Raw genomic sequence first — 288,358 nt, 5'->3', positions numbered from 1 at the left:
CTTGTGGCTAAGACAGTGGTCGGCAAACTGTGGCCCCTTGAGTGTGGCTCTTCCACAAAATACCATGTGCGGGCGCGCACGTACAATGCGATTGAAATTTCATGGCCACACTCAAGGGGCCAAAGAGCCGCATGTGGCTCGCGAGCCGCAGTTTGCTGACCACTGGGCTAAGAGAACTTGTGGTTCTGAGATCATACTCCCAGATCTGTAGCTCAGTCCTTTCTACCTCTTACTAGCTATGCCAAGTTACTTGGGAAAGTTACTTTTGTTTTCTGTGCCTCACTTTCTTCATCTGTAAAATGGGTACATAGAGTTGTGGTGAAGTTTAAATGCATTATCACAGGTAACGTGCTTGGAATTGTACAAGGCACATAATAAGTACTCAAGGAACATTAGCTAGAATAAATGGTGGGCAGAATAATGCCCCCCCTCCCAAAGATGTACATGTCCTAATCTCAGGAACCTGGATGTTACGTTACATGGCAAGTGGGAATTAAGGTTGCTGAATCAGATGGCCTTGATTTGGTGAGAGCTTGGATTATCCAGGTGAACCCAATCTATTCACAATTGTCTTTATAATGAAAGGGGGAGGCAAAAGAGAAACGTGAAGATTTAACGCCGCTGGCTTTGCAGATGGAGGAAGGGCTACTAGCCAAGGAATTTAGGTACGTCTAGAAGCTGGAAGAAGTAAGGGAATGATTCTCCCTAAAGTTCCCAGAAACACCTTGCCTTTAGCCAAGTGACACCCATTTCGGACTTCGGACTTCAAGAACGGTAAGATCATAAATTCATTTTAAGTCATTAATTTTATGGTAATTTGTTACAGACACAATTGGAAATGAATACGGCCATTGTTATCATAACTACGATGATGAGGATGATAATCACAGAGACATTTCCTGTGTGGCCTCACAAAGCTGGGTAGCAATGAACAGGAGGGGGTCCCATGCAGGCCCGGGCCACTTTCCAGCAGTTGGGGCCCACACCTTCCTAAGCCTCAGTGTCTTCTCTGGGCGTCACCAGGCAGAAGTATCTGTCAGATGGAGGGGGCACCACCTCGCTGGGACTGTATAAATTTGAGGCTGTAAAGCCCTTATTCTAGAATTTTGAAAATTAGTCATGTGTGATATGTTTATCAGTAATAGTCCATGAATCAGAAGATTCCTCAGAATATTCCCTTCTCTCCATTTACCTTGATAGAAGGTTCAGCTTTGATATGTGATTCATTTGGAATACTTCCTTTGCCACCCCCCCCCCCCCAAAATTCACTATTTTCAAGTATTAGTTACCATTTACAGAGCATTGGCCTATAGGTTTACCTTCATTTCTTCTAATTCTCACAACAGTTTTGCAAAGTATGGGTTTTCGTGTATAATTTTTTTTCTTTTCTTTTCTTTTTCTTTTTTTCTTTTTTTTTTTTTTTGCAAAAACTACACTTAGCAATGATGGAAATCATACAAGATGGTGAAATTTGGGGACTTCATCTTTCAAATCCCATTACTGTAGCAATCAATTATTTGCATTTTTGTTTCTTGCCAGTCACTGTCCCTCTTACTTACCAGAATGTGCTCAATGAATATATTTTTTTCTATGAAGTAGGCATTTTACATGTTATTTTATAGATGAGGAAGCTGAGGTCAGAGGGCTTCAAAACACACCAACTTTGGAACCAGAAAGAGCCAGGTTAGAATCAGTGGTGTGCTGGTAAATGTGTAAAAGCTGGCTTCCCCATGGGGGGACCATAGCCCTGATTTGTAGCATTTGCCAATCTCTATGGTGTAGATGCCCTCATCGTGGCTGATTTCATGGGCGAGCTGCTCAGCCTGCTGCACGTTAACTTCCTTTTCTGTAAAATGGATGTAACTCCAAACACCAGGGCAGCGTCTAGTTGAGAGGCCTGTCTGAATGCTAGCACCCCTCCTTCATTCAGAAAAGAGAAAGCTTCCAGAAAGAAATGTCTGGCACAGTATTTTTCAAACGGAATCACAAATCCTTATTGGGTTATAGAATCGATTTATTTGTGGGTTGCAGCTATAATTTCTTTCAAAGAGAAAAAAGAATTGAAAAAACAAAACAACTAGAATAGAACAGAAAACAACCCAGCAGGCGTGGGAAGAGTACGTGTTACTCCCTGAAATCTTTGTTTTACTCCTACATAGGTACAGGGTGGTACTAGATCATGGGAAAGGTATTCTTCTTGCTGTAGGTTGAAGTCAGAACAGTTTGAATTCACTGAGTTAGTGAACCTAACTTTCTAGAAAGCAGTGCTTTTACCTTATAGAGTGATGAGGTGAGAGACTAATGTTTCCTTCTCTGCAGAGAAAATGGGGCTCCAGGGGCAGACCCTGGGTGGCCTGTGTATAATGTGTGTTTGGGGGGTGGGAGGGGGTTAGGCCCCAACACCCTTGGCCTCCGCCATGGCCAGGGTAGGCTCCAGGCAGCCCTCAGACCCAGAGGAGGGAGGTAACGGTGCATGGGGGAGGAGGAGGAAGCTGCACAGGAAATCCTGGCTGCAAGCTCGCTGCTGCTGGAACCCACCACAGCAGCTACCAGACAACCAACAATAGCGCCGTTAGGTAAAAATAACCCTGGGGTCTATGGCTCTGCCATGCAGGGGCAGGGGCATGCTGTCTAGAGCTGAAATGTCACCAGGCTACAGCTGGGGGCCTGCTGCTTGGCGCCGGGCTATGCCTTGATTTCCTGATTGCTAATTCGAGGGCAGTTTTCCAGGTGCAGGTCACTGGGGCTGGTGCCAGGGATGGGCCCCTTGGCCCAGGGTCCGAGCCTGCTCCCCTGCTCTCTTGCACAGGGAGATGTGCACATGCACTCATGCTACGACCTTAGTTCTGAATGCACCACCTCTCCCAGGCGGACTTTCATCTTAAAAGAGGGTCCCAGGAGGGCCTCCCCAAAGCTTCTCTCACACAGGGGGATGTTGGGCACCTGAGGACGGAGGCCTCCCTGGGAGCCCTCCAAGGCTGTCCTTGGCTATGGCAGGGTCTGACCCTGGGCTGAACCCGAAGCCCCTGTGTAGGCTGAAGAGAAAGGCTCCCGGGCCCCTCAGTGCTCAGGCTCCGCCAGCTGTCCCTCCTCCAGCACTGAGGACTGGAGGGAGGAGGGGGGCCACACTAAATGCTACTTTACCACAACAAAGCCCAGTGAGGGCGTGCGGCCAGCTCTGGGACACAGAGGGGGCTCCCCTGTTTGTTCTGGCCTCAAAGGGTGCCTACTGGCTAGTAATCTAGTGAGAGCCTGCTTCTCGGCTTCCCCTGCCCATCCCAGAAGCACCCGCATCCCTCAGAGACTCACAGAATTCACCGGAACGCTGTGCCCTCCGTTTGCAACAGAAATATGCACATCTGATCTTTCATTCACCTACGTGGCATTTTTCCACCTGGGCACGTGGGTAGGATTCAGGAGTGTGTGTGAATGTGGATGGGTTAAAAATTGCATCTATGTTTTCATTAACCATCCAGTAATTTAGCATTCCCTGCTGTTAGGAAGGTAGGCAACCAGCCACAGTAGTGTCAGCACACCTTCGATTGTCATCAGTAATAATCACGTGGATTTTCATTCTCTCGGGACACTGTGGCAGATATCATGAATTACAACCTGTAGGTATGGCCCCCTCAACATCACACCTCCTGCCAGATCGGGTTAGATAAAGCACTGATAAAGGAGGACACATGATTTTATCACAAATGTATTTTTAAGAAATCTTTTGATAGCCGTATTGCAGCATAATTGATTTTCTTTGCAACTCTCTGCATTTTATTTTATTCATTTAAAGCATGATTCTAAGAGGATTAAAACTGCCAAAAAGATTAAGAACCCCCTGAGGCACTGGTGCTGGGGCCTGAGCTGAGCTGGAGAGAGGTGTGCAAAAGTGAGGAAACCTCACCCAAACCCCAGGGGCTCAAAACCAAGAGAAAAACCCATGAGCAAACCAACAACTGCAAACTCGCCGGGTGCTGGGCAGGCGGAGGTACACAGACAGAGCTACACTTGGGGAATACCTGGGAAGGCCACTACCTCATTTCAGACTCTCGGGGGATTGGCAGCCACCTCTGACCAAAGAGGAGGGAGCCCATTGACCTACCCCAGCCTGGCTCCTCCTGAACACCTCAGGGCCCTGGGAGGTGGCTTCTTTCTGGGCCCCAGCCCTTGGCCTGGGAGCAGTCCCCTCTGCCTCTGTCTGAGACGTTTCTCAGAACCTTCGGTGCTTAAAACCAGGAGTCCTGGGCAATCAGTATGGCGGTTGGTCACCCTGTTTGGACACCCCCACCCCCTTTTGACCTAGGACTAATTCAACTGCCTGGAATTTGGGTCAACTTGTTCCCATAAGCACCTTTTCTGTCCGTTTGTCCATCTCTGTGTGTACCTCTCTGGCTCTCGCTCTCTTCCCTTCGGCCCTATTTCCCAAGTTGGTCCAAGTCCCCAGCTCCTGGCTGTCAAGTGCTTTGACTTCCAAGGGCCTGTGAAGCACCACTTGCTCTTTGTTTTTAATTGAGGCATAATTTACATAAAGTGCTCAATTCCCATGCGAATAGCTCAGCGAAGGCTTACACACCCATAAAACCACCACCGAGGTCTAGATATAGAATGTTGTCACACCCCAGAAGGCTCCCAAGTGTGGCTTCACTGTCAATCACTCCTCCAAAGAGTGAACACTGCTGGGACCCCACCACCTTCATGGAACTGGAACCACGCCCTCTGTACCGCGCAGGTACTGCCAGTGGTGCCAGTGTTGGCAGCCTGGCTGGGAGGAGCCCATCTCCGCAGGATCGTAAACAGGACTGGACAGAGAATGTAGGGAAACATTAGACCTCGTGGCTGGAGGGAATAAATAGCCTCATTTTCAAGTGAGGACTTCAGGACTCCTCAGAGAGGGACTGGGCTCAGGAAAACAGCCCATTTAGGGAGGCAGAATTGAGATTCGAATCCAGAATCCCAGGGCAACAACCTTCCTTTAAACCTTGCTGCCTCCTTAAACCTTGCCAAAGCCAGGGCTGAGTCCTGCCTGCTGGAGGTTTTTGCCTGGGAGAGGCCGAGTGGGCATCCTCTGTTTGCCCTGCTTCTCCTCCGCCCAGGTGCCCCTGGCGCCTGAAACTGCAGGGCTGCAGAGCTGTGGTGCTCAACGCTCACTGCACCTCAGAATCACGGGGGAGCTTTAAGTCATGCTCAGTGCTCAGGCCTCACCCAGACCAGTGAAATCAACGTCGCTGAGAGGAAGGCCCAGGCGCCAGTATTCCTTAAAACGCCACAGGCGGTTCCAATGTTCTCAGCCACGTTTGTAAAGCAGAAGCACCTGTCAGACCTGACATGTGGGCCCATGGGGGCTCTTGTTGCAAATGCAGGTGCGGGTAGGCCTGACATTCTGCATTTCTAACGAGCTGCTGCTGAGGCCAACCCTGCTGGTGAGGTCCTGGAAGCACGCCTAGAGGAGCAAAGATATCCTGCCCCATTCTTCCTGCCTCCCAATTCTTCTTCACATAAATATATTTTGCATTGATTCATTTTCGGTTTGTTTCCTGGACATAAGGCTCACCCAGCCGCCCACATAATTACAGACAGTCCTCGGTTACGTCAGACTCATACGTTGTTTCGTGGTTCCGTCGCCATCTCCCATTTATTTATTTTTAAAAAAGTTCCGTCATTTCAACGTATGTTCACATGTGCTTTATGTTTTTTATTATTTATTTACCACAAGTAAAGGTCAGGAATTGTTATCTTTCTTTTAATTTTTTTTTTACTGTTTCACGTCATTACTGCTGTGTGTGTGCTCCATGTGAGTGACATAGGTGGGTTCCGACTTATGGCGAAAATCGCATTACATTGTGCAGTAGGAACGGATCTCTGATGTAACCTGAGGACCTACTGTATATATTTACCCACCTTTCCTAGGGTAAGGGTACCATGATTTACCATGTGATCACTATGGGCCAGATATTATCGTCAACAGCTCTGAGGGTAGGGAAATAAAGAGGTTTTAAAAATATGACAACACTGGGGGTGAGGGACGGAAAGAGATTAACCAAAGGGCTTATATGCATCCATGCACAGCCCATGGCACAGACAATAGGGTGGGAAAGGCCCGGGATGGGGGCGGGGGCTGGGTGGTGAGGAAGAAGAGAGGGAAACAGGGGATATCTATAATAATGTCAGCAATTTAAAAATACATATGACAACATCGAGTAAAGACATAGAGAGCAGAAATAGAATATTTAATCATATCTGCTGGGGATTCCAACAGAGACTAGAAAGAAAAGAAAGATGTACGATATTTAACAAGAAAATGAACGAGAATTTGTCATAAATGATTAAAAGCAACATCCCAAATATTTGAGAGGGCCGTTAAATCTCCCCCAAAAAATAAACACACATCTAGACACAACAGATTAAAATTTGAAAACCTAAGACAAGAAGGACATCCTAAAAAGCAGCCAGAAAGAAAAAGACCTTTGACTTCAGTGGAATGAACAGTAACGTGATTTCTGAAGCCCTCCCCGCTCACAAAAGGAAAACACTTTGAGATGTGACAGTCCCATTTTCACGATGAGAAACAGTAGCTCAGAGGCCCACAGTGCTGTCGACAGCTTGAACTCCCAGGTACAAAGGCTCTCTTAGCTAAATCACCTGCCCCTCTCTATCTACCCCTTATAAAATTTGTGAGTACTGGATTAAACTTTTGGATCTAATTAAAAATTGACCTTGGAGGTCCAAATCTCACCTAGTCTTTAGTACAAACGTCTCTAGAAAAGGGTCCTGCTCTCTTTCTAATCTCTGCCTTCAATCACGTGTTCACTTCTGCGTCCGCTGAGTCCTTGCCTGGCCCAGTCAGACTTTCTCCAAAACTTCTTCCCAACCCCCCTCCCTTCCTCACCCTGCCACTGCCCACCCCAGCCCAGCCCACTGCCTCAGCCCAGGACTATGGCAGGGCTTCTCACCTAGAAGGTTAGAGAGAGCTGTCCAGCTAGAATGCCCTTAAACAGCCCCCCCCCCCCCCCCCCCCGCCTCCCAGAACACCACAGCCCCAGCTTGCCTCTCCACCCTTTACCCAGCGCCACCAGGTAGGTTGGGGTATGGGATCCACCAATAGTCCTGCCACCAAAGAGAATTTCCCTATAGAGGTGAGGGCTATGTCCCCAGCATTGTCACAGCAATTTAAGGAGCCATCCTACTATCCCTTCACCGAGGGCAGGACAGATGACAGCAGACAGCAGACAGCAATGACACCCAGCAGGACTCCCTGGCTAGTTTTGCCCATTGTCATTTTCTAGCAGGTCTATTAATAGGGACCAGCGATGAGTAGAGCAAGTTCTCTTTGGAAGCCTGTGTCTCTGTGGTTGGTGGGAGGGAACCATGCATGAACTCTCTGAGAGGTGTGACCAAATCACCACCGCTGGGCATACAGGGCCATCATGGGCCAGCAAGGCCAGCTGTCCAGTGGGGGCAGCCTTGTGTGGTGACAAGAGAATGGGTTTTAGAGTTGGAAAGCCCCGGGTTCAAGTCCCGATTCCCCAGCACTCACTAATTGGACCTATGACTTGATTCTCTATGTTTTAATTTCCTTGCCTGTAATTTGGAGAAAGACAGTAATAACTAAGTAGAGTAATTATTGTAAAGATCAGGTGTATATCACGTGTGACATCTGGTATGCATCAGGTTTAAACAATTCTCTGCCGCCGTGAGGGTCGCAGGGACCAGGGCATGTGGAAGGGGTCAGTTAGCTGAGCCTCTGGCTCACAGAAGGTGCTCACCAAATGTGGCCTGTCTTCTGTCCCTTTCTTGACAACCATCTCTCTGATGCAGACCAAGCCATTTCTCTGCTCTTCCTTTATCACAGGTAACAAAGGGGTGTGTGGTGGGGCTGAGGTCAGGCCTAAGATCACAAGCTTCCAACCCCTGCAAGGCCAGCCTTCCTGGGAGCCTCCCTTGACCATTTGAAGCCTGCACCTTTGCTAAAATTCCTGGGACCAAGGAACTTCTAACCCCAGGCGTGTGGTGGTTCTTGTAGGTGAGAGAGAAGAATGTTGGCCTGTGGACTAGTTCATAGGCTGCCATGGATAATCACTGTTTATGAGCTCAACTTGTTGGAAAAAATGACTACAATTACATTTTACACATCAACAGAAAGGGGAAAAAAAAGCCCCATTGGAATGTCTGAGTCACTCTTCAGAGACTCTAAATTACCCATTCATTCGTCATGACCCCTCTCCTTCCCACCTCCCCTCCTGTGCAGGGGAAAGTGCAGGGCACTGCACCCGGCTTTTGCCAGGTGCTTGCCAGCCTGGCCAGACGTCCCTACAGATCACCGAAGATTTGTTCGGTCCCTTTAAGTAGCCGCCAAAGAGTTAGTTATAAAGAGATCAGTGGGGCGTGGAGGGTCTTTTACTGGCTAAGTGCTCTGGGCTACTGGTGACTTGGGTGTGTCACTTACAAACAGGTACAAAAGCTGGGAGGAATCATGTCGACAAGGAGACTTGGGGCCAGCGTTTGTTTCAAGATGTAAGCCGTCCTTGTTTAAAAACCAATCGCTTCATTTAGGGGAAGGGTGAGAGGACTGAGAGGTGTCTCCTTCCCACCCCAAGCCTTGTACCTTTTCTGCCTCCAGAGGTGAGCCGTCTAACGCATCATTTAAAACAATCCATATGCCCCCTAAAAACTGGGCATAGGTTAAACTCTGGTCTCTAAGATCACATGTAAAAGGTACAGAAACAGTGATAGTAAGAGTATTTGGGGGGTCCCACACCCCTTTGAGAAGCTAATGGAAGCTTTGGTATAGACTTCCTCCCCATAAATACTACAGAAGGCTCATACAGGGAATTCACAAGTTGCCCTGAGAGGCAAGGTGCTTGGGAATCCAAATTGACCTGGACAGACTTATTATCTTAAAAAAAAAAAAAAAAAAGAAAGAAAGAAAGAAAAAACAAACTGCGGTGAATTTGTTGTGAAGTGTCCTTCTGTCCTGGGACTCCCTCTCCCACTTTAGCCCTTTTGTGTGTTTTCTAAGACTTCTCCTTGACAAGCAGCACTTGCTTATAGAAAGAGAAGTGGCTTGGATACTGAGGCCTATGGGTCCCCATCCCAGGTTGTAACGCCCCCAGATCTCGCCTTTCAGCTCGTTCAGATACCAGGACATTCTTTCCAAAGGAGGAAATCAGATCAGGCCAAGCTCAGCCCAAAGTGCCCACTGTCGAGGCCTGGCCTCTCCCAGGTCATTCCTTGTGTCACTCACAACAGGACTATCTCTCCTCCGAGCTCATAGTCCCTGGTGCCCCAAAGGGAATGCTACTGAAGGGCAAGGCAAGACAGGTTTTCAGGATGAAAGTGCACACTGTGATCCCTAGTGCTTCCAGCGTCTTGGCTATTGTCCATTCATTCTTGGATTTGGTCATTAAATCTGTGGGCTGCAGTGGGCGGTGAGCAACAGGCCTGGGCTGGAGGAGGCTGTTTACGAAGCAGTTTTATGCCCGCCAGTCTGTCTGTGAACTTTGGACCGCTTGTCTACCACCGCAATACAGTAATTATCAATCATGATAATAATGATTTATTTCTTACATTTGTATGACATTTTACCCTGTGTAAAGTGCTCATGCATCTATTTTGATTGTGGTAAAATATACATAAAATGTACCATTTTAACTGTTAAGTGTCCAATTCAGTGCATGAAGTACATTTGTAATATGGTGCCACCATCATCATCACTATTCATTTCCAGAACTTTTCCATCATCCCACCCAGGAACTCTGAACTTCCTTGTCTCTGTGAATTTGTCTGTTCTAGGCGCTTCATATAAGCGGGATCATATAACACGTATCCCTTTGTGTATGGTTTATTTCATTTAGCAAAAATGTTTTCAAATTGTTTTGGGTATTACCTAGGAGTGGAATTTCTGGGTCATATTACATATTTATTACATTTTCCTATTTATATTGCAAGAAACAACTCTTACTTGATTGTAACCAATTAAACATGAAGATACGGATGCTCAGAGAAGTGAAGGAAATGAAGTCGCTCAGTGGAGGTTGCTACTCACCCCCACTTCACAAGACAGTCATTTTACACTTACATCTCCAGCAAGAGGGCGTTTGGGAAGATGGGATATTTTACTTGTTAATTAGTTCATTCAGCAAATCTTCATTGAGCACCTACTGTATGCTTAAGCTCTGGGGACGCAGAAGAACAGAACGTCTCGCGGGTCTGACAGTGATGTGTAATGGGAGAGAATGAAGCAGGGACAAGGGATGCTGAATGGGGCTGGGGGCGCCGTTTCAGATTGGATGGTCACAAAAGGTCTCACAGGGAAGGGAACATTTTAGCAAAGACCTAGAGGGTGTGAGAGAAGGGGCCCTGGGATATCTGGGAAGGGGATTCCAGAGAGAGAGAACTGCCAGTGCAGAGGCCCTGGGCCAGGAGAGCACCTGGCCAGGTGAGTCACTCCTGTGGCCCTGGGGGTTGATTCTTCTGTACAGCGTTGAACAGTCTCTTACATTTGCCACTGAAGATGCAAGTTCTCAGGTCCCAGCTCACAGTGACCCTCTTCTAGGAATCACAAGGGTGGCGGTTGTGTTTGCGCTTTGTTGGCCTGTTGGGCCCTGTTTCCCAGGAGATTTTGTTAATGGTCTGGTCTGTTTGCAGGAGAGCTGTGATGTGGCCCCCTAGAGCCATGGGGAGGCCCCAATTGCACTCCCCCCTCACATATACACACAGCAGCGGAGGAAACGGTGAAGAGATGGCAAAGCAGATGCGCAGAAAGGGGAGAGGGAGGCCTGAAGCAGAGATAGACCAACATGATTGATAGGCCAGAGAGACTGACACAAAGACTGGGGGTGGGTGTTGGGAGAGAGCCTGCCTGTGGGGTTCCAATAGCTTCAGGTTCCTGTCTCTCCCTGCAGAGGCCCCACTGGGTTCCTACCCTTGGATTCCACCAGCTGTCCCCATCTCCATAATTACTCCCACCTGCCCCTTCGTTTCTCCTAAGTGAACCCCAGAGCCCACCTTCTGGGATGCTTCTCCTTGCTGCTCGTTCTTCATAGACCAGCAAGCACCCTCTCTTTGGCTATCTGTGTCCCTGGAGGAGTGGGACTCCAGGCCAGCACCCTGCTGACTTTGTCCTTTAATGCATCCTCCAAATAAACATTCCTCAGATCTCATCTTTTTTAACCTTCAGGAACATTGACATGTTGAATGCTCTGGGGTTCAAGAAGGCTTGAACCCAGCCTCTCATTTATAGATTCTGTTGCCAACCCCTCTCTCCTATATCAAGTGCCTAAAGTCCTCTTGTTTAGTGAAACAAGAGGACCCCGGCCTGGATTCAGGTGCCCGAGTTCACCCTCCAGTTCAGCCACGTACTAGCCACACAAGCTTGAACAAATCATGTGAATTCCTTGAGACTCTCTCTTCACTTCTAACGTAGAAGTGGAGGCTGTAACCGCCCCTGCTCTGCCTGCCTCTCCACACTGCTGTGAAATTACTTAGAACCTATATGGACATGTTCTCCAGTTGTCAAATGCTATGTAATGCAAGTAGTTATGACCCTGCCCAGGTCAGCCCTCTCTCCCCACAGCCCCCCAGCCACAAGCTCATGACTTAGCTGGCTTCCCTGGCCCAGTGCCCTGTCACTCAGCCCTGCGGCTGAGCCTCCACCTCAGTCCCACCCAGCCTGGGTTCCACCCAGCTTCTCTCTTCTTCCTGTTTCCTCCTTCTCTTACCTTTTAAGTTTTCCTATTGACTTGGTTACTCTGAATCAGTCCACCCTTCACTGGCTTCTCAAAAATCTGCATTTTTTTCCCCTAAGCTCCTTTGCTCTATGAAAGTCCCCACCTTCCCTGAACGAAGGGGCCCATCTACAACCCCACCCACCCTCCCAGCGGCTCCCCACCCCCGGGCACAGTCATGTCCCAAAGACAGAAATAGCTACCCCCTCGCTTTGGGGAGATTTCTCCCAATATTTAAAATACCCAAGGCTTTGACCGGTGTGGCTCAGTTGGTTGGGGTCTCTTGTGCACCAAAAGGTTGCCAGTTCAATTCTGGATCAGAACACATGCCCAGGTTGCGTGCTCAATTCCCAGTCAGGTATATACGGGAGGCAACCAATCGACATTTCTCTCTCACATTGATATTTCTCTCCCTCTCCCTCTCCCTCTCCCTCTCCCTCTCCCTCTCCCCTCTCCCTCTCCCTTCCTCTCTCTCTAAAAATCAATAATTTTTTTTTAATTTCTAAAAAATAATGAATGAATAAAATTAAATGATATAAAATACTCAGGACCCCCCGCTCAACTCCTCATCAGGGGTGGCCCCTTGGATCACAAGCAGGAAGGCTGGCTGGGAAATCTGTAACATTATTCAGCTATTTCTATAATCCATTATTTTCCTGCCAATAGCTACGCTCAAACACCGTCCTCTCTGGTCCTCTACCATCTAGAGACTATTGCCATGGCCTCTGACTCTTCTACTCAAACCTTGTCTCTCTCCGTAACCAAGCCATCATCCACCCTGCCCCAGAGTAAGCCTTTTAAAAATGAATTGCCACCCTCCTGCCTAAAATTGCCCATGATTCCAAATAGTCTGAGGGGTGAAACTCTAATCCCTTGGTTTGGATCCATGGCCCTTTACAACCTGACCAAAGCCCTTCCACAGTTTTGTCCTTTAATGCATCCTCCAAATAAACATTCCTCAGATCTCATCTTTTTTAACCTTCAGGAACATGGAAATGCTGAATGCTCTGGGGTTCAAGAAGGCTTGAACCCAGCCTCTCATTTACAGATTCTGTTGCCAACCTCTCTCCTTTACTCAACCCCCAACTCGGGAGTACTAGGCCCTCTTCTCTCCTCTCACCCCACACACTTTCCTCTTGCTAAGCACCCCCAGCCACATCTCAAATACTACCTCTGTATTCATGACTCTCAGAGTTGCGTCCCTAGCCCAGACTCTTTTGAGCTTCAGGTCTATGTGTCCAGCTGCCTGCCATCCACTTAGATGGCTTGTAGGTGCCTTATACTCAACATGTCCAAACTTGAATTAATGTCATGAACTCCATAATTGGTACTTACCCCAATGTTTTATTTCTCAGGGAATTGCCCAAACCAAAAATCTGGCTGTTCTTTCTGGTTACTATCTATTCTGCTTCCTGAAAGTACCCATTGTTTGCTCTCTGTCTCCATCACTATTAGGCCAAGCTACCATCTTCTATCACCTGGAGTAGGGCAATATGCGTCTTCTTTTTCTTTTCCTTTTTTTTTTTTTTTTTAAGAAATATTCTTCTAACTCAAGGGTCCTCAACCCTACATATAGTTTAAGGTCACCTTCATAACTTATAAAAATCACTAACGCAGCAGCTTCATTTTATCCCAGTGATGGCGAACCTATGACACACGTGTCAGAGGTGACATGCAAACTCATTTTTTTTGGTTGATTTTTCTTTGTTAAATGGCATTTAAATATATAAAATAAATATCAAAAATATAAGTCTTTGTTTTACTATGGTTGCAAATATCAAACAATTTCTATATGTGACACGACACCAGAGTTAAGTTAGGGTTTTTCAAAATGCTGACACGCCGAGCTCAAAAGGTTCGCCATCACTGTTTTAGACCAAGTAAAAAATCTCTGGGAGTAGGCCCCAATCCTCCTTATTAAAAATTCCCCAGTTAATTCTAACGTAGCTGGGGGACTCACTGGTCCAGGGGTGGGCAAACTTTTTGACTCGAGGGCCACAATGGGTTCTTAAACTGGACCGGAGGGCCGGAACAAAAGCATGGATGGAGTGTTTGTGTGAACCAATATAAATTCAAAGTAAACATCATTACATAAAAGGGTACGGTCTTTTTTTTTTTTTTTTTTTTTTTTTTTTAGTTTTATTCATTTCAAATGGGCGGGATCCGGCCCGAAGGCCGTAGTTTGCCCACGGCTGCACTGGTCTAACTGGTCTCCTCACATCAATTACTGCTCCTCTCCATTTTTCCACTTGATAGCCAGAGTGGTCCTTTTCATAATGCGACTCTCATTACCTCTCTTACCTTGCACTTAGGATAAAGGTCAAAGCCTTCTGGTCCTCCACATCTCTCTTCACCTGCCTCCTGCAAGCCTACCTGTTCAGAACACAATCAGAGACTCTGGACCCTATGCTCTTCCCACTTCAGAACTGTCACACATGCTGCTCCCTCTTCCTGGAATTCTTTGCCTGACTAATCCCACTCATCCTTCAAGAATCAGTGTAACTGCCTCCTCCTCAGGGAGGCCTTTCTTGATTCCCAGATCACAAGGGCCCCTCTCTCATCCCACTCATGCTCCTATAGCGTCCTCTTCCCCTTCCCAGACTTGACATAATTGTAAATATAGTTATCGGTGTGATTTTTGTTTATCTAATGTCTATTTTTCCACTAGAATGAGAGAAGGATCATGTCTATCTTGTTATTTCTACATCCTGGCACCTAACCCAATTACCTGCAACCTAATAGGTTTTTAATACAAATTTCAAAATGATAATAAACAAACACATGTTATTTCATACCCCCTAGTTTGGTACATTTTCCCATTTGCCTAGAATGCACCAACCCTGTCCACAGCCTCCATTCTTTCCCTCCTGGAAAACTCCTACTTGTCCTCATGACCCCAGTTAAAAAAGCCCATCTCCACAATTCCTTCCTGGTTCCCTCAGGCAGAAATTAGTTTCCTCCTTCTCTGTAAGCTGATAGTCTGTTCCTTCTTGTGGTATTTTAGTGACTTGCTTTTGGACCTTCTGCCTACTGAAGCTGGACTCGACCGTCATGTCCCTTTCTTCCAGTGTTGCTCATTCTTTTGCTGGATGATTAGACAAATAAATGAGCTAACGTGAGCACATTGCTTAGCTGTCATGTTAGAGTAATGAATGTACATGTGAATTGCCCAACATATGTGCTAATCCTGGATCACAGTAAAGTTCTTATGCTGCACTCCCTCTGGCCAGAGCTTTTGGGATTTTCCTCCTGTGCTTCTCTAGTTGGGTCTGAAGCAGGTCTTTGATTCAGGCTACTGGGTGGGCTTCCAGAGTGGGCTCCTGAGGAGTGGGAAGGGGAGGTGCCAGCCCCATCTCCTCCCCCGCCCCAATTACTGGTAAACTGTGCTCCTGGGGGAGCCTGATTTTGCTTTAAGCCCCAACTTGCAACCATGGAACTGTTCAAAGCCAGCAGGCCTTGTTCCAAACTGCGGATGGTAGGTAGAGACCAAGGCCAGGAAGAAGCGAGGCGAGGGTCTGCACCAAGGATGAGGAAATGAAGACGTGCTTCACAGCTCGGCTCCTGGAAGGGAGTTCCTGGAATTTTCCAGCAGCTGCTCCCTCCTGCCCGAGGCACTGGTCCCGAGGAAGGGCCTCTGCCTTCTCAGGACTACCACTGTGCAGAGTGAGTCCCGGCCCCGGGCAGCTGGGTAGGAGGCCCACTGTGTTGGTTCACGTCTGCTGACCAAGTGGAGAGAAGAGCAGGCCTGGCAGGGCCAGGGGAAGTCATCTGGGAACGCAGCTGAGGGCCCCCCACCCGGCCCCGCCCTGCTGTCCTCAGGCCCACTTTCTCTTCCTCTGACCAGCTCCCCAGCCTGAATTATACGGGGGGGCGGGATGGGGGGGCAGGAATGGCCTTTGGAAAGGAACCACCTGCCTTGTGTTAGGAAATAGTGCTGGAGAGTGGGCAGGAAACCGCTGTCCCAGGCAGCGCAAGGCTGACACTGTGCATGATCATAGTAACAGTAGAAGCCAATGCTTATAAGCGCTTCCAAAGTACCAGGCCAAGCACTTTACTTCACACAGATTGTCCTGTTTAAGAACCTACCCCTCCTCACATGCTTCCTAAGAACCCCTGCAGGCAGTGGATGCGGGGCTGTAGTGTAGGAGGCTCCTCTCATGGGCCACCTCGCCCTCTGAGCCTCACTGACTCTGGGGCTCTGGGCTACTGGCTGCGCTCCAGCTGCTTCTGGGGTGACCAGCTCAGCAGCGGTTCTGGCAACTTTCAGTGGATGGAGTCTTCCAATCCCTTCACCTCATACCCGCACAGGACACCTCTCCTTCCTACCTCTGGGCTTCGGTGTTTCCTCTGAGGTGTGAGCTGCCAGTAATGGCCCTCATACTCACAACCCCAAAGGGTAAGGTGGGCAGACCTTTGACCAATGGATGCAGGAGGCTGGACACATTCTTCCCCTTCCTCCCCCCGGAATAGGCTGTCCTGAGACTGAGCGCTTCACACACCTCTGGGAAGATGGCCCCATAATGTTAAGCAATCAGTTTATTCAATGTAAGCGGGGGCCAGTCCAGTAGCAAACCACACGTTGGTTCTCCTGGCTTCCTGCCTCTCCCCCACTTCTCATTTGCTCTTACTTCCCAAAAACTCACCCCCCCCCCGCCCCCTAATAAAGCAGTAGCATATCAGTGTGTGCCTCTAGCTCTGCTTTCTGGGGTCTGGCTAGTGGGGAAACCGATGCGAATGCATTTGGCTTATGCTAAGGGAAAAATAAGATTGACAGGGAATTCCAGGCTGAAATTGATGAGTTTTGTTCTGTGAGAAGAGGGAGCTGTGATTTGCAGAAGGATGACTCTCATGGGTGGGTGGAGGGGAGACGTGAGAAAATGGAAACCGAGTCTGGCTGGTAGCTGTGGCACGCGTCTGGGAAGAGCTGGGCTGCTCGGGCAACTTTGGGGTAATACTTGCGGGGTGGACTGTGGATGGTCGCTCTATTCTGGAAGAATCTTTTGAGACTTGCTGGAAGATTTTTAGGTGGGAGCAGAATAAGCCTGAGTCTAGGGCCAATTTTCCTCATTCCTGGGGCAGGCAGTGATTTGTAAGCAAGAGAAGGACATGATAGGATTTGCATTTAAGAAAACCTCTCTGGCAGCCTGAAGGAGATAGAAGGGAAAGGATGGGGAGGGCAGAGAGAGACCCAGGCAGAACCCACTGCTCTCCAGACAAGGGAATGAAGACAAGCTCAGGCAGCAGCCAACGCAGGGGGTGGATACACCGGCTTGGAATCCACGGTGCTTCATGTGGGCAGAGTCAGAGGGAGAAGGGTGAGTCTGAAATGATCCAAGATTTCCCATTTGGGCTTCTGGGGGGTTCAGAAGAAATGAGATCCGCATGAAGCCATTAGAGGGGTGACCAGAGGCCAGGAGTTTGCAATCACACCTTCTTGAGTCCTCAGAACCAGAGGATCAATTCCAGGAAGGAGGCAGCGCTGGGACACATACAACCTGGCACTTCCCCTCTGGGAATCTATCTGCTGGGCTTTCCCGCTGCTGGCTCAGAAGGACGTCAGTGTTCACATCAAGATCCCGAGCCTCTGCGTCTTCTCCCGCCCATGACATCACAGACTTTCTCTGGTTCAAGGAAAAGATTTCTCTGTGTCAATGTGCCATCTGGTGCCCTGATGAGCTTGGCATTTTTATAATGTGGTAGGATGCCTCAAATTTACATTCATCCCTCTGGTACTGCAATTGTATTAGTCTAGGATCAGGTCTGTCTCTTTTGAATGAAAAAATGTTAATGAAGAATTTCATTCATAAAACGTTGAAATGGCCTCCCTGGTTCTCATTGAACGATCCAGAGAAATTTCCTCAAGGCCCACAGAGTCTATGTTTAGTCCCAATCTGTGATCCACCCTCTTATCTATTTTCAGAAGAAAATGTTCCTCCATCAGCTATCTACCACACACATCATTCCCCCTTTCTTTGATGTAGCAACATGTCTTCTGGCAGGAGATCTAAGCACATTAACCACGTGGACTGTTGGAACCATAACTTTTGGGAGGAAAATGTACTTTGTCCACACCAGGGTAAAGAAAGAGTTAATTTTTTTTTTTTTTTAAATCGAGCAAGTGAGACTATTTTACTTCCTCTCTCTCCTACCTCCCCAGGCTGTGAATTTGAACCAAGAGTAAACGGTGTCTCTAATGAGCTTGTCCAAGTAACAAAGCGCCTTCCCCCTGCCGGGGGTCCAGGAAAGCCAGGAACTGGGGCTGCTGAAAGGGCTCTTTTCCCCCCCAGGATAATAAATAGTTGGGGCCCAAACCTGACAGCTGAAGAAAACGGAAATTTTAAATGTAAACATCACAGTTTATACATTTTGCAAAGTGTTGGGGCATTCTCTCATTTCCTCTATCTCCTGTGTGTTTCACACATACATGTACACCAAAGTAAGCCAATGAACTGTACTGGTAAAGCCACATTCAGGGTTCATTGTAGTTCTTAAAGACACTAAAAAAACAAATACTCACCCCCACAAACATTAACTGAAGGTAACAGAGATCCACCTCAATAGGAAACCCCTCGATTATAAGGTGAAAAAAAATCTGAAACAAAGGGTTAAATTATGTGCACAATGAATGCCATACAAGCGATCTGCAAAGATGCAGGCCCTACCTGCCTTACAAAACTAAGAAAATGCTAACTGTGGTCTCTGTCTCCTGGCACCAGATAGGCAGCTCTTAAATGATCCCAAATACCAAAACATGCCCAGGCTGTATTTCTTAAGCACTGATGCTGAAATTTCCAAAATAACAAACCCCAAAACAGTTGGTTTCCAGCAGTGCCTGGATATGTTCAAGCCTGATTCTGTACAAATCTAGGGAAAAAGAACAGAAGAATCTAGAAGGAGCATTAAGTAGGGTACGGTGGGGAGGGGGTCTGAGGGGGAATTGGTGAGGATAGGAGAGCACTGAAGTAGAACAAAATTCAAATGATGGGGTGAAAATAGAAACAGTCTCCTGAAGGTTAGGAAGAGACAATATATTATTAAAAAATAATTCTCAGAGAAAGGTAAAATCATCCGATATAATAAAGAGCTAATATGCTAATTAGACCAAACAGCTGAATGACCTTCCAGACATCCTTCCAGACAACCTTTAGGACAAAGCTGGGACAACCTTTCGGACAAAGCCAGGGCTGTGAGGGCCGAGTCCCTTGCACAAATTTTGTGCATTGGGCCTCTAGTACAGATATAAAATTGTTCATATTCAAGAATTTATTTTCTTCATGATAGGAACCGGGCAGATGTTCAAAGGAAAAGTCAAAAATTTATATTGAGTGAAGGAATGTTGAAATGAATTGGAGATAAATGGAGATAAAACTGGTTTTAAGAAGTCAATTAAATCTCTATCAGTTCAGAATTTACATACCTGTCACTAACAGAACATTGCAAAATAGCTCAAAGACAATGAACAATAGAATTTGAGAACCAAAACTGCGTGCTATAGCCAATGCACAGTTTTCTACAATATTCATAGAAGTTTGTTAAGCAGAAGTTGTTGCAGTGGGCAGGGACATCCCTTCCCAGAGAGGACGAGGTCGTGGAGTGGTTACACCCATAAAGGGTCAGTATAGGGGTGTTGATGGGGGCTTCTAAGGCAGTGGTTCTCAACCTTCCTAATGCCGCGACCCTTTAATACAGTTCCTCATGTTGTGGTGATCCCCAATTTCATTGTTACAAATTGAACATAATTAAAGCATAGTGATTAATCACAAAACAATATGTAATTATATATGTGTTTTCTGATGGTCTTAGGTGACCCCTGTGAAAGGGTCGTTCGACCCCCAAAGGGGTCGCGACCCACAGGGTGAGAACCCCAATTAGGCAAGAAGAAAACAATAGATGCAGCCTAATACTTTCATGATTTATTAAATTTGGCCATCTCTCTCTCTCTCTTTCTCTCTCTCTCTCTCTCTCTCTTTCTCTCTCTCTCTCACACACACACACACACACACACACACACACACACACACTCACACCCTAGCACTAATGTGGAATCAGAATATGAAAACTAGTACAGACCTCCTTGATCTAGTCTAGGCTCCACATTTCACAAATGAGAAACCTGAGACACTAGGCTGGGATTTGCTCAAGGTCACTGGGCTTGGTTGTTTAAAGTTTGTCAGCCTAGTGGCCATGGCCAGGTGGCTGCAGAGGATCCACCCCCCTTTTCCCCTCCCCCATACCCCCCCCCCCAACGTATGCAAAGTTTACAAGCATCATCAAAATGCAGTTTTCTAGGGATGAGTTCATCACAAAGGTGACCCTGGCTTTACATTATACTCAGCAGTACACAAGATACACATCTAAATCTAGTTATAACAAATATGATTGTCATGTGGCTACCTTCACAGAATTTTCAAAAAGCTTTTTTTAGAGGAAACATTTTAATAGCCCACATCTCTTAAATTAAAAAAGAAAAAAAAGAGGTTAAGAAATTTGAACAATGCATTCCTTTTTCCTGTAACAGGGAAAGGCATTCCAAATAAGTCCCTTGTTCCTTCTAAAGTTAACTGTTTCAGCATTGAGTTGAAATCTTCTGTTGTGAGAATGTGGAGTACAGGAATGTGGTTTAATTCCTCAGTTTCTTGTGTGCATTCTCTTTCCACCCCCTCCCCATCTCTTACCCTATCCCCTCCCACAGCAGAAATGGTACTGGGGGCCTTTATGGGAGGAGTTGCGGGGGAGTGAGAAGAAGGCACTCCTTCCCCGTAGCACACTATTGAGGGAGGCCAAGATGATCAAATGGACATCGGACTGAAGGATTTCTTTTAGGATTCCAGCTGTCCCCAGGACCCTCTGTCTCCCTAGGTTTGGTTCCCTCCATGAATCCAGGGCTGGTGATGCAGACCTTGCTGTAGAGAGAAAGTCAGTGAATAGAAGAAATTGATTCAGGGCAAACTGAGAATGAATTGCAGGCATGGTGGTTAAGAACTTGTTTATCTAATGCGTGTCCTCTATGTTGATGATAATCAGTTCATCCCAAAGCTCCTGTGAGTGGATCCCTCTAGCTGGGCATTTAACATAAGGGTTACTCTACAAATCACCAGCAACTCCCCTCAGAAAGAAGCAGGCCAGGGCCAGGGCAACTGGGAACCAAGCAGGGGTGAGTAGACATTCCTGGGGCAAGGCAGCAAGGACAACAGGGCGGCTCGCTGCCAAGTGCTCTTCTGTACCCCACTTCAGGGCTACTATCTGCTTTAGGAGTGAACTTGGCATTCAAACATCCATCTTGGAGCCCCTTGGAGCCTCTGGTGTAGGTGCTTAGTGGGTGCTATTATCAACTGGGACAGTGGGGACAAGAGAAAGCAGAAACTGAGGGAAGAAGATACTGGGAGGAAGTTTGGATATGGTGAACCCGGGGAGTCTGAGGGACTCCCAGATAGATATATCTCTAGACTACGGGATGGAAGAGTCTGGAATTCAGGGGAGCAGGCAGGCTGCAAATATGCAATGGGAGTCATCCATGCCAGCTGGGCATGGGTCAGAGTTTTCTCTCCAGCAGCTGTGAGGAGTTGGACTGACCCCGCATCCTGCCTCCACTGTTGTTCATAAGCATTGAATGGAAGGCAACTGCCCACAGTTAGCAAGGGGAATACAAAGGCTCCCTGCCCACCACAGAAGGGCTCGCGGCTGGCGATCCTCACTTCTCGTGGAACACTGTGGTCCATGTGGGTGAGTGGGATGCTCTGATTCATCCAGCAAAGGAGGGCGGTGTTTGTGAGGCTGTCATCCAGTAGCTGGGTTTTCTGTCCATATTAGGCTGGGAGTAAGGGTGTCCTTCTGGGCTGTGTAAACCACCGGTGGGTGATCCGATCCGTTTGCACCTGCCACATCATTCACCGATGACTTCAAGCAGCTATGGCAGCCAAGAGAAGAGAAGGAATGTGTGGGCAAGACTTTGAGTCACCTGTATACCTGCCCTCTGAAGACTCAAAAATGCCCACTCTGTGCATCCTGAGTAATTCTGTGCCAGGTTCCCAGACAAACATCGCCCCCAGCTTCCTCCTTCCCTCTTTCTTTCTCTGCTCTCTGCCCTGCCCGCTCTCTGTGGACTGAGTCTGCACTCAGTTGTAATGTCCAGTCATCTGCCTCCAGGGCTGGGAGTTTAAAGAAAGGGGTCTGGGCTCCAGGAAGCAGTGAGGCCTGATTTGTAATGAGCCCTAACTATGGAGGTAGATGACCTGGGTTCAGATCCTAGGTCGGGTTCTGATGAGTTGCATGGTGTCTCTCATCTTGCTGACCTTGAGTGTCCCCGTCTGTAAAATGGAAATGATGGAAATGACACTATTGACATCTAATGGTCTTTTGACAACTAAAAGAGATGATGTATTTTAAAAGCGTAGCATGTACTGAGTGTTTTCATTTTATCAGGCACTCTTCTAAGCATTTACACATTTACTCACTCGTTTAATCTTTACAGCTCCCTACAACAATCCCAAGGCCCAATTATCCTTATAGGTGAAAAAAGTGAGGTACAATGACGTTACCTAAATTGTCCAAGCTCCCAGAGCTAGCAAGTGGCAGAACCAGAATTTTCAATCATTCAAAAGCAAGTGGCTTAAGAGCACACAGGCTTAGTGTTTATAGCATGGGTGGTTCTCAAAGTGTGGTCTTCGGGCCAATAGCTCAGGAAGCAGCAGCAGCAACATCTAAGAACTTGATAGAAATGCAGATTCTCAGAACCCACCCCAGAGCTACAGACTCAGAAATTCCAGGGGTGGGATTTGGCAAGCCCCACCAAGTAATTCTCCTTGTCAGGATTGAGACCCACTGGTCTACACTATTCATTCTACCTCCTTAGCAGACAACTGAGCAAATTAAATCCTTTTCCTCCCCTTCTCTCCTCACCCCCTGTGTGTTAGGCACTTTGTGGGTTATTGCCATGCAAGGCTCACAAGAACCTTTCAGGACTGGTTTCCACCCCCATTCTACAGACAGGAAACCCAGACCTGTGGAGGAGCAGTGTCTTGCCCAGTCCATAGCGCCAGTAATTCCTAATTCCAAAGTCATGCTCCTTGCTGTTCCCAACTCATGACATTCCTCATGGCTGGCCATGTCATGTCACCCCCGGCCCCCTGTCCCTCTTCCTCACTCGGTCTCCCAGCAGGGCTTCTGGACCCTGACTTGCAGGCCCAGCACCATTACTCCAGGCTCTGGGACCAGTCCTGGCTCGAGGCCCGGATGTACCAGCCCCAAGTTGGCTTTATTGGAATTTTCCTGTGACTTTCTGCTTGAGGGTGAGCAGAGATGCCCCAGGTTCCCATGAACAGCCCCCACTTGACACCCAGCTCCTTATACAGAGATGCTGTATGGTTTCCCCTGGGTTTGGACCAGCTGATGAGTTCTCCAGCCCCTTAGTGTCTTGAGCTTATCTCTTGGAGTCCATCCCTCTGGGACATGAACAGTTGTCCCTTAGACTGGCACAGTTCCTACTTCCCTTTCCTGACCTCTTGCCCCTGCCCGTCTCAGGCTTCTGGTCACCAGGCTCCCCCATCCTTCACTTATTGCCAGTCTCTCCAACCCATGACATTGACTCTTACTTATTCTCTGCCTCACTGAGGAAATTATGAGCCTGAGACCCTGCCCTTGGGACCATCTTCATCCAAACTCTTCTCTCCCTTTGAGAAAGGAGATCTTTGCCCAAGGGGTTGCTGCTATCCCGTGGGCCCACCCTTTTGCACCCAGGCCCTTCCCTTTTTCCCATAGGCCCCTGACCCTGGTCCTCACCCCCAGTGGGCCTTCCCAACAGTGGCTCCCATGGAGGAACCCTGACCTGATGCCTCATATGTCCTCTGTGGGCCCAGAGTCAAGATTAGGTCCACATGCAAAGAGGTCAGGGCCTCCAAAATGTATGCTGAGGACTCTGCTGGGTGAAATTCAGAATGAGACTTGTTGGGCACATCTGTCCATCCATCCATCTATCCCTTCACCAACACCACCATCCCCATTACTGTGCTATGCGGTACATCTTAATGGCAGGTAGTGTGAGTCTCCGACTTTGTTCTTCTTTTTCAAAATTGCTTTGGCTTAACCTCCTCACATAAATTTTTTTTTAAATACATTTTATTGATTTTTTACAGAGAGGAAGGGAGAGGGATAGAGAGCCAGAAACATCGATGAGAGAGAAACATTGATCAGCTGCCTCCTGCATGCCCCCAACTGGGGATGTGCCTGCAACCAAGGTACATGCCCTTGACCGGAATTGAACCTGAGACCTTTCAGTCCGCAGGCCGACGCTCTATCCACTGAGCCAAACCGGTTCTGGCACCTCACATAAATTTTAAAATCCACTTCCCCATACCTCCAGAGACTTCTGCTGTGATTTCTATGGGGATTGTGTTAAGCCTATAAGTCAGTTTATGGAGAATTGATAGCTTAACTATGGAACTATGGTGAGTATTCCAATGCATAACCATGCTCCTTGAGGAGGCTGGAGGATGCTAAGACCCAGCCTGGGTATGAGGAGTCTCCTGGCCCAACTCTGGCTATAACATCTGAGTGATCTTGGAAAAGTCACTTCCCCTTTCTGGCCTTCCATTTCCTCAGTTGTAAAATGAAAGGCTGGGACCGTTAGATAAACTACAAGTTCCCCTTTTAGCACAGATATTCTGTGATTCCCAGCGTAACCTTGAACTGGCCTGCCAGGAACATATGCATTGTTATTGGGTCTCCTTTCGGGACCTATCTGATGAGATGGCCCTACAGCCACTGTACCGAAAAGGTCAGCTCCAAACTAGAGAGTTTATGTGGGAGCCCTACTGAGTCAAGAGCCTGGAGGCTGTGGCCAGCCGTGTGCCCTTTCTTATTCCTGGGGCACCACAGGCCAGACGAGGAGTCTCCCAATGATAGCCCTGGAAATCTGGTGACTCTGGAGGAACCTGTTGTCCCTGGTGTATATGGGGTCCCTGAGGACCCCAGTGCTGCTGATGGATGTTGGTGTCACTGGTAGATCCAAGTGTCCCGGGAAGACCCACTGTCCCTAAAGGAACCTGGTGCCACTGGGGGATCCTGGTGTTAATAGAGGGTCCTGGTAGATACTGATGTCCCTAGTAGATCTGGGTGTCCCTCAGCACCTGGTGTCCCTAAAGGTCCTCTGTTTTTGGAACACCCAGAGTTCTTGGTGAACCCCAGTCTCCCTAATCAATTCCAGGGTCTCTGGTAGAGCCGAGTTTCTCTGGAGGACCCCGGTGTCCTTGGTAGATTTGGGAGACAGCACCCCAACCTGTCCGGGACAGAGCAGCAGACATGGGCCTCTGTTTCCCCAGCCCAAGGAAGCAGAACAGACCTTTACAGGAATGCAGGAGAGAAGAGGTGCCTGCCCCCCCATCCCACCCTCCTCCTCCTGGCCAGGCGAGGGGGAGAAAAGCCAGGTGGCCCAGAAGTGCTATTTATAGTGTTCAAACCCTGGAGACAATCCAAATGCCCAGCAATCAGGGACCACTTAACCAAAGAGTCAGACGCAGGGACCCTGGAATCCAGTGTAGCTACGAGCAATGACAAGTATGTGGGTTATGCATCGAAGTGTGCAATAGATAAAATAATGTCAAATAAAAATTTTGAGAATCAAATGGCACTTGCATACCATTATAGGGATGCTAACATGTTTAGAAATTACATTGACAGATTTGGAAAGAAATTAGTAGTAATGCAAACAGTCTGTGATTGATAGTATAATCGAGCAGCTGCTCGGCTGAGTGCTAAGTGTTTTAGGAGATCCAGAAGGGACTGTGGCTTGAAGCTTGTCCCAGAAGGACCTCACAGCATAGTTGGGGATCCATCACCAAACATGAGACTGTGGGCAAATGCTGACCAGGGGCTGCTTCTGCAGTTTTCTGGAACCCAGGTTCAACGGCCTTGGGCCTCAGGACCAGGGACGCAGGCTGAGCCCCCTTCAGCGGTGCCTTCTGGAGTTCCCCAGGTCCCCCTGGGGCAGATGGGCCTCCAGTTCTTTGCCACTTGGAGCTCCTGACCTGCCACCTTTGGGCGGAAGGAGTGGAGAGTCACTGCCCCTCGGTGGGTCTGCTGTGCTGAGAGCAAGGGCGATCCAGAAGCCCCGCTCGGCGAGCAGCAGAGGGCCGGGCTGGCTGGGCAGGGCCCTGGGTTCTGACCCAGGCTCCCCTGGGCTGCTGGTGGTCTCAGGCGAGTCACTTAATACCCCAGACACTGGAGGGCTGGCATGGTGCTTTACAAAGCACTTTAACTTTCACTAAAATAACAGCTTCTGTAATGTCTGTTTACAGATGAGAGACACAGGAAGCCTCAGGGATTAACCCTGGGCCACGGCCCTGGGTGCTTCCAAAGGGCCAGGGGTTGAGGGTTTCTTGAGAGTCAGGTGTTCACTCTCAGGACAGCCCCAGCCTGACCCCTGGGACCAAGGAAGGGCGTTGCCTTGAACGCCGCGGAGTGACCAACTCTGGCACCTGCAGACATCGTGTTTAACTCAGCCCCCTCTGGATTCTAGGGCTCAGGGGGTCCTTTAGGTAGGAGGCTGAGAAGCCAGGCTGTGTGTCATAATTACATCACCCCCTGGTTGATAGTTAATTACTTAATTACTGTGGGAGAGGCAGACCCAGAGCAGAAACGCCAACTCTAGGCTGGAAGCAGCACTTAAACCATGAGTAACTCTCGTTAATTCTGATACCAGGTCTGTTCTACTGGGAGCATGGGGGCGAGTGAAGCTCCCAGGAGGCCCCTAGATTCCCAGGGCAGCTGAGTACTGGCCAGTTTCCAGGATGAGGGGGCAGGAGAACAGGTGTGAATAGCCCCATAGTGCCAGCCCTGACCCAGCCCCAGTCCAGAGCTGGGGTTGGGAGTTTGGGTGGTGCCTAACTAGGTTAGGTGGGTTTAGACACCATCCCTCCCCAACCTGGGCTGAAAGAAGACCCTGCCTGCTTCCTGCCTCTCTCCTGAAGGAAGTGCTACCCAGGCTTCTGGGATTCTTCCTAACTGACCCTTCAGAGGCACAGTCTTCCATTTTTAAGCCTCTTTGGGTGGCTAGCAGAGCAGCTGGTGGTCACAAAGAAGCTCTGAGACTAGGTAAGAATGCAGTCACTTCTGATATTTACAAAATAGTTATCTTAAAGGCAGAAATGATCCCGTTAATGTTGGGAGACATGTCAGGCTGTGCCCACACCCCTCACATCATAGAGGATCCGAAGATCTCTCTCCCAGCCCCCAGCCACTGCCTCCTCCATGACCTCCCCACCTCCATAAAGAGGGGTGACCCTATCACTTATCATCCAACCCTGGCAGCGTTGGAGAGTGAAGGAAATGGTGCTATTCATCACTCCCTCAGGCAACAGGCATAAACCATGACCATCCCTGGCAGACCGGTCACCTTTCCTCAGGAGGACATCCAAACTGCTCCCTGTGGCACATGGAGTCCTTCAGGACAGGCCCCTGTTGGCGCTGCAACCTCATCTCGGGACACATTGCCCTGCCCTCCTCCCCCCTGACCCCAATTTCTTTCTTTTAGTTTCCACCCACTCTCTCCCCACTGCACCTTTGCATATGCTGTTCCCTCTGCAAGGAACCTTTTTTTTTTTAATCCTCACCTGAAGATATGTGTGTGTTTTTATTTATTTGAGAGAGGGATTGAGAGAGGGACAAAGACAGAGACAGAGAGACAGAGAAACATCAATTGTTTCCCGGAAACACCCCGACCAGGGATTGAACCCACAACCTAGTATGTGTCCTGACAAGCAATCCTTCAATGTACAGGGGACACTCCAACCTATTGAGCCACACTGGCCAGGGCAGGAACCTCTTTGACCCACACTCCCACCCCTTCACAACTTATTTCAAAGTATCTTCCAATTACCAGTGTAAATAGCACTTCCCCCCAAAGCATTTACCAACCTCCACTTCCACCCTCAAGTCTGGGTGAGATGCTCCTGCTTGGTGCATCCATGTCCCCCTGTCCACCCCTTTTCACTGCACTTCCTCCCTCTATTGCTGGTCTGATGTCTAAGGTCTCCACTGTGGCTCCATGAGCACAGGGGGCATGTCTGTTTTGACCACCATTGTCTTCCCAGGGCGTCTTCCCATGCAGAGCGATGCATTGGAGTGAAACACCTTATCAGAACTCGTGCCCTGCTCAGAATTTATACCCCACCTTGGTGAGAATGAGGGGTATTTTCAAGAAGGTGGGGTATTTTCATTCAACAGGTGACAAAAACCCAGCTGGTTTAAGCTAAAGTGATAACATTTTGATTATAGGTTTCAAATGTCAGCAGTCAGTTTGGAAATCACTCCCCTGTAAGTGGTGGCAAATTCCACTTAAAACTGACCCTGGTCTGGCTGAAGGTCATAGCTGGAAAATCGCCCCTCTCTTTTTAACATGGATGCACTTGAGTGTGCTTTTTGCTGTTTGAACTCTCTAGTCCTTGGGAACCCTTAGGGCATTTTTTTTTTTAAATATTGACCTTTAGTCTCAAGAATAATAACAACATTTTAGTACTATTTCTAGGTTGCAAACTATTTGCATGCATGTTAACTTATCTACTTCACACAACCTGGCAAGGAAGCGAGGCAAACCCTCTTACACATGAAGAATGGAGACCCAGAAAGGGTACAGCTTTTGCTGGAGGCCTCACAGCCAGCACACAGCTGAGTCTGGAAGCCCACCTGGGGGACAGTGCGGGGGGTGGGGGGTGCTGAGTCCAACCCCAGAGCTCTCTCCACCACATGTCCTTGTCAGCTCAGACGATGTTCTCCCATGTTTTATTTTCCCCATTCAATTATAACTCCTTAAGATAGGAAACTTATTATTTTCATATTTACATATTTTCATATTCCTACCATCATTTCACATGTTGCTAGAATGTAAGTTCAAAGGAGGCAAGGACTTGCCTCTTGTTCACAGACGCATTCCTACACTTGGTAAGTGCATGATACATATTTATTGAAGGCGATTATTTTTGTGTTGCAGAGGAGAGGCCTGCTACAAAGCTGTGGGCACAGAGGGTCCTCAGTAGATGCTTTAGACCCATGCAAAGGTCAACACTGGCCCCTCCAGGAGGGTGATTCTGTGGGGTAGGTGTTCTGGGAAGAAGGCTGGCTACTGAGACTGATTAAAGAGCCTAGATATTTGGGAGGCAGCTGTGCCCTCATCTGTACATTCTACCTATTGAGAGGAAAAGGTCTTAATAACAGCAAATGGTAGGAGCAGAAAGGAGGCAAAGCCCAGGGCTCAGGCTTTGGAGTACTTAAAATGCCCTCTTCCAGAGCAGAACAACTGATTTCATACCAAGATTGCAGCTCAAAATCCTCCTCTGTAAGAAAGTGTATCAGGACCGTGAGAGCTGGGCATGAGAAGGCAAATCAAGACTGTGAGTCAGGGATAGAAGGCTTGTGTGCTGACTTGAGAGTCTAAAGACAGGGTGTCTGATTGGGTCAGGCCCATTGTTGGTCAGATTACTTGGGCTATGTCACTTCCCTTCTGCAAGTCTTAGTATCCTATGGTTATGTCATCTTGGTTCCATCAGAAGAAGGTGCTGAGCTGGTGGTATTAGAATGGATACTAGCCGAAACCAGTTTGGCTCAGTGGATAGAGCGTCGGCCTGCGGACTGAAAGGTCCCAGGTTCGATTCCGGTCAAGGGCATGTATCTTGGTTGCGGGCACATCCCCAGTGGGAGATGTGCAGGAGGCAGCTGATCGATGTTTCTAACTCTCTATCTCTCTCCCTTCCTCTCTGTAAAAAATCAATAAAATATATTTTAAAAAAAAGAAAAAAAAAGAATGGATACTAGTTTCCTAAACCATGGCTGATTTGGAGAAGGCAGGAAGAAATAAGAAGACCTGAGCTACAAACACTCATACCTAAAATATTTTCTATAGACTATGTGCCCACAGTGTCCCTTCCTGGGGTGCTACCCTTAAATAATAAACCCTGGGCCTAGGACAAAGGGCAAGTCAGTGTCTGGTGGCAGCCAGCAAGCCTCCCTCCTGTGGCCTGTGATCATCTGTTGGCAAGGAAGGAAGCCTTGGCCCTCTTGTCAGAGAAGCAGCCAGCTCACTCAAGTGGATCTGAGCCTGGGCCAGGCGCTAGGAATCCTAGAGTTCCTTTGCTTCCACAGGTGACTCATGGTCTGAGCTGTCATTTGGACCTCAGATGTGGGTAAAGAAGACCTTGAAAACCATTCAGGGTCAGGAGTTGGTGGGGTGTGACTGAGGCCGGAACTGGAAGCCTGAGGACACCCCGTGAGGGGTGTACCTGATAGAAAGGGGTGTCATGTTAGAGGAGTAAGATAGGCTTCCCAGGAATGAGGCCTGGGATAGGGGAGGGAAGAGAAGGTGGGCATACTGGAAAGTTCAGGGAAATGCCACCACTCATCACTTCCTCTGTACCCTGGCACTGTGTTGGAAAGTCGGGCTCAGTTCAAAAAATACCTAAAGTTAAAGGACTTCAAAGAGCATCTGATCCTATTTTTTCTTCTACAAAATGTGAGACATGAGACCCCATAGCATTAAGTGACTGGTCTAAGGACTTCCTGCCGTCAGAGGCAGAGCTGTGGGGAGAACTGGCTCTGACTGGTCTCAGGGCCCCTCCTTTACCACACTCCAACCTGACAGGATGTTGTGTAGCCAGTGCTGAATGGAGCTGGAGGGCAGCCAAGTCTAGGACAAGAAAAAGCATGTCAGAGGGTATCAGGTGAAGACAAAAACACAAACACCAGCATCCTGGAGGATGACAAAAGATTGTGGGGAGAGACAAGGAAGGGCAGACTCTAAGAGTTGGTTATATATCAAGGACAACTTGATGGATAACTTGTCCAGGACCCCACTGTAGTATTCATCGTGATTTAATATGAATATTTGTTCTTGCAGGTGTTTCTCTCACTAGCCTGTGAGTTCCTTGGGGCAGGATCTATGGTTTTTCTTTTTTAATTCATCATACAATCCATGTCTCAGTTAATGTCTGGTGGAGGAATGAATTAAAGCATGCATGAATGCCCTAACTGGTTTGGCTCAGTGGATAGAGCGTCGGCCTGTGGACTGAAGGGTCCCGGGTTCGATTCCGGTCAAGGGCATGTACCTTGGTTGCGGGCACATCCCCAGTAGGGGGTGTGCAGGAGGCAGCTGATCGATGTTTCTCTCTCATCTATGTTTCTAACTCTATCTCTGTCCCTTTCTCTCTGTAAAAAAATCAATAAAATATATTTTTAAAGAAATAAAGCATGCATGCATGAATGAATGAATGTCAGTAGGGCTTATGGGACAGGATTTTCAGAGTTCCATCCACAACTCTGCCACTTACCAGCTATAAACCTAGGCCAAGGAACTGAAAAATAGGAGTAATGACAGTATTCACTAAATAGGGCTGTGTGAGGTTTAAATGAGATTGGGGATATGAAGTGCTCGATAAATATTAGCTATTTTATGATGGCTCTTTTCAGGAATCAGAACTAAGGGGGGAAATTGAATTAGATGAGCCTGGAGGATGGCATACAGCTCCGGAGAAGTTCAGGCTTAGGCGCATTGTGTGTCTTGGTTTCCCTCATCGTCTCCATTTTCCTCTCCCCCTGCAACCATAATTTTGAAAACCACCTCGTCTTTATTTGAGAAGATCTTTTTTTGAATCTGCCTGGTCTTTGTTTAGGAAGATCTTTATTTGAGGATCAGGGTAACCTTCCCTGTGTCCAGTTTATATGTTGTCATATAAACACTTGCTTTAGAGGGTAACATCCTATATAATAAAAACCTAATATGCAAATAGACTGAACGGCGGAACAACCAGTGGAACGACAGGTTGCTATAATACGTACTGACCACCAGCGGGGCAGATGCTCAACGCAGGAGCTGCCCCCAGCCTGCAGGCCCCAGACCAGTCAAGGCGGGTGCCAGCGGAGCCGCCCCGATCACCCCGCTGGTCACCCCACAGATTGGCCCTGATTACCGGCCAGGTCTAGGGAATTTCATGCACCAAGCCTCTAGTAAACAATAATCAACCCTGCTTTTATGATTTGGCAAATGATGATATTCAGACTGCATGGCACCTAGGAGCAGCAGGTCATTGGGGGACTTACTCTTTTTGAATCCGATCACAAAATGATAGTGGGTGGCCTCACCATGTAGCTGCTTCTGAGGCTGTCTGAACAGGATAGCAAGACAGGCCAGTGAAGGTCAGTTTCCTGTTTCTGACCTCCTCTCCTGCCAAGCTCTGGAACCCTACCTAACGTACAGGGAAAGCGTCTATTCCCTTTTGGGCAGGCATAGGAATATGAAAGCTGATAATGGGCCAGAAAATAAGAAAGATACATTAGAACTAACACCACGTGTTGGTGAGGATGTTGAGAAACTGGAACTTCCATGGTGTAAAGGTGCAGTGTGAAATGGTACAATCACTTTAGAGAAGTTTGGCAGCTTTCTGTTGTTGGTTGTTTTTGTTTTTGTTTTTTTTAATATGAAGTTAAAATACTTGTACCATGTGACTCAAGAATTTGACTCCTGCCTGGCCAGCATGCTCAATGATTGAGTGCTGACCTATGAACCAGGAGGTCATGGTTCAATTCCCGGTCAGGACACATGCTTGGGTTCAGGGCTCAATCCCCAGTGGAAAGTGTGCAGGAGGCAGCTGATCAATGATTTTTCTCTCATCATTGATGTTTCTATATCTCTCTCCCTTCCTCTCTGAAATCAATAAAATATATATTTTTAAAAAAGAATTCTACTCCTAAGAGAAATGAAAACACATGCCCACACAAAGACATATATATATATGAATATATATATATGAATATATATATATTCATCACAGTTGTATTCATAATGTCCCAAAGTGGGGGTAAAAACAAATGTCCCTCAGCAGATGAATGGATAAAATATTCTGTGGCTTATCCACACAATGAGATCCTACTCAGCAATAAGAGGGAATAGACTACTAACACGTGCAACATCATGGATAAATCTCTAAAACATTGGAAGAAAGAAGCCTGATACTAAATAGAACATATACCACTCCTTTTAGATGAAATTCTAAAACTGGACAAACTAAATTATAGTGAGAAAAAGCATGCTCGTGGTTTCCTGGGGCGGTAGGGGAAGGGACAATTTGGGGTGATCGAAGTGCTCTATTTCCTGATGGGATGGCATTTGCATGGGTGTATATACATTTGTCAAAACTGATTGAACTGAACACTTAAAATGGGTGCAATTTTTGTATATAAGCTCCATCACAATACAATAGGTTTAAAAAGAGAAAGCAACGTAACTTGCTTGCAGTCGCCCACATCAGCAGGGGCTGCTGGGGCCTTAAAGAGGAGTCTGTGTGCATCAGCTTAGGTGAGCTGGCTCGGGGGAGTAAGGGAAAGGATGGGTGGGCCCCACACAAAGAATTCAGAGGCCAAATCAGCCATCGGAGAGCAGAAACATAAACCAGCCAGAGAGTAACAGCTACTAGCAGCAAGAGGCCTTGGAAGAGAGCAGGGGTGAGAGAAGGAGACGGGAGGTTGCAGGGCAGTGGGTGGTGAGTGGAGGCTTCGGCCAAAGAGCTCCACAGAGGCAGTAGCTTCTCTTTCTGGAGGCTGCATCCAAAATGCTGCCCGGTTTCCTGTGAGGAAAGACCATGGTCCCGGTAAACTGGATTTTTATAGCAAGCTCAAGGGGCCCAGGGAGAAGCATGATTTTCACCCAGGGAAGTGAGATGCCCCCTTGCTGGCCCTACCCCTGCAGGCTTGCTTGATTTAATTGGGTTCCTGGAGGGCAGCAGTATTGGGTTGTCTGAATCCCACATGATCTTAAGGTGCTCTGACTCTGACCATCATCTCGACTTGTCATTTGTTGTGTGATACAACAGCAAAGTGCCAAAGTTCAGTGATTTCATTGCTGGCTACCATGCACTTATTACGCAGCAATAGTGTGCAGTTCAATTATTAGGAATGTCCTGGGGAGAAAGAGCAGTAAAATGGTTCCTTCCCTTGAGGCCTTATGATCTACTTAAGACACAACTATCTTGGGCAAATATTTGAGAACTAGAGGCCCAGTGCACGAAATTGTGCACGGGGGGGGGGGGTGTCCGTTATCCCGGTCTGCGCCCTCTTGCAGTCCAGGATCCCTCTCACAGTCCAGGACCCCTCGCTCCTTACTGCCCGCCTGCTTGCTGTTCCTTAGCGCTGCCGTGGAGGCAGGAGAGGCTCCCGCCACCACCGCTGTGCTTGCCAGCCGGGAGCCTGGCTTCTGGTTGAGCAGCGCTCCCCCTGTGGGAGTACACTGACTACCAGTGGGCAGCTCCTGCATTGAGCATCTGTCCCCTGGGGGTCAGTGCGCATCATAGCTACTGGTCATTCTGCTGTTGGGTCAATTTGCATATTAGGGTTTTATTATATAGGATAATTACAAGGGAGAAAAGAATGGATTAATAACTATATACCCAAGATCTTTGACAATAAAGGCTTTTGCCACCTCATGGGAAGGGGAATATGAGGAAAGGAGGACTATGACATTAGGTCACTGCATGTTTGGGATTTCAGCATGTAAGTAGTTGGGCTACTTCACACATATAGGAACACTGGCTCCAGATAGGGCCTTGATACAGCAAGGCATTATTTTTTTTTTTACTTTGTTTTATGTAAAAGAAATGTTAGGTAGACTTATTATTAATATATAGGACCATGATAACATTGAAACAGGTTTAGAGAAATGAACACCTGGATATGACTCTGAAGTCAGTCACCAGCACAGAGCTGTCGTGAATCTAGCCAAAGGTTGACCTCTCCCCTGTAAGTCACTCACCTGCTGCTCTGAGAGGCCCAGGCTCAGGGCTTTGCCAGCTCTGCCAGGGGTCAGAGCCCCATGTCCAGGGACGGAAGTTCATAGCCTATAAGGCCATGCATGTCAGCTTTTAGGAGGAAAAGCCCTAGGTTAACTCCTCCAAGGTACATGGGAGCATGATGCTATGCAGATGGATTTTCCTTACCCTCTGCTCTTCTATTTTCTTCTTGGAATGACCTCAATCCAAGCAACCACTACTTTTCCAACCACATCTGGTATAAAACATGTAGTTACAAAAATTTCAGCTTCCACCAGAAACAACTAACCTATGAGTCAGTACAGAAATAAAAAAAATCTATTTAAGGACCAACACATGACAAGGATATATGTTGGCCCCTATAAAAAAAACCTGTCCAATGGATTTGTTACTCATTTTGAATTTTTTGCATATTTTTTTCCTTACAAAAATCTCATAAAACATAGTTACATCACTTAAAGAAATAAAATATAAATGATATTTATTTAAAATTATGATTTCACCAACTTGATGTTCATTTCTTACTTGATTTCTCATTACGTACAACACTGAAAATGCATACTTTTTCATATACAGTGTTTTCATTTGTGGTAAATTTAGAAAAGCTTTTAAAAATTAATAAAAGTGCTAAGGCTTTTTGCAAGAATTGAGTAGATAGGGCTAATTTTTTTCAAAACGAAAATTGCTTTGTGTTTGTTTTTTTTTAAGATTTAAAAAGTAATGTACGCACTCACTGTAAGGAAAAGGCGCGCGCGCGCACGCGCGCACACACACACACACACACACACACACGCATGCACGGGTTCAAGTTCTCAATGCTGGTGGCATGTCCCATCACCTGGGAGTTTCAAAGAACCCTGAAGCCTGGGCCCCACACCCAAGAGATTCTGATTTAATTGGTTTGGGCTGGGGCCTAGGTGGTAATAGGACTTAAAAGCTCCCTCGGTGATTTAAATGTACAGCCAGGGCTGATCTATAGAGAGGTATAAAAACGAGAGTACACGTGTTCTCCCATTCTCTGGAGCTGGCTCCTTTTGATTTTCAGTGAGGTCAACCAGACGGCTCATTGGTGCGGGCTTTGGGAACTGGATCAAGGAGTGAGAACATTGGTGTCTATACCTGTCAAGGAGTGTCAGCTGTCTATACCAGGTTTCCTGTACGAGAAGAGATCATCACCCCATTGTCCTGTGTGGTCCTATTTGTCTTTACCTCCTAGGAGCCCAAAAAAGCCAGAAAACACAAACATCTAGGCGGCATTTAAAGTCTGTGAAACAAGACTCCAGGAGAACCAAAATGGACGATGTGATGAAAGTGGTGGTGGATGGGGAGGTGTGGGAAATTCCACAGTGACTCCAGGGCACTGGGCATCCTCCTAAGCTCACCCGGCCACCAGCAAAGGATGCTTCGCTAAACCCAGAGCTTCTCCATTTGGTTGACTTGACTAAAAGCAGGGACACGGGCTTGGAAACACAATGGTCTAGTGACGTGGAGAGGACTCACGTCAGAGGAAAGGTGGTAGTGGTGGTGGTAGGGGGCGGGTTAGAGATGGATTCTAGGAATGGAAGAATCTCTGCCCCCATGTTTCTGACACTGCCTGGAGTTAATCAACTGTTCCAAAAAATTGGTCCACCACAAGCCCAGTTCCAGCCCTGAACGGGGGTAGCAGACCTGGAGAGTGAGCACCGAGTCCCACTGTATTTATAGAAAGAGGAGATCTGAGGCCGGATTGGTGAACACATGGAGTCCAACCACCCACTTCCCAAGGTGTCGAGGATTATTCAGGCAACAGAGCAAGGTGCTGGCAGTCCTGGGAGCAGAGCAGTTGTCTCCTGACCCCCAGCCCAGTGGCCTTTCCTAGCACCCTGGGGCTGTAGCTCATTTGTCCTTACCTTGTGTTGTGCTGGAATATCTTGAACTATCATTTATATTTGCTATCATTTAATTATACATTTGATATGAGTCTTGAGGTTTGTTTTCTCTTTCTATTATAAGACTGTAAACATTTTTTTTTTAAATCCTCACACGAGGATTATCCATGAGACACTCTGAGAATTTAGAGTAGATCCTTCTGGGGAGATATACTTACCCTGCTTGGCAACGACCAAATCCAGGGTCATTTTCCATTGATTTTTAAAAAAATTTTTTTTCAATCTTTAATTTCTTTATTGATTAAGGTGTTACATATGTGACCTTATCCCCCCATACTCCGCGCCCCCCCCCTCCACTCATGCTCTCATCCCCCTGTTGTCTGTGTCCATTGGTTGGGCTTATATGCATGCATACAAGTCCTTTGGTTGATCTCTCCCCCTTACCCCCACCCTCCCCTACCTTTCCTCTGAGGTTTGACAGTCTGATCGCTACTTTCCAATGATTTTTAGAGAGAGTGAAGGAAAGGGAAGAGGGGGAGACAGAAAACATCGATGTGAGAGAGATATATTGATTGATTGTCTCCCACACACTCTCCAACCCAAGCCTGCAACTGAGGTATGTGCCCTTGACCAGAATCTGAACCCAAGACCCTTCAGTCCATGGGCTGACACTCTAACCACTGGGAAACAGCAGCCAGGGCTCTAAGACTGTAAATTTGGGGGAAAGAATGAAGAACAATGAGGCAGTAGCAATACTACTAATGGTGACAATAATAACGAACAGCATGTATTGAGTGTCTCATATGAACTTGGGTATTTTGCTATGTGCTTTGCATGTTCAGTTCACGTAAACACACAGTGACACAAAGATGTAGGTAATGATATCAATCCCTGTTTTACAGATAAGGAAGCTGAGACCCAGAAAAATCAAGCACTCCAAGTTATACATCTAGGAAGTGCTGCAGCCAGGGTTTGAGCCCACACAGTCTGATTGTGCCATCAGGAAGGCTGGCACTGGTGTTCCAGCCTCTATGACGGATCTGGGGTGCAGTCTCCCCGGGGAGTGGAGGCCAGGCTACTGGGTTCCCAAGGCTGGGGAACAGCTCAAGACCGAGCAACAAGCAGAAAGGGGTGGAGGGAAGGAGGAGGAGGCTAGCTGGCTACTCTTTTGTTTAGGGCACACACATACCTTGCTGATTAGCAACGATGGGAAAGGAAACACACACAGAGGGCCCTTGACAGCTTAATGGGGTTTTAGAAAAATACACATCTATATTTTTAAACTTTTTTTTCCATTCAAACATTTTTAGCTTCAAGTTCTGGTCTGAAATAGCAACTATCTTAGATAACTCTTCATCCTCAGGCTCCCACGTTTGGAAAAGGTCTTGGCTCAGCTTGGGTAAGAATGAGAGAGAGAGCAAAAACACAAGCTTAGCACAGCATCTGGCACACGGGTAGTCGATGTTTAATTGATACTGCATGGATGCATGGATGCATGGAACATGGATGGATGGATGGATGGATGGATGGATGGATGGATGGATGGATGGATAGGTGTGTGTGTGTGGGAGGGGGGAGGAAATGGTTATCCTGAGACACTCTGAGAATTTAGAGTAGACCCTTCTGGGGAGATATACTTACCCCGCTTGGCAATGACCAAAGCCAGGGTCACAACTGAAAAACCAGAGCCTGATCCCTTAGAAACAATTTCAGCTAATCCCGGTAAAAGAAGGGCACTTACAATTCAGTTCTCATCTGCTGTCACTCTCACAGCTTCTGACTACCCTGGACCTCTCAGATCTCTCCTAAACACACTGTGGCAGATTCCATAGTTTGGTTTGATCAACACCCATTTCAATACCCTTCTGCCTTGCCTTCCTGTACTATAGGAGGTAGAGAGAGAAATACTCCAATTCCTGTCTGGAAAATTAGGTACCAGGTTAGCTATCCCATCCCGGCTGGTTCAAGGTAGGTAAAAGTCTTAAGGAAGGCTGCCCACCAATATAAATGGACTAAGCTTTGGCCGTCATTTAGCCCTTCTTCCTGCCTGGAGCTATGGTCAATGTTTGGAGGAGCAGCAACCATTTTGTGATAAACAGGGCAAAGCCTTGAGCTGAGGATGTCAGAGAAGGAGGACAGAATGAGTTGGGTCCCCAGTGGCCTCATTAAATTGCCACACTAGCCCTGTGCTCTCTCCCTCTGGTCCTCCAGTTATATGAGAAAAGTGAACCCCTTACTTGTTTAAGCCACTGGGTTAGGGTTTTCTGCTACCGCCTGCCAAACACAATCTTAATTGACACACAGATCATTCATTTTAGGCTTTTCATACCTTTGTGCATGTGACTCTCCCCGCCTGAAATGCCATTCTCTGTCTTATTCAGTGAACGCTTATTTTCCATTCATCTTAAATCTCTGAAGACTTCCCTGAGCTCTGAGCCCCTCTCTTCCCTCCAGGCTGCTCTCTTTTGTGTCCCCATATTACCCAAGGAGGTCATTTCTCCTCACCCATAACATCCTGCCCAAAATCTTTCATTGCTTCCTGTCTTGGGGTTTCATCCACATTGTCTAAAGAAATGCTCAGGTCTCCCCAATCTTGAACAAACCTAGGTTTGCTCTTGCTGCCCCTGTGAGCTACCAATTCTCTCTTCCCTTGCTCTCTGACCAACTGTCCTTGATTTTCCTCTGATAGGGAATATGGTGAAAAGGAAGTGGGGTTGAATCCACTGGGATCGCATCTGATCTCCACCATTAACTGCTCGTTCGTGTACATTTGGGCACCTGACTCTGAATTGTTGGACCTTCATCAGCAACATGAGAATAATCATCTCCATTTTGTAGAGTTGTAGGGAGAAGTCAGCATGGCCATGTACTCAAAGTGTGTGGCACAGAATAGAGGATTCGTTTCCTCACCATTTTGATTTCTTTCCTTCCTTCCTTTCCTCCCTCCTTTCTTCCATTCAAGGCACCTGACTAGTTTAAACAACAGCAAGTTGACTTAAGCGTGATTTTCCTCCTTCTGTCACTCCTCAGCGTGATCTACTCCAGGCCTTCATCCATAGCACATTTTCAGTTCCAATAGTCTGTTTCTCAAACAGGTCATCTACTTTCACAGCTTCACGCTTCTGCCCATAGTGAATCAATCACCCCCGATTTTGCAAATCTAGGGCTGACTCTTTTAAACCTCATGCCCCATCCCCTACTCCCTGAAGACATCTCCCCCCGGAGGTCCCGCACTCAGCTGCATTCCTCTTTCTTCCCAAGCAGGAAATACTTGATAAACATCCACCTGTCCAATGTCCCTGAAGGCGGTAAGGAGCAGGCATGATGAACAGTACCCCCTCTTCAAATCCTGACAGCTATGAGACACAACACGCTCTCTCTTAACAAAAATGATGTAAATTGGTCCGGTGTCCATTGCAATGCTGTGTATGAACCAGTATAATGGAGTTGGAGTCTCTTGTTAATATTGCAAACCTTGGCTCCCAGCAGGAAGAAGGATGGGGACAAGGTGGAGCTGAGCTTGCATGTGCAGCCTTGAGCCTATTTGGGGAATTCTGGACTGCCATCTTGGGAGAGCTCCATCCAAGTGCACAGAGAGAACGCATTTCTCCCGGCCCTTAGGGGTGAGCCTTAGGCCTTGGCAGTGCTCACAAGCACCTCCCACACCCCCACTTAGATTTTTTTTAATGCCTAGTTTGCTCCAAACAGTCCCAGTTCTCTGCAGCAATAACACTGGAGCCCCCATAAAACACTTGGAGGCTTTGTATGGAAGGCCCTACCCCCACCCCTGGGCCTTTCTCTCTTCTTGGAGGACAGGACCTCTTGCCACTGGCCAGGCCCCTTGCTCAGCTCCCCCAGCTGACCCGCTAAAGAAGGGCAGAGGGCAGAAAATAACTCATGAGAACCAAAAACAAACCCCATTGGAACCACAAATGGAAATGGCTTAGGGAAACAGGGCCCTGGGATGTTTGGGCTATTAATAAAGCCATGTGTGCCTCAGCCCTCTTCTCCCAGGGAGCAAGCCAGGCCAGCTCCGGGACAGGCATGTTCATTCTAGAAAAGACCCCAATTTATCAGATGAAATGTGCTCCAGACCCTGTTCACTCTGCAAGCCCCTCCCAACACACACACATGCACCTTTCTATCAGTCTTCTAGGCACTACATTACCTTTAACCCCTTCTTGGTCCCAGTAAGGCAGTGGTTCTCAACCTTGGCTGCACCTTAGAATCACCTGGGAATCTTTTTAAAATCCTGATTTCTGGGCCTCATCCTCCAGAAATTCTGTTTCTTTGTTATGGGGTGGGGCCACAACATTAGTAACAAAGAAACAGAATTTCCTGAGGACGAGGCCCAGAAATCAGGATTTTAAAAAGATTCCCAGGTGATTCTAATGTGCAGCCAAGGTTGAGAACCACTGCAGTAAGGGAAGAAGGCATGGGAACAAAGGGTAGTGTACAAGGGCTTGGAGACTTCTGAGGACTTGGGCAGAGGTAACTATGTCTTCGTATTTATCCTCTGTGACCCTGGAAAGATTGAACCACCAGGGCTTGTACTATATTCTCATCAAGGACAGACAGACAGCACATACACTTGATCACAGATTAGTAGGGAGGAAAAAATCCCTAGAACTTTTTTTCCCCAAAGTTGTCTGCTGTGTGCAGCTTGAGTAGCCAATAGAATAATAATTTCCACTCCTTGCTTGAATTTTCCACCACTTGTCTCTTCCTCACTACCCCTCCCCCATGCCCTGCCCCAAGATCATGGAGAACCCTAGGGAATACTCTGGAATGGACTGCTGCCTGCAGAGCTAGCCCTTCCTAGCTCACATCTAGGAAAACGGCCTGTGAACTAATTAGCACCTCAGCCATGAGGAAGCTCTGAGTCACAGGCTCTAATAGAGGTTCTGAGAGGGAGATGGGACCACAGGTGGCCGTCCAGCCAGGACCCTGCCCTCAGGCAGAGAAGATGTCAAGCCTGTTGTATAGATGAGGCTACTGATACAGCAAAAGCCCCTCTCTGGAGGTCTACATGGCTGCTGGATCCACCTGCTTCCTGAAAGTGCCACAGCCTTGGACTTTGTCCTGGCTTCTCACCTCCTGATAGCCATGAAACCAACCAACCTGGGCAAGGGAGGGGGGTAGAGGCATGACATCCCATCCATCCCACCATTCCAACATCATTTAGTGTGATCAGGAAACCCAGAGATAGCCACTCTCCATCTGATTCAGGAATAGCGTGTATTTTTATTAACATAGTCAGGAGATGAAGTTCCATTCAAACCACCCAACGTGGTGGGAAGACAGTGTGGGATAGAACAGTGCTGGACTGACCTGGGTATGAGTTTCTTTTCTGTCCCTTGCAAGTGGAATGGTTGACCTTGGGCCACCACCAGTTTCCTGATCCGTATAATGTAGATACTATTGTTAAGCTCCAGATTCCTCAAACAGCAAAACAGATGCAGCAACTGCTCTGCTTTGTACGTGGTAGACGCCTGTTTTTCTCACCACTGGACACCCGAGCACGGCTCTAAGCTCATCGTAGGCATAGAAAATTGTTTGTCAAAGAAATGAACAATGAACCCATATCAACCTATTATTTCAATAGAAAATGCCTTCAACATAGCTCCCTTTTTAATGTTAAAGCTGGTGATTTATCTCAATGTTGGTTGGGCTTTGGTGGCTGAGAGAGTAAGAAGGTTTTAGCTTTGGTTCAGGGCTGGCTGTTTGGATCAGAAATATCAGAGTAGGCCACTTGGTGTAGGGTGAGTGCAAGCTACCTGTGTTGTGAGCACTGCTGTGTGTTGGTGTGGGCACCTCTCATGCTTCATCACAGCAGACATTATAACAGAAGTACCTTGGCCAGGCAAGTTGCAAGTCCCCAGTGGTGGGCAGGGCCACAGTAATAATGCACATTTGGTAGGTGCCAGGAACACTTGCATGCCCTGTCTAATTCAATGTGCACAGAGAGGTTAAGGCACTTGCTAGAGGTCACTCAGCTATTAAATGGAGGAGCCAGGATTTGGAGTCCAGATTCTGACTTTAAAGCACTTGCTCTTTAACAGCTGTGCCTATTCTGAACCACACGCAGAACCAAAGAACCAGCTACAGCTAGCCAGCCCTGGGAGAACCCCACCCAGACCCCTATCTTGTGCATGAGGCCCAGAGCCGTTTGCCTACAATCCATCTTTAAAGTTTGCTCTTTGTGCAGCCCGCCCCATTCCTTCTCCATTCTGCTGGCTGGAGCTAGATTCCCTTCACCCACCCTTCCCACTGCCCCAGGGTCCATCCCAAGGCAAGAAAAGTAATTTAGAAGAGACTGAGATTCAATATGGTCCTGAGCACACCATCATTTGTGCTGGGGACTGAACGATGACTCACTCACAGCACAGAGACGCACAAGAGTAGTGATGTAATAAATGGGTTGCCATGAGGGATAGGAGAGACTCTTTGTCTTGAAAGTTTAAAATGTCCATAGCTTGCATCCTTCAGGGGCAGCTGAGACAAAGCTGAAAGGACATACTAGCTCCAGGATCCTTAACCTCATCAGACCCCCACACCTTTTGTAGCAAATAGTTTATAGCACCCCACATATTATCCTAAAATAAAGTTCATGAAAGTATAAACTACCTAAATATGTAATTTCAAAATTTCAATTTAATGCTTTAATTATAACACAAAAGGAGAAATAAAGCAATGTTATATATACATATACATACATATGTGTATACACACATACACATACACACACGCAATTCAATATGTGATTGCCAACCACCATTACACTAAAAGACACACTGAGAGACGTCTGGATCGCTATGTGGAATCACTGTGAGACAGCAGCTACACAGGCAGACGGATAGCCGTGTGTTGTCTTCTTGGTGACTCTAACACCAGGAGCAGAGTTTCCATTGGCGATGTAATTTTCCGAAGCAACTCCTAGAGTACTGATCGAAATCAGCACAGGTTCCCCTCCATGTTCACAGTAGTTGTATTTCTGGAATATTCAATGTATATTAAAACCACACAAAAATACTTTGCTTTTACATATAATATGGAATTAGAGGTTCCAAGCTCAGACACCCGGGGTTTTCAGTACCTGAATGTCTGGAGAAACACTGGAAAGACAGGTGGGCTAGGGAACAGGTGTTTGTACAGGACTGGCCCGTGCATGGCAGGACACCTAGAATTTTTGGCCCTGACCAGCAAACGGGAGTGGCCCACGCTGGAACTCAGTGTTCTGTTTTCCAGAACACTCCTGGAGGCTGAATTGCCCCTTTCAGAAGAACTGGATTAGTTAAGCTTCCAGGTTCCCCCCTCCCAGCCCCTGCCTACGGAAGAGTCCATGGGATGCAAGGCTTTGGGCTGGACGATGGGGCCATTGTGAGGTTGAATGAGGGGAGATTCAGAGATAAAACACTGTCCATGCCCTACAGTGTGGTGGGGGACAGGGGTGAAGGGAGAAAGAGTAAGAAAATGAAACATGTAGTTCCCACCTGGCTTTGAGCATCTGGGGACAGGAGCTATGAGCTTGACTCCCTTTTTAACCTCCCATCAGCCCTGGAATGGGGACTTGCTAAGTCCATGTTGCCTGTTGGATGAAGGAAAGTCAGTAGATTGGAGGCTAAAGAGGCTGAGCCTCTGTTTGCATTATGTTGCAGAGATGACTGAAATGAAAAGTGGGCTTTGAGGGGGAAACATTCTCTTGATCACAACTATTGACCAAGAACACACTACAGCCTAGTCCTGAGAGTGAAAGGGAGACCAGGAATCAACCCAGTGATTGAAGAGTCAGTGGGTCAAGGAAACCAGGAAGGAGCTCTAAGGCATCCCACTCCCCCAACATGCATGCACGCACACTGGGTCGCCTCCTTCACCTCCCAAGGGGCATGCTACTCAATTCACACCAGCTTGTCCTCTGGGTCAGTTGTCCTCCTATTTACAGATTGGGGCCAAAGCTACTCCCATTCCAGGCAAGAAGCACCTTGCTTGCCTCCCAAGAGGCAGCAACCTATCCTAGGCCTGACCAACCTTGAACTTTTAAGGTAGAGGCTGTTCTGGCCAGAGGGAGGAGAAAGCAATGCTTAGATTATCTGCTAGGCTGAGCAACCCTTGCTTAGGGCACCAGCCAAGCAGGGGAGAAAATATATTTTTGGAAAGATATTTTTTAAGCAGTAAAGTAGTCATCAGGGGAAACAATCAGAACTCTGCTGCACCTCTCACATTCTTCTATGATTTAGTCCTAGTTTTATTTTTGAACTACGCGTGTGTGTGTGTGTGTGTGTGTGTGTGTGTGTGTGTGTGCGCGCTATAAGCTTTTCTGTGCTTAGAGTGAAGCACCCTGCAGTTAATGTTTCAGCCTTTGGAGTCAGACTGGTGGCCTCCTATTAACCACATGACCTCGAGCAAGTTACCACTTCTTTGTGAGTCAGTTTCTCTCTGTGTAAAATGGGATGGTTATAGTACTTATTTTCTAAGGTTGTTAAGAGGATAAAAAAGAATTAATATACAAAAAGCATATAGTACAGTACTAAGCATGTTGTAAGTACTATGTAAGTATTTGCTATTAGTGGTAGCATTACTATTAATGCCACTGAAGGTCTTATTCTGGCCCTAGGAGAGAGCATGGGAACAAGGCCATGCTGTATGCTCCCACACCTGCCAAGGAGTCAACAGCTCTTGAGTTTCTGAATTCTGTGTTACAAGGATTGAGAAGAAAAAAACATAGGGGACTTATGGGTAGGAGGAGTTTAAGAACATTGATTTATACCAAGTGACTGCTCTCCCTCTTCTAAGGAGGACCTTGATTTTGTGTACTGGGGGTATAGAAATGGTGCGTGAACTAGAAAAAAATGACTAAAAGAATCCCATTTCTGGAAAGGTAGGTCAAAGGTGGCTAGGAGTCGCTGAAGTGGTAAAGAAGGTACTTGATGACTATAGCAGGCTGCCTGAGGTTAGCCTCCCGTGTGTCTGTGCATGTGTGTCCATGTGTGTGCATGGGTCTATCAAAGCATTTCTGAGGTGATGGGCTTAGCTACCGAGGCCATTAGCTGTCTAGCCCTTTGGTTTTAAGGAACAAACATTAACCTTGGGCACACCCAGACTGTGATGACTTTGCTTATCCTAACTTCCTGGAGAATTGGATCATTTACTCAACAGGTCAAGAGACCCTACCTTGTGCCAGATGCTACACAGAGGAACTAAGATATGGACATGCACTGATGCCAGCCTCTAATCAGAGCATATTTGATCTTCATAGTAGTCTTATGAGGTAGCTATCACTATTTTCATCATTCTAGGGGAAGAAATTGAGGCACAGTTCTTTAATAACTTGCCCAAATATACACAGTTTATGACCAGAGCTGGAATTTGAACCCAAGGAAGCTGGTTCTAGAGTCCAGAGTTTATGGTCTTAGCCCCCAATCTCTGCCACAGGGCTTTGACCCTCCAGGCGCTTGTGAGGTGTGTGTGTGTATGTGTGTGTGTGTGTGTGTGTGTGTGTGTGTGTGTGTGTGTGTGTACAATTAACGGGTAACTCAAAGAGGAGTTATAGCTGATATTCAACAATGAAGCAGAGGACCTCACAGGATAACAACCAGTTTTAACACCCAGGTCTCTTCTCTTTGCAACTCCAACAGAGGATGCTCTTATTGTTCCTGCTACAGCTTCTTTAGAATTTTACCTTTTGCCATTTACTGCTGGAGGTATAATAATCACCTCCACTGCAAAGAGAACTCTCCTTACCCATAGATCCCATGGGAGCAAACGTAGCCCTACTTTTGCTGTTTCTATGTTGATTGGGGAGGAGGGAAAGACCAGGGATTGATGTGGTTGCTTCTTTACGTTCAGTCACTTGATGTTTTCTAGAACTGGCAATGGCAAGTGTGAAGCCACCTGTCCATCTAGCCCTACGTGGCAAAGAAAAGGACATCATGGGTGGTGAGTACAATGTAGACCCGTCCCATCTGCCACTGTGTTTGCTCTTGGGACTTGAATCTAGCAAAGAGGTAAGTCATGAGATGAGGTGCTAAGAACTAGCTTCAAAAAGCCAAGCCTTAAATATAAGTGAGTCTGTCCCTGTAGGAATGAACTTCCAGTCTTTAACAGGATCACTGCACAGTAACCATCTGGGAAAATTGCCTTGGTGGCCTTTGGGTCCTGTTGGCTTTGATTCCAATCTGCCTCTCCTAAGCCCCCTCAGAACTTGGAGCATCCCACTTGCTTTCTGGTTTTCCATCCTGCCTTGACCCCCACTCCGACTGCATTCGTGAGAGTTTTGGTTGCAAGCCATAGAACCCAACTCTGGTTAACATTCATTGGAAGGGAACTGGGTCACTCACAGAATCAACAGAAAGGCTAAAGAATAGGGCAGAGCCAGGAACCAAGAGTGGCAAAAGCTCAGCTAAGTCCAGTAGCTCAAGCTACTGCTGCCACACCCACCATTGCCACAGCCACCACTGCCACAGGACCCCCTGCTGCCCTGCCGTAGCCCATCAGCCCTGAACACTTAGCAATCCCCCGACCCTCAACTGCAGCACCGCTGCCAAGAATAATTCCTGATGGGCCCTTGAGACTTTGCATGGTGTCTCTAGATTCCAAGTCCCAGGCAGGCGCCTGCCATTGGCTGCACTTAAATCCCTGCTAATATTCCAGATATCAGGGCTGAGGAAAGGGCTCTCTCTCCCCGACTTATTTTCCATAGTTGGGAGAGCCCTGCTGTTCATCTGTTTGATTAGTTCCCTCTAAAAAGAAAGGGTTAGGAGGAGGCAAACATGGAAAAACCTGCCCTTTGCAAATTCCCCTGAAGGGGTGACATTATCTTTGTTGGATGGAGAAAGGTAGCCAAGCTTCTCCCGTGGTTTCTCTAGCACATAAACGAATAGATTTCCATTTTAGCTAAGCTAATTTAAATATAATCTTTGTCATTTGCAGCCAAAAGAATCCCGAATCATACTTTCATCCCCCTACCTGTGGTTCTCAGCCAGGGGTGGCATAGCCCCCGGGGATGTTTGGAAATGTGTGGAGTGTTTGTTTGCCAGTTAGTGAATGTTGGCTAAGGATGCTGAACATCCTGAGAGCCGCGGCACAGTTAAACACAGTAAGAACTGCTCTCACCCCAAAGCCAATAGTGCCGCTGTTAGGAAACATGGCACCTGCACGGAGCATGACAGATGGCACTGATCAACCTCTTCAACTCGGAGTTCCCGCTGAGGTTGGCTGTGGCTTCCTTATTCGACACGATGCAGAGCTGTGACTGATTCCTCACAGGTGGCAAAACAACACATGTGCCATCCCTGATGAAGACCAACTTCTTTTTTTTTTTACAGCTAGAGTCTGAGACAAGGAGAGAAAGCCTAATTTACCCCAAGTCACACAGCTCAGTCTAGACTCAGTTCTCTGGCCCCCGTGTGTGCTCTCGCCATAACACTCTGCGGCCCTTGCCCTTTTCATCGAGGCAGGCTTGGGAAGTCCAGACTTGCTTCAAAGTGTTTCCAGGAAGATTTCAGGGAGGTTCACTGGCTCAAGGCAGGGCCCCGGGTGCCAGGGTGCCACCTGCAGAGGCAGACAATAAGAGGGAGAGAGGCTGTCTGCGGAAGAGGCTGAACTCTGTGGGCAGAGCTGGCACCCAGCAAAGGAATGAACAGGGAGCTGGCCTCTCCCCGAGGGGAGAGCAGGGCTGAGGATGATGTGCAGAGACTTGGAGCAGTTGCTTCAACCAGATAATCACACAGGAACTAATTAGCACCGTCCTTCCAAGCACAGCCTTCTCTGGGCTGCAGGATGCTCAGTGGAGAAGAGAAACCCATTAATTACTTTATCAGGAAGCACTGATAAGTACCCGAAAAAGGTACCTCTCCCAGGCTCCCAGCTAATTAAAGAGGGCTGCGGGGTGAAGGGATGTGCATCTCACCGGGGGAGAGCAGAGCGCTGGCTTTGATCCTGAGCCTCAGCTGTGGCCCGGTCCCTTCCCCCAGAGACTCTGCCCTCGCAGTTCAGCCACCCGGAGCCTGGGTCTTTGGGAATCAGGGAGTCGTCTGGCTGCAGACTAACTGGGGGCGGGGTCCTCAGCAAGGCGTCTGGTCTGTTTCCCGAGACTCCACACAACAGCCCCACTGGGATGTGCAGTGCTGTGTGCATCTTCTCCCTGGGGTTATTAGCAGGCCCATCTTGTGGGGGCGGAAAACAAGGCTCACAACGCAGTGTTAGTCAGGGGCCTCTCGGGTAAGGAGAGGCAGGAGACCAACTTGAATCCAGATCTCCTGCTCGAATGTTATTTGCACCACGCCCTCATTATTCTGCAGGGTCTGAGGCACAGCTTCCCGTTAGCAGACTTCCGTTTCTAGTCTGGGGCTCCTTCCTTAGCTCTTGGGGTCGATCCCTTCATTTCTCAGAGCCTTGGTAACCTCATCAGTGAAATGGGGCTAATACTACCTGCTCAGTTGGTTATAAGGAGGAGTACTATGTCACAAGGTTACACACTCAGGTCACCTGGAACAGAGCCTGTGGGCCATTAACTCTCTCATGCACCAGTTTTCACACTAATTTCTCGCTGCAGAAATTTTAGTTCAAATTCCATCTTACAGAAATGACCAACATGCAAACAGCTAAAAGTGGGACTTCTCTGGAGGGAGCCTGGCCCCCTCCCTCCTGCAGGGACCCGGCTGAGCACCCACAAGTTTTCATAGCAGTTAGGCAGGCCAGAGCTCATGGGAGCAAGATACCCTGAGATCTCAAGGGCCTCGGAATAAATGCCCCACCTTAAAACAGGTGGTGTCCTTTTATCTCACAGAGGACCTTAATGACCGAGAAGGGCTAATAGATTTATACAGGTCTCTCTTGCCTTGTTCCCAGATGGTCACCTGGCCAGGGAAGAGGAAGGAATATAATGTGCATAAACAGGACCAAACCCATGACCTTGACATCCACTGCTATACTCTAACCCACCCCTCTCTACCCCCGGCTAGGCAGCCAGTGGTCCAGTAAGGCAATAGTGACATTTTGTGTAGACAAGTTTGTTTTAGGCCTTCCAGGAAAGTAAAAAAAAAAAAAAAATCAAAAAAAATCAGATTAATAATAGCATTGCTCCACCTTATAATTATATGGTAGCTTAGAGAGGTTGGAATGCCTTTCCTAAGGACACATCTGAAGATAAGAGTGGGGTCTAGAAATACTGAAGCCTGGATCCCAGGAGGTGAAATGTTATGAGAACACATCCTGATTTCTCGGAAGACCTGGAGCGGAGATGCCGCCACCCTCCCAGCACCTGAGCGCAGCTCCGTCCTCTCAGGAGGTAATTCTTTTGTTTACCAAAGGTGGCCCAGACTCACAAAGTGCATTTGCCTTCTGGGAGGTCAGGATTGAGGGTCTGGGACAGGAGCATTTATTGCGGATTCTTCCTTCTGGGAACGTATCTGTAATTATCATAGAGGACATTTTAACCCATGGATATTTGCTCTCCTGCCTCTGCCCTCTCCTCTGTCAAGTCGGCTGCTCAAAATTCAACTACTATCCATTGAACGGCCACATGTCTACTCTGGGCCTGGTACTTGCTAGGCACACCTCAGGTGTTACTTCATTTAATCCTCAAAACTGCCAGCAATTCAGGACTCTTGTTCCAATTTATGGACATGAAACTGAGGCTCAAAGAGGCTTGGGCCCTTAGCCTCGGCCTCACAACTATTGAGTGGCCAGAATTCTGTCTGAGGTTAAGTCCAGTGCTCTCTAAAGCCTTCCCCATGAAAACTTTCCAGAGAAATCCTACCTGTGTCCATCATTCTAGATGCTGCCCAAAAAACAACAACCTGGAAGCACTGAACAGCCTAGAAGATCCAACCTAGAGGGAGATAATGAGAGAATGGGGAGACCTGAGCTCTAGTTGGTTCTAATTTTAATCAGCTAGCCAGCTCCCTTCTCTAGATCTTGGTGTTCTCCGCTGTAAAGCAGAGGGAGTGGCCTTCTGAGCCACTTCCTGCTCTAACCCCTCCACCGATGACTGCCTGTGGGTGTCTGAAGGCAGTTGTGCTTGGTTGTGTCTCAGTCTGACCTGCTGATGTATCCACAGGCTTTTCTGCCCATGCTCAGTCTGTCCCCAGGAGGGATGCCGGGCCTGCCTCCTTCATCCCCCTGAGCTGGGCTGCTCACCTGGTTTCCCAGCTCATGGAGCCTGACTTCTGCTCTGGGGAAGTTAGAAAGGAATCAGGACCCTGGAAGGTGGCACAGCCCCCTGGTGGCTGTGGAGGAGGCAACTGCAAGTGCCCTAGCTGAGGACTTCTCCCTCAGCCTTCTAGTGCTCCTAACAGAGCAACTCTTGGGCTGGTTTTAGTTTGGTTGCTGTTGTCAATCTTTTTGTTGTTGTTAAATTTTTAAAATATTTTTTTAATTGAGAAAGGGAGAGGGAGAGAGAGATAGAAACATTGGCTGCCAACTGCATGCCCCCCACTGGAGGCCAAGCCCGCAACCCAGGCATGTGCCCTGACCAGGAAGCCAACCAGCAACCTGCTGGTGCATGGGACAATGCTCAACCAATTGAGCCACGCCAGCTGGGCTCTTGGGCTGTTTTAATAGAAAGGTAAATGCATGCTTCCCTGTGCTCATTTTATATTTTCTGGTGTGTGTGGAAATTGTAGACTTGTTAAAAAAGAGTCAAATACATAGTTAGGTGCGGCCACAACTCCCCAGTGGGTGAGACTTGTAAGAACTCCAACACCATCGTTCAGACTCAATGCTTGACTGTTCTCTGGAAGCATCATCCATCCCCAAGGGGTTCACAGCAAAAGCAGAATCACTGGGTTGGTGTACAGGCTACAGTGGTGGTGAGGAGGGGGAGAACCACTACAAAGGGGTCAAGTTTATCCCAGTAGTTCATTAGCAAAAGAAGACTCAGGGAGGTGCTTGGGTACAATATGAACAAAACAGCCCTGGCCCTTGTCCTTGTGGAGCTTAGCATCATAAGAGAGGAAACAGACAATAAGTAGGTACAGTAATAAATATGTAATATCAAATTGTGAAAGTGGTGTGGTGGAGAATAAAGGGGTGTGTGGGAGGAAGTGGGGGGAAAAAGCTCCTATTAAAACATGGCTGCCAAGGAAGCTCAGTTTGAGATGAAAGTCACGGAACCACTGGGTTAAGTGAGGGGGAAAGAGCCTGAGGCAAGGTCAAAGGCCCTAGAATAGGGGCCGTGAACTTTTCCTATAAAGGGCCAGATGGTAAATATGTGAGGTGCATGCCTCATAAATCTCTGTATTGCCTGTGTTCCAATAAAACTTTATTTACAAAATAGATGGAGGCAGCATTCTGCCAATGTGTGCCCTAAAACAAGAAAGCATTGGGTATGTGTCAAGAAAGAACAGGCTGGCCAATAGGGAACAAGGAAGGAGTGTCTTGAGGTGAGCTAGAGCAACAGGTGAGAGTAAGGTTGTGGAGGGCCTTGTAGATCAAAATAAAGAGTTTGGGTTCAATTCTAAATGCCCTGGAAAGCCACAGCAAGGTTTTAAAGCAGCAAAGATTACTCTGGCTGTTGTATGGAGTTGGAGAGAAGAAAGGAAGCAGGAAGACCATCTTCGTCCAGGGAGAGAGCTGGAGACCTAACCATCGGGTGGACAGGACAAAATGTGGATGACTTTGAGATAGGATTTGGAGGTAGAATCGACAGGACTTGCTGATGGAGGCATGTGGGGTTGGGGAGAAGGGAGCTCAGGATTCTGGCTGGAGCAAGTAGGTGAATTTAATGAGCTATAGAAGATAAGACATGGAGGGTCTAGGGTCAGGGGTCAGGAGATAGATTTAGAGATGGAAATCAAGAGTTTAGTCTCAGACAGGCTAAACTTGAGATGCCTGTGAGACATCCAAGGATTTCAGAGGAGGGTGCACCAGGGCTCCATGAGGTACCTCCCTCCCTGGTTCCACGTGGCTCCATCTGCCCTTGGTTTGGTCTTGGCCCTGATGCCTGGGTGGACCCACCCCAAGCATAGGATGACCTCCCCACAGTCACAAAGCTTCACGGCCACTGCTGTTGCTTCATCTCCTGACACTGCTGACCGACCCTCCAGGGATAAGAGTCAGGCTTCATCAAGATTTCCATGACACCTGCCATGCCAGGGGGCTCAGTGACTCCGGAGCCCAGGTCCAGCCACCCTGGGCTCCTGCAGCCTCCAACTTCCCCACTGCTGTCCAGGGGGGACCACTGACATAACCAGAAAATGCAAAAGGGCCAATGTTAATTAATGTAAGACAGGTGATAGGAAGGAACTGGCAGATAAATAGTTCACCTTCTGCCCTCCAACAAATCTTTCAAGATGTGGTGGTTCCATATGGCCTCACTGGATGGCTTACATGGTCAGCCAACCAGCTACACATTTTCTTGAGAAGCTGTAGCCAGTTCCACAACACCCCACCTTGTGTATCCTCCCTCCCTTTTTCCCTCCCTCCCTCCTTCCCTCCCTCCCTCCCTCTCTCTCTCTCTTCCTTCCTTCTTTCTTTCCTTCCTTCCTTCCTTCCTTCCTTCCTTCCTTCCTTCCTTCCTTCCTTCCTTCCTTCCTTCCTCCCTCCCTCCCTTCATTGCCCTTTTCCCTCAGTCCTGCTTCCCTGGTTGTACATCTTCCAATAAAACGTAAGCCCCTGGGCTTTGCCTCAAATTCAGTGTTGCAGGAGACTGGGCTAAGATGAGGGGTTTAGGTGTTAAATATGGTAAGAATCATTTACTTATTTCACAGACACTAAGAAGGACTTGCTATATGCCAGGTATTGTTCTGTCCTTCAGATAGTAACTCATTTTACCCTCATAGCAAGCCTAAGAGGAAGAAGGTATTACTGTCAGCCTCATTTTACAGATGAGGAAACTGTGACATAGTTTAAGCAGCCATCTAGATTAGCGCCATCCAATAGAAACATAATGCAAGTCACTTATATAGTTGAAGTTTTCTAGCAAGCGCATTAAAAAAGTAACAGAAAATGGTAAATTTATATGTAATAATGTATTTTATTTAGCTTAATATGTACAAAATATTATCAATTTTACATGTAATCAATATTAAACATTTTTATTGGGATAGTTTACTTGTTTTTATTTATTTAGGAGGAAAAATGAAACCTTTAAAAAAAAAAAAAAAAAAAAAGAACAGACCACAAGGAAAATATGTCACAGTCTGAAACAGCAAACAGACAAGTTGCATTATCATTTCAAGTAATAAGTTGGTAAAAGACAAGAAGGTCTTATCAAAACAGTAAGATGCCAAAGTTGGGGTAGGAACACTGCATGTTGCAAAGGCTTCAAACAAAAGTGGTTTTAGTTAAATTTAATTCATTTCAATCACAGTTGATATTCAATATTATTTTATTCTAGAGGCCCAATTCACGAAAATTCATGCAAGAGTAGGCCTTCCTTCCCAAGAGCTGCCAGCACTGGCTTCCCTCTGGCACCCGGGACCCTGGCTGGCTTCCCTCCAGCCCTGGCTTCATCAGGAAGGATGTCCGGAATGACATCTGGAAGACATCCAGTCTAATTAGCATATTACCCTTTTATTATTATAGATCATTATATATTAGTTTCAGGCATACAGCATAGAGGCTAGACATCTATATAATTTACATTTATATAATTTATTCACCCTGATAAGTCTAGTACCCACTGGGCACCATACGTAGTTACTACAATATTATTGACATTTCTTCCCTAAGCTGTACTTTGCATCCCCATGTGACTCTTTTGTAACTACCAACTTGTACTTCTCAATCTACTGGGAAAGTTTACATTCTTTCGTTCATATAAGTCCTTGAAATCCAGTGTGTATTTTATACCCACAGCACCTCCCACTTTGCACTGGCCCCATTTCAAGTGCTTAATAGCCACTTGTGGCCAGTGACTACCTGATGGGACAGTGCAGAAATAGTGCGTTGTCTTGGGAGTGGATGAGAATGTAGAGAAGGAAGAATGCCCTCTAATTGGAACACACCGGGCATTCCAGAGGGTGACTGGACAGAAATAGTTATCAGGAAACCACTTTCCAGATCCTCCATGTCCATAGCCCTCTTTCCTAAAATGGAGGTACCTGGGAATAAGACTGAATTCACACACTAGGGCTCTCCCTACTTCTTGAAAGAAGGGGGGGCTGCACTCAATTGTCACTGAATGACTTTGTTCTCGCTCCTACTCTCATCAAAGAATGCAAACACTTGAGGCAGAGGCCTGTGAGAGCAAAGAGGAAAAGTATTAAATGCTAAAAATGGCTTTTTCCATTTTAAAAAATGTGATCAATAAATTACTTTGAAACATAAGATATAATGCGGGATAAAAATCTGGGGAGGAACTAGGAATAGTAACACACCTTCAAGGAGATAAAAGGGTGGAACGTTTCTAAATGTTAAGTGAGTTCTTACATTTTTAAGTGAATCATAGTGGGTATCAAATCATAGATGTTATATAGTTCATCGGATACATTGAAAAGTGTGATGTGACAGTTTTAAATGTCAATACTTACAATATGCCAGAAAGTATCCCTCTCTGCAGCTATTTAAACTTAAGCAATATTTAGACTTCATTTTCAAAAGGTACTGGAGGTGGGAGTGGAGAGTTTTAGGAAATTATGTTAGGGGTACATACATACGGGTGAATATCTATGCTTTTTCTCACTTCTCTACACTGGCCCCCAGGACTTCCTCAATATTTGGGTAATGATGATATCAAGAGGCAATAAAGACAGGGGAGTGAGGGAAATGGGGAGGTGTTGGTACACATTATCAGTTCTGAGCTGAGCAAGTTCTGAGGATCTAATGGACAGCATATATATAGACCGGTGATGGCGAACCTTTTGAGCTCGGCGTGTCAGCATTTTGAAAAACCCTAACTTAACTCTGGTGCCGTGTCACATATAGAAATTTTTTGATATTTGCAACCATAGTAAAACAAAGACTTACATTTTTGATATTTATTTTATATATTTAAATGCCATTTAACAAAGAAAAATCAACCAAAAAAATGAGTTCGCGTGTCACCTCTGACACGCGTGTCATAGGTTCGCCATCACTAATATAGACTATAGTTGATAACACACTGTATTGTATACCTAAAATTTGCAAAGAGAGTAGATCTTAAATGTTCTCACTATAAAAACTGAATTTGAAAAAGGCAATGAAGAAATAAACAACCATTTTGTCTGAACTCTTAGAAAGTAGACGGGAAGCCAACATATAATGATTGAGTGCCACCATGGACCTGGGCCCAGTAGAGGCTTTGTATCCACCAGTCTTTATTGTTCCTGGTGGGCACTGTTATCCCCATTTTACTGATAGGAAAATGAGGGCTCAAAGGGGTAAGTGAGTGGCTGTTGCAACTTACAGCTGGTAGGCACTAGAGCCGGGACTCAGCCCAGCTCTGTCTTAATTCAAAACCAGTGCTTCTCCATTGTGCTATGATGCCTCTAAAAATCAGAAAAGTATCTGAATCCACCTTAGGGTTTTTTTCCTTTCTCTGATCAAAACAAAGGCTCTGTCTAATTCTTTTCTCCAGTCATAACATTCCCTAAGGCCAGGGACATAGCGCCCTCTAGCGATGGGGCAGACAGTTGGCGGTGAGTTGGTTGGCTTCCAAGAGAGCTTGCCAAGCCCCTCCTATTTCCCTCTCTCTCCAGGCTCCACAGTGAGCCAGTCCCAGACTCCCGCCCCTCCCCAACCACAGGGATCAAAGGAAGGGAGGAAAACAGAGGCAAAGGGCTTGCTGCTGAATGGGGATGCTGGTCAGATGTTGAGTTTACCTGGAATGCCCCAGGCTATTTTGGGAAGGCAGACATCCTAGGGAAACAATGAAGTGGGAAAGAAAACAACTAAAGCAAAATCCAGAGCCCAGTTTTTGCCAAATCAGCCCCATGCGGCCCGCACAGGCCCTGAAAGTCCTAGTCAGGCGTGGGAAGGGCTGAGGCCTCAGGTGTCCGGGTTACTAGCAGGAATGTGAGATGTAGGAAAAGGGTCCCCTTGAAGTCCCCAACAAGTTGGTGACAAAAGGGAAGATCCTAGGTGAGGTGAGAGGGGAGCGAAACCTGGCCGGAGTTGGAGGTTCGGCTCCATTATTTGTTAGCGGGGTGACCTTAGGCAAGTAGCCTCATCTAGAAGATAGGGAGACTCCTAGGGTTGCCTGGGATTTCTGTAAGAAGGCTAATTAAACGCCAGTTTTGTTAGTAGACTGCTAGCAGCCCTAACCGGTTTGGCTCAGTGAATAGAGTGAAGGCCTGCGGACTGAAAGGTCCCAGTTTCGATTCAGGTCAAGGGCATGTATCTTGTTTGCGGGCACATCCCCAGTAGGAGGTGTGTAGGAGGCAGCTGATCGATGTTTCTCTCTCATTGATGTTTCTAACTCTTTATCCCTCTCCCTTCCTCTCTATAAAAAAATCAATAAAATATTTTTTTAAAAAGAATGCTGACAAATACTGGCTGTTCCTGCTTGAACTCCAAGGGGACTAGTTAGTACCATGTAAACCAAACATGTCAAACTCAAAGGCTAACCCGGCCAAATACTGTAAATGAGGCATGCGGTCCGCGGGCCACACGTTTAACGTGCTTGATGTAAACTGCGGCTGTCCTTAAAGCTCACATTTCTCAAAGGAACAAGGAACACATACATCCTTTCATGCAGCTGCTAGAGGAACCAAGAGAAAAAGCATTTTCCGTGTTATTCTCTTTTCCACCAGGGTTGAGGGACACGCCCCTCTTCTAGATTCCGCCACCTCTCAAGAGGAAAGGCCCATACCTCTTTCTTTTTGAGTTTTGAGAATTTCTGTTACTGTACTATAGGGACCAACTTAACCCTCCTTTTGTCCGGTCCTCTCCTATCCAGCCAGGGTACGCTGTGCCTGGTGTGGGGGGTGAGGGGATGTGAGAGAGGGAGTTGTTTTCCAGAGCAGTTCTGACCGTGGCCAGCTGGTACAAGCATTACTTCCCAGCCACGAGCCACCTGACCTCCAAGTTCAGGAGCCAGGCAGGTAATAGCCCCAGAGGCTGACTGTGGGCAAAGCTTGGCACCTTGGTCAGCCTGAAATTCCCAACTGAGACATTTGTGCCACGGAGGCTACACTGCTCCTCAGATCCCTCCCAGGGGCCTAGGGGAGGAGAGGACGTCTTGCCTTGGTGGGTGCGTGTCCCTGGGCTGCCACAAAACCACCACAGACTGGCTGGCTAATAACAACAGGCACCTCATCTCCCACAGTTCTAGAGGCTAGAGGTTCAAAGTCAAGGTGTCCCACACAGCCATGCACCCGGCGTTCCTTGGCTTGTGGTGGTACAATGTCAGGGTCTCTCTCTGTCTTCATATGGCCTTCCTCTCTGTGTGTCTGTCTCATCTTGCTCCCCTCTCCTTTATAAGGACCTTATCATTTATTTTAGGGTTCACCCTTGAGATCCTCCACTTAAATCTGCAAAGATCCTATTTCCACATGAGGTCACCGGCTGTTAGGTCTTGGAGATATCTTTTGGGATAAAATTTAACTCATCATTGCCCTGACCGGTTTGGCTCAGCGGATGGAGCGTCGGCCTGCAGACTCAAGGGTCCCGGGTTCGATTCCGGTCAAGGGCATGTACCTTGGTTGTGGGCACATCCCCAGTGGGGAGTGTGCTGGAGGCAGCTGGTCGATGTTTCTCTCTCATCGATGTTTCTGGCTCTCTATCCCTCTCCCTTCCTCTCTGTGAAAAATCAATAAAATATATATTAAAAAAAAAATTTAACTCATCACACTTGGTCTGGGGCTATTTTAAAATCCTGGCTTGTTAGCTTTGTGGCTTTAAAAATGCTAGAGAGGAGGGTTACAGAGGCAGTAAAGGGGAAAGGCTTGCAGGCCAAGGGTCAAGACAGTGGAAAATGATAAAAAGCAGAGGCAGGAGAATCTTGTGTCTGGAGTACCTTGCTCCCATCCTGCCCCATTTCTCACCCCTTCCCTCTTTGCAGCACCTCAGACTCTTCTTTTCCAGGTGAGGCATGAATGAGCCCTCTCCTTCCTGAAACATCCAGTGGAGCTGGTGAGAGCACGAGCTCAGCCAGCCCGTCCTAGAAACAGACATCTGTCTGTGCCTCTGTCTGCTGAGCCCCTGGCCCTCACTGCGATGGGAGAATGTGACACCTTGACCCTGCACAGTCCTTCTGTTACTCAGAAGTAGCTTAGCGCAGGTTGCTGGGATGAAGTGGGTAAAAGTTATAAGCCGGAAGCTTGGAGTGTTTGGGGTGTTTTCCCAGTACCTATTTCCAGGCCCATAGAACTGAACATACACCTGACTCCAAGGAGGGAGGAAGAGGTTGTGGCTAAAGGGCAGGCTCTGGAGTCAGACTGTCTGGAGTCAGCACTACCTCCTGGCCACTTGCAACTTCAGGCAGCAGAAATGGGCTTAACGGCTCTGAGCCTCAGTCTTCTCATCTGTAAAATGGGAACGGTGAATGTACCTGCCTCACACAGCTGCAAGACTTGAATGAAGTGAGGCGTGGAAAACAGTGCCTACCACAGGGCAGCTGCTGTAATGAAAGGAAAAATAATCATAATGGTGTGGATTAGAAAAATAATAGAAGACCCCAGTTGCCTTGTTCAACAAAGTGCTCCAAGGAGCAACGTTTTTAGAGCTTAAAAAGGGGTCGGCATGTGAATCACATCAGCCCCGCAGCCACAGAAGTGCTGACAAGGCACCAGGCTCCACTCCTTTTTGGTCTTCTTGGTTTGCAGTCCTCCCCTCCTGTCTGAGAACTAGCCTTCCAGCCGCGAGATAAACACAATGGACTCGGAGGTGGGCATTGTTCTCCGGCAGCCTGGCCCCAGCCCAGCTGGGGAGAGCATTTCCTCTCCAGCATTCCAAACGGCGACTGTCCCAAAAGATGATTAAAAATCAGCTTGCAGTGGCAGCCGAGTAAAAGGCGCTGAGCTCCGAGTGTGGGGCAGGCAGGGCATCCTGGGTAATTAAATAAGCACGCTCACATTGGCGGGGGCGGGGGGGGGGGGGTAGGGAGGGGTGGGGGGGTGGAGGACAATCCTCAGACTGGTAGCTTTCAGCTTTGAATGGTGTTTGTGCATCTGGATGACTTGCTGGCGATGGGGCTCAGGAAGGCTCTCCAAAGCCAATTCCCAGGTGCCTGGAGGTATGGCTGAAGCAACTCGCCCTTCCCTTTGTTTTACCCTGCAACTCCATCAAGATTCCAGAAAGCCTTGGTTTAAACGGTTTCTCAACATGGGCCTGTGACATGCGTCATATCTCACTCCCCCTTCCATCACTGGAAAAATTGAGAAGCAGAGAAACAAAGCACGTGACACAGTGTCGCCAGGATCCAGGGTCCAGAACCTCCCAGATGTGCGCAGCTGTGTGTGGACAGCCCGACACAGTCTCTGTGACCAGTCGGAGGATGACGCAGGACTAGGCCAGAAGTAAGGAATCAGGATGTGATTTACTTCCATCCCTGGGACCCTCCAGGGACAAGGCTGCTGGAGAAGATCAGAGCCGCGTAGGCGGATAACTGGCTGTGCCAATCTCCACCAGGTCAGAAGGTAGCCAGCAAGGCATCTGGATCTAGTCAAGGTGAAGTTTTCCTTCTCATCTACCTTTTTTAAAATGTTATATTTTTATTGATTTCAGGGAGAGGAAGGGGAGGGAGAGAGAGACAGAAACATCAATGATGAGAATCATTGATTGGCTGCCTCCTGCATGCTCCCTACTGGGAATCGAGCTTGCAACCCAGGCATGTGCCCTGACTGGGAATTGAACTGGGACCTCCTGGTTTATAGATCAACTAGAGGCCCGGTGCATGAATTCATGCATGGGTGGGGTCCCTTGGGGTGGCCTGCGGAAATTGGGCCCCAGCTCACACCCCCAGCCTCGTAGCTCTGTAGCCCTGCCTGGCACCCCACCTTGGCCTGGCTGCCCCCTCACCTGCTCCACCATCCCACCTTGGTCCCACTCTCATTGGGGGCCCATCAGGGCTGGCAGTGCCTCCACCGCTGCCCGCTGCCAGTGCCAGCGTCGGGTTGCTGATGCTCGCCATGTTCCACGCCATCCCCTGGTGGTCAGCACACATCATAGTGAGCGGTCAAACTCCCCATCAAAAGACCACCCGAGAGGACAATTTGCATATTATGCTTTTATTATATAGGACTAGAGGCCTGATGCATGAAAATTCGTGCAAGAGTAGGCCTTCCTTCCCCCAGCTGCCAGCACCGGCTTCCCTCCGGCCCCAGCTTCATCAGGAAGGACGTCCAGAATGACATCTGGAAGACATCTGGTCTAATTAGCATATTACCCTTTTATTATTATAGATACTCAATCACTGAGTCACACTGGCCAGACCTCATCTACCTTTTAAATGTCACTCTTACCAGTTACTCCTCCTAGTGAGGGGTAGTCCACAGTGGACATAGACTAATCCTGTCTCCTCCACCTCCACTCCCATCCCACAGGGTCAGAACAGAAGCTGCCAAGTTCGCACAATGCGGCCCTGCCCCTATGGCCACATTTGATTGGTCCAGATGCAGAACTTGACCCAAAACAGGAATCAAGTTAAGAGAGGACTTGTTTTCTCTTCAGGTGTTCCAATAACAGGTAAAACTCAGAAGCTGTGAACAGCCATCTTCTGCCATGTATATTGGGAACAAAGAAAGCCTCTAGTAAGAACCAAGTCAAATCATACTGAACTCGAATCCCAGCTCCACTACTTACTGGCTGTGTGTCTTTGGGCAAATTACTTAGTCTCTCTGAGCCTATAGCACAGGGTGGCTGAGAGGTTTAAATGAGATGATATTTACCAGGAGCCAAACACCAAGAAGTGATCAATATACGGTTATCCTCCTTTCCCCTTCCTTCCATTGATTCCAATATGAAGCAAGATCTGGGCAGCCAGGGTGATGTGGTCCTAATCCACTGTCTACATACAAGCTGGGATTTTAATAGAGCCCAAATATATTTACGATTTATTTTACCACGTGATTTATTTTACCATGTGAGCAGATTCATGTGAAAGTTTTAATGTGATTCAAGTGCAGAACCGCTTATTGAGGACCACAAAGTTGAATCCAATGACACTTACACTCTCCCAATAGCTGCACGTCACACACACACACACACACACACACACACACACACACACACACACGGCAGCTGGCAGAGCCCATGCCCCGGATAACGTGATGGGGCATTGCCAGCACTGGGGCTTCACTGGCCAATGAGGACCCCTTTGTCTAGGGTCAGGGAGGACTTGTGTCACCCGACTTCTGCTACAGTGGGTCCTGTCATGGGCTAGGTCTTAGCACTGCATGTTTTCTTTGCAGTCTTATTTATTCCGCAGACAAACCTGTGGAACAGGTGCCGTTAGTATCTCTACTTTATAGGTGAGAAAGCTAATGCTCAGGGAGGTCAAGAGACTTGTCCAAGGTCGTACTGCTGCTCAGTGGTTGGGCCAGGACCCTGACCTAGGTCTCTATGAGCCTAGAGCCCTCGAGTCACCATTTCTACACAACTTCCATATTGAAACTGGGAAAAAAAACACACCTTAGAAATCAGTCCACTAGACTCAGCAGCATGGCATCACCTGGGAGTTTGTTAGAAATGCAGAGTCTCGGGCCCTGCACTTTTCACAAGAGCCCGTGCCATTTTGTATGCACCTTCCCGTCTGAGAAGCCCAGCTCTAGGTTAGATGTGGTCTGATTACTAGTCTCCAGCATGTTAATAGGAAAGGAAAGCTCTCATGGTCAAATGAGTTTAGGAAAGAGCAAGTTGAACAAAGCCAAACTGGCTTCCCTGTTACTGGATCTCTGGGTGCCTTTAATAAGGTGATGTATATATTACGATGTGTTAACTGGGGGTGGAGTTTACAGTATTCCCCCAACTTATCTGACCTTAGAGACCTTTCTTTTTCTTTTTCTTCCTTTTTTTTTTTTTAAGCAGCATGCAAAACTAGTGTACCAAATACTTACTAGTAGCTTTGGGGAATGACTGATTTAGACCAGCTGCCTTATAGCACAGCTGTTGTAAATGAGGTTGCGAGAAGTCGTTTTGCCCAAGGTGGCAGTCAGCTGGTGGCTCTGTGGGACTGCGTGTCAGGCCGGCAGACTTTGTATACTGTGTTCTTTCCAGGGTCTGGCTCTGGGAGGCCCAGAAATTTAACTTTGATCCTGGCCCATCGCCTCCCAGTTATGAGGAAATAACCATGCGCTGTGATCAGGCTCGGCAAGAGGAGGCTGGAGTCAAACAGGTTAATGAGCTCCGCTCCAGAGTCCAAACCACAGGCCCGAGATCACAGAGCTAACAAGTATCCAAGCAGAGGAGGGAACACAGGTGTGTCTGGTCCCAGTGCTCAGCCTCCCTCCTTCCCTGGAGGCAGAGAGCCTTCTAGCTTGGCAGCCACACCGGGGGCAGAGCGGAGATTGGGTGAAGGTTGAGTCCTGAAGAAGGAGCCAGGCCTCCTCCCGGCGAGCCGTCAACCGCAGGATTACAAAAAACGGTGAGTCACAATCCAACACTTGGAAGATAAAAAGGACAGCATGTGTGTGTGTGTGTGTGTGTGAGAGAGAGAGAGGGGGCGGGGGGCATTTCTGGATTTCTAAAAGGGGGCAGGGATTGAGGGGTGCTACCACTGGCTGAGGCTCTCAGATGTGAAGGGCCTTCTCTGGATCTCAAAGAGGCAAGTCTTTCAGTTGATGCCAGAGATTGGGTGGTTGGGTGGGATAAGGCCATTTCCTTGTGGCAAAACAAGCCCTGCATCTGGGCATTTCAGGGGCAGGGCCAGTGAGAACCAGTGAGGTCATGGAGGCATCCTCTTCATCAGCCAAAAATCTCAACAAAAACCCTCAATGGTTCACCTCCTCTGGCTGCATCTGCCTGTCTTCCCTCTGGGCCTTCTCCTGGTTTCCCTTCACTTGGACGTCCACGACCCTTTAGTGTGATCCTTGAACCCAGACTTGTAGGTACAGAGTGCATGCAAGTCAGTCCACTCAGCCACAATCGCAGGAGAGCTTCTTTGGAGGAAGCAGGAAAGGTGACAGAGAAGTGCCCTCCCCAGTGCCAGGCACTGAGCTTGGCACTTAGCACGATATCTCATCCAACAGCAAAACAGGCAAGCACTGTTTACCCCGCTTTCGCAGGTTAGGAAACGAGTCACTGAGGGTCAAGGAGTGTGCCGGAGGTCACCAGGTGAGGGAATGAGGAGTGAACCCTCAGGTTTTGTGCTGCACTGCGCTCTTGGGCAGGGGAGGTTTTAGTCCGAGGAAGCAGACGGAGGGAGAGGATGTATCAGGGGGCAGTCCAGCTCTGGCCTTCCCACGCTCGGCCCCTCAGACCCACAGTGGAACCATCGAAGGCAGGACTCAGACCACATCCTAACTTAGTCAGTCTGAATCCCCGGCTGGAACCCGTGTATTATCAGTTTGTTAAAGCTTGTCCGGTGATTCCAGTGAGGTCAAAGTTGAGAGCCAACCGCCTCACTTAAATGTATTTAAATTCTTTCAATGGTGTAAGTGTTCAAGAAACACCAATCTTCTTCCTACCCGGCCCCTACCCCAAATTCAGCCCACTTTCTACTGGACATGATGGACAGAGAAGATTATGAGGAAGGGTGGGACTGCAATTCCAACCATCCTTGAGCCTTAAGGACAAGGCAGGACTTGGGGTGTCCTGGGGGTGTTGCCTGTCCAGAGGGGTCCTGGGGAAGGACCCAGATGCCATATGTTGACTAGGGAGAGGTGGCTGGGGGAGCAAGTGCGGGGAGGGCACTGGGGTGAGATTGCTGCTTCTGACCAGACAGGCAGCCCAGACTTGGTCCAGTCCATCCTACCAGGAAATGCAGGTGGAGCCACCAGGTGGACAGTGGCACTTTGTCTTAAAGAGCCTGGCACGGTGCCTTCCAGGCAGGGACGGCTGAAAGGCAAGGTAAAGGCGCGCTTCCCCTCCTGCCTGGGCCTTTGCTGTATAAATAAACGATGATTAAAACCCTGGTATAAATATCCTAAACTGTTCACGGTGCTCGCTTCCAGCCCGGTCGGATTAGAGAGGACTTTCACTTCCTTGGTCATCTGTTTCTTTGATATTTAGCTTGTTCCTAACAACCATTGTACTACTTTTGTCATAAAAAAGAATGAATTTTTAAAATGCTAGTGTAAATATTTGCAGAACACCATTTACCTGTGCTCTCACATGGACTTTCGGGGAAAATCAGTCATTTGGAGGAAGATTTCCAAATCGCAGCAGCCCAGGCACAACTTGGTGCCCCTCCCGTATCTGAGCTGTTTTCAAGGGCAGCTTCCTTCATCCTGGGGTTACCCTTCACTCTCCCAACAGGAAGCATTTTAGGTCTAATCAGCTCTTCTCTCCCTACTGTGGCTTTGCGATCACGAGCACCCCTGCCTTCTTCCCCACGCATGCCCAGGTGCTCTGTCAGCCACCAACACATCAGAGATCTCTTTTCACCCCTTGGTCCTCAATAGCAAGAAGAAACCTGCCCCAGGGTGTAGGGTCACTTACCCCCTTAGCAAATGGTAGCTCAGTGCAGGAGGGGTAGCGGGAAGAGGCTCTGAAGTATGAATGTGCTAGAGAAACATCATTGATTTATGCCAAAGCCAGGCTGTGCCCAGGTGTAACATAGCGAGGAGACAGCAACAGGGAGCATTTCAAAATGAGAAACTGTGAAAAGCAAAGCAGGGGCGGGCTAGGTGCACAGGGTCTGCCCCTCTGGGAGGGGCTCACCCCGATCCTGCTGCTTTGCCCAGCCTGGCACACCAGGCATGGGTGTGCTGAGCGGACTATCACATCACGTTAGCTTAGGGGCAATCGTGGGAGCACTGGGCCTGCCGTTCACTGAGTGGGCAGAGGTGCCGGAGGATGTGGGTCTGCCTGAGTCACGGGTGAGCTTGAATGTAGTGCTCAACATACACACTTTTCACACAACATGGTCCCCAAATGTAAGACAGTCACCTCAATGCATGCTCGCCCAAAGTCACAGCACCTGTCCCCACCCTGGTGGGGACACCAGCTGGTGGGACTTAATGAGAGAGAGTTTGTCAGTCTCCAGCATGGTACCTTCTTTTTATTTTTTTAACATATTTTTATTGATTTCAGAAAGGAAGAGAGAGATAGAAACATCAATGATAAGAGAGAATCATTGATCACCTGCCTCCTGCACCCCACCTCCACCCCCACTGGGGGGTTGAGCCTGAAACCTGGGCATATGCCCTGACCAGGAATTGAACCGTGACCTCCTGGTTCATAGGTCGATGTTCAGCCACTGAGCCAGTCAGCCTGGCCAGCACGGTACCTTTGGAAGGAGAGGTCAAGGTGATTTTGACCACACACTCTCCTTCCTTGTGCCCTGATTTTAAAGAAAGTAACCCCGAAAGGTGGAATCCCAGCTCCTGCTTCGTTGGCTGCCAGCATTCCTTTGTTCTCTTCCCATCCAGCTCCACCCTCTGGTGCCCAGCTTTTGACACCACCGCAGGCCTTTGCCGGGGATGGAAGGCCAACTGCCCCGTCACAGGGGCTCCCTGGAGTATCTGGGTTGGATCAGAGGCCACCAGAATTTGGGGGATTCTTCCAATCCTGTAATGGCCGCAAGGACTCGAGGGCCGGGTAGTTAATGGAAAAGGCGTCAGCTTTCTCAGGGACCTCAGCTGGAAGGATTCGTGTTCGAGGGTGCCAACCCCTTCCTAGTCACAGGAATCTGAACTATGAAGACACTTGGACAGGGGACAAGGCCCCGGGCTCGGAGACAGATAAGTGTTTCTCTGGAAAAGGAATCTTGGCCTCCTGCAGACCTGGGAAGTGCCAAGGCTTAGCTCCTGCGTGAAGATTGCTGGTGCTGACAGCTGGGAGCCAGGGCTCTGGGGCAGCTCGCAGCACAAGAGCCCAGGAGCTGGAGGTCCTGGTGAGGAGGAGCCCTTGCAGCGGTGAGCTCTGCGTTCTGCAGATACCCACCGGCTGGCCCCTCTGAGGGCTCCCTCCTATGGTGTCAGAGCCATTTCCCAAGCACCTGCCACAGTTATCAGCTCAGGCTGAGTGTTGCTGGAGTGCAGAGAGAGGGCAGAGGGAGAGAAGCAGCTGGGGGCTTCTGCCCTGGCAGCTCAGCGGCCCAGAGGAGCTCAGAGAGTCATGGGACACTGTGCATTCACCACAGAGTTGTCTCCAGACTGCCGTCCAGAGCACACACGTGGGGTCTGGAAGGCTGAGACTCCCATCCCATTCCTGCTAGATTTAGGCTGAGCGCTGCGGACAACTCACACGTGACTTTCCTGAGCCAAGTGGGGATAATAAGACCATCCTCACGAGGTTGTGGCAAGGCTACACGAGAAAAGGGACAAAAGGACAAAGGTGTGTCATAGAGCGAGAGCCTGCTGGGATAGGCTGGGCCACATGGCGTGGGGGCAGAGAAGGACAGGTGAGGATCCCAGACAATGGAGAGGATCTTTGCTTTCTTAATGATGTCTTCTGTTTGTTTCATTTCTAATAGAGACTTTGAGGATTGTAGAGGAGCTCCCTGTGAGGAGAGGAAGGATCTAGAACACCGGGTGGTGGTGCAGGGAAGAAGGCCAGGAGGAGCTGGGACCCCTCCTCCTTGGTGACCATGGGGTCTGCCTACATATTTTTTATTTCTCGCGTATCAGGCAAAGACTCCTATTAATAAAATAAACTGTTTCCCTACTTATAACGTGAAGGGATTGGATGGGCTGCACTTCAAGCTCTGTCCAACTATAATTTGGTGTCTCTAGATAGATGGAGAAACACTCTACATATGCACACATACATGTACACATGCACATTCACATGGATGCACAGTTGCTCACACTGACATACATTCTGTTCCATGGGTTCAAGTCAGAATAAGCTGGTCTTTGTGGAAAACCATGGGCTTGAGTTCCAGGCGTGGGCACATCTGTGCTGCTGCTGTTAGGCCTTTCCCCGGGTGAGAAAAGGATCAAGGCCTGGGACCACTCTCCTATCTGGCCTCTGCATTATCCCTGTGGTGAGGGGAGCAGTTGGGCCAAAGAGAAAGCGGCAGAGAAGAAGAGTATGAGTATCCACCCTGAGGCAAGTCAGGAGGCAAGGGTGTGGGGACTTGGCTTTACTACACTCCCAGATGCACCCAGAGAGGGCAGAATGCCAGGCTTAGCCCTGGAAGGCCCTAGAAGACTAGCCAATGCTCAGGTCACACCTTCATGCTTTGGGTAAAACCAGGGAGACTCAGGGTAACAGTCACAGTCATCTTCCATGGCTCTCCTGCTGCAGGACCATGCAAGGTCACTCCTGAGGATAGCAACATTGAGTCATTAAGCAATTCGTCCGTTCACCGAACACCTATCTAAAGCAGACCTATATCCTGCTTAGGGGAAGCTCAGAGCTATCTTTTCTGCATGGCTGACTTCCCAGCAGGATGAAGGAGGCCTTCTCCTAGCCTTTGAGCACGATGTGAGTAGGCCTCCGTGTAGCAAAGTCCATGGGAGGACTGAGTGTCCAGCCTGTGGGTTTTGAGTCTCCTTCAGTGCCTTGGAGTAGAAAAGACCTCGTTGCCTGGTGCACCCTACACCTTGTCTCCACCTGTGCCTTCCCAAGCTGGTGCCAGGCTGGATCACAGCACCCCAGCCTTAAATGGCACCCATGCTCCCAGCATCCATACCACAGGCCAGAGCCACACAGATGCTTCAATACAGGTTTAATGAACAACCCCACTGTAGGAACACGGAAGCGGGTGGTAATTCTGGCTTGGGGAATGGAGGAAAGCTTCATCAGTAGAAAGAGATGAACTAGCACTGAGAGATGGCTAGAGTATTGACAAAAGCCTGAGGGAATATTGTCAGCCAAGACTTGGAGGCAAGAATAAATGAAGGCTGGAAACATTTTTGGTAGATACGTCATCACATGGCCCCCTGACTCAGAGACAATCACTTCCCTGTACATGGTTGAAGAAACATGAATTTTGGAATCTAAAAGATTTGACCATATACTAACCATGTGATCTTAAGTAAATCATTTAACCCCTCTAAGCTTCCATTTTTTTCATCTTACTACCTACATTAGCCATCTCACAGGGTCCTCTGAGCTTCAGATGTGTTATCATGTGACGCAGCTCACCAGTGCCTACTTAGCACACAGTAGACAGTAGGTAATGTCTCCTCCTATTTCACCTTCCCTACAATGCCAAGAAGCTGCTCTGCTCCCCCATCTACACCATGATCCTCAGGAGACTGGTGGATTACTGAGATGTCCCAATTCCTCAGAGGCAAGCAGCACAGAGGGGGAAACTAGCTATGGGCTAGGTTGGCATCACATGTACACACGATTTCCCCCAATAAAAAGTGCCTTCAGAAGGCATCAGGAGAGGAAGCTTCCAAGGAGAGCCAAGGGTGGAGCTGGGAACCGACAGGAAGAGGGGGCAAAGGGAGAGAAGAGGGAGGGTCACGTTGATTTTCATTTGCACAACTTCTAGTTCTTTCATTGCCATTGACACGACAAAGCCGAACTTCTTGGCTCGGGCTTGATTTTTTTCTGCTCTTTATAAAAATCCCAGAGTGAAGAATGTATCTCCTTTAGAACTGTCTGTCAGCCCAGTCCTTTCTATCTGTGAGGGTCTAGTCTGCTTTGCCAAGGTCAAAGACTGAGGACATTGGCTCGGGCAGTGCACACTTGGGAAATGGAATGCTGCAGAGGGTCAGGCATGGAGGCTTTCTCCTGGTGGAGAGTGAGCCTTCTAGAAGCCTTTCCTGTCAGTCTTTTAAATTCCTGTCCTCCTTCACACTTGTGTGTGTGTGTGTGTGTGTGTGTGCGCGCGCACGTGTGTGTGTGCTGCTGTGTCCGCTGTAGGGCCACATTCTTAACTGGGAAGCATGTCTATGTCTGTCTGCAGCTAGAATTGCAAGAATCACGTGAAATGGAGATATTAGGCAATTATTCCAGTTCTTCAGGTTTTAAACTACTTCTACCAAATATAACCAGATAAGGAAGGTTCGAGTAGGTGGTTCATTCTGCTCAAATTACTCACATAATAACCTTGATTTTCCCATTCACTCTGGGTGTATGAGACAACATTTATCATTAATATCAGCCGGGTCAAAGAACACAGGTATTAAATAAACCTTGTAAATAAAGATAGACATTCCCAGCCCAGTCTCTTCACAGGTGGTGTGTTTAGTCATATATTCAACAGACATTTTTCAAGCAACAAATATTTATTTTGGCAGACACTGTGCTAGGTGTTGGGAATACAATGATAAGTAAGCAAAAATGGGTCCTTGCCCAGGTAAAGTGTTTATTTTGGTAAGAAAAAGAAGCAACAATAACTAAATGAACAAATATGATGCTTGGAAATTATAGCAAGGGTCAGAAAGAGTAAAAACTTTTCTATGCTTTTTGTAAACAAGTTTTGATAACTGTCTGTGAAATTAATTGACACCTGTGTGTGTAGTCAGAGTGCCTGTGATGATACTTGGTGATTCACCTGGTCATCACCACTAGCCTCTGCCAAGGCCAAGGGCTCCTCAGGCTAACTTAAATCAACAGGTTTGCAGGGAAAACCATTGGCTCTGGCACGAGAAGCCCTGAGCCCACAGCCCAAATAGCTGAATGAGCAAGTCACTTTTGTCTTTTTTTTTAATAATCTATAAAATGAGCATATCAACCCTACCAAACCCAAGGGTTCTTGTGAGGATCAAGGAGATTATGGGTGAAAGTGCTCTGCAAACCATAAAACTCTAGATAAAGGAAGTGGTATTGGTAAAATTTCTTCACGAAGAAGTTTAGTAAATCCAAGAGGGAAGGGAATGGGATTTACTAAAGGGGAGAGGGAGAGGAAAGAAGAGGAGTGGAGAGGAGGTGGGACAAGAAGAGGGAAAGGGGAGGAGAGGAGTGATAAGGATTGTCCTGCCATTATCCTATTTAACACCCACAACAACCCTATAGATCAGGGGTCCTCAAACTACGGCCCGCAGGCCACACGCAAATACAAATATTGTATTTGTTCCCGTTTTGTTTTTTTACTTCAAAATAAGATATGTGCAGTGTGCATAGGAATTTTTTCATAGTTTTTTGTTTAAACTATAGTCCGGCCCTCCAACGGTCTGAGGGACAGTGAACTGGCCCCCTGTTTAAAAAGTTTGAGGACCCCTGCTATAGAAGTCTCATCCTCATCTACAGATGAGTAAACTGAGGCACAGAAAAGCTAAGGAAGGCACATTGCTAATCTGTTGGGAGCTGGGTTTGATCTGCCCGAGTCCAAAGCTCTGCTCTTTATCACAAAGCCATAGCTAGACCAATGGAGGGAAGACGCCAGCCTCTCTTCTTTATGTTTTAACTTGAGACTTTGAGTCCCAAACTGGGCTTTCCAGGGAAATGCCACAGGTGATTCTAGTTACAGGAAGAATGTGACAAAAACAACTTCAGAAAATCTAGAGATTATTGACCAACTCTGTTTTTTATGGATTAAAAAAGGCTCTTAAAGTTCAGGTGGCTTGCCCAAAGCCAATAACTGATTTGTGACAGCATCAGAGAAAAGAAAAAAGGAAGAATAGGTAGATTGTTTTTCAAACGGTGGATGATTCTCACTAGTGGGTAATTAAAAAAAAAGTCATTGGTGAGTTATAACCAGAAGTTTTAAAAAATAAAATAGAGTAGGGTAGAAAATAGAGTACCTCATAAAGGGAAGTACTGCTTCATGATACGTTTCAGTTCCCTGTGTACAGAGCCTGAACGTAAAATCCCTGTGGGCCATAGTCAAAACCTCTGAGTCTCCCAGGCTGGAGAACGAGCATGGAGGAGGAAGAGACCCATGGGACTGACAGGATGTTTGAGCAAAATCCAAGATTTACTCCTCTGATTCAAGCAAAACAGCTCTAAAATAACCACAAGGCCTATTTATAGCCTGTGCCAAAATTACTTTTCCTTCATCTCTGGCGTTGACCAGGAGGGCTCCTCCACAGCACACTGCTCTGAGGGAGATGACAGGGGCCCAGAAAAGCCGTCCTGCAGGAAGGAGGCCAGGGGCCAGACTTTTATATAAACCCCCAAGCTGTTTCCCTCGCCTTACTTCCTTTGCCTGCCTGGGGATAAGAGCAGGGCCTCGGAAACAGGGAACAGCATCCTTCACAACAGGATGTAGCAGGGGGACCACACACTGCTCTCTGAGTCAGGCCACCAGGGAGCCAGGCTCTGGCCCCACTTAGTCACTGCAGGGCACCTTAACCCTTCAGAGAACAGGAGCGGACACAGCTGAAGGCCTGAAGGGAGGATGCAGGGGAACTTTCCAACCTGTGACCCTATGGACAGGCCTTCCACAGCCTTGGGGCCCAGGTTTCTGCACCTTCGCCTACACCTGGAGCCCACCCAGTACCCAGAAGTTGGCGGTGGAGAATGGACATCATTTCAAGGATTCCTCCCATGTCAGAGGCATGGTTTGGGCTCATACACGTGTGTGTGTGTGTGTGTGTGTGTGTGTGTGTGTGTGTGTGTGTGTAATGGGGGAGGATGTGGGTGTAGAAGAAACTAGAATAATCAGGAACCTCATCCCTGGACCATGGGAGGGGTTGGTGAAGGCCTCCAGTGTTGGTTACAGTAGGGCCAACCTCTATCTTTCATATGTGCAGGGATCAGTGTGTATATGGGTATGAGGAGTGGGGGCAGAGTGAGAGTAAAACTATTCATGACACCAAGGAAAACTTTCAACCTTGATAATGGATTAAAACTAAAGAGTCAACCAAGTGAGAATAGGAAAAGTAAAAATTGAACACTACAGTCAATTTCATGAGCTATTCAACATTCAGGTCTAATTTCCATATAGATCGGTGTTGATTATGCTTGTCATTAAATTTCATGTGAGACTGACTTTGTTGTAGGTTTATTTGATGGCATGAAGCTCTGCTGATAGGTGGTCAACCTTCATTGAGTGTTGATCCTGATACAGAGCTGCTGTGCTCACAACTTAAAACATTCCTAAGGGAATCCTGAGAACTGGTTCCAATCTCTGCCCAGAAATTGCCTCCTTGGGAGAGAAGTGCCTGCTCAGGGCACATGGCCAGTGAGAGGTAAAGCCAAATGCCTGAGTGTGCTGACGCCCAACCCCTAATCTGCAAGGCTGGGCTGTTCACAGTCCCCCTGTCTACACCCCAGATTCTGGTGGGAAGGACTCCTAGGAAACAGATTCCTGGGAGAGATTCAGGGCAGCTCTGAAGGATGGCCAAGACTGTCTTGCAGCTGGAGACACAAGAATATCTTAAAGGACAGTATCCAGTGAGAGAGACACACTTGACTTCTAATCTCAGGTTTTCTCTTAAAAAACATGTGTAACCTTGGCCAAGTCACTTAATCTTTCTTGAGCTTCATTTTCACATCTAAAAAGGAGATCATTGTACCTGCCTACTGGACTGTGAGGATTAATTAAGAACAGCGAGCAAAAGCTCCTAGCCCAGGGCTAGTAGAGTAATCTCACTACTGGCACTTTCCCTCTTTGTAAAGCTGGCATTGATTTAGAGCTGACCCTCAGGGAAGGAAGGCCCAGAGCTGTCAATGTTCAGGGTGGTCTCCTAGTAGCTAGTGCTCCTAACTCAATGAGTTCTAAGACTCCTCTTCCTTCTAGCATGGCCTGGGGGGAGCTCGTAGGCCCCGCAGGCAGAGAGCTGCTGCCATGGCTGCAAAGCAGTTGTGGCTTGGAAAGAATCTCTGGCATGTGTCATGTGTCCTCCACAAGCCATGATCCATGGTGTGTTGGAAAAGTGCTTTGTTCCGGGACCAAGAGGTCAGTTTGTGGGAGGGTCGCCCATAAGTCTGCATGCTGGGCAGCTAACCCGTCCCCAGAGCCATCTGCTCTGGATCACAGATCCAGCCAGAGAGACTGGGTGGCTTGTGCCTGAACTTAGAGAGGGCTGCTAATGAGGGGGAGGAGGGGACAACGCCAAGCATTGGTGAGGAGAGGCCATGGAGTGGTTTGCCTACCTGGGTAACCAGTAGAGACAAGGGTTGGTTTGGGACACCTCAAGAACCAAGTTTTCTCAGCTCAGTCACCCAACTTCATTAGGACCCATGCAAGTCATGTCCTCTCCTTGGGTCCAACTTTCCTTATTGGTGAAATGAAGGGGTTGGACAATCTCGAAGTTCTCTTCTAGCTTTGCTATTTTTAGGCCATAAATTCCTAGTTTCTTACAAGGCCCACAGTTCTCCTATGAACAGAAGCCATAGTTAAGCAAGTTGAAGTGGATGGGATGGAGTGCAGAATGGGAAAGGGAGTGGAGAAGACAAGAAGTAAATGCAGAGGGTTTAATTTTCCCAGTCGGATGGCTGGTATGTGCAATGTCATTTTCTTTATTTTTCTGGCATCAGATTTATTTTGCATCTCAAGCCCCTATTCTGGCGGATGCAGAAAAACTAGTGTAGTTACTTCCAGGTAAATCAGTTACTTCCAGGCGAATCAGTCACTTAAGTCATTTTCTCAATCATTTTACTTCTCACTCTATCAAATTCAGGATTTTCACTTTCATTTCCCTTCACCCCATCTGTGGAGAGAGGGAGGCTGTGCCTCTGCTCAATCTGCCCTGAGTCCTCCTTTGAGATGTTACGTGTCCCTGTCTGGTCTTCACAGTTATCCATGAATCTTTATATCTGTGGGCTGATCAAGGTCTGATGAGTGTGGGGACTTTACCTGGCCTTTGCTTTCCCAAAACTCTCGTAGGGTGTTGGTCAGTAGATGTTTGAGCCAATGGCTAGGATCTGAGATCGCCACAGCCTTGACCCAACCAGGCTTGAGCAAGATCTGTGTGGGATTCCTAAATCCATGGGGCGTGAAGGGAGAAATGAATTGACACCATCCTGAAATCAAAATGGGTAAGATAAACATGGAGGCTTTCTTTAAAGTAGAACAGGCCATGATGAGCTGCTATAGAGCCTTTCTCCATCTACCTTGGGAAGAAGACATTTCTTCCCTCCTTCAACACATCCTTATTGGGTCTCTCCTATGGGATCCAGGCACTGTGCTGGGCACTGGGGACATGGTGATGAATGAGACAGATACTGGCCTGCCCTCCCAGAGCTTGTAAGAGTTACAGACAATGAAACAAAGAACAATGAAGAATGATGGATATTGTGACCCACACGGGGAAGCACATGGGTGTCTAGGAGCACTTGGTGGGAGAGAAGTGGTTAAGGTTAGTCAAGGAAGACTTCCTGGGAAAGGTGAAATTTAAGGGGAGACTGGTGTTTTAAGCCAAGAAAATAGCAGATATGAATGATAAATCCCCTGCTGAGAGATGTTGATGGTTGGAGCACAGAGGGCAACAGGACAGAGGAAGATGAGGCTTGAAAGGTAAGAGGGTACCAGTAAGAGGTGAATGAGTGCACCTGGTTTGAGGGCATCAACTAAGTACTCACTTCCTCACTCCCTTCCAGTCTTAAATCCTGAGTGCAGATTCTAACCTTTTTCATGTCTTCATAACATCTAGCATGGGGCTGTGCATACAGTAATTGCTCAATTAATACTTGTGAAGTCATTGACCAAGGATAGGGGTCAATGAAAAGTTAAGGACCTAGTTCTACATACAGACCTTTAGAAAATTAAAGCATGCACTTTCAATCACATGACCTGTAAGTTTATGGCCCTGTAGTTGCATTTTTAAAACTAAAACAAAATACTTGTTAAAAACTAATGGGAATGTGTAAAATCAGCACTGGCAAGTCTTCATTGGCAGGCAGGGAAACCTGGCTTCTTGAAGGCTGCCTGGCTCCATGGCTGAAATATGCCGCGAGCAGAGATCCAGAGGTGAAAAGTCATTTGCTTCTGGGAGCAAGAAATGAACTCAAACCCAAGGTGGCAGGTTTCAGCTCTCTAGGGCAAAATGACATTGTGAGCCTCAAAGTGTTAAGGATTGCCAGCTCACAAACACATTCATTGCAATGGGAATTCAGAAGAGGCAGCCAGACCTAGCTGGAGTCGTTAGGGGGAGGTATAGGATGCCAGCTTTCTCCTAAGGCTGGGCCTCCCAGAACCCATCCTCTCTGTCTTTCAGAAGCCCACTGGCCCCCCAAGTCTTGTCTCTTCCAGCCACCCTCTTCTGCCTGGGCCTTACCACTCAGCTGTCCATGCCTCCTCGGTATTACGGTTGCTTTCACCTCTACGCACACACAGGCCATGTTCAAGCCAAGCATTTGCTCCTATACCAAACCCTCAGTCAGTTAGTTTCTCAGCAATTTAGATATGCTAAATGCAGAAAGTCTGGTTTTCTGGTTAAACAATATCCTCAGATATTTTCTCTTCTTACCCCAGATCTCCTCTCCAGGCCTTTCTTCCCAGACCTCGTGCCCTTCGTTGTTTGATTTAGGAGTTGAATGAGTTTTCTAGAAACACACCACAGAAATAAATTCCTCAGAGGCAATGCAATAAATTATCTGAGATATGCATGAGTGATGGAGCCTTTTGGTAGGAGACGCTGAAGAATGCTAATCATGGAAAAACACATTTCAAGAGGCCAAATTTTACAGGGAGCAATTAGTATTAAATGAGACCATGTCAGAGGCACCAGGGCATTGGAAACAAGCTGCCCTGCCTCCTTTTGTCAGTTGGGTTTTCTAAATGGAACAGAATGATATGTAACCAAAATACTGGAAGACCATTTCTTTGCTAAGGAGACCCAGCCAACAAACACAGTGGAAAAATAGGAGATAGCTCTCTCTCTCTGGGAGTTTATTTTTCAATCTTCCGTTAGAGGACAGAACCTAGAGTCTTGAAAAGCTCTAGGAGTCAAAACAATCAGTAAGAAAAGTTCTTTGACTCCCCCGAGCTGAGTGCAGATAAAAATGCCACTTTTAAAGAAAGAAGGGAAACTGGAATTGTTAGGTTAAATGTTTGTGTTCGCGAACCATCTGTCCTGTGTTAAGAAAAGGATTTTTTTATATATATATAAAATAAAAGTCTGTGTTGTCATCTAAATGATTGGTTTGTGCCCTCGTGGGGAGTCTAAAGAGGAAACTATTTGGGTTTAAAAAATGGGAAAAATTAGTCACTAGTGATTCACAGAGACTATAAATATGCGGCTATGTTGTCCACTTATGTGTGATCCAGCTGGGATAAGCTGTTTGGAAGGAAGCAGGGAGATGCACCAACAGTCCGAAAGGCAGCCGAGGCCCTGCTTCAGGTGTGGTGGGGTGACCAAGCCTCCCCTCAGAGCCACCCCTCAGAGCCTCCCCTCAGAGCCTCCCCTCAGAGCCTCTTGGTCTCAGTACTCAGTCCTGCCTGCAACAGCCAGTAGCTGCCTCTGTTAGCTTGCGTTTGTCCTAAGCCACAGAGAGAGCTACCCTGGCCAAGTCACACTGGGCTGATCGTGCCAGAGAATCCACATCTCCCAGGAGCAGCCCTCAACCAGTGATGGAGGGGAATGTGTGTGACGTAGCCCAGCATCCTCACCCCTGGGGCGGGAGGGAGCCCAGGCTCTACACCTTTCCCAGAATTTCCCCATAGGGTTCTGCTCTGCTCACCCACAGGAGTAACTGCTTAATATCACACCCTTTATTAGCTGCCCCGCCCCTGCCCCACTTCCTCCTTCCCCTACCCATGTTTCCTGCACTTGCCATAAAAACTCCTTGCCCTTGAATACTTGCCTCAGGGTGTGCTTCTGGGGGAACCCAAGCTGAGACACTGAGCTACGTTTTTTTTCCTCCCTGGGGCCTAATGAGCCTTGTTATTATTAACTTCCTTTGCACCTCTTTCCCTGTACAGCGTTCTCAGCCCTTCACTTGCCTACACAATTCTTCCTGCCAGAACCCTTCCTGCTTCTCCAGCTGAGTGGGTGCAGGACTGAGTCACCAGTAGTTTGGAGTGGACCTGGGTCTGGGTGGCTTCCTATTGGTCATGCCCTCACCCTGGGCCTTAATACTCTGCAAGGATTCAAATCAGGTGCTGTGGGGTCAAATTCCAATAGCAGATCAATAGCACCCTGACGATCCACTCCTGGATCTGACCGTAAGTGTCCACCTCATTGTCCATTCTACCAGGAGTGGAGCCCATAGGGGTGGTCAGGGCTAGTAGGAGAAAGAACACTGCCATTTCTGGGGTGCCCAGTTAATATGTTCTAGGCTCTGTTCAGGTGTAGTCTTCTAGCAATTGGTAACAAGTAAATAGGATTCTCATCAGATTTTTAAAACTAACAATTTTATCCACAATAAAATTTCAGAAAACATAAAAAGAAATGAAAGAAAAATACCGCCCATACTCCTACCATCCAGAAACTACCTGAGATACTAGTTTTTCTCCTCCTGCCCCTTGATTCTTGTGTAAGTAGTAGAAATCACACTGGCTTCCTTTTCCACTCAGTATTAAAGTAGGAGAATTTCTCGCATGTCACTTCATACTTTGAAAACATTAGGACAGAATGCTTGTCTCTTGCACATTCTACATGTGGAGAGAGAACACCCACTCCATTCCCATGAGACAGGCACTTTAGGGAAGACTTCTTTTAGCATCGCCAATTGATCGGTGAGATCAAGGAAAGAGCAGAAGGGGAACTGTCTCTTTCTTGTCCCTTTTCCTGAGTTTTAAAATCAAGAAGTAACTATAAAATTGTATTTTTTAGATAAAATATACCAAATAATCATCTAAGAGAGTTGAAAACAGTTGCTTCTGGAAAGAAAGAAGTCTTATTGAACTGCTTGCCTCTTTAATCCTTACATAACTTTGGTGAAAATGAAACAACTTCATTGAAGGGGGATGAGACATGATTTATTGACCTAACAGTAAACACAGGTTTTGTTATAAACTTTGTAAACATCATTTTTAATGGCTCCGTATTATCCCATTGTGTGGCTATACTACATTTTGTTTATCTTCCTGTTATTGTACATGCCATCTGCTTCCCAATTGTATTTAGATACTACTGTGATGAGCAACCCTGTGCATAAAGCTTTATTTTGTTGTTGTAATTTTGAGATTTTCTTTGTAAGAAAATGAGAGTGCTCACAGGATATACGAGTGCTCATTTCCCCATTCCCTAACCAGCTTTGATTAAATTTATTTTTAAAAGTCTCAATTAAGTAATAAGTGAAATTATTTCCAATTTTCAACAGTTGATTAATGAGCTCAGAGACCTCCAGCCTGCCCCGGAGTGTGCAAGGTTAAGAAGTGGTGGAGCTGGATTCTAAGCCCAGTCTGTCTGCCTGCCAAATCCTCATCTCAGTAGAAAGGCCTGGTGGAGAGCAGTTGTCAGAGGAGCTGGGTCCTAAGTCCAACCTTTTCATTGACCAGGTAGTACTCTTTTAATCTAGATTTCCTTGTCCGTAAAACAGGAGTGCCTCATTAGCCCATCCCCTTCACAGAGCTATAAGGACCAAATGAGATAATGAATATCAACACTCTTGGGAAAATCTAGAAAGTTCTGTTTGATTATAGACTTCAAAAGGGCACGGACCCGGCATTCCATTTCCTCTCAAATATATATCTGGATCTCTTGTTTATTTAGCATTCATTTATGGCAATTATTATAGGTTAAATGCTTTAGATGTATTATCTCCTTTAATTCTCCTAACAGCCCAATGGGTTCAGTATGGTTGTTTCTGTTTTTGAGATGAAAAATTGAGGCTACATCCCACAGCCTGGAAATGGTAGAGATGAGCTTGAACAAGGTGATCTGACTCTAGAGCTTGGGCTCTTATTGTTTTAAAATGTAGTTTTTATTACTCTTCAGACATGATGAGGCCAACAGATTAGGAGATGATTTCTACTGAAAAGAGAGTTTGTTACAGTTCTCAAGAGGAGGGGGCACTCCATGCCACACAGCCACTAGGGCAGTGGTTCTCAATCTTCCTAATGTCGTGACCCTTTAATACAGTTCCTCATGTTGTGGTGCCCCCCAATTTCATTGTTACAAATTGAACATAATTAAAGCATAGTGATTAATCACAAAAACAATATGTAATTATATATGTGTTTTCCAATGGTCTTAGGTGACCCCTGTGAAAGGGTCATTCGACCCCAAAGGGGTCGCGACCCACAGGTTGAGAACCACTGCACTAGGGGAAGTTCCAGGGTCTGTCAGGAGGCAGAAGGAGTGAGAGACAAGCATGGGCAAGAGCTTTTATTTTAGTTTTCCTAGGAAGGAATGGATTTGGCAGGGTAAACAGGTTACACAGGTTTGGGATTGACTAGTTTGAACATTTCAGCAGTCCTCCCCCCCGCCCCCTCTCCTGGGGGTTAGGTGAAGGTGCTTAAAATGATAAATATATCATTTTCTTCAGGTAAGCAAGAAGGAAGAGAGACCCTTCGTAGTGTTAATAGTCAGGATCTAGAGCTATGCTTGCGAAGAGCTCTTCTTACTGGAGCCTACAGAGTTTTTAGATTCTGTCTAGTGAAGATCTCATAAATGTCACCAGGACTCCTCACACTGTCTTCAGAAAATACATGCTGACTCCTTAACTGACTAGGATTCTGATATTAATCCTGTATCTCCAGGGCCCAAATGTCTGCCTTATTCAGGCTGTCAGTCACCTGAAGAACACAATCAGGAGATTCTGGCTATTTTTCATCCTCACATTTCTGTCCTCATCATCAAGGTCATCCCAAGCATCTTTAGTCATTTACATGTATGCACACACATAAGAGTGTTTATTGTGCACAATGATTTGGATTAGTCTAGTTCAGTGATGGAGAACCTTTTGAGCTCGGCGTGTCAGCATTTTGAAAAACCCTAACTTAACTCTGGTGCCGTGCCACATATAGAAATTTTTTGATATTTGCAACCACAGTAAAACAAAGATTTATATTTTTGATATTTATTTTATATATTTAAATTCCATTGAACAAAAAAAAATCAACCAAAAAAATGAGTTAGCGTGTCACCTTTGACACGTGTGTCATAGGTTCGCCATCACTGGTCTAGTTCATAGTTTATAAATGTCTTCCAGGAGGACCTGAACAACAGATCCTATTTATCACATTTCAACACATGTGTCAAAATTGGGGATTCTGGAAATTGACAGGTGGAAGGCTGAATGCACCCTTTGGGTAGGTATTCTGAACCCTAAGATAGATCTATGATGCTGCATCACGCAAGCTATACTGACCAAATGGAGGAGTGTCCTAGTGTTGTGTGAGGACCTAAAAAGAGAACTCTCTGCCCTCAAGGAGTTTACAAAGAATAAAAGGCAATAGAAAGAAAAAGATCCCCAGTGTTGAATACTGTTAACATGAAGTGAAAATATATTTTAAGGGGATCATTGACAAAGGAAATATGCAAAGAGCAAAATAATATGGCATACATTTGATTCTGAGCGACTGCATTCTCCAGAAGTACCCAAGGCTCACCCATCCCATCTGCTCATGCCAATGGGGTGTCCCACCCTGCTCTCTATCTCTTCTCCCAGTCCAGCTCGTTGGGAAGCTCTTTTCAACAAAAACAAGAACCAATAACTGTGCAAAATTAGAAGGGCCAGAAAGTAGGAGAGAAAGATGAGGCTTCAACTCAAGGGAGGAGCAGAAAGGCCCACCCCTTATCCAGAGGCTGTCAGGTCCACTTCCTTCACCAGACCCATTCCAAAAACATCTCTCTACAGTTATTCAGGGATGCCTGTTGCCATGGCTACCGGGTGACAGATGCTTTTTGAATCTGGTATATGAAGAGCTCTTCCAATTTGGAATTCGACCTGGAACAGGTGGCTATTTTTAGCCCCACATGCTGCTAATACACACTTCAGAGAAGTCAGTTCTTTGTCTTGTACTTAAACTTCATCTTTCTCCACACCCTCCCATTTCACTGCCCAAGTGGCTTGAGTCATGGGTAGGAATTCTTGTTTACCACTATTACAATGTGAAAGACACAACTAAGACCCCAAGATTCAGGCTTAGAAGAGCTGCATTTCAGACTCAGGACACTGATCGGGAAGCCAGCACAAGCCCTGGGCAGCATGTGTCAGCTTTCTCTCTGAGATGGAGGGCTGTCCTCTCCGGGGCAACTCTGAATGTTGATTTCCCACTTGATGCCCAGAGTGGCTGCCACCACCTGGCTCAGGGAATCTTGTGTTTGGACCCTCTTCCATTAGGGCAAGTTCTCAATCTTGTGTGGACAAATCTGTGCTATTATTTGCAAAACAATACTTAGGATTCTGTGTTCTTCCTATGTACATATAAAGGCAGCCTAGTCTAAGGAGATGAGTTATAGACTTCCTCCAACTCCAAGTTAGTTTGACACTGAAGTTCTCACATGATGTGACCTCAAGTTATCTCTCTAAACTCTCAAAAGTTGCAGACACCAAGCCTGAAATCCCTAAGGTATTCTCCAAACATGCAGTGTACTCCCACTGGAATTTCTACATGGTTTTTAGTGCCTGTATCAAACTCCACATGCCCAAGAATTCCTCCCTCCACCTCTCTCCCTACCTCTTAGTTAAAAGCATTCAAGCATAGCATTCTTTCCTTCCTCTAGACCAGGGGTGGGCAAACTTTTTGACTCGAGGGCCACAATGAGTTCTTAAACTGGACTGGAGGGCCGGAACAAAAGCATGGATGGAGTGTTTGTGTGAACTAATATAAATTCAAAGTAAACATCATTACATAAAAGGGTACGGTCTTTTTTTCAATAGTTTTATTCATTTCAAACGGGCCGGATCTGGCCCGCGGGCCGTAGTTTGCCCACGGCTGCTCTAGACCCTCATATTTCATGAGTAAATGTTTTAGAGCTTGAATCATTGCACATAGCATTTGGCGCTGTTATTTGGGCATTTCTTAGCTTCCTCTTAACCACTGCAAACTTCATGGAGCCAGAGGGCAGTTTTTCTCCATCTTGTATCTCTAATGGCTGATTCAGTGCTTTGCCAATAGAAGAGACTCAAGAAGTATTTGTGGAATTGAATTGCTCTATAAAGGTCTTCAGACCATGTTTCTAGAATCAATTTTGTCACTGACCTTGAATATAACTTTCCCAGATCTCAGTTTCTGTATCTGAAAAAAAGAGAAATGTCTACATATACTTCACTTCTCTCACAACTTTATCATTAGCATCAAACTAGCTTGGCCTTGTAAATGGTATCTTCTAAGATGAAAACACGTGTCCTCTGGAAATGACAAAAAAAGAGGAAACACTATAGGAATGCTGGAACTATTCCAATTAGATACTAGAGCTATAGGAAACCTCAGGACAATTCAAGCAGGCTACCCAAGAAGAAAAATAAGGAAAGGGGGAGTTAAGGTGGAGGACAAGGAGGGAGGAGAAACAGAGGGAGATCGATTTGAGAGTGTGGTGTGGTCACAAATCATACACAGTCCAGTCAATGGCAGAGGGCAGCAGAGCAGAAATAGTCACTGATATGAATGCAGTGTGGAAAGGCAGGGCTAAAATCCACTTTCTCACTGCTGGCCAGGGTTTTGTTAGAGACAGAGGTTTCCCGGTCCATAAGAAGGGAAAATAGAAGGAGAAGGGCCCCAGGGCAAAGCAGAAGAATCGCTCAGAGATGGAACCCAGAAATCTAAATGTTAGTGATGGCCACAGAGGATTTCGATTCAGCTAGACTCTAGGCCATTCTTTGAGAAACAGTGCTAGATAAGACAAATTCACACTAAGACGCCTATTGGTTAGCTATTGCTGGAACCAAAACCCTAGACGTAGGAAGTGGCAATAGAAGTAAAGCATCGTCTGCCAAAACCAGTTTGGCTCAGTGGATAGAGCATCGGCCTGCGGACTGAGGGGTCCCAGGTTCGGTTCCGGTCAAGGGCATGTGCCTTGGTTGCGGGCACATCCCCAGTGGGAGATGTGCAGGAGGCAGCTGATTGATGTTTCTCTCTCATCGATGTTTCTAACTCTCTCTCTCTCCCTTCCTCTCTGTAGAAAATCAATAAAATATATTAAAAAAAAAAGAAGTAAAGCATCATAGAGAGCCTGGGAAGTAAGGAAGAGACCAACAAAGCAATTTAAGAGAAAGCAAAATGTCTTGAAGGGTAAAAATCATTCACACAATATCTGTATAGAAGGATGGAAAGCAGATGCACAGGGGACAAATGGCATATATATGCAGAAGGCCAAAGAGGAAAAAAAAGATGCAGCTTGATTTTTTCGTTTTTTATTATTTCTCATGGAGGTGGGTTTACTCCTGGAACCAAGAATAGCAGTATGTAGACAAAAGTGTTTATGGAGCATGCATGGAACTCGGGACGGGACTAGTAGACACTGCTGATCCTGATGCTTGCTGAAATGCAAGAAGAGAAATAGAGACAACACAAGACAGAACAGTCAGTGAGATTCAAACGAATAAGTGCTGCAATAACGACCAAGAAATGAACAAGTCAGTTAGGCGGGAGCCCTAAGGGTCAGCGTGGGCTCAGGACAAGTGATCTCAGGACCATGGATAGCTCTGCGCCTGCTCTGTGACTGGGATAAAGGTGGTCTATTAACACAATGCTACCTTCATGGGTAGCACTGCCTGGGTCCCATTTTTGATGTTGAGAGGATCTGCTTGCCCAGTTAAGGTATAAGTCTTTCGATCTGGGGAATCGTTGTCATCTGTCTGGCGGCCTTTGATAACTCTAGTCAGGGGTGGATCGGATGGTAGAAAGAAAGAGTACTGGGCTTGGAGTCAAGAGACCTATGTTTTGCTCCTAGCATTGCCACTTGCTAGATGTATGGCTTTGGTTAAGTCTAACTTGGTGAAGCTCGGGTTTCTCTTCAGTAAAATGAGTTTCATAAGTTTTTTCTCTACTTTCTGTAAAGGCCTACTGGCAGAACCAAATAAGATTAGTCATGTAAAAGCATTTTACACTGTAAAAAAACCTATTTGAGAATGTGCAGTTATTGGAATTAGTCTCTTAGAAAATGAAGAAAGGGGTTCTATAGAAACCCTGCAGACTCAGGAGACAGGGGTGATAGACCAAAGGTGTATCAGAGCCCAGCATCTCCAAGAGTAGAAGTAGAGCTCTGAGAGGAACCTGGATTTTCAAAAGTTGTGGAAGCCGGTTGGAAAGATAGATAAATGTAAAAAAATAAAGTGAAAGGATAAAGGGGAAAAAGAGAGGAAAAGAACTTGTAAATATTCATAACTCTTCCCCCCCCCAAAAAAAGGAAAGATTGATTTATTTTATGGCAATTTATGGATAATAACCTGAAACAAGTTAAAATAGCAAATAGGTGAAATAAATTCCTCAGAAATTTAAACCCATTTCAATAATATCAAACCTCTCTGGAAAAATCTCCTTTTTGTTATTTTTAAAGCTTTAGTTTTAACCTTATTATAAAAGTAATATATGATTATAGAAAAAATAGAAGAAGTAAGCCCCAAAGATAATTTTTTAAAAATGTTTTATTGATTTTTCACAGAGAGGAAGGAAGAGAGATAGAGAGCCAGAAACATTGATGAGAGAGAAACATCAATCAGCTGCCTCCTGCACACCTCCCACTGAGAATGTGCCCACAACCAAGGTACATGCCCTTGACTGGAATCGAATCTGGGACCCTTCAGTCTGCAGGCCGACACTCTATCCACTGAGCCAACCCAGTTAGGGCCCAAAGATAATATTTTAAAAATATTCTTAATCCTATGAATCTAAAGACAATCTTCAACTCTTCTTCTAATTCTTTTATGCACACAGAAGGAACTTGGTTCACTCACCACCTTTTTAAAAAACAGATAAGGGATCAACATAATACCATTTTGCAATATGTCTTTTTATACAACCATCATGTTGAATATTTGTCATATAGGTAACAGTAAATAAATTTGGGCAATATGATTTTAACAGTTATATATAATATTTTGTATAGATAAATCATATTTATTTAACCATTCTTTTATTGTGAGATCATTATTTCCAACACTTCTTTATTGCATACTGTGCTATAGGAAGTATGTGTAGGGGTTAAACTTATATAGTCCAGTGACAAATTCACTTCAGCTCCCAGATTCCCTGCATAGTGACTGTATATCTTTGTGAAAGTTTATCTCTTTAAGGCTGATATTCTTCATTTATAGAATGAGTTTAATAATATTACCAATACCAAAACCTATTGTTAGAATTAAGTAAAATAATATATTTAGAATGCGTTGCATATAATAGGTACTTAGTAATAATGTTCATAATTTAAACAACCCTTATTGCTAATTTCTATACTCATCCTTAACTCTTTCTATAATATAAATTTCCAGAATGAGAATTTTTATATCAAAGGAAGGACATTTATAATTTAGGTCAATGCCATATTTTAAATGTAGAGATAATTCAGTTGTCATGAAGAAGAGAGAGAGAGCCAAATGTTAAAAAGAAAAAGTAGTGTATGGGTGCAAAGATGTAGGGCTCATTGCTATTAAACCAGGAGTAAGCATATCCTAGAAGCAATAAACCTGTCGCTAGGAAAATAAATTAAATTAAAAATTGCATGAATATATATACAGAAACACATTCATTGCAATATTATTTATGATAGCAAAAATTGAAAATAACCTATCTTATTGATAGGAGAATGATTAGATATATTATGGCACATCCATGCAGCTGAATATTATGCAGCCATTAAAAAGAATAACTAAAGCTACATATGTTAATTTTGTAAGGAGTTCCTGATATAATGTTATGGGGGAAAGTGAAGTGACAGAAAGAAAGCATACCATGTTCGTACATCTATGTAATAATTTCTAAGGCTGCGGGATTCAAGGCTTATTAGTTACATGTGCTAACAATAGAACAAAGCTAGATACTGCATATGAAAGGTATTTGAAAACTGTAAAGTGCCATACAAACTTTTAATCTCGATAATAAACGTACTAAAAGAACATGAGGGAGAAATAGGCTAATAAAAAGAATAGGATATGTATGAAATAAAGGTTATTATAAAATAAAAGCCATCTCTTCTGATCCTAGAAGTCCAGGTGTTAAGGCAGTAAAGATGCTGAGAAATTGTCTTATCTATCACTTTGCCTTTCAGTAAAATATGTTTATTCTTGTGTGTAAGTGAAAAAGCAGAGGTACACAGAGCTAAGAGACTGACCTAAAGTCACATGGCTCATAAGAGTGGAGTGATGACCAAGATTCTCCCTTCTAATCAAAATGGAATTCTCAAAATCTTAGAAGCCTGACAAGATCAAATAGAGAATATGCACATTTCTATTGGAACAGGAAGAAATTAGAACTATAAAAGGGATCATTAAAGGGAGAGAAGAGCCCTAACCGGTTTGGCTCAGTGGATAGAGCGCCGGCCTGCAGACTGAAAGGTCCCAGGTTTGATTCCGGTCAAGGGCATGTACCTTGGTTGCGGGCACATCCCCAGTAGGTGTGCAGGAGGCAGCTGATCGATGTTTCTCTCTCATCGATGTTTCTAACTCTCTATCCCTCTCCCTTCCTCTCTGTAAAAAATCAATAAAATATATATTAAAAAAAAAGGGAAAGAAGACCTTTTTTTCAGATGCCATGAAGAAATATGACATGTAAAAAATACACACACAAAAAATGCCCAAAGGGAAGCATGAAGCCAAAGTCTTTAAAGAACAGAATAGCTCTCCCCTTGCTCAGGAGTGACCAATGCAGAGTGAGGTTCCTTCTGTAAAGGTGAAGAAAGTGGCGCAGAAATAGCACACATAAAAGAACAAATGAGGAACATCCCCATAAAGAGGGTCTTGGAGATTTAGTGAAGATAGAGAAGGCTAATCAAGGAAAAGGACAATACCTATAGGTACCTTAGCGGACAAGGAGAAGGATGGAGTGTGGCCCATAGGAGGGAGAAGTCCAGCATGTGGTCTGCCTCTTGAGAGCCACTCACAGGACAGCCCTGCAAATGATCACCCGGATGCCACTGCTCAAGGCAGCAGCACCCTCAGCCTGATGACAGGGACATGCTCCTGAGCAGGTAGCCTCACTGCTGAAGAGCACACATGTTCCTACAAGTGTAGCAAAGTGTAGAAAAGTGGTAAAATGGCCAACAAGTGCAGCAAAGTGGTGTTAATTTAAAATGCAGGGAAGAAAATGATGCTGGGAAGGAAATCAGTGGTTCAAGGGGGGAGAGTTTGTGAAACCTCAAGGTGGACACGGAATCTCCGTAGCCTTTCTTTCCTTTGAGTTTCCACTTCTCTGCTCCAGCTCAGCTGGCTTCTCCCTCCTTCTTTACGTGGGTCAGTACCAGCACTGTGAGTATCTTTAAAACATGGATTAGTCTCTTTGTGCAGACAGAAACAACTGACGTTTTTAAAATGGAACCTACAAAGAAGACCGGGAGTGCTTGGGAAAAATAAACCCAATCTCCATTCCTCAAATACTCAAAATACATTAATTATGAAAATAGAGTCCCAAAGCTTAGATGGATGGGGCTGCCACTGCTTAATGCACGTGCAATACCCTGATTTATCTATGGCTCAACTCAACTCCATCTTGTCAGAGTTCTCTGAAATACATTCAGGAGTTGGTCAATCCCACCGTTGCTCTGCGGATCCATTGTTCTACACTTGTTTCTTGGGCCTATTCTCACAAAGGGTATCATTGGCCATCTTCCAAGGAGCATCTTGTCCTCAAGTTAACTCTTGCATGACAGACAAACTGCTCATCTTCTTCGTGCATATCAGAACTAACAGCTTCTGGTTGAACAGAGTGTTCTTGGTGCAATCCCAAAATCACCTAGGTTCTTTTCTGCTCAGATAGCTAACTCCTCACCCATCCCCAAGTACTTCAAGGGAACCCGTTCTCAGGAGATCGTTAACTTTTTTAAAAATTTAATATCCCTGCTCTTATACAAGGATTGCAATCAACTGCAAAATCGAAGTTCAAGAGATTGCACAAAAATGTGAATATACTTAACACTACTGAATTGTACACTTAAAAATGGTTAAGGAGTAATTTTATATTTGTATTTTACTCTTATTTTTTTAAAGCTCCTTGGGAAGCGACAGGACATTTTAAAAAGTAGGACAAAACAGTACTATCCTCAGGATGTGTTATTAATAATTGTGTTGGCAGAGCACCTTTTCGTTTAGAAGGCACTTTTATACACCTTCTATTTGATCCTTACAGCCATGTTGAGGAATGAGTATAGATGTTTCTTATCCCCATTTTATGCACAGGAAACATGAGTCTAGAATGAATGTCCAAGGAGGCAAAAGCTGGAATTAAACATAGGTCTTGTGATTCTATAGGCATGTGTTCTGATACTATGCTCCTTGTTCGTGAGAAAAGAGGTGCAAGTGCAATGAAGAGCTTAGGACCTGACATTTGTGGGCCCCACGCCATGCCAGGTACACGCAGGGATAAAGCGCTGTAGTACCCAGGCATCATTATCTCTTTGTCTTAACCATAAACCTATGAGGTCAGTCTTACAAGTATCCTGATTTTATTGTTATTTTTTATATCGGCTTCTAGAGAGAGAGGTAGGGAGAGGGAGAGAGAGAAACATTGATGTGAGAAACATCAAGAGAGCAAAATATGGATGGGCTGCTTCCTGCACACCTCTTACAGGGGATTGAGCCCAGGGCCCTGACCGGAAATCAAACTGCCAATCTTTGGGTGCTCAGGCCAAGGCCCAACCAACTGAGCCACACTGGCCAGGGCTACAAGTATCCTGATTTTCAAGTTGAAAGAACAGAAGCTCAGAGAGGTTAAGTAACTTTCCCAAGGTTGCCCAGCTAGTAAGGAAAGAACTGAATTCAAGACAATATAATATTTAGGAGCAGAACTGCCAGGAAAGGAGATAGGGAGGCAGTGATTCTGCAACAGCTATCTCTGTGCCTCTAATTGTCCTCAGGTCATGAAAGAATTTGAAAATGTTTGGCTAAGTTAACAGTGGAGGTAAAGGGGCAGCCACAGGTGCAAAGAACAAACCCTTTTCTGAATGTAAGCGGAAAAGGGGACAAAGGGTTACAATCTCGAAGATGTAGACAGGAAAGCAAAATTGCAAAAAAAACCCACACAAAACAACAACCAAAAAAAACCCCTATAATTACGGTGTCAAGAGCACTGGCCAGAGGAGGAAAGGCTTCTTTAGAAAAGACAGAGACAAAGATCAAAGGCCAAAGGAATTTTATTTTCTTGCATGTGCTGCATTTATAAGAAAGTGATAGACAATGTTTGTAGGGGAATATGTGAGGTAGGTAGGAAAAATTATAAACACAACTAACATTTCACTAATTTTTAAACAATTTTAAATGCTAGAGGATCCAATGAGATAATGCATGGGAAATGCTTAAATTATAAAGTGTTATACAAAAGTGGAGTGGTACTTATTTTTATATGAGTGTATTTATAATAAAAGTGGAAAGAAAACCAGGCCAAGGGGCTGAGCGGAGGCTCAGCTGGGCTCTGTGGCGGCTCTCACTGCGCATGTCTTGCCCCGGAGTCTCCTCTTTATCTTGTTGGATTACAGCTCCGCTCCACCTCTGGCGCTGAGTGCTGGTGTGGTGCAGCTGTTCACCAACTGGCCCACGTTTACCCCAGGTGTGGTATGTGAGGAATCAGTTGAATAATTGCTCTGCTATGTGTTGTTTGGGGTTTGCAAAATCCCACCACGATCCTGAAAGTCTAAGTCATCTCGGAGGTCTCCCCAAAGCTACCAACCTGTGTTGGAGAAGTGGGTTCTGCAAGTGAGTGGGGACAGGGGGGTATGCAAGTGTTGAGGGAGAGTAGGAATCTTACAGTTGCAGGGAAGGCACCCTTTCCTTTCCTGGGGGTTCCTCAAAGATATGATTTGCTGTGTGGCCCTGTCTCTCTCACAGACGTTATTGCTCTTCAGGTGTCCTAGTCATGCTCTTTCTTTTCTCTTTTTCCCTCTTTTACTTTCTTCCCTTCACTTTTCTCCTTTGCTTTTCATTATTTCTTCCTTACTCTGCACCTCTGTGTTTCTTCTTCTCTTTTCTTTTGGCCAATTACCATTTTCAGAGTAGATCATGTGGGGCTGAGAGATGGGCTAAGATGTGGGATTTGTCGAAAGATGAACTGCTCTTGAATCAGACGCCGCACAAAGACAGCAGTTCCTGCCAACTTGAGGGTCAGGCTGTGTGATCAGAGTCCAGGGTTGCAGAAGGGATATTTGCAAGAGCCATTCGGTGATCACCTCCTCCAAATAAAAGCCATCAGGCTCCCTCCAAGAGAGCCTCTGGGAGCCCCACACTGGGAGCTTCGGCACCAGATATGTTTTCTGCTCAATCTAACCTACTGTCTTCAAACTGCTCCCTCCCGGCCCTGGATCCACTCTGCTCCTGGACAGGTGAATTCTTCTGGAGACTGAAGGTTTAAAGGAGAGATTCCCATTATTTTTGCCTCCAAGCGTTTGCTTTTGAAAGATCTCCAGGCAATCAAATGATTTTTTTTTAATGACCCATGAAGATGACTTTGTTTCTCCATGTTCTAATTAATCATGGATGAATGTGTTTGCCTGTCAGGCTTCTCATGAGCACGAGGTACTCAGCGTTCCCACATGAGCAGGTACGATTGAGCCTGGTGCAATGCCAGTTGACATTTCAGTTGACCTTTGAGGTCTGATGACAGATAAATGTGCTCCTTCCCTCAGCTTCCCGAAACGTTTGAACACCCTTGGAGACCCCAACACCCACTACCTTCCTGGGGAACATTGCTTTGAGGTGCAGAAGATGACGATTAAAGTGACTGATGATGGGGACACTCAGAACCAAGGAACCTGACATTTAAAGGGGCACTTAGGAATGGATAGCCTCAGGGAAAGGGGAGGGTGAAATCTTGCCTTCAAGAGAGAAGGAGGAAGAAATTCTGGATGGGGCAGATGCTGGTTTGGTAGAGTTTGAAGCTTATGCCATTTGGGGGGTTTTCTCCAAGGTACAGGTTACAAAATTACAAATGCAAAATTAGGTACCAGGTCTTGAGGGGTCCTGCTGCTTTAAGGTTCCTAGAAAATCTGCTCCGGCCATGTCTTCTGTTCCTTTTGAGGGAGGCCCATGGCCAAAGTCTTCACCAAGCTCCAGAGTGTCAACCTGTGGCCACTGCAGACAAACTGGTGATTTGAAAACCACATTTTGTGAACACCAGCCTATGGCATAGCTTTCCTCTAAGGGGTTTCCCCCAAATTAGAGAAATTCAGAATCCAAGATCAGAAACTTTTCTAGAACAGCTCCCATGTTATCTTTGGTTCTCAGAGGCAACCTAAGGCAGAAAATGAGCTATGAACAGAATGGCTTTGGATTCACATAGACCTGCATTAAAACCTCCAGCTCTGCTGCTTACTAGCTGGTGACTTTGAACCCAGTTACTCCATCTGATTCTCCCCTATGGGAAGAATCTTCCTATGAAGATTACATAATAAAATCTATGTCAAGGACTGGGCTAATTAATGAATATAAGTTTCCTTTTCCCCCTAATAAGAGTGGGGCATATGTGGGGCTGGTTCCCCCCAAACACACCCAGACAGGATTTTACATGAGGCAGCCCTGAAAAAACAAGACTGAAATATTATGCTCAACATTGACTGGGAGGAGCATGGGGAGACCAGACCACCCCACTTTAGACCCTGCCCCCAGGGAAACCAGAGAAGGTCCCCTGGGTTGGGAGTTGGGTGGAAGCAGGATCCTGGAAAAATTAGTGAACTGGAGAGTTGTGATATAGGGTGAAGAGGTGGTTCTGGGAGAAAGTGAAGTCAGCAGTGAGTCTCCTCCTTTGACGGGGGCTGCAGGCTCCCAAAGGCCATGTGTAGGCTGTATCACCACTCAAGTGCACACAGCCTATTGAATGTACTCAAGAAGCATGGATGCAAGTCTCTGTCCTCCCTAGTAACATGCTTGTCACTGGTGGATGTGATAAGTGACATTTGTCTATACCCTAAGATTTTACTGAGCCCAATCCCAGCGGCCCCAATCGCCTAATGTCATCACTCCCTTTCTCAGTGGCCCTAGGCACTGAGAAGGGAGTTCTGTGAACACTGAGCACATCTTGCAGGCCGAGAGACCTGCCCTGCCTGGCTTCCAGCAGCAACTAAATATCCACAGCCATGCATGGGTCTCTGCTGAGTGCTTTTCCTAAGTACTTTGTGCAGGGGTACTTAGCTATGGTTGGGTTCTTTTTACTAGTATATTTTTGCTCAACTCCTACTGTGTCCAATCCTTGCATCAGTCACTGCTCTGCTCCTTGGCACTAAATGTGAAGCATGAAGAACCCATTTAGGACACTTTCTGAATTATTTGACGTTTTCCAGATTCTCTAGCCTAAGGGTAGCCAAGAGGAGGCGGAGACGCAGGACTATGACCCATATATGATTTGTCACCTCTGACTTGACTTTGTCAGGAAAATTTCCAGCTAGAAGAGTGGGAGAGTTGAAAGGGAGGACAGGGAAGGATAAGATTCTTGTCCAGAAAGAAGAAAGCAGGATGCCTGGGGGCAGGAAGGATGAAGTCATTCTTGCCTCTCCAAAAAGTTCCTGTTCTGAGGAGTGCCCCTCTCCCAAAAGCCTTCACAAGAGTGTTAAGATTAAGATCAGGGGAAGATAAACAACTCAGCAAGGATCCAGGCTGAGCTGAGGTCGGGCTTGGCATTGATGTCGAGGTCCAAGTTAGACCCTGGCTTACCAAACCCAGCCAAGCCTTGAATTTTAAAATTATGGTGAGGTTTTGTTGTGATTATTTCCAGAGAAAGAGAAAGATGAAGATAAGCAATATTGCTTTAAATGTTCTTTCTTCGTCCCAGAAAATCTCCCTTGCTGTTGGAAAGGGACAGATCTAAAAGCAAAATCTTGAATATATAACACCTCAACTGAGAAAGGATGGGGACCAAGTACTTTAGTGATAATTCATGAACAGAGGTTCCAAAGGTGTTACCTGAGTGCCAAGCAGCTGTGTTAAAGCTTCAGAAAGGCATGTGCCTTCCAGGCTGGGACTTTCATTAAAAAGCAGGGCCAGGAATATGGAGATTGTCCCTTTATGCCCCTCACTGGTTGGACCATGTCTGAAGTGCTGGGCTGACTATTGACAAAGAAGAAATCTTCCAGCTGGCAGACACCCTCAACTCATTTCCATTGCCAATTCTTCTCATTGCTTTACCCCAAGCGCGGTGTCCCCAAATCCAGAGCTAATCTGACTGGTCAGAGTGGTGCAAACCTACCATCTATGCTTCCCCAGGATCTGCCTTCATTTCCCTCTGAAAAACCACCTCCATCATTCTCTGCCTTACATGGTTCAAGTTCTACCTCTGAGCTCTAGAAATATGCACATGACTCAATTCTGGGACTTTTTGTTAGAATTCTTAGGAAACATAAGCTAATTTTTAGCTGAAGATGAAGCCGAGAGGAAGTGAACCAAAGCTGCTAGAAGCAACCCCTTGGAAACATTGGCCTGAGAGGAACATCAACTTAGTTACTTGGGTCCACCAGTTCCTGAAGCAGGAGCTGCTCTCAGCCCCAGGACCTTGGAGTTATATGAGCCAGTGAGTTTCCTTTGTGCTTAAGAGAGGATAGTTTGGGTGTCTGTTCTTCCAAGCAGAGGAATCCTGATAAAATAGATAAGGGATAGGTCAACATTCCATTGAAGCTTAGAATTAAATAACAATTTTTTAAAATTTTAGATCTATTTTTATTTTATACTTACAATAGTATTTTTATATTGACCTCAATTGTCAAAAAACATTCAAAATCAAAAAGTCTGGATAGAGAGAACCAAGATGGCGGCATAGGTTAACGCCGGAGTTTGCTGCTTTGAACAACTACTTCAAAAGTGAAACTAAAACACGGAACGGACATCACCCAGAAGCACAGGAACGCTGGCTGAGTGGAAGTCCTACAACTAGGAGGAAAGAGAAACGCACACGGACACTCAGAGGAGGCGCAGTGCTGAAGTCAAATTCTGAGGTGCGGAGTGCGCGGAGCGGGCTGGCGGCGGAGGGCGCGGCTGTTGTTTTCAATCGGGAGGGAGTCGCAGACTCTGAGCACCAGATCCGGGCGAGTCTTTAGGGACCCAGACTCAAACGGGAGAAGCGGGACTGTCTGGCTTCGGTCAGAGCGAGTGCAGCTTTCTCTCCGAGCTTTGCAGCGGGTGCTGGGACTCAGAGAGGCAGAGCCCCTTGGGACAGGACTGAGAGCCGCCATAACTGCTCTCTCCGGCCCACCCTGTTGATCCTGTGCGACCCGCCCCGCCCAAGCCCTGCACAGAGGCATTTGCCGGATAGCCTCAGGCAAAGGCATTTGCCGGATAGCCTCAGGCAAAGGCTAGATTAGCACCTCCCTAGAGGACAGAAGTTCTCTCACTGCTGACACAGCTGATTCTCATAGCCACTTGGCCTGGAGGTCAAACCCTCCCTGGGATTAGCTACAACAATCAAGATTTAACTATAAGACTTCGAACAAAGACCACTAGGGGGTACACCAAGGAAGCATAACAAAATGCGGAGACAAAGAAACAGGACAAAATTGTCAATGGAAGAAATAGAGTTCAGAACCACACTTTTAAGGTCTCTCAAGAACTGTTTAGAAGCTGTCGATAAACTTAATGAGATCTACACGAAAACTAATAAGACCCTCGATCTTATATTGGGGAACCAACGAGAAATTAAGCATACACAGACTGAAATAACGAATATTATACAGACGCCCGACAGCAGACCAGAGGAGTGCAAGAATCAAGTCAATGATTTGAAATGCGAGGAAGCAAAAAACATCCAACCGGAAAAGCAAAATGAAAAAAGAATCCAAAAATGCGAGGATAGTGTAAGGAGCCTCTGGGACAGCTTCAAGCGTACCAACATCAGAATTATAGGGGTGCCAGAAGATGAGAGAGAGCAAGATATTGAAAACCTATTTGAAGAAATAATGACAGAAAACTTCCCCCACCTGGTGAAAGAAATGGACTTACAGGTCCAAGAAGCTCGGAGAACCCCAAACAAAAGGAATCCAAAGAGGACCACACCAAGACACATCATAATTAAAATGCCAAGAGCAAAAGATAAAGAGAGAATCTTAAAAACAGCAAGAGAAAGAAACTCAGTTACCTACAAGGGAATACCCATACGACTGTCAGCTGATTTCTCAACAGAAACTTTGCAGGCCAGAAGGGAGTGGCAAGAAATATTCAAAGTGATGAATACCAAGAACCTACAACCAAGATTACTTTATCCAGCAAAGCTATCATTCAGAATTGAAGGTCAGATAAAGAGCTTCACAGATAAGGAAAAGCTAAAGGAGTTCATCACCACCAAACCAGGATTATATGAAATGCTGAAAGGTATCCTTTAAGAAGAGGAAGAGGAAGAAAAAGGTAAAGATACACATTATGAACAACAAATATGCATCTATCAACAAGTGAATCTAAGAATCAAGTGAATTAATGATCTGATGAACAGAATGAACTGTTGATTATAATAGAATCAGGGACATAGAAAGGGAATGGACTGACTATTCTTGGGGGGGAAAGGGGTGTGGGAGATGTGGGAAGAGACCGGACAAAAATCGTGCACCTATGGATGAGGACAGTGGGTGGGGAGTGAGGGCGGAGGGTGGGGCGGGAACTGGGAGGAGGGGAGTTATGGGGGGAAAAAAAGAGGAACAAATGTAATAATCTGAACAATAAAGATTTAATTTAAAAAAAAAAAACAAAAACAAAACAAAAAAAACAAAATCAAAAAGTCTGGATGGGGGAAGTGGCACAAGTCCTCTGAACAGCTGAAATTGGGATTATAATGTTCAGGTTTTGATAAGTGAGACCCTTGGACCCATAGTCATTGTGTTTATCTAAGTTCACTTTTCCTTTACTAAGCGCTTTATTTTTTATTGATGTATAATTGACATACAGTACTCTATTACATTCAGGTATACATCATAATGATTTGATATTTATATACCTTATGAAATAATTCCCAAAATAATTATTGACTCAGACTGCTTCTCCAGCCTCTTCCCTAAACCTCCCACATGTCAATCTTATCCAGGACCCAGTATCCCCATGGCGTGAGGCTCAGGAATCTGAGTTGCTTTCAAGTACCGTGACCTCTCCTTCCTGATCCCAGTCAACGTCTCTGTGCCTTGTCCTTGATTCTGTGGCCTAAACCCCCTGATTGTAGTGGATTCTCTAGTCTGGAGCTCTGACTGCCTGCTTGGATTTCACAGAGGTCTGAACTTATTGTCAACTTCGAATACACTCTGACTACCCCTGAAGTGCCTCCCTATAGCCAGGTCCCTTCATCCTGGGAACAAGGGTCTTGAGGTCTACCCCTAAAGAAGCTTCTTAACTCCAGTGTGATTTAGATACACCCAAATGGGAGCCTCTACAGCAGTGGTTCTCAACCTTCCTAATGCTGCAACCCTTTAATACAGTTCCTCATGTTGTGGTGACCCCTAACCATAAAATTATTTTCGTTGCTACATCATAACTGTAATTTTGCTATTGTTATGAATCGTAATATAAATATCTGATATGCAGGATGTATTTTCATTGTTACAAATTGAACATAATTAAAGCATAGTGATTAATCACAAAAACAATATGTAATTATATATGTGTTTTCCAATGGTCTTAGGCGACCCCTGTGGAAGGGTTGTTCGACCCCTAAAGGGGTCGCAACCCATAGGTTGGCGACCCACAGATTGAGAACCGCTGCTCTACAGGGACCAACCAGGATGGCAAGGAGTCTGGAAACCAGGTCCTTAAAGTCAGATTCAATAGAATGGGGTGGCACTTGGCTTGGAAAAAGAGTTAGATTAAAGGAGATACGAGATTTCTGTCTGCCAATATTTATAGGAATGTCATATGGGACTAGAGCCAATGGGTGAATGTCCCAGGGAAATGAATCTGGGGGCAATAGAAGAAGGAACTACTTTGGATTGTTTTTGTGCACTTGAGACTTGCCCTTGACTTTAGCAGAAACTTCCTTAACATCTTTGTCAGCTCTCAAATGCCAGCCCTGTTTAGGTTAGCAAACAATTGTGGATGGATTCCTGGGATTGGCACCGAGGGAGACTGGAAAGAGCTTGGGGTGACCTTCATAGAGAACACCCACTGCCCAGAGCTAGAGCAAATGGCTGGACTTCACAAGGCTGGGATTAAAAATCTTGCCCATAAACCAAACTCAATTCCAGGGAACTGAACTATTTCCTCACTGGGGGACAAAAGAGAGAGTCCCCCTGGGCTAAATCGGGAGGCAGTCATCTTCACAAGGCTGGTGGGAAATGGGGGCCCACGTTTAATAATGCTAAACCTATCAAAACCAAGCGGACATAGCTCACATCCTGTGGGCAATAAACATCCACAGGTGAAATTTTATGAGGTTTTAAAGGGAACTTTATGAGTTTTGAGGGAGCCTTCGTATAAACTGAAACCAGCCATGGAAAAAACAATATAATGTGAACTGTGGAAGGCAATATCTGAAAATTCTGTCACTGTTACCAAACCAAAGAAACTGTTCAGGGGAACAAGAAAGATATGCTAGACTTTATGTCTCTCCCATGATTTCTGGTGAGGTAGAATGTTCTACCAGCAACATTTTTAGCTCCTTGAGAGCAAAGGCTATTAAAGGTCTCCCGTTTCCCACACAGCACCTCGTACACTGTAGGTGTGCATGTGCATATATAAACACATGAAATATGTCCAAGAGATGGGGAATATTTGTGATTACTCTCACAGGAAGTCCCCAGTGTTCTGGGGGCTTTTCGTACCACAGGTAGGAAACTTGAACTCTGAATGTTAAGACACTTTCCCAAGGTCACATGGTTAATAATAGCTGAATCCTAATTCGAGCCCATATCTGTCTGTCCCTAGAGTCCATGCCCTTTCAACCACATCTATGGTTGCCAAACTTTTGGATTTCATCAACCAATACAGTTTCAAAAACACTTAAGGGAACCCCGATTGAATTGCGAACATTTTACCAAAAGGATATTGTTAAAAATTGAGAATGTTGTACTAACAGCAGCCCCGAAAGACAGAACATGATCTCAAAATAAAGAAAATAAATGTATGAAATACTCCATTCCTTAAGGCACATGTGCGTATGTGTGAACCTGTAAAAATATCGTCATTGACAGGCGCCAGACTAGCTCTTGGAACTGCTCTTTCCCGCCACACTTTACCCTCCTGATCTCTTGTAGCACCGAACACAATGTCCTACACAAAGTATGTACTTAGAGTATTGTATGATTAACATTATTTGCTCTTTTCTGTTTGATCCTCTGAAAAGACCTCAATGATACAGGTTCTTAGCAATGTCACAGACCTAGACGACTTGCTTCATCTTGTTTAACTTTGTATTTATGGCTTAAATACAAAGTTAAACATAAAATACCTCTTCCTTCTCTTGGCAGATTTCTCCTCCTGGCAGACTCTATCAATACAGCTTCATCATTGCTCCTCTGACCTGGAATCTCACCCTCAGAGGTGCTTCAGGAATGGGGTCGAGAAGGGCTGACTCTTCTACTGGGTGACCTTAGGAAATTCTCTCTTCTTTTTGCATCTCGGTATTTTTCATGTACAAAATGAGGAGGATTGGGCCAAAACATCTCACAGGGTGCTCCCAATCTTGGCGATCTCCACGCCTCACCCATCTGGCCGATTGCAGCTCCCTCTACATCAGGGCTCCTTTTGTTTGAGAAAATCTGGAATTTGGGGATGGATTCAATGACAAGTTGGCTCTTGAGAAAGATTCTGTAATATGACCGCACAGCTGTTTAGTGATTCTACATGAGCGTAAGATCACTTCGGGGTGGAATGTCAAAGTTTACCAGACATTCTCTTGGACCAGTTCTCCTTTTTCCATGAGACCAGATCATTATCCTCAAAAGCATCACTAATTGTGCACATGCACGAGATGCCGGAAGGAAGGCCCCAGCTGGGAAGCAGGGGACCCATGCTGGGGGTCATCCACCTTGCTCAGGTTTCTCCTTGGCGGGGCTTACACTGGAGGGCCTGGCAAATAGCCAGGCTGTGCCCTGGAAGAAATGACTTGTCAAGTAACCAGCTCCAGCCCCAGGAGGTGCTCGCACACGCACTTGGCCTTTCATTTATCTTTGCAGCAGTGAAACTAGGATAACAGGTAGGCTATCCTGGAAGCCTACCGCACTGAGAGGGAAAGGTTAAGTTACAGGGCCCACGTTTTAAAACATTTTTTTTAAAAGACTTCTTTGCCCTTTAATTTTAGAATAGTTACTCTCTGGCGCTCATCAGAACAGGGCTATTTGGATGTCATCTAGAAACGGAGAAGAAAAGGAGAGAGCTAGCTGGCTGGGCTGCCTGCTGGATTGATGGTAGTTGCTTTTTCACATACAGATCAAAAGCCTCCTGAGCAGTTAACCCTCAGCCAGGGAGTGACTCCTACAAATAGAGAGGATTTAGCAGAAGCAAGAGAGCACAGCATGCAAATGCAGCGCACTCATCAGTGCTGGAGCTTTCTGGTCACCTCTGTAGAAATATCTTGAAAAATATCCACTCTGCTAAGGCCCTGAGATCTATTAGCCATCTTAATGTGCAGGAAGTAAGCTTCCCCAGACCCTTGGAGATTGCATGGTGACCCTTTCTCAAGAGAGAAACTACAGCGGGAAGGCCGGGGAGGGTTGGGGGGGCGGGGCAGTAAGAGATCAATCAAAGGACTTGTATGCATTCATATAAGCATAACCAATGGACACAGACACTGGGGGGTAGGGGAGGCCGGGGGAAAGTCAAGGGAAAGAAAAAAAAAGAGACATATGTACTACTCTTTGTAATGTTTTAAGCAATAAAAAACAGAGAGAGAGAAACTGGGGGTGGGGCACGGAGGAGGGGGGGAACCAGGTATAAATGATCTCTTTGTCCTTGGTGATATCTTTCTATATTATCTCTGGTGATTAGTATAAAAGCAAGAGTAAAGATAGAAAATCAGAGTTTTGGAGAAAGGGCAAGATGAAGAAGACAGAGATACAAGGAGTCATGTGCTCAAAGAAGAAATATTGGGAATGAGTAGATTCAGGAAAGGCCTTCAGGGCGTGGCCACAAAAGAAGTTTGAAGAGCAAGCAAGAGATCAGAGGAACTGACTTGGGGAAGGGATGCCCCATACTGGGAACGCACCTCTGAGGGAATGCCGGTGAGTGGGAGATGGGGGAAGAACACTGCTCAGGTGGCAGGGGGACGTTCTGAAGTCAGGTCACACCTGACCTCTACCGAGGGCCCAGAGAACCTGGAGGAAGGCTCCCCAACCACTCAGCAACCAGGAAAGTCGGAGGGAGAAAGCCAGTCTAAAGGCAAGCTGAGGAGGAGGAAACAGGGGGAAGGAGACCTGAGTGAGAAGGAGATGTTAGGTGGAATTTAATGGGGCTCCGACCACCAAAGTGGAGTCCAGGCACCCTAAGAAAGAGCACTTTGACCCATGACAAAGGGCTATGGAGAAAGAGTCAAAAAATTGAAAGGGCAGAGGAACGACTTCTATTTAAGAACCACATAGGCCATCCCACCTGGTGAGCCACAGAGGCTGTTTTCTTTCTGTTGACAGATTCCTTCCACATCCCTAAAGACAAAAGTGTCTTGTGTCAGCTTCACAGCGTTAGAGACCCATCCTGTCTTCTCGGTTCACTCTTGAGGATACGTAAGGCCACCCCGAGAGCTGGTGGAAGAGCCCTAACTGGAGCTCTCCTCCTTCCCAAGCCCCAATTCCTGCCACTCCCCCATCCATCCCTGGCACTCAGAGAGTGTGCTGCCCTATGCCCCCATTTTTGGAATCTGAGAGTCTCCCATGGTGTCTGCCTGTCTCTCTGCCCTAAGGGTCCTCCCATCTCAGCCTCTTGCACACTTGAACCTGTGCCTCCTCCTGCTGTACGTAGCATATCTCTGCCCTTGGGCTCACCGTGACATCAGGCTCTGCTGTTGAGAGGGGGCCCATCTGCTGCCATCTTTCTCTGCCAGCTCAGGAGCCTCTCCTGGCCTCCTCAGGGGGGTGTGCTTTTGGTCTCAGGCCCACATGTTCCCCTCCTCCTTTCAGGACAGGCATGAGTGAGGTTCTGGGGGAACAAGGGAGGGAGTGTGGATGTGCAGGGAGCAGGAGAGCGTGCAGGCAGCTGCTAAGACCCATCTCCAGCCTCCTCGAACATTTCCAGACACACAGACAGGAGAGATGATCACATGTGGGTCTATGGATAACACATGTGTGAGTGCAGCTTACACTCTGTTCTAGTCCAACAATGAACAATGAGACTCTCTGGAAACTGAGGAATGTGAATTTCCTAGGCTTATGATTATGGGTTCACTGCTTAAGCCCAAAGCTTCCGACACTTTGTTTGAGAACTGGTTAAAGGGTAAGAGGATCTGTTCCATCAAAGGACAAAAAGGTCATTTAAAACAGGTTCCCTTAAGCCAAGACCTCATACAAATCCAAGCAGAAAAACAAATGAGAATTAGGGACGGGAAGAGAGGCCTCACAGGAGGAGCTGGTTTCTGTCTGAGGGGGGCGAGCTGTCAAATCCTTTGCTCCAGAGAATCACAGGCTCCCCCGTGGCCTTGAGCTGGGATGGACTCAAGGCTGAAGGACAGGCTATGAGAAATGATCTTTCTCAAGACCTAGCATGTGAGCTTTGCTCAACTCTCTAGATACCAGAAACCCACCCATTGTTCTTTCAAGGTCAATGACCCCAGTTTCCCCACTGAGACTCAGTATATGCTATCTATTTCTTCTAAACCAAAAGAAAAAAACACCAACAACTTACTAACCATCTGTTCTGAGCCGGGCCCCATGATTGGGGCTCATGGGGATGGAAAGACAAGCTGAACAGGATCCTTGGCCTCCCAAAACTTAGAAAAAGGTCAAACTTTCTTTAATTTGGGATGTTTTAAAGTGTTTCCCAAGATGCTTCTCCTGCGTTGCTGAGGTGTCTGCTCCCCGGCAAGTCTGATTGCAGGTGACATTAGAGCCACTCTCTGATGGAAGCAGGTGGCTATGCCGTCATGTCTGGGTCCCTTTCACTTTCCTTTCTATAGTCACTTCCTCTGTGGCTACCTGAGCCAGGTGCTGGACCGAGGCATTGCTGGCCTGGCTGCCCGGTGCTCCGGACCTATCCTGGTGAGTCTGGGTGGGGATGTGTCTGGGCCGCAGCACATCCTTAGCATCCCCCGGGGAGGCCCAGGATGCATCTCTCTATTTCTCTCTGTTACGTCCATGGATGGGGGTGTTGAATGGACCCCCAGGGAGGCTTTAAAAATTGAGAGCCAGTCCTGACCAAGGCCCTCACCGGATGGTGAGAGAGCATGGGAGGAAACAAAAGTGCTTGTGTTAACAGAATGTCATTTCCCAACATGATTCAGGCCCTGCGCTCAGGCAGGAAAAGGAGAGCAAATGCCTTGCCATTCATCACATCGGACACAGTTATTTTTAGAGCACACACCAGCTCAGCACTGGGCTCCAGGGCCCTGCCATGGAAGGAAATGAGGCTGGTCCGATAGAGTCAGTCAAGAGTGGAGATCTTGCAGGCGTGTGTGTGTGTGTGTGTGTGTGTGTGTGTGTAAAAGGAGTAGACAGGTGGCCTTCCTCCCAAACTGCAGGCCCTGAGTCTGGTGCCTTATGTGCGCAAGAGGAGGGAAACTGAGCATGGAGGTGGTCATGGGCGGAATCCTTAAGGGAGAAGAGGGGGCCTGGAACTCAAGCGGGCCCTGGCTCGGGAAGTAGCCCTCCCATCCCCAAGGTGGCCTGACCTGCCCTTTCATATGCACACAGGAAGTCCTCCCAGGTTGAAGGCAAGGCAGCCTCTGTCCTAGACTCGGTAGGATGCCCTTGGCTTTGCTATCACAGCCTTGAAAACACCTGGCCAACACAAAGGCCTTCATGCCCAGGTGAAAAGGACAGACCATCTGGACCCTGTGAGCTGTCATCAGGAGATAACTTCTGCCCCAATCTGCACCCAAGCACCCATTTTTCTAAAAGGCAGAGTCTTACCTGGGCATGGAAAAAGACCCCTTTTTACAACAAACAGAGAAGAGGCTTCCCTTTATTTTACTCATTTCTGGCTCGCTCTCTCCTCTCTCTAGTGAGTGAGGGGGGAGGGAGGCCTGTGGTTGAACTCAGCCCTGAGGGATGACTGGGCCTGGGGTGGCTCCAGGCAGTTTTCCTCTCCTTTTATCTTGAATACCCTGCCCTCCTGACTTCTACCTCCTGAGATCTCTGGGCCCCTGAACAAAGCTGTGTAAGCTACCACCCATACCCCGACAGGAGCAAACAGCCGGGTGAGCTCATCGCCCTTCCTCCTTTGCACAGGGCTAGCCTTTTGGATGTGCTTCAAGGTCATGGAACTGTACTCTGTACTCCGAGGGGCTCTCAGGGCCGCAGAGACGATTTACTTTCCATTCATAGCTCAGCTGGCCCTGAGGTTCTGGCCAGTTTTGAACCTTCTTACTGGCAGAGAGGGTTAGAGGACTTCCCACCCAACCATTGGACAGCCTCCCATAGGCCAAGGCTACTGGACCAAGCCTCTCACCGTGGCAAGTCCCTGCTACTGCCTCCTCCCAGGAAGCAGGGCAAGCTCACATGAAGGCTTGAGGGAGCCAGCAGCACACTGAGAACAGGAGTCTCTATTGCCCATTAGCACCCAACAGAGGGTTTATCTACTTTGTACCATGATGGAGGTGGTATGGGGATAGGAGAGGACTAAGGAGGGTGTGTGTGTGTGTGTGTGTGTGTGTGTGTGTGTGTGTGTGTGTGGCAGGGGGGTGGTCATCAGGGGAATCCTTAAGGTCACACACACACACACACACACACACACACACACACCACATTGTACACACAGCAAGTTAAGATTACCTTCCCATTTATGTTACCTGTATCTTTTCTTCTGAAGAGTTATCACAAGAAAGTGCCATCCAGCTGTCAATTCAGCAGCAAAAACACACTTGACTGTGTTCAAGGACTCTCAGGATCACCAGAGCATAGGCTAGCAGGGGAGGACTGCCTAGGAAGCCAGGTGTCCCAATCTCATCTCTACCACCAATTTACAGCCATTGTGACCTTGAATCAACCGTTCACCTATCTGACCAAAAAAGGAATGGCTTTGACCAAAGCACCTCAGAATAAATTTAACTGGGGAGGTGGGCTTCTAAGAAATACGCTGCCTGGAGAAGTTAGTCCTTATGCTGCCGGTGGAAGCTAACAAGTAGAAAGATAATGGCTAAAAGTTATTGATCTTCTACCAAATGCCTGGTACCATACATGTCACCACGAATCCTTACAAAAGTCCTGCATGGAAGGTATTATTTTCCCATTGTATAAAACAGATAAATTGAGATCAAAGATGTTAAAGCAATTGGTCAAGCCCACATGCTTTCTGTCACACCACATGCCTCTCAATGGATCAAGGAGAACAATACCAGTTCGTTGGTTTGTTTTTCTCATACTGAACATCTTTTTAAAGTTTGTCCCTTCTCTGTATTTCATTTTTCCTGTCCATAAAATTACTTATTATAAAAGAGCTGTAATCCTATCCACCTCAAGCTGTGCTGAAAACAGTAAAGAATAACGTTGAGCCCTAACCGGTTTGGCTTAGTGGATAGAGCATCGGCCTGCGGACTGAAGGGTCCCAGGTTCAATTCCAGTCAAGGGCATGTACCTTGGTTGCGGGCACATCCCCAGTAGGGGGTGTGCAGGAGGCAGCTGATCGATGTTTCTCTCTCATCGATGTTTCTAGCTCTCTATCCCTGTCCCTTCCTCTCTGTAAAAAAATCAATAAAATATATTTTTTAAAAAAGAATAACGTTGATAAAGCTTCTGGCCCCACAAGCCACCATATTAGAGTCTTTTACCAGTGATGGTCAGATGACCTCACTTGAAAGCTTCTGTGGGTGCTGGGTGCTTGGAGCTGAGTAGGATGAGTCAGATGCCAGCCCACTTATTTTCCAAGGACCCAAAACCAACCAACTTCCTGCTTTTTTTTCCCTTTTGAAACCCTATGTTTGCTCGTGCTTGAATGTCCCTGGGAGGGTTGGGCTATTTGTCCCGGTCCATCACCAGGTCTTTGGTGCAGTGAGCAGAGGTGCCAGTGTATGCTACGTACTCTCTGCTAAACCTTTTCTCCCTTTCTCTTTGTCTTGCCCTGTGACTTTCAAAACCCATCGCCTGCCTCTCTGTTGCAGTCTTCTCCATCTTCCTTTTTCTTCTCTCCTGCCACTCTCCTTCATAGCTCTCTGCCCTTCTCCCCCTGGCCTCTGTGCCATTCTTTCTTCTCCTTGATGACTGGGTGGCTGACAACACCGCATTATACACACAGCAGGTTGAGATCACCTTCCCACCGACTGCAGCAATCTCCATGACACTGCAGTGCAGAGCGAGGGCCCGGAGAGCTGATGCAGGAGACCTTACACTTGACACTCAGCATGGGCTGAAGCTGAAGGAAACTGACTCTCAAATCACCGTTCCTAGGCACAGCCTCCAAGACGACAGGGCTCTGAGAGAGCCCTCCGCCTGCAGGAGGTGACTGTGGGAGTTCACACTTCTCCTCTTTCTCTTCCCTCCTCACTGATACCGTAGTTACTTATGGAGATTTTTGGTCATAAGGGCCACAGAGGAGTCCCGGAGACACAGGACACTGGCGGCACTCTGGAATAATCTGGCGCTGTTCTCTTGCTTCCAGTCACAACAAGGTTTACTTTGAGAGGAAACTGACAAATGGACTCCAGCCTCAAAGACTGGTCCCAGTTTCCTCTGAGCCCAGGAAACTCTTCAGGCTGAAATACCAATGAAATTGGCCTGCTTTACTGCACGCTCAGCACAAATAGCTTCGTGTGCTTGGTACGTGGGTGAAAGGCGAGGAGAAAGAATTGTGGAAATAAGGAGAGGCCGTGTCTAGATGCATGGGTCTGTGGGGTAAAGGCTCTTGGCATATTCCCAGTCCCACCTCGGACTCTCTACATGACCCCACACTTTGTTTTCTTTTTCTGTGTCTTGGTTTCCGTATTTATAGATAGGCTTGTACCAAGAAGAAACCCATACATAACTGGAGAAAAGAAAATGCTATGTAAATAATATCAGAGATTCCCCTGCTGTCTGCTTGACAGCAGTTGGCTTAGAAGATCCAAGATCCTTTTGATCTGAGATGAGAGGGACCAGCTGCTGAGAGATGGAGTCTGATTTAGTCCAGAGTTAACCTTCCAGAAGATCTGTGTAGATAATTTGTGATGCTTCTTTGTAGTCTAAATCCAGGACAAAGGTGGAGAATATGATCTGTGGGACTGGTAACAACCACACACTATAACTTCCGATGAAAAGATTATTTTAATTTCTGTCTCATTCACATTTCTCACATTGGTCGTTCTGTGCAGACTTAAAGACCAGTCCCCCTGGGCAGGTACTTTTGACCTCACAAAGGCCTGTATTTTTTATTAAAATTAAGACATGATAGCCTCACCTATCAGGAGCTATATAACGTTCAGGATGAAAAGTACCCAGCATTTTTGACTCCCTACTTTGAGGGGTGTTAAGGACAATGTGACTCCATATGGCCAATATGGAAAAGGGCTAGTGTGTGTGTGTGTGGGGAGGGGGGGGGGGGTTGGGGGGGATGGGGTGTCACACAATGTACTTACTGGACTGCATACAACTGTCTCCCTGCAATCCTCCCTCACGTCTCCACGGCCAGATTGGAGCAGCCTGTGGAAAAAATTCCTGTCTATTTTCAGAAACAGATAAAAGCATTCAGATTATGCAGTGCAAATCTCGGCCTGAAAGCGGCTGGAAAAATCTGTTCCTTGCCACTGTCATTGACCCCCCGACCCCTCCAAGTAATGACATTCAGGCCCGCTTCCCCTCCCCTCTCCTCACCCCTACCAGTACAGACTGACCCTGCACCGCACATCTGGTCCTTGTCTGGACTGTCAGAGCATTCGCTCCTTGGAGAACTGGAGACAATGGGCTAGAAGTTGATAAAAATAATTATCAACTGGTTCAAGGAGAAGTCAGTGTTAAACCCATGTGTGTTTTTTATCTGGATTTGGGGGGAGCATATTTACAGAGTTGCCTGGTGGTCCACTCCCTGCCCAGGGGTCTCCAGCCCCCACACCCCCATTTGCTAAGGGGACCCGCCCTGGGGAGGTCAAGTCTCTCCTGAGCAGAGCTGCCTGAGACCAGATGTCTGTCTCCCTGTCCTGACCTCCCCTCAGCATCTGAGGCTTGGGAACATGGCACAGTTCATCAGGCTGGATCTCTGGTGCAGGGGATTATGCCTGGCTTTAGGGAAAAGCCTGTTCAGAGACGCCTCCACTGTCCAGTGCACTCATGTTTGCAATAAATCAGTCAGGCTCTGAAGACACGAAAATGTAAACACAATAAACCAGGCTTATGCTTAGTGCACCGGGGAGCAAATATCAGTCAAACACACTCTGCAGGGCCACTCCGTTGGCCTTATCATCCGGGAGGCATTGGGGTCTCAGCGCTCCATCTTGGGAGTGTCTTTCCTCCCAGAAGGCCTTGTGCTCAGCACTCCTCACTGAATAATTCATTAAGCACCAAACTCCTCCTGCAAGAGCACTTGTTTTAAGCGCTTGTTTTTCTTCCTCCGCTGGAGGCAATGGGTTCACAATCTAAATAGAAGCCAAACAAAACCAGCTGCCCAAAGAGCCAGACCGGATGACTCTTCCCAGGGGAATGGGATGAGCTTCTCATTCCCTCCTCCTCTGGGTCGCCAGCAGGAAGATGGGGCTAGAATGAAGAAGGCGCCATCAAGCAAGAGACATTTGAAGAGGGAAGCAGGGCCGTCCCTCTGGCTGGTAGATGGAGCCAGTGGTGGCAGCAAAGACGGTTCCCGGGTTGGAGAAGCAAAGGGCAGGAGCAGAGCTGCAGGCCAGATAAAAGCCAGGTGCTCCCACAGCCACAGGGAGGATGTGGACAGAGCAAAAGGCCGCACTAAACCCAACCAAGGCTCCAGATCCACATTTCTGTTTCTCTTCTTTATTTTTAAAATATATTTTTGTTGATTTCAGAAAGGAAGGGAGAGGGAGAACGAGATAGAAACATCAATGATGAGAGAGAATCATTGATTGGCTGCCTCCTGCATGCCCCCTACTGGGGATTGAGCTTTCAACCTGGGCATGTGCCCTTGACCAGAATCAAACCAAGGACCCTTCAGTCCATAGGCCGACACTCTACCCACTGAGCAAACCAGCTAGGGCTGTTTCTCTACTTTTAAACTGAAGGCTCATAGTCTTTGAGGCAAGAACCAAGGAGCAAAGTGGAAATGGTGGTGATATTTAGTAAAAAGCAATAGCAGAATACTACAAGGAGAGAGAAACCATAGCTCAAATCATACCTTGGGTATATCTGTGAATGTTTTCTGTACCTCCAGGCCTTTGCTCAAGCTGGTCCCTCCGCCTAGACCAGTGATGGGAAACCTATGACACACGTGTCAGCGGTGACACACGAACTCATTTTTTTTTATTGATTTTTCTTTGTTAAATGGCATTTAAATATATAAAATAAATATCAAAAATATAAATCTTTGTTTTACTATGGTTGCAAATATCAAAAAATTTTTATATGTGACACGGCACCAGAGTTAAGTTAGGGTTTTTCAAAATGCTGACACGCAGAGCTCAAAAGGTTTGCCATCACTGGCCTAGACTGCACCAACTTCTCCACCGGTCAAACTCCAACGCATCCTTAAAAACTGATCAAAGTTTCTCCTCTTCTGTAAGGCTTTCCAATAGTCCTTCAGTCAGAACACACCACTCCTTCCCTTGTACCCCAGCAGAACCATCTCTCTCTGTTGTGATGTTGCTTGTCTTTGGTTGTGTTCCAGGTAGTGAAGTATGTGTCTACCCGTAGCCTTGAGGACAGAGCCTGTGTTTTATTTGTATTGTTTCCCACACACTCCCAGAACCCTGCACAAAAAGTTTTTGTCAAACCGAATCTTATCATTTATGAGTCACAGTGGAGACCCAAATGCCAGCTTAAATGTAGTGCAGTGATGTGTATAGGACCCTTCTCATTCTTTTTTTTTTGGGGGGGGGGTGGGAAGGGGGAAATAAAATTCATATAACATAAAATTCCCACTTTAATAAAGTTTGGTGGTTTTTAGTATGTTCACAATGCTGGGCAACCATCACCAGTAATTCTAAACATTTTCTGTCCCCCAAAAGAGACCCTATATTCATTAAATAGTTCCTCCCATGGTCCCCTCCCCCAGCCCTAGGGGACCACTAATCTAGTGTCTGTCTCTATGAATATGCTTGTTCTGGACATTTCCTATAAATGGCATCATACAATACGTGACCTTTTGTATCTGGCTTCTTTCATGTCAATGTTTTCAAGGTTCATCCATGTTGTAGCCTGTGTCAGTACGATTTCATTGCATGGATATACCACATTCTGCTTATCCATTCATCAACTGATGGACACAGGTTGTTTCTACTTTTTGGCTACTGTGAATAATGCTGCCATGGATATTTGTTTACATGTTCTTGTGTGGACATGGGTTTCTAATTCTCTTGGGTATATATACAAGTAGGAATGAAACTGGAGGATCATATGGTAACTATATTTAACATTTTGAGGAACTAACAAATTTTCCCAAAGTAGCTGCACCATTTTGCATTCCCACAAGCAACATATGAGGACTCCAATTTCTTCACATTCTTGCCTATACTTGTTACTTTATGTGGGTTTTTTGTTGTTGTTGTTGTTGTTTTATGATAGCTGTCTCAATGGGTGTAAAATGGCATATCATTATAGTTTTGAGTTGTATTTTATCTAATAGTTAATGAGGTTGAGCATTTTATTTATGTGCTTTTTAGCTATTTGTGTATCTTCTTTAACAAAATATCTATTCAAGTCCTTTCCCCATTTTAAAAGTGGGCTGTTTGACTTTTTGTTATTGAGTTGTAAGAGTTCTTAATATATTCTGGATACTGGACTCTTATTTTCTCTCATCTTTTCACTTTCTTAGAAGTCATCTTCAATGCACTAATGGGATTCATTTTTATGAAGTTCACTTTATCTAATTTTTTTTGGTGTGTTCTTTCAGCTTTTGGTGTCATACATAAGAAACCATTGCCTAATCGAAGGTCCTATGTTTCCTTCTAAGAGGTTTATAGTTTTAGCTCTTATATTTAGGTATTTGATTTGTTAATTACACAGGAGGTGTGAGGTTGGGGTCCAAATTCATTCTATTGCATGTGCATTTCTCACTGTTCCAGCATCATTTATTGAGAAGACTATTCTTTCCCCCATTGAATGGTCTTCACACCCTTGTTGGAAATCAATTCCTCATCCATATTTTATGTTGTTACTTTCTTGACTTCACCACTTGAAATAAGTGATATGACATCTAGTGCTGGTCATTGTATTAGTTACCATTTTTTCATTACTTTAAAGCTCTTAAATATTTACTTGTGCCTGTCAGTTAGATGATTTATTTTATTGCTTCAACATTGAGAAAGCTATTTCTCCATTGATCTGGAAAAGCTTCTATGCTGATTTTTAGTTTTGCCCTATAATTTGTCTGTTTACCTATAAGTCTTAGCCCAACTGGAGTTTCCTTTATGATATTATATAAAGTATTGATCAATATCAATCATTTTCTAAATTCATGACTCAAATCTTTACGTACTCTCATATATCACACATTAAATAGTGAGATTGAGTTCTGGATTCTCTTTTCCGCTGTATTGACCCCCTTTTTTCAATTTTGGGATGAAAATTACCCTGTTTTAATTATGTTTGTTTTTCTTGGTATCGCTGATGTCAACTAGATTGACTTGCATGTAGTATGTGCTCAATCTTTACTGACTTGTATTAAATTGACAGTATATACTAATAGCTTCCTAAGTTTCAATCCAGACTAATTTTTTAATTTTTTAAAAAATCAACTTTTACTTTTATTTGCTGGCTGAGTGAGTTACATACACCTAGGAGTCTTTTTCTCTATTATCTCCAGAGAATCTCAACTCCTTCCTACATTTACTTGTTGCCACATTCTTCTGAGAAGTACGAGAAGTTGAAATAATGGAATATAAAAATAGGGGAGTTTCCACAGTGCTTTCACACATGCATGATCTCATTTTAGTCCTTGCAGCCTCCCCGGGAGACAGGCATTCTCTTTGCGTGGAGCAAGGGGAAGCTCAGAGAGTTCCACCCACTCACCAGGGTCGCACAACCTAGAATTGTGGCTCAAACCTGGATACCTGGTTCTAAATCCAGTATTCTCACATGCCCCTGATCTTATAGATCCTAGGGTTTTGTGCTTTTATTATCTAGCTATACAGCTTGTGAGCCAGTCCATATTTCTAGGCCAAAGACTGACATGATGAAATGTTTAGAAGGAGCCGTCTGGTAGATCAGCCACAGTAAGGTCTGTGAGACACAGCACAACTCCCCACCCTGTACTAATTCTGACCACAGCACAAGCTGTGGGTATAGATACATGGCAGGGTTGAGGAAACCAGACCCCCAATCTGATACAGGGCATACCAGGCCTGGGAAGGGCATTTGAGCATCGAATGCCTCCAGTTTCAGATCGTAGATTGCTAAAGGGAAGCCAACGCAGTGGGCTGGCATTTGAGCATAGAATGCCTCTTTTTAAACGCAGGCCTTGAGCTGACCACAGGGCTCATAGGCAGAATGGCACACAGAGATGGGTCTATAAATAGCAGCTGCAGCTGGAAAGTAAAAGATGGGCCTGACCTGTGCATAGTATGGAAAGGACCTCAGGCAAAGCATCAGTCTTGCCTGGCGCTCCCTCCCCCTGCACAGGGCACCCTTCCTCCAACAGGCATCCTCCTGCCAGCAGACAGACTGCGCAATCTCACTGGGAGAGCTGCGAGCCTGAGCAGATTTCTCCATTCCAGTCTCAGGGGTTACAGCGGCAAGCCCGCCGTAGATTTGGGGACAACGCTCCTCTGGGCCAGGAGCTGATCCTTTATTTATGCTGGGTTGTCTGTCTTTGTCCGGTTCTGTCTGCTTCACCAGATTGGAAATGGTTTGCTGGAAAAAATTATGGCGCTGTCTAACATGATGTAACAAGATGTCATCTTCTAACTCTAATGCATAAAATGGATTTACAGGAAGGAGGAGGGGGAAAAACAAAGCCCCAGGGAGCACTTGAGTCAGATAAAAACCACTGGGTTTTGTTTGTGAATGCCAAAAAGCTGCATGTTATTTTACTTAGAAGAACATGAGAACAGACTGGCATTTCAGGGGAAAGCACAAGATACATGCTCTACAGTGCAGAGGAAATGTTTGCTAAGGAAACTTTAACATTAATTTCACATTGCACACACATACAAACATGCCAAAACTCTACATACGAATCACACAGAAGCACAAAATATGCCCCAGATACTGTGCACACACACAAACACATATCGACCACCCCGGCTAACCCTCACCCAGGCAAAACACATACTCACCACCCACACACATCAGTCCATGCCTTCCAACATCATCCCAACAATGTCGCCACAAAGGCAAACATACATGACTTTTTGTCAAGAATTCTGTAATGCCTTGCCCTGGCTGGTGTGGTGCAGTGGTAGAGCATTGGCCTACACAACGAAGGATTGCAGGTTTGATTCCTGGCCTCATTCAGGGTGTGCACAGGAAGCAACCAATTGATATGTCTCTCTCACATTTATCTATCTCTCTCTCTCTCTCTCTCTCTCTCTCTCTCTCTCTCCCCCCTCTCTCCCTTCCACTCTCTAAAAATCAATTGAAAAAAAGATCCTTAGGTGAGGATTAACAAAACAAAAAGAATTCTGTAATATGCCTATACCACTGGGCCATGGGAGTGAGCATAGACTCTGAGCTTAAACTTTCTGATGAACATCTGTAAGTCTGTCATGAGCTTCACAGAGCTTTCTTTCTTGAAGAAGCATAATGAAAAAGACAAAGTAGAAAAAGGGTCAAAGGTTTTGTGGTTCTTTTTAAATATACAATGCTTCTAGAAAGGCACATTCCAACCCAACCCCAATATAGTGCAGGGAAGTAACATGAGGAGGCAAGGATATGATAGGGTTCCTCAGTCATTTGTGTTTCTTAAACACTATTGCCTTATGTCTGCATTCAAAGCGAGTTCTGGTGTGGCCTCTGGGGACGGTCAGTCCACCCCCACACACTTGACCTGGAAGGAAAGGGGCCTATAGTGCAACCCATAGTGGGGTTTTTTCCCCTTTTAGTCCTTCCTTACTCAGCAGTAAGCTGAAGGTAGAGAGTGTTGGTAAAATGTCATGTATCAAGAAATGAGATAAAAAATAATTGAATTGGCTGAATGCAGCATTTCCACTGTCCTGGAAAAGCTAAGCAGATATGCAAGTATGAGCTATGAAATGCTATGTGATTTCATGATTACACATATGAGTGAAATGCTCTTGTATTTTAAAACTGGCATTTCACAGTATAGAGACAAATGGTAAAATTCATGCTGACAATTTTTAAATTATAATTTTCTTAGAATGATCTTACATAGAAAATTGAAAATGTCATGACAAGTCCAGAGAGAGACTGCAAGGAAAAAAGAAAAACTTTATATTTGAGTACCTCCAACAACACTTTTTTCTACTCTTTGAATGAGAGCCCCTACATTTCTGTTTTGTACTGGGCCCCTCAAATTACCTAGACAGATCTGATTGTGTGTTCCCCTGCTAGAATGTAAGCTCTCCCTGGGCAGGATTTAATCCCTGTCATATCCTAAGCTCTTATACCGTGCCTGGAACATAGAAAGTAGGCTTTCAATAAACATTTGTTGAATAAATAAATCAGTGAATAAATTAATGTAAGCCCAAGATGCCACACCTAGTCACCTGAAGGCAGAATTAGTTAGAACACATTTCATTCTACAACCTATTTCATTCTAGAACCAGCCTACTTATTCAACCTTACCTCCAACGATGTCCTCATTTATTCAACACACATTTATTGAGCATGTTTTATGTACCAGGCAAGGACAGATAAGCCTTTAAGGAGATTACCATTTAGAAATGGGGAACATGAGTATAGACTAGATGGATAAAAGCAGCGAAGTGTCAGAAGTAGCTTGAGAGGAATTTGTGCAGGATACATGGGCAGTGCTGCTCAGTAAGACCTCGAGGGCTCTGGAAAGATGCTGGGAGGAAGTAACACTGTCTTTCCCTACGTTACCTCCGGCTCTGATACAGCCAGTCTTCTTACTGCCCGGACTATATCACAGAGGCCTAACCTCCCTCACTCTCCTGACTCTCTACCACCTCCATCCCCTTGTACATGTTGTCATTCCAGAAAATGACTTCTCTCAATTTCTTCCATCCTGCAAGAATTTTTCGGTCCAAAATGAACTCTATGTCTAAGTGACTGCAGAGGAATTCCGCCCTCCATCGTACATTGGTTTGAATTGTTCCACCATTACTTCATGTGATAAATCATTCTGCAGTCCCCCCAACACCACACACACCAGACCAGGTGTAAGCTCCTGAAGAGAGTGAGCACCTGTACTATGTCTGCATATCATGCAGTGGAATCATCTGAGCAGCAGTGAGAGACACATATGGCCACCCCTCCCCAAAATCATAGGCTACAAAGGCCTGCAGGTCTGAAGGAAGAATAAGTTAGCCCTTGAGTCAGCTCAACAGATGCGAGGTCCTCTTCTTCTAAAGGCCCCAGCCGTCGGGGGCTGAGCTAAGAGGTCCAATGACCTAATAGCACTACCAACAAAATGGAAAAAAGTGAATCCAGGCTCTCAAGCCCTTGTGTTCAAGCCAGTGAACTAAACTGGAACCATCTGATGCAGATGAAAAAGCTATTAATTAGCTAACAAAAGCTGTTTCCTTTCTGACTAGCCTGGGCAGATGTTCTCTCTGGACTCAGCTTTTCCACAACAATCACTAAGCGTGCCAAGACACCAAGTCAAGCTGGCAGCCTCCTAGCATCTGAGCCTTAGCATTTGCCCTCCCATTTGGGGTAAAATACTGAATTGCCAAAACGATGATTTACCTTGTGCTTCTTCCTTCACTGGGTCACAGGGGGCCAGGGCTTGAGGCTCGAAAAGTGTTGCCTCACACAACACAAGCTGATTGTGTTGGCCAGCTGATTGAAGGGAATGAGCTGATGGAAGAAGTGGCCACACCCTCAAAAGCAGGATCTGTGGGGTCATAATACAACTATGAGCACTCGTGAGCTCAGGACTCATTGATTTCAGTTAAGTTGAATATTTATTGAGCATCTACTATAGGCCTAGGCCAGTGATGGCGAACCTTTTGAGCTCAGCGTGTCAGCATTTTGAAAAACCCTAACTTAACTCTGGAGCCGTGTCACATATAGAAATTTTTTTATATTTGTAACCATAGTAAAACAAAGACTTATATTTTTGATATTTATTTTATATATTTAAATGCCATTTAACAAAGAAAAATCAAACAAAAAAATGAGTTCGTGTGTCACCTCTGACACATGTGTCATAGGTTCGCCATCACTGGCCTAGGCCAAGGGTGGGCAACCTTTTTGTGAGTGCATGCCAAAACCAGCAAAATCTCTGATTCAAAATTCTTCTGCATGCCAACCCTAATTTTTTGAGAACATGTTATGCCTACTTGATATCTCTTAAGGTGTACGTATGTGAAGAACCTTGAAGAAATAATAAAATTCATTTGAGCAACAAAAACACAGTATATGATGATGAAAAATACATTTATTTTTTAATGTATACATGTTATTTAAAATTATTTATTTATCTAAGATTCACCCACACTGAATTTATCTGAAAAATAAAAAAGTTGATATTAAGAAAAAAATTGTAAGTGGAAGATTATAAGAGAGGGTTTCGAGTGCCAGCAAAAGTTACTGGCATGCCATGTTTGGCACGCGTGCCAGGGGTTGCCCACCCCTGGCCTAGGCCAAACCTGTAGGGGAATTCATAGCATTTTTTTTTTCCACTGGAAAAAATAAGACAATAAGGAGAAGAAGTAAGCAGGAGTATAGCCTAATGTATAAGGTTTAGGCTCTTGATAAGGTTGCCAGAACTGCCACTCCCTAGATACTTAGCCTTAGGCAAACTAAACCTCAGTTCCCTCATCTGTACAATGGGAATGATAATAGTGCTTCCTTAGTATTATTATATTTAATACATCATGAAGATTATATGATGTATTAAATATAAAGCTTTTAGCTAGTGGAGCCACAGGTGTTCAATATGTTTGGATGAGGAGGAGGAAGAGGAGGAAGAGGAGGAGGAGGAGAAGGAGGATGAGGAGGAGGACGAGGAGGAGGAGGAGGAGGAGGAGGAGGAGGAGGAGGAGGAGGAGGATTAAAAGAGTAGGTCCTTGGGTTTTTTTTTGTGGAACATGGGAGAATTATCTGTTTGCAAGTATATCCTTTGACCAAACTTGTAATTATTTTTTCTATCTCAGGGTGCAAACAGGATGGTCTTTACCTTGTGGTCAATATTCATTGGTGATGGAGATGCTGAATTGATGATCCTGGGTTGGGACACCAATGGTTCAGCTGAGAATAGAATCTGAAAGGCAGGATTAGAGAATGGGGCCAGGGCCTGTATGGGAAAGCTGTGGCCAGCATCTAGCCAGAGGCCCAGCAAAGACCTAGATGAAGAGGAAATGAGAGTCAGAATCTAGAAAACACCAAGTCAGGTGTATACAGAGTTCAAGCTTGTGCAAAATCTCACACATTCAATTTCCAGTGACTAAAATGGACAACTTTTAAATTCCACACTGCTGAGATTGATCAAGCAATTCCTTGGTGTCCTCGCCCAGGAACTGCAAAGCTTTGGGATCTCAGAAGCTGCGGTCCTCTGTGACATTTAGCAGGGCTGTTATTGGGTCCTCTGGGTCATCTCTGGCTTCTGGGGCCCCACATGTATTAATAGATGTAATGATTAAGGACAATAGGGGTCTTTTCTTAAAAAGGACCAACACCTGTGAATGCTTTCAATTTTCCAATGTCTCACAAAATTTTCTCCTTCCTTGACCAAACTACCCATCCTAACCCCTGTCTTTCTTTATTCTGCTTTGTGTAACTGGACTTCCAATTTGGTTCATACACTGTCCCCTCACTCCAGTCACGTTGGTCTCCACCATTTATTTGCATTGTACCACCTTTGCCTTTGCTAACCCTAGTAACTACATAAAATCAGTCCTTTTTCCCAATTTGATTGCTTTGTCCTTTATTATTGCTTTGCCTTTGTTGTTGCTGTATGGTCAGGAAACTTGGATATGATACAGTGGCTGTCAGCATCCCAAAGTAATAAATGCTCTCCCAAATCTCTTTCCGGCAGTTCATCACCAACCATCTCTTCCGACCTTGAAATGTTTAGTTTTATTACTCCCTTTGTTTCCTGCCCTTGGGTCAGCCCATGTTCTGTTGGTACCAGTTTTTCTCTTACCCCTCAGACCCAACCTTGAAGCCACTGTCATTTCAAGCCCTCATAGGTGAGTCCTGTGGTTGTTGCTTTGCTGAGTCCTGTCTGCTTTCCAGCAGAGACCCTCAATGGACTGCAATATCTTGCTTGCAATTTCCCCAGTGTCCCTGCCAGCCTTTATCTTGACGGCCAGCCAAGCCCAGGCAATAACTACTCTGTCCTCCTTATCTAGATCCAGAGCTATCTGTCTTATGATGTGAACACTCCTGCACATGCTGTCGGAGTCCTCCATCTCTTCATCACTTGTAGAATTGCTTGCTTCTGTTCAGTGCCCTGTCTCGTGTTCAAATTCTCTCTGGTAGGCTTTCTTGGTTTTGTTTTTGCATGCTTCAAAGTCTGATGAATCAGTAATGAACTGTTTGTTTGTTTGTTTTTCTACTTATCAATAGAGATGATGAGAAATGATGGAGAAATCCCATAGCTTGCTGTCACTCACCACTCCTCTCTGGTTTAATTTTCAGAAGCAATGCTTCGTGCTATTGTTTTTACACCTGAAATCTGAAAGAGTTCCAGCCTACCTTTTGCTACGTACTCCTTTCAATCTGAAGTCATTTCTTGGGTCTCAAGAGCTAGCCACCAGACAGCATCTGTGAAGTAATTGTGTCACGTAGGAACTCAAAGTTCCAGTTCTCTCTCCTGGTCCCTATGAAGGTGTTCTGACACACACTGGAACTTTCCACTTCTCTAAATTAAAATGAAGTCATGGTAAAAGTTGGCAGCCCTTAAATACACCCTCCCTCCCTGAATCTCTGTGCTGGGGTGCGGGGTGTACTTCCTGTGGACCAGTACCTTTGAGGAGCAATATTGCGCTCACATGTTTAAACCTACTCCATGGGCAACTTGCTCTCAATATGAAGAGTGTGTTTCCCGGACTCCCTGGAGGTCATAGTGCTCTGTTCCAGTCTCCCTGTCTTGTTTGGAGGAGTGGCCCTGGAGCACAGGTGACTCGTGGAGTTGAAATGAAATCAGGAAGTGATCTTCAGGAGTAGGTGTTTTGTAAACCTCAAGCAGAATGGGGACCTCTAAAATTCCACACAGATTTCAACAGCAAGGAAAAAGGTTTCCTGTGAGGTTCTCCCTGCCCCCCGCCAAATAAAAAATAGTGTTATTAATTTTGGTGTCTTCAAAGCAAGCAAGAAATGAAGGAAATCACCTTCCTGTGTTGCAGGTGCCCAGTGAAGGGTCACTCTGCAGGCAATGCGGGCCTGGGGGCTGCACTACAGGTTCTTTTATTTTTTTTATTTTTTATATTTTTATTGAGGAAGGGAGAGGGAGAGAGAGATAGAAACATCAATGATGAGAGAATCATTGATCAGCTGCTTCCTAGATGCCTCACACTTGGGATGGAGATTGGTCAATTTACTTACTGATATTTTTATTATCAGAGTTAATATCAGATTCTTCTTATCAGACCTCCTGGGCTGAAATTCATTTATTTTTCCTTCACATTTCATCGTCCTCTTAACTGGTTTTTTTTTTTTTTTTTTCAGTTTTCTGGAAGATTTTATTGACTTTTAGCTTTCTATGAAATTTTTTTTTCTGACTCTTTTGAGTTTTAAGAATTGTTTCTTGTTCTATGACCTTATTTAATTGCATCCTATTCTTGTTTTATAGACAAAATATCTATAAGTACAGACTTGGCAGGGGATCACCTGGACGCCTGAGCAGCCAATACCGTTCATTCAGCGAATATTTTCTGACTTCCTCTAGTCAAGACTCTGTGCAAAGAGCTCATAGGTCTGGAGGGATACGGAGATCATGAGATGAAGCAGTTTCCTGCTCAGGAGGGTCATTTGCTCCTTGGAGGGTGGAGGTAGGAAGTAGCATAGACTCAGATGAAAAGTATAACACCTGGCCAGACTGTGAAAATGTGTAGGTGAAGATTTAATGGCCCTGGCTGGGTAGCACAATTTTGAAGTTCAAAATTTTAGATAAATAACAAAAAATTATTTAGGGTAAGTATATCCCAAATATTGCTTGGAATATATTTATACTGAAAAATATTGTACAGAATATGTTTATATTAAAAAATACTTGTTGATTATCTAAAATTCAAATTAATTGGGCATTCTGCATTTTATCTGGCAACTCTACTGGTAACAAGAGAACAAATACATTTAAAAAAAGACATTATTAACCAAATAATTCTATAAAACTTTTCAGAACTGAATAACATGAATGCCCAGATTAAAAAGTCTCATTGAGTATTAAGAAAAATGAATTTCAAAGGATCCACAGAATGGTATTGGATTTCTCAAGAGCAACTTGGGAAACTAGACTACAGTTAATAAATTTCACAAAATTTGGTGAGAAAATATTTTTCATCCTAGAATTTGCTAATCAAGCAATCTATTAGTCAAGTATGAAGGCAGAATAAAGATATATTCAGAAATGCAAAAATTCAGAAGACTTACTTCCTAGGTGCCCTTTGTTGGAAAGTTACTAAAAGATGTGCTCCATCAAATTCAAGGGTAAGCCAAGAAAAAGTTAAACACAAGATCCAGGCAACAGTGGGCCCACTTCAGAAGAATAGCCAAGAGGAAAGTCAGGAGGAGGCAAGCTCTGTGACAGGGAATTGGTGGGGAGTAGAAGATAGTGACATGCTCTCCATTAAGGGCCTTTTGGTTCTGTTTGATTTTTAAACACTGTGCAGGTAGTATTTGGTTTTCATAGCTGTTAGAAGAAAACATTTCACACAAGGAAGTATGAAGTTAGATTGTGAAATTTACTCTGGTGGCATTTTGGTGACTCGATCGTGAAGAGTGGCATCAGGAAACACAGGAGCCCAGTTCAGAGACTTCCAAGATAACCTTGCTGACAAGGATGAAAGCAGAGAGTATCTGAATACAGCCCCTCCATGCCATTTTATTTATTTTATTTTATTTTAAAATATTCTTTCATTGATTTCAGAGAGGAAGGGAGAGGGAGAGAGAGAATGAAGCAGGTTACAAATCCCTGAGAGAGAATTATTGATCGGCTGCCTCCTGTATGCCCTCTCCCACTGGGGATTGAGCCTGAAACCTGGGCACGTGCCCTGACCAGAATGGAACCATGACCTCCTGGCTCACAGGTTCATGTTCAACCACTGAGCCACGCCGGCTGGGTGCCCCTCTGTGTTTTTGACGCATGATGCAAGTGACGCCTCCTGGCTTCTCTCTGACTGAATCCTGGCACTCTCCTGGCTAGCCCCCATGCTCTTCCCTCTGCCAGCCCTCATGCTCCCCATTCTGAGACATAGCCCTCTGTAGCGATCACGAGGTGACCAGAGGTGTGTACATGTGGGCACTTGCAAGAGGAGCATTGTAAGATTGGAAGCTAGTCGCCAAGGCAGGGGGTGGGGGGCCTCCCGGGCTGCTATTACCTTAGTTACATCGCCGCCAGAACCTAGCCTCAGTGTCCAACAGCTTTATTCTTTACACAAACACGGGTTACAGGCCTGATCCCTTAACCACTTCAGGGAAGGCCAGTGCCTGCAATAAAATTTCACGATGCCAGTGCTGGAAGCCGGCGCCTGCTGGTCATTTTCATAGAATTTTTGCCAGTTACCCATAGTGTCTCTTAATCAAATTCTTCCCTTCTTCTGAATTCCTACATTCCTTTCTTGCTGGTGCTGTTGACGTTGGCTATGGGGATGGAATTTTCCAGTTTCATAGAAACTGCAGCAGTTTTAAGGTTATGGCTGCTCAGTAAACTGTTTCTATTCCAGCCTTAGCCCTGGAGCTCCTGGGGAAACAAACATTTTATAGGATATAAGGTTTCTCTCTGAGCAGACACCGCTGGTCAAAGCACAGATTACCATCGCATCAGTTAGCTAGAAAAGCCCTCCATTACGGGTTGATGTGGGTTGTTCTGACTAACGTTGCTCATTTTTTAAAGAACTGTAAGAAACAACAGAAGTGGACACTTGGGGGTGGGGCCAAATAATAGTGCAAGATGACCGTGTAAGGCAGCAAGACATTGTCAAGTGAATGAAGCAGGTTACAAATCCTTGAGTACAGAATGGCCCCATTTTTCTAAATGTGTGTGTGTGTGTGTGTGTATTCTCATGTGCATGTACGTGTGTGTATGCATACACAAAACTAGGAACATTCAACTGTAATCCTTTAAGACTGGGGGTTTTATAAAAGATTTATACTTCCTTCATTTTTGCTTGCCTGGTTTTTCCAAATTTTTTTCAAATGAACATGTGTTATTTTGTAATAAAAAAAACCCCAAGTTATTTAAAAACATAAATAAAAACAGCAAGATCCTAGGCAAACACCATATGTTTTTGAATTCCAAATACCCCAACATGAAGGGCCAAGGACTGGCCTGGCTGGTGGGGGGCCCTCAGAACTGTGGGTGGGAGAGAGAGAACTTTTCCCAGGTGGCAGCAGGGGATATCCAAACTGAGGAGCCAGCAGTTTCACGTCCCTTTCAAGAAGTCAGGTCCACAACCATCAGATGGGTGGCCAAAAATTTGACAAAACAAAAGAGACAGAGGCATGTATAAAAGTTGCACTCAGAGCCAGAAACATCCAGGCACATTCATAAGCGGAGCTCATCCATGGAGCACCCATGGAGCACCCACTCTGGGCCAGGGCTGTGCTGAGAACCAGAGCGTTAGGAGCTAGGGCCACCAGGGTGGCCCCTGGCAGGGTGACTATTCGAGGTTTGTTGGCAGAGCTAGGATGTAGGTCAGCCTGCCTGGCTTCAAGGTCCCCAAGAAGAAGAACCATATGCTGGGCTCTACCTGGAGGGAAGAGGGACAATGCTTCAGCAGGAGGGTCTATTCCACCCAGACCCTCGATCCAGCCTCCACACTGCACTTTCTGCATTAATCCATGTTTCCAGGTTTGTTAGAAAAACCCATTGGCTAGGATGACTGTTATATTTAATTTCTAAAAATGTCTTAAAACTATAATGTACACATATACGAAGCACTTTTATGTACATTATCTTCACAATAATGTGAGTAGGATAAAGCAAGTACTGTCTTCACAAGCGAGTAAACTGAGGCTCAGAGAAAATAATCACCCATTTTTGGATAGTGGTTGGGTTAGGGCAGGTCTGATGTGTTGTTCTCAACACCTCAACTCTGATGCTATACACCTGGGGATCATCAGATCCCACAGGTTAAAGACTCAGTCTCACTAGATTAACTGCCCCTCATTTCAGACACCTATCTTCAATAGCAATTCCAGGTCATTACCTGTACTTCTGACCAACTGGCTATAAATCAGAGGTTCCCACAACCCCCTCCTTGAATTCGATTAATTTGCTGCAGTGGTTCACAGAACTCAGAGAAACATTTCACTTACTAGATTATTATAAAAGGGTATGATTCTGGAATTTCCAGATGGAAAAGAAGCAAAGGCAAGGTATGTGGGAAGGGGCCTCTGGGTGTGCCATGCTCCCCACATCTCCACGTGTCCTTCCACCAGGAAGCTTTCTGGACCCTGTCCTTTTGGGTCTTTGTGGAGGCTGCATTAGGTAGGCATACTTGATTCAATCATTGGCCATTAGTAATTGAGTTCACTTCCAGCTTCTCTTCCTTCCCCAGAGGGGTGGGACTGAAGATTCCAGTCCTCTAATCACAGAGTGGTTCCCCTGGCCACCAGCCCCCATCCTCAGGTTACCTCGGGGCTTTCCAAGAAACCACGTGATTAATATAAAAAGATCAAAGGGTTGTAGGAGCTCTGTACCAGGCCCAGGGAAGAAGACCAAATATATATTTCTTATTATAAATCACAATATCATAGCCGGGAACATGGTTTTCTGGTCTTTAGTTCAATACTCTTCCCACTGTACTATCTCATACTTGTTTTTTTTTCATTCATCCATTTATTTCCCCAACAAACATGTATTGAGTAGTACCTGCTAGGTGGGAGGCACCAGGCTAAGTACCGGGGATTCAGATACAAAGTCATTTACATGTTCAATTCTCCTGTGTTCCAATAATCAAGTATGAATCCCGATAATTACACTCCAGTCTCTGACCTAGATCAATGATTCTCAATCTTCAATGCACTTAGGTTGCCTGGGGAGCTTTCAAAAATATCAGCGCCCAGGCCCCATCCCAAACCAATACAATTATGATCTCTGCTGTTTTAAAAGCTCCCTAGGTGATTCTAACGTGTAGTCAATGTTCAGAACCGGTTCTTGAGAGTAAGCACAGAGCGTGGCCATTTGAGCTACCTTCTGGGAAGCAGCAGAAGCTGCAAATATTTGTGAACCACTTAATTTTAACAGGATAGTTCTGGACACTGGTTTTGAACTGCCTGAGGTCAGAGGTTCCTCATTTACCATCAGGTACTCCTTGGGAATTAAGTTGACTGTGGTGGGGGATGACTTTGAAATAGGATGGTTCAGAAAAGCCAGTTTTCTGGACAGCAGCCAGCGGCCTGATCTGTGCCTCCACCTCAGGCTGGAGAGAGCTTGCTTTAAGGATAAGGGCTTTGCTTGGCTCTCCATCGCTATTACTATTTTCTGAGTTTTTATTATGCAAGTAGAGAATATCTGGGTAGAAGAAGGAACTGAGAAGAACTAGAGGAGGCTTAAAGAGGATCTTATCCAAGCTCCTGCTTTTACTAGGAAATTGAATCCCAGAGAGAGGAAATGACACGAAACAATTAGAGAACAGTGCAAAACAGGACATGATTCAGTGCCAGAATGTGGCTGCAGGCCAAACTGCCTACTCTCCGTGCTTTTGAGGACTAATGGTTCACCATGGGTCATAGTGTACTAGCACTTTCTTTCTAGGTTGATTGACATCCACATTTTCATTTCCCCAGGGCACTTAGCTGGAGCAAATTCATAAGCCTAATTAGATAAAGGTAGGCAGGAGAGGAAACAGGGACGAGAAAGCCATTTCCATCTGCTGAGCATTTACTGCATGTAGTGCCTTACAACAAACAGCTCCACAGGCAGAAACTATTTATTACTCTCATTTTACAGATGAGAAAACTGAGCCCCAGAGAAGTTAAACTAATTTGCTCCAGATCACAGGGTTGACGAGTAGCAATGGAACTTGACTGAGCCTCTCTCTCTCTCTCTACTATATTTACCATTTAGGAAACTATGGCTATAAATCTTAAATTCACTTTATATTGGTAACTTGCCTGGAGGTCTGTGAACTGGATTGTATTTTATGGTGACAAATTAAGGATTGTGGCATCTGCTATTCTTTTCATCCATGCTTTTGATCTATTTATTTCTATTTCCCTAATTTGATTGCTGTGACCAACATAAGCTAAATATGATCATCTACCATGCATGGCCTGGGGTGGAAGAGGTAGATAGAGAAATCAAGAACTAGGAAATTAATCCAAGGTGAACTCTAAAACCTGAATCAGAAGCCTAAGACCACCAAGGATGGAGCAGCCACAGTAGACAGTGTCCCACAAAGAACTGCAGGGAAAATGGAAATGTGGACTTTTCCCTCAAGACAGTTTCACTTTATCTAGGAATCGAAGATACTATCTTTTAATACACAGACATATAAATGATGGCGATGTGGGTACATTTCTGCTTTTGAGGAAACTCTGGAAACAGGTTTGGGCTTCTTGACCAGCAGGAGTACGGTCTGTTTTATTTCACCAGTATGAACCAAGCATGGTACATCAGTCAAAAGGGCTTTGTGACCTTGGATGCAACCATCATTGTTCATGCCATTATTTGTAAGAATAGGGCAGCTTCCCCATGCTTGCCTCTTTTTATTTGTTCATGGGCATTGTCTCTCAACTCCAGTCAACAAAGTAAACCAGCCTAGATTTCTGAGAAATTTGAATAACACTCTGTGGACGAAAGGGACCACAGGCTAACCTGATAAGCTCAAGGAAGGCCTGCATGGCAGTCTTGCAAACTCAGAGTCCTAAAGTAATCACAAAGGATGGTCTAAAATTAAACTTTAACTAAAAGCAGTTATGGTGGATAGTTACATCTTAGCCCGTGGTCGTCAAACTGAAGCTAGCGAGCCACATGCGGCTCTTTGGCCCCTTGAGTGTGGCTCTTCCTAAGCCTTAGGAGTATCCTAATTAAGTTAATAACAATGTACCTACCTATATAGTTTAAGTTTAAAAAATTTGGCTCTCAAAAGAAATTTCAATTGTTGTACTGTTGATATTTGGCTCTGTTGACTAATGAGTTTGCCGACCACTCATCTAGACGAGTCTCAACTGGGCTGACTGGGCACGTCAAGTCTCTGCCACGTATCTGTTCCATGCCAGTAGTCTACCTCAGGAATGTCCTCATGGAGATGACAGAAACACAAGAAAGAGCAAGGCCTCTCGAGTGGTAGACTTAGAAGCACCATACTTGCACTTCTGCTTCATTCTATTACCCAAAGCCAGGCACATGGTCAAGTCCAGAGACAGAGGCAGAGGACACTTCAAAGTTAAATGGCCAAGGGGGTGGATGCAGAGAGGGTAAAAGATCATTCAACCCATCAGCAAGACCTATCAATTCTACCTTAGAAATGCTTTCCACACCTGTCCAATACTCCTTCTATCTTATTGCTACCACCACTTCAGTTCACCATGATCTCTCTTACCTATCACCACCTGACTGCTCTGTCCAAATCTTTCTTGTCCATTCCTTCTCAGACCATTCTCAATGCAGCAATGAGAATAAACTTAAAAAGAAAACCTGCTCTGACCGCTCATCTAATTAAGTCTGCCAAATGGTTTCCTATTGTTCTCAGGATAAAGGTGAAAATCCTGACTAAGGCCTGGATTGTTTTCAATTTTCAGTTGAGGGGTTATCTGAAAGCAAATAGGTGACCTGGTGAAAGGGAGAAAGAGAGTGAAGAGGGAGTGTGGGAAAGAGAGGCATTGTAATGACTTCCACGTGAGGACAGCCTGGGACCGCCCCCCTTTCTCCAACCTCATATCCTTCTATCCTTTCTTTCACTTTATGGTTGGAACACATCATAATTCCCCAAGTTGTACACTATTTCAAGCCTCTGGGGTTTTACTTGGACTGTTCTGAGTCCATGTAGAGTTCTTTTTCCCTCCTTTTGGTACGAATTCAAAACCCTCTGCCTTTCTCCTTCCCTTCTTCTAGGGAAAAAGAAGAGAGGAGAAGAGCCCTGAGTGTTTTGGCTCAGTGGATAGAGCGTCGGCCTGTGGACTCAAGGGTCTCAGGTTCGATTCTAGTCAAGGGCATGTACTCCAGGAGAGTCTTTCTAATTATCTTTTCCTGTCTGTGCCAGGTCCTCTCCCCTGGGGCCCAGTGCTAGCCTGTGCTTATCTCTGTCATGGTTCTAGTCATATTGGATGGAAATAATCACTCTGATCCTCTTTTCTAATTACAGTGCTTCTCAAACTTTCTAATGCCTTCACCCTTTAATGTGGCTGCTCAGGCAATAACAGTTAATGGTGCTCGCTATTGCGACATGATAATCCATTTACCTGATATCCTATTCCATACATAACCCTATACTGTATACTTTATGAATCAATAAAAAATTTACAATTTTTAATTACAAACCTGTGTTTTCTTTCTTTTTTTTTTAAATATATTTTATTGATTTTTTACAGAGAGGAAGGGAGAGAGATAGAGAGTTAGAAACATCGACGAGAGAGAAACATCCATCAGCTGCCTCCTGCACACCTCCTACTGGGGATATGCCCGCAACCCAGGTACATGCCCTTGAGCGGAATCGAACCTGGGACCTTTCGGTCTGCAGGCCGACACTCTATCCACTGAGCCAAACCGGTTTCGGCCGAACCTGTGTTTTCTATCAAAATTACTTCTTGCATGAATTTTGGGACATCCTTATTTCGTAGGCTCAGGCTGAGTCACGTGTCAATCCCAGATCCAATCACTGTGGAGACCATGAGAGATCCTGAATGAGTCAAGTGCTCTTCTTATTCCATTATAAAAGTCAAGAAGATGGGGTCAAGTAATAGAATGGCTGCTTCCAGATAAATCACATGACTGCATTTTTGCTTTATGTGTAGGTGTGAGGGGAAGGTGGGGAAAAGAAAAAAGATTCCCCAGAGAAAGGGGTGAGTTATTAAGGGTATTTCCAATGAGAAGTTTACTGGGAACCAACAATCCACCTACTTATGTCCAGCAAAAAGATTAATAAAATCAACATATATATAATTCAACTCAGAGCCTTTCTTTCCAAGCTGTTCATCCACCCTGTTTCTGTTAAGAGAACCCCATATTCTCAGAATCTAAGGGCTGACTTTTTCACAAGAACATAATGTCACCTTCCTCTCCCTTTCAACATGATTTCCCTCCCCTACTGGCAGGTCTAAGCAGTCTTCTCCCTCCCACTCCACTGTAAGTGTTTCATAAAGTCTTAGTAGATTAGCATTTCAGAAGGGAAGCTCATTCTTACAAGTGAGAGAAGATCCCAGTTCCTTCTAATTCAACCAGTCACACTGGAGTTGCAACAGGTGGGTCATTCCAAAAAGAGAAAGGGAAAAGAACAAGAGAAAGAACCATTCTTTTAAGGTTTTATTTCTCCAATTGCTACCCATTCCCACTGAACCCTCTACCATCCATCTACCCTGTTGTTTGTCTTTGACCATCAGTGAGAGACTCCATCTAAAAGGAGTACTTTAGGGGAGGGGGAATTGCACTCTTTATTTCTATTAGTTGCACTGTGCTTTTAACACATTACAGTCACTGTAGAGTGGGTGCAATCAATGGTCAAGTAAAGGGGCAGGGAAAACTTCAGAGAAAAGCACAGCAAAATACTAGTGTTCTGGAAGAACTGCAATAATAAATTAGAGATTAGGACAGTGATGGTGAACCTTTTGAGCTCGGCGCGCCAGCATTTTGAAAAACCCTAAATTAACTCTGGTGCCGTGTCACATATAGAAATTTTTTGATATTTGCAACCATAGTAAAACAAAGACTTATATTTTTGATATTTATTTTATATATTTAAATGCCATTTAACAAAAATCAACCAAAAAAATGAGTTCGCATGTCACCTCTGACACGCGTGTCATAGGTTCACCATCACTGGATTAGGATGAGATAATAAGTAGTCAATATACCCATAGCTCTCCCAATATTCTCTCTTGATGTTCTCACCATCTTTTAATCTAGATAAACATGTACACGTGGTTATGCTAGGGTGAGGTGAGAGTAGGATACAGGTGTGACAACTCATCCGAGAGGTTTTTGAGCCTGAGTCTGAGATACAACTGTTAAATTGGCTTTGCGGAGAAGAAATCTAAGAGGATGAGGTCAGAGGAATGGGATGGAAAACATACACATGTTACAACTTCTTCACTAAGTTAGGCAACCTGCTCTCTGGAAAAGGACTGTTAAGCCAAGACTTTCTTCAAGACCGAGGCTGACCAGAGTTGCCTTTTAGTCCACAGGGAGTTATCCTGTTATTCTTTCAGAGTTTGAGAAGGCTTATCAGCAGCTAGGCACACATAATCTTATTCCCTGTCTCTTCTCCCCAATTTTCTCAGGGGAATATTTCTGAATATTAGAGAAATGGAAAAAAATGACATATTCTCCTTTTCTCTCTCCTCATGTAGGGATTTCCCAATTTAACTACAGGGGCCCTTTAGAATTCTTTCTCTCTCAGTGATCAACAAGAGGCAAATGTGAGTGCTTTAACCTCAACAAGTGGTCTCGGTTGAATCTACTAGAAAAAAAAAAGGGTGTAAGAGTGAACTTTGCCCTATCACAATACTTTGGATCTTCACCCAAAACCAATACTTCCATCCTTGGAACACATCATAATTCCCGAACTTGTACACTATGTCAAGCCTCTGGGGTCTTACCTGGACTGCTCTGTGCCCAAGTAGAGTTGTTTTTCCCTCCTTTTGGTACAGATTCCAAACCCTCTGCCTTATGTCCTAAAAAAAAAAAAAAAACACAGAGAGAAAAGCACAGATTGGTTTGGCTCAATGGATAGAGCGTCAGCCTGTAGATTGAAGGGTCACACATTCGAGTCCAGTCGAGAGAGAGAGAGAGAGAGAGAGAGAGAGAGAGAGAGAGAGAAGGAGCTTTGCATTTTAGAGTCTGGGACATTTATGGCTGATAATCCTTGATGATGAGACTTATGTCTACCCTCTTGTCTCCATTTGGAATTTTTCTCAGATGCCTTTCTCTCTCTCTCTCTCTGGTGTAGAAAATGGTGATTTTCAGGTTCTATAAAACAGAATATACTGTGATACTCAGAAACCTTGGCTTGTCAGCAAGTCTAAAAGGGGGAAAGGTGAGCACATGACTATTTACTGGGCACCTAACCATGTACTCCCAGCCCTGAGGGGCAAATATTATCAACCCAACTATAGAGAAGGGAGGATAAAGGAAAGAACACTCTATCACAGGCATAGGTTTCAGCATCGGATGAACTGACCTGGGTGTGCATCTTGCCTCCCCCACAGCCAAGTTCTGTAAACTTGGCCAAAGCCTCTGAACTTAACAATTTTATTGAGGGATAGACATATAGCATACTTCACATATTTGTTTAAAGTTTGCACTTTGATAAGTTTTGATAGATGTGTGTACCCATGAAACCATCACCCAGTCAAGATAATGACAGCTATGCCGCCCCTGCCCCCTCTTCCCAGCAATGTTTTCTCCTTTGCGGGCCCTCCCTTCTACTCCTCTTCACTGTTTTCCCCAGCAACCACTGGGCTGCTTTCTGCCTGAGTGCAGTAGACAGAAATAATGGGTCCCCCAAAGATGTCCATGTCCTAATTCTCCGAACCTGTGAATATGTTGCCTTACATGAAAATATGGGCTCATGTAATCACAAAGATGCCTGTGAGGGAGAGGGGGAGCGAGGCAGGAGGGTCAGAGACAAAGGAGATGTGATGATGGAAGCAAGGGTTGAAGTCTGAGAGATTTGTGGAAGGAGGAAGAAGCCATCAGCCAGGAATTCAGGTCTTTAGTACCTGGAAGAGGCAAGGTACGCACGCTTTGGCCACGCCTTTTCTTCCCCATCTTCCTCCTCCAGGCGAGTTACCTTTGCCTTTCTCTCTCCTAAGTTCCAAGGGCCCTTCTTCTGCCTCGGTAATTTGTTTCCTGAACCTACAGAGCCCAGCTGGCTCACTTCTACTACCTCTGTAACTTTCTAAACTTCCTCTGATAATTTGAAAAAAAAAAACACAAAACAATGAAAGAAAGAAACTGGTATAGGCAAGGGAATGGATTGTCCCCGAAAAGTTCCAGAAGAATGCAGCCCTGGCAGCATACAGGAGTGCTGACACCATGTTTTAGCTCAGTGAAACCCAGCGTGATAGGCTGAATAATGGTCCTCATTCCTGCAACCGATGAATGTTCCCTTACATGCAAAAAGGGACTTTCCAATGGTAATTGAATGAAGCAATTTGATTTTGAGGTGGGAGATTATTCTGATCACTTGGGTGGGCCTTAAATGTAATCACAAATGTCCTTTTAAGATAGAGGCAGAGGGAGATTTTACTGTGGTAAAGGTGGTGATGAGAGGTTGGAAACAGAGATTGGAATGGTGTATTTTATTTAAAGACAGAAAGGGGCTACACACAGAGGAATACCAATGTCCATTAGAAGCAAAAAAACAAAACAAAAAAACACACACACACAGAAAAACAAACAAAAAACCAAACACACACACACACACACACACACACACACAATGGCAAGGAAATGGATTCTCCCCTCACAGCCTCTGGAAGGGACCAGGGCTGCCAACACCTTGAGGTTAGCCCAGTAAAACTGACTCTGCATTTCGGACCTCTAGACCGGTAAGAAAATGAATTTAAGCTACCAAGTTTGTGGTAATTTGTGACAGCAGCAGTAGGAGACTAATACATTGAGCCTCAGCTTTACATCTGTAAAATTAGAACAATAGATCATTTCTGCGGTTATAGTAAAATTAAATAATTGAGTTTGTGGCAGATGGAGTTCTTTTCCTCTAATGTCCCCTGTTCCTTTCTCTTCCACCCTGAAGCACGAGGTCTTTGGTGTAAGTCATTCTAGCAGAGGAGGGCAATGTTAGCAGGGAGATGTATTTGTTGGTAGGAGCTCTGCGGACCTGTGAGCTCATTCTGGGGAGGGACAGTAAGACCTACCATTTGTAGTCCGGGACCCATAACCCTACAGAGCGGGTCCCTGGGTAGAGAGGGCAAATAGGTAGAAAACCACCACGGGAAGTAGGAGATGGAGAAGGGTTTTGTTTTACACTGCAGGTTTTATTATCATTCAGATAGGTGAGGCCAACAGATCAGAAGATTGCCTTTGAAAAGATAGCTCTTTACTCAGAGGGAAGGCGGGTGTGGTGGTGGATGGGAAGAGATTAACTGGGGAGTTTATATATATATATGCACAGCCCATAGACACAGATAATAGTGCGGTGAAGGGATGGGAGGGGCAGGTGTGGGGAGGAGGGGGTCAATGGGAAAATAAAAAAGAAAAGATGACATCTGTAATACTTTCAACAATAAAGATAAATAAAAAAAAGAAAAGAAAAGATAGCTCTTTACAGTTCCGAGGAGGGGGCACACTACACCACTGGGGGGCCGCACAGGGAAGCCCCAGGCTCAGTCAGGAGGATAAAACAATAATGCTTCACAAGGAGAATACCTTTTCCTTATTCTTTCCTGTCTTTGATAGGATTGTGATAACCATGTTGTGGCCATGAAGCAACGAGTGTGAACTTTTTGTTGTTAATCCTCACTCAAGGATATTTTTTCCATTGATTTTTAAAAAAATATATTTTATTGGTTTTTGACAGAGAGGAAGGGAGAGGGATAGAGAGTAAGAAACATCGATGAGAGAGAAACATCGATCAGCTGCCTCCTGCACATCTCCTACTGGGCATGTGTCTGCAACCAAGGTACATGGCCTTGACCAGAATCGAACCTGGAACCTTTCAGTCCACAGGCCGACGCTCTATCCACTGAGCCAAACCGGTTAGGGCTCCATTGATTTTTTAAAATATATTTTTTATTGATTTCAGAGAGGAAGGGAGAGGGAGAGACAGAAACATCAATGATGAGAGAGAATCATTGATAGGCTGACTCCTGCACACCCACAACCTGGGCATGTGCCCTTGACCAGAGTCAAACCCAGGATCAGTCCACAGGCCAAGGCTCGATCCACGGAGCCAAACCGGCTAAGGCCCCAGGGAGTTTTGAAACAGGGGGCTGTGAGAAATGGGAGCTCTGTGCCTCCAGGCAGGTGTCCATGGCTTCTGCCAGCATCGCTCCTTCCACTTAATGCCATTGAAGAGAGTTGTTCCAATTCTTGTGGCAGCGCTTCCTTGGCTCTCTGCTGAGATCTGTTATTTGAGGACAGGTTTTGCCTTATTACTGTCACATTTTGAAGAGGAGGAAGTAATGACATGGGCATGGAGAGTACCCCAGTAATCATAAAAGTACAATAAGAACAAGGACTCAGGGATTCCTGCTTGTCACAGTGTCTCCCTGAGCATTGCAGAGAGGGCCCTATTAAATGTGACTATTAAACCAACGGCTTATGAAGCGGAACAATTCATCAGCTGTGAGACTCTGTTGTAGCAGTCGGGAGGTTCAGAAACGCGTGGGAGATTAGCCTTCTGAGCAGCAGAGCAGGTTAACACCATCTCTTAAGCTCACTGGCACATCAAAGAAGCTTTTAATTTTTCTCTCCCCCAAATTAAAACAGTGATACCTACATCTGGCTAAAGTTCGGACAGTACAGAAGGAAATACATTAATGTGGCAGTTTACTGGTGGCCAATTTCTCTTCCCAGAGGCAACTACTGCAATGGTTTCTATGCTGCATAGCCTTCCCAGATGTTCTAGGCATATACAATCATATATGCACTGTTTGAAAAAAAAAAGATTTATTAGCATTGATGTTGTGTCTGTAATGGATGTTGTTGATACCGTCCTAGATGGGGGACCCCTCCCTCTCCCTCTGCTGCTTCCAGCATTTGTGGCTAATGGCTCACAGCTGCCCCCTTTCTCCAAGGACCTTAACCAAACAGGAGCTCCTTTCCCCAGCTGGTTATGCATCCCTACTCTCAGGCAGCCTGATTACTGATAACTGACTGATTACACATATAAGAGGTTGGCCCCTTGCCCCAAGGTTGAATAATCCAGTGGTGTCATTCACGCTTCAGAGCTTCCCAGAGATCAGGCTGAAGTTAATCTCCAGCTGACACCATAGCCTTACCTACTTTCCCTCTCCTGTCACGTATCCTGCTTCTGTCACTCACTTTCTTTTGAAAGCATTTCCTCAAAAAATCCACCTAGACCAGGGTCCCTGCTTCAGCTGCTGCCTGCAGAGATGGGATTCTGAAGGAAAATCGTTTGATGGCCTGAGGGCCATGAGTATCATCACCCCATTGCTCCTGATGTGGGGGCAGATTACTCCTGGTGAACCAGGAAAGGATGCAGACCAAAGAGGATGCACTAGCTGGTGCAAACTCGCTGGGCTTGAGGGGTACGGGGGGAAACTAGTATTTATAAGGATTGTGGAACTAGGTGACTGTGGCTAAGCAAGCACTGTGCGAGAGTCAGAAGGCTTCCTTAGCAGCATTTAAAGAGAATCTTGCCTGCAGGCAGAGGGCAGCCAGAGCTGAAGATCAGACCTAGGGCTTCGCTGTTGGAGTGGAAGAACTTCAGAGAAGGCTGACCTGCCTTCGGCCAGTGATGGTGAACCTATGACACGTGTGTCAGAAGTGACATGCGAACTCATTTTTTTGGTTGATTTTTCTTTGTTAAATGGCATTTAAATAGATAAAATAAATATCAAAAATATAAGTCTTTGTTTTACCATGGTTGCAAATATCAAAAAATTTCTATATGTGACACGGCACCAGAGTTAAGTTAGGGTTTTTCAAAATGCTGGCACGCCGAGCTCAAAAGGTTCGCCATCACTGGCTTAGGCAAATCCCCAACACCAAAGTCAGAGCCCAAAGAGGGAAGAGGTAGAACTCAGAAGACAAGAGATAGCAACTGCTGGGGCTGTGAAGAAAAAGAACCCTCATGCTCTGTTGGTTGGAATGGTTTGTGTTTTTTTGTTGTCTTTTTTTTTGGTGTGAATGTTAATTGGTGCAGCCACTATGGGAAATAGTATTGCATTATTGGAGTAGCCAGTGGCAGAACTGAATTACATTGTAGGGGCACCCAGTTGGTGTCCATGGAGAACTGGAGAATTCCTTGGTGTGGAAAACCCACACATGTGGTGGGTGTCAGGAGTACTTGGGATAAAAAAGAGCTAATACCCTTGGACCCCACAGTTTTCATCCTTTTCCTCAGGTTCCACCACTTCACCCCAAGAAAGGCCACAGGCTAAATGGTGAAATAAAGAACCCGGATGATTCATTCCAGTCAGTTAACTGGTATTCAACATCCACTATATTCAAATGTGTGGAGATCTTTTTTCCCAGTTGGCAGGTCTGATCAGTTAGAGATGCAGAGATGAACTATTACATAATTCCTGATTTCAAAACCCATTTCCAGGGCCTTCAGGGGTTCCCTCCCCACCCCGTCTCTCACATCAAGAAACTTAAAAACGTGTAGGCATGGGGGAAAGAAAAGTTAGAGATCTTTTATTCTAGCAATCTCATTTTAAATATATACAAGTGTGGCTTGAAAAATAACAACAACAAAAAGAACAAAACACAAAAAATGGAAAAAAAAAGGAAATTTTTTTTAAAAAAAAATGTGGCTCCAGTTCACAGAGGTAACTAACTGGTGTTTCCCTGTTAGAGTTTATCGTCCTTTCCTAACGCTATTTGAGCACGTCTTAAATATCTCAGTCTTTCTGAACACAGAGGGAGAGGTTATGAAGCTGGCCTAGGAAAGGGGCAATTTGGCGCCCAGAGAACTTGGGGATGTAACTTAGTCATACTGAAGCCATGCACCCCTAACCTAGGTATTCATTACTGTCACACCATAAATTTTGTGAGGGCAGGAACCGTGTACTTCCACCCCTTTCCCCTTGTTGACTGAAAACAAATAAAATTCACAAACATACCCGAATGACTGAGAGACTGTGTGTGTGTGATGTGTGGCTATATTTCATTCTGTTTAAGGTTTTAATCAGTGAATAGTTGTTGAAGGTCAGCAGGAGGAAGGCATTGTTTGGTTGATTCCAGTCAAGGGCTCATACCTGATTGCAGGCTGATCCCAAGCCCTGGTCGGGCACGTGTGTGTGTGTGTGTGTGTGTGTGTGTGTGTGTGTGTGTTGGGCGGGGGGGGGGGGGAGAGCAACCAATCCATGTCTCTCTCACATGGATGTTTCTGTCTCTCCTCTTCCATTCTCTCTAAAAAACATTGGAAAAATATCTTTGAGTGAGGATTAACAACAACAATAAAAGAGGTTTAACCGGTCCCCACTATTGCGGAGCTTTCTGTGCAACAGGTTAGGGACGGACCTGCCAGGTAGGTGATGGGTGCATCCCACCGGGTAGGGGAAAGGCTGCTGCGCAGAGGAGACGTCCCTGCTCTGGGAAGCACTGCACCTGCTGGGGTCTGCTGCTCCCTCTGCTTGGCCCCGCGACTCCGCCTTAGTAAATGGGCTTGTAAATTAAATTCCTCGGATTTGTTTTCCATCTGAAACTCTAGAAGCTGACGGGGCCGTCAGTCCGTTGGGGCCGTGCCCTGTGAGAGTTCCCATTGCAATTGTTTCTCTTCCCTACATCCCTCGCTCCCTCGGTCCCTCCTCGCCCCGAGGCCAGGCGAGGAAAAGAGCGCGGGTCCTTTAAGGGAGCTCTCGCGGACCGGCGCCCGGGGTGCCCCCGCCGGGGAGCAGGGGCGGGGCGCCGGGGACCCGGCTTCCCACGCAGCCGGGGACGCCTCCGCGTCACGGCGCTCGCAGCCAATCAGAATAAAGCCTGTTGGGACGCCTTACTAGGGCGACGGTCTGGACGCCTCCCGCTTCGGGATGAATTAGCGGCGGGTTCGCCTGGAGGTTGTGACCCCCACGGATTCCCCAGCTCGCGCACGCGCCGCCTGCGGGGTCGCGCGTCACCCCCGGCTGGTCACAGGTGGGCGACGGGAACTGTCAGGTGGGGGTTGCGGCGCGGGGAAAATGGCGGCGGCCGCTGGGGGATCCCTGAGGTGGTGAGGGGGAGCGGCCCCGCGGGCTCTTTCCCCCCTGAGGGCCGGCCTCTCCGGCTACGGCCCGGCTAACGGACACCTACCTGACCGGGAATTGGGGTCCCGGAGCAGCAGGTAAGAGGAAGTGCGGGGAAGCGGTTCCCGGAGGCAGGAGGAGGTCTGGGGGGCCGCGAGAGTCGGGGCGCGAGGGCGCGGTGGCCGCCGGGATGTGGAGGGCCTGGTGACCTGTCGCTGATTAGGAGTGAACAGCAACACCTTCCTGCGCCCGACCTCGGACCTCGGCGGGCCTGGGAGCTGCCCGGCCCCGCACGCAGTCGGAGCTCTCCCGCCTTTCAATCCCAGGGGCAACGCGTCCAAGAGGCCGCCATGTGCGAGTCTCGGGCGTGAGCTGTCGAAGGAGGGTCTGGGGCTGCGCCATCGGTGTATCTTCCAGGTGCCAGACACCTACCTGTAGGTGCCCGAGTGGCAGGGACAGGAAAGGGAAGGTAGGCCTTCCTCAGGGGCCGATGTCCAGTCTGACCATGCAGGCATATATCCTGACTTACGCTTGCCCATTTGAGGAGAAGAAAGGTAAAGGGAGGGCACTCGGGTGCGGTTTTGGTGATGTTTTTGCAGCCTTGTCCCTGGTTCAGGTGGGCTCGTCCGGAGCATGGCATCTGCCCTCGAAGCTCATTAACTATATAGTCCATGTGCACGTGACTGGAATGAAGGCTGAGGATTGGGATTCAGGGTAAGCCCAGGAAACGACTGAAAATACAGTATTGGTGAAGGTCTTAGGGAGGTGAAATATTGTCCAGCCATGTCATGAGATATTACTAAGTTGGGTTAGTTTTCAAACATCGAAAACTTGTCTTGATGGAAGTTCTTTTTGCAAAATTGTTCTTTTTTTTTTTAGAGTAAGAGAAAATTACTCGTTTTAAATTCTTTTCCCCTTTTTCAGTTTCTCTGGCCTCGTTGTGCTCTGATGTGACAGGTATGCATGCTGTTGAGGGACTTCTCTTTTCGGCAGCAGGCTTGGTTCTGCGAGTGCCGTGCGCTGTTACTGAGCAGGCGCAGTGGCACCGCGTGTTCCGGTCATCAGAAGCTGCGTGATGCCGGCTGCGCGTCAGACACGGTGACAGCGAGGCTTCTCCTACCTGATTTTCACCTGAGCAAATGGGGTAGGCCCCCTGTTCCCACCAGGCGTTTAGGCTGGCAAGAGTAAACCATGCTGAAAACCCACGAGAACCTTTCTTCCTAACGGGATCTGTGGAGGTTTGCTCACTTTGACTTGGGGTGAGGTATGGTTTCCAGTTCCTACTGTGCCACTTCCAATAGCTTAGGGACGTCATGGGCTCTCTGTCAGTACCTTACCTCTGAAAGGGGTATAGTATAGCATTTTTGTCCACATGATCTCATTGTACTGTTGTGAGTAAAAAACAACACCTCTACGTTAACAGTGGACACTTAACCACTATACTTTTACTCTGCCAGGCACTGTCCCAAGGGCCTTATATGAGCTAACTCAGTTACCCAGAAACATTGTCAAGTGGCTGGTTTTGTCATCTTTGTTTTACAGATGAGAAAACTGAGGCACATTGAAAATTTAGGTTATTTGCCCCAAGTCGCACAACTAGCATTGCGATTCCAGCTTATGTTCTTAACCACCATGCAGATATGTTACGTGTGATATATATGAACAAATTTTTCATTGACGTAATTTTGTTTGTGATCTTTTAGTTGTATAAATAATAACTGACTCATTCCATTGGCATCTAATAGTGATTTATATGGTGATGACTACAGTTACTTTAGTTAAGTGGCATATTCATTCTACCTTTGATATCCATTATTTTAAAAGGTATTTTGAAACAAAGAGCTGTGACTAATTTCTAACAGGAAGCACAAATCAATAAGGGATATTTTAGTTTTTATTAAACTCTTTAAAATAATTTGCTGGTGACTTTTAAAGGAAAACTTAATTTTTTAAGTTTCTATTTATAGAAAAAAGATTACATGAATAAAAGAGGCAGGGACATTCTTTTCTTTTCTTTCTTTTTTTTTTTTTTTCTTCATTGAGTCTTTATGGAGTTGCCCTGCCAAGTCCTTGGGATGCAAAGATTAAATCCTGACCTTATCCTTCAGGAGGCCAGGGAGAACCCCTGGGTCTAGAAGTTTGTAGACGAGTGAATGAGACAAACAAATAAATGATTAGCTAATGCAGTATGATGTAGTTGTGGTGGGTACAGAGGGCTGTGGGAACACATTCAGGGAATATGTAGTTGCTTTTGCTGGGGTGGCACTGACCAGGAAAGGAAGGGAGCTGACTGCAGGATAAAGGAGAAAGGGCTTCTAGCCAAAGGAGGAAGCAGTGCAGCCTCAGGGGAGTAAGAGTGCTTGAATGTCTAGGGGTCAGACCAAAGTTTTGCAGGAGTTGCGGGGAGAGAAGCCAGGAAAGGTAGGGCCAAGTTGTGAATTCTCAGCTAAGAGAGTGACTTTATCCTATGGGCAGCGGGACCTGTAGAAAGATCTTAATCGTATGAGTAACAGGATGACAGGGTGAAAGACAATGTAAGGAGGAGACCAGTGAAGGAGGGTAGTTTCCATGCTCCAGACAAGGGATAGTGAGGGAGTGTATCAGGGCACTGGCTGTGTTCAGTGTCCACCACTGAATGGAAGATTGACTGGTGGAAAGAATAATGAGGTGGGGGAGGGGAAGACCTGCTGATAGTAAAGAGAAAAGTGAGGTTTTTTGTTGTTGTTTTCTCTATATGGTTAAAGATGGGAGATATTGTTAACTGATTGAGGAAAAAGGATGGAGCAGGCAGTTTTTTGTTACTGGGTTTTGGGAGTATTGTAAACCCTTTAAGGTTGTTGGATCAAATAATGTGTAATACATCCAGGCTTATAACTTCCTCTAAGTCTCTGATTTCTGAGATTACAGAAAACATTAATTATATGGTAAAAAATCTGCAGTGTCTAGTATAAAGTTGGCTCCATTGGAGATGGGAGAAAAGCCACACAAAAGGAGTGGGAAGAATTATCTAAGTCATGTTGGGGCAAAATGCAAGAATAATGCGTATTTGAGTGTTTTCCTTTTTTTTTTTACATTGTTTTTATTATATTTATGCAGAAGTTGTTTTTATAGGGAACTAATCATAAATGAATTCTCTAGTTCTAAAGCTAATCTCCACTGTAACATTCAGAACACTAGAGTTGTCTAGCACCCAACAACATGCATTCCAAATCGACTGCCAGGTGAAATTGCAAATCTTGCAAAGATGCAGGATTTTTATTAATTCAGAGCAAGGTTGAAAACTGCTCAGAACGTAAGCACTATATGATTTCATTTAGTTGAAGTTCAAAAACAGGTACAACTATTTCCTGGTAGTAGATGTAGTCAGAATAGTGGTTCCTTTGGGTGGTGGTGGTGGTAATGACTAGCTAGGAAGGGATATCTCCTTCTGAGTGGTTGGAAATGTTTTATATCCTGAGATGAATGGAGGTTACAGGGATGTATGTACATGTGAGAATTCAAGTTGCAAATCTAAGATTTGTGTACTTTACTGTAATAGTTTAATTTAAAAAGAGGCACTAGTCTAGTGAGAATTTGGCAGTGTTAGACCAGTTAACTTTTTATGAAGAAAGCCAGCAGGGTAATGATGAGAGAGGTGTTTAATTTTTTTTTTTTTAAGGTGTATCAGAGGCTCTGGAGGAATAAATGATGAAATGTATCTAGTTTTTTTTTCCCCCAAAAATGACTTATTTTCCAATTTTTAAAAGTTTTTTATAAAAGCAGAGTCTACTAAATTGTTAAGGGTAAAAGTGACTTTTATATGATTGCTTTGCAAAGGGCAAATGTGAAATCAAGGTTGTCATGTTGTGCTGTTTTACAACTTTTCACAAAATTATGTCCCAAACTCTACCACTTGATTAGTTTTTTGTCTTAAGAATTAGTGCATAGTTGCAAGTGTAACCTACACTTTGTTAAATATAAGATACATTATGAAAATAAATTTACATTTTGCTTTTCTTTTTGGGAAAACTCTAATCAAATCTCTTATCATTACAAAATGTGGTCCATGTTTAGGAGAAATTACTGTGTGGACTTAACCCTACTGTGCTGATTGCTCTTGGATAATGAGGACTGGAATTAATTCCTTTGGCTGCAGGATTTTGAATGTCACAGTAGAGCTAAGAACAGCCTTTGGTGAGCTCCGGGTGGCAGTGAGGTAAAGCTCAAAGGAGGCCTTTGTGGGCCTCAGTCTGATTTGACAAAGTGATCATTGTGCCTCTGTACCTGTCCTCTCCATCTGGCAGAGGGCCATGGCGATACTCCTGTGATAACTGGGAGGCAGATGGAAGGACTTCTGAGGAGCAGCCATCAGTGAAAGCTGTCTGGAGATGATTAACCAGCAGTCTTTCACAGTTCAGGTTTCTGAAAAGATAAATTGTTCACTTCCCCAGAGGAAGTAAATTACTGTTCTAAGGATGATAAAGGAAGATTTAGGCTATGCTTAGTTTTCCATCTCAAATAGAAGATCCACCTCCATTTTATGTTTATTAGCGTATAGTTTATCCCCTTGGGAAAACTTGTGGAGCAGGGAGATAGCATGTTGATGAGCTGGTATCCAGTGATGTCACAAAGCAAATGATGGATAAAAGATAGGAATAAGGGAATGATGAGGGAAGAGAAGTGAGTGGGGGCACCCATTCTTAGGGCTCTGTGTGGCTAGAGTGAAAGTATTGTGTTTAACCCTTACAGTGACTCTTCCTCCACAGGAATATTTAGGTATCTTGGGGAAGGTAGCTTTGTCTGTGGCTTACTGTTTCTGCTTTCCTGTTGTAGTACAAGCACTTTCTTAGAAGTATTATTTTTAAAATATTTTTCCCGATAATAGGGGCAGTGCATTATGCATTTTGTCTTGTATCAATAAGTGTAATAATATTAGTTCTAGGTTTTTTTGTAGATATTCCTTAGCTAATTGAAAAAGTTCCCCTTTATTTCCTTTTTTTATTTTCTTGAGAGTTTTTCTCAGGAACAGGTATTGAATTTTACCAAATAGTTTTTCTGTATAGATTCATATGATCATATAATGTAATCTTTTCAGTTTGTTAATATTGTGGATTACATTAATTGATTCTTGAATATTGAACTAAACTTCTATCCATGGATTAAATTCAGCTTTTTATATATTGCTGAATTCTATTTGCTAATATGCTAAGGAGTTTGGTGTCTATATTCATGTATTGGTCTGTAATTTTTGTTTTTTTGTACTGTCCTTTTCTTGGTTTTTCATCAGGATAATACTAGCTTCATAAAGTGAATCAAGAAGTACTCTTTATTCTTATGTTTTCTGGAAGAGATTGTATTCTTCTTTAAACATTTGGTAGAATTCTCTAATGAAACAATGTGGGCCAGGAGATTTCTTTTCTAGGAAAGTTTTAATTACGAATTCAGTTTCCTTACTAGTTACAGGGTTATTCAGATTATCTACTTCCATTTTGAGTAAGTTGTGAGCTTTCAAGGAATTGGTCCGTTGACACACAGAGTGGGACTCCTCATGGCTGCTAGGCAGGGGTAGAAGTTTCAGTTTTTTTCTAGTCCTCCTCTGATGCTACCTTGCTTCTGTACTGTTCTTCACATGGTCTCCACTGACACCCTTGGGAAGAGTGAAAGTCCTGACTGTACTGGACCTTGTCTCATACCATCTCCATGGGGAAAAGCATTACTGTCGTGGGAGTAAAGTTCAGGCTCTCTGGGCGTCTCCATAGATAGGGTGACAGGGGAAGTGGGTCTTACTACCTACCACCTGGCAGGGAAGAAAGTCTGGCCTTTGGTATTACCCCTGCAGGGATAGGGGGTTGGGGTGTGTCATGCCAAGGCACAACATTACAGCCTGGTGAGAGTGAAAGTTTAGGTTCCCTCCTTGGCATTTGCTGTCATAGGTCAGGTGGGTCAGTTTTTTCTGTAGAAGTGTGTGCTGTGCTTTTTCGATTTTTTTTTTTTTCTGAAGTGCAGTGGTTATTGTATAAAAGTAATCTGTTTTGCTATGCTGTTCTTGGTCCTTTGGAAAAACAGGGACTTTTTTGTTGTTGTCCCCCTTTAGCATTTCTGGGTTATTGGCTTCTTCAGCTCTGTCCATGTGATATATGATACAAAAGGAAAATCCAGGGTACTCAACATTGTGTTGTTCCAGGAGTCCCAAGGTCCCTAGCTAGTTCACCTTCTCTCCACCTTCACAGTCTTCTTAGGGAAAAGTACATTTACTTGATTTTACTGGAGGTATAAATTAGATTGGGATTACTTTTGCTGACTAAATAAAAAGTCAGCCAGCTATTTCTTCGGAAAAATTGACTTATTCAGGAACAACAAAGAATTGCAGTCTGGAACATGCAACCATGGCGGGCCATGTGCAAGTCTGCTAAAATAAAGTAGAGGAAACTCTTATAGAGGGAAAGAGGACGTTGGGAAGGCTGCTACAAAGAGTTCTTCCTATTGTGCTTTACCATGACATAGGATGCGAGAGCTCCCACTTAATGGCCTCCCTACTTCATTTTAAAAGAGGGTTCTGTTCAGTAACTTTTTATGCATCCTTACGGAAGAAAACAGAGTGGAAATTAAGACACTTAATGAAGTTAATTTTTGGGTCAGTTACTTGGAAGTGACAATTTAACTGTCCTTACCAGAGAGTAATTCTGAGGGTCACTGTTCAGTAAAACCAAACACTTATTAGTTTTAGATCTCTTAGGAAGCTTGACCATCTAATGAATTAATTTATTTCTGCATTTATTTATAAATTCATAGTAAGCCTAAATTTCTGGCTTAGTCTGGGATAGAGAAAAATTTATCTTAATGAAAGATTGGTTTTATAGAGGGGACTAACTCAGTTTTTCTAGTGGTTGTTAGAGATCTTGAAGCTGTGCATTATTTTCTAAACAAAGAAATAGGCATGTGCATAGTGATTAAGAGCTATGTAAGGAGAATTTGTGGAAATCTTTGAAATGTACCAGAAGGATTACTGGGTGTCTTCTATGGAAATGAGTTGATATCTAGAGCACTTTTCCTGGAGATCTATTCTATAGCGTCTGCAGCTTTTACTGTTTTTTTAATTTATCTTACAACTTTATAAGTTGTGAATAACTGACAGCAATGCAAATAATCCTTGTCCTTAGACATGCAAATAAAATTTGTAGGTTGGAGGTACAATTGATTTCTTTTCCTCTTCTGTGGATGAAGCCCTTTTTAGAGCTATTAAGCAAACTCATATCCTCATTCCCTATTGCTTCTATGTTTGTGCTCTTTGCATTCGCTTTTGAATGAGATGGCACATCTTATTTGTTTTGTAATTAATTAATGAATTAAGTAAAATCATAGATAGGTGTTCATTTATATCTATTTAATTAATTAATTTCTCTTTTTTTAATTCTTTTTTTCAGTTATATTTATATGGGAGACACAGTGTTACCCTTTTGTTTGTTTGTTTAAATTATCTTTTAACTTGAATTCTGAACTTAGCCTAATGAGCTTGCGTAGCATTTACTGTCATTGTGACTTGGACAAGGGAATTTTATTTTTTAACCTAAGTCAGTTTACCCACTATAAAAAGGGGTCACAGCGCTGTTTTTCTGCTGTGGTGGTTGTGAGGATTAAAAGAGATGTTGCAAGTAAAACACTTCTCACAGTACCTCATACATCTTAAGAACCCTGTTTTTTTTTATTATTAGAAAGCTGTGAGCACCTAATTTTATCTTCCTGAGACTTAATATCTTAATCTGTAAAAAAATAAAAAAAAATGAGGGGACTTTTTACTTGGTTGTTAGGTTGTAAAATGTTCCTGGCACTATCTGGAAAGAATGGAAGAATGTAACTGACAATAGTTATTTTTGGAAAGAAGAACATTTTTAACATACAAGTGACCTTGCTGCTCAGAGTAAGGGAAATGTAGAGTTTGATCTGGTAGGAAAAGTAGGGTTTGATCTGGTGAGCAATTAGTTCAGAACAGCAGCCTGCTAATTCAGCTCAGTAAACATTAATTGAGAAGATCCTGCTCTGCCTGCCTTTGTACTAGGAAGAAACATTAGGACTGGAAATGTGGCTCAGCAGGGTAACAGAATTACCTTTTTGCCTTAAAAAATTTGGAGGGTGGATCCTGATAGATGGAAGGCTTTAGAGCTGAGCATCTTGATAGTTGTGGGCATGCTCACCAGGGAGTAGGAACTGGAAAGGGCTGAATTTTGCTTAACCTAGGGTTGACCATTTGGATTTTCAAAGACAATTTCAGGGTGAGTAGGGATGTGTGATAATTGAAGAAGAGAGAGGAGCAGGAAAAATGGCTCGAGGATATATCTGTTTAAATTGACCAGTCCCTCTGACCCTTAGTATTTACAAATGTTTTTACTTAAGGATTTTTTGGAGGGTTTGAGGGTGAGAGTGGACAGGAGCAGGGTAGAATTGGTGAATTGGTTGAGTCAGTTACCTTCTTCTCTCCTTAGAGGCTGAGAGAATTTAAGTTCCTCAGAAATTAGCAGTGATCTGGGGAAGATCTGAGCCTTCTGTGGGTTATGTAATTGGAACAAGTTAGGGAATGGTTCAAGGGCATCCTCGGCTACTATTAATTAGTTTAGGACAGTGGTCGGCAAACTGCGGCTCGCGAGCCACATGCGGCTCTTTGGCCCCTTGAGTGTGGCTCTTCCACAAAATACCGACTTCTGCGCATGGGCCATGAAGTTTCAATCTCACTGTACATGCGCGTCCGCACGTGGTATTTTGTGGAAGAGCCACACTCAAGGGGCCAAAGAGCCGCATGTGGCTCGCAAGCTGCAGTTTGCTGACCACTGGTTTAGGATAATGAAAATAAGCCTCAGTGGAAAATGTCTATCTTGTGAACAACAAGGAGTTTACACATAGGTAGATACCTATAGTTATAACTGGTTTATACATTCATTTTGATATAACTAAATTAAATACTATAAACAAAAGCAGCAGTTTGCCTAATAAAATTTTTGCCTTAAAACATTTTTTAAAGGTTTATGCAAAATAAAATGGTCCTTGTAATTTGTCTTTAGAATCAGAGTAAATTAGTAGATGCATGCCTGCTTTCTTTGAGTTCCTATAGCTATCATTGGAACTTGAATACTCCAAGTGTTATGTAATGTGGGCAGGGGAGCTGCCCCTTACTCTATTTCTTCTGGAGATTGGAATCTAGGCTCAGATTTTGTCCTCCCTGTCCATATTCTAGCTAGGGGTATTGCTATTAGGGAAAAGCTGAAGCTTCAAGGGCCTGGCCAGTTTTAACATTGCTGTCTCCTGCTCTCCCTAGACTGGGAAGGGGAATGAGGAGGATGGATGGATGGATGGATGGGACATATCTTGGGCTCTAGCTTTATTCTTCCGGCATTCCCATATTAAGTATTGTGACCATTACCATCCTCCTGGATTCCTGAGTTAATAAGCCTGTTAATTAATCCAGTTAGTACTTGAATGTCTCAGTTCCATGGCCCATGATAGCCTTTTTATACTGTGAATCATCTTACTAGCCCGGTATGCTGTTCCAAACTCCATTTTCCCTTTCTTCTCCCATTTGTCATCTTCACTGGCTGAAAGACAGAGTTGGGACTCTTTTTCTGAGAAGCTAGCAACAGAAGGATGAGATGATGTGTGCAGTGTGGGGAAAATAAATTGTGATGCTTCTGAACTATGGACCATTAACAAGGCAGTTTCTAGTTATTGAATGTACTTTCTAAAAGCTTTGAGTAAGTCTTTGTAATGGTTTCTATGTCTAGAGTGTTCATCCTGTTTCATGAATCTGAACAGGAAGCTTCTGTGAATAGATCATTCACATTTCTGTTTATATTGCTGTTGTTGAAGTGTTCTATAGTTGTTTCATAAACATTTCTTTGAAAAATAAACATTTCTATTAGAGAGATGCATTGTAAGTTTCCTGTTGATAGAAAATAAAATGGTACATTTTGGTCAAAGAACAAAACCTGGCATTTGTTTCGAATTTGGTCATGTGATTCTTTTTGAATCTTTATGTTAAAAATGAGGTACCATTTTGTTTAAAGTCCAATGTTCTAGAGTTCAGCCCTTACTTTTGATGCTGTGTACAATACCTTGTTTTTATTTAACTCAGATAGATGCTTATGTGAGATCATTAGCTGGTGTTCTTTGAGTAGTGAAGGCTTTGGGGGTAAGTGGGGTATCTTAACTACGTGGATAACTCGGACAACTAATTCTGGCCATGTGCTCTCCTATCTCTAGATTCATATCTGTCCTGTGTCTGTTTGAAATCCCTGGTCATTACCTTTGGTCTCAACTGGGCTAGCATTAAATTCATTCTCAATTCCAGCTTAATTTTCCACCTGGATATATCTGCTTTTGTCTATTTATTCATCTAGACTTGAACCTTCATACTCAGTTTGTTCTATTGCTTCTTTTGTGATGCTTTTGATGTTTTTCTCTACTTCTCATCTTTATGCTTTGTTATTTTTATAGCCTACTATTTGTTTTCTAAAATAACAACTTCCATTTATTGTGTATGTGATATAATAAAAAATATATCTGGTCATTAACCCTGGCTTCAATCACAGAGCTTCAAAAACCCTTGGAATTTCCCAAGTGGTAGGAGTATCTTTTGTTCTTCATAATAAACCATACCTGAGTTTATGCTACTGAAGTGACTAAGGGTGGTCTCTACAATAGTTTCCAGGGTAGGGGCTAGTCACACCAGAAAGACTTAGCTCTTCATTAGAGGGTTGGAGATTTTATTAAATTAATTAATTTTTTTATTTAAAAAAATAAAAAATCTTTATTGTTGCAAGTTTTACATATGTCCTCCTTTCCCCCCCATTGACTTCTTCTAGTGCATCCCAATCTCCCATCCCAGGCCTTCACCACCCCATTGTCTGTGTCCATGGGTTATGCATATATGCATACAAGTTCTTTGGTGGATCTCCTCCTACCCACCCACCCCCACTTTCCCTCTGAGGTTACCCCCTTATCTCTGGGCTGAGAGAGGGATTAGAGTTTGGTCATGTAGCCAGTGATTTAATTAATCATGCCTATGCAGTGAAGCTCTGTATATAAACTCTGGGACAATGGAGTTTCTGGTTGATCAACCCATTGATCTGCTGGGAGGGTGACATCTGAATTTGTCTTCCTAGACCTTGCCCTACACATCTTCCACTTGGCTGTTCCTGAGTCTTATCCTTTATAATAAAACTATAATCGTTTATGTATAGTGTTTTCAATGAGCTCTGTCTATTCTAGTAAATTACTGCACTTGTAGGAGGATTGTGGGAGCCCCAAATTGTAGCCAAGTTGGATAGAAATTCTGTTAGCTTGTGGACATCAGAAGCAACGATAGCCTTGTTGGGTACTTTGCCCTTTAACTTGTGGGATCTGATGCTAATCCAGGTAATGACTGTCAGAATTGAATTGTAGGATACCCATTTCAGATGCACTGTGCTTACCCTTTGTCAGGCATTGTGGTATGGTTTTTGTTGTTGTTGTTAATCCTCATTCGAGGACATGCTTAGAGATGTCCTGATTAATTATGAGAAATTAACTCACATGATTATGAAGTTTGAGACGTCTCATGATCTGCTGTCTGCAAGATTGAGAGTCAGGAAAGCCAGTGGTGTAATTCAGTCTGAGTCTCAAAGCCTGAGAACTAGCGATGCCAATGGTGTGAATAAATCCCAGTCCAAGGGCGAGAGAAGATGAGATGTCCCATCCATGCAGCTCAGTGAGGTGGGAAGAAGTGGGTGAATTCTCCATCCTCTGCCTTTTGGTCTATTCAGGTCTTCAACAGATTGCATCATGCCACCACACTGGAGAGGGTAATCTGTTTTTCTAAATTCATCAATTCAGATGCTAATCTAATGCTGAAATACCCTCACAGACACACCTAGAAATTATGTTTAATCTGGATACTCACTGGTCAGTCAAATTGACACGTAAATTAGCCACTACAGTGTGCCTCTTAGTAGTAAAAGGAATTGAAATTATTCTGATCCTTTTCATTTTAGTTAGTGTCTTTGGGATAAAAGAGCAGGTATGTGGAGAAGAACATGGTGGACTTAGAAGCCACCCAGGTCTCCTCATTTGGATCACTTACATCTGGAACATTTTCTTTGATTTTGTTGTCAATATGTTTCTTATCTCTTTACTTCCTTTATAATTCTCCCTAATTACATTCTTGATAATTTGTGAAACTAAATACTTTTGTGTTTATTTCTCCTGAAGTGACATGAAAATATACTTACTTTTATGGATGGACTAGAGGCCCAGTGCACAAAATTTGTGCATGGGTAGGGTCCCTACGCCTGGCCAGTGATCAGGGCCGATTGGGGCCTTCTGGCTGCAGGCTGGGGCCTCCCTTCCCTGGCTCCCGGCTGCTGGCTGGTGCCTTCCTTTATTCTGTGCTGCTCCCTGGTGGTCAGCGCATGTCATAGCGAGCAATCTGTCTTCCTGGTCGAACTCCCGTGGGGACAATTTGCATATTAGCCTTCCATAGATAGATAAGATAGATAGATGGATGGATGAACGTAGACACATTCAAAGTGATGGCAAAATTTGAAAACCTTTCAGAGAGCAGATTACCAAACTTATGTTTTTGTCTTCTCACATGCGTTCTGCTTTTGGATTGACCCTTGTCCTCAGTTGTTTTAACTTTTTAAAAGGGATCATTAAGTGGATAATGGAGACGAATGGGCAGCAGCTTGTTGTGGTTGCTGTTCCTTGGCTTCACCATTATCCACAGTCTGCATTCGGCTTTCCGGGTTCTGAAATCTAATTTCCTTGCTTCATCCAGTGCTCATGACTTCATTCATGGAAGGAAATTCAGTAGGGATTGATATTTACAAAAGCCAGAGGTCTGTATAATAATTTATATGGAGAGATCGATCTTTCTGGTTCAATTCATATTCACTGTTTAGAGTATCTTTCCGTGTTAATAATCTAACAATATCTTACTGAACAAAGTTGTTCCAATAGTAAGAAAGTTGACTAGTATGTTAAGCGATGATAAAATGGCATACAGATAAACATGTTTTAAGGATTTTATTTAATTGATAATCAGTGAAGGAATCAGGCAAGTGGTATAACTGGTTCAAAGGAAAAGTAAAAAAATAAAATAAATAAAACACCCACAAATTTATATGAAATAAAGGAACATTGAACTGGATTGCAAATGGAGACAAAAGTGGTTTGTGGGAGGAAGGAAGCCACGTAGCAGTGAGGGAAGTCAGTAGAAACCTCTACCTGACAGGATAGAATCTGCATATCTCTGTTACCTACAACTTAGTCACGCAATCTCACAAAGAATCGGAATGCGATATGGTGGAAGGGTGTGCTATAAACAGTGCCAAGTTTTTCATGTTTTTCCTGTATATGTAACTATGAATTACAAGTGGGAGTTAGAGGATATTTGAGAACAGTTCTGCTGGCCACTCTTGGAGCCCGATGAACGTTTACAGTTGTATCATCACTTTGTAAATGAATACAGACATTTTAAAATCGGTTTTTATTTAAATAATTGGTTATACACAGATTCAGGTTTGAATTTTTTATAGAAGTTGATAATTTTCTTTTTGCCGCTGGTATTTTTATGAAAAGCTGTTGGTGACTTGGAGTATGTCACAAGGTTTTTTATGCTCTGATTTTGTAAAGATATAATAAAGTTGCTTAAAATTATTGGGATGACTTAGTGTGCAGTTGGAAAGAACCCAAGCTTTCTGATAATCTGAATCACTTACCTTATACATAAGAACGTGTAAGTATTATGATTTTATAACCTAACCTACTTTTAATTCTTTCTGAATATTTTAATGTATGTTTAAACAAAATAATTTTTTAATTAACATGCATGCTTTATACATCTGGATGCAGTATTTCTCTATTAGCTGGAATACATGTTAAGTGATGCTTTCCTTTTTATGATTCTTTCTGATAGATGATTTCTTCTAATATTGTGATGCCCTCTAGTGAGTTCAGCTTTGCAGATAAGAAGTTTGTGAGAGGCAGTAATCCGACAATAAAATCTTTAAAAAGAACATTCTAGTAATTAGAACTTTTCCTATATGTGTTGTGAGATGGCAAGTTTCTGTCTCTGGAAATGTTTAGGCATAGATTTAATAATCTCTCATGAGTTTTATTATTGTTGAATTAAGTGTAATTAATGTTCCAGAGACTTTTAAAATCTTCTTCAGCTTTTAAGGTTCTAGATTTATATGAGCCATTAATCATCAAGGTTTGTGAAGGTTTCAAAGGTAGTGTTAAGTCATGGATGTGACTTCAAGTAACTTATTTGCATCAGTTTGGAGAAAACAACAGTAGCTAGCCTTTATCAAACATTTATTCGGTTTCTGTAGCTGCTCAAAACATTTTACCTTTATGTCATTTAATCCTCACAATAATTATGAGGTAGTACTATCTTTATAGTTCCACTAGAGGCCCGGTGCACGAAAATTGTGCACAGGGCGGGGGGGGGGGGAGTTCTCTCATCCCGGCCTGCGCCCTCTCGCAGTCCGGGAGCCCTCAGGGATGTCTGACTGCCATGGAGGTGGGAGAGGCTCCTGCCACCACCGCTGCACTCACCAGCCTTGGGCCCAGCTTCTGGCTGAGCGGCGCCCCCTGGTGGTCAGTGTGTGCCATAGCGACCAGTCTTTCTGCCGTTCAGTCGATTTGCATATTAGCCTATTATTACATAGGATAGGATGTTACTAGACCAGCAATTGAGACCCAGAGAGGTTAAATAATTTGCAAAAAGTCAGTAAGTCATGGAACCACGACCAGCTTATATCAAGCAATAGTGGGTAGGCTAAGGTCATTTTTAATTGTTTACAGGTTGGCAGTTCTCTGATGGGTTATTTAGTTTCAAGGTAATTACTTTTGGCTACATTATTTTTACATTGCTGCACTTAAGTGTATGGTTTCTCTTGAGTTTCAATAACAGATGTAGTAGTTTAATAATTTGTACCTAAATCCTATATAATAAAAGCCTAATATGCTAAGTGTCCGGTTGTCCAGTCATCTGTTCAACCAATCAAAGCGTAATATGTTAATGATATGCTAAGGATGTTCAACCGCTCCCTATGACTACCAGGGGGCAGATGCTCTGACCGGTAGGTTAGCTTGCTGCTGGGGTCTGGCCTGATTGGGACTGAGCGAGATGGGCCAGACACGCCCTGGAACCCTACTGCATTTCCTCCCCGTGCATCGGTGGAGTCCCTCGGCCTGGCCTGCACCCTCTCACAATCCGGGACCCCTCGGGGGATGTCAGACAGCTGGTTTCGGCCTGATCCCACAGGACAGGCTAAAGGACCCCACTGGTGCACGAATTCGTGCACTGGGCCTCTAGTGTTTATATAAGATTTTTGGCCCATAAGATGCTTACTTTAAAGACTTATTTGGCAGATAGAATGAGACAGCCTTACTTTCCTAGTTTATTTTCTATAAAACATCCATTCTTTAAGATTTAGAGAACTTACTGCTCATTTCTGTGTTAAAGAATTCTCTTGAGGGCTTTATGGCTTAGGTTTCTTTTGGCTTTCAGAGTCATTTACCATCTTCATTGGATTTTAAGATTAGTATAGCTCTTTTCCTTTTGGTTTTCATCACCGGTAGAAACAGATTTCTCCATTTGTTGGTAAGTTAAGTTCATCAGATCAGGAGCTGGCTTTTTGATACCCTGGAATCTCCCTATTTGTTGTGTACTCAGGTCAGTGTTGGTTGTACAGAGATAATAAAGGATACACCTGCAGTCCAATTATTAGAAAGCTAAACTATAAGCACAAAGGAATGCTATTTTGTGAAGTATAAGGTAGTTTCTTTTTTCATTTCTGGATACTTGTCTGGTGTTAGTTTATGAAACGATTTCTTTGTAAAAAGCATTTTTATATAGTTCCTAACTTCTATATAGTAAGTTACATATTACTGGTGACCACATTAGTGGTTACCATTGAGGGTAGTTAATTGGTAGGCAGCATGAATAAAGGAGACTTCTGGGTTGCAGGTAATGTTCTGCTCTGATCTGGGTGTACTCACTTTGTAATAATTCATCAAGCTATACACTTAGGATTTGTATACTTTACTCTGTCCTCTAGTTTTAAAAAGGCTGAAGGTGGCATGTTCTCCTTCCTGGGAGTATGCCTTTTCCTTCTCCCTTTTAGTCCCCTACAGGTGTGCACCTCCTAAACTCTAAGGGACCCCACAAAATTTGCAATTAGGGGAGCAATGGGCAATGGCAGCTCGTCCAGGACTAATTCCTGAACTTGTCCCCAAGGCTCCCTTTCTCTGACTCTCCATTGAGCTGACAGCAACCTCTTCCAGGCTCACTTCTTTCCCATAACGTTTCCAAAGAGCCAAAGCAGCTCCGCCTAAGCTCTCTCCTGTTGCTTCTTCTATCCTAGGCCCATCCTTGTTTCACTGTCCCCAGCTTAAATAAATGTACTCTCAAAATAAAAAAATATATGTAAAAAATAAAAAGACTGAAAGTATGCACCAAAAGAAATACAAAATAGAAAAAGTAAAAGAAACAAGGACTGACTGGATTGGGAGCCAGGAGAACTGGGTTCAAACCTCAACTATACCACTAAAAACTCTTATTTTAGGCAATTCATTGACCTCTGTGAACCTTAATGATTGTATCTGTAAAATGGAAATAATGCCTACCTTCTGTATTTCGATTGCAGTAAATATTTGAAAACACACTGGAGACTAGGAAATGCTCTTAGAAGCAGTATTTTTTGTTAATACTTTTACATTTGTTGTATTGTTACTCTCACATAAAATGGACCCCATATATATTTAAAAGTAGTAAAAGGACCAATAGTTGAAAGACATTTTGATAAACTGAAGCAGTTTTGTTCATACCTGGTGTTGAATTCCTAAAAATATAAAATAGTAGAGCAATTTAGTTGACTTTCCTCCTTTTTAACACATTCTGTACCACTCAGGAGTTTTCTCGTGTTTCGCGAGCCATCTGTTAAGGACCGCTCACAAGTGTTCTCGTTTTTCACGCCCATGGAAAAAGGAGCGAATCTAGATACTTATGTAAATTTTGTTTGGTCCCTCTTCATAGAGGAAAATGTTTTATGCAGTACCATACGTTAAAAAAGTACTAGGAACTTTAATTGTTTAATTGTTTTTGTAAATAAAAATTTTATAATTATTGAAAAACAACACCTAAAGTGCATTATGATGATTTAAATAATGTGCAGTTTGCCCAAAAACGTGCGGTCCCTGGCGTATGTCTTAGAGATTTCTATGCGGTACGCAATGTGTTAATACTAAGCCATTCAACAAGTAGTAGTCGAGTTCTTTCCAAGTGTGCTGGGTCTGATGTTGAGGCTATAATAGTGAACAATATCAACATGGTCCTCACAACTGTGGAGCTGTAGAACTAAAATTCTAGAGGGAATGACAGGCCAAAAAACAGAAAACAGACAAACGAGTCAAACAAGTTGTAATGAGAGCCATAAAGGAAGTAAGTCGAGGCAGAGAGAAACTACAAGGGGAGCTTGCTTCCAATAGTGGGTCAGCCTTAGTGAAAGCTGACACCTGAAAGGAAGCTAAACTATAAGCACAAAGGAATGCTATATTGTGAGATATAAGGAAGAAAGGAGGGTAGTAGTTAAGCAAAAGTCTGCGAAGACCATTGTAGGCTGCCTGGACAATTTGCACAGAGCCAAGGCAGTAAATGGCCTATTGGATTACTTGACCGAAGAGAGTGGTTGGAATGTCAGTGTAGGGGAGTGGGAGATGTTACACTTAGAAAGATAGGTGGGAACCAACTTTTATAAAACTTGCAGATTTTGGTAGAAATTTGATTTTCACTCTAGGCTTAATGTAAGACCATTAAGGAGTCTTAAACAGGGAAATGATATAATCAGAATTATATGTCAAGATTTTTATTTTTATTTTTTTCCACAGTGTGGAGAAAGGACTGACTGGGTGGGTGGGGTTCTGGTTTGGCCAAGAGTGAAAAAAGGAAGTCACTTGTAGTCCAAGCAAAAGATGATGATGGCTTGGATTATGTGGTGGCAATTAAAATGGATGGAAAATGGTAGCTTTAGGATATATTTTGGAGGTAAAGTTGACAGGTCTCTTGCTGATCTTACTGAATTTGGGGAGTGAGGGGAAAGAAAGAATGAAAGGTGACTCTTAGGTTTCTAGGTAGAGAATCTGAGTGGATGCTGTTACCATTTATGGAGATGGAGAAAAACTGAGGGCAAGTGGGGGTAAGAAGGGGGAGGACTAATTATGACATTTATTCTGAGTATGTTCAGTTTCATAGAACTATTAGACACCAAGTATCAGGTAATCAGCTGATTCAGAGTTTGGAGCTCAGAGGAGAGGATTGTGTTGGAGATATATTTTGGAACGGTCAGCATGGAGATAATGTAGGGGAAGGATGGAAGAGGAAAAGGACTAAGAGAAGGTAACCAGTGTCTGAGTGGTAGGAAGCCCCAGCAGGTCCAGTGGAGGAAGAGCCAACCAAGGAGTGCATGAGAGAAGGACTAGTGAGGTCAGAAGAAAGCCAGGGGAGTGGTGTCACAAAAGCCAACAGAGGCTAGCATTTCAAGGAGGAAGAGGCCATTCATGTGGGAAGCTACCAAGAGACAGATTAAAACGAGAACAGAGAAGTGGCCATTGGACGTGGCATTGTGAAAGTGGACTTTTTTGCTGAAGTGGTTTCAATGGAATGATAGAGGAAAAAATCCAGACTATAGTTGATGAAAGAGAGAATGGGAAGTGAGAAATGTTGTATATCCTTACAGTGCATTCTTTGTTGGGTAGATAATCACTTAATGTATATGAGGAGTCTAAAAAACCCATTCAGTAAGCTTGCGGGTTTGCATTGTCCATAAATGGCCGTGGAAATTAGCATTGGCTTTTGCCTCTAAATAAGTTTTCTTTAGTTAGCATTTGATTGTTAATTTAAAATGTCCTGAATTTCATAGGTGGCTTCTATTTTAGAGTAAAATAGAATGTTCAGTCTGTGTTAACTTCTACAGTTCATATTATATTAAGTTGAAACTTGGAGTATTTACCTTTTCAGGAAAGTAATTATATGCCTTGAAAATCATGCAAGGACTGTTTCATTTTGAAACACTTAAAAATTCATTTTGGTTTTGTAATTACAGTGTTTTAGTAAGAGAGACATCTAAACAGGGATTGTATTTGGCAATTATGTGCATGTTCGTGTTCTAAACTAAGCAATGTTTCTGTGGTTTAGATTTTTCCTTGGAAATAGAATTTTAATCAGTGTAGGTTAAACTTTTTCCCAAGCATGTTATAATTAGCATTGGCCACAACTTAATCCTAAAAATGTATATAATTTAATATTTTATGAGTACTCCTGCCATTAAATAAAAGCAAAAAGGAATTATCTGGATATTCAAAAAATTCTCTACCTTGTTTTTCCATAATATGGCTACTTAAAGAGAATTAATCCATTGCCTGTATGGTCCTGTCACTGGGAATGATGTTACTTATTTTAGAGTTACCTGGTCTTAATATACCGTGACAGCTTATTCCTATGTTCTTTTGAGTATACTGTGTATTAATGTAATTACTGGGAAAGATATTGTAGGATCTACTTTCCAAATGTGTTTGGTCTGCCAACTCAGGTCCACGGCTTTGGCCAACACATAGACCTGTTCAAAATTTTAAGGGCATATAATTTGGATTATAGCAAATTTTTTAGGAAAGTTGTTAAGCACCTTCTTTTGAGTAAGACACATTTAGGGTCTCAGTTTTTTAACTTCCTAGTTTGTAAAAAACAAGAAAAAGTCTGAAAAACTGTTATAGCCAAGAGGAGCCTAGGGAGGCATGATGACTAAGTGTAACATAGTATCCAGGAAATGAAGAAGGACATTAAAAACACGAAGGAAATTTTAAAAAAAATTAAATATTTTTATTGGTTTTTAGAGAGAAAGGAAGGGAGAGGGATAGAAAGATAGAAACATAGATGAGGTGAGAGAGAAACATCATCGATTGGCTGCCTCTCACACACTTCCTACTAGGGATCGAGCCTACAACCCAGGCATGTGCCCTGACCAGAATTGAACTGGTGACCTCTTGATTCTTGGGTTGACACTCAACCACTGAGCCACACTGGCCAGGCTAAGGAAATTAAAGTAAGGAAATTTAAATAAAGTACAGACTTTAGTTAAGAAAAATGCATTAGGGCATTGTCTTAGAACTGTAGATAGCCTTAACCACTATTTAAAAACATTTTTAATGTAAAAATTAAATCATGAAATTTTAACCTTATGATATCACATTATATGTAAGTCGTAGAAAATTGAATTATAAGTATAAAGTAATAAAATTAACTTAGCATTCTTAACACATTATCAACTTGTACTATTTTTCTCACTTCATTGTAGACTGGTAGAAACCTTGACATATATTGGGATTGGTCTTCAGTTTACATTGGGGGGCCATTGACCCAACCAACCTCATCTTCTCTCACTATTCTTCAGAACATAGCCAGATATACTTTTGCTTAATTTTGACTTACTTGTTTTCATCCATGTGGTTTCCTCATTCCTGGTTACATTCTACTCATCCTTCCGGGTTCATCTCAAATCCTCCTTGTGGCAGGGACTACTAGCTGTCCACCAAAATTTGTTCTTTTTTTCCCAAACCTGAAGGTAGCTCTTGTTGCCCATGTGACTGAATTCTAGCCAGTGGAATGTGAGGAGAAATGGTAGGTTGTGGTTGTCTATATTTTCTGCTGGCTGGCTAGATACCATAGTGTGGAACTAGGGGAATGCAGAGCCATAATGAAGCAACCTGGATTCCTGAATAACTGGGTGGAAGAGAGTTGTCCACCAACCTGAATCTTCTTCCCTATTGTGTTAAGTTGGGTTCTAAAATTTGTTACCTAATTTTTACCTACTGTAATACTGTTACTTTAGGAAGCAGTTTCTGACTATTCCAGTTCACTTAGATTATCACTTTGTCTTCCAAAATTCTGTGGTACTTATTAGATACTGAAGGCCCAGTGCACACATTCATGCATGGGTGGGGTCCCTCTGCCTGGCTGGCGATTGGGGCCATCTCGCCCAGTCCCGATTGAGGCCAGCCAGCTGGGGCAGGAACCATGGGAGGTTGGCTGTGGGAGCGCACTGACCACCAGGGGGCAGCTCCTGCATTGAGCCTCTGCCCCCTGGTGATCAGTGCGCATCATAGCGACGGGTCAACTTGTCATTCAGTCGACGGATCATAATGATCACTTAGGCTTTTATATATGTAGATTTGCTATTCACATAAAAAAAACAACAACCTGCAAAAGCAGTAAAAGAAAGCAGCATGCATTGAATTTGTGCATGATTTGAGTTACTTTGTCTGGTATTTCTTTTGTATCCTCTTCGGTACACAGTTAAGGCACTAAGCAAAGACTATAAGGAATAAAATGTTGGGAACAAATCTTTAAAATAAGGCATAGATATTGGTGGCTGTAATGGTGTTAAATTTGATTAACTTCATTTTAGTTTTCTCTGGTTAGGTTTTCATTCTAAAGGAGAAACATGTTATAGAAAACCCACAATTAAAAAAAAAAAATAAATAAATAAATTAGAACTAAGATCTTACAAACTAGTGAAATTTGTAGTAACAAAGCCACTTCCTTTTCTCTACACCTCCCTTTTTCTCTTCTACAAATGTTAAACTTTCATAACATGTTATGTTCTAGGCCAGCGATGGCGAACCTTTTCAGCTCGGCGTGTCAGCATTTTGAAAAACCCTAACTTAACTCTGGTGCCGTGTCACATATAGAAATTTTTTGATATTTGCAACCATAGCAAAACAAAGACTTATATTTTTGATATTTAAATGCCATTCAACAAAGAAAAATCAACCAAAAAAATGAGTTCGCGTGTCACCTCTGACACGCGTGTCATAGGTTCGCCATCACTGTTCTAGGCCTACCTCTGCCACTTACTTATTCTGTAACCTTGGAAAGTATATTAGTCTGTCTAGTTAAAGAGAAACTTTGTATTCTAGAGGTAGACATGATAAGCTGAATTTTTCCCCCTCCAAGTGAATGGATTTTGTACAGAGAATATAATTCATAAGGTGTGAGTAAAATAAAAACAAATGTGATGTTTCTTCTTTACCTTCCTAAGACCCAGTTGGGGAGAAAAGGGATGGGTTTCCACTCCATAACGAAATAGAGCTTTACAGTTTCTTACCACATAGGCAGGATACTACATAGGCAAGATGCAGTGTGTCATGGGCCCAAGGAACAACGGCTAATTCAGCATGTAGGTATTTTCAAGTTGGGGTTGAGGAGTGCCATGTGGCCTCAGCCTGGCCCAAAGAGAGGTAGCTGTTTGTGTCCAAGAAACCCACCCTTACTCTTAAAACACTGCAAAGCTGGTGACACTCTTACCTTTCAGATGAAGCATTTGTATCTAAATTCATGTGGTGCATCTTAACCTAGCTATATCAGTTTGTTTTTAATAACAATAATCACAACCAGTATTACTAAGTATGTGCTATGTACAACCAATTACTGCTTCAAGTACTTTACATGTATTAACTCATTTGATTTTCACAACTTCTTGTCTGGTACTGCGGTTAGTCCAATTTTTATAATTGAGGCAGTAGCAGGTTGGAAATATCACAATTATTAAATGGCATATCTGGGATTCAAACCCAGATAATCAGTCTTTGGCTAATTTATGGGTGAGTCTGATGTTAAGTTTCATTCTAGGAGGCCTAGAATTCAAAAAGGAGATTTTCCTGGGAGTTCCTTACTGATGCAACAAGTTTCTTTATTTACTTTTCTGGTTTCTTCATCAGTAAAATAGAGTTTCAAGAAACTAGGACCTTGAAGTGCTTCCTGTTGAATAAGAGTAAAATTTTGAACTCACAAATTTTAACACCTAAATTTTTCTTGTTACTACTTTTCAACAAATTTATTTTACTGCAGCATGAAATTTTATTATAGATTTAATCTTACCTTGTAGTTATCAGTATGCACTAAACACTCTTGTGTTTAAGCCACACTATCCAGGATGGTACCCATTAAACGCGTATGGCATTGAGCACTTGCAGTGTGTCTAGTGCAAATTGAGATGCACTGTATATTTAAAATTCATGGCAGATTTCACAAATTTAGTATGAAAAAACAAGAATGTAAAGTAGTTTATTAAACTTGTTCTTATTTTAATAAGCAAAGTTTTGCTTGTTAAACTTTGCTCTGGCTTATCTTGGCCCCACTATCTCATTAGCCCTGAACTGTGAGCTGCATTGTTTAACCTGGTGAATTCCATGTTCTTTCTTCATAAAATTGGGAAAATCTCTCCCTCCCAGGGCTAAGGAGATTGTCCAGTGAGATAAGACGGTTTCAAAAGAATGCAGTAATGTTTGACATATTATGGAGGAAGATACTCAGTAATTTTTTCTTTCTCTTTTCTGATTTTGAAGTGGTTGTCAGTAGAGACTTCTTATTAATTTACTTAATTTAAATATAGAGTTTTGTGTAGTGGAACTTATAAAGATATTTGGAAGGCAAATACTTTTGTGGTCTTTATTTGCTATAATTTGATTTAAAAAAAGTTGACATAACATTCATATGATTTTAAAAAGGTAAGTTTGTAGTTATTTCATTAGAATCTCCATAAAAAAGTGAACTATCAAAGGACTAAAGTGTTTCTACAAAGTATTTTATTTCATGAGCTAAAAGCGTAATCTGTAGCATTGAAAGGAAATGAAGTCTGGGACAAATATTCTGTACCTACCATTTTCTATATCATGTTGTTAAGGAAATGCAGGTAAACATTTTTTAATTGACTTTTTTTATTTTGGTGTACATTTGTGAATGTTAAAATATGTATAGATTTGTGTAATCCCCATCACAATTAGGCTATAGAATAGTTTCATCACTCTAAAAAACTCCCTTGAGCCCAGCTGGTGTGGCTCAGTGATGGAGTGTCGACCTCTGAACCAGGAGGTCATGGTTCAATAATTCCTGGTCAGGGCACATGCCTTGTTTGTAGGCTCAATCCCCAGTAGGGGTCGTGCAGGAGACAGCCGATCAATGATTCTCTCTCATCATTGATGTTTCAATTACTCTCTCCCTCTCCCTTCCTCTCTGAAATCAATTTTTAAAAAAATCACACAAAAAACCACACACATGCACAAAACTTCCTTGTGCTATCCCTTTATAGTCATATTCTCTCTCTCACCCCAAGCAACCACTGTTCTATTTTCCTTTATGATTGGATTAGTGGAGGCTACCAAAGATAAAAATTTTATCAAATATGTTATCAACTAAGATAAAATATGAGAAATATAAAATAAAATAGTGTATAGGAAAGCACTTAGCATATAGAGGCACCAGGTACTAAATACAAAACAGTTTCATACATAAAATTAGGTAATTGGATAACGCTTAACTGCATTCTCCTATAGAGTCAATTTTGTGTAATCATTGATAACTTTTTTCTCCTGATTTAGAGCTTTAGGCTTATTTTTGAAAGGCTTTTGTTACACCTGATCCTGATTGCTGGAAATCCATGTTATTTAATATCTTTTAACCTCATGTTCTTCATGAGAAAAAGTGGACAATAAAATCTATGCTCAGTTGGTTGGAGTGTCGTCCCATACACCAAGGGCTGGTGGGTTCGATTACTGGTCAGGGCACATACCCAGATTGCAGGTTTGATCTCTCTTGGGCCACATGCAGGAGGCAACCGATGGATGTTTCTCCTATTCCCCATCTCTTTCTCAAATCAATACAAACATATCCTCAGGTTTACACTAACTTTTGTGGTTAACGAATATCATGTCCCCTTGATTATCTGGATCTTCTCTTCCCTACCTCCTACCCCATGCTCCCAGAATGGGAAGGTTGATCCTTAAAGCTTCACCTTTCTACTTTAATAACTTTTGATAAGTGTCATTTGAAATGTAGCACCAATTTCTCTGTTTTGGGATAGAGGGGAATACACCAGATCTATTTAACTTTATCTTAATATTTTAGGATTCATTTCACATTATGCCCATTTCATTAAATAATGATTTTTTAAATTGATAATTGGGACATGTGGGCTGAATCTTTGCCAACCTCAGGGATTCCTTTTGAACTTGTATTCCTAAGCTCCTACTATAATAGTGATTTTCTTTTTTTACCTTTTTATCTTTTTCTTAAAAGTACACAGTGTTCTAATAACATCCTAGGTAATGGGATAGAATTGTTGTTCTACAAATTTAATTATGTAATCAAGTGCAGAAGCAGATTCAGTATGTTTTTGTTCTGGCTCACAATCATCATGTACACTGGCCTTTATCATTCATTAATTATTAGTGTTCATAATATTAATAGAATCAGTAAGTTATAGGACTGGAAAGAATCTTTGACATCTAGTCAACTAATTTTTAATTCTATCTAACCCAAAGCCCCCTTTTTATAATAAATACTTTGTGATAATCTTTTTTAGTATCCTGGAAGGGAATTCATTGTTAATGAAATTTTTTACTCACATAATTAAAATAAATCAATATAATTCTCTAACTGTAATATAAAGGAAAATGTAATACAGTATGAGGTATGAGTATGCTAGAAGACAAAAAAACAGAAAGAACCCAACATATTTCTAAAATGCTGGTGGGGGAGGGGCGGGTACTGTTCCATCGATAACCATCACCTAGACCCAGCTTTCTTATTTTATTACTAAAGAAGGAAGGGATGGGGATGAAAGGGCAGAAGAGGGGGTGCTGGTTGAGGGGCTTGGTGTTACCTTCTCAGATTATACAGGCGTGGTTAGTAGTAGGGTTTGAACAGAGAGCCCAGGTTTATGATCTGCTGTGCTGCTCTTGTGCATGCTTCTGAAGCCACTCTTCATAAGAGGAGAATGAATCCAGTGGGTGATGAACCCAGGGGTGTTATGTAAACAGTCAGTAGGTATAAAACTTGTTTCATGGTTTTTCTAAAAAGTTATATGAAAGCATTTTCATTTTTAAATGGGATAGTTAACTGGATATTATATTTGCTGGTTGTGGAGGTACAGATAATATATGGGATTACTCTTTCACAATTAATCTGTTGGCTAAGGGAAGTTCTGTGATGTAGTGACAGCACAACTGTATCTTAAACCTTTGGCACATGGCAGCCTCCCAGTTAGTAAATGAAGATATTTGGGGTCTTTCTGCTGGATACCGTGTAGGTGGTAGATGTGTGGATATGTGTAATACTCCGGAGGACGTCCTATAGGTTTATAGCCACCTCCTGAGCTCACATTCTGGCTTTGTGACCTTGGGCATAAACTCATTTCTTCATCTGTAAAATTCCTACCTTTTCTTTCTCACAGATTGCCACAGTGTCAAATAGTGTAAAGGAAAGTGGTGTACTGTACTGTGTGATATGCAAATGCAATGGATTTGTGTTAACTAAAAGCCTGGTATTCTCACTCTCCAAGATTATAAAGTCCTATTTTAATACTCAACAGTTTACATATTATTATGGTTATTATCAATTAATTTACTTTAAATTTACTTTTCAATTACAGTTGATATACAATATTATATTAATTTCAGGTATACAACATTGTGATTAGACATTTATATAACTTACAAAAGGATCACCCCAATAAGTGTAGTACCCTTTAGTTTCACTACTTTACCTAGTCAAGGAAGACTTGTCAGACCTTTCTAGTATAGTATATGGCCTTTATGACATTCTTTCATAGCCTTTACTAGTATTATAATTAATTTCATATTTGAGTATGTAGGTTCCATGAAAATTCTGTAATCTACCTTATGTACTTGTTGAAGGTAAAGTATTATTTCCAAAATACAGTAAAATTAACACTCAGGGGAGATGTACTGTGTTGATCCTGCAGTCTAATCCTCCCTGATAGTCTGGCGTTTCCAGAGGTGCTTGGAGTAGAAAACAATATGAAGCAACCCTAGCACCAGTTCAAGTTTCTTTTTACTTTCATCATTTAATTTCTTGGGGGGAGTATTGTCCTCTATAACTTCTGGAGCATTGCTTCTGAAGTTCATCAGTTATGTGGAATTCTGTAGTAACTTAACTTTGATACTTTTGACTATAGCATAAACATTGAATTTGTTTTTCATCAAAGTTCCAGGTAATCAGGACAGTGATGTTCTAGAGAAAAGCTGAGATAAGACAGGCTTTGCATTAAGAACTGATACTTCTGTGGTGTTTTGTTAAACATGTGTGCCAGGAGCCGGTCCATCCTTGTTGTTTCAAGGGACCTGGCATATATAGCATACGGTTCTTAATATGTTTGCTCACCTTCTTGGCACTGTGTTTTAACCAAGGTCACCTCTCCGAGAAAGGTTGTTTCCCCAGGTAGGAATTTTTCCCTGAAGTCAGGGAGGGGATGCCTCTCCTAGAAAGGTTGTTTCCCCAGGTAGGAATTTTTCCCTGAAGTCAGGGAGGGGATGAAACTCCTTAACTAAGTGCCAGGCGGGTAGTTAATCACTACAAACAATCATGCTTAAGCTGCATAATCTTTACTACCTGGAATGGAGATAAGAAACGCCCTAACTTTTGTAATAGAGATTGATAGGATTGAATCAACTGGTATAAATACAGATGTAACAAGACAGAGAGAGACAGAACTTAGAACACAGAACTTAGGACACAGGGCTTGGAAGACAGGACCAAGAGAGACAGAGCCTAGGCACAGAACCTACACAGAACGTTCTCTAGAGACAGAAGAACTTCTCTGGAGAGAGCATGCCGGAGGATCCTGGACAGGGACTGGCCTCGGAGCCTGGAGGCGGAGCCTGGCGAGAGAGCATGGCAGGGGATCCTGGACTGAACCTGAGTGCGGAGATTGGCAGGAGAGCCTGACTAGAACCTGGTGACCGAACCTGGCTGGAGATCTCAGACAGAACCTGGCTGGAGAACCTAGCGAGGGAACATGGCTACAGAGCCTGACTGGAGCCTGGTGACTGAACCTGGCTGGAGGTCCACACTTTTGGGGACCCCTGGACCTGCTGGGGTTGGACCCCGGGATCTCCAGCCAAGTTCTGGTCTGGATCTCCAGAGAGGTTCTGCTTCAGATCTCCAACCAGGTTCAGTCACCAGGTTCCAGTCAGGTTCTCTTGCCATATCTCTGTAGTCAGGTTCAGTCCAGGATCTCCCGCCATGTTCTCTCGCTAGGTTCTGCCTCCAGGCTCCGAGGCCAGCCTCCGTCCAGGATCCTTTGCCATGCTCTCTCCAGCGAAGCTCCTCTGTCCCCAGAGAACGCTCTTTGTAGGTTCTGTGTTCTGAGTTCTCTTCTAAGCTCTCTCTCTTTCTGTCTTGTTACATCTGTATTTATACCAGTTGATTCAATCCTATCAATCTCTATTACAAAGGTTAGGGCGTTTCTTATCTCCATTCCAGGTAGTAAAGATTATGCAGCTTAAGCATGATTGTTTGTAGTGATTAACTACCCGCCTGGCACTTAGTTAAGGAGTTTCATCCCCTCCCTGACTTCAGGGAAAAATTCCTACCTGGGGAAACAACCTTTCTAGGAGAGGCATCCCCTCCCTGACTTCAGGGAAAAATTCCTACCTGGGGAAACAACCTTTCTCGGAGAGGTGACCTTGGTTAAAACACAGTGCCAAGAAGGTGAGCAAACATATTAAGAACCGTATGCTATATATGCCAGGTCCCTTGAAACAGCAAGGATGGACCGGCTCCTGGCACATGTGAAAGACATTTTATGTTTTATAAATATTTTTATTTTAAGAAGAGTGTAATTTACTCTCTTGTAGCAGCCTTGTAACTTTGTAATTTATTTTCTTTTTGGACTTCATGCTTTTGCTTAATTATTGATTTCTTTTTCTTATTGATTTCTTGAATATATATTTATGAAAATTTCTTTACATTAAGCAGCTATGCCTCATTAATGTAAATCTGGCTTTGCTTTGTGGGTCTTATGGTTGCTTTATTTATTCTTTTTTTAATGTATTAGCAATGTACTCTTTATAACCCCATTTCAATGCTGTTAATAGGACCTATCACCTTGACACTATTTTGATATTTTCCTCTGCCTGTATCATGGATTCCCCCTTTCTTTTATAGTCTGGTATTTGTGCTACCCAAACATAATTTGTTTTATTGGGAAGAATACAAGCTTTGGAGCTAAATGGATGCAGGTTTAAATCCTAGCTCTGCTGCAACCTTGCCAGTTATATAGTCTGGGCGTGTTTGAATGTTTCGGAGTTCACTTTCTTCAATTGCAAATGGGTGTGCTTTTTCTTCCAGAGTCGTGAGGTTAGGATTATTTTATGTAAATCACTTTATATAGTATTTCTCACTCTCCTATATCTATTCTGGAAAGAGGCAGAGTGGACTAGACTGAGAATGAGAAGTCCATGCCTGCCCTAAGGCCCCATCTGTCTCAAAAATTATGTGAGTTGTGATTTTTGTGAAGATCATCTGAGGAGTAAACAAACTACTAGGCAGTCTAGATACATAACCCTCTTAGCAGTAAGGAAAAGTGAATCTGGACCTCCATTGCATCATCTGGGACATGAAGGGTTTGTCTAGGCCACTGGTTCCCAATGATGTTCTTTAATGTCTCTGAGGGAGGAGGGAATCTAAGTCAGGGTGAGGAGTCAGGTCTGGGGGCAGAGGATACATCTGAAGGGATCTGCTCTGCTCTTGTTTTATATATGAGACTTCTTGGTGAGATTTTTGAATGAAGGGTTTGATGGCCAAAAAGGTTTGCAAACCAGTACAATAAGTTATTTCTAAAGCTCCTTTCAACTGACTTTCCGTTGTAGGTGATTTTAAAATAAAGTTTTAGAGATCGCTTTTATAATTTATGCATTATACTGTTCTGAAAACTACCTCCTTTTGTTTATTAAACAGAGTAATTACGCTTTTAAGTTCTATAAATAACTTAGAGAGAGCAAAACATTGATATGAGAGAGATACATTAATTGGTTGCCTGCTGTATGTGTCCCGATGTTCTTTCACTGACATTTAGAACATTTTTTTAAGTTCCAAAACAAACTTCATACTCATTAGCAGTCACCCCCACTCCACCTGCCTCCAGTCCTAGGGAACCGCTAATCTACTTTCTGTCCCAGTAGATTTTCCTGTTCTGGCCATTTTATATAAATGAAATCATACGATATGTGGACTTTTGTGACGGGCTTCTTTTACAACATAATGTTGTCAAAGTTAATCTATGTTGTAGCATGTACCAAGTACTTCATTCCTTTTTTTGTTGAATGATATCCACTGATGGCTGTACCATTTTTTAAATTCATTTTTCAAATGAAGGATATTTGGGTTGTTCCTACTTTTTGACTGTTAAAGAATTGTGCTGCTGTGAACATTCATGTATATGTTTTTGTGTAGCTATTCATTTTCCTTTAACTTAGGTATATATATCTAGGAGTGGAATTGCTGGGTTATATAGTGCTCTGTATTTAACACTTGGAGGACTATAATAAGTAATTCAAACAAGGGAGGTAGACTTGAATAACAGGTAGGATGTATAATAGAATTATACTAACCAGTCTTTCTGAGATGGGTTTCATATAGTAGTGTTCCACTTAGTGTAGGTGTATGTGGTTTTAACTTTTATGTCTTATAAGGAAACTTTGTACAATAACAGGAAATTGTTGAAATGTAGTGAGTGTGCTTGCCATTTACACAGAAAATAGTGACTTTTCATTAAAAAATGCTTGCTGTTAATAATTCATATTGTTGGAAACAATTTGGAAAAAACAAAACCGAACAGAAATCCTGAGACCTTGGAAAAACTTCCTCTTAACTAACCAATGACTGTACAGTGTGTACCATGGAGAATAAATAATGTCAAGAGATCAGCCTCCTTAGATTGACTGAGTATTATTCCTCCAGGCCCAGGCCTTGCTTGCATCTTAATTCCTCTGAATGTTTTAGTTGATTGACTTAGCCATCTCTGATCCCTTCCTAATGGAAAGAACACTGCTGTATGTGTCCCGATGTTCTTTCGCTGACATTTAGAACATTTTTTTTAATGGAGATGAGAGGGCTTAGCCTAACTATCACTGGCTGTGCCACTGTGAGCACGAGTCAGGTCCTTCAACTTTTCTGTTCTCCACTTTCTTCATTGGTGTAATGAGAGAATCATCCGTGAAACAAAAAGATGTTTAAAGTTCAGTGATCTTTTTAAAGAAATATTTTTTACTTTTCAGTTACAGTTGATGTACAATATTATATTAGTTTCAGGTATACAACTTATTGATTAGACCTTTATATAACTTACAGGGTAAACACCCCAATAAATCTAGTACTCATCTGACATCATACATAATTATTACAATACTAGAGGCCCGGTGCACGAAATCATGCACCAGTGGGGTCCCTCAGCCTGTCCTGCGGGACCGGGCTGAAACCGGCTCTCTAACATCCCCTGAGGGGTTCCAGATTGCAAGAAGGCGCAGGCTAGACCAAGGGACCCCACCGGTGCATGATTGGGGCTGGGGAGGGATGTGGGAGGTTGGCCAGCCTGAGAGAGACTGCGGGAGGGCTCCAGGGTGTGTCCGGCCCATCTCGCTCAGTCCTGATTGGCCAGATCACAGCAGCAAGCTAACCTACCAGCGTCTGCCCCCTGGTGGTCAGTGCATGTCATAGCAACTGGTCGACCAGTCGACTGTCTGCCCCCGGGTGGTCAGTGTACATCATAGCGAGCGGCTGAGTGGCCTTAGCATATCATTAGCATATTATGCTTTGATTGGTTGAATGGATGACCAGACACAGCATATTAGGCTTTTATTATATAGGACTAGAGGCCTGGTGCACAAAAATTTGTGCACTCAGGGGGTCCCTCAGCCTGGCCTGTGCCCTCTCGCAGTCTGGGACCCCTCGGGGGATGACCACTGGCTGGCTGAGGCCCGCTCCCCGGGGGATTGGGCCTAAGCTGGCAGTCAGACATCCCTCTGGCAGCCCAGGAGCCCTCGGGGGATGTCCACTTGCCAGTGGGTAACAGGCCTAAGCTGTAGTTGGACATCCTTAGCGCTGCTGAGGAGGCGGGAGAGGCTCCCACTACCACCGCTGTACTGGCAGCCATCAGCCTGGCTTGTGGCTGAGCAGAGCTCCCCCTGTGGAAGTGCACTGACCACCAGGGAGCAGCTCCTGCATTGAGCATCTGCCCCCTGGTGGTCAATGTGTGTCATAGTGACCAGTCATTCCCAGTCGTTCTGCTGTTGGGGTCAGTTTGCATATTACCCTTTTATTTTATAGGATAGAGGCCTGGAGGCCTGGTTCATGGGTGGGGGCCGGCTGGTTTGCCCTGAAGGGTGTCCCGGATCAGGGTGGGGATCCCGCTTGGGTGCCTGGCCAGCCTGGGTGAGGGGCTGAGAGCTGTTTGCAGGCTGGCCACAGCCCCTTCAGGGTGGGGGTCGCCACTGCGGTGCCTGGCCAGCCTGGGTGAGGGGCTGAGGGCCATTTTCAGGCTGGCCACACCCCCTTCAGGGTGGGGGCTCCTGCTGGGGTGCCTGGCCAGTCTGGGTGAGGGGCTGATGGCTGTTTGCAGGCTGGCCAAGCCCTCCAGTGGGGACCCTTACCCCATGAGGGTGTGGCTATCCTGGGTGAGGGGCTGATGGCTGTTTGCAGGCTGGCCATGGCCTTCAGCCACCCAAGCTCCCAGTGGAGGCTGGCTGGAAGCAAGTATCTGGGATTTATTTATCTTCTATAATTGAAACTTTGTTGCCTTGAGCAGAGGTCACAGCCGGCCAGGGCAGATGGGAAGCTTGGCTTCCTCCATCTCTGGGGCAACCAAGCCTCCTGCTTGCTCCAGCTCCATGGCTGCTGGCCGCCATCTTGGTTGGGTTAATTTGCATGTAGTCGCTCTGATTGGCTGGTGGGCATGGCTTGGGGCGTAGTGGAGGTGTGGTCAATTTGCATGTTTCTCTTTTATTAGATTAGACTAGGGGCCCAGTGCATGAAATTCATGCACTGGGTGTGTGTGGGGGGGAGTGTCCTTCAGCCCAGCCTGCCCCCTCTCACATACTGGGAGCCCTCAGGCGTTGACCCCCATCACTCTCCAATCGCAGGATCGGCCCCTTGCCCAGGCCGGACGCCTCTGGCCTAGGCGTCCGGCCTGGGCAGCGGGGACCTGCAGTGGCAGCGGGGGGGGGGGGGGGGTGTGTGTGTGCTGCGATCGTGCGGGCTCCGCCCCTGCCCCTGCAGGAAGCCTCTGGCTGAGGCGTCCGGCCCGGGCAGCGGGGACCCGCAGCTGCAGCGGCCCCACGATCATGGGCTTCGCTTTAGGCCCAGGCAAGGTACCCCTAGCTCCCGGGACTGCCAGCTTCGACCGTGCCCAGCTCCCATCGCTGGCTCCACCCCTACTTCCTGCTATCACTGGCCAGGGCAGCAAAGGCACCTGATTCTCCGATCATGGCTGCCCCCCAGCTCTTAGCTCCCCCCTGGGTTTCCGATCACTGTCAGTGGCAGGGGGCTTCTTCCTGCTTTCCCTTTCGTCTCCCTGCATTGTGCCTACATATGCAAATTAACCGCCATCTTGTTGGCAGTTAACTGCCAATCTTAGTTGGCAGTTAATTTGCATATAGCCCTGATTAGCCAATGAAAAGGGTAGCTCGTACGCCAATTACCATTTTTCTCTTTAATTATTAGTGTTGACTAGAGGCCCAGAGCATGATTAAATCGTGCAGGGATGGTCCCCCGCCCCTAGCCTTCTGTGATCAGGGCCATCTTCTGCCTATTTGCCAGCCCCCAGGCCAAACGCCACCTCCACCGCCAGGCTGTCAGGCCATTGGGATCACCAGCTCATCCCTGGCTGGTTCGGGGCTCAGGCCTGTGGGAAAGTGGGTGCTGGAGACTTCACCTCCATGCATGTGCACTGGGTTGGCCACTGATGGAACACGCTGCCTGCTCCGACCGCTCAAGCGGGTGCTGCTGCTGCCGCTGCCACTGCCACTGCTGCTGGAGCTTGAGGAGCTGATGGAGGCTGTGGGGCGTGCCCACGACCTACCCGCCCTGGTGTGAGTGGCCCGAGCAGGTAGTGTGTTCCATCAGCCACCGACCCAGCATACGCACATGGAGGTGAAGTTGCCTGCGTCCACTTTCTTGCAGGCCTGAGCCCCCGAGCAGCCGGGGATGAGCTAGTGATCCCAACAGCCTAACAGCCAGCCCCGTCTCCTGCCATCCACCCCAAGGACTCAGTGTGTCCATGCACCTAGGGCGGGTTCCTGTCTGAAACCTCACCGCCCCTCAGGGGAAACAGCTGGGGGAGGGCACAGCTGTTGCCAAGACGACCCCTGCAGGACTGACTTCCTTCCGGTTGATCGAGCCTGGTCGTGATGTTACACCCAGGGTTTTTATATAAATAGATTATTGACTATATTCCCTATGCTGTACTTTACACCCCCATGACTATTCTGTAACTATCAACTTGTCCTTAATCCCTTCACCTTTTTCACACATTCTCCCAAACCCCCTCCCATCTGACAACCAACAAAATTCTTTCTGTATTTATGAGTCGGTTTTTGTGATCTTAATTCTACTTCTAGACTTCTAAGATTTTACAAACTGATTGTCACACATACTGAGTTTCCAAGAATTTGACATTTAATATATGCTCTCTTGTATTGCTTCCTTCTCTCCCTCTTTTCAAATTTGTTCTTCTCGCTCCACCTAGATGATATGCTCTAGGAAGGTAAAGACTCTTACTATTATTCTTTGTAGTACTTGAAGATGGTTACTTTTGAATGGTGCAAATGTTATATGAGAGTGTGTGTGTGTGTGTGTGTGTGTGTGTGTATTTAGGCAATTACTTTATTTCTCTGTGATTATATTTCCTCTTCAATATATATGAGTTTTTAATGACTGTGGAATGACTCTAATTGGTAGTCATTCTTTGTTTAGATGAAATGATTGAAATAACTTGGTAAATTTAGACAGATATTTTAACTCTTCCCCTTTTCTCTTTTTAAAGGTATGCTTTTAACTAAAGTAGAAAACAGTATAGTCAGAAATGAACATTCCTGGGCTCTTACTTTACATATAGGAAGAGTTTCAATAAACTCCTCATTTGCTTTTTGACAGTCTATGTACCTTTATTACTTCGTTCTTATAAATTTTACTGGCTGTTTAGGGAAAACAAAACATGAGCTTAAACTTCAAGTTGACAGAGATAAATGCTGTGAAGTAAATTGAATGATGTTTTTAAGTGACTGTTTTTAGGCCAAGGATCCTTGGGGGTTTGGTGTGTTTCAGTTTACCTAGGGTACTTTATCATTCATATTTCAGTTTACATTGTCCGTGGTTTTTAATTTGTAAAAATTTACTTTGAGTTCAAAGTATGGCAAAGAGTAATTTGGCCACAAGGTAGAGTTATTTCTTCTTCAACATTTAATCATTTTAACTTTGATTATGGGATCATGGAAAAATAGGCATAACTGGCATTGCTGGTAAGCTGATAAAGTTCGGCTATGCTTAAACTGCTTTTCTTCCCCTCCTTCTTTTCTCCCCTTGTCCCTTCTTTCTTTTGTGCTATGTATCATATGAAAATGTTCTCTTTTTAAAACATTACAGAAAGATCTGTTTCCTCTTTGACCACCATCCTTAGTCACAGCTCTTCCATCTTCATAAAAGTGGCCATAATACCATTGGTGTGAATCCTTCGACGCAGACTTATGTGTATTTACATTTATCTATATAGTAAACCATATAGTATAAGGCAGTTTTTGGTAGGGGGGATGTGGTTCACCCCTTCCAATATGATGTATTTTAAACCTAGCAATGTATCTTGGAGAGCTGTTCATGTTCGAAAATATAGCTTGACCTTATTCTTTCCAGCTGCTGCATAGTGTTTCATAACATTGAATGTACCACATTTTATTTAGCTGTTCATTTATGTTTCTGATTTTTTTGTTACAGTGCTGTAATGAAACTTCTTTATACTTGCAGTTGAGTATTTTTCTAGGGTAGATGCTGAGAAGGAATTCATGATGTTCAAATTATAATAGCTACTTATCAGTTTGTCCTCTAAAGTTTTACTGCCTCCAGCTGTGAAGGCAAAGACACCAACAAATGATTTTTAGAATATCAAAGACAAAATTGAGACGTATTTTGCCAGTCTGTGAAAAAAAAAAAATGGTGCTTTGTTGTTTTAATTTGCATTTTCTAAAAATAGTGAGGTTGAAGATTTCATAAGTTTGTCAACCATTTGTATTTTCTTCCCGTAAACTGCATATATCAAATTGTATTGCTCATTAAGTACCCAGTTTAAATTATTATATACATAACATTTTTCTGTATTTTTGAAATAGAACATACACATAGAAAAGTGCCTAAATCACAAGTATACAGCTTAGTGAATTTTCATAAAGTGAATACACCATGTGTAATCATAACCCAATTCAAACAAAGCATTACCAAAACCCTTGAAGCCCCCTGGTGGCCTTTTCAGTCACTACCATGACCCACCCCTTCCTGGATAACCGTTATCCTTACTTCTACCTTATAGTTGCTCTGCTTTGAACTGTAGATAAATAGAATCACACAGGACATACTCTCTTTTATGTGTTAACCTTTAAGTACATTTTAAGAATTGCATAACAGTTTAGAAAATTATGATTATTTACTAGTATACAGATATTTCTTCTCTCATTATAAATTTCAAGAGCTTAGTGTCCTTTTTATATAATCCTTGATGTCCTTATACAGTTCTAAGAAATCTCAGAGTGGACTCCCTCCCCCTCAACCCTGGGAGTTAGCCATCTTGTTTACTGAAAATCCCCTGCTTTATTTTGGGTAGATTTGAGGTTTGACTCCATTTTGCTCTTTAACTGACCTATGTGTTTTATCAAAATAGAAGTAAACTGTGGTTTTATTTTATCTAAGTTCTCTCTAAGGAGAATGCCTGCTTACCTTGTACCTTCTTTTTGTATGGGGGAAGGTGGTATTCTTGTACGGCTCTAGGAAATATGAAACGATCTAGTTCAGTGGTTCTCAACCTTTTGGCCCTTTAAATACAGTTCCTCATGTTGTGACCCAACCATAAAATTATTTTCGTTGCTACTTCATAACTGTAATGTTGCTACTGTTATGAATCGTAATGTAATATCTGATATGCAGGATGGTCTTAGGCGACCCCTTTGAAAGGGTCGTTCGACCACCAAAGGGTCGCGACCCACAGGTTGAGAACCGCCAATCTAGTTGGTCCCTTTCCTGTTACTGTTTGGGTCCTTTTCCCAAAAAGGTAAAGGTGTCAGAGCAAACTTTATACATTATCATTTCAGTTTCCCTTGCCTGCCTTATGAATTCTTAATTGATCCAGAAAGATGTTTTAAGTTCTGTTTGGCTTACTTTTTTAAAATTTCTTTTTGTGTTTTGCTTATTTAAGGAGTACCCTTTTGTCTTCAGAATTTCTTGAATATAAATTCTAAAATAAAAGTTTTAGTGATTTTCTGACATTATACTTTAGCATAGACTTTCATAAAATATTTAGCAAAGTAAGTAAAGATGAATAAAGTCACTAATGGTGACATTCTTTCAAATTTATTTTTAATTAATGATTTGTTCCCTAAGAATTTCAAGTGATTTACAGTAAGATGTGATAATGCAAATAATAATAAGAATACAAATAAAAGATTGTAAGAGGAGAAGGAGATAATAATGACATAATCTTTGCTTCTGGAATTGAATGTTAAATTTAGCTATGAGCCTGTCTTTTGAGACTTGAAAGGAAAACAAATTCAGTTCTCATTGGGGAATAAAGCATACCGTTTTATCAGGCGAGACAGATGTGTTTGTTATTAAATTCTGAAAAATGCAGAAATGTTCATCAGAATCAGGTCATGCAAATTAACATGTATTTGGGGATTTAAAAATGTATTGGATTTGAAAGAAATTAATTAGCTCATAAATATTTCACTTATATTCATCTAGTTTACAAGAATAGTACACAAAGAGCATTTGACTTAAATTAATTAATGAACACAGTTAAATTCTTTTACATTGTGGAATAATCTCAATCAAGCTGTGATTATTTTAGCTATATGTTAAAACATTTTTATTTTCATTGCTAAGTGATCATTTTGCAGTAATCTATACATATAAAAACCTAAGTGACCCACCGGTAGCTATGACATGCAGTGACTACCAGGGAGCAGATGCTCAAAGCAGGAGCTGCCGAGCTGCACTGACTTAGCAGCTGTGGTTCTTGGGTGACGCACCTGGAACCAGAGAGGAGGGAGCTCGATTCCAGGTTGCATCACCTGAGAAGCGCCCTCTCACAATTCAGGACCCCTCGGGGGATATCAGAGAGCCGGTTTCGGCCCAATCCCCACAGGACAGACCGAGGGACTCCACTGGTACACAAATCCGTGCACCGGGCTTCTCGTTATTACATATGCATATATGCAATAATTGACATTCGATTTTACACTTTTATTATATGTATTTGATTTTGGCATCTGAATCAAGACCACCATGTTGCTTATTTATTTTGGAGTAGTACTGGGAAACTCATAAACTTGTCTCATATATTTGTCTCAGCTGATTCCCAAGGATTGTTTTTTTCTGATAGTATTTAATTTGGGATTAAAACAAAGGTAATTTTGATAAATACCACATGATCTCACTCATTTGTGGAATATAGAGAACAACATAGACTGATGAACAGGGACAGATCCAAAGACAGAGAAACAGCGATCAGACTATCAATCCCCAGAGGGAAAGTAGGGGAGGGTGGGGGTAAGGGGAAGAGATCAACCAAAGGACTTGTATGCATGCATATAAGCCAAACCAATGGACATGGACAACAGGGGGATGAGAGCATGAGTGGGGGGGGGGGGAAGCTTGGGGATTAACGGGGGGATGAGGACACATTTGTTATACCTTAACCAATAAAGAAATTAAAAAAAAATTTTTTTTAAATATCTTTATTGATTTCAGAGAAGAAGGGAGAGGGAGAAAGAGATAGAAACATCAATGATGAGAGAGAATCATTGATTGGCTGCCTCCTGCACGCCCCCTACCGGGGATCGAGTCCGCAACCCAGGCATGTGCCCTTGACCAGAATCGAACCCAGGACCCTTCAGTCCCCAGGCCAGTGCTCTACCCACTGAGCCAAACCAACTAGGGCTTAAAATTTTTATAATTAAAACATTTTAAATTATAAAGTAACGCATGTTTATTCTTTATAAAAATTAGGCTAATATAATAATAGTACATAAATAAAAGTTCTGTTCCTTTTCTGTTCCTACTATAGACTGGAGAGAAGCTGCCTGTCTTTTTTTTTAATCTTGTTGTTGAAAGTATTACATATGTCCCCTTTTTTCCCCATTGACCTCTCTCACCCTGGCCCCCCTATTGTCTGTGTCCATTGGTTATGCTTATATGCATACAAGTTCTTTGGTTGATCTCTTACACCGCCCACCCTCCCCTGCCTTCTCTTTTGAGGTTTGACAATTTGTCCGATGCTTCTATGTGTCTAGGTCTATTTTTATTTATCAGTTTATGTTGTTCATTAGATTGCACATATGAGTGAGATCATGTGATACTTACCTTTCTCTGGCTGGCTTATTTTGCTTAGCATACCAGCACTGCTCTCCAGGTCCATCCATGACATTGTAGAGGTACATCTATAATGTCTTTTAATGCAAAGAGGCCTGAGCCTCAGGAAGCGAAGCTGAGGGTGGTAGGAACACAGACAATTCTTGGCCCTGTGTGAACAAACTGTTAAGCACTTACGGTCTTATTCTATTTGTACTTTGAACCATTTTGTACATAGGTGATTAATCTGTAAGCATTGGTAGAGATTTGGCAATATATGTGTTATCCAAGTAAACTAGATTCTGTGTTAAGAGATTTGACCTGTTTTGTTGTTTGACATTTTTTAAAGCACTATGACATTTGAAATTGTATTTGTTTCTTGTTGTATTCTTTTAAAATATTCAGAGGTTTTGATCACTGGAATATCTTTTTTTAACATATACATTTCAGGTCATTATCATTTTCATAGTTTAATAATATTTCCAATAGCTTTATTATCCTGAGGTAAACCATATATTTTCTTTAATGTATTTTAGGTTGTAAAATCAAATGTTCCATTATTTTAGACTATGTTTCCAACAGTTTAGTTTAAAATATCAGTATTATGTTCTTCTGGTTATGAGGACCCATGAAAGTACAGCTGTCCCTCGGTACCTATGGGTATTAGTTCTCTGGACCCCTGCAGATATAAAAATCTGAGGATCTCAAGTCCCTTAAATAAAATAGCTCAGCATTTGCATATAAGCTGTGCACATTCTCCCATATATTTTAAATGTTTCCTAGATTACTTAAAATACCAAATGCAATGTAAATGCTATGTAAATAGTTGTTACACTGAATTGTTAAGGGAATAATGGCAAGAAATAAAATCTATACATTTTTGTATAGATATGACCATTATAGGCTTAACTGCATTGTACACTTTAGAAATAGAGCAGCATTATTCCATCACCCCTGAATATTTTCTGTCTGCGATTGAATTCACAGATATAGAACCCACAGATATGGCAGGCTGACTATAATCCTTTGGCAAATAGTTTAGGAAAGAGAGTGAGGAGTCTGACTTCTGTTTAACCTTTCAGCTCAGAACAAGCCAGCTTAAGAGTAATTGATCAAACATATTCCTTTGAGATTCTAATGTAAATAATTAACATTTCTAGATTAGAAAACTTCAGTACACTGTATAACTGTCATCATTTTTAGGCATAGTCACTCTTAGGAAGCTGTTCTGCAGTTCTTAGTTCATTAAGTCTGTTTGTTCTAGTAGAATATAAAAAAACTTGGGAATATTTTAAGATTTTGTGTTGGATAATATCCTGGAAAAGAAAATATATAGGTTTTTGTTAATACTGATAAACAATTAAAAAACGAAGGCTTTATAAACTAGACAGCTTTATTTTTGGAGGTTAGAAATTTACTCTTTTGAGAGTATCAATTTCGAACATACTGAAAACTTGTTAGACCAGTAGGGTAAGAGGGTCACCTCTATGGTATTCAAGCTCTTATATCCTTTATCAGAGCCTATTCTGTAGCCCAAGCATGTCAAACTCTCACAATGAATATTTTTGCGGCCCAGCTAATATAATGGTGTGTAAGAAATATTTTAATAAAAATTTTGTGACTTAATTTTTACAATATCCTGTTATACATACTAGCTATATTGGTTAATAATGTGGATTTTTTTCAGTAGATGGTGTTACCTATATGTTGATATATATGCGATTTGATATGTATGCTATTTTTTTGTATTGACAACAAGCTTCAAAACTTCATATGTCAAGTTTGCTGAAGGTGTTAATATCATAGATATTTTTATGCTTAAAAATGTTGAATTTTGTGCCAAAAAAAGAGCATTTGCGGGACGTTTTAATTCATTACTTTATTTTGAAGAAAAGTGCTGCTGAATACTTCGGGAAGCTTATGGTGAACATGCTCCATCTCAAGATACTTGTGAACGCTGGTTTAAACACTTTAAAAATGATGATTTCGATGTGAAAGACAAAGAATGTCCAGGTCAACCAAAAAAGTTTAAAGACCAACAGTTACAAGCATTATTGGATGAAGATGCATGTCAAACTCAAAAACAACTTGCAGAACGATTAAACGCTGCTCAGCAAACAATTTCTGATCATTTACAAGCAATGCGAAAGATTTTCAAGGAAGGAAGTGGGTGCCACATCAACTGAATGAAAGACAAATGGAAAATCGAAAAGTCATCAGTAAAATGTTGCTTCAAAGGCACGAAAGAAAGTCTTTTTTGCATCGAATTGTGACTGACGATGAAAAGTGAATTTATTTTGAGAATACCAAATGCACAAAATCATGGGTTGGTCCAGGTCAACCATCAACATGGACTGCAAGGCCAAATTGCTTTGGAAAGAAGACAATGCTCTGCGTTTGGTGGGATCAGGAAGGTGTGGTGTATTATGAGCTTCTAAAACCAGGTGAAACCCTTAATACTGATTGCTACCGACAACAAATAATGAATTCGAACCACACCTTGATTGTGAAATGACCAGAATGTGCCAGAAGACACGGCTAAGTAATTTTGCTTCATGGTGATGCAACATCACACACTTCAAAACCAGTTAAAGACACGTTAAAAGATTTTGCCTGGGAAGTATTAACCCACCCGCCGTATTCACCAGACCTTGCTCCTTCAGATTACCACTTGTTCCAATTAATGGCACACGCACTTTCTGAGCAGCACTTCAAAACGTACGGAGAAGTGGAAAATTGGGTCTTTGAATGGTTTACCTCAAAACAAGAAAAGTTCTATTGGGATAGTATCCACAAATTACCTGAAAGATGGGGGAAATGTGTAGCTAGTGATGCACATTACTTTGAACAAAGCACTTTTGATGTTTCTCTTGAAATTATCGTGTTTTCTTTGATTACAAAATCTGCATTATTAACCAATACACCTAGTAACTAGAGGCCCTGTGCACGAAATTTGTGCAGGGGAGGAGTCTCTCAGTCCAGCCTGCCGCAATCCAGGATGCTGTATGCACCAGTGACCATACTTTTCACACTGGTGAAAGGCATCTTGCTGTTGTATGGGCAGCTACATTTTTTTGCCCTGATTATAAAAAGTAGCACATAACATGATCCTTCTGAGGCAGTAGTACCACTTTCTCCATCTTATGGGTGGAAAAACTGAAGCAGAGAGAAGTTAAGTAATTGGCTTTGTCACACAGTTGTAAGTGTCAGAATCAGGGTTGACCACAAAATGTGCAAGCCAGAGTCCATGCATGTCATCGCTGCATCATCCTGTTTTTTTTCAGTGTTAGAGTAGCCTTGCCAGGTTTTAATTTTTAAATCTAAGGGATTGTTCCTAAAATATAGGGTAGGGTCCCTAGGCCTGGCCAGCAATCAGGGTGGCTCTTTGGGGCGACCGGCAGGTGGGGCGATTGGGTGAGCCCCCCCCCCCCCCGCCCGCGCCCCCCCCCCCCACCTTGGCTGGTGACCTGGCACCACCCTCTGGCTGGCCCCGCCCCCCGATCGCCACTGCAGGTCACCTCCCTCTTCGGGGGTTGGGAGGCAGACACTCAGTGCGCATAATAGCAACTGGTCATTCTGCTGGTTGTTCCGTTGATTAGCATATTAGGGTTTTATTATATAGGATTATTAGTGAACTACAACGTTCGCTAATGACTGATTACTATAATCATGTTGCATTCACTTCCCTTAGGCACCTTACGCGCAGACACACCATTTCTCTCCACTAATACTAGCAGTGAATATTTTAGCAGCCGATTGCCACGTCATTAGTCTTGGACTGACTTGTTTGGTGTGTGCAACAGGAAATATTTCGCTTTTAGAGAACAAGAAAAATAGGTTTATTTGCTTATTAATTTGTGCATTGTTCAGTGTCTGGTAAGTTCATGTTCAAGAAAAAATAATTTTTTATTAAAATGTTAATTTAAAAAATATTAATTTTTATTAAAATGTTCTATTTTATGTGAACAATTATTCATTTCAGCCCTTTGTATTCAGCATGTCTCTATTGAAATAAACCTATGTTTCTATGAAAATTTAAGCTTTTGTTTTTTTGTGGCCCACATAAACTTAAACCTTGTTTATTTGGCCTGTGTAGGCCTTTGAGTTTGTCATGCTTGCTGTAGCCCTCTAATTAAAGATTATTATATACATCATTCTGAAATTGAATTTGAACAATTACATATATTAACGAAATATACCTTTCCTTTTTACATCTTTCAGAATCATGGTGTCATGGAAAGGGATTTACTTCATACTCACTCTATTTTGGGGAAGCTTTTTTGGAAGCATTTTCATGCTGGGTCCCTTTTTACCTTTGATGCTTGTAAACCCATCCTGGTATCGCTGGATCAGCAACCGCCTTGTGGCAACCTGGCTCACACTTCCAGTGGTAAGTTACACACCAGAGAAGGAGACTGTCAAAGTGGCCCAACCTATAGACTTTTATTTTTAGTCAGATTTAGTCAAATGTTAGATTTAAGTCTTTCCTGTTATATAAGAGGTGCATTCGAATTTAAAGGAAATACAAAAACTAGAGAGAAAAATAATTGTCCTTCGAAGTAAAACATCTAATTGAGACATATTTTAATTTCAAAATTTTCTTCATTGAGATATGCTTTAAATATAGCAAAATATACAAATCTAAAGATACAGATTGAAGAATATTTGCATCATCAATTTTGCATCACCGATTTTTCATTTCTATTTACAAAACAAAAATTAAGATTTAGATACGTATTTTTTAAACTCCTGATATTGATGTCATTGCTTTAATTCTTCCCAATAGCCACAGAATTTAGGGATAAAGTGGTTTCCTATCTGTGGACTAGGTCAACAACATCTGTAAGGTGAAAGTACATACAAAACGTATAGTGGATTCCTGGAACTGCCAGGTATCTCTGCAAGGTCAGTGAATGCTGTTGTGAGCGTATTCCTTCTGATCCTGAGCTGGGGACTCCCAGGAGGATCCAGTCCAGACTCCTCTCTTGTCTGGGACTGCAGAGGCTTCAGCCTCTCTGAAAATGGACATGTATGCAGTTGTCCTTACCTTGAATAGGCTGTTTATCCTTCGTGAGTGTTATGTTCTTTCTTTTTCCTGAGCAACACCTAGAACTTACTCTTACTGGTTTACTTACTTGTTATGGTGGGTGTTATACTCAAACAGGAGAACTAGAAAGGAATCCTCTTCCTTCATTTGTTGAAGGGTCTTCTTGTCCTGCTCTTTTTGAATTGAGTTGTCTATATCTCCTCAAGCAGATGCCATTGTTATGTTAGGAGAGAGGAGAGTATCGTGCTGATGGTATGGACCTCTCAGGTAGGGATTGATTGGGAAATATTTCCAGACGCAGTGGGGTATACCTACCTTGATGGAGTAGATATTTCTTAAAAGTTTTCTGTAAATTTAATTTTAATAAATCATTTACAGTGTGCCCTTCTTTTCATATTTAAAAAGGAATCCTCTGATGGATAATTTTTGAAATTAATTTGTTCCTTGTTTACAAGATTAATTTGTTTTAAATTATAGATATTTGTCTTATGAAATGTAATACTGTTTAACTAGAAGTAGCCCTCTGCCTCTTTCTGTCCTTCCGTCCTCTTCTCTCCTGTATTTGCACTTAAAGCTGTCTATTCTACAGGCATAGGGAAAGGGACAGCATACTGGTAGGTAATAAACAATTGTGGTGTGGTTGCATATTTAATTCCGTTATAAGGAGAAGAATGAAAAGATTTTGTTGAAAGGAAAAGTCAAAGTAAAAATTGCAGGATAAGGAAGATCAGAGCTGCTGACCACTTTTGAGGCAGCTACTGTGTTTAGGAGGATGGCTTCATTTCAGGTGCCACCATTGTCCCCATTTTATAGAACAGGATATAGAAGCTTTGAGAATTAAATAATTTGCCCAAGGTCACACACAGAAGCAAATTATTTAAGCACAGATAAGATTAAATCCAGACTGTCTGCTGCCATTAGAACCTTAAGTGATAGGATTGATCAGACTCACATGGAGCCTTAACAACTCTTCAGTGGCAAGAGGTTCACAGATACCTCTTGATTGTTTCAGAGGGAGGTTTGGAGTTATTTTGAGCTAGGGAATGCCTGTCTTAGAGGAAAAATATCTGAGAAACGGATAACTAGTAATATAAATTGGTCTCAGTAATGTGATGATTCGCTCACAGTGGAGAGGAAAGTTGGCAAGAAATAGTCATAGAAAGCCTTCTCTTTTGGTAGAGAAGCAAAGGACATAGGTTGCTGAAATGCCTGAAACAAGGTACGTATTAAAATATTTGTTGGATGAGTAGACAAACATAAAGAAGTTTCAAGGTCAGACTGCCCAAACTTTGATATCAGAATAGGCTGGCTTCATAAAACATTCAACATTCTCTCCTCTATTTTTGAAAGAAAATTATATTCATATAATTTTTTAAATTATGGTTTAAAAATTACCTAATGCAACATTAGTGTATTACAGTCCACTTAGAGTTAATATTTACTGCATCTTATAAAATGTAAGAACCTTGTAATAGTGTAATGCATTTATTCTTACATCCTTTGTACTGCATTATCATATATTACATCAAGCATGTCAAACTCTCGGCCCATGGGTTTGCAGCCCACAATGAATATTTTTGCGGCCCAGCCAATATAATGGTAGGTAAGAAACGTTTTAATAAAAATTTCGTGACTTAATTTTTACAATGTCCTGTTATACATAATTATTAATAATGAACTACAACGTTCGCTAATGACTGATTACTATAGTCATGTTGCGTTCATTTCCCTTACACGCCTTACGCACACGCGCACCATTTCTCTCCAGTAATACTAGCAGCGAATATTTTAGCACCTGATTGCCACGTCATTAGTCTTGGACTGACTTGTTTGGTGTGCATAACAGGAAATATTCCGCTTTTGGAGAATAAGAAAAATAGGTTTATTTGTGTTACGCTTATTAATTTGTGCTGTTATTCAGTGTCTGGTAAGTTAATGTTTGAGAAAAAATATTAATTTTTGTTAAAATGTTCTATTTTATGTGAACGATTACTCATTTATTTCAGCCCTTTGTATGCTGTCTCTATCGAAATAAGCCTACGTTTCTATGAAAATTGAAGCTTTTTTTGCAGCCCACATAAACTTAAACCTTGTTTATTTGGCCTTTGAGTTTGACATGTTTGTATTACATCTACTTACATAATTAACTCCATAATGCAATGTTATAATTTTTTGCTTTAAATAGTCATGTCTTTTAAAGAAACTAGAAGAAAAAATACAGTCTTTATTTAAATATTTTTCATATCTAGTGTTCTTTATTCTTTATGTATATTACAGTTTCCATCTAGTGCCTTTTCCCTCCAGCTTAAAGAACTTCCTTTAGCTTTTCTTGTAGTGAGGGCTCCTGTAGCTGAATTGTTTTCATTTAATTGAAATTTTCCTTATTTTGCCTTCACTTTTGAAGCATAGTGTTGCTGGTTATAAATTTTTTCTTTTCATACTTTAAAGTTCTACTGTCTTATGGGTCATTTATCTCTGATTGCTTTTAAGATTTCTCTTTGTTTTTATTTAGCAGTTTGATCATGATACATATATCTAAGTGTATTTTTCTTTATGTGTAGTTTATTGGGCTTCTTAGATCTGCATGTTAGTTTTTTTCCAAATTGGCCCATTAATTCATCTACCTTTTTCTGCTCAATTCTGTCCTTCTGGGACTACAGTTTATATATATATATTAGATTTCTTGTAGTGTCACACAGGATAGCCAAGGTCACTAACCCTTTCTCCTGCTGTTTTCCTTACATAGTGGATTTCTGTATAAAATAGTGTACTTTAAGATCCTAGAATTTATTGTTTCTTGTTGGTTTCATTACTTTCTTGAAGTTCTTCATCTGTTTATTTATTATGTGACCATATTTTTCTTTAAGTCAACTGGGTGGTAAGTCTACTACCATTTACTTTGTCTGGGCTGGAAGCAGCGTTCACCCTTTTTTTTTTTTCTTTCCTGTAGAAAATACTTTGCATTGAATATTTGTATGGATCCTTCTTATTCTTTTAGGCAAATTTATTTTTCCTTTCTTAATAGAAGGATTTTTGTTTTTTTTTATAGAGAGAGGGAGGGAATCATCGATCGGTTGCCTTCCAAATGCACCTTGACAGGATCGAATCTACAATCTGGGTATGTGCCCTGACTAGGAATTGAACCCGTGACCCTTTGGTGCACAGGACAACACTCCAACTAACTGAGCCACACTGGCCAGGGAATTAGAAGGATGTTTTGTTGTAACCTTTCTTTATTGCAAGTAGTCAGCAGGATCCCTGAAGATTCATCCAACAATTATTAAGTATCCACCATGTACCAAGCATTTTGCTAGGATGTAATGACAAGCAAGACAGATATGACCTCTGTCCTTGTGGAGGTAATAGTCCTTATACCTAAAATTTTTTCAAACTGTACATTTACACAGCCACCTTCTTTTCTGGCTTTCATTTGGCTGAAAGACTACTTCCCTTGTTAGAGGTCAGAAGTTGACATTCCAGGCCATGAATTCTTAGAGTTGGATTTTTAAATCAGCTTTAAAAATACAAAGTCCAGTATTTCATTATAGCCCTCATACATACCATTTAATATAAAATATCCATCTTCTGGTATTGCGTAGCCACTATCACTCGCTTATTTACAAAGTGACTATTTCTCCATAAAATATTTATGTCAAATAAAATAAGCATATTTTCAGTTCACATAAAATTATCACGAGTAGATTTTTCTAAAAAGTCATCTACAAACTGTCTAGATATTAAATAATCCCATTTGTAGTCATTAGTAAAACCAGAGAAATTTCATTTTGAAAATGTTTAACTTTTCTCAGGTTTTATCATCTGTAAAATAAGGAAGTTAGAGTAGATAATCTCTGATATCCATTCCAGAGTCAGCGTTGTATATAGAATTCTAAAAAAAACATTTAGAGGTAAATAATATTTTTGGTAATAGTCATATTTTGCTCCTACACTTCATTTTCTTTAATGTCATCAGTTTTCCACAGTATATAATCTTTTGGTTGTGAATATCATGATTTTGGCAGAACCTCTCTACCAAAACCTTCAGACTCTTGAGAATTTTCTTATAGTTACTATCTTGGTAGAAATCATTGTAATTGTAATGATTTACAGTGTCATTCAGATTTCCTTGGAAAGCCATTATAAGCAGAGTGCTTATTGGTACACACATTTGGTTTCAGGATTGGCCTTACAACTTTCTAGTCATTTAAACTTGGCTAAGCTCCTTAGCCTCTCTAAATTTCTCTTTCTTCTTCTGTAAAAAAGGAGGTTCTAATTCTATCTACATGTCTCAGAGAGTTATTGCGACAACTAAATGAGCTGATAATACAGGCTTTGTAAATTATGTAGCAAATGTTTGCTCCTATATTCATTTTAAGAGGCAGGCTAAATTACTGTCAAAGGAAATTCAAAATACAGTGGCTTGAATAAGGTAGAACTTTATTTATCCTCAGGTCCAGGTTGACAGGGTAGCTCTGCTCCCTAATGTCATTTAAGGGCTGAAGATTCCTTCTACCCAGCCTGGCATAATATCCTCCTCTTTATGGTCAAGTCTGGTCACTGCCATTTTTTTGTCCTACTCTATAGTCAGTGGGGATGGGAGGAAGTCCAGAGCATGTTTCATTTAGATCAGTGAATTACAAGGTGCACATATCTCTCTTGCTCACCCATTGGTGAGAACAGGTAAAAGATGTAATAGAATCTGGGAAAAGTAGTCTTTTTTCTTTCTGAGCAGTCATGCACATAATTAAAATAGATTGTTCTGGAAAAAATGCTGGATTTTACTGAACAAATTCTGTCATAGCTGCTGCTAACTACTACCAGTACCATTGTTATTACCACATAATTACATTAAACAACTTCAATTACATATACTAGGATGGGTGAAGGAAAAGTGGCGAGAGAATAATTTAAATATAAGATTCCTCCTGAACCTCCACTTCATGTGAGATGAAATGGAAAATGTGAGTGGTCCTGTGCTGAGTATGATTCACGTGTTTAAAACAAGTAAACTAATCACTTCATCTGGTGGTCAGCAAACTAATCTGGTTCAATATTCAAAGGTGCTGGTCATTTGTGAGGCACATTCCTATGAGATTTTCAAATGTAATTTCATCTCTTCCTTACTTTTGCCTTATTACCTGATTCGAGAACTTAACATATAGGCAAGATTCAACTACCAACCATAGTATTATATTGGTATGTATTTGAAAAACTTCTATTACCCAGATGTTTAACTCAGTGCCTTGCTCACTGGTAATAGCCTATCAGGCGGAGAATCTTCCAGTTAAGAAATTTATTGACATCAGGTAGGTTACAGAAAACTGATGTTATAGTTTTGAGATAGTATACATCTCTGTTCAAAGAAATGGAGAAAAACTGTCAAGGTGTCTTTTATGACTGTTTATTTCATATTTTTATAAGGTACTAAAGGAGTTTTTATTTTGAAGCAAATAGGTCATTTTTTTATCTAGGAGAAATTTAGTAATTTCCCACCATAGTAGGTATACTTTATTTTAAGCAATCCCAAATAGTTAAAAATAAGTTTTTACTAAAAATAAATTAGGTTAAATGCACTTAGACTAATTATTGTTCACAGAAATAATAATCACATTGGAATGATAAATGAGAGCATAGCACATGGCAAAATCTATTCTGTGATCATGAGGGGAACCTCTCCTTGTAATGTTTTATACATGGTGGAACTCTTAGAGGTAGTAAATAGTGGTATGTAAAAGATCCTCAGTAATTGCTCCTATATTTCTAATTCTAGGACAAATATTCGCCCAATTAGGTAAAAGTCATGAGAGTTGTAGTTCTTAGTTCAACAGAAGAGATACAGCATTATAAAATTTTACAAGATTAATTTTCTTGTAAATTTTCTTATTGCTGAAGAAATAGTGCAAATATGAAATAGAAATAGTACAAATATGAGAACAGTGTCTTTTTGTTTTAGCATTTAATCTGGATTATTTGAATTCTGGAGTCCTTTATACACTTTACAGCTATATCTTTGTGTCATGTAGTTGTTATTCTGCCTTGCAGGAGCTGAAAATAATGTTGACTGGATATGTCTTGTCTGGTATTAAAAATGATTAATGTGAGCTTGAGATCTAAGCTGCCTAAAAGGTTATATATAACTTTCAGGCACATTCTGGTAGAGTGCTAGATGGTAAGAGAGAAAATGTCATTGATATGCTATGCTCCTGGACAAATAGTCTGGAATTTTTTATTTTGACATATTTCATAATTAAAAGCAAAATATTGTTTTTGGGATCCATAGAAAACATATGTTAGAAATTGCACATAAGGAGAAACCAAGATGGCAGCATAGGTAAAAACCGGAAATTGCTGCCTCCCACAACAACTTCAAAACTACAACGAAAAGACAAAACGGACATCATCCAGAACTACAGGAAGGCTGGCTGAGTGGAAATTCTACAACTAGAAGGAAAAAGAAAAGCACACGTAGACTCAGAGGAGGTGCGGAAGTAAAGTGCAGAGGTACGGAGGCTGGAGCGCTGCGCGGAAAGGGGCGGGCACCTGAGGACGCGGCTGTCTTTTTGAATCTGGAGGGAGTCACAAGCTCCCGACTGCTCTGAACTCCGGTTCCGGGAAGTCTCTGGGGAACCAGGACTCATACGGGAAGAAACAGGACTGTCTGGCAGCAGGCAGAACTCAGAACTTGAGGGCGGCTTTCCCTCAGAGGTGCTTGCAGCAATTACCGGGACACTGAGATGCACAGCCCCTTAGGGCAGGGCTGAGGATCTGCCATAGCTGCTTGCTCCGCCCTTTGATTCCCTGAGACCCCACCCCACCCAGGCTGCAGCAGAGGCTTTTGGATATGAATGCCCTGGCCCTTTGCAACCTGAAAATTACCTAACAAATTGCAGCTGGGCCAGACAGACCCAGAACTTCCAAGAGAAGGCCCAAGGCCCCACATCAGCTTGCATTGCTTCACAGCTGGGCCTCATCAGGGCACCTCCAAACTCCAAAAAAGGAAGGGGAATCTGCAGTTCTCTTCTTAGCTACTGCTGGGTAACCTCAGGCAGAGGCTAAATTAGCACCTCCTTAGATCCAAGAGCCAGTGTACCCAGTGGTCAGAGTGGGACCATCCAGATTACAACTCCTCAGATCCATCAGGGACACACTCAGGGGGCAGACTCAGTGAGCACCAAAGCCCCACTGAAGCAAGTCTTGCCCCTAAGGGTGTCTTCAGCACAGAAGTTCTCCCACTGCAGACACAGCTGATTCTCACTGCCAGTTGGCCTGGAGGTCAATTCCTCCCAGTGATCCTACAACAATCAAGGCATAACTACAACAAGACTGTGCACAAAGCCCACAAGGGGGTGCACCAAGAGTGTCCACCTCAGGTAACTGGGGAGGCTGAGCCACTGGGCCCTACAGGACACCTAGCACACAAACCCACTCTATCAACACAGGGAAGCATAAAAAATGCAGAGACAAAGAAACAGGTCACAAATGACAGAAATGGAGGAAAGCAAACAACTGGATATAGAGTTCAAGGCCACGTTTATAAGGTTTTTCAAGAATTTTATGGAAACCGCCGATAAATTTAGTGAGACCCTGGAGGATATGAAAAAAGACCAACTAGAAATTAAGAATACACTGACTGAAATAAAGAATAATATACAGAGATCCAACAGCAGACAAGAGGATCCCAAGAATCAAGTCAAAGATTTGAAATATGAAGAAACAAAAAAGACCCAACGAAAAAGAGAAAAAAAAGAATCCAAAAATATGAAGATAGTGTAAGGAGCCTCTGGGACAACTTCAAGCGTACTAACATCAGAATTACAGGGGTACCAGAAGAAGAGAGAGGGCAAGATATTGAAAAGCAATTTGAAGAAATAATGACAGAAAACTTCCCCTACCTGGTGAAAGAAAGAGACTTACAAGTCCAGGAAGCGCAGAGAACCCCAAACAAAAGGAATCCAAAGAGGACCACACCAAGACACATCATAATTAAAATGCCAAGAGCAAAAGACAAAGAGAGAATCTTAAAAGCAGCAAGAGAAAGACAGTCAGTTACCTACAAGGGAGTACCCATACGACTGTCAGCTGATTTCTCAACAGAAACCATGCAGGCCAGAAGAGAGTGGCAAGAAATATTCAAAGTGATGAACAGCAAGAACCTACAACCAAGATTACTTTATCCAGCAAAGCTATCATTCAGAACTGAAGGTCAGATAAAGAGCTTCACAGATAAGAAAAAGCTAAAGGAGTTCATCACCACCAAACCAGCATTATATGAAATGCTGAAAGGTATTCTTTAAGAAGAGGAAGAAGAAAAAGGAACTCTTACCGTTTACCACAGCATGGATGGAACTGGAGAGCATTATGCTAAGTGAAATAAGCCAGTCAGAGAAGGATAAACACCACATGATCTCACTCATTTGTGGAATATAATGAACAACATAAACTGGTGAACAAGGACTGATCCAGAGACGGAGAGGCATTGATTGGACTGTCAGGCCTTGGAGGGAAGGTAGGGGAGGGTGGGGGTAAAGGGGAAAGATCAACCAAAGGACTTATATGCAAGCATATAGGCCTAACCAATGGACACGGACAACAGGGGGGTGAGGGCATGAGCGGGGGCGGGGGGGGGGTAACGTGGGGATAAGGACACATATGTAATATCTTAATCAATAAAAAATATATTTAAAAAAAAGAAAAGAAATTGCACATAAAAGGTTAGAGTTGAGGTTTTGAGTTTATAGGCTGAAAATGTGAAACTCTTTTCTATAGTACGACACAATTAATAGTCAGCTTCCTCTTTCTAACCAGTTAAGGAAAGGATATCCTGCATTTCAGTTCTTTGCAAAGCAGCGGGGAGCTGATCCAAATTAACCTTGGATGGCGAAGTCACACATATACTCTTGGCCAACACATACAATTTAGTGATTCATTTTGGTAGTTGATGGTCCTTTATATTTACAAGTAGAAAAAGAGATATTTCTTACTATGGGTCCAAGCCTAGAAGTCTCTGCCATGATTCTCTCTACTGAAGTCTTCTACATAGGGACTTAACTTCCCAGAGACTTTGGAGTTATAATTATTTGGGTGCTTATGGACCGTTCTGAAAATCTGATGAAACTATAGGCATTTTGCCTAGCAACATACCTGTGTACAGTTTCAAGAAGGGTACATCTTTATTGACCTCTTGAAGGCCATCCTTATAGAGCAGGGGTGGGCAAACTTTTTGACTCGAGGGTCACAATGGGTTCTTAAACTGGACCGGAGGGCCGGAACAAAAGCATGGATGGAGTGTTTGTGTGAACTAATATAAATTCAATGTAAACATCATTACATAAAAGGGTACGGTCTTTTTTTTTTTTTTTTTTTTTAGTTTTATTCATTTCAAACGGGCCGGATCCGGCCCGCGGGCCGTAGTTTGCCCAAGGCTGATCTAGAGTTTCATGAATGCCAGGTTAAATACCTAGGCCCTAATGTGAATCTTAGTCAAGGGAAAGTGACTTAATGGGGACCTGTGGGATAACTATAGCTGTGTTAGCTCAAATGATCTTTTGTTTTTGTTAATTCTCGCCCGAGGATATGGTTTTCATTGCTTTTCAGAGAGAGTGGAAGGGAGAGGGAGAGAGACACATCTACTGGTTGCCTCATGCACCCTGGGTTGTGGGGTAGGGAGTGAACCCCATAACCCAGGTACTTGCTCTTGACCAGGAATTGAGCCCATGACCCTTTGGTTTGCAGGCTGATGTTCTAACCACTGAGAATCACCTGCCAGGGCTGATGTTTTTTTTTTTTTTTAATTCTGTTAAGATCTTAACACTGTACTTTTTGGGCATATAACATTTCTAACTTATTATTTTTCCTTTAGCTAACATTTAACCTTTTTAAAAAAATCCTATTTATTCTTATGTTGAAGTCCTAGTGTTGTTTTGTATCGTATTCTTTAAAAAAGTAGCTTTTTGTGTGAAATGTAGCAAACATACTGAAAAGTTAATAAAACATAAACACACAAAGTTTAATAAATAATTTTAAAGTATAACTGTTAACCAGGTCATGAAGTAAAGCATTGCTAGCCCTCCAGTAAGCTACCTACCTAGCTTCCCAAGCACAACACCCTCCTACCTGATAGAAGTAGCCACTAACCTGACTAGAAAGATAGTTATTTCCTTGCTGTTTATACTTTTACTACCCATCTATTTACCCCTAAAATTTCTTAGTTCATTGTCTGTTTTAGAAAGTTTTATGTATGAACACTTATTGTATGTATTGTTTTGTTTCCTTCTGTTTCTCAACATTATGCTTGTGTGTTAACCATATTATTGTTACGGTACTTCATTTATTTTCATATTGTACTAGAGGCCCGGTGCACAAAATTTGTGCCCGGCCTGCACCCTCTCCAATCTGGGACCCCTTGGGGGATGTCCAACTGCTGGTTTAGGCCCAATCCGGCAGTCGGACATCCCTCTCACAAGCCAGGACTGCTGGCTCCCAACCGCTCGCCTGCCTGCCTGCCTGATTGTCCCTACCTCCTTCTGTCTGCCAGCCTGATCACCCCTAACCACTCCCCTGCCAGCCTGATCGACGCCTAACTACCCCCCTGCCAGCCCAGTCACCCCTAACTGCCCTCCCATGCCAACCTTGTCATCCCTAATTGCCCTCCCCTGCCGCCCCGGTTCCCCCAACTGCCCTCCCCTGCCGGTCTGGTTGCCTCTAATTGCCATCCCCTGCCGGCCTGGAAACCCCCAACTGCCCTCCCTCCCTTGCAGGCCCGGTCATCCCCAACTGCCCTCTCCTGCTGGCCCGGTCGCCCCCAACATCCCTCACCTGCTGGTCTGGTTGCCCCTAACTGCCCTCCCTTGCCGGCCTGGTCCCCCCAAACTGCCCTCCCCTGCCAGTCATCTTGTGGTGGCCATCTTTGTGCGAGGGCGTGATGGTCAATTTGCATATTACCTCTTTATTATATAGGATTATATTCCATTTTATGACTGCACCATAATACATTTGATACAGTTTGATCAAAGTTTTCATGATATTGCCAAGGAACTTTTTATTTTCTTATCTGCATAGGACCAGTTTTCTCTCCATTAATTGGGAAGTCAAAGAATAGTAAAGTCAAATATTAGGTAGTAAATTTATTACATGTAGATTATTTGGAAATTTAAATGGGGACTAAAATCAGTAATCAGGTTTTCTTATTACCTGTTGTGTCTCTTTCAAAAACTCCAGTCTATAGTAATAGTATACTTTTCTACTAAATATTTTATACCTACTATATGGTGGCCATCAAAAAAGTTAATTAAAATATACAGCAACTATTTGAGTATTTTCTGTGTGCAGGAATGACCGGTCACTATGACACGCACTGACCACCAGGGGGCAGACACTCAATGCAGGAGCTGCCCCAGTGATCATTGCGCTCCCACAGGAGAAGTGCCACTCAGCCAGAAGCCGGGCTCAAAGCTGGTGAGCACAGCAGTGGTGGCGGAAACCTCTCCCACCTCCACGACAGTGCTAAGGATGTCCAGCCTAAGCCATCATCAGTCAGACATCCCCTGAGGGCTCCCAGACTTCGAGAGGGTACAGGCTGGGCTGAGGGGACCCTCTCCCCAATCCCAGTGCAAGAATTTTGTGCACCCGGCCTCTGGTTGTTTAATAACATGCTATTTAGCCTCCAAGTGTTTGAATTGTTTTGTTTTTACTGTAGCTTATTTCTAATATTATGCCATTCTGATCTGGGAAGATGCTTGATATGATTTTAATCTTCTTGAATTTGGAGAGACTTTACTGAAAATGTCCCATGTGCACTTGAGAAGAATGCATATTCTGTAGCTTTGGGGTGAAATGTTCTAAAGATGTCGATTAAGTCTATCTGATTTAGTGAGTTGTTTAGGATTGCTGATTTTTAAAAATAAATATTTTATTGATTTTTTACAGAGAGGAAGGGAGAGGGATAGAGAGTTAGAAACATTGATGAGAGAGAAACATCAATCAACTGCCTCCTGCACACTTCCTACTGGGGATGTGCCCGCAACCAAGGTACATGCCCTTGACCAAAATTGAACCTGGGACCCTTTGGTCCACAGGCCGACGCTCTATCCACTGAGCCAAACCGGTAGGGCTCTTTGATTTTTTGTCTAGAGCAGGGGTCCTCAAACTTTTTAAACAGGGGGCCAGCTCACTGTCCCTCAGCCCGTTGGAGGGCCAGACTATAGTTTAAAAAAAAACTATGAACAAATTCCTATGCACACTGCACATATCTTATTTTGAAGTAAAAAAACAAAACGGGAACAAATACAATATTTGTTTTTGCATGTGGCCCGCGGGCTGTAGTTTGAGGGCCCCTGGGATAGAGGATTTATCCAGTGATGTCAAGGGGTATTAAAATCCCCTATTATGATTGTGTTTCTGTCGGTCTCTCCCTTGATATCTTGCAGAAGTTTTTTTTATGTATTTGGGTGCTTCTGCGTTGGGTGCCTATATATTTACCAGAGCTATATCCTCTTATTGTATCCATCCCTTTAGTATTATGAAATGGCCTTCCTTCTCTTGTTATGGCCTTCACTTTGAGGAAACTTACCCCAGGAAAGTTAGCATTTTTTAGTTAGGAAACTGCTAGAAACTTAAAATTAGTAAAACTAAAAATAGAATTGGTGTCTTCATATTCTCATTCTTCTGGATCAATATAGAAGATTCATGAGAAACCATAACTTTAATTTGTTATGTGTTTTGTTTTTGCCTTAGGCATTGCTGGAAACCTTATTTGGTGTAAAAGTGATTATAACAGGGGATGCATTTGTTCCTGGAGAAAGAAGTGTTATTATCATGAATCATCGGACAAGAATGGACTGGATGTTCCTGTGGAATTGTTTGATGAGATACAGCTACCTCAGGTTGGAGAAGGTGTGCCTCAAAGCCAGTCTCAAAAGTGTTCCTGGATTCGGTAGGTTATTCACAAATTAAGTTGTTCATTTTATATGGGATGGATGTACCCACCTAAAAAAGAGTAACTTACTGAATAAACTCCACTGATGCATTAAAGCCATTCCCATTGTTTCTTAGTGGATCAGAACAGATTACTTTATTTGAATCCCTTTTTGAAACATTTTATGTGGAAAGAGATAATAAAATAGTTTTCAAGAAAGTAGATATGGCCGAAACCGGTTTGGCTCAGTGGATAGAGCGTCGGCCTGCGGACTGAAAGGTCCCAGGTTCGATTCCGGTCAAGGGCATGTACCTGGGTTGTGGGCATATCCCTGGTGGGAGATGTGCAGGAGGCAGCTGATCGATGTTTCTCTCTCATCGATGTTTCTAACTCTCTATCTCTCTCCCTTCCTCTCTGTAAAAAATCAATAAAAATATATGTATATATTAAAAAAAAAAAAAGAAAGTAGATATGGTTCCAGAGGGACCAACAGTAACTTTTTTATTTTTTAAAACCTCACTTTAGGACATATTTGATTTTCAGAGAGAGGGGGAGAGGGAGAGAGAGAGAAACATTGATTCATAGAGAGAGGGGGGGGGGAAAGGGGGAGAGAGAGAGAAACATTGATTCATTGCCTCTTGTATATGTCCAGACCAGGTATCGAACCACCAACCTTTGAGTGTCTGGAACAAGAAGCCACACCAGCCAGAATGATAGTTCAGTAACTTTTTATTGCATGTCATGCTTTTGGTAATTTAGGCCAGAAACTGGCTTGTGCTGATGAGGTAAATGCAAATTGAATACCCATTGATTTTAAGCATTATATGAAGTACTGGTATTTTCTTTTTATATATTTATTTTTCAATTACAGTTGACATACAATATTACTAGTTTAAGGTGTACAACATAGTGATTAGACACTTATATAACTTATGAAGTGATTGCCCTGATGAGTCCAGTATCCACCTAACACCACAAGTTATTACAATACTATTGGCTATATTCCCTATGTTGTACGTTATAGCCCTGTGCCTGAATTTGTTTCTGTATTGTTGTTCATTTATTTTTTAGATTCCACATATTAGTGAAATCGTATGGTATTTTTTTTTTCACATAGCCTCTCTAGGTCCATCCATTTTGTCACAAATTACATTCTTTTTTATGGTTGATTCATATTCCTATATATATGTACCACCTCTTCTTTATCCATTCATCTATAGATGGACACTCATGTTGTGTCCATATTTTGACTATTGTAAATAATGCTGCATATATCTTTTCAATTAGTGTTTTAAATTTCTTTGGACAAATACCTAGCAGTGGAATTCCTGGGTCATATGGTAGTCTATTTCTAACTTTTACAATAGCCAAAACATGTAAACAACTTAATTGTGAATTGATAGATGAATTGATAAGTAAAAGTGGTATATAGGATATTTTTAGCCATAAAAAATATCCTCACAGTATAAGATATTATTTAGCCATAAAAAATAATTAAATCCTGCCATTTGTGACAATATGGATAGACATAGAGGGTGTTAGGGAAGTTAGTCAGAGAGAAACAAATACATATGATCTTATATGTGGAGTTAATACAAAAAAACACTATAGTAAACTCAGATGCAGAGAACATATTGGTGGTTGCCAGAGGCCAGAGGTTAAAGGGTAGGCAAAATGGGTGAAAGTGGTAAAAAAGCACAAACTTCTAATCATAATAAAGGACTGGGAATAATGTACAGCATGGTGACTATAATTGATAATGCCATACTCTATACTTGAGAATTACTGAGCTAGTGGATCTTACACATTTTCATTATAAGAAAAAAAAAAATTGTAACCGTGTGGTGTGATGATAGATGTTAGACATATTGTGGTGATAATTTCACTATATACCAGTGATTTTTCAGCCAGTGTGCTGCAAGAATGTTTAAAACATGCAGCACCTGATTATTTAGTCAGGGACATTGACCTCTTTTTCCTTAGATTGTCAAGTAAAAAAAATGTCAACACAATAGCTGTCTGGTGTGAATGAACCAAAATTATTTCTATTTTTTGTCAGATCGGCAAAAAGTATATTTTTTGGTGTGCTGCAGGATTTTAGTAATTAGTTTATGTGTGCCATGAGATGAAAAAGCTTGAAAATCACTGCTCTATACACATACGGGGTGGGCAAAAGTAGGTTTATAATATGAAACAGAATTTTTTCTTATATTATTTTCCATACAACCAACTATAAACCTACTTTTGCCCACCCGTATATGGAATTATTTTGTCATATACCTGAAATTAATACCACATCAAAGTACATCTCAATTTTTAAGAAGTTGTACTGCTTTATTGGATAGTTGTGAGGATTAAATTAAACGCCAATAGAGTATTATTTGCTGCTGCCTTTTTTCCCCCTATAGTTCCATCTGGAACATTCACTTCTTGCCTTACAGAGATTCATGTTAGACCTCTGATTTTTCCAGTGCCACACAGACCCATATTCTCTTTTCCTGATCACTTCATCTTTATATCCACCTACTCGGCACTGCTATAGCCATTTTTATCATTGCAAACCCGTCTCTCCTCTTGCCTGTGTTCCTATGTAAGTCTGTCATTCCTGGCTTTTCCATTTCCCTATTTCTTTTCTCACATGAGTTATAAGTTTCTTGCATATTGTATCTTACATATCGTAGGCTCTTAAATATTTTCGAACTTAATAGGATTTCATGAAAATGCAAACCATTAATGAGAACAGATTTTGGATTGGAGAGAAACAAGATTTTAGTATTTCTGTAGTGACTAGAGCAAAGTAAATTTAGCAGGGCAAAGTGTAGGCAGCAAACAACAAACCAAAAACAAAACTCATTTGCAAATGAGAGTATTACAGTTGGAATTTGCAGGAGGAAATGAAAGAAAGGCAAAAGAATGAATGCATCTTAGTGGTCACAGCTATGTCTGGCTTCAGACTATGCTAGATTTAGCTTGTTGACAATTTGGCATGACTTTAGGGAGTATTTAATATTGCTTTTTATAATTATTTTTAAACAAATGTTTGCTTACCAGATGTCTGGAATATAATGACTAAAGGAAAATAATATTTTGTATCTATAGTGCCAGGTTGAAGAATGTGTGAGTTGGGAATTTGAAAGTTCTTTTCTTAAAGTATAAAAGTAGTTCTTTTCTTAAAGTATAAAAGTAACAGACTTATGCAGCAAGCCAGGAAAGAAATCATTAAGAGTGTTTAGATTCTAGGTCAAGTTACAAAGAGTTTGGGTAAGTTAACGAAACTGTTGAGAGTTTGCTAAGATATATGCAATTAGATTTTAAGAAAAAATGTCCTATGGTTAGATGTCTACTGTTTCTAATGGTGATGCACACATAGATTCTAATGTTTAAACAACTTGAAACCACTTAGCAAAATCTAATGAAATGAAAAATTAAACCCAAAGGTGGCATAAAAAGTCCATTTGCTTGGTGAGTTTGTACCAGGAAATGCATGTATCATTTGTGCCCACCCAGCTCATGCTTCTTGCTTTTTCTGGATCATTAATTAATCACACTAGAGTAGCAGAAGAGTTTGAGGCTTTTAGAAAGCAAAAAGTGGTAAAGAGATAGTGATTTAAAAAGTGGCCACGTCATGTATTAAACTAAACATCTCCCTGACAAAGTAAATTGTTGTGTAATTCAATTCTAAAACTGCAACATAATGTAATGGTGAAAGCTAGGAAAGTCATCAACCCTGAAATATATCTAGGGTGTTTGGAATGAGATCAGGGAGAAGTCAGAAGCGACAGGTTGGCCTCTGCGAATCTCATTTTGTTAAAGGCATTCAGAGCCTGTGAGTGTGTGCATGTTCAGAAGGTCCTGTTGTGTTTGCTTTAGCAGGATATTTTAAACTGGGTAGGAGGCTATTCATAAGTTCAGTCTGCTAAAATATTAAAAACTTCTTGGTCAAATTTGATTTACAGAAATAACTGAAAATTTATTTTAAATGCCTTTGGTGTTTTATAAGCATTCTCTTTTTAAAGATCATGAGTAAAAAACCAGTTGGTTCAGATCTGTTGTATACTTTGCCAGGGCACTGGAGAAACAATGATAGAGCCTCTTGCTACTAAACATGAAAATGCTGCAACACAGGGACCATATGCTGACTGGAAAGATAATCCATTTTGTGTGGTCAGATTTGCAGTTTTAACTGTATTTCATGAATGTATTTATAAGTGTTAGTAATGTATAAAGATGTTTAAAGATGTCATTGCTCATTTAAGAAGTACTAAATTTATTGAAGCACCTTAAATTTATTATTTATCATGTATCAAGTACAAAGAATAAATGTTTCTCTATTTGAGATATTTACAGTTTATAATACCGGACTTTATCTCCCGTGAGAAATAAAACTCTCCCGCTTCTACCCAGCTTCCTCCTACTTAAAATGGATATTCATTAAAACTAGAACTATCTTTAAGCTATGAAGGTCTTTGACTTCACCCAATTTGGTGGACCCTTTTTTAAAAAAAAATTAAATCTTTATTGTTCAGATTACAGTTGTTCCTCTTTTTTCCCGCCATAGCTCCCCTCCACCCGGTTCCCACCCTATCCTCTGCCCTTACCCCCTCTACTGTCCTCATCCATAGGTGTATGATTTTTGTCCAGTCTCTTCCCGCACCCCCCACACCCCTTTCCCTCCCGAGAATAGTCAGTCCATTCCCTTTCTATGCCCCTGATTCTATTATATTCACCAGTTTATTCTGTTCATCAGATTATTTATTCACTTGATTTTTAGATTCACTTGCTGATAAATGTGTATTTGTTGTTCATAATTTGTATCTTTACCTTTTTCTTCTTCTTCTTCCTCTTCTTAAAGGATACCTTTCAGCATTTCATATAATACTGATTTGGTGGTGATGAACTCCTTTAGCTTTTTCTTATCTGTGAAGCTCTTTATCTGACCTTCAATTCTGAATGATAGTTTTGCTGGATAAAGTAATCTTGGTTGTAGGTTCTTGCTATTCATCACTTTGAATATTTCTTGCCACTCCCTTCTGGCCTGCATGGTTTCTGTTGAGAAATCAGCTGACAGTCATATGGGTACTCCCTTTTAGGTTAACTGACTGTTTTTCTCTTGCTGCTTTTAAGATTCTCTCTTTGAAAAGCTGGCGCTGGAATCGGGAGCGGGAGTGGCTGCCCCCGCGCGGGCGGCAAGGCGGTGGGTGTCCGACCACAGACGACCCCAGGGATGGGCCAGCGGCTGTGAGTCTGTGGACTCCAGCCTCGGGGGCCTTTCTCGGTCCAGCACAGTGGCCAGCCTTGACAAGGACTCCACCAAAAGCTCAGGACAAAGCAACAACAACTCAGACACCTGTGCGGAATTCCGAATAAGATATGTTGGTGCCATTGAGAAACTGAAACTCTCTGAAGGAAAAAATCTGGAAGGGCCACTGGACCTGCTAAATTATATATATGTTGCCCAGCAAGATGGGAAGCTGCCTTTCGTTCCCCTGGAGGAAGAAGTGATTATGGGAGTTTCCAAGTACGGCATCAAAGTATCCACACCTGACCAGTATGATGTGCTGCACAGGCACGCCCTCTACCTGATCATCCGGATGGTGTGCTATGATGACGGCCTGGGGGCGGGGAAAAGCCTGTTGGCACTGAAGACCACCTATGCCAGCAACAAGGAGGTCAGCCTGTGGGTGTACCAGTGCAGCAGCCTGGAACAAGCACAGGCCATCTGCAAAGTCCTGTCCACTGCTTTTGACTCCGTGCTGACGGCTGAGAAGGTGTGAGTCTGCCACAAGCGAATCTGCATCGCGGGAGGAAGGTTTGGCTGTTTTCTAAACTGGTTTTCAATCTGCAGCGCTAAACTAGCATGAAAGTATGAAGTGACCCCTTGTTCTAGGTGTTCTGGGAAGAAAATGCAACGTATAAAACATCGGCCATTTGTTTTTCTATTAAAATGTGCCTTATTAAAAAAAAAAAAAGATTCTCTCTTTGTCTTTTGCTCTTGGCATTTTAATTATGATGCGTCTTTGTTTTTTGGTTTTTTTGGCATTTTCTTTCTAATTATGATGTGTCTTGGTGTGGTCCTCTTTGGATTCCTTTTGTTTGTGGTTCTCTGCGCTTCCTGGACTTGTAAGTCTATTTCTTTCACCAGGTAGGGGAAGTTTTCTGTCATTATTTCTTCAAATAGGTTTTCAATATCTTGCTCTCTCTCTTCTTCTGGCAACCCCATAATTCAGATGTTGGTTCGCTTGAAGTTGTCCCAGAGGCTCCTTACACTTTCTTCATATTTTTGGATTCTTTTTTCTTTTTGTTTTTCTGGTTGGATGTTTTTTGCTTCTTCATATTTCAAATCTTTGACTTGATTCTTGCGATCCTCTAGTCTGCTGTTGGAACTCTGTATAATATTCTTTATTTCAGTCAGTGTATGCTTAATTTCTAGTTGGTCCTTTTTCATATCCTCGAGGGTCTCACTGGATTTCTTGAGGGTCTCGCTAAGTTTATCAGCGGTTTCTAGGAAATTCTTGAACTCTATATCCTGTAGTTTGCTTTCCTCCATTTCTGTCATTTGTGACCTGTTTCTTTGTCTCCTTATTTTTTATATTTCCCTGTGTTGATAGAGTGGGTTTCTGTGCTAGGTGTCCTATAGGGCCCAGTGGCCCAGCCTCCCCAATTACCTGGGGTGGATACTCTTGGTGCACCCTTTTGTGGGCTTTGTGCACAGTCTTGTTGTAGTTAAGCCTTGATTGTTGTCGGTATCACTGGGAGGAATTGCCCTCCAGGCCAATTGGCTGTGAGAATCAGCTGTGTCTGCAGTGGGAGAACTTCTGTGCTGGAGACACCCTTAGGGGCAAGACTTGCTTCAGTGGGGCTTTGGTGCTCACTGAGTCTGCCCCCTGAGTGTGTCCCTGATGGATCTGAGGAGTTGTAATCTGGATGGTCCCACTCTGACCACTGGGTACACTGGCTCTTGGATCTAAGGAGGTGCTAATTTAGCCTCTGCCTGAGGCTACCCAGCAGGAGCTATGGAGAAATCTGCAGATTCCTCTTCTTTGTTTGGGGTTTGGAGGTGCCCAGATGAGGCCCAGCTGTGAAGCAATGCAAGCTGCTGTGAGGCCTTGGGCCTTCTTTTGGAAGTTCTGGGTCTCTCTGACCCAGCTGCAGTTTGTTAGGTAATTTTCAGATTGCAAAGGGCCAGGCCTTTCATATGCAAAAGCCTCTGCACACAGCTTGGGTGGGGCAGGGTCTTAGGGAATCAACAGGGTGGAGCAAACAGCTTTGGCTGATCTTCAGTCCTAACCTAAGAGGCCCCAGGTCTCCGTGTCCCCTGGTAATCGCTGCAAGCACCTCTGAGAGAAAGCTGCCCTCGAGTTCCGACCGATGCCAAACAGTCCAGTTTCTCCCCATATGAGTCTGGGTCCCCAGAGACTCGCCCGGAACTGGAGTTCAGAGCCGTTGGGAGCTTGAGACTCCCTCCCAATTGAAAAAGACAACTGCGTCCTCAGTTGCCAGCCCTTTCCACGTGCGCCTCCGTACCTCTGTACTTTACTTCCGCACCTCCTCTGAGTCTCAGTGTGCTTTTCTCTTTCCTTCTAGTTGTAGAATTTCCACTCAGCCAGCCTTCCTGTGGTTCTGGATGATGTCCGTTTTGTCTTTTAGTTGTATCTTTGAAGTAGTTGTGCGAGGCAGCAATTTCTGGTGTTTACCTATGTTGCCATCTTGGTTTCTCCTTGGTGGACCCTTTTTTAAAAAAATTTTATGCTGCTCTCCTGCTTTACAACTCAGAAAAATACGACCAATATATTTCTAATTTGGAGAAAACTCTCCACAAGACTCTGTATCAGTAACACTTCATCCTGTCAGTTTCTCTAGTGCAACCAATGTATCAGTTTTGTCACTTACATTAGGTAAATGATCCTCATCACCAACTAACAACTGCTTGGGCCTTTCTGGAAGGACTCTCTACAGCAAGCATATTTGAATGCTTAAAATGAATCTCCGATACACACATCCCAAACTGAGGATGAAATCACCCGATACTGCCTTTTCAGCCTCCTGTTGGCCAATCTCACAAAGGGACATAATGTGGAGAGCCTGGCAGGCGGCTCTAGGGAAGATTTTCCTCCTTACTAAGATGAAAGGTTGATTGAAGGGCTGGTGTGCTCCTTTCCTGCTTTGGTATGTTATTGTGAGAGCACATCATACTTGGAGCTTCTGCAACCTTCTTGAGCCCAAGAGGATGGCAGATTAGAAAGGGAGAGCCTGGCATCTGAACCAGCTTTGGGGCCAGACTTAAGCCCAGATTGTTTGTATGACTTTCATATGGTATTCTGTTATTTATAGCCAAAAGCATTCTCTTATAACTTGCTTTCCCCATTTCACCAATCTATAAGGAAAAGTATCTCATGATTGATGTACTCATTCAGTAAATTTTATTAAATGCTTATGAGTCAAGATTTTAATGAAAACTGTCAAATGAAATATAATAGACAGTATATAAACATGATTTAGTTTTATGGCTGAATATCCCATACTCATCACTGTGTATTTTCAGATATGTAACAGAGATCAGTTTCATCTTAAGAAGTCTACTGCTAGGTGAAAAATAAGTTCTTAAAATTATTGATTTTGCAGTTTCAGTTGCCAGAGTTGTTTGGCTGAGATGAGTTTGATGATTTTTTTTTTTCCAGAGAAGGAAACAAATTGGGCACTAACGTTCAGTTCAGCTAAATCATGTGCCAGGCAGTATACCAGGATTATACTTCTTTCTAGGATTACATTGAGATCTAAGTAATTTAAATGAAGCTTCTGTTTTGAATGTGTTAGCTGACTTCCTAACAAATCTCAAGCCCTAAGCTGTGTGGAAGTTGACAGTTTCTTCGACTGAGAGAAATGGCTCTAGATTTTAAGGTTATCTAATCAGTCACTTACTGAAGTCACTTCAGTACCTCTAAATTGTAATGGCATTTTAAAAGAGAAAGCAACATTGCAAAACTGGGGAAAACTGAATTAGCTGTTGTATTTATTATATATGTCATTTTCTCTTGGTACAAGAATCGTGTATTTTCCCTGCCCCAGTCCTAGGCTCAGCATTTCTCTAAGGAAGCCTAGTTCCTTTTATTAAAAACTAGAGGCCCAGCGCATGAAATCGTGCGGGTAGGGCCCCTAGGGCCTAGCCTCCTGCAATCAGGGCCCTCTTCTGCCTGTTCGCCAGTCCCCAAGCCGAATGCCGCCTCCGCCAGTGGGCTGTCAGGTCGTTGGGATCACCAACTCATCCCCAGCTGCTCAGGGCTCAGGCCTGTGGGAAAGCAGGCACTGGCGACTTCACCTCCATGCGTATGCGCCGGGCAGGCAGCTGATGGAATGTGCTGCCAGCTTGGGGCTGCTCACATGGGCGCCGCTGCCGCTGCTGTGGGGCTTGAGGCATTGATGGAAGCCGCGGGGGCGCCTGTGACCTACCCATCCCGGTGTGAGTGGCCCCAAGTGGGCAGCGCATTTCAATCAGTGGCCAGCCAGGTGCACGCGCATGGAGGTAAAGTCGCCGGTGCCTACTTTCCCGCAGGCCTGTGCCCCTGAGCAGCCGGGGATGAGCTGATGATCTCAACAGCCTGACAGCCAGCCCGGTCTTCCTGCCAACCACCCCGATTTCCCTGTTCACCATCGCTGATCCATCGAAGCCTGCAGACCGGGGGCAGGGACCAAGAGGTCAGCCATTCAGCCCGCTCACCAGTCCCCAGTCCTGCCCCGCCCTGCTCACGGGCCGGGGAGGAGGGACCCAGAGGTGTTTGATGCACCTCATGGTGACCGGTCCTTTGGTCGTCACGGACACTGGCTTTATATATATATATATAGATGGTATTAGGGGAACTTCCAGTCAAGATAGTGAAGTGGGTAAACACTGCTCGCCGCCTCCTTTATAAAAATTGCAACTACATTATAAACATCCATCATAAGAACCACCTGAAGACTAGCTGAACAAAAGTCCTATAACTAAGATGTAAAGAAGAATCCACATTGAGAAGGGTAGAAGAGAGGTGGAGAAGTGGAACATCAGGTCCCACACCCATGGTGTGGCAATTGAGAGTCAGGAGGGACATCTCGGCTGCGGAAGTGTCACCAGTGAATGAGAGATCCAGCCGTGGGTAAACTACGGCCCGCTGGCCGGATCCGGCCCGTTTGAAATGAATAAAACTAAAAAAAAAAAAAAAAAAAGACTGTACCCTTTTATGTAATGATGTTTACTTTGAATTTATATTAGTTCACACAAACACTCCATCCATGCTTTTGTTCCGGCCCTCCGGTCCAGTTTAAGAACCCATTGTGGCCCTCGAGTCAAAAAGTTTGCCCACCCCTAGCCCCACATGAGGTTCCCCAGCCCAGGGTTCCAGTGTCAGGAAGAGGAATCCTTATAACATCTGCCTGTGAAAAACAGCAGGGATTATATCCCAGAGAGATGGAGGGCTTTTAATGACCTAGACACTCCTCTTGGGCTGCACATGGACTCACTTGCTCTAACCCCCAATACAGGGGCAGCAACTCACAAAGCACCAGGGACATAGAGGGAGGAACTTAATAGACTCCTTTCAGGGTGAGGGCTGTAAGGGCAGCTTTCTCCAGACAGAAGTACTGGCAGTAGCCACTGCTGAACTCTCTTCCCTCCCAACCTACCAGTGACAGATGGGTGGTAAATCTGAACTCTCCAGTAATGAGCTATCAGAAAGAGAAATTAAGAAAATAATTCCATTTACAATTGCATCAAAAAGAATAAAACACCTAGGAATAAATTTAACCAAACAGGTAAAAGACCTGCAGTTGGAAAACTATAAAATTGAAGAAGGTACAAATAAATGGAAGGATATACTGTGCTCATGGAAAGAAATAATTAATATTGTTAATCCCTAAGGCAAGCTATAGATAGATTCAATGGCTTTTTTTACAGAAATAGAACAAATAATCCTTAAATTTAAAACCACAAAAGATCCTGAATAGCCAAAGCAGTCTTGAGAAAGAATAACAAAGGTGGGAGTATAATGCTACCTGATTTCAAATTATACTATAGTACTGAAAACAACATGGTACTAGCATAAAAATAGATCAATGGAACAGAATAAAGAACCCAGAAATAAACCCATGTGATGTTGAGAAAACCATATACATACATGCAAAAAAAAAGAAAAGAAAAAAGAAACATCACTTTTTTATACATATACAAGAATAAACTCAAAATGGATTAAAGACTTAAATTAAGTCCTGTAACCATAAAACTCCAGAAGAAAATAGGCAACAAGTTCTTTGACATTGGTCTTACATTTCTTTTTTTGGAAGGGGTGGTATGTTTCCTTAGACAATTGGGGGAGGGAGGGTGGAAATAAATGGGACTATATCAAACTAAAAGTTTTTGCACAGCAGAGGGAACCATCAACAAAATGAAAAGATAATCCACTGAATGAAAGGAAGAAGATATTTGCCAGTGATACATCCTTTAAAGGGTTAATATAAAAAAATGTAAGGATATTACAAGTTAACACCAAAAAATCCCCCCCAAAATCTGATTTTTAAAATGGGCAGAGGACCTGAACAGACATTTTTCCCAAGGGGACATACAGGTGGCCAATAGACATATGAAAAGATGCTCATCAGGAAAATGCAAATTAAAACCACAATGAGATATCATCACACACTTGTCAGAATGCTAGCATCCATAAATCAACAAACAAGTGTTAGAGAGGATGTAGAGAAAATGGAATCCTCATGCACTGTTGATAGGAATGCAGATTGGTGCAGCCACTGTGGAAAAGAGTATGGACGTTCCTCAAAAAATTAGAAATAGACTTCCATGTGACCCAGCAATTCCACCACTAATATTATCCAAAGAAATCCAAAATACTAATCAAAAAGATATATGCACACCTATATTCATTGCAGCATTATTTACAATAGCCACGATATGGAAGCAGCCTAAGTGTCCATCTGTAGATTAATGGATAAAAAAGAGGTAGTGCATATGTATATATAATGGAATATTACTCAGCCATAAAAAAAGAATGTAATTATGCCATTTGTGACAACATGGATGGAGCTAGAGGCTATTATACTATGTGAAGTAAGTCAGAGAAAGACAAATACCGTATGATTTCACTTATATGTGGAATCTAAAAAATAAACTTAATTGATGGTAACCACATGGGAGAGGGTCCGGGGATGGGTGTGAAAGGTGAAAGGATTAAGAAGTACACATTGGCAGTTATAAAGTCACAGGGAGCTAAAATACAGCATAGGGAATATAGTCAATAATATTTAATAAGTGTATGGTGCTAGGTGGATCCTGGACTTATTGAGGTGATCACTTTGTAAGTTATATAAATGTCTAATCACTATGTTTTATACCTGAAACTAATAATATTGTATGTCAAGTGAAAATTAAAATAAATTGAATAAAACCAAAAAGTTACTATGTTAATTAGTATAATGCAAATTAAAGTTTTGGAATATTGAAACAAAAAATAATAATAAAAGCAATGAAAGTGACACCATCAATTGCTAGCAAAAATTAAAAAATGAATAGTACTAGAAACTAAGACTTGGGCTCTGCTTATGCTCTGTATCACTTTCCTGTTACTGCTTGTAATGGAGTGGCTTCAACAACACATCTTTACTGTCTCACAGTGCTGGAGGTCAGAATTCTGTCTACTTGAGAAGGCAATGCTGATAACGTAAATGGGGCTTTAGAAAGAAGATAGTAGTAGCAATACCACGCCAGCATGCACAGAATCTGTCTTTATCAACTTGCCAGGCTCCTAGCCCTTGTCCGAGAAATTGAGGTGATAGAGGGAATGTCCTTTAATGGAAACGTATGGAAAAGTCAAGTTACTAGTATATAGCCTAATTTCAAATGACATGATCAGTTGCACTGTCATTTATCAGCTCACAGACTTATGAAATAAATATCATAAAAATGTACATTTTAAGATTTTAAATGTTTAGAGATATCTGGATATTGCTTTGAACGAATAAAATATGCCTGATGGCAATGGAATGAGAGAGGGGGGCACTTCACGAGGTGTTCCTGTGATTTTTATGAAAGGGAAAAAAAATGTTTAAGCTAAAAGCAGTAAAAATTCAAAAGCATTAGTGATGTATAAATGGAACACGACAAGGCAGAGGCACCAAGGGGAAGAATCATCCTCAAAGGAGAGGTCCAAGAGGCTGACTGATTCAGCCATTTGACTTCCCTTTGAGATTCCTGAAACATACAGAGCATTAGAAGAGTTTTATGGCACAGCTCCACAGATCTTGCTACTACTCCCTCCCCCAAGGGAGCAACAGATACCCTCACTTGGATGGAGAAATACAGTCTGTCTGCCAGTATTGTTCAATGGTAGAACATCTTTTACAAAGACGAAGACAATTCAGAACTGACATTTGAGGAAAATGCACAGCTTTAAAGATAGTCTAGCACTTAAAAAATGCCAAGTTTAGCCTCTAAGGAGTAGCTAAATTCTCTGAGTAAATGATGTCACTATGTTTAACTAATAAGTACCCTTAGTGAGATTCAGGTATATATTGCTGTTTAGTACACTGGTTAAAAACATCAGCTTTGGAGTCAGACTGCCTACATTTGAAACCTGGTGTTACCACTTGGTTAGTTCTTTGAATCTCAAATGTGCCTCAGTTTCCTTATCCATAAAATAGGGATGATGATTTTACCTAATCCATAAAGCTGGTCTTGAGAACTAATTGAATTAAAGAAAAATGCTTAGAACAGTACTAGGCACATGGTAATCATTCAATAAATATTTTTATTAAAGTTGTTAATATGCAAAACTGTTAAAATGCAAAACTGTTGTATTTGCATTAACATTTTTTTGCTATTTGTCCATAAATTTTGGCTACTATTGAAAAAGAACCAAGTGTAAATCTTGAAAATTAAAGAGATGATTGCTGCAATAAGCTCAATTAGTAGGCCATCACAACTGAGATCAAATTAGTGAGTTGAATGATCAAGCCAAGAGATTTCCTTTGAACAGAATGCAAAATGAAAGGAGATGAAAAGCATGAGAGGACAGTTCCAGAAGTTTTAACATTTAACAAAAGCTCCAGACAGCAAGGTTGAGAGAATGAAGAGGAAAAAATTTATTTAAAAATTGATCATTAAAGCTTCCAGAGGAAAGGAATTGGGTTATCTACACCAATCAGGATGATGTCACACTTCTTGTGAGCCTTATTAGATGATAGAAAACAGTGGAAATTAACTTTGAAATTCTGAGGGGAAAATGATTTGGAATTTGGAATTTTGTTTTCAGCTTTAGTAGCCTCCAAAATTGAGAACAAATACATTTCAGGAATGCTAAAACTCAAACATTTCTTGAAATTCCTTCAGGAGGACTAATAGAAGGACATCCTATCCTATATAATAAAAGGCTAATATGCAAATTGTCCCCTCGGGAGTTTGACCAACTGGGAGTTTGACCACTCGCTATGACGTGAGCTGACCACCAGGGGGCAGGGCAGAACGAAGGAAAGCCCTGGCCGGCAGCCGGGGGAAGGAAGGCCCCGATTAGCTCGGATCACCAGCCAGGCCTAGGGACTCTACCTGTGCATGAATTTCATGCACCAGACCTCTAGTAAGATATAAGAAACACTGATAAGCAAAGAAGCCAACAAACTTTAGGCACCTCAGCTGCAAGATTTTTTTTTAGATATTTACTACAGTATACTATCTTTATCTTGCCTAGCTGCTATTGTCTCTGTTATCTGCTTTTTTGTTCATCCATTTGCATTTACATATACTATATTACTGACTTGTTTTATCCATGGTCCCAGGTAAAATTTCTGAGAACATTCTATTGGCTAAGATAGTTCATGTGTTTGGGCCAAGCATTTCATGTTCCATAGACTGTTAAATAGACTTTAGATTGGCTGACTTAAGTTAGGTATTTACCACAGTATATCTAGTAATTTCTGGCCAGGGAGGGATGGCTGGTGGATAAAACACAACTCCTTTAGGGCTGCCTCTTTGGTGACAAGGTTGATTTGCCTAGAGAAAGGGAATGTGATCACAAATGTATATACTATGATGAACATGTTTATAGCCACTGCACATTTTCTCTTTTAAATAAAATCTAAAGAAATGGCTAGCATTGAAAATAGCTGTTGAATTTAAAGATTGAGTAGTACAGAAGTGGAATATTAAAGTGTGCTCGTATACATGATTTAAGAACAATCTGATAGTCTAATATCTCTTGTAGGTAGCTTGGTTAAAATATCTACAGTGGGGCCTTGACTTACGAGTTTAATTCGTTCCGAGACTGAGCTCGTTAAGGAGCTCGTTAACTCAAATTACTCTATCAACTCAATGCAAAAAATGGGCGGAGAGACAGCTGGTATCTCAAAAAACTCGTTAGCTGGGACACTCGTAAGTCAAGGCCCCACTGTATTTAATTATGATGGTTAAAACTTTGGTTGAGTTACTGATAAATATTAGGGAAGGTTTGTGTTTTGTTTGTTTTTTGATATTCTAATAGCTAGGTTTGGCTTGAAAAGAGGTTTTTGAGAATTTGGTAAACCCCAGAATTTAACAAACTCTTTTAAGAATATTTTCTGGTGTATGTGTTAATTTAACTCAAGATCTGTGCTGAGTTTAAAGTATGATATTCTTATTATTGTAGTAAATCATGGTAAACAAAAACATCCATATTATGCTCAATAATATGGATGTTGACAATAAAATTGTATGTAAATTCTTGTTAAATTGATCCTAGGTTGGGCCATGCAAGCTGCTGCCTATATCTTCATTCATAGGAAATGGAAGGATGACAAGAGCCATTTTGAAGACATGCTTGATTATTTTTGTGATATCCGTGAACCACTTCAACTCCTCATATTCCCAGAAGGGACTGATCTCACAGGTAAGGTAGCCTGGGTTTGGATTACAGAATTTTGAAAACTAAAGGAACTTAGGAATCATCTAGTCTAAACCAGCGGTCGCCAACTGGTGGTCCATGGACCACTGGTGGTCCGTGAGGTCTGAAAGGTTGGCGACCACTGTTCTAAACTGCTTCTTCCCCAGAATATATGATGGACAACCCTGGAGATCATTATTACATATACTTGCTATCCTAGAGCTTTCTATTTTGAGTCTCAGTATATATTGTAGATACCAGCCTTTTATATAAGGTGTATGAAACCACAAAAACTCTGAATAGCCAAAGTAATCTTGAGAAAGAAGAACCCCCTTCCTGTTCTTTATATTTCCTGTTCTCTTCCAAGATATACTTATCCATTAGACCTTTCTTTCTCCACTTCCTTCTTATTAGAAAAGCATCTGATAGTTACCAATTTCATTTATTGTTCATTTAAATTATTTTAAAGCCTTATCTTTAATATAAGCAAGAAAGGCTTTGTTCTTTCTCAGTAAAATTCAGCCATAATTGAGTTGTGGAGTGGACACAGAAAGACATAGTTAGGACTTCCTACCTGCCCAGATATCAAACTACATAGGCCAAGAATACTATTAGATTTCCACAAGTTCTTTAAGAGATTAAAAATAAAATGCATGCTTTCATCTTTGCTAAGCCAGTAGTTTTCAATGTTTTAAACCACGGGTGATTTCTGTAGATGAAGCCTTCTGTTGTAGGTTAGGATTTAAGACAGATTGAAGCAGCGGTCGCCAACCGGTGGTCCGTGGACCACTGGTGGTCTGTGAGGTCCGAAAGGTTGGCGACTGCTGGATTGAAGAACTGCTCTGGTTGAATGTGGGTGTGGGTTGGGGGGAGGTAAGCTTGGACAAGAAGCAGTTCTATAGAATTCTTCCATTCAAAAGAGCAAAATTTGCAAACTGTTAATACCCTGGTTACTTCAAGAAAGATACAGCAGAATTTGAGGAGGATCCAGTGCAGGGGTCCTCAAACTTTTTAAACAGGGGGCCAGTTCACTGTCCCTCAGACCGTTGGAGGGCCGGACTATAGTTTAAAAAAAAACTATGAACAAATTCCTATGCACACTGCACATATCTTATTTTGAAGTAAAAAAACAAAACGGGAACAGATACAATATTTGTATTTGCATGTGGCCCGCGGGCCGTAGTTTGAGGACCCCTGATCCAGTGGATGAAGGTCTGCTGTACAAAGGAAGACAGACTGAATTAGGACAGAACTAAAATCTAAAAATCACATAGAATGGAGAGATGGCAAATGAAGTTGTCTTCCGAATCCTCAACACCAGATCGAGGAAACTAAGAGCCACTAAGAAGGGCAACTTAGAGCTTAAGAGAGGAGAATATGTAAATGAACATACTAATTCACTCTCTGGACATAGCAATGTATGGAACTAGTACCAAAAAGAGAATTCAATGAAAAATACAAATTACACAACTATTTAAGGAAATGAATGGGTGATTAAGCCATACTGTGTCAATACAGGAAATAAAAGTATTTTGGGAAACACTGATAGCAAGTAAGAACTCATCTATTGCAGATGAAACTGAGCTACATGAACCATGGCAGTTTTAATGTACTAGTATTATATACTAAATATATGCTTACTGTATAGTTGTATTTGATTTTTATAGCTAAAATTCTAAAAGTAGTTGGATCACTGAGGATAATGTGTAAGCTTGAAAATGTATTGTAAGTTGATTGATTACCAGAGGTAAACTATCACTGGGAACTTAAAATGGACAGAGCCATATTTGAATTTTATAATACTTACAATGAACAGTACTTAAATTTGGGTTTTAAATTGCTATATTAGTGTATCACTTACTGAAATGACAGATTAATTTATACTTGTGAATGCCAAAATGCACTAAGAATGGGGACTTTGGAAGTTATTTAATAATTAAAAGCTAATGGAGTGAGAGCTCCCGGGTTGCTGCTCTTTGGTACATTAGATTTAAATGTTCATACATTAGACCTTCAGAGCCCACACAATATACATTTTAAACTTTTTTCAGTTTATATTTTCTCAAGTGGTTTTTTTAGGTGATGAACTTAATTAACATCTAGTTGCATATTTTCAGGGTCCAGAGTACTCACCATTAATTACATGGTGTAGTTGCATATTTTTAAGTTAAAATGGCATATACATTTGTAAGGCTAACTTGCAAAAGCCAAACTGTTTGTCAAATAGAGAAAACAGACCAATTCTGAAACCTGAAAAAGCTTTTTTAAAAAAAACAGTATTATACAGATAGTTTGAAGTTGGGATAAACATATTTTTTCGAGTAGCTACCAAAATACAAAATCCTTTCAAAAAGTGTCTATTAATTCAAAGGTGTTTTTAGTTAACCACAGTTAACTTGAAATTTGGGTTCTTAAGCCCAAAGAGAATAATGTTTTGTAATCCTCTTGAAGTTCTGAATCCAGCTTGCTTGCACATTTTCAAATAAGTATATTTAACATATATTCTACCTTCATATGTTACTGTTGGTTATAACTTGTTTCTTGCTTATGGAAGTAATTTATGTTAATTTGGAGAAATTTAGACATAGAAGTACAAGAATTACTCTAATCCTCCTGCCCATAAAGAAACACTATTTTGAATTTACTCCACTGTTTTTGTGTCATTTGGTTACTCACACACACACACAGGCATATGTATGAGTATATAAACATACATATACTTTTAAACAAAATTGGAAAATTAGAATTATAATTTTCTTTGTACTTATATTGTAATCTCTCACATCATTATTCATTTTTTGAAAACATATTTTAAATTATATTTTATTGATTTTTTACTGAGAGGAAGAGAGAGAGATAGAGAGTTAGAAACATCGATGAGAGAGAAACATCGATCAGCTGCCTCCTGCACATCCCCCACTGGGGAAGTGCCCACAACCCAGGTACATGCCCTTGACCGGAATCGAACCCAGGACCCTTCAGTCCGCAGGCCGACGCTCTATCCACTGAGCCAAACCGGTTTCGGCTGAAAACATATTTTAAAAATTGGCTAGTTTTTTTTTTCTATTATATTGGTTACTAGAGGCCCAATGCACAAAATTTATGCAAGGGGCTTGGCCCTCACAGCCCCGTCTGGTTGTTCTGTTCAGTCTAATTAGCATATTAGCTCTTTATTATATAGGATTAGTAAGTGTTGTCCTGAAAAACAGAACCAAAAGGATATGTGTGTGTATGTGTGTGTGCATGTAGAGAAAGAGAGAGAGGTGAGGCCCACTCACATTATGGAGAGGAATCTGCTTTACTGAAAGCATACTGGTTTAAATATTAATCTCATCAAAAATACCTTCACAGAAACCTCTGGAATAATTTTGGCCAATTTGACACATAAAATTAACCATAATTTGTATACCATAATTTTGGGTTCTGTTTCTCTGACTTGGAAAGATTTTCTTGGTTTTAACAAATACAAACATTACATGCAATTAAACACCCTTGTACATAAAACTTCTTTATTTATATATGAGTGTTTGGAGCTTTATATACAAGACAAAGTTCCTACTTTCATGAAGCTTAAATTCTATGAGGAAAGCTAGATAAAAAATTAATAAGTTAATAAAAATATGTTAGGCATTCATAAAGCTGTGCAGACAAATAAAGATAAGGAGAGTCATAGAAGATGGGGTGTAGTGTGCTATTTTATAAAAGGTGGTTAGATTTAAGTAGAAACCAAATGAACAAACCAGAAAACCATGCAGACATTGGGGGAGAAGGCATTCTGGGTAGAGGGAAGAACAAATGCACAGACCCTGAGGTGGGAACATGTCTGGCTGGTTTGAGAACAGTAAAGTGGCCTGTCTGCCCATTGGAGTGGAAGCGAGTGCTGGCATTGGAGTGTTACAGGGAGTGAGGTGACAGGACAGGAGGCTGTGGTCAGAAAGAGGGGGATGCTTGTGCAGTTACCAGTAACCCCAGAGTCTGGGCGTGGGTAGCTGAAGCAGGGATGGAGGGAAAAATCTGCATCTCTAATCTCTGTCTCTCGTTATTTCTACCTTCTCATATTGTGACTGTATGTTTTAGAACTACTTGGATTTGTATGCACATTCTACAACAGAATTCAGTTTGTCTTCAGTTCCCTAAAGTCTGTGACGAGTTGAAGAGCAAAGTGAAGAGTAGTTAACTACTCATCCTTTTAGTGTCCCTGGGCTTCCTCATCATGTAAGCTGTCAATAAAATAGTATTTTATACTCCCGTGCCCAGGATATTCTCCTCAAATGAATGTGAAAGGAGCTTACTACTTTTCATGTTTAGGTCTTTACTTTTGACTTGCTGGGAATCTCTGGGTATTTAGTTCTTTGACTTAATTCCTCATTTATTTATAAAACAACAACACACCTTTTATAGGAGTGTTCTTTGAATATTTTGAATCCATCTGTGGTGTTTTTAGGTTTGGGGACTCCATGGTCTTAAATTTACTGCCAGGAAAGTTGTGTGTGTGTGTGTCTTTTTCTTGTGACTTGGAATAGTCTATACATTTCAGGATACAGCTGAAGATTACAGGTTCTAACATAAGCTGTCATCAGAAGCTATTTCATGATCTCCCCCAAGGGTTGAGGCCAGATTTCTGAACACTTTACTTTTTCCAAATATATTTGCTGAATCATGGGTTTGGTTCTTCTTGGAACTTATAAAGTTACCTCATGGATTGGAAAAAGAAGTTTTTGCCAACAGTTAGAACACATACTTTACTTTGTAACTATACTCAGCCAAACCATGTTCAGATGTTTGTACAGGATGTGCTAATCATGTGCCCAATCTGTTATGGGCTCGTTTTGGTTAGTAATATTAGCATGCTCTGTGCCTGAGCTAGGAAGATATTTCACTTTGTGTTAAAACCCCAAATTATTGGGTTGAAAAAAGTTGATATACGTTTGGCAGATTGCTAGTTATTTCTTTTGCATATCTAAATCCCTTTATGTTTTATTAGCTTCTTATATTTTAGTATTTCAATTTTTATTATGTAAAGACTATCTTACGAAAATTTTCATTTATTAGGATTGTATTTGTATTTTAGTATTCACTGAATATGGACTTTTATGAAATCTCTTAAAGAATTTTAAAGATGAATTTATAAATCATTATAAAAAGTTTATTAATACCTTATAAAATTTTCAGAATTCCAATAAATACATAATTCTAGGATCTTTGGTAGGGATTTACCTAAGTGTTTATATCTTCTCATTTGACTCACTATACTGTAGTCAATAATTACAGAAAAATTAACTGCCATTTTTATTAAAGAAATTGTGTAGCGTTTCCTTACCTCAGATTATCTCTCTTTATTTTATGGCTTCTAATGGTCTATTGTTTTGTTTAGAAAACAGCAAGGCTCGAAGTAATGATTTTGCTGAAAAGAATGGACTTCAGAAATATGAATATGTTTTACATCCAAGAACTACAGGCTTTACTTTTGTAGTGGACCGTCTAAGAGAAGGTAAGCACCCATTTCAAAGTGGCAAAAATTGCTAACCTTTACATATACATATTCCTTTAGAATTTACAAAGCACTTCTTTATATTTATAGAGATACTTTAATGAGATATTATATTTTTTACACTAAGTTGACCCCATGTACTAAAATTTATATAAAAGCCTAAGTGACCAAACGACCAGACAACTGAACGACCAGTCGCAATGATACGCACTGACCACCAGGGGGCAGATGCTCAACGCAGGAGCTGCCCCCTGGTGGTCAGTGCACTCCCACAGCCAACCTCCCACAGCCCCCTCCCCCTGGCCAGCCAGCCCCAATGGCTCTGATCAGACCGGCTGGCCAACCTCCTGTGGCCCCTTCCATGCCCCTTCCCCACCCCCCTCAAGCTGGCCTATCTCCCACAGCTCCTCCACCCCGGCCGGCTGGTCCGATGTCCCCAATCCGGGCAGCCAACCTCCCGCGGCCTTCCCTCCTTGACCTCGAACAGGGCGGCCAACTTCCCATGGCCCCTCCCCCTGCCAGCCAACCTCCTGCCTCCTCAATCAGCTCGATCACCGGCCAGGCCAAGGGACCCTACCCCTGCATAAATTCAGTGGGGTCCTGCACAAATTCATGCACCGGGCCTCTAGTATTATATATTCTTTAGAAATATAAAAGTTGTCTTTATAAAAACAAAAATGCTTTCCCCCCTCTTTAGAATAGAAAGAAAATGATATCTACAATTAAGCTATCATTCCATTTTTAAATGTTCTCAAAGCAGCAAAACTATCTTGAAAGTATCTTACTTATACTATAATTCTTTATAGCTTAAAAATATTTTTATATTCATTAATCCACTCCAACAAATGATTGTGGTTGGTAGGAAGGCAGTAATGCTACTTCCATTTTATAGTTAAATAAAACTGGCATCTATGGTGGTTAGTAAAGTTTTGTAGGTCAGAGATAGAACCTCATTCGTCTGCTTCCTAGTTTTTGGCTCGTACTACTAACTACCTCACACTTGCTTCTTCTAGAGCCTTGTCTGTTGAAGCAGCGGTCGTCAACCGGTTGTCCGCAGACCACTGCTGGTCCGTGAGGTCCGAAAGGTTGGCGACTGCTGGTTTAAGGAAACCTTTGGAGCAGCGGTCGCCAACCAGTGGTCCAAAAGGTTGGCGACCGCTGTGTTGAAGGAGCTATGGGAACAAGGTTATTCCATCGACGATACTATACCCAACACCCATTTAAATGCTTATGTTTTGATGTTTTTATGTCAAAAACTAATAGTACATTTTACTATAGCTGCAGATTTATATGTATTCATACACATGTGTACATATAAATAGCACACATATTAATGTGTTTGTAAAAGGAACTATCCAGAAACATGCTGAAGTGTTAATTAATTTTACAAGAACAATTGAAAGCCCATAGTCACCTAGCAGAAGAAAAATCTTGTTTGCATGTTTCTGCTTTCCACTCTGATTTCTGGCAAACCATATTGTATAATGGTGACATCTTTGACAAATGATCACTTTAATCTGGTAATTGCTTCCTTGTCACAAAACTGCTTGTTCCTAACATGAAAGGCCTTGAAACATTATGTGAGTATATGTAAGTACTATAAAGTTCTGTCTTCTTTCCTTAAATGGCATTGTTATTTCATTAGGGTTTAATGTGCTTTAAGATATTAAGTATAAGCACAGCTAATGCACCCTGCCAAAATGAGGCATCTTTACAGCTAAGTACCCATGGTTTTAAAGAAATATACAGTCAATCCAAAATTACAGTAAAAACTGAAAATGTGGACCCTGTTAGTTTGGCTTGCTTTTGGAATTCTGTGTTTATAGATAGTATGAAATGGATGTGCGGGCTTCACAGTTGTATTGTGTATGAAGAGCAAGTGTTCGTCCACTCATAGAGCTCATGGAGAATGCAGCTTTGTGTTCCCATGAAGGGCATGGGGAGGCACAGAGACATTAAAGCAGTGATGCTTTTTTACTTTGTCTTCTTCTTTTTTTAATGTTGTACCACTTATTGTGGCTTCCACTTCAGAATCACCCTTCTCATTTGGCAATATGTTTTCTTATTTCTTCACATAATCTGATATTTTATAGTATTTAATGATATCATTAAAGGTATTTCTGACATCATGGAACACATTCATCTACTGGATTTCTCTGTTAATAGAAGTATGCTGTTGGAACACATCTTTTGCTAATAAAGATCTTTCTAAATGTAGGTAGAATCATTGAGAGATTATTTTATAGTGGATAAGGATATATCTATAGTTCTGAAATCTGGAAAATATTTTAGTAGCAAAATGATTTATTACTGTGCGGCATGTGATTCACTTAGTCATCACTCAGAATACTAGTCAATAACCACGGTATGCCATTTTCTTGCCAGAACTGGCAACTGACGCCCCGCCCCCCACTATGTAGCAATAAAAGACACATGTCAGATGATTCTATTTGCTGCAGTTAGAAAAGTAGAATGGGACCTACTTACTATAATAATAATAGAAATAATAAATATGATGACAATTATTTTAGGAACAGCAGTTAACATGTATTGAGTATTTGCTAAGTACCAGGCATTATGCTAAGTATTCTGTCAATTAATCCTCATAACAACTCTATATGATAGTTACCACTATTGATATTTAACTTGTAGAGCAAAAGTGAAACAAATTGAGGTGAAGTTCATCAGAGTTACTGGAATATGGTTTGTCTGACTGAGTAGCCGTGCTCTTTCTACTATAACATGGTGCCTTTCATATTTGTAGCATGATTATGTTAATAAAGCACCTTGGTAATAATAGTGATATGGATGGTTTTCTTCAAGAAAATATTTTTAAAAAGGAAAAAAAAAGCCTAAGTGGTCAGATCATAAAGGGATGGTGGTCACAGGGAGGTGATTATAATGCTGCCTGAGATGACAAGGGGAGATGACAAGGGGAGCCAGCACAGCCTAAGGAGGTGTCAAGTGAAGAGTGAGGGCAGCTCTGCTTTAGGCAGGGGTTTGCGGAAGGGCTAGTGTCAAGTAAACAGAAAGAAAAAGTTTCATCAAGAATCAGGGGTGAAAGGGATCTTAGAGGTCACCTAGGCCAGAGTATCCTTTTAGAAAAGGAATCTGACTCAGAAAGGGCCCAGCACAATTTTCTGGTCTTTAGGCCCCTGCGATCTGCTTCTGATCATTTGAAATAGAATTGTATACCTGAAACCTATATAACTTTATTAACCAGTGTCAACCCAATAAATTCAATAAAAAATTTAAAAAGAAGCTGCTTTTAAAACAAATGACCATTATAAATAAATACACTAATGGAATCCTGGAACCACATACTAAAACCAATTACCATTAAGTAACATCTTTATTGCTCACACATGTAACTGAATTCATTTTTGCTGACATCCAATAGTCAGCACAAATGGGAAATGAGAGGTTTATGACATTAAGAAATTAAGGATAAAAAGTCTTACTAGGCAGCATTGAATAAGAAAAAATGCAAATTCTATGTCTGTTTAGAATATATTTTATCAAGATGAGGAACACTTAGAAAATAAACACCTTGAACTATAAAACCCATTATATAACTTTATACAAATGTGTTATTTCTGGAATAATAACTCCAAAGAGTGCACCCCACCCTAGTACCAGTACCTTGATTTCCATAATCAGTGTACTTGCTTTATACTTTTACTAGATCATAACTATCTTAAGGTTATGGAATGTCCTGCACATAATAGAGACTCACTCAGTATTAGCTGAATTGAATATTATTTTCTCTTATCTGAAAAGTAAGACAAGCACATAGTGTCCTACATCAGTATTTGTCATAGATGATTTATTTCATTTGTACCTCTAGTCATAGGGCATCTACACTAATAAAAGACAAACATGCAAATTGACAATACTATCGCTATGCCTTAAGCCACACCCACCAGCCAATCAGAGCAACTATATGTAAATTAACCCAACCAAGATGGCGGCTGGCAGCCACGGAGCTGGAGCAAGCAGGAGGCTTGGTTGCTCCAATGATGGAGGAAGCCAAGCTTCCTGCCGGCTCTGAGCTCCACTCAAAGCAACAAAGTTTCAATTATAGAAGATAAATAAACCCCAGATACCTGCTTTCAGCTGGCCGTGGCCATGGAGTTGGAGTGAGCAGGAGGCTTCCCTCCTGCCTGCCCTGGCCGGCTCTGAGCTCTGCTCAAGGCTACAAAGTTTCAATTATAGAAGGTAAATAAATCCCAGAATAAAAAAGAAAAAAAGGAGAGGCTGGGAGCTTCCGTCGCCGGGGGGCTTGGCCAGCCTGAAAACGGCCCTCAACCCCTCATCCAGACTGGTCAGGTACCCCAGTGGGGACCCCCCACCCTAAAGGTGCCAGGAGCCGGTCCATGCTTGCTGTTTCAAGGGACCTGGCATATATGGCATACTGTTCTTGATATGTTTGCTCACCTTCTTGGCACTGTGTGTTTTAACCAAGGTCTCTGAGAAAGGTTGTTTCCCCAGGTAGGGATTTTCCCCTGAAGTTAGGGAGGGAATAAAACCCCTTAACTAAGTGCCAGGCGGGTAATTAATCACTTTAACTACGAACAATCATGCTTAAGCTACATAATCTTTACTCCCTGGAATGGAGATAAGAAACACCCTAACCTTTGTAATAGAGATTGATAGGATTGAATCAACTGGTATAAATACAGATGTAACAAGACAGCAAGACACAGAACTTAGAAGACAGAACCAAGAGAGACAGAACCTAGGCACAGAACCTACACAGAACGTTCTCTAGAGACAGAAGAACTTTGCTGGAGAGAACATGGCAAAAGATCCTGGACTGAACCTGACTACAGAAATTGGCAAGAGAACCTGACTAGAACTTGGTGACTGAACCTGGCTGGAGAACCTGGACAGAACCTGACTGGAGAACCTAGCGAGGGAACATGGCTACAGAACCTGGCTGGAGAACCTGGAGAACCTAGCAAGAGAACATGGACACAGAACCTGGCTGGAGATCTGAACCAGAACTTCGCTGGAGATCCAGAGCAGAACCTCTCTGGAGATCCAGACCAGAACTTGGCTGGAGATCCTGGCTGGAGATCCTGGCTAACCTGCTGATCAACTGAACACTGTCTCCGTGTCCTTCCTTCTTCGCCGACTCCGTCTACGCCTTTGGGGACCCCTGGACCTGCTGGGGTTGGACCCCAGCATAAAGGGGGTGTGTCCAGCCTGAAAACAGCCATCAGCCCCTCACCCAGGCTGGCCAGGCACCCCAGTGGGGACCCCCACCCTGAAGGGGGTGTGTCCAGCCTGAAAAACCCATCAGCCCCTCACCCAGGCTGGCCAGGCACCCCAGCGGGACCCCCATCCTGATCCAGGACACCCTTCAGGGAAAACTAGCTGGCCCCCACCCGTGCACCAGGCCTCTCTCCTATATAATAAAAGGATAATATGCAAACTGACCCTAACAGCAGAACGACTGGGAATGACTGGTCACTATGACACACACTGACCACCAGGGGGCAGACGCTCAATGCAGGAGCTGCCCCCTGGTGGTCAGTGTGCTCCCACAGGGGGAGCTCTGCTCAGCCACAAGCCAGGCTGATGGCTGCCAGTACAGCAGTGGTGGTGGGAGCCTCTCCCGCCTCCTCAGCAGCGCTAAGGATGTCTGACTGCAGCTTAGGCCTGTTCCCTGCTGGCAAGTGGACATCCCCCGAGGGCTGCCGGGCTGCCAGAGGGATGTCTGACTGGCAGCTTGGGCCCAATCCCCCAGGGAGCGGGCCTAAGCCAGCAGGTGGACATCCTCCGAGGGGTCCCAAACTGCAAGAGGGCATAGGCCAGGCTGAGGGACCCACCCCCCTGCCGAGTGCACAAATTTTTGTGCACCGGGCCTCTAGTTTCATTATATAATTACATAACTGTTTTCAGTAGTAGATTAACCCAAACCTAAAAGGAAGTTGCTAACTTAAAGAGGCTTTTATATGAGAAAGTTTTGCTGTTGTTTTTGCACATTTAATAATAAACTTTTAACTCATTGCACTAAAAAGTAGTTATGTTTATTTCATCTCTGGTGCTTCATCTTTTTCAGCAATAATAGCTTTATTCTTCCTTGATTTAAAACAAATAATGATTTGGTCTGACCATTATTTTGTTTTGCTGTTTTGTAAGTTAATTAGAGTTGTAACCATGCAATAATTACTTTCACCATTAGGCAGTACAAGTGTGCACATTTGATACAACTCGAAATTAGGTTCAGGTTATTGGGGTTAAGGATGAAACATATCATATTTATTTGAAGGCATGTCTTGTTTAAGATTGACCTTGCCTTCAAGAAGTTTATCATCTTCATGGATTGATAATAATACAGATGGAAAACTTTAAAAAATAATATAAGACAATATTATTACATGCTAAGTTTTGTGGCATATAATATGTAAATATTATGCTGAATAATTACAGGAGTGTTTAGTAAAGAGAGATCACGAAGTGTTAAAATACTCAGGTTAAGGCTTTCTCAATAAGTTGAATTTCCCTTGGACCTTAGAGACTTAATGTGATTGGATAGGCAGAAAAACCAAGGATAGCTGAGGGCAGAAAAAGCAGAGTATATAAGAAAGGGCACAGAATATGGGCCATTGTGGAGCTGAGCAGTCAGCTAGGCAAAAGCAATCTCATTGAGCTGAAGACTTGTGTTACAGAGTAACAGACAATATTTAAGAAGGTTGTGGAGCCATTATTATTGAAAAACTTAATTCCTGCCCCCAAATAGTCATGTTTTTAGTTTATCCATTTCCAGTTCAAGTCACTCAAGGAAATCAGCTCATGTGCTAATACTCTAAAACATCATATAGATCTATTAAGTTTTGGGTTTGAAATAAATAAAATGTTTTTTAATTCAAAGTAGAACATCCCATATTTCAATCCATATTTTCTTCATATGTCTAAATTTTAAAAATGAAGGAATGAGGACACTATCTTCCCACTAAATAAGGGGATATAGGGCTAACCACTAAAGAAAAAATAAATTCCCACTAGGTAATTTGAATCAGCATCCTTGATCAAGTCTTCAGTCTATATCCAGGGAGAGAAAAGTTCTGACTAACACCAGGTTACAGGTGCAGTATCTTATCATTTTCTTTGGCTCCCTCATTTTGATCTACAGTAGTTCTCATCTGCTCTGAGAAAGTTGGCGATGATCTAAGAAGGAAATGCATTATACTGATCATAGACAGCTCAGTCTTTAGCAGCATGGTTAGACTATTTAATTTCTTGAACTTTTTGCTTTGTACATAACTTCTGATAATCCAGTCTGTGTCTTGCCTATAGTGGCTATACAGTGTGGAGTAAAGATAGCCAGCAGCCACCACTCTCTGTGGCTCAGTTGCATTTATCTTAGTTAGGGTGCCTCCCCCCATCTCCCCCCAGGATTGCATTTCTAAGATCCTTTCTAACAACCAGCATGTTCTAGGAGGCACGAAGAAAGGCAGACAAACTATTGAAATATTGGGTGCACTAAATGCCATGTACTCTGACCTTTTCATGTGACTTTTTATTGCTGGAGACTATTCATGAAATAGGATAAGACCTTTCCCTTATGTTACAAAATGTAATTGTACAGTATATCTTTGACATTTGCTAGAATATTTTTGGAGACCTTTTACATTTCCCCAAATTTGCAGATATCTTTGTAGCATAGCAGTTGACCCTCTTTGGGGCCATTTTGTAAAGAATGAAGCTTTTCTCTGTTTATAGTAATGAATAGAATACAACAAAACCTAAGCAAAATTTGGATATTGATCAGTGGGGAAAGCATACAGATCAACTAAATGACTTGGTTCTACGCATCATGAAGCAGAAACGATTCAAATTTGCTTCAGCAAAATTATGCAGGACCATATGTCAAAGACCTTTGGAGTCACTCATGTTGAATTTTTGAATGCCATAGTACTGCTTTAGATCTATAAATGGCATTTATATTGGTTTTTCTTTGTTCTCATTTTAGTTCATTCACTGCCTCCCTTCTCTCATAGCAAAAAAGTCTGAGATACTCACTTAAGACAGATCTTGTCATTGTATTTAACTTAAAAAAAAGTCGTGACAGCTTTAATGAAACATGATAGAAGCCCTATATTCTGTACATAAAAACAGTCATCTAACATTTACCAAGTACCTACCTGTGCCAGGCATTGAGTCATTCACATGTTTCTTTCCCCTGCCCATATAGTAGACCCACCCAGGACCAGTCTCAGACCTGCTGAGTCATAGTCTGGTGGTGGGGTCCTGGGCTCACAGCTACCTCAACAGCCACTTTCACACAGATCACTGCCCTAGATGGTGGTTTGCACCACCCTACACTCAGGAGCTGACTCACTTTAGCAATTTGCCCAGGGTCACATGGCTGCTAAGTAGAGGCACCATGACTTAACTCCAGGTCTGTTTGATGCCAAAGCCCACGTTTTTCATACTTTGTAATAATAAGTTAACAGGTTTTCTATTCCAAATGCTATAAAAATGTCATCTTGTAGGGTTTTTTCCTCCTCTCTTTCTAAGATTTCTCCTTGGTATTTTTAGCTGTACTGTGCATTTTGTTAAGTGGAAAAATACATCCAGGATACCCTTTTGGTAAGCTTATCTTTTATTTTCCTGCATCCTATCTTTACCAGCCTCTCCTCCATTTCTCTAATCCTGAAAGTAAAACAAAATAAAAAAAACATGCTGCTCAAACTATCTGTCCTTTCACATTTTAGTTCTATTTTTCCCCCACTAACTCTCAGAAAAAAAAATAGCCTACAACTTAATTTTCTCACACTACCTCACTTCCTACAAAAAAGGGATATTTAATTCTTATTATAAAAACAACATATTTATTGTTTTAAAAAAGGAAAATTATTTACAAAGAAGAAAAAGGCATTCATAATCATTTCAATCACTTCTCAGAAATATCCAGTGCCTGCCTTGTGACACATAGTTTTCCTGTGTTTTTCCACGTTTTTATATAGGTCAAACAAAATTGGGGTCAAAACACATATTCTGTTTCATAGTTTTTTATAACTTACTATAATGTACACATTTTCTTGCTATCCTTACATAATTTTTATAAGTGTGATATGTTAATGTATGCATGATAGTCGTTCAGATAGAGTGACCACTGTTTAATTAATCCTCTATTGTTAAAGTTGTTTCCACCCTTATTAATAATACCAAAGTATGCATGAATCTTTGTAATAAACGCCCACGAGTGTGAAAGGTAGCTCTGAATGATAATGAGTGCATGTCTTATGGCACATTAATAAATTCTCAAAATATAAGTTCTATTGGTTAGAAGATTATCATTTTCATAGATGAGTGAAAATTATATACACGCATTTTATGCATTCAAAAAGCTTGTCTGTGCTTAATTAAATATTGATGTCCTGTTACAATGTTTATATTATTTTCTCGAGTAACCTGCTGAAAAATGCTGATAACTGACACAAAGTATGTTTATTTTAAAATCCCAGAATTGTGGAAGAAGTTTTGTAAGTAAAATTTGTGGCACTGCCTTTGAGTGATAACTCTCTGTAGACTGTAGACTGACTATAAAGAATGTTGTTACATACACTAAAATGTTCTGTCAGATTTCCCTCTGAAGACAAAAGGGAGATGACACAGCCAAGGATGCCAGTAGCTCTGCCGTCACATGTTAACGCACTACGTGACAGCTACGCACTAAATTTTATGTCCTTATAATGTTGTTTTGGAGCAAAATATAAGAGTTTCTGTGCATATGCAAAAATGTATGTAACAATATACTTTAGCTTCCTGTTCACATGAAAATCAAAATTTATTCTCACTGAAGTTGAGATGTTGGCCTGAATCTACTAGTAAACCCTGTGGATCCTTGAATACAGAAATTCATCTTAACAGGAGCTCATGCTTGCCTTTGGTTTTCTCTGGTGTACAATTTCATTGTGCATATATTACATTTCTTTTTTGGGTTTGTCCAAAAAAGCTTTACCTTGTTTCTCCTTTATTCTGGGCATGTGTCCATTTCATTATTTATAAAGGTTGTGCCTTTTCTCTTTTGGCTTTATAGATTTTTTTTTTCTTCCTTATTCAAAATAACTTTTCTGTATTTTTTTTTCCAGTTGCTAGGACCTTTTCTCATTTAAAAAAAAAAATCGATGTTTGTTTTGTGTATTGCAAGGGTATAGTTTAAATAATACTGACCTTAAACAATACTGACACACACACATACAAACCAAGTTCATGTGTCTTTACATTTTAAAAATATATTCCGATAAAAAAATCAGTCCCACAAGAACATGAAACTAAATACAGAAATTGTTCACTTACTAATGTTGAAAATCGTTTGAACAGCTGTCTAAAATGAATCATTTTCTCCATTTTATTCTGCATAATTATATTTTATATAGAATATTATAAAATAATCATAATATAAAATTATATGATGTATATATGTTATTGCATGTTTTCTATAACATGGGAACCCTACACTGATCATCTGATTGTTGGAAGCACCCAAACTCACTTTGTCATAGAACTTGGGCTGAGTAGAACAAGCCCTGCTACAGTTGTCATAAGCTGGCTGCAATGTACTGAATGTAGCACAGGATGTTGAAAGTATGTTAGTGACTTTCCAGTTCGCCTGCTTTCTCCTAACAAAGCCATGTAGGAGAGGAAAGCATACATGTCCTCAATGGCTTTCATTCCCTGCACAGAAATTATTACTACACTTGACCACATGGAACAAATCCCAAGTATTGTCCTGCCTGGTAAGATGACTGACTTAGAGAAGTTGTCAGAGCATGCGCAAAGCATGCATAAACACACAGCATGCCTATGTTAGTGAATTTATCTTGTGACAGTTATAACTTAATGCAAATACTTTTCATTGTGACTTGGTCATCTTTTTCATAGGGAATGGTAATTGAAAGAAAAATTAAAGTAATATGACCACTAACATACATTTATTTCTTAATCTTTGTTTTGTCAAGTACCTTTTCCAGTTAGAGTCTCATTTGAATGGAATGAACTAACAGTAATCTACAATGTGTTGGATTCTTTTTATCCTAATATTTTACATGAAAAAGTTGCTCTTACATCTGATAACAAGTGTCATGTGTGTGCTCTTTGTCTTTTATTCTCTCTGTTCGCGTTCCATGTCTGTTTATGGTGACCAAAATACTTTTCTAGCAAAAACTTGGGTGATTCCTTTTTATTATATATAACACATTTTAAAAGGTCACAAAACATCGAGGATTTTTAGACTTTTAAAACAACCAGCCTTGGATACTGTGAAATTGCTATACAATTTCTTAGAGACTAAATATGAGAAATTTGTGTTGAGCATTGTTTGCCGTATCTGCATGTTAATAGCTGCTTTCTTTCAAGTGATTGATTTTATCCGCCAAAACTGTCCATTCTTTGGATTACTTTTGCTTTGTGTAAATGTAGTCTGAAAGTAGTTTGGGATTCCATTTAGAAACTTTGACAAGACTTTTGAGAATATTTTACAAAAATTTAAAACTCCTGTACTCATAGTTTATTTATGAACCACATCTTCCCTGTTTCCTCATAGATTTGAAATAGCCTTTAGCAGAAGATAAAATAAAGAAAACTTGGCTCACTGTACCAAAGCCAGGTATTCAAGTATGTGTGCATAGGGCTTTATTATCCAAGCTAAGAAAAGCTGCTGTAGTCAAACATGAACCTTAGCAATGACCTTCTTAGAAGTCAAGGCCTTCCTATATTTTACTCACTGTGTTAAGTTTCTGACTGAGTTTGGTCAACCACTTATTCTTTAAATCTGGACAACAAACTATTCCAGTCTTTGTAGACTGCTCTTAGATGTCATTCTTATAAAAGGCCTACCACTTGGCCATGATATGCTTCCACTCAGGAGAGAAACTTGATACTATTGGTGTGAGTACATGGAAAGTACAGGAAGTCCTCATTTAACATTTCCAGTAGATTCGTGGAACTGTGGCAAAATGATATATAGAAAACCAATTTTACCATAGGCTAAACACAAGGCTATAACAACAGTTAAGTTCCAACAGCCTCCTATCGATGTCATAACAAGACAATAAACAAAATGACATTCTTCGAGGACCTGCTGTACTTGGAACATTTTTTCTCGGTCATAAGACTTACTTTCATCTGGAACAGAATTTTAACAATCATAATTGGTTCATAATAGTAAACCGAAACAAAGTTTCCAAATAGTTTACCAGTTAGTTTTTGTTAGACTAATTATTAATAAATAACTTTTCTGATCAGTAAAAACATCATTAATATGTTGGTTCCAATATTAGTTCCTTTAGTAATTCAAGTAGACTGTAGCCACCTCTTATCTAACTAAACAGTCATAATGAAGGCTTTTTTAATACAGAGGCTCCTTGACTCTTGATGGGTTTTTGTCCTGATGAACCCATTGTAAGTTGAAAATACTGTAAGTTGAAAATGCATTTAATACCCCAACTTACTGAACATCATAGCTTAGCCTAGCCTACCATAAACATGCTCAGAACACTTAGATTAGTCTATAGTTGGGCAAAATCATCTAACACAAAGCCTATTTTAAAATGAAGTGTTGAATAACTTATTTATTATGCATATCACTTTTGCCCATCATAAAGTAAAAAAAGTTGTAAGTTGAGCCACCTCAGGGATGGACATTGGTGAGAATTGAAATTAGGGAAGACTTGATAGGAAACACTGAGTTCTGTTTAGACTTAAACAGAATTTAGCAAGAGAGAAACATAAAGTTTGTCCTCAACATATTACCATTAAAATTGTGTTTATTAAAGGTGTTTATTTAAATATTCTAAATAAAATGTCTTTTTTATAAATGCATACAATCTGAATGTTAATAATGTACAAGGCATGCTGGTGGCAGCATCAAAATAAAAATTTATGATGAATCCATTCCTATGCCCATATTAAGTACCACAGAAACAATATACAAGCTCATAGTAGAGAAGATTTGTGGTGGGCAGCAGAGTATGGGGGAGAGTGCAGGGAACTGGACTTTGAATTAGATCTTGAAGAATAGCAGGATTTGATTTGGTAAAGAAATTGGGAGAGTACAGTCAGTGTTGCAAATCCAACAGTGGAGATGGGCCTGATTGGAGCCCAGAGTCCATCTTTTCAAGTGGTAAGACCTAGTTAGAGAGGTAGTCTAACAAAGTAAGAAAAAAAGGAAATCAGAAGTGGTGGGAGTTATGAAGGTATCATTTATGACTCTATAAGTACTCTGGATGGAACTCGTGAGTAAATTGTGCCCTGCTTAGTATACCAAGGGAGTTGATTATCTTCCTAAGCAGTTTACTACTTTGTTCTCAGATAAAATAAGATCTGTTGGCTTTATCATCATCATAGTCATCCCAAAATAGTCTTCTTTTGAGATTTCTGCATTAATTATGTTCAGATCAGAGGAAGACTCAGTAAAAGTAATTGCATCTCATGTTTTTTTATATCTCAATCCACAAGTGAGGTATTTACAGACTGTATAATGGCATATAGTAGGAAAAAGTATGATTCATCCTAATTATGAAGCTTTTTCCTAGGAGAGAGTCCTTGGGGAAATGTCTTAATTCTGTTTTTACAAATGGTTTTGAGACCTTTTTTAAAAAACCAAAAAAAACCCAAAGACAACCTTGCCTTTTCTGTATATGGCTGTAAATGGTCATAATTTTATATTTTCAAATTTTGATTTGACATGAATTAATCTTTCAGCAATATTGGCCTGTTTGCAAGGTCAGATACTCATGGACTTTATGGATTTATTCTTTAAAACATCAGCACTGTATCTGAAATAGAAGAGTCACTGAGTGCAGCAACCTGAATGTATTTGTTGACCTTACAGAGAATAGGGTCACAGGAATGGGCGTGTTGGAAGCCAGATTTGAGTGGCGGGAACACGAATGTGAGTAAGTAGAGCTAGAAAGTGTAGATGATTCTTCCAGGGAGTTTGCTGATAAAGGGCTCTAGAGAGTTGGAGTAGTGAGTGCAAGGAAGCCACCTCAGGGATGACTAGGGGAGGTGTGTTATTTTTAAAGGTTGAGCAAATTCAAAGAGGGAAAAGATGGAAGTGAAATGAAGTAATGATGGAGCAGATTTTCTGAAAAAATAGGAGGGGATAGAAACAAAGTTAAGGGAATTCCTCATTTTCTAAGGCAAGGCTGGACATGAATACTTGTTTTGGTTTGGGGGAGTGGGTAGTGAGGAGTGAGGGATTACTTGATTGGAAGACTGTTCTCTCTGTCAGATCAGAGGTTACATACTCTGATGATGATAGTGGGTGAGGAGAGGGCAGATTGGTCAATGAAAATTTGGAAGAGTCTCTGTGGAAATGAGAAGGAAGCTGATGAAAACAAGTAAAAGCATTGCTGAACTCTCTAACCTCCAGGCCCGCTTGACTCCCACCAAGCTCCATGCAGAGTGGTGGCTCACATTGCCTGCACTGGCCTCACTCCTTGTCACGAGCTGCTACATTCCCATTTCTTCTGCCTTTGACCCAGTTGGCCTGTTGTTTTATGCCCAGCTTGGTACATTGTCAGGGGAAGTGCTGTTGATCCCCTCCAGTCTTCTATAGCGATTGAACCACTCTCAAGAATCATACAATTTGCAAATACATTTTATCTTCCTTCCTAGATTATATTTCCCTTTGGGGCAAGAATCATGGGTTTGTCAGTGTCTGTGTTTCTGTTTCTGTTCTCTGCCTAGGGCAGTGCTGATATATTGTTCAATAAATAGTGAATGAATAAATTAATGAATGAAGCAAATCCACTACAACCAAATTGTAAGAGAGCCATAGACCTCTGTAGGAAGGTAAATTATGTCAGGATTCTTTATCAGGTTAATAATCCGCAGGCATCAACTTGAGAATATTATTTTGTATATATATTTAACTTTCCTTTCATACTAGCAGGGAAATACGTTGTGTCTGTAGATGGTTACTCTAACTTGGTGGCTCGAGTTTTTTAGTATCTGCCTTATTTGTATTCTCCTAGGTATGAAGAGCTCACACCAAACACAATCTCCTTTCTGGACAACTTTTTAATTATGTAGCTCTTACGTGGGTTTTTCTAATGGTAAAGATGATAATGCCAGTAATGCACCACACACCCAAAGATTAGATTTCCTTTTTAAATTCCTTTTCAGTTTCTCAGTCAGTGACTCATTGTGCTGTGCTGAAGGAACTTTGGGTACCAATATGAGTATCTTATGCTGTTGGCCTTACAAGGTTTGGCTGGGAGAGGAAAACCCATAACGAAAATGACAAAGAGACAGCAATTATAGGAAGTGTCAATGCTCGACCTAGCAAAGCATGATGGAGCATGCCTGAGAATTCTTAGTTCTATGAAGCCTTGATTCCCACCGTCCAGGAGTGCATAACTTCCATAAATTGAAGATTGCTGTTCTCTTATAAAAGTCGTCTTTTATATAACTTCAGAGTTTTGAATAATTCAGATATTTGTATTCTGCTAACCATTTTTCTGCCCTGTGAACTAGTTCATTTTATTTATCCTCTAATTGTTTCTTTGCTGTTTTTATCTAAGGTGTTGGCACGCACAAATTTAAGATACAGCTAAATTAGCCAACATATAATTAGCTATTTATTGCATATTAATTAGAAGGACATTATTGTAGCTTATTGTTAAAATAAAGCTCAGTATTTACATCTTAATTTGCATTATAGAACTTTATTTGGCATTATTCATTTGGGTAGCTAAACCAGAAGTTTCTTAGATGCTTCTAAATGTCTCTTTTGCTATTTTGGACAGAGAGATACAGATAGCAATCATAACTCAAATTCCAGTTCTACACACTCCAGGATCATGGGCTTCCTAGTTTCAGGGAATGCAATAAAGAGTCCTCTTCTGCATCTCCACTACAACAGCAGGCTTGTTCTCTGACTGCCATTGCCCCTATCTGAGGCCTGGAGAGCACAACCTGAATGTTTTCCTTGTGTCACTGATACCGATCCATCCACTTATATCCAGGTTATCCCTCCTCAACCCCAATAGTCTCTGGAAAGATATTACTAAAACATATTTTTACCTTGGGGAAAGATAAAACCCCCAAATTCTAGGTTTGTCTGTTAAAATTGTCCAGAGTAGGACCATGTATTATCAAGTGTAATGAATAAAATGCAAAGAAAAGAGGAAAAGGAATCCTAACAAGCAAACTGCCATAATTTCTGTGGCATTTCTGCCTATGCTATTCAATCTCCACTCATTGCCTTTCAGATTCCTGTGTATTGGTATATATGTAAGATAATTTCAGTAGGAAAAAACAAACCCAAGCAATGGTAAAATCCTGAGGGATTTTTCAAACAAAACACTATACTAGTAGATGTAGGGATATTTGAAATGATCAAGGAGAGAAAAGGGGTAATTACTAGTTGTAGCCATTTCCTCCATGATCTGACCAATGCTGTCAGTCAGAAATAGGTTCTCCTTTTCCTAAATCCCTATAGCAGTTTAATGTACTTCTATTAAGACACCTCAGTTTGTGTTGTAGTTGCAGACATAGCCCTTACTTTTCTACACTATTAGCCTGTTGGATACCCTGCTCTTGCTTCTTTTCCAACTCTTAATACATAGAGCCAAGCAAGAGCTTTGTGTTTGCAGTTCTTGTTGTTAATTATTCTCATCAGTTCTTATGTAGAATGATTTTAGTAATATTAAAGTGGACTTCTTGGTGATTATAGTGAATCCATTCAAGATATGTTTTGTAGCAATAAATGCCACAGTCTTAAAGAAGATTAAAGACAATCACTGCTTTGTATAGTGTAGAGATCTATAGCATATGGCTGTACAAACGGTGACAGAATTCTGGAAGGTTCTTTGGATTTCTTGTTGTAATATTCTAGAGTTCTTTCCAAGTAACAGAATTTGGTCATAGTTGCTGATGCAGTTTAGAAAAAAACTTTGCATCTGACTTTCTATTTTAGGGTCATCAGACCTCTGTAATGATTAGAATTCCATAGAACTAGCTATATTCCAGACTCTAATATAAAGATTTTTTTTTAACTCTGCCTCAGCATCGTGATGTTTACAACAATGTTATTTGGTATCCATGAACTGGGGGTTGGGAAATGAAGAAATAATTGCTGTCCCAATAAGGAGTCAACATCACTATATTACTAGAACTGTAAGCTTCCTTAAAAGACATGAATAAAGGTAAAGTTTTAGATATCAGAGTGACTTTGTAATAGCTAAGTTACAATATCTATAGAAAAAATATAGGTAAAATAATAAATAATCTCAATCATCGGGGGATGGGTCATTTTTCAAACAACCCCCCCTATGTTGACCACCCTATCTGCCTTATTGCCTTTATTAAAACATAACCATCTCCTGATCTCATGCTTCTTCCCTATTGCCTTAACTGAAAGGAGTTTATTGTTAAATCTTATTACCTTTTGGTCTTCTTAATTATACTTGGGAGTTGAAGAAAAAGTTCTGATTTCTTTGAGCATTTTGCATCTGATAACTGCAACTTGTACTCCTCTCATATATCAACCGACCCTTCTCTCCACCCCTCTACCTCAGCCCTCATTTCACTGGAGAGAGGAGATAGCTCTTGGCTCAGCCTTCCATTCCATTCCTGGTCTAGCCATCCTCCTAGGTAACTTCACCATCTACATGATGGCACATTTAGCCCATTTCCTTGCTCTCCCCATTGTCCATACTACTTTATATTTTGAGTTTTGTCTTCTGGAACCGATCTGTTGAATGTTAAATTTAAACTTCACATTCTCTGACCACAGACTCTTACGTTACAACTGTCAGTAAGTTATTTTCCTTATGGCTGTTCTTTACTCTCATTAAGATCTCTCTTCCCTTAATATTTATGCTCCATTTATACTCATCCCCCCGCCTTCCCTCTTTCCTCCCATCCCAGTTATACTCTGTGGCCCATCCTTTATTTATTTTTAATCCTTACCTGAGGATAAGATTTTGCTGATTTTAGAGAGAGGAGATGGGAGATATGGGAGAGGGAGGAAGAGAGGAACATCGATCAGTTGCCTTCCGTAAGCACCCCCACCGGGTATAGAACTTGCAATCTAGGTATGTGCCCTGACCGGGAATCAAAATTGCAACCTTTTGGTGCATGGAATGATGCTCCAACCAACCGAGCCATGCTGGCCAGGACAGTGGCCCATCCTTTAAAACAATACTCTTGACAGTTTCCTTAGTACCTTAGCCCTATTGCCCACAGCCTGGTAGAGTTCCTGGGTTCTGCCAGATGCTGCCTTGTCTATACTTGCACTAGCTTTTAGCTCGCTGGAGAAAATTCCCCATGCTGTGCACATCACTGCCAAAACCAATTCTTAGTTGCTATATTAGTTTTCTAGGACTGTTGTAACAAATTACCACAAACTGGGGTGGCTTAAAACAATAGAAATTTATTCTTTCCACGGTCTGCAATTTCAAAGCCTGAAATCAAGGTGTCAGTAGCCACACTCCCTCTGAAGTCCCTAGGGAAGAATCCTTCACTGACGCTTCTAGTGGTTGCCAACAATCCTTGGCATTCTTTGGCATCTTTGCATGGCCTTTCTTCCCGTGTCTCTCTTCTTCTTGTAAGAGCACTCATGCTGCATTTAGGGACCACCCTAATCTAGTACAGCCTCATCATAACTAATTACATCTGCAAAGATCCTATTTCCAAATAAGATCACATTCTGATGTTCCAGTGGGCATGAATTTTGGCGGGGAAGGGGGGGGAACTGGGAGGGGGGAGGAGGCAATGACACTTTTCAATCTAGTATAGTTGCTGGCCTCAAAAGGACCATCAGTGCTGATTATAATTCCAAGCCGCCCCTGCCCATCCTCAGCACTTCAGCCCTCCCCCACCTATTTCATTTACAAAGAAATCAGACACCATCAAACCAGAACCCCTTCTCTTTTTCCAAACCTTCAGGTGACCTGAGTCTGCATTCATTATTTCTTCCTGTTGTAATGAAAGAGATCATTGGAAATAGGGTCTTTGCAGATGTAATTATTTATGATGAGGCTATACTAGATTAGGGTGGGCTCCTATCTAAAATTTCCTTTTTCTCTAAAAACACCAATCAGAAAGACTTCATGCACCCCTGTGTTCATAGCAGTCCTGTTTACAATGACTAAGATTTGGAAACAGCCCAAGTGCCCATCAGTAGATGAATGGATATTAAAGCTGTGGGACATTTACACAATGGAATGCTATGCAGCTATGAAAAAGAGGTACATATCTCTTACCCTTTGGGACAGTATGGACACTAAGTGAAATAAGCCAATCTGAGAAAGACAAATATCACATGATCTGACTTATTTGTGCAATCTAATGAACAGAATGAATTGACCAACAAAATAAGACCTGAAGCATGGAGGCATGGAACAGACTGACACACCTTGATGTGGGGTTGGGGGGACAAGAAGAGATAAACCAAAGAACTTATATACTCATATGCATAGCCCATGGACAGGGGTAATAGGGTAGTGAAGACATGGATGGGGGTAGGGGCTGGGAGGAGGGGAAGAAAGGGGATATATCTGTAATGTTTAAAAAGAAAAGGCACACACACAAAAAAATACAACTATGCAACTATATGGAAATGGGTTGTTTTTAATCTCTACCCCTACTCCAGCTTTCATCTGCCTTTCTTCCCCACAGATACAGGCTTCTCAGAACAGCTGTGGACTCTGTCACCACATCCTTATCCCCTAAAACTTCTCAACCCTTTGCAGTCAGTCTTTCACCCCTTATCTTCTAACTGAACAGCCCTTCAAGTGACTGCCTGCTTGTAAACCTAGCTCTATCTTATCCCCTCTTGCCCTGTCACTATCACTTGACCCTGATGGACAGCCCCTTCCTCTAAAAACATCTTTTGACTTGAGGGGAATTTAGGAGAAATTGGAAGAGAATAATTGAGGTAGAACTAAAAGATTTGATGATTTTCTGAGATTTCAGGAACTTTAGTTCTCTTTGGTTATAAAATGTTTAGGCAATTTGTGGTTATTTCATCACTGTAGTGCTTTAAAAAAATAATGTTGAGACTAGAGAATGCAACATCTTTCACATGTGGTTACTGTAATTTTGAAGATTCTATTTTTAGTAACTGTATTTGTTATTGTAAATTTTCTCAGAAATAGAAAACACACTAGGGAAACTTGAAATAGAATCTAGCTGTACTGAATTTAAAATCCTAAGATCTGAAGATATAGACTTTGATGTATAAAGTTATCTTTTGAAGTTCTGAAGTCTGAAAAATTCTCTTGTAATATAAGGTTTTTATATCTATAAAAATACACTTATTATCCAATGTAACTTTTCAAAAAGAGTAAATGGAAACTAAATGGTATAAAAGAAGTAAGTAAAATTTGAATAGTTTATAGTTTCCTCCCTTTCCTAACAATATCAATTGTCTGAAGAACTCAGTTGTTAATGGTAAAAATATTTTTTCCAAACAGCTTTTAGATCAAAAGTTTACCTCTGTTAGAATTGGAGCAATTTGATTTTACCCAAAAACAGTGTTTAAGAGATAACTGGCTAGTTTTCAAGTTGTCATAGTCATTCCAAATGTTCCCACCCTAAAGATGCTGATGAAATCGTATTCATACAAAAGGCCCTGTCTTGGAGCCCCCTGCAGCCTGGCTGCAGAACTTCAGCATCTCTCCAAGTGGCCACCAGTACTTTCTAAGTATTTCTGTTCCACTGGTTCTGACCTTCTGGTAGAAGTCTACTCTGGAATCCATGCAGGGAATCCACCTTGACCGGTCCTCTCATGCTGGCACTCGCCAGGAAACACTGCTTGCCTGCATAGGGCATGACTCCATGTGCTCCCCCAAGCTGCCACCCTCCAAGGGCTAGGTGGCCCTGTCCTTCCTCTGTCCTGGTGGACGTCCCTCCGGGAAAGAGTTCCTTCAGCTTTTAATTAGAATCTTCTCTCCCTGGGACTCAGACCTACTCCTTGCCCTCCTTTTCTGCCCTTTTTTTACCAATTTCTGCTCCTGTGTCTGGGCCCCAAAGGTCATCTTCAGAGGCCTCTGCACTGCCCTATTATTCATGCACATAAAGGGGGTGAGGAGGAAGTGGGAGAATGAATGAAAAGTTATTGACAGCAGTGCAGCTGCCTGAAGCCAGAGCTTCAGGATTCTGAGGCTTCCAACACTCCCTTCCTTTAAGTCCCTCTGCACACTTAGTTTTGTCCAGCTGCTGCAAGTTAATAAAACACCCAGTGAAATCCCGTCAAATAAAACCGCAGAAGTCTTCAAAAGTTGTTACAAAAATCTTTCCTTTCCAATGTGAACTGCTACAAACTTGACAGTTAAACAAGATTTTGGTAAATAGGACATTTTGTAAATTCTGCAAATTGGTTATTTGGCATTTAGATCCTTTAGCAAATTGGCCTGCTTTCCAGTTCATCAGATATTAAATCTCAGGTTCACTTGGGACTTCCTATTGCCATCGCTCTTTCATGGGTGTTTCAGAACACTCTTCAAATATTATGTAATGTCTTCCCATTGAAATAATTGTTCCACATTTAGTTTTATTGAGAACAAAATGTTGTTATCACGCTGGGGTTTATAATCAGCGTATGCAGCACATTTGTAACTATTTGAAACTATTGTAATCAATAGTTTCTTTAGGATATAGTGTTAGAGCACTCTGCGACATACCTGGTTTTAAATCTATGTTTAATTGGGTGAATTGAGGAAAGAGTAATAACTAGAATATGTATTTATCCTCAGCCTGGAGAATAAGCAAGGGGTGCCATGTTGAGGAGAAAAACATAGCTACAACTATAAATAAAAACTATTTTATGTTTTTTATTCAGAGCATATGAAAGTATCCAACTATGAAGGATGAACTTTTACCCAGTAATTTTATAGTGCCCTTTGGCTTTGAATCTACTGTTGCTCTTACAAGTTTGTGTCCTTTTTGTTGTCTTTAACAATTATTTAGTAAAGGGCCAGGATTCTTTTTTGCTGCTCATCCAGCATTTGAAAAGGTCCCTTGTAATAAACCCAGCATCCAAGAGGTGACTCAGACTAAGTGTTCTGCCTTCTGTATGACATTTTCACTTTTATTAAATTGTTTGTTTTGAAACAGGTGATAATTACGTTTCCTCATGAGCAAGAAGATTTCAAGGGCATCTGCCTTCCGTGCTGCCTTTCGGGGTGCATTTTATTTCACTTATATAATCATTCTACTCAGAGACTATCTGAAGATGATGTTTGGAACCTGCTGTGTCTATAGAGTTATGAATTCTTCTGCATAGGAAGGGCTTTCATCCAAACAAACTCCTAATGATTCTAGAACATTTATGGCTGAAAAATATGTGGCTTAAAGTATCACTTATTAAAAATAGTTTTTGCCAGCTGTTTACTTTGAACTTCCATTGTTGACCTTATAATACTCTAAGGCTTTTGAGAGATTGCTTTTCAGATAAAAAAAGATAGTTGCTTAGTTGTTCTTTTCCTAAGCTAAAGTTATAGGTGGCAAGGAAGTCACTTGATTTATTAAAAGAAGTGAAGACTGCATTAGAAAGAATAAGAGATTTGATAGGCAGTACACCTATTTATTACCCACTCTTATGTGAAGGTGGACCTAACATATATTCTGGGAGTGATGAGGCATGGCTCAGGCACAGAGGAGGGAAATTAATAGGCAAATTACCACTTTGCTTCGGAATGGAAACTTGACATTCAAACAAATCATCTTATGTTTCACTATTTGAAACTCAGTAAGAGTTTCAGGAACTAATTATCTAGCAGCAAGTAGTGACATGGAAATACATTAAATATACATAGAAAACTCAGATACTCAAGGCCCAAGTCAATTTAATTTTACACCATAAAACAAGGTTCAAAGGTGCCTGATATATTAAAATAAGAAAAAATAGAACTAGTAAGCCATCAAGGATATGCCAGGCCAAAGCTAATTAATATGCCATCCATTACTTATCTAGATATCACAAATGAAATACACTATAATTTGTAGCATCAGTACTGTGATGTTACAAGTTTAATGTGTGAATTTTCCCCTTCTTTTTAGTCCTTCAACTTAGAGGTAAAAGTGGAAAGCTGATAAGTAATTTGCTTTGCATTTATCAATCAGCAGGCAGAAGAGTGCTACTTTCACATTTTGGGTATTGTAAAAACAGTTTGTATAAATATATATATATATTATAACTATAGAAGAAAAAATGTTGTTACTTTCCAAACTAGAGTGCGGTGATCAACTTGCTAAACTATCCCCATCACATCTGTAAAATGATGATACCTGCCTCATAGGATTATCATCAGGAACAAATGACATCATCTGTGTAAGGGCTTAGCTCAGTACCTGAACCACATTTAGTGTTCCATAAACACATCACCATAATTATTACTAACTAGAGGCCCGGTGCACCAGTGGGGTCCCTTGGCCTGGCCTGCGGGATTGGGCCAAAACTGGCTCTCCGACATCCCCCAAGGGGTCCCAGATTACGAGACGGTGCAGGCCAGGCCAAGGGACCCCTCCAATGCACAATTGGAGCCAGGGAGGGATACAGGAGGTTGGCCAGCCAGGGAGGGGTCACAGGAGGGCTCCAGGGCATGTCTGGCCCATCTCACTCAGCCCTAATCAGCTGGACCCCAACAGCAAGCTAACCTACCAGTCGGAGCATCTGCCCCCTGGTGGTCAGTGCACGCCATAGTGACTGGTCGATCGGTCAACTGTCTGCCCCTGGTGGTCAGTGCACGTGATAGCGAGTGGTTGAGCAGCCTTAGCATATCATTAACATATTATGCTTAGATTGGTTGAACAGATGACTGGACACTTAGCATATTAGGCTTTTATTATATAGGATTATCTGTTCAAGGACAGATATCAGCTGCTGAGCTTTTAGTTTAGCATTGAATTTAAGTAAAATATGTTGCATTCTTTAAGGTCATTGGTGAAAGTCTTTTAGGGACTATTTTTATTGCATTCAATAAATAATGGATTTTATTAATTTTAAAATTTAGGTTATCTTCTACAAATATGAACAAACAGGTGTTTATATTCAGGTAATATATTTGGAATATTAGGGTAACTGGTAGAGGAAATAATTCTATGAAAGTTTTATTGAGCACTTGCTATAACCAGGCCCTGAAACTTCAATAATTAATAAAACATAGATCTGTCTTCCCTAATAGCCTAAAGCCTACAGGCAATTAAGGGAGACAAACATGTGAATAATAACACACTACACCATTTCATCTTTCTCTCTCTCTTTGCCTTAATTACCCCATTTAGCATGGAGATAAATACCTATACATCTAGAAAACTGGATGTGGTTTTGCTCTTCTTAGAAATTTCTCTTTGTCACCCCCTTCACCATAGTTTCTTCCTTCCTTTGAATGTTTCTGTATCTTGTAATTCTTATATCGATAGCATAGTAATTTGTTTATTTACATGCCTATCTTTTCTACAAGACTGTTAAAGTCATGAGAGTTCTCATTCATCTTTGTGATCCTAGCTGCTAGCACAGGACTTACTACCTACCAAGCACTTAATAAATGTGGATGAATTTTACTGTTTACTACTCTTCCCTCTCCAGTCCCTTTCCCATATTCCAACATGCACCTTGAAGAGAAGTGACGGAACATCACAGAAATGAACCAAAACTCTTTAACAAAAAAGAATAGCAAATAATCAATTTGATTGATAAGAAAACATTATTTTTTCCTAGATTAATAATTATATTCATGCATAGTATAGCCCTATTAAAGTGACTTTCACAATTTATAATGAATTACATTGTTTATAGACCAGAACTGAAATATACCATTATTTCTTATATGAAGAAGGGGCTTGCCAAGCAGAGCTCAATGTGAATAAAAATGCTGGAGGGTTGTTAAAACATTTCATACATTTTAATAGCATCTGTTTAAAAATATTCAGTTACTTGATTGATTATAAATGTAATAAATAGGTGATCTTTTATTATAAGTACATCCAATAGGAACTATTATTTGCCAACCAGCTACTAGCAGTTCCTTTAACAAAGTACACTTGAAGCAACAAAATGCCATTCTTGAAGAAATCTGAAGTGGAAAATACTTCTTCTTCCCAGTTAATCCAGATTAAAGAGCTCTTGAACTCCCTTCCCTCAGTGATGAGTGGCTATAGAGTTAAAGCTTAGTTGGAAAACTCTATTAATTTATAATAAAATCTAATATATCATATTGTGGCACATGGATCATAGAGTCTATATATCCCTTCAAAACCAATATTCAATATTTATGATAAAGCATTTACTGGTGGTTAATTTTACAAGGATTATAGATCTATCACATAAAACTTATTTTTCAAGAATTATTCTCAACACTTGGAAAGCTACTTTTTGTGAGATTAAACTAATTAATGACCTAGGTCTAAGCTCCTTTAGGAAAGATAATTACTTTTACTATTAATGCTCATTTTTATTTTAATGTTGCCTGATTTGACCTATGATTCTATATAAAAAATTAAATATTTTAGGGTAATGTTCCATGTCTCTTAAGTTTTTCCTGGTCAACCAAATTTGTTATTTGAAAACTAAGGTGTATTTTACATTTATACTAAAATGAGGTTTAATTTGTATGACAAAGTTGGAGTAAATAAAAACAGTAATAGAGTTATATCTCCTGGACTTTTGTGTTGTTTAACACTAGATTGCCCAAGGAAGTCATTTTGACTGGTTTTTAACTTCATATCAGTCTGCCTGCTTGCCCATCATCCCGATCTCTTCCACCTTTCTATATTTAACTCCTTCAGTTCATGTAAGTGTATAGCCAAGAAATACAGGCTTTTTTCAGTTGTCTAAATTGTCTAAGGCAAAATGAAATGTCTTAAACTTGATTAAGAGAATACCAACACTACTAGGAGAATATTATACTGAAACTTTAGTAAAATATCAGATTGCTTATATTTTGTCTTTCCAAAGGAAATCACATTAAAGAAAATAGTTTTCCTATGCTTGGTAAATCGTTCATTATACTTATTGGCAGAATGAATTAGAATTTAACAATCACTTTTTAAAAAAAGAGTGTCCTTGGCTAGCAAATCAAGAATTTTACCATACTACTTAAATCGTAGTATGTCTGCAAACTCCATTATGAAAAAAAAAAAAATTTAATTCTGGCAAAATGGCATATTGCCCTTATATTTCCCCAGGACTGATCCAAGCATTTATCTAGTTGGAGAACTAGAAAATTTTGCCTGAAACAAATTTCAAGGAAGTGTAATCCAATCCAATATAACCCAGTCCTCTCACATAGTATTTCACTCAGGTTGAGCTCTTAATCAGTGGATTGGACAATGATATACATTTTCTGGTCTCAGTTATTAAATTGATTTGGCTTCTTAATCAGCTGAGCTTTCTCCTCTTTCCCTTGCCTAAGGTGTCAATCAGCAGCACCACTAAGAGACCACTGCCATACCAGGTTTCCCTGTGACTACTTCACTCCTACTCCAGTCACATGCAGAAGACATTTCTGTGACATCATTTTAGAAGACAATTTTGTGTTTCATCAGCACATGTAATATTCTAATTCTAAAATTTTAATCATTCCATGACTCTCCAATTGGTTTTATTCCCTCCTACTCATTAAAAAAAAATTACACAAGAAATGTAATAGGTTTTATATTTTAATAAAGCTTTAATGATTTCACCCTGGTGTTTTTAGGACTTGAGAACTTATAGGAATATGGTAAGGGCCTGCTGTTTTTCATTATAAACTTTATTGTACCAAATGACTTTTTAATCTATATGTATATGTTATGCTAATAAAAATTAAGGGATAAAACCCAAAATGATTCATAAATATGTTCATGACAGATGTATGCTTTTCAAATAGTCCTGCCAGTTCACCTAGTTTTTACCCCACATTTTATTATGAAAAAATTCAAGGATAAGCAAAGTTAAAAGAGGTTTATCCTGCACACCCTCCACTCACCATAGATTCTACCCTAACATTACTCTTCTTGATCTGATAATACAGACAGTTTTCAGGTTATGTCAGACTCGACGTACATTGTTTCAGGGTTACGTCGCCATCTCCCATTTATTTATAAAAAAAAAAAGTTCTGTCATTTCAACGTATGCACATGTGTACTTTATGTTTTTTATTACTTATTTACCACAAGTAAATGTTAGGAATTGTTATCTTTTTAATTTTTTTTACTGTTTCACTTCATTACTGCTGTGTATGTGCTCCATGTGAGTCAAGTAGATGCTTATGTAGGTGGGTTCCGACTTATGGCAAAAATCTAGTTACGTCTCGCCATAGGAACAGATCTCCGACATAACCCGAAGACCTACTGTAATCCCCTACTAGATCACTTTTATGAATTCCTTTTTATTGGCTTACTTTTCTTAATTTGTATCAAGTTGTATTGTTGTTCATTTAGTCTTATTTCCTAAAATGCCTTTAATCATTTGTGTGTGCACATTTATAGGTATGTACACACATTACTTCTATGAATTAACCAGCACGTGGGAAGGTCTCTTATTTCTCAGCACAATGTATAAAATTGTGATCTCCCTATTTCTACTCTTGTCTCAGGAATTCCATTTTAATAGAAATGAAACAGGACATAATTAATACTTCTCTAGGAAAAACAATAACAATGAAGTAAATTTTACCGGATATTTTTAAAGGCATCTCTACAAAGTTTATGGTATTTTGGTATCTTATTATATAATTCTCAAGTATTTTAACCAAGCATAAAATAAGCATTATATACTATATTTTCCCCATAAACCATGAATCTAAAGGGTATCACACTGATTATTCTAATTTTCAGAAATAATTGCCTATAGATTTTATTAGTTTGTTTGACCTTTTTTCCCTTTCCTTTTATGTTATTTGAAGATCAGCTTAAAAGTCTTTTTGTGAAAAAGAGGTTTATTTCTTGTCTTCCTGATACTTAAAGGAGAATCAATTTTTATTTTGTTGTCTGTTATACACCCATTTCTTACCACTGAATTTCTCTCATCTTTCATCTGTTTTCTTGCTAGCTACTGCTCTGTAATACATTATTACTGGTGTACAGCAGCCCTCCTCACCTTTTTCCTGCTTGTGTGGTTTCCCATTCCTTGTCTTTCGCTTAGGTCCATCCTCTTCCTGATTTTCAGGGGAGACCCAGCTTTAGTCATTCATTCCATCACTGATGTATCGAGTGCATTTATGTGCCAGCACTAAGTGAAGCTGCACAAAGATGCCGCCACCTTCTCTCCATTCTGCTGAACTTGGATTCTCAGTGCCTCCTGAACACATTGTGCCCACTCCCAACTGAAACATTTGCCCTTTCTTGCAATGTCTTTCTCATCCATCCATATTTCTTTTTTAAATAAAATATACTTTTATTGATTTCAAAGAGGAAGGAAGGGAGAGGGAAAGAGATAGAAACATCAACGATGAGAAAGAATCATTGATTGGCTTCCTCCTACTGGGTATTGACATGTGCCCTGACTGGGAAATGAACCATGACCTCCTGGTCCATGGGTCAACACTCAATCACTGAACTACACCAAATGGGCCCGATTTCTTTCTATTCCATCAGCACCCAGCTACTTTGAGTTTTTACTAACCTTAATAGGTATATTTAAAAATAATGTTAGAAAGCTTTATTTATTTATATAAAGTGATATTTATACGGAGGGTTTCAAATAATAGGTCTGCATAGTTTTCCAGAAGCGAGCCTGCATTTCAGGATTCTAAATTTGAATATGGTATGTTATCACTTTTCAGATATTTCTTACTGCATGCCAAGAACTGTTGTAATATTTCTGGGCAATTTTTCAACACTGAGTTGCTCTGTGAGCAAAGATAATTACTGAAGTGGTAAAACAACCAAAGCAGAACACTAACTTTACCTCAATATATTATTTCTTTTGGTTAAAGACCAACAAGACCAAGATTGTGGGTTTAATCCCATGTGGGCCAGTTAACTTCCCACCAATAAATACTTTTCCATATTCACATGAATATGACTAGTTTAGCGCAGACCCATTTATCATTGTCAGGGTACAACCTTCATATCTCAAGGTTAGCAAATGCAGAAAACAGTACATTTCAATGAAAGCATTTAAGTTAACTGGCAAGGTTTCTATTGTTGTTGTTTTTTAATGCAGTGCCAGAGACATACGAACAAAGTGATAATGTGTTGCATGTAAGTTCTTCGTAAATAGTATAATTCAGTTGGTATATCAAATAAAATAATTGTCAAAATATGAATTTCAAACCTGCAGAAGAAATAGGATAAAGTTTAGAACAAGACATGTTTGGGGCCAACTTCAACAGTGAGCTTTGGGGTGAATATAAGTGATGAGAGGAAGGGGGCAGCTGCCAAACCTCTCTTGTTAGGTTGCGGGGACTGGTTGGTTGGTATCCGTCCAGTTCTTTCTCGGAAGGATTTCTCCAGTAGTTCTGTGCTACAGTAGTTAGACTCGATCAAATAGACAAATGGAATTGGCCTGTCACCAGGAAGTAATGGGCTGATAAGTGTGTTTGAGAGAGTATCCTTGCAGCTGTGTTAATAGCACAGCAGAGTAGATTGCTGAGCTTTTAAAACTTTGATCACTTCCCTGTAACTGTGGATCCTACTGATCTTTCCAGCAAGTTGGAAAATGCCCTTCAGAAGAGAGCATAGTTTGTTCCTTTGGCATCAGAGCCAGGTCCACAGGGTTTCAGGTCCAAGAGTTAAAGAGAACTTTGAGAAGTTCTTTCATGATACCGGCTTTTGGGAAAATGGTTAAAGAGGTGAGGTTTGTTTCAAGCCCATCACCTGCCCTTCCTGTCCTCCCATCCTTGACGGAGATCCTGCTGTTCCTTGGCCATCTTGGGCTTCTGCCCGGACACACAGGCACTGGGGATTGTTCTATCCTCTGCACTTACCCAAACTCAGACGGGGTGTCTCATTTCTTTCAGAGTTTTGTGCAACACAAATCACCCAGTCCATTGTTTCTCCCAAGAATGCCTTTCTTTTCCTTCCTTTCTATGTATTATGCACATTCAATAAGGAGAACGTCTATTTTAATGCTCTGAAATGAAAGAGTGGTTCTAATGGTGGAAAGTTTAAGCCTTGTGGCCATCTACTTGAGAGGCTTTGATAGCATGCTGATCCTGGAGTGGTGTTCTTCCAGTCACTCTGACGCAGTAAGGTCAGCCCTGGCTCCCCATCCCTTGTCTTTAAATTGATCACATATAAATTTAGAGAAAGATAAGATCTCTAGAAGTGGAGACAGTAAAGCGTAATAATTTACAGCTTATCAATTAAGAAAAAATTGAACTAGAATCATAATTCCATGTCTTCCTAGCTGTGTGACCGTGGTGATTTATTTATCATTTCATAAGTAAATGAGGATATTAAAGATTTACCTAATGCTTATTGTGATGCTTTAGTGAAATAAAATGTATATAAGAAACTTAGCACTAATACATAATTCAAACTTTATAAGAAACAAAATATGTAAGGAACAGTGCCTGGCAGAGTAAACATGCAAAAAAAATTATTTCCTAAAACTGTAGTCTTTGCCACAGGGAATAAATTATCAAAGAAATTAATCAAGAAATGATCCCAATTTTTAAAAAACATGAATGTCTAGATAGAGAAATCCCAGTGAGTACACGATACAATGAAAAACACTACCAGAAGTTATAATCATTATTAAATTCCACAATGCCTGAAATAAAAACAAATATCCTACAAACTTCCAAAGAGGGGAAATAACATTCAAAAGATAAAAAACTAGAATAGCATCACATTGTCCAAAGAAACAACGGTAGAAAAGGTGGAGGAAGTTCTTCAATTTGGGGAAGGAAAATGGTTTCCAAACATGAATCCTGAATATACCCGAATTCTCAATCTAGTGTGAGGACAGAACATTTCAAACATTTGAGGTCTTAAAATTCACCTCTCACATACCTTTCTTTGGGAGCAACTGGAGAATGAGTTCCTACAAAAAAGTAAATCAAAAGAGATGAAGATAGAGGATACAGGAGACAAGGGAAACAGCACAGGAAGGGAATGTCCAGGAATGTGCTGGGAGGTCAGGGCGATAGCTGTGCAGCAGGCCCTGGCTATAGATTGTGCGGGAGCATGGAAGGTTCCCGGAAGAATGCCTCCAAGCTGATGAAGCTGACACACTGTCCGATGTGTATGAATGTGCTGGGAGGAGATTTACACTCAAGCTAAGTTTGGGGATGAAGTAGTAGCATGCTGATCATTAACTCCAGGGAAAATTATAGCGCAAAAAAAAAGACGAAAAGCTACTACACAGCTCTACTGTGAATATCTGCCTTGTTATATAATGCAAACACTAAATATTAACCTTACCAAGAATTATGGTATAGCTAAATGTATGGTATAACTATGGAGGAAGGGGGTATGGGGAGAAATGTTGTAAGAGTAAAACCTTATTTTTTTTTTAGTAGGAAGTTGATAGATAATAGGAAACGTGAAGAAAATGACATGTCTGTGTAGGTATTTTATTTAGCTATATAAATGTAAATATGAGAATAAATGGTTTAACATGTTGGAAATGGCTATCTTGGGAAGTGGCTTTACAAAGTATGGAGGAATTGGGCAGGTGATTGCTTCCTGTATTGATTAAAAGCCACAGCAAACATAACTAATGCTCATCATATGGCTCTTCTCTCATTCCTGGAAAAGCGGAAGCATATTGTTTCCAAGCTCCTTTCCAGTTTGTCAGGGCCAAACGAGCAGCTCTGGCCTAGACAGAGCAGAAGTGATTTGTGTCATTTCTGGGCTACAGTGGTGTGGCCCTTCAGCACCTCTTCCTGTGCCTTAGCAACCTGGAAGGGACCAGGACAAACTGCAGTGTACCCAGTAGTCTGGAAGCCTTTCCTGTGTTCTTGAACTGTGACTTCGCAGCCTAAAGAAGGGAAGACTTGTCAAACTTGTTTTTTTTAATGTATCTTTATTGATTTCAGAGAGGAAGGGAGAGGAGGGAAAGAGATAGAAACATCAATAATGAGAGAGAATCATTGATTGAATGCCTCCTGCACACCCCCTTTGGGTATGGAGCCCGCAGCCCAGGCATATGCTCTTGACCAGAATCGAACCCGGGACCCTTCACTCCACAGGCTGATCTTCTATCCACTGAGCCAAACGAGCTAGGGCCTGGCAAACTTTTCTAGATATTCTAGGTTGTGCAGGCCATATGGTTACTTTTGCAACTACTTAACTCTGCTATTGTAGTGCAAATGAGTGAGTGGGTCTGTGTTCCAATAAAACTTTATTTAGGGACACCAAAATCTGAATTTCATATAACTTTCAGGTGTCATAAAATATATTCTTTCTACTTTTCTTCAAACATTCTTCTCTCACAAGATGTGCAAACACAGGTGGAATTGGCCCTTAGGCCTTAGTTTGCTGACCCTGCTTTATTTTTGCCATATATATATATAAAACTTCTTTGTTGATTAAGGTATTACATATGTGTCCTTATCTCCCCATTACCCCCCCCCCAACCCCCCCCCCCCCCCAACTCATGCCCTCAACCCCTGTTGTCTGTGTCTATTGGTTAGGCTTATATGCATGCATACAAGTCCTTTGGTTGCTCTCTCCCCCTTACCCCACACCCTCCCCTACCTTCCCTCTGAGGTTTGACAGTCTGATCGATGCTTCTCTGTCTCTGGATCTGTTTTTGTTCATCAGTTTATGTTGTTCATTATATTCCATAAATGAGTGAGATCATGTGATATTTATCTTTCTCTGACTGGCTCATTTCACTTAGCATAATGCTCTCCAGTTCCATCCATGCTGTTGCAAATGGTAAGAATTCCTTTGTTTTTACCGCAGCATAGTATTCCATTGTGTAGATGTACCACAGTTTTCTAATCCACTCATCTGCTGATGGGCACTTAGGCTGTTTCCAAATCTTAGCTATGGTGAATTGTGCTGCTATGAACATAGGGGTGCATATATCCTTTCTGATTGGTGTTTCTAGTTTCTTGGGATATATTCCTAGAAGTGGGATCACTGGGTCAAATGGGAGCCCACTGCATGGGAGAACATATTTGCCAATGTTATCACCGATAAGGGTTTAATCTCCAACATTTACAGGGAACTCATACAACTTAACAAAAGGAAGATAAACAACCCAATCAAAAAATGGGCAACGGACCTAAATAGATACTTTTTGAAAGAGGACAGAAGGAAGGCCAAGAGACATATGAAAACATGCACAAAGTCACTAATCATCCGAGAGATGCAAATCAAAACGACAATGCAGTACCATCTCACACCTGTCGGAATGGCTATCATCAACAGGTCAACAAACAACAATTGCTGGCAAGGATGCGGAGAAAAAGGAACCCTCGTGCACTGCTGGTGGAAATGCAGACTGGTGCAGCCACTGTGGAGAACAGTATAGAGTTTCCTCAAAAAACTAAAAATGGAACTCCCATTTGATCCAGTAATCCCACTTCTAGGACTATATCCCAAGAAACTGGAAACACCAATCAGAAAGGATATATGTACACCTATGTTCATAGCAGCACAATTCACCATAGCTAAGATTTGGAAACAGCCTCCCATATATTTTTATTAATTTCAGAGAGGAAGGGACAGGGAGAGATAGAAACATCGTTTATCAGCTGCTTCTTGCACGCCCCCTACTGGGGATCGAGCCTGCAGCCTGGGCACATACCCTAACCAGGATATGTGCTGCTTACCCTGCTTTAAATATTTGAAGAATTGCTGTGCAGAAAAGCTAATATATTGTTTGTTGTTAGAGGATAGACGTAAAACTAAAGAGTGGGAGTTTGGGGTTTTCTACTAATCAGAGCTGCCTGTGCAGAAAAGGCTGCCTCAAGATGTCCCTGTGTTTGAAATGTTCCCATAGTGGTGGGAGGTTGCTCAGCTCCCTTTTAATTCTTACATTTCATGGCTCTATAACAATTAAATTAGATCATTCAGATAAAACTGTTTTAATGTTCTCCAAAGTACAGTCACTTCCCACAGTTTAGGACAGTTCTTAGAAAAAGTTAGGTATGTGTATATGTGCCTGTGTTGCCTTAAGTATTTGAAATTAAGAATCTTTGGTGCCAAGGTTTGCAAAGACTACTTGCTAGCCTAAACCTGTTTACACACAGCAGTATTTCCTAAGTTAAATTCAATCATAATCTCCAAACATCCTTAGCCTAGACTAGCTGAAGGTATAGACTTCATTTTCATCTCATTAGGCCACCTGGAAACTGCAATCAGTAAGTAGTCTTGGTGTTAATAGTCTTTCTGCTTCATTAAAATGTTAATTTCATGGATTTAATTTCCTTTGTAAAATGTACCACTGCAGGACACTATATGCAGATTTATTCTAAAGAAGACCAATTTGCATGTCGCATTTTAGTATATTTATTTCTCTAGATTTCTGTGTATTGCTATTCCTAGATATTTAATATCTTTAGACACTTAAGGCAATTTCAGCCTAGCAAAATGAGTTTTAAAAGTAATTCTGAAAGCAATTTTCTCATCAGTGACATAACTTCCACTTCTAAGAGTGAAATATACATCCCCTTTTTCTCCCTGCAGCTCTGAACCTCCATCTTTAAAAAAAGATTCAAATGCAGTTTCAGTGAATGATCAGAATGAATCTGGATAGTGCAAGGTTAGAAAATGGATGAGCAGAATCTTTTCTGTTCTATGGTGCCCTCTACATTATCCGTGCCAGTTTAATACCAAGTTCACATTTTTACTTCCCAAATCTTAAATTCTGACTGATTTCCCAAAAGGGAAGGTTAATCAAAAGATCAAACCAAGAGGCTATTGCCTCCCTGATAGAGACTTAGGCTCTCCCAGTCACTGCCCTGAAACCAGTGATCAGAATGATTGCTCTACAGGAAGTCCAGGTAAAAATGTGCTAGTGCGCCCAGACCCTGTGGGTATCCTGGACGTTTTCTTTCGTGTATTTGCCAGTCTTTTCATTTTGCTGATTCTCCTCCTAACTGCTCTCTCCTTTCAGGTCTCCTGAGCTGCCTTCCTTTGTTTTTCTGGTCTCCAGTGGAAAAGCCATTCCCAAAAGTCTGTCCTCCTTTGGGCTCTTCTCTCATTATATTATACTAGAGGCCTGTTGCACAAAATTCATGCACTAGGGGCTGGGGGGAATCCCTCGGCCCAGCCTGCACCCTCTCCAATCTGGGATCCCTCTCACAATCCAGGACTGCTGGCTCCCAACTGCTCACCTGCCTGCCTGCCTGCCTGCCTGATTACCCTAACCGCTTCTGCCTGCCAGCCTGATCACCCCCTAACCACTCCCCTGCCAGCCTGATCGACGCTTAACTGCTCCCCTGCCGACCAGTTGTCCCCAACTGCCCTCCCCTGCAGGCCTGGTCACCCCCAACTGCCTTCCCCTGCAGGCCTGGTCGTCCCCAACTGCCTTCCCCTGCCAGCCCAGTCACCCCTAAACTGCCCTCCCCTTCCAGCTTGGTCACCCCTAACTGCCCTCCCCTGCTGGCCTGGTCACCCCTAACTGCCCTCCCCTGCAGGCCTGGTTGCCCCCAACTGCCCTCCCCTGCTGGCCTGGTTGCCCCTAACTGCCCTCCCCTGCAGGCCATCTTGTGGCCACATGGGGGCAGCCATCTTGTGTGTTAAAGTGATGGTCAATTTGCATATTAGCCTTTTATTATATAGGATTCATTTCTCCCTTAGACTCTACCTCCACTCTTCTGTCTCCTGAGGTCTGACCTGTGTCTCCCATAGGTGGATGGGATGATTTCATTTTAGTCTATCACCTCAACTATATCTATACCAAACTCCTTACTTCTTCCCAACTTAATTTCTGTTTGCTAGCGACACCATCCTCTGTACTCTCTAGCTAGAAATGTTCTGGTAGGTGGCTCACAAATATTTTGTTTATCTATTCCTTTTGATGAATGCCAAACATTTGTCTTGGCCTAGGTCAATTGAACAGAGTTGGGTTCTTCTCAGCCCAAGTATAACCAGAAAAATCTTTTCCTATTACTAATGGCCCAGTGAGATTATTGTTAGTGCTCCGTCGTGTACCCTCAGCTTCCACCAGAGCAGCATGCAGTCATTTATGTTGCTCATCATTAGGCATGGGGGGTTGGGGGACAAGCCATTATTATGATCAAGAATTGTAAATCATTTGAAGTTTTTATTAAAATGAACACAATTCTGAGATTACTCTGTTCTCAAGCTTTATAACGAATGGTTGGCCCAGGGCTCTTGGCTGCAAATAGACCTTCCCTAGTTACTTTTAAAAATAGGAGTTTAGCAAATAATAGTCCACTCTATTTCTTGGATGAGTGCGACTCTTGGATGCAACTCTTTTTTTCATGTATATGACTGAGGTTCAAATACAACTGGGCTAATAATTCAGAAGCAATAAAAAAAATAGAGCACCCAACTTTCTGGCCAACCTGATACCATTTTCACTAATGGACAATGAGTTTAAAGCCACATACGTTTAAATTTGCCATTTTAAGATATAATTTACTACTATCTCATTGCTATTTCAATGAAAAGGAATGTCAACAAGGTTGAGACATTTTTATTAAGCCAATTATGACAATTATCCATTTAGTCAGCATATACTTATTGGTTGCTTATAATGAGACAGCATTGAACTCAGTGCCATCGGACATACAAAAGCATTATAATACCCATTACTCTTGAGAAACCTATATGATCTAGTAAAATTCCTGATTGAGTTGATAAGTTTTAAAAAACAATGAAAAAACTATGAGATTAAAAACCTGTTTCCCTATGATTCAGTGACGAATTCCTGAGATCTGTGACAATTTTTAGAAGTCTCAAGTGTTAATTTTCATTTATATTCTATTTCCACAGGGGTCTAGAGCTGATTCTGAGACTACTTTTAAGTCATTCTAAGTATTTAATAGGATCAAGAATGTTGTCTTTTCAGGAACTCCACTCCACCCCTAAAGCAGGGACAGCTTAGTTTAACTTTGAAACTGACTTTGACCTTGGAACTTAGAGCAGGATCTCTCTCTCTCTCTCTCTCTCTCTCTCTCTCTCTCTCTCTCACACACACACACACACACACACACACACACACACACATACTTAAGTGAGAATAAGTTACATCACAACAGTATATGAGACAAATTAGCCTTAGAATAATTGAGCTGTTTTCTAGGCTGAAAAATATACCAGAATGCAAGTTAAGCCTTCATTTTGAATGGCAAGCTAGTGTTTCTGAGAGTCTTAGTGAATTTACTTTTGCTATCAAATTGCCTTTCCCAGTGTGGGCAATATTTTTGTATGTATAGCAAGGGTTAAGAAAGGTGGAGGTTACATCCAGAGAGAGACTTAGAAGATAGTCCAGCCAGAGGGACTGGAAGTCATACTGTGACTGTAGCTGAACCAACGATAACAGAGTATTTCAGTTTCTGTAGAGAGACAGGAAAATATTGCCCCAAGAGTCACTGACAAATTTTCATAAGAATGATGGATAGTAGCAACGCCATAAAGAAAAAGCTATAGGCAGAGATAAATGAACCACAAGAGAATATTCGTTTATATGGTCATTCTACTCACTTATAAACCTTCATTTTCTCTATCAGACTAGATACTTACTAAAAGAAAGTTTATTCATAATATTAAGTAGCAAATTTACTGTAAGCAATGTAAATTCACTGGAATAAAAGATAACCTAGTTCAACATAGGAATGTGATAGATTATACCATTTCTCACTTTATTACAGGTCAGTGAAGGAACCATTTAAAAATTCACATGTGGGCTATAATTCTTTCAAATATAATTAGGTTTTCATAGTCATACCTAGAAGAGTAATGGAAAACTTTTTCATTTCAGAACCATATGCAGAAACACATCATAATTCAGTCCTTTTCCATTGGACACATTCTCAATTAGAACAGTGTGTTTCTTCCACTGAGGGTAAATGTTGATTAATTGATGTTTTTGTTTGTAATATGTTTCAGAAATGGAAAGAATTTCAGTTATGTTTGCAGTATAATTAAATTAATATATTTAAGTTTGTCTAAAAGACTTTTGCTCCCAAACTTAACATTTTGAGAGACTTTAAAAAAAGATAATGTAAAGATCAATTGTATTCTTCCAGATTCTAAAGTTTAAAAGTGGTGCTTGTTGAGAGTACCAAACTACAATTTGGGGGCCTTTGCTCCAGTCCTTTTATGCAATGGAGTGAGCTAACTAACACTGGGAGGCAGGAAAACTAGATTCTAAATTTAGTCCTTTTATTCAGCCAACTCTAAGCCTCTTTGAAAGAGTACTTAATCCCTCTGATCTTCAGTTTACTAAATTGAAAATGAGAAAGTCTTCAACTGTCTCCCAATATTAAATTCTTGAACCTAATCACCAGGGCTGTAGAATGAGAGTGACCTAGGTTAAACCATCCCTGCCCCTTACTGGCTTTGCAGCCTCAGACAGAATACTTAACCTGGGTCTTAAGATCCACTTCATGGGGTTATTGAGAGTATTGAATAAAATAGCATGAAAGAGTACCTACATACTGTTTGGAATTCCGTGTATTTATTTATTTTCTTAGTCTCATAGTTATTGAGGAGTCATTTCTCTAATAGTTGTTTCTATGTTCAGAGCCATGTGGAGAATACAAAGATGAGAAAGACCTGCAGCTTGCCCTTGAGCCATATATAGTCTAATCCAAGAGATATGATCTTGACATAAACACTTAGTATAAACTAGAAAAATGGTTAAGTACTATAAGAGAAGCTCACATAGAGAGCGGTGGGATTTAGAGAAGGAAAACAATGTGTACATTCTCATCAAATCCCAGCGTCCCGATGACCAGCAGAGAGTAAAACATAACCTTGGGATGTTACATTATTAACACAACCATGGTGATGTGTACGTAAGAAGCGGCTGTTACCCCTTCCAGGTTGTGTCAGTTTGTATTGAAAAGATAACAGGTCCTGAGAGGATTCACTGAGAAGGGCATCTTCACTTTATGCCAAAATGCATCACTTGGTTTTAATTATGAGGAAACACCAGACAAACCAAATTGAGAAACATTCCACAAAGTAACTATCAGCATTAGTTCCTGGATTGATCTGGAACCAAAAAAAGGACAATAGTGGAACAGTTGGCAAATTTGAATAAAATTTCATATATAGATTAGCTAATAGCAAAGTGTCGACGTTAATGTAATTTTGTTTACCAGTAAGTGTACTGTCTATATGTATAAAAGACAAGTGACCTTTATGGCAGAACGACCAGAACAACTGATCGCTATGATGCACACTAACCACCAGGAGCTGCCCCTGGTGGTCAGTGCACTTCCACAGTGGGAGCACCGCTCAGCCAGAAGCCGGGCTCACAGCTGGCAAGTGCAGCTGCGGTGGCGGGAGCCTCTCCCACCTCCGTGACAGCTAAGAAATGTCAAGCCAAGCGGTAAGGAGTGAGCAGGCAGGCGGTAAGGAGTGAACAGGTGGTCGGTTAGGAGGGAGCAGGCAGGAGTGAGGAGTCCTGATTGCAAGAGGGCGCAGGCCGGGCTGAGGGATCCCCACCCCCAATGCATGAATTTTGTGCATCGGGCCTCTAGTGGTTGTATAAGATGCTAGAAGTGCGTGAAGTTTACTGGAAGTCTTTTTAGTACTTTGCAAGATTTTTTGTAAACCTGAAATTATTTCAAAGCAAAAGTTAAAAAAGAAAAGAAAGATAATGGATTCTCATATAGTATAAATTCTTTGCATTTTAAGATAGTTAAAGAAAAGACCTAAAAGTTTTAGATTTATATGTGAGAATTAAGGAAAGCTAAGTGCCACCACAAAGCACTTAAAATTTAAAAATACTTTACAGGTTTCACTCGACTAACAACCAAAAACTAAAACAATGCACACGAATACAAATACAGATTACTTAGATCTCTCTTATAGAACTGCTGTGTCTTCTGCAGCAGGACTGTTTTCTAACAGTTAGCCTTTTTGTTACATCTGAATTTCTCCATGTTAAAAAAAAAAAGGTCTAATTTACCAATTCTTTTTTCTTTCCCAGTTTATTTTTAGTAATTGCATTTTATTTAGTTTTCCATTATGAACCAAGTGAAAAGCAGTTGTGGTAAATAAATCATGTGCAGAGGAAAGCAATACATTATCATTAGGATTCCATTATCATTTAATTAGGCATTCCATTATTGAATTGGTGTCTCTGGCTTCTCCTGGTCTCTGACTAATCCTGAAACAAATCCTTCTTTGTGGACAAATATTAGCCTGTAATAATTAGGGTATTCTTCTAAGCTGAGGCTTTTCATTAAATCTCTTTCTGATTAAGATAGCTCTCCAAGTACAGACTGATTTAATTTCATGTGATTTATCCACTTGTGTATCAATGTCTGGTGGAAATTGTTTTTAACATCAGAGGATTAGAAATATTAAAGTCATCTTTATAGTCATAGATCTCCCCAGTATGTAAGACCTTGCTGTCTGAATGGTCCTGTAAACCTACATCTGATGTCACTTTGCTAAATTTTAGAGTATCACAAGTGCTGTAACAGGCTATCATAGAAAACAATACACTGATTCTGTTTTATCCTATCTAATGAAAGAGAAACATGGTAATTAGCGTACATCCGCTACCCTTCCCATTGGCTAATCAGCGAGATATGCAAATTAACTGCCAGCCAAGATGGCGGCCGGCAGCCAGGCAGCTTGAAGCTAACATGAGGCTTGTTTGCTTCAGTGACAGAGGAAACCAACGTTCCCCGCCTGCCTTGCCGGCCTCTGAGCTTGCAGTTTGAAACATTGTTACAAATATAGAAGCTAAACAAAACCCCAGAAACCTGCTTTCAGCCCGCCAGGATCTCAGAGCTGGAGTTGATACAGTGTTTCGATTATAGAACCCAAGCAAACCAGATACCTGCTTTCAGCAGCAGAGGCCTCAGAACTGGAGCCAGAGCAAAAGCTGGCCCAGAATAAAAAAGAAAAAGAAAAAAAGGAGCAGTTGGGAGCTTCAGTCACCCGCCAGCCTGAAAACAGCCCTCAGCCCCTCACCCAGTCTGGCCAGGCACCCCAGTGGGGAACCCCACCCTGAAGGGTGTGTGACCAGCTGCAAACAGCCATCATCCCCTCACCCAGGCTGGCCAGGCACCCCAGTGGGGACCCCCACCCTGATCCAGGACACCCTTCAGGGCAAACCAGCCGGCCCCCACCCGTGCACCAGGCCTCTATCCTATATAGTAAAAGGGTAATATGCCTCCCAGCACCGGGATCAGTGGAGCCGCGAGGCCTCCCGGCACCGGGATCAGCGGAGCCACCAGGCCTCCCGGCACCGGGATCAGTGTGACGGGGCAGCGCCCAAACCCCCTGATCACCCTGCGGCTCTGTGTGTGACAGGGGGCGGGGCCAGAACCTCCCTATCCGCCCTGCTCTGTTCGTGACAGGGGAAGGTGCCCCAACCCCCTGATCAGCCCTGCTCTGTGCCTGATAGGGCGGAGCTCCCCAACCCCCTGATCGCCCTGCGGCTCTGTGTGTGACAGGGTGCAGCGCCCCAACCCCCTGATAGGCCCTGCTCTGTGTGTGACAGGTTGCGGCGCCCCAACCCCCCACCCCCCCTCATGGGCCCTGCTCTGTGTGTGACGGGGTAAAGCCTTAACCTCCCCATCGGCCCTGCTCTGTGTGTGACAGGGTGCAGCGCCCCAACCCCCCCCCCCCCACAGCTCTGCTCTGTGTGTGACGGGGTAGAGCCATAACCTCCCCATCGGCCCTGCCCTGAGTGTGACAGTGGCGCGCCCCAACCCCCTGATCTACCCTGCTCTGTGCATGACGGGGGAGCTCCCCAACCCCGTGATGGGCCCTGCTCTGTGCGTGACAGGGGGCAGCGCCCCAACCCCCTGATTGGCCCTGCTCTGTGCGTGACAGGGGGCAGCGCCCCAACCCCCTGATTGGCCCTGCTCTGTGCATGACAGGGGCAGTGCCCCAACCCCCCAATCGGCCCTACCCTGAGCGTGACTGAGGGTGGCATCGCAACCTCCTGATCCGCCCTGCTCTGTGCATGACGGGGCGGCGCCCCCACTCCCCAATCGGCCCTGCTCTGAGCCTGACTAGGGGCTGCACCTAGGGATTGGGCCTGCCCTCTGCCACCCGGGAGCAGGCCTAAGCCAGCAGGTTGTTATCTCCCGAGGGGTCCCAGACTGCGAGAAGGCACAGGCCGGGCTGAGGGACCCCCTCTCCCCCCCCCCCCCCCGAGTGCACAAATTTTTGTGCACCGGGCCTCTAGTATTATAATATTGAGCTTAGAGTTAGTACATTCTGTGTTCCTTGGGTTTAGGAATCAATTTCCATTCCAAATATTTCAACATATTAAATGTGCTGTTCTCTTTTATCAAAAGTTCAGTGTCACCAGAAACAGATTTAGATAAACATCCTGAATTAGGGGCCTCCATGGACATGAATGTTATGTGTTTTGTTGTTTTTTTAACTCCTTGGACTTGACCCTTAGTGCCTCCTGACCCTCTGTTTTCCTTCTGCTTTTCCTCTAGTTTCCAATGATGAACATTTAATTTTGTCCGAAGTCTGTGCAGTTTTCACTTTTTATAACAAAGCCCTTATTATCTGTTTATCTTTATAAGAGAGTTTTGACACCAAATTGAAACCCAGTCCTTACCCTTAAGTAAATAGGATGGTCAGAAACATTGACAGAAGACGTAAAGAAACACTAAAATAAAATGAGCACAACCTAACAAGTTCAGTAGAAAGGGTAGCATGGTGGGAGATGATGGGGAAGTTGCTGCATCTCTTTATTATTATTAATATTTAAAGAAATTTAAATAGAGTGAAATGCATATACTTTAAATGTACAATTTGATGTAATGCATACCTAATCTAGATATAGAATGTTTCTGCCACCCAGAATATTACCTCAAGACCCCCTTCCAATCAGTGCCCACAGCCCAATACGGTACCATGGATTAATTTTGCCTGCCTCATATAGTTCTTTAATGAATCAAAGTCCACATCAAAAGTCTATCACTGACAATAACATGGAACAAAACAAAACGACATTCAGACACTGCACCAACACTCTGATGTGCCCTTGGCCAAAACACTTAACCTCTCTGGGCCCTGCCTGCAGTATTCGATTAGGTGATCCTCATGATTCCTTAAAGATCTTACACTCTGCATACATTTGTAATCTCAAAGGCCCCACCATCCATTTGATTCCCTGGGCCAGCAAGAAACCTGGGCTCCATCCACCTTTTCACTCTGTGACATCAGTTCTTCCTTGTAACTTTGTCAGACATGTCACTTCCTTTGGCCTCTACCTTCTATTTCTTGTCTTTCCTGCCTTACAATGACCATCAAATACTCTTCCTACCTCTCTTGCCCTTGGTCCTCTCCAAACCATTCTTTCATTGCCCCCAAGGTAATTCTTGCTAAAATGAAACCATGGATCTTTTCCTGTTAAAAATCCTGAAGTGGTTCTCCACCACTTGAGCTGTTTCTCCCACGTGCAGAACTGAGTTCCAATTCCCAAGTTTGACAATGAGGGCCTTTACTGCCCACCTCCAGCCTGCTCTTAGTGCTACAGCCCCACCCTGCTCTCTGCCAGAGGTTCACCCTGCCCCCTCCAACTGCCTCACCTGTTCCCTCCCCCCTTACAGATGCACCTCTGGTCTGTTTAGGGCACTACGCATGCCTGTCTCCCTAGTTCTGTTGTGAACTCATGAGTAAGATTAGGGCCCATGTTTTATTTATCTCTTTATCTCTAGCATCTAACATATGACCTTGCTGAAAACAACCCCAGAAAAATTCATCACGAGAGTGCTAAGGTTGATGGTAATATTGGGTCACAGTCTTACTAGGACTTCAAGTTGATAAGTTTTTAAAAATAAAAAAAAATCATACGGAAGTTTTCATGGGTTTCTGGCCACTTTATCAAGCCTGATTCTGAGTTTTTCTTTCCAGTAGCTGTCATGGTAATATTGGGTTAAAGGTGGACAGTTTGTGGTGTATTTGGAGAGAAGGGTGTATTAATAGGAGGCATCAAAGCAGTGAATCCTAGAGGGCTGGTCCTGTGCCTTTTCATTTGTCTCAAACCTGACTTCTGTGCTTACCTTTTTAGTTCTAGGATGTAGGTTACTGTTTCCACGAATGAAGATCATTTCTCTCTCAAACCAAAATGACTGGTAAATATTGACCCGAGTGCCTGGAACGCCAGTATTTATAGCCCTGTTTGTTCCTCACGGTTCACTCTGTTCTGATTGTTTTCCAGGTTTTGGCTCTGCCTTGCATTGTGAGTCAGTATTGCTGCCCAATTATCTAACTCGACCTATGCTTCCATCTTTCCACACCTAGGGAGGAACCTCGACGCTGTCCACGACATCACGGTGGCGTACCCTCACAACATCCCGCAGACGGAGAGGCACCTCCTGCAGGGGGACTTCCCCAGGGAGATCCACTTCCACGTGCACCGCTACCCAGCAGACACCCTGCCCGCGTCCAAGGAGGACCTGCAGCTCTGGTGCCACAAGCGGTGGGAGGAGAAGGAGGAGAGGCTGCGCTCCTTCTACCAAGGGGAGAAGAATTTCCGCTTCACCGGGCAGCCTGTCATCCCTCCATGCAAGTCTGAGCTCAGGGTCCTCGTGGTCAAATTTCTCTCTATACTGTATTGGACCCTGTTCAGCCCTGCCATGTGCCTACTCGTGTATTTGTACAGTCTTGTTCGATGGTATTTTATAATCACCATTGTCATCTTTGTATTGCAAGAGAGAATATTTGGTGGGCTGGAGATAATAGAACTTGCATGCTACCGTTTTTTACACAAACAGTCACATTCAACTGCAAAGAAAGATGAGTAAGATTGTAAAGTCCAGTGTGACAACCTAGGGAATATTTGGGAAATGTAAGCCTTTGTAAACTGAGATGCGTTTTTGCATGACTATGTCAGATATTTCCTACTACCATCATTATTTGTTAAAGATACTTTGAATTTAGTTTTGTGGAAAAATATTGCCACACACATGATTTTTTTTAAATCTCTGAATGTAATTTCAACATGCAGAGCAGGGAGCAATTGCTGTGAATTAACTCGGGCCAGAGTATTCTTAAACAATCATCAAGCTGTTCACAGACAAGGTGCGCACAAGGTTTTCTCAAAGGCTCAATCCCATTTTTTAACTGTACAAGAGGCGCAGCACTGGCCCAGCTCAGCTGCTGGCACTTCCGCCTGGCCCCTCCCTCCCAACTCCTTTCTGTGCCAATCAAACCACTGCATCCTTCCTTCAGACCAGGAAACAGAAAACTCTTGTCCTTTGACCAAACATTTTGATAGAAGCCCTTCATTATTCATAAGACCGTGGCAGTTAGCCTTGCGTGACCTGGGAGTCAGAAGACCACCTGTGGCCTTTTCTCCTGTGGAGAATAAGCCCTGGGCTGTCTCAGGGCAACCGCAGACTTTCCACTTAGAAACCTTCGTTTACTTTTTAACGATAGGAACTAATACAGTGTAGTTCTTCACTTCTATTTAATTGCGTATGCTTAGTGCTGGTTTCGCTACAGCATGTCAGCAGGTGTAGCCTCTTGTGTGTTAAAAACAGTAAAAAGTCACTTTTTTAGAGGAAAGTGTAGAACATTCTGTTGCTGCAGTCAGAAACTCTCCTTTGAAGTTGTCTCTTTTGAAATATTTCTCCAAAACCTGCCTACAAAAGGAAGGTTAGTGCGTTTTCTACATGTGCACGGAACTCTAACTTTTGCCATTAAAACAACAACAAAACCCTTGCAGACAAGGCAGTAATGGTTTATCCTAAATTACTGAACTCTCATAGCCTTGACAAGCTCTCCTCTTAAAATAACACAAAAATGAGTCCTTTGTGTGTGTTTTAATAACAAGGGAGGGATCTCATTTTTAGTCCTAGGCTTCCTCTTTCAATAGTAAAATTTAAACCCAGTTTTGACCAGTTGTTCACCTACCTATTCCAGTCATTGGAGTCAGTGGAAAACCCAGTAAACCAACAGCCCCAGCCTCCCAAGGCATGAGAAGCACATGATCATGTTCCCCTCTCCTGAAGCTGCCACTGCTTTTTTTGTCACATAATGAGGATGCTCGTTAGAGCAGCAGAGAATCGGAGGCAATTAAACGGCTTTAGCTGTTAGCAAACCTGTCAGCTTTACTCCTGCCTGGAACCCGCCTCAAAAGCTGTTTATTGCTCCAGGTACTCCTGGCACGAATGCCTTCCCCTTACTTCCATCTCATTTCTGCTGGACGGTGACGTTTACAAACAGTTGAAACATGAGGTATGCACATTGTGAGCTGAACTTACCGAGTGGCTTCTTTGAGAAAGTCCTGTCTGCGCAGGGCAATGTGGACACCCGTCCTCACTGCGGGAGGACTAGCAAGGGCCTCCGCCAGACGCACCAACTATATGTAACGGCCCTCGAGGCTGTTAAACCGCCAGGAGCTCCTAATCAGTTATTATGTGCATCTGCTGCAAGCCCAGCTGTGTGTCATTTTTAGGGTATTTTTATTTTAATATTTTTCCTAATAAAGGAGGTTTCTCTCAGGCTTCCTTTGGTTATATTTGGAAACACACAACTAGTCTTAACAATCAGGATGGCGATTGTCCTGGGCATAGGGGAGAGGTGCTCACACTGCAGCCCCTCTTCCAGCCTCACCGCTCACTGCTCCCAGGGCACGTCCTTAACGCTGCACTGGTGGAAGGGAAATCCTTTCTTTGTTAAAAATGTTTTTTTCTCATAAAAATAACACGTTTAAGATAAAATGCAAACTTTTTTAACCTGTCCCAAATTCATAAGCGCTAAAACTGAGGTATAGAGATTCTACTTCAGGAAAAAAAAAATTGTTTATTTGTTTTCCAACACACTTGTATTTTCTCTTATTTAAAGAAATTAAAGAGCTAAACGGTTTCTGATTTGGAACTTAGAGCCATCTGAAGTTGGCAAGGAAACGTCAAGTAGATATGAATTTAGCTTCTGTGTTGTGGTGGCCTCAGGAAGGACCCCTGCACACCTTCCCACATCATCTCTGTGGACTCAGAGCAGCTGCTGGCACCCACTCATCGCCCTGTCAGGCCTTTGCAGGTGAGCTCGTTGGCCTTTGAAGTATTTACAGTGCTGTGTGTCCAGCTGTTAAATCGCTACCACCCGGATGCGCTTTCAGTAACGTGCGCGTGGTTTATAGAGGCTGTGAACGTTCCACAGGAAACGGGAGCCCAGGAGGAAGGCACCCGGGTTCCTCCACCAGAAACCTTTCCCGAAACAGCTAAAGGAATTGTGAGATTCAGCGGAAGAACACGGTAAAAGGTTAGAAGAAAAATAAGTGTTAGAGCCCATAATTTAAAACTAATAAAACCCTTCCTTGTGTGTAATACTATTACACACAGACTAGGGGGAAATAATAGCGTCCACTTGAGTCACCTGGGAGCCGGGACTGGACGCTGCCGAAAGGACTTGAGCGCTGGCCCCACCTCATGCCCCGGCACTTTCACAAGAGACTCTGAAGGGGGGGAGAGGGGGGTGCCTGCTGGTATTCAATTGTTTACATTTCTTTATATAAATAATGTGCTCTCAGTGCCTTAGTTGCAGGTCCCTTTCTTTTTCTTGTTCCAAGAATTTCACAAGGTGTTTCTTAGGTAAGCCTCTTCGCTACTCACTGGGAGTGGTTCATTAGCCACCGGCCACCATGGTAAACACGACTCTGAGATGCCACCAGGAGAAGAGCTGGAACTAGCATGGCATACTAGTTCCCGGGTGCCTGGGAACTAGTATATGCCATAGGGAACACGCATGGTCTCGCCACAGGCTGCGCTTCAGGTTAGATGTGGCCCAAAAGGTGTCTTGTACCGACCTTAAATCTTTATTTCATAAGAGAGTCTTGGTTTTGGTAATTTATTTTTTAAAGGATCATTATGTGCAAAACACCAAGTTTTAAAAATAACTCACAGAAGGCCTTAGTTTTCAGTGTCCACTGGTATGTTTGTGAGTTGTGTTACCTGTAATGTAAACCCCAGAATAAATCAGTGAATTAGAGTTTACACGTGGGCTATGTTTCCATTTTTGCAGTAAAGACAGGGTTCTACTTTGTTTCTACACGTTGCTCTAGTCTTATAATATGTAATAGTCAAGAAAGACTAGTTAGCCCTTTCAAAGCTGTTTAAAAATGACGGAGCAAGAAGGGAATATATTGCCTCCCTAACTGGGAGTCCAGAGGCCACAGTTGAATTCAGGGTTAGGGACTGTCTTCCCTCTTTCAGTTCAGCCCTGAGGGCAGGTTTGGGTTCTATGCTAATAGTAGCACCAATAGCTGAAAGAGGTAAATGGGACTCCTACTTGCCCCACCTCCTACTATTGGGGTTTTCCTATGAAGCCAATCTTAGACCCAAACCTGGAAAATGTAAAAAATATACTAAGCAAACAGACACATGCACAGAAATGGAACTGAAGGGTAGCAGAATATGCCGCCCCAAAATGTGTCAGTAGGCATTCAGGACACACCACCCCAAAACATGCTGCTCTGGTATATTATTCTGAGCAGGGCACTTGAAACAGCAGGTGCAGGGAGAGACTTTCTTTGAACTTCCCTTCTCTGCCTTAAGACGATCCCCCACAAGGAATTTTATTCCCATAAATCCCCTCCCCGGAGTGTCGTCAACCAGGGAATACTGCCTCTTGTCACAGGAGAAAAGACCAGAAGCTGACACAACACCCAGACTCATACTTCCATCCCTTCCAAGGGCCCATTCACCTTTCCTAAAAGTCACTCTCCCCTAAGAGTTCTACTCCCCCTCCCCTTTTCCTATCAAATCCTCAATTTGAAGTCACCTTGGGGAGTGGTTTTTTTCCTGGGTTTCTCCCATGTATAAGGAGGGACACATATTAGTAGACTTGTTTGTTTTCTCTTGTTACTCTTGTTTATTACGGGGCCTCAGCCAAGAACTCAGAAGGGCAGCGGGACAATTATTTTCCTCCCCCACAGAACCTACTTCTAAGCTCTGCGAGGCTCCACTGGCTCCTGGTTGTGCAACAAGCACTTGGCTTGGAGAAGTCCCCTGCGGGGAACCCACAGCACCATCCTCTGGGAAAGAGGCGCCATGTGGGGCGCAAGAGCACAGGCCTCTAGAGCCCTGTCAAGAACTGGCCCATCAATGGCCGTCTCCTAGCCCCTCATGTTCTTCCACTTGACTCAGTTCACTGATGAGTTACACACGGGGCTTATGCAGCTCCCTGTGGTGGGTGGGTTTCTGATACAAGGACTTCAAAGGCCAGTTAGGAAGCCCTGGGACATGCACAGACGGCATTTACACACAGACAACACACTCCTCATGCAGAAACCTTTTTAAAGTAAAATAGAGGCCGGCGCATGAAATTCGTGTGTGGGTACGGTCCCTAGGCCTGGCCTGCGATCATGGCCATCTTCCCCACCTACCCACAGCTGGCCCCACCCCCCGCCACCACCCACCCCCAGTTTCCCGTTCACCATCGGGTGATCGGTTCCTGACGGCCAGGGAAAGGGACCAAGAGGTGGGCAGTGTGCCTCATTGTGACCGGTCCAGCGGTTGTTCTGGTTGTTCTGCTGTTAGGGTCAATTTGCATATTACCCTTTTATTATATAGGATAGAGGCTTGGTGAACAGGTGGGGGCCAACTGGCCTGCCCTGAAGAAGGCCCTGGATCGGGGTAGGGGTCCCTGCTGGGCACAGGGCCGGCCTGGGCGAGGGGCCATCAGGGGTCTAAAGGTCAGACACATCCCCGATCAGGATTGGTGTCCCTGCTGGGGGGCAAGACTGGCCTGGGCTAAGGGCCGCCGAGGGTTTGCAGGCCGGCCACGCCCCTGATTGGGGTGGGGGTTCCTGCTGGGGGGTAGTGCCAGCCTGGGCGAGGGGCCTCGGGTGGTTTGCATGCCAGCCGCGCCCCTGGCTTTGTCAGGAAGGACATCAGAAAAGACGTCCAAAAGATGCCTGGTCTATCCGGCCTATTTAACATATTACCCTTTTATTAGTATAGACTAGAGGCCCGGTGCACAAAAATTTGTGCACTCGGGGGAAGGGGGGGTCCCTCAGACCGGCCTGTGCCCTCTCGCAGTCTGGGACCCCTCGGGAGATAATGACCTGCTGGCTTAGGCCTGCTCCCGGGTGGCAGAGGGCAGGCCCAATCCCTAGGTGCAGCCCCTAGTCAGGCTCAGAGCAGGGCCGATTGGGGAGTTGGGGTGCCGCCCCCTGTCATGCACAGAGCAGGGCAGATCAGGAGGTTGCAATGCCACCCTCAGTCACGCTCAGGGTAGGGCCGATTGGGGGGTTGGGGCACCGCCCCCTGTCACACTCAAGGCAGGGTCGATGGGAAGGTTGCGGCACCACCCCCTGTCACACACAGAGCAGGGCCCATCAGGGGGGGTTGGGACTCCATACCCTGTCATGCACAGAGCAGGGTCAATCGGGTTGGGGAGCTCCCCCCTGTCATGCACAGAGCAGGGCCGATAGGGGAGTTGGGGCACCACCCCCTGTCACACTCAGGGCAGGGTGGATCAGGGGGTTGGGGCGCCAACCTCTATCACCCACAGAGCAGGGCCGATCAGGTGGTTGGGGCGCCGCCACTGTCACACTCAGGGCAGGGCCAATGGGGAGGTTATGGCTCTACCCCGTCACACACAGAGCAGGGCCCGTGGGGGGGGGGGGGGTTGGGGCCCTGCACCCTGTCACACACAGAGCTGCAGGGCGATCAGGGGGTTTGGGTGCTGCTCCCAGTCACGCTGATCCCGGTGCTGGGAGGCATATTACCCTTTTACTATATAGAATAGAGGCCTGGTGCATGGGTGGGGCCGGCTGGTTTGCCCTGAAGGGTGTCCTGGATCAGGGTGGGCGTCCCCACTGGGGTGCCTGGCCAGCCTGGGTGAGGGGATGATGGCTGTTTGCAGCTGGTCCCACACCCTTCAGGGTGGGGGTCCCCACTGGGGTGCCTGGCCAGTCTGGGTGAGGGGATGATGGCTGTTTGCAGCTGGTCACACACCCTTCAGGGTGGGGGTCCCCACTGGGGTGCCTGGCCAGTCTGGCTGAGGGGCTGAGGGCTGTTTTCAGGCTGGGACTGAAGCTCCCAACCACTCCTTTTTTTCTTTTTTCTTTTTTTTTTTTATTCTGGGCCAGCTTTAGCTCTGAGGCCTCGGCTGCTGAAAACAGGTTTCTGGCCTTTGTTTACCGTCTGTATTTGATACAATGTTGCAGTCCGGCTGGCTGAAGCTCCGCTGAGTAAAGCAGGTTTCTGGGGGTTTTTTAGCTTCTATATTCGCAACATAGTTGCTTAGATCTGCAGCTGAGAGGCCGGCAAGTCAGGCGGGGAATGTTGGAATTCTCCATCACTGAAGCAAGCAAGCCTCCCTGTTCGCATCAGCTGCCTGGCTGCCGGCTGCCATCTTGGCTGCCAGTTAATTTGCATATCTCGGCCCTACTCTGTGAGTGACAGAGGGATTAGCCAATGGGAAGGGTAGCAGTTGTACGCCAATTACCATGTTTCTCTTTTATTAGTGTAGATTACTATGACAAATTGTGTGCTCCCAGCCAGGCCAACTTGATTGGCAGGATCCACAGGGGGCTTGGTGCCTGTAGTCGCTTCGGATTCAAGTCCAGTGGGAAAGACCCAGAGAGTTTGCTTTCCACGTGGCTCAACCCAAGTCCTAAGTTGAGTTCAGTGCTCATTCCTGAGCCACTTGCTTGCCCAGAAATATGATGGGGGTTACTCGCTGCCTGGCCCCCCTGACCCCACCCCCTGGGGCAGGGGTGAAGCTTGTGCCTCTGGAGGGATGAATTTTAAGACTAGGATGAGAGAATAGGATGAAGTGATGCAGGTGGCCAGCTGTCCACCTCACTATGGAACTTCCCAAACCCCCGGGGCCCGGCCCTGCACAGTGGGACACACAGAGCCACCCGGCAGCTTCCCAGCAACACCAGGGACACCTGGGAACCAAGAGTCCCCCTAGCTGTGCACAGGTAATCTCATCAACAGTCCCTCTATCTGAATGCTTCAGTCATCACCTCCACGCAGCTCACTCAGACAAGCCACTCAGTATTGGGAGCCTTTCTCTTCCCCTGGGTAACCCATTGGACACAGCAGCCTCATGCCTCTCCCTGTCATCTCTCCCTGTCACCTGCTACACTTTTTCTCCCAGCAGGATCTTGCCGTATCACCCATTCCTCCCTCGCCTGCCTGGACAGGCAAGGTGTCACCCCACCCCACCCCTCCCCTGGGGGGCAGCCCTTCCTGCTGCCTTAGTTCTGCAGGTCTGCCAGCCTCCTATCCGCTCTCCCTGCTCCAAGCTCTCCATGCACCACTTTCAGTGGTTTCCCCGCTTCTCGCACCCTCAGTGGTTTCCTGCTGACGGTCAGACAGCCCAGACCCTCCTCAGCCAGGGACTCCCCCAGGCGTGAACCTTTCTGTATCAACACAACTGGTTGCCCAAACCTCATTGGTGCCAAACCTCACGTACCCCTCGCCTGTCCCACGTTTGCTCATCCTTCACCAACCCCATCCAGTCACATCCCACTTTCTGCCTACAGCTGTTCCTGATCCATGTAGCTTGAAATGGCCTCCTGCCGTGGTGATATTTCTCAGCAATGCCCGCTAGACTGGATTGCTATCTTGTGTTAGTTATTTTTCAGCCTTATCGCCTCAGCTGGATTAGAAGCTTCTGGAAAGCGAAGATAAGGATGTCTCATATTTCGCTTAGCCCAAACAGCGTTCAGCCCAGCATCTTGTCCATTCTTTTTGCCCAGTAAATTCTTAGTAGTGATTCCCTGGAAGTCATTCAGAAAGGATCCTGTTCTAAACTAAAGCTGGGTGCAGAAATTTACAAATTAAAAATAACAAAAAATTGAGCCGCAAGCCCATCCACTGCTTTTTTTTTTTTTTTTACAAGAATCCAATCATTTTTGACTAATGATATAATTTATCAAAATATATTAGTATATGAACTCTTAAAAGTAGCAACTTGGCTCAAAATGTGCTTTATTCTTTGCCCTTCTGCCCACATACATGCTTTCCTTCTTTCCAAAAAACCCAGGAAGCACCAGCTTTCGGGTGTGAAGCCAACGAGACCGAAATAAAGAAGGTGAGAGGACGTGATGTCCAAGGCCCATGTCTGGTGCTGAAGTGTGGGTGCCCCAGAACCAGCTGGCCGCAGAGGCACTGGCCCTGCGCTCCTCGGTCCATGGCACATGGCTGAGTAGGTGTTGCCACAGCAGCTGGTGGTGCGACTTCCAGAAACGACTGTAAAACGACAAAGCCCACAGTGGGACTTTTCCATCCCATGGCTGGTGGGAGGCGGTCTGAGAGAGAACACACGACTGTTGCTAATGTAAGTCACTAGGGCTTGGGAACTTGGGAAGCTAGCAGCAGAAAACCCAAGCGCTGTCTTGAGTTACAGTGAGAACTCGAAAGGCAATTCGCAGGGGACCGTAGCACAGGGAACGCCTTAATGGAGCTGATACTTGTACCGTGGCCATTTGATAATCCCAACAAGCCTGGAATATTAACCCTCCTGCTGTCCCCACACAGGCACTAAAGAGTGACAGGCAGATAGATTGCAGTTTGCAAAGCACTTTCTCAGAACTTATCCACATTATGACAACATCAGCCCCAAAGGGTTAAGGACCATGCCCAAGACAGCTCAGCTCCTAAGTAGTTGAGCCAGGATTCAAACTCACAACCCCATAGTCCCAGTATAGTGCCATTGAACTCCAAGCACTTCCTCATGTGCAAGGTGACTAGTCTTGGGAAGGAACGGGACAGTGTGGAGACCTACTGGCTTCCTATTAGAAGCTGACTTGGGATGGCTTCCCAACTGTGTGATCTTAAGCAAAATACTCAAAGCGAGCCTTGGGTTCCATGTCTGAGAACTGGAAATGCCCACCACCTGGCTTCCTTCCATCATGGAATACTATGAGGTTCTAATCAAAAAATGGGTGGGAAAAGGGAAAGGTTTCCAGCAGGCGTCTGTAAACTTACAGACAGGGCCTGGCCTCTTCCCATCCCCACAGTGGACATGCATCCCGCGCAGGACAGGGCACGCAGTATGCCTATAGGCCCTGCAGTCCAATCACTTAGTGTCTGGGAACAGCTGACCCTTGGTGGTGACTAGGGAATGGGAGCTCTTGGCCTCAGTCACTGACCAGCTCTGACTCTGGCCCCAGGCCCTGTGTGGAGGAGTGGTGGGCAGAAGCTGACCATTGTTCTGCCTAACAACACCCCCCATTTGGACATTTGCAGGCCCCCTCATGCCTCCTGCCCTTGACCTTCCTTTCTTCCAGCCAAGAAAGATGACGCACTGGCCAGTCTCTCCCATCAGTGATATTTTTCCTTCCCGTCTCAATAGAAAGATTGTGGGAACATTTCCTAAAAAGTGAATGGGAAGCGCGTGGCTTGGTTGAATGGCACTTGCCCACAGTGGAAAAACTGATGACATCTCAGGCCTCGCATATGAGTAAGGACGGGAAAGGGATGAATGAGCAAACCACGTGGCTCTCTGGGAAAGGCAGCTTGGCAAAAGGAACCGCAGGGCAAAGAAGGCTGAGACAGGAGTGTACACCTCCCCCAGCTCCCCCAAGCCCTACCCTCTTACCTAACCAGAGTGCAGTCAGTAAAACCAAGAAATGAGCAATGATGCCGTAATGTGAACTAACTTATAGAGCATACTCAAACTTCTTAGGTTCATAAAAAGGTGTTCAACATCACTGGTCGCCAGGGAAATGCAAATCCAACCACAATAAGATGTCACTTCACACGTGTAAGAAAAGACAGGAGATAAGTGTTGGCGAGGATGTGGAGAAAAGGGAACTGGGGCACTGTTGGTGGGAATGTAAGTTGGTGCAGCCACTATGGAAAACAGTATGGCTTGTCCTCAAAAAGCTAAAAATAGAACTACCATATGACCCAGCAATCCCACTTAGGAAAACGCTAACTCACAGAGATGGCAGCATTACTCAGAACAGCCAAGATGTGGAAATGAGCTAGGTGTCCATCGACGGGTGTGTGTGTGAGGCACACACAGGCACACCCACAACGGAATATTATTCAGCCACGGAAACATGGGAATCCTGCCTTTTGTGACAACATGTATGGGCATTATGCTAAGTGAAACAAGTCAGAGAAAGACAAATACCCTATGATTCTACTTATAGGTGGATTCTAAAAAACCTGAACTCATTGAAATAAGAGTAGAATGGTCACTGCCAGAGGTTGGGGGATTGGGGAAATGAGGAGATGTTAGTCAAGGGGTACAAACTCCCAGCTATAAGATAAATAACATCTGGGGGTTCATGTACAGCATGCCAACTATAATTAACAAAGCTGCATTACATACTTGAAAGTAGTTAAGAGAGTAGATTTCAAATGTTATCACCACACACACACATACACACACACGGACACACACAAATCGTAATTGTGTGAAGGGATGGAAATGTTAACTAGCCTTATTGTGGAAGTCATTTTTCAATATATACATGTATCTAATCATCATGTTTTATACCTTAAACTTGAGTATGTTATATGTTAATAATCCTATATAATAAAGAGCTAATATGCTAACGGTCATGATGCCCTCATGCCAAAATGACTGTTCATCAGGAGGCTGCGTACCACTTCATTGCTCCCGAGACAGGGCAGAAGCGGGGAGGCACCCGAAGGAGGCGGGACCAGCCCGAGGCAACTTGTGGGACCAAGGGTGGGGCTTGAAGCGGCCAGAGAAAGCCAGAGGGGTCGGGGCGGAGCCAGGCATGCTCAAGCTCTGGGTGGAGAGGTTAGGGTGTCAAAGCAGGTCAGAGGGTGGGTGGGCAGGACTGCGTGATTTCACATGCTGGGCTTCTAGTGTCTCAATAAAGCTTGAGGGCAAACATGATCGGGTCAGCAGCTCAGACCTGCTGCTCACCCTCTCACTCAGGCAGCACTCACTGAGTCTACTGGGGACAGAAGGACAGGGGAGGGGACTGTGAGGGGCAGTGAACTGCAGCAAAGCTACTGAGGTGCAGAGTGGGGGAGAGGAGGCAGGGCCAGTCCATGCAGGCCTTGCAGGCTCCAGCATAAAGTGTAAATGGCCTAGTGTATGCATGTTGAAGAGCTGTTACTGGGACTAACAATCTGGTTTATCTTCTAAAAACAGAGGTCACCCTAGTGATGCATGGAGGATGGGTTGCAGTGGTTAAAAGTGGAACTGGGGAGATCAGCTCATCAATTCAGGGGAGGCCATTGGGTTGAGGCACGTATTGTCCATATATAAGGAGCAGCAGCAGCACTTCATGCTCCCCCATCCTTTGCCAAATTTAATTTAGAATCTCACCCTTAGATTCCTTATTCTGTGGCCTAGTGACTTCACCCAACCTCCCAGCCATCCAACCAGCTCTCTGCTACATGTCAAAGATCTGCTGTGTGCTGACTCAGACAAAGGCTCTTGGGCCTCAGACCCTACCCTCATACCCACAGCTGGTTTCTCCACTCACCCCCAATGGTAGATATCTGGGACAACACCTGTGGCTATATCTCTGAAATTCTGGGCAGTCTTGGGGCATTAAAGGGGAAAGACGTGCTTACATTTGCAAGACTTCCCCTCATAGAACAAAGTCTTTAGAGAGGCCATGGGGTACCAGAGAGTGGGCTTCTATGCTGGCTTCTTCCCCAGCTCCTTCCTCGCGCTACTAAAGCTGGAAGGAAAGAGCCCTAGAAGGAGAAGTGATTAACACGATGTGACGAGCTACCCCTGGCTCTGCTCCTCTGCCCTCATTTGCAACCTTGACCAGAGCTTGCCCGCTGGTGATAACAACTCTGCCCTGCCAGGTCAGTAAAGCTAAGCTAGTTACCTGTCTTTAGCAGAGACTCAAGGTCATTGTGGTCTGTGGGTAGGACCTTTAACTTCTCTGAGGGCAACCTGGTGCTGTGGGAAGAGCACATGCAGTTGATCACAAAAGCAGCTAATGGAGACCTAGAATATTCTTGAAATAGTTAGCATAGAACACAACACGGGCCTCCTCTGATCTGACAACTGTGGTCCTGGGTGAGTTGGTTCAGGACATACAAGGCTTTTCTTTGGGTAAAGCATTAATTAGCAGAACTGGGAGCATATTACGTAAAAGAGCACAGATGCTGTCGGAATCAGGAAGCTGTTCCTCATCGGATATGTGGCCTTGGGTCAAAGTTGTGCCTGACCTGCCAACCTGCCCAAGAATTCTGGCATGAGGTGGGGAGCAGGGCCTTGGAGGGAGAGCTTAATTTGCATAAACCTCCCAGGCTTTGTGGGAAATCTTGGTAAGGAGTCTTGGAAACAATAACTAAACCCTCTACTGCCAAAATTAAAAATCCCCTCCCAACCCCAGCAGAAGTCAGCTTTTCAACTTGTGGAGAAGAAGTTGAAAGAAGATAGGAACTCACCATGAGGGAAGGAGGTGTGTGAGAGTGTGGAATGAGGGATGGTTGAGAGCTTCTACTTTACCTTGTTCAAGGTAATCCTACCTAATAAAAGAGAAACATGGTAATTAGCCATACCTCCGCTACCCTTCCCATTGGCTAATCAGGGCGATATGCAAATTAATTGCCAGCCAAGATGGCGGCCAGCAGCTAGGTAGCTTAAAGTGAACATGAGGCTTGCTTGCTTCAGTGACAGAGGAAGCCAATGTTCCCTGCCTACCTCTGCTGGCCTCTGAGCTTGCAAGTTTGAAACATCGTTACAAATATAGAAGCTAAACAAAACCCCAGAAACCTGCTTTCAGCCAGCCAGGATCTCAGAGCTGGAGTTGAAACAGTGTTTCGATTATAGATCCCAAACAAACCAGATACCTGCTTTCAGAAGCCGAGGCCTCAGAGCTGGAGCCAAGCCTCAGAGCTAAAGCTGGCCCAGAATAAAAAAGAAAAAAAGAAAAAAGGAGTGGTTGGGAGCTTCAGTCACCCCCCAGCCTGAAAACAGCCCTCAGCCCTACACCCAGACTGGCCAGGCACCCCAGTGGGGACCCCCACCCTGAAGGGTGTGTGACCAGCTGCAAACAGCCATCAGCCCCTCACCCAGGCTAGCCAGGCACCGAAGCGGGACCCCCACCCTGATCCAGGACACCCTTCAGGGCAAACCAGCCAGCCCCCACCCGTGCACCAGGCCTCTATCCTATATAGTAAAAGGGTAATATGCCTCCCAGAACCGGGATCAGCATGACAGGGGGCAGCGCCCAAACCCCCTGATCACCCTGCGGCTCTGTGTGCTTTGATCTTGAGTAGGAGAGCTATTGAAACAATCCAGGCAGATGCCCACTTCCCACGTAGAAACATGGCTTTTTACGAGGTTATAGAGGCTTAAAGAGAAAGCCTCCTTTCTCTTGGAACATAAAGAAAACCTTCAACTTGGCATTGTCAAGACCGAAGTTATGGGGGAGGAGCCTGGCCACTGACCATTCCTGAAGGAGGAGAGGTTAGGACCTAGCTTTGCCCCCTCAGGTCAGCACCCTGATCCCAAAGGGGCTGGCAGGATTGGATTCCCAAAGCAGACACTACTAATGGGGTCCGAGTCCTTCGTTTGTCCAGAACTGGGTTGTGATTCCATGTCAGCCATGAAACAAAAGTAGGTGACCTCCCATTTTCATCAGCCAACTCCTTCATTGACCCCCAGCCCTTGTCTGTGACCATTCAAGGACTCCCACAAACAGGACTCCCACCAACTCACAAAGTCAGGGGCCACGTGTGCTTGAAGAGGCAGCCTTCTGAGGCCTTCCACACACCCTCCAACCCTGCCCCCCAACTCCCCCCAGCTTCACCCCTCCCCTGCACTGTCTGCCAACACCCTTCCCCAGCATCCTCACAGTCTCCTTGCCTGCCAGCCTCACAGGTGCTCCCTCTCCCTCCCCGAGCTCCTTTCTTATGGCCTCAGCACTTGAAGCAATCTGTATGCTTTCTCTCCCTTGGTGGGCTGCAGGGACCTTGTGCCTGTGTGTCCTGCAGGGCTCAGTACCAATGCTGTGCACTCAGGAGGAGCTTAGAAAGGGCTTGTTGAAGGAAAGATCTGAACTCAAACCTGGAATAAGAGCATCTGCTAGTGGGTGCTGCTCCTTTAGCTGTTATCTTTCGCTGGTTACTCCTCAGCCTATGAGTAGAATCGCCAATTGTAAATAGTGCCCCCTTCCCCCCCCCCCCCCCCCCCGGGGCCCATCAAGCCTTTCACTCAGTCCTCAGACAACCCTTCCCATCTGTGAACGGAGCAGCGGGGTGAAGGGGAATCACCCAGGTGGGCAGCTGTGTCCTAGAAGCCCATGTCCGAACGGCCCGGCCCATGTGAATGCGCTAGAGCCGGGGACCCTGAGAGAGGGAGCTGCGGCCTTGGGAAGGCCCTCCGGTCCCCGCAGGGAGGTTGCTGGAAGTCCAGCTCCAGTCTGAGCGGACGTCTCAGACCCACATCTGGAGGCCATTTCACGTCCAGCTCACACCTCCCGGAGCATCAGCCCAGGTTTTGCTGTGTTCCACGTCCTTCCCCGGCTGCGCTGGCTCACATTCCCGCTCCGGGGTCAGAATGAGAAGCAGGCTCGTTGACTCGCATGAACTCATTTGCTCTCCAGGCTCCTCTGCACCTGCTCCCTCCTGAGCCCTGAAGCCAGCCGTTTCCACAGCAAACAGTCATAAAGGGCCGGAAGCGGCCGGGACTTCAGGTGCAGGGGAGTGAGTGTGAACACTTTGGCAAGGCCCATTGCATACAGATGTTTTTAGCCATAAACTGGGCGGGGGGGGGGGGGGGGGGCGCTGCAAAGCACTGAGCGGACCCGGTTGCTAACGACAAGGTCTGCGAAGAGCATTAGGCTGATGCTCAGAGGGTGACTCAGAACCTCCGCAGGTGCTGATGTCCACGCCCGACAGGCTGGGTTGGGACTCAGAGCTAGAGGCCCCGGGAAGTTGGGTGTGCAGCCCAGGGAGCCATGCCACAGAGGCAGGCCCTGAGTATGCAGGGGGTGCACTGACACCCCAAATTCCCAAACCCACACTGTAGCACTTGAAGTGATTTATTTGTATGCGGTGCTGTGCTAGTCTACTTTCCTCGATTCTAGTTAGCACGATGCCTGACCCCTCTCTGGGGTCTCTACCAAATTCCCAGGGTCTGCAAATAAGACACAGAGTCTGGCCTGGCTGGCGTGGCTCATCGACCCATGAACCAGGAGGTCACGATTCCCAGTCAGGGCACGTGCCCGGGTTGCAGGCTCGATCCCCAGTGTGGGGAATGCAGGAGGCAGCCCATCAATGATTCTCTCTCATCATTGGTGTTTCTAGCTCTCTCTCCCTTTGCTTTCCTCTCTGAAATCAATAAAAGTGCATATTTTTTAAAAAGACACAGTGTCTGTATCTGAGAGTCTCCCATTGTGTGAGGACGGGCACACGCACAGCCGATGGCAGGTGGGGCTGTGTCTTGTACTAGGACAGAGGCACAGCGTGCAGGGGAAGCATGAACCGGAGAATGCAGGCACAGCCAGGCCTGGGGCGGAGGCAGGGTGGTAGGTGACCCACCCTAGTGGCTGGGATTTGGACAGATGCGAAGGGAAAGCACAGGGCAGTGCAGGGAGCAGCATCGGCGAGAGCGTGGAAGTGCAACGGAAGTGACAAGTGCCCTAGTGTGCTGCAGCGTGGCCCGGGTTGGGTCATACGCAGGGAGGATGGCTGCTCTGGGACAGTGATGGCGAACCTTTTGAGCTCAGCGTGTCAGCATTTTGAAAAACCCTAACTTAACTCTGGTGCCGTGTCACATACAGTGGGGCCTTGACTTACGAGTGTCCCAACTAACGAGTTTTTTGAGGTATGAGCTATCTCTCGGCCGATTTTTTGCTTTGAGTTGCGAGCTAAAATTCGGGTTACGAGCCAGCTTCAGATACCCCACCGCTAGTTGGCACAGCAAACGTCACAGTGAACGCCACAACATCAGCATCACATGTCTCACTCGTTCACAATTGATTTGACATACGAGTAATTTGAGTTACGAGCTCCGTCACGGAACAAATTAAACTCTTAAGTCAAGGCCCCACGGTATAGAAATTTTTTGACATTTGCAACCATAGTAAAACAAAGACTTATATTTTTGGTATTTATTTTATATATTTAAATGCCATTTAACAAAGAAAAATCAACAAAAAAATGTCATAGGTTCGCCATCACTGCTCTGGGAGATGCTGCTGAAGTGGAGGTGAGATCCGGACAGAGGAAGTTCCGAAATGCAGGACTAAGTATATTTTTCCAGTGTTTCAAACGTGAATTAGTTACCAACTGTTATGAAGTAAGAGGTTTTACAGACAAAGCTGGGTTCTTGTGACCCATCTGGGACCGTGGCTCCCCTGTGGCTACACTTAGCTGTGGCCGGGTGGTGGCCTGCTCTGTTTGAAGTGCTGACAACAGAGACAGCCCTCGCAAAGGCATGTGCACACCAGCCTGGGGCTTGGTGTACCCCGAGCACCCGGGACCCAGCTTGGGGATTCTCTCTTTGGAAGGTCTGGTCAGGGAGGGCCCTGCTGAGGCAGGAGGTGGAACCGAGTCAGATTCCTTGCTTCCCCCCTGACAAGCCCAGCCCTGGCAGGGGTATTCATCCCCGCATCACAGCTTATGGTCTGAGGACACCTGCCAGGAAGGGACTCACTCCATCAGCACATCCCTGCATCCACCACGGCTTTGCAGGCAGGGAGGGAGCCGTGGGCGTGAGCCAGGCCAAGCTGAGCTTCCTTGCCTGAGTCACAGGGACAATTTTGTCTGTTTCCTCTGCAGCCCTCCTGGGGGACGGGGCGGGGCGGGGTGAGTCATGTGAGCCCTGGGCAGCAGAGGAGAGGAGGGCGGTGAGTCACAGCTCTGCTTCTTCATCGGAAGCATATTAGAAACCAGAGGAGAATGTGTCCACGGCCAGGTCTGGGGCCCAGCTTGCTGGTAACTGTCCGCTAAACAATGGAAGATGTGCCTGTCACCTGAAGGGCTTCTCAGTTCAGATGGTCTCACCTCTTTCCTCGCTGGGTCCCAGGGTCCGGTGACAGCGTCATCTGTGTGGTTCTTTGGTGCTTGTGTGTGTGTGCTGGACGCTGTGACAGCAGGGACCTGTATCCTTAGCATCCAGTCCATTTAAAATGAACAAATGAGTGAATGAACACACTGCTCCATTTGGAGCTAAGATTTAATCTAATGTGTGGGCGTGTATATGTAACCTATTTAGATATATAAAATACAGGTTTAGAGTTGTTCATATGAAAAAATGATACAATCATGAATAAATAATACAAGAATGAACTCTGTTTCCCATACTCACAACTATAAGCCTACGTTTGCCCCACCCTGTTTTCTGTGTGGAGTAACTTTGGAAGAATAAGAATTCACAAAACACTAATAATAGAGCTTGCTTCCTGGGCCAAAGCTGGGGATAGGCATCTGGGATAAGAAAATATTTTCAGCTCCTCTCCCTCCCCCACCCCTGTTGGCTTTTACAACGTGGCTCATACTAACCGCGTTGTTCCACACTGTCTCATGTCTGTGTGTCCGGCCTTGGACTTGCACCCATGTGGGGCTGCTGTTCCATGTCCTGACTCTCTTGGAGCCTGCTCTCAGCTAGGTGGACTCCACACATGGGTCTGGGGGTGTTGGTGTGGCCCCTTGTCTCTTGGGTGTTGTGTCAGGTTCTTGAGGATCTAAAGGCCTGCAGGGGAGCCTGCTGGGATCTGGCCCCAGAGTGGAAGGGTGGGGGAAGCAGCAGAGTGGGTGCTGTGCCAGAGCAGGGACCACAGGCAGATGAGACAGGGTCAGGGCTGAGTGAGGTCAGAGTGCATTCTAGGGAGCTGTGGTATAGGGTACATTGTGAGCTGTGGTATCAGCCTCTATTGCAGCGGTTCTCAACCTGTGGGTCGCGACCCTTTCACAGGGGTCACCTAAGACCATCGGAAAACACATATATAATTACACTAGAGGCCCAGTGCACAAAAAATTGTGCACTCAGGGGGTCCCTCAGCCCGGCCTATGCCCTCTTGCAGGATGTCCCTCAGAGGATGTCCACCCCAGTGGGGACCCTCACCCCATGGAGGTTCGGCCAGTCTGGGTGAGGGGCTGAGGGCTGTTTTCAGGCTGACCAAGCACCCTGGCAACGTAAGCTCCCAGCCTCTCCTTTTTTCCTTTTTATTCTGGAATTTGTTTACCTTCTATAATTGAAACTTTGTTGCCTTTAGCAGAGGCCTGCAGAAAGCTTGGCTTCCTCCATCGCCAGGGGCAACCCACTCCTGCTCGCTCCAGCTCCGTGGCCATGGCCGGCTGAAAGCAGGTATCTGGGGTTTGTTTACCTTCTATAATTGAAACTTTGTTGCTTTGAGTGGAGCTCAGAGCCGGTGGCAGGCTGGCTTCCTCCATCACTGGAGCAAGCAAGCCTCCTGCTCACTCCAGCTCCATGGCTGCCGGCCGCCATCTTGGTTGGGTTAATTTGCATATAGTCACTCTGATTGGCTGGTGGGTGTGGCTTAAGGGGTAGCAAAAGTACAGTCAATTTGCATGTTTGTCTTTTATTAGTATAGGATATTGTTTTTGTGATTAATCACTATGCTTTAATTATGTTCAATTTGTAACAATGAAAATACATCCCGCATATCAGATATTTACATTACAATTCATAACAGTAGCAAAATTACAGTTATGAAGTAGAAACAAAAATAATTTTATGGTTGGGGGTACCACAGCATGAGGAACTGTATTAAAGGGTCGCGGCATTAGGAAGGTTGAGACCCACTGCTCTATTGCCAGTGAGCTAGCTGAGCCCAGCGGGCTGGCCTGGGGCTTGCACAAGAGGACAATGTCTCCTGGGACGATGATGGATGATTTATTTCACTGGCTCTACAAATCCAGAGCCTCCCTTTCCTGACCATCTTCCCTCTGGCAGTGCATTATATGTCAAAGATATCTCAATGAAGCTTTAAAACACAAAATTAAGTTCCATTAAAAAGCAATGTGTACATAGATATAAACCAATTTAGTTCTGATAGAAATGAATCTGAACATAGCAACCATCTCACTAAATTTGAAAGGATTAAATATGTTGGTTTAAATAGAAATTGTTGGATTGGTTGAAAGAGAGAAATAATATTCTGTTATATTCTGCTGATAAGAAACATGTAAAAAACAAGGAACCCCAAGAAACATATGTAAAAAATAAGGATTTTAGAGGATAAAAATGAAAGGATGGGAGAATGTATACCGGTGAAACATGAGCTAAAGGAAATCTATAATAATAAAAGTGAAATCTGCTAATTAGACCAGACAGCTGAACGACCTTCAGGACATCATTCGGGACATCCTTCCGAACGAAGCCACAGTGGCAGTGCTGAGGCAGAGGCAGTTAGGGGTGATCAGGCAGGCAGGCAGAGTAGTTAGGGGCGATGAGGCAGTCAGGCGAGTGGTTAGGGGCGATGAGGCAGACATGCAGAGTGGTTAGGGGTGATCAAGCAAGCAGGCAGGTGAGCGATTAGGAGCCAGTGGTGCCCCCCCCCCCCGCACGAATTTCTTGCACCGGGCCTCTAGTCTTATATAAATAGTCATACCAGAAAAATAGCCTAAGAGCATGTAAAAGAGGGATTAATAAATCCATAATCATAGTGAGTTCCTTTATCATGTTCCTTTAAAAATTGTTAGATCACAAAGATAAGTAACCAGTAAGGATATCAAGGACTTGAACAGCACCAGTAACAAACCTGATTTAAAAGTAGAATTTGCCACTTACTAATTAGAGAATACATATTCTTCTCAAACACACTCAGAACAAATTATACTGTTCTCAATTCTTCCCCTCTCCTCAGTAAAAATGAGTCAGGCATAGCATGGATGAGGCATAAAAACACAATGTTGAATGACAGAAAGCATCCCGTCTCAATATTCAACCCATCATCAGCTCTTTCCTGTGTGGCCGTCTCCTGACCTGCTACCCTGGGTATGGATAGTGGGTCAGAGTTTTCAGTGGGAAAGGCACCCCAGGCTGCAAAGCTGGACTCTGCTACTTACTGACCCATAGATAAGAATACCTCCTCAGAGATTCGGTGTGAGGATGAAATGAATTAATATTTCTAAAGAGGCCTTGACCAAAAAGCTATAATCAAGGTAAAAGGTTGATGAAGGAGAGAGCCTATAGAATGAGAAGGAGAGGGAGAATGAGCCTTGGATGGGTCCAGTGGGGAGTCACTGGGCCGACCCAGGGACACATCACCTGGCTTACCTCTCTCAGTACACGGAGTGGCCAAGTGAGGCCTCAGACTCCCGCCTAATCTTGTACAAGGCCTCACAGGCCCAGCAGTGTCCAGGACTTCAGCTCCACACAAAGTAAGTGAATTCTAAAAGTTCACTATTGCCAGACCGGCATGGCTCAATAGTTGAGCATCGACCTATGAACCAGGAGGTCACGGTTCGATTCCTGGTCAGGGCACATGCTCAGATTGTGGGCTCAATCCCCAGTGCGGGGTATGCAGGAGGCAGCAGATCAATGATTCTCTCTCATCATTGATGTTTCTCTCTCTCTCCTCTCTTTCCTCTCTGAAATCAATAAAAATATATTTTAAAAAAATAATAAAAGTTCACTATTATTATCATCACCTTGAATAAACCACCTTGCCTCTCTGAGCCGCAGTCTCTTGCCCGTAAAATGAGGCTTTAACACTCCCCCCAACACATGGGAATTTGAGGATTAGCTGAGACAGCTTGTGAAAAGCACATAGCAAGCACTGGGTAAACAGTAGTTCCTTCCATTTCCCTCTGCATTGTCATTTCAGAAGGCCATGCCTTGAAACCACAGGGTTTGTCTTAGGTGAGTGGGAGCCCTTGTTCCTGGAAGGCACTGTGCTAGACAGGCCAAGGTAAAGGACAATCTTTGCCTGCCAGGAACCCACTGGCTCCTTAGTGCCTCCCCTGGATGGGGGATGAATCCTGGACAGGAAGGCACAAGGCTTGGGTCCTGGCCCAGGTCCACCTGTGAACCGTGGTATAGGATTGGCCACTCTGCGTACTGAGGGAGGTAAACCAGGTGACTCCCCACTGGATCCATCCAGTCCATGCTCCCTCTCTTTCTCATTCTAGCCCCTTCTCTCTCTCATCAACCTTTCATTTTGATTATAGCTCTTTGCTCATGGTCTCCAGAGTGTGTTATTCTCTGGCACAGCCCAGCATATTCATTTCTCCCAGATGCATTTCTCTGCTCTGCCTAGAGAATGGTGATGAAGTGACATCTCCATGGAAACAGATGTTGATCCCACAGTTGCTTAGCGATGTGCTGCAGGATGATGTAAGCCGAGGTCTGGTTTCCCAAGGGGCCTGGCATCCTTTGATGTGTCTGTACTACTGGGTTGGGATGAGTAGGAGGTTCCTTCCTTTGCTTCAAACATTTTTATGAAATGTAAAAAGCAAAAAGAACTAGAAATTCACCTTTTGGGGGAGGAATTCTATTGTAAGGAGAGAAGAGTGTTGGGAGTCAGAGCTTGAATCAGAGATAGGACGATGAAGATGATGTGTTCCACAGGGCAGGGGGAGGCCTTGGAAACTGTCCAGAGGGGGAAGCTTCTGGCCAAAGACTAATACTCAATGTCCCCAGTCCCACCAGGGCAGCCCTAACATTTGCTGACCTGGGTCAAGAGCACAAATGGAGGCCACACAATATCTCTCTAAGTAATTAAAATTATAAACCAAGCCAACAGATTGTTCGATAACATACATTCTATCCTCTGAGTTTGGCAACTGTGGTAGGCAGAATAGTGTCCCCATTTCCCCCTCAACCCCCCAACAAAGATGGCCAAGTCTTAATCTCAGAAACTTGTGAATATATCTCATGAAGGTTGTACATAGAATTAAGGTTGCCAATCAACTGACTTTAGGAAGGGGAGGTTATATCATAGGTGATCTGTGTGGGCCCAATGCAATCACTGGGGTCCTTAAAAGTGGAAGAGAAAGGCAGAAGACACGGTCAAAGTGAAGCCATGTGAGGATATTTGACCAGCCATGATTAACTTTGACGACAGAAGAGGCCCCAAGCCAAGGAATGCCACACTCTCTAGAAGCTGGAATAGGCAAGACAATGGATTCTCTCCGGAAGCCTCCAGGAAGGAATGCAATCCTATCGGCACCCCGTGAGACTTCTGACCTGTGAACTAAAATGATAAATTTGTGTCAATCAAAGCCACTAAGGTCGTGGTAATTTGCTATAGCAACGATAGGAAACTAATACAACAACCATGTTATGATGGCCTGCTCATGTCTAAGGGCAGAACCAGTCCTATCACTGGAGAAGAAAACGTCATTTTCTCTCCTTCCCTCCTTCAGTGGCCTTTTCAAAACAAAGAAAAAGCCCAAACAAATGAAACAGCCAAAACCTTCACCTGAACCGTGTCCAGTATGGCCAGGGGTGAACCTGAGAAGGGGCGGGGCGGTGAAGGATTAAAGACAGACAAGAGAATACAGTTGGGGCTAGGTAGGATCACCAAGCCTGGATGAGGAAACAGTGACACAGCCTGTAAGCTGAAGCTTTATTTTATAGTCAGATCACACAAAGCAAAACAAGGGGAGTGGTCAACATGTTTATAATGTTCTTGCGAGTTTCAAATCTACTTCATTACTCAAGCCTTGTTTTGGCAGCACTTGCTGTACCTCCCATAGTCCATTAGCTACCTAGGAACAAGGGAGGACTATAAGGTCAAGCTTAATTGTGCTAGGAGGGCTCTGGCCTCCAAGCTGGGACTTGTACTCGTATGTGGCTCTGCCACAGGTCAGTCTGAGGCTTGACCCTATAGCTGCTACCTACATCTTCCCCTTTTTTTGTTTTTATTTACTTCCATTTACTGTATTCACTATAATTACTTGGAATTATAAGGATTATTCCAAAATTAGGAATTCTAAAAATTTTAAGCTACTACAATAAACATAAAAGTAAAAACTTGCTCCATTTACTTGGCATGAAAAGCTCTAGGCAAACTACGCAGCATAACCAAAACATCAAGAACAAAACTCCGGTTATTAACAAAACAACAAAATAATGTCAATACAACACAGCAATAAGAGAGAAACCAAACTACAGACACGTTAACATTTTCAGGACGATTTCTACAAAATTAAAGTTTCTCTTGCTGCTGGTGTATAGCTACTCAGAGTCCTCAGATTTGTCTGCGCAAGACTTCACAGAAAACTGGCAGCTCACCCACGCTAGCATGGCCAGAAACATGGTTGAGGGAGTAGCTTCCACTTCTTGCTTTTCTACCATCTGCTGGGCCTCAGTCGCTAAGTTCTTCAGCTGACCCCATGTTGGCACCTCGGCCCCTTACACGGCCTTCGTTTTCTTCTTCCGCATCACTATCATCGGGGCAACTCTCAGTCTTTTGAACGGAGGGACAAGGAGCTTCTCTGGATCCATTGTGGTGATGCACATAACACTCTGGCACCCACATTGGCTGCGCTGCTCCTTCTGGAAAGACACAAACACAACCTCTTCCCCACAGCATTACTGGATCTGGTTCAAACCATTGTCCGGTTTGTGCATCCTTCCACTGGGCTAACCCAGCGGAGGCTGTTGTACTGGAAGCCCGATGCCTTTCAGCCGCTGCACAACCCTCTGCATCGTAATTCAAAAAAATTAACACATAACATCCTTTTCCCCCTTTTTGTTTTTGTAGAGGGTAGATCTTTATGTCACCTCAGGGCCCTTGAGATGTCACAAAGCTGTCTCTCAGTTAAATTCTTGAAATATTACATTTGGAAAGCTGTCAAATATATCCAATTTAAGTTTTTTTCTTCCCCTCCCGCTTTGCCTCAGGTGGGGAAAATAATGGTTTGTTAATTATAGGTAGGCTCGGCTGGCCTTTGTTTAGGCTTCCCTGGGTTGCAACCTTTATAAATTTTACACTTTAACTGAGCCTGCAAAGCCCCATGAGGTCCAGTGCCCATGAGCATATAAATTATTAAACATTTCATTTCCTCCTTGTTTTCATTCCTGTACTATCTTCTACTTCCAGTTTTCTACTTAATCTGTATCTCATTTTCTATCTTCTACTTTTCTACTTAATCTGTATCTTCTAAGCAATATCTCAGTTAGTACCTCACTATTTACATTTCAGTCCTTTTGACTTCCATTTTCAGCTTTACAGTCCTTAGCAAAATGCTCTGGCTTAGCGTTAAGCATTGCTATCAGGACTTCCATTTTTTTTGCTTTACAGTCCTTAGACAAAACTTAAGAAATTTAGAATTTGACTACGCTTCTTTGAGCATTGTTTTAGAGATCCCTTTCCTGAGATCCTGAATTTCCCATGTTTTACACCCAGCTGCTCCCAAACCTCGCTCCCTACCTTACTTTCGCTTTCTGCACATGCTTCACTGGAGCGTCATTTCACCTTGCAATTGTAGTTCCCCCGTACTCAGGCCTCACGTTGGGCGCCACATGAACCGTGTCCGGCACAGCCAGGGGTGAACCTGAGAAGGGGCGGGGTGGTAAAGGATTAAAAAAAACAGACAAGAGAATACAGTTGGGGCTAGGTAGGATCACTGAGCCTGGATGAGGAAACAGTGACACAGCCTGTAAGCTGAAGCTTTATTTTATAGTCAGATCACACAAAGCAAAACAAGGGGAGTGGTCAACATGTTTACAATGTTCTTGTGAGTTTCAAATCTATTTCTTTAGTCAAGCCTTGTTCTGGGCAGCACTTGCTGTACCTCCTACAGCCCATTAGCTACCTAGGAACAAGGGAGGACTATAAGGTCAAGCTTAATTGTGCTAGGAGGGCTCTGGCCTCCAAGCTGGGACTTGTACTCGTATGTGGCTCTGCCACAGGTCAGCCCGAGGCTTGACCCAATAGCCCCTCCCTACATTCACCTCAAAGTCAAAGCCAACCCTCCAATTAGCAGGAGAAAGGAGGGCTGCTCTTTTGTGTTTGAACAGACCATGGTGACTCTGGCCCTGTGGGCGGGGAGGCCCTTGCTCATCTGACTCTACCACTAGCAAGCCCTGACCTGCTGTGCCTCAGGTTTTCACCTGTGAGGTGGAATTCAGTGAGCACACCAGGCAAGAAGGAGTTCTCTTTTCTTTCCCTTGGCTATGTTGCAGTTTAGTAAGTTGTCTTGCTTAGTTCTGATGGGCGTGTTCTGAGCAGTCAGGAATCCCAAAGGGATCCGTGGTAAATGTCCCCTCTCTGCTCCATCATCCTGTCTTATGCAGGTTCATGGCACATCCCACTCCTCCAGGGAGCCCTCCCTGAGTTCTGCTGCCCATGCTCCTCTGCAGCATTACCTGGCTGTGGCCCTTTAACACCTCGTTTTCTTCTCTGTGCATGGCCACACATTACGCATGTGTAGTATAAACTCATCTGTTCGAAGACTGTTCATGCCCCCAGTCCCTAACAGGAAGCACAATGCTAGCCACATTGTAGGTCTCACCAAATCACTGTTGGCCAATTGATTATCAGTTAAGATAGTCCAGGCCCTGAACAGCTGGTCAATTTAAATCAAAGCCTGAAACCACTTTAAAGGCTCAAGCTCACCTTCTCTGCTGAGTGCAGTGGCCTGTTTGGTGTCATATGTTTATAGCTTCCTAGACTTCCACCTGGCCCAAGGCCTGTTTCCTCTACCACCCACCCTGGTTGGGGTCTGGAGTCCTGCTCTAGGCTCTGTGTCCCCTGTGTGACCTTCACATGTCTCTTACTCTTGGAACACCTATGGACCTACCTGCCAGGATACCCTGTCGCAGCCTCCCCCCTGTCCCTCTGTATATATTGGGGTTCCAAATAGGCTTGGCTTTATCCTCCTGCCTGCTCTAGTCCTCTCACACCTCACCTTACCTAGTGCATGCAGCCTTCAGGTGCCGGCTCCTCTTAACTTGGCCCTGGCTTTCATCTTTATTTATTCCTTCATTTACTCATCCATGTTGCCACTCATTCACTCAGCAAATTTGTGCTGATGGTCCGCGCGGTGGCAGGCAGCCTGCCGGAGGATGGGTCGTGCGCTCCAAGCCTACTCCAGCTCGGATCCCTGAGGCTTCACGAAGGCCCCTCCATGAGCCCCACATGGGGGAAAGATCTTGAGTGGGGATTTGATTGTGGCCACCTGTAGTGCAGTTCATAACGATGAAATCGGTACCACAAGGCAGAATAAAGAACACAGGCTAGGTTAGATTACCATTCTAATCTTGATGGAATTCTATGGGGTCAGAAGCACTTGAGTAAACAAATTAGCGCATAAACGCTACATGTGATTTTTTAAGTTATTTAATGTAACACGTGCCATGAATCTTTCAGGAAGTTCTGGCTGAGACTTCTATATGTCCAGGAGTCAAAAAGGAATTGATGTCAGGGGTTATAGTTCAGGACAAATGGAAGCTCGACAGCTGGACGACCTCGCCTCACAAGCAGCCTTCGGCAGCGACCTCAGATACACGAGCGTCTGTGAGTATCGTAAACGCCCTCACAGTGAGGTGGGAGCCATCTCCCCGAAGACGGTGCTGGGACACCGTTCCTGCGCCAGTCAACCTAGAAATCTGAATAGTAATTAATAACAAAATAGTTTTAATAACAACAGTGCAGCACTGTAATTTCACATTTTAAAATAAAACGTTACGTTTACTATTGCATCCCAAAGGGTGTCCACGATGGCAGCATTTGGCTCCCGCGCAGTGGCGGCCACGGGGCTGTTCTGCGCGGGGCCAGCCGAGTACTCAGCGCACCTCCGAAAGGACCCCCTGAGCCTTTTGTGCTTCTTCCCTAGACAGATAAGCTATCGCAGTTAAAAACAGAGCCTCACACAAGAGCTGAACACAGGTTTCTTTAATCACTTCCTCTGGCTGGTTCTCAGCCTCCTCCTGAATCATCGCCAAGAAATGCCACCTTCCCCGGGGAACTGTCAGTGGGTGCCCATCCCACTGGCATGGAACCAGCCCGGATCAGCCCATGAGCTGCCCTTCCAGAGCCCCCCCCCCGCCCCCCCCCCCCGCCCCCCGTCTTCCTCCAGCAGAGGAAGGGCCACGGCATTTGTCCGGGTTGAAGGAAGCTACAACCCGGGTCACTGTTTAGCTACAGCCCGTTCACCCCTGAGCCCTGGGCTCCACTCTGTGTCCTGGAGGAGTTTTGAACTCTGATGAAATGGTTCGTGCAGCGTATAATGAAGGCAGAGGAGGAAGCAGCAGCAACAACCCACAGGGACGGCCAACATCTCCAACTGGAAGATGCAAACATCCCCCACCCCCCCCAAATCAGGGTGAACCAATGATCTTCAAATGAGTCCGGATTGCAAATGCCTGGTGTGGATGGCCTTCTCGTGAGCCAGACCATGTCTCCATCTGGGAATCAGAAAAAGTCTGGCAGCCTGCGGGCCGGCCGGCGGAGTAAGGGCGCCGGTCCCTCAGCCCCTGGAGTTGTTGCTGAGACATCACCCCCTGCAGGCGACAATGCCTCAAACAAGTCCTCTCCACTGGGGAACCTCCTGAAGGGACCTGCATGTGTCCCCCGGGGCCCATCAGCACTTGGCCACACACACGAGTCCATGTCTTCAGTGTGACGTCCATCCTGGCCCTGCGCTGCCTTGGTTATAGATTATGAATCATCTCTTTCCAGGATTTCAAGACTTTCTTTAAGACCCATTGTGTATTTTCCATGCAGTTTGCCTTTTTTGGGAGGATGCTCTTGGGAATGAGTAAATTTGGTTCGCCCAGATGGCCTTCCTTTCAACCAACTTCCACATTTTAAGGATCCCTTATTCTTATGTATATTTCAAAAGTGATGTCTCTGCCGGTTAGCTGATCAGGGTGCTGCTTCTCAAAGTGAGGTCTGGGCAGCACCTGAGTCTGCAACCGGCCTGCTCCCTGAAAATGCAGCCTGCGGGGTCTGCTTGCAACACAGACTGGACATTGTGGCGGGGCCGGAGGAGGCCCTGGGACCCGCGTTTTCCACAAGGGGTGCAGGGTGCTTGTACACTCAGAGTTTGAGAACCACCTTCCCAGGTGCCCTCCGAGCAGCCTTTCTCCACACATCACCTCAACCCTCACTGTGAGAAAGACCCTGCGCTGGTTCCCCTTGCCTG

General features: G+C 43.5%; 1 protein-coding gene across 7 annotated transcripts; it reads left to right on the top strand.

The window, feature by feature from the left end:
* Window positions 1-62,671: 62,671 nt before the first annotated feature.
* On the top strand, window positions 62,672-261,875 carry LCLAT1 (lysocardiolipin acyltransferase 1). Of its 7 annotated transcripts, XM_059660240.1 has the most exons (7): window positions 136,322-136,485; window positions 137,191-137,288; window positions 180,265-180,433; window positions 193,823-194,021; window positions 209,753-209,899; window positions 215,268-215,384; window positions 259,671-261,875. In XM_059660240.1, exons 2-7 carry the CDS (start codon window positions 137,263-137,265, stop codon window positions 260,171-260,173), a joined length of 1,161 nt encoding a protein of 386 aa, XP_059516223.1. In that variant the 5' UTR covers window positions 136,322-136,485; window positions 137,191-137,262; the 3' UTR covers window positions 260,174-261,875. The 7 variants fall into 7 exon arrangements, with proteins under 7 accessions (XP_059516226.1, XP_059516223.1, XP_059516224.1 ...); XM_059660243.1 differs by lacking the exons at window positions 136,322-136,485; window positions 137,191-137,288 and adding an exon at window positions 62,672-62,833; XM_059660241.1 differs by lacking the exon at window positions 137,191-137,288.
* The last annotated feature ends 26,483 nt before the right edge of the window (window positions 261,876-288,358 follow it).

This window comes from Myotis daubentonii, chromosome 12, assembly GCF_963259705.1.
Source record: "Myotis daubentonii chromosome 12, mMyoDau2.1, whole genome shotgun sequence".
NCBI classification, from domain to species: domain Eukaryota; kingdom Metazoa; phylum Chordata; class Mammalia; order Chiroptera; family Vespertilionidae; genus Myotis; species Myotis daubentonii.
Note: the sequence above shows the minus strand (reverse complement) of the source record. Positions and strands in the feature narration are given on the sequence as shown.

Coding starts and splice junctions, on each gene's coding strand:
- LCLAT1 (XM_059660240.1), top strand. CDS start 137,263: ATGAAGGCTGAGGATTGGGATTCAGG. Junction 194,022..209,752: donor CAAAAGTGTTCCTGGATTCG/GTAGGTTATTCA, acceptor AATTGATCCTAG/GTTGGGCCATGCAAGCTGCT. Junction 215,385..259,670: donor AGTGGACCGTCTAAGAGAAG/GTAAGCACCCAT, acceptor TTCCACACCTAG/GGAGGAACCTCGACGCTGTC.